At 42.5% G+C, this 252500-nt stretch overlaps 5 protein-coding genes across 12 annotated transcripts in view; 1 reads left to right on the top strand and 4 right to left on the bottom strand.

Moving 5' to 3' along the window:
- Positions 1–20204: 20204 nt before the first annotated feature.
- On the bottom strand, positions 20205–69632 carry LOC308393465 (muscarinic acetylcholine receptor M4-like; the record flags this gene model as incomplete). Its single annotated transcript, XM_080877237.1, has 5 exons — positions 20205–20497; positions 20597–20792; positions 21185–21339; positions 23245–23843; positions 69578–69632. 5 exons carry the CDS (start codon positions 69630–69632, stop codon positions 20396–20398), a joined length of 1107 nt encoding a protein of 368 aa, XP_080733363.1. The 3' UTR covers positions 20205–20395.
- A 27686-nt stretch (positions 69633–97318) lies between these two features.
- sonb (SON DNA and RNA binding protein b) lies at positions 97319–125174 on the bottom strand. Its single transcript, XM_080876825.1, has 20 exons — positions 125042–125174; positions 124346–124546; positions 123960–123994; positions 121721–121893; positions 120352–120506; positions 117328–117518; positions 114322–114589; positions 111960–112153; positions 111109–111261; positions 109384–109559; positions 108700–108834; positions 107607–107693; positions 105998–106216; positions 104362–104472; positions 103093–103209; positions 101900–102047; positions 101588–101656; positions 100473–100588; positions 99143–99244; positions 97319–98362 (listed from the first exon to the last, which is right to left on the bottom strand). The coding sequence occupies exons 1-20, from the start codon at positions 125122–125124 to the stop codon at positions 98285–98287; spliced, it is 2811 nt and encodes a 936-aa protein (XP_080732951.1). The 5' UTR covers positions 125125–125174; the 3' UTR covers positions 97319–98284.
- An 11266-nt stretch (positions 125175–136440) lies between these two features.
- On the bottom strand, positions 136441–215128 carry hecw2b (HECT, C2 and WW domain containing E3 ubiquitin protein ligase 2b). Of its 3 annotated transcripts, none has more exons than XM_080876841.1 (30): positions 214858–215128; positions 208274–209480; positions 201976–202083; positions 199747–199841; positions 193435–193510; positions 193193–193362; positions 175750–175892; positions 175136–175236; positions 172335–173230; positions 172008–172149; positions 167259–167360; positions 165410–165560; positions 165160–165263; positions 164942–165066; positions 158551–158736; positions 158181–158333; positions 157928–158030; positions 157704–157800; positions 155972–156055; positions 155660–155769; positions 154940–155060; positions 151191–151304; positions 150963–151115; positions 150741–150839; positions 149553–149682; positions 146947–147093; positions 146704–146818; positions 142400–142485; positions 142144–142256; positions 136441–139049 (listed from the first exon to the last, which is right to left on the bottom strand). In XM_080876841.1, exons 2-30 carry the CDS (start codon positions 208653–208655, stop codon positions 138938–138940), a joined length of 4518 nt encoding a protein of 1505 aa, XP_080732967.1. In that variant the 5' UTR covers positions 208656–209480; positions 214858–215128; the 3' UTR covers positions 136441–138937. The 3 variants fall into 3 exon arrangements, with proteins under 3 accessions (XP_080732967.1, XP_080732966.1, XP_080732968.1); XM_080876840.1 differs by having other exon boundaries at positions 214621–215128; XM_080876842.1 differs by lacking the exons at positions 199747–199841; positions 208274–209480; positions 214858–215128.
- Positions 215129–218646: 3518 nt separating this feature from the next.
- On the top strand, positions 218647–230730 carry gtf3c3 (general transcription factor IIIC, polypeptide 3). Of its 2 annotated transcripts, none has more exons than XR_013970984.1 (19): positions 218647–218898; positions 219029–219101; positions 219639–219952; positions 220024–220147; positions 220292–220483; positions 221263–221428; positions 221590–221737; positions 221833–222004; positions 222782–222882; positions 222974–223145; positions 223362–223564; positions 224285–224386; positions 225559–225691; positions 225782–226007; positions 226092–226146; positions 226591–226726; positions 230040–230164; positions 230267–230391; positions 230496–230730. XR_013970984.1 is itself a non-coding variant. In XM_080877236.1 (19 exons), exons 1-19 carry the CDS (start codon positions 218806–218808, stop codon positions 230616–230618), a joined length of 2811 nt encoding a protein of 936 aa, XP_080733362.1. In that variant the 5' UTR covers positions 218647–218805; the 3' UTR covers positions 230619–230730. The 2 variants fall into 2 exon arrangements, 1 of the variants encoding a protein (XP_080733362.1); XM_080877236.1 differs by having other exon boundaries at positions 230239–230391.
- Positions 230731–235858: 5128 nt separating this feature from the next.
- dmd (dystrophin) overlaps positions 235859–252500 on the bottom strand; it is a 308778-nt gene continuing 292136 nt past the window's right edge. For 3 of the 5 annotated variants that reach the window (XM_080877233.1, XM_080877230.1, XM_080877234.1), the window contains 6 exons: positions 249842–249907; positions 246731–246889; positions 245690–245933; positions 240872–240986; positions 240547–240636; positions 235859–236474 (listed from right to left, as the gene is read on the bottom strand). In XM_080877233.1, coding sequence (XP_080733359.1) covers positions 236356–236474; positions 240547–240636; positions 240872–240986; positions 245690–245933; positions 246731–246889; positions 249842–249907 — 793 coding nt within the window. In that variant the 3' untranslated portion in view covers positions 235859–236355. Of the gene's footprint in view, positions 236475–240217; positions 240244–240546; positions 240637–240871; positions 240987–245689; positions 245934–246730; positions 246890–249841; positions 249908–252500 lie in introns of all 5 variants that reach the window. The other 2 variants (XM_080877232.1, XM_080877231.1) reach the window with 2 other exon arrangements.

Here is a 252500-nt window from a genome sequence, read left to right on the forward strand (position 1 = left end):
CTGCTCTGCCAGACGCACCTAACACATTCAATGCCAAGTTTGAGACCCAAAACAACGAGCCGGCACTGAAAACCTCCCCCTCACCAGACATATGTTTATATTTTAAATATAACGAGGGTTTTTATAGACAAAAACATGGATGCAAAACATGGGCTCCCCGGTGTCACCTTTTGTAGACCAAAAGGTGACACCGGGGAGCCAAATGTGGTGGAGTGTGGCTTGGGCGCAGCTGCAAGGGAGGCTGAGACACACTGGAGCTCCATCAGCTCATCACACCTCCCCTGTTTAAAAGAGTGTACCGGGACCTAAGGTGAGCTGATAGTGAGTCTGGTAGCTCGGGTTGGTTCCTGGCCGACACCGCCGTTGGGCCCACCCGTGTCCTTCGACTGCATGGGGGAGGGAGGCAACCCCCACGCCTCCCTTCCCATGAAGGTCAGCCTGGTCAGCACTAGGCCAGCCCGAGTTCGGGGGCAGCATAACGGAGGTGCCCTTCCTACCCGAGTTGGAGGTCGCCGTGCTGTCTGGTCCAGCGGTGTCCATGCCAGAGGCAGGTGCGCCATCTGGACCTGGCTTGTCTTCGCTGCAGGTCAGCGTGCTGGCTGGACCTGCCACGCCCATACTAGAGGTCGCAATGCAGCCTGGTGCAGTGGCATCTTCGCTGGAGGTCAGTGCGGCATCTGGTCCTGCACGCTGGCCACCTGTCAAGCCACCCGTGAGCCACGGGTCATGTCCACGCCTGCTGATGCGCTGCTGCGCCGCTGCTGCCTGCCATGCGGTTGGGCTCCAGATCAGCTCCGTCACCGCCGCTGGGCACGCAGTCAGCCACTGAACACGTGGTCAGCCGATCGACCCACCTCGGCACTGCGGCTGCTGGACACGCGGTAAGCCACTGGATCCAACTCACCCCTGCTGCTAATCCATAGGCCAGGGACGCTGATGGCCATCGCCGATTTGCTTCCCACTGTCGCCATATGATTGTTGGGTTTTTCTCTGCATCTACTGTACAATATAAAGCGCCTTGAGGTGACTTTTGTTGTGATTTGGCGCTATATAAATAAAAGTGAATTGAATTGAATTTCTGGACTTTTCTGAATGCATTGAAGAGAATGGAAATCTCTACATTGAAGTTTACCAGAAGCCCACACACCAGGACCAATACCTATTCTTTGCCTCCCACAAGATGCATGGAGAGAAGGTCAGACACCAACTAAGGAGGATCAGAAGGACAAATGAAACAATACTGTCATCCCCTATGTAGCAGGTTTGTTAGAGAAACTCAGGAGAGTCTTCTCCAAGCATGACATCCCAGTGAACTTCAGACCCAGCCACACACTGAGACAAAAACCTCTACACTGGAGAAGCCAAACAGCCACTTCATAAACGCAAGGCACAACATAGAAGAGCCACCTCGACGGGACAAGACTCAGCAGTCCATCTGCATCTAATGGTCAAAGGTCACTCTTTCGAGGATGCCAATGTTCACATTTTGGACAGAGAAGACAGATGGTTTGGAAGGGAGTGAAAGAAGCCATCTATCTTTTGGCTCTCAGCGAAGGCGGTCGCACTTTTCTCCTCTCCTGCCCTTAGCTTCCCTGCTTAGCTTCTTATGTCCTTGTCTTGTCTTGTGTTTTTACTTTTCCCTGGAACATTCTCTCACAGTCTGTTCTCTAAAACCTAAAAGAGGAATTATGGATTGGATCAACTGGTCCCTAAATGCAATTGACACCCCTTAACGAGAGGTTTGGGCTTGGGTGAGCCTGAGTGCTGAAGATATCTACCTATTCGGAACCATGGTAACAGGGTTCTGGCTGATCGGAGCTGGCTTGGCCCTGACTTATCAAAGAATTAAGGAAGCGGAACCGGCTGTTCAAACCCCCACAAGGCTGCCCGCTGGGATTGGAATGATGGGAGAGGCGTGAGTTTCTCAAAATGGGCTCATTGAGTGCAGCACGGATAAGATCTTGGAGAGGCTACGGCTGCTGTGAATACTCAGAATAAGATCTCTGACTGCAGACTGGATACATCTCGGAAGGGCTAGCTCGGAATAACATCTCTGGGCGCAAATTGGATGACATCTCGGGGAGGCTCACTGCTGTGTGTTCTCAGAAATTGGCTCCTTGAGCACAAGAAATGACAACATCACAGAACGCAAGTATGGCGAAGCTCGCGGCTCTCCAACAGGAGATTGAGAGACCAGTGTTGGACTGTAGAACTGCTTTGAAATTCATATGAGTTGTTCGCACTAAAGTAAAAAAATACCATCACTTATGCAGATACCCCTTTGGCGCCATCAGCCTACCTTTCTGACATGTCTCCCCAATGTGATGTTTGTGTAAAGTTGGTCAGAAGGTTTCTTTGTAAGTGCGCATGCACCATTAGCGTGCTGCCTGCTGTAACCCTAATTTCCTTCGGGATTAATAAAGTATTCTGAAGGAAATTCTAATTCTGATTCTATTTCCACTGTAAACGACCATCTTTGAACAGAGGGAATAGCTTATGACACCAACTGTCTGCCATCTATAATCCAGTTTTGAGATCCCAGACGCCTTAATGCCCACTCACACCCTGGACTATTTGCCCTCGTTAAATCGCATGAAACCCCGAAACCCTGGCTGATTGTGACCTACACCTGTTTTCGCACCTTGTCTCGTGTGATTATGTAGAGGATCATTAAGGGGTCCATGTTCTCTTAGGGACCCTCCCAATAGGACTTCAATCTGGGACTCTCCAACAATTACTCTTAGAAATGAAGAAGCTTCTCAGGTGGGAGGTGAAACGTCTTCAAGGAAACTCAAAGAAGTCCAGACGCTTTTCTTTCCAAGCTCCTTAGACTACGATGACCTGGATGACTGAGAATCTTCGCAGACATATATTTTCAATCCTTGATGCCTCCAGTGGGTTTTGGCAAATACTGCTCAATGTTAAGAGCAGGAAGACACCCGAAACTCTGGCTGAGAGGTAAGTGACGGAAGTGATGTTGTAGGTGACGTCAGACGCCGGAGATTTTGGCGGAGAAAAAGCAAATGGTAGCATAGAGTTTAACAAAGGTTTTCCAAGCTTCAGTATTACCAAATATACTAATCAATTGTCATATAACTAACAACATCTGTTTTATCATCTCTAACACCCTGGAGGACAACGGGGAGAGTTTAGACGCTCTCCAAGATTACATCGACCGCTGTTTTCAAGATTTAGTAATGCATAAGGCCCAGAGTGCATCTTCCCCGGCCAAAATCGAGACGCCGTCATCGAAGAGAAGTCGCCAGGCAGACTCCCCCGGTACAACATCGCCTGCCGGCAAAGACATCGCAGAAATCCTGGAGTCCATCGACAAGCGATTGTCCAGTTTCGATGCGAGGCTGTCCCTGGTGGAGATCTTACACCGGGAATTTAAATCTCTGAGAGAATCCCTGGAATTCAGCCAGCGGCAGGTGGAAACGCTTGCCGCTGAAAATGCCACGCTACGGGAGTCGGTTAAATCTCTCACCGATAACGTGACCCAGCTAAACATTGAAAATAAAAAAATAAAAGAGTCCGTTATCGATCTACAAGCCCGTAGCATGAGAGATAATCTTGTGTTTTCTGGTATTTCAGAAACTGCCGGAGAGGACGCAGAGGCAACGGTGAAAAGCTTCATTAAAATCCACCTGAAGCTGCCGGAGGACACCGTAAAGAACATCGACTTCGATAGAGTACATCGCTTGGGGGGCGCGCGTTCGCGGACCGGGAGACCACGGCCTATTGTGGCCAAATTCAGTCAATTCAAACAAAAGGAACAGGTGAAGAGTCGCGGCAGAGAGCTGAAAGGAACGGACTTCAGCGTGAACGACCAGTTCCCCAAAGAGATCCTGGAACGACGCAAGGTCCTGTTCCCAGTTCGACGTAGCTTTATCCAGAAAGGCTCCCGTGCTGTCATCGCTGTGGACCGGCTCTACGTGGACGGACAGCTGTACCGCGACCCCGGCACCACACCGTGGTTATACTGACTGCACTCCAGATAAGAACCCGCTACACTCTTTTCTTATTCATTCACACTTTCTCCTTTAAAATGTGTTTAACCTAGTAATATCAGTAGGATGTCATAGCAGATATAACACCGTCACCCTCCGTCATTGCTTTAATTGGAATGTTTCCGTTTCGTTTCCTTTTTTTTTTTGTTGTCGCTCACAGTTCATGTGGTTTCTTTCTTTCTCTTGTCTTTCACTGCTGTGGTCACCTACTTCCCCACTCACCTACAAACAACACCCTCTATTTCTCCATATTTTCACAACACGATCACGCAAACACATCAGCTCAACGGCAGCACATTTACAACAGCCTCACAGCACGCACAGACTTGCAGGACACATAAGCAAGCCACGCTTGTTCATATTAGTGAATATTCACACACATAGTCAGACTTATGGAGTCTCTCACCACACTTCTTTTTCTCTTTCTATTTACAAACAAGGGATGTTTCCATATTCTCTCCACCTGTCTAAACGAAACACCCAGCATACATCATTAAACATACACGCACAATTAAGGGCATGCTGAGGTTTGTCACATGGAATGTAAATGGAGCTGGCACCAGAGGAAAGAGGTTAAAAATATTTAACCAGCTTAAAAAACTACAGGCAGATGTTGTTTTATTACAAGAAACTCACAAACCTGTCACAGGTTTAAATGAACTTAAAACACCTGAGTTTCCTAACGTGTTTGCAGCCGGTTATAATTCTAGACAACGGGGAGTAGCAATTTTAATACATAAAAATGTTAATTTTACAGTACTCGATACAGTTATAGATCCAGAGGGTAGATTTCTAATTATTAAACTATCAATATTGAACAAAAAACTATGTATTGTTAGTGTATATGGTCCAAATGTTGATGAACCCTCATTCTTCCACGGTTTTTTTAGTGCACTCTCTGAACACCTTGATTGCACACTCATTCTTGGCGGTGACCTCAACCTTGGACTAAATGAAGACATGGATAGGCTCAACACAACAGGAACTCAGCGTAATTGGCAGTCCACAAATATAATCAAACAGTATATGAACGACTTTGGTCTTTGCGATGCATGGCGCTCTCTTCACCCCACCAGTAAGGAATATACTTTTTTCTCGCATGTTCATCACTCTTACTCTCGTCTGGATTATTTTTTGGTCAGCAGCTCACTGCTGAACGACATTTCAGACACTGAGATTCATCCTATAGCTGTCAGCGATCATGCTCCTGTATCTTTAACACTAATGCACAAGAATAATACTACGCCAAGTAAAAACTGGAGATTTAATATATCACTACTTAAAGATGAAGACTTTATTAAATACTTTAAAAAGGAATGGACTTCATATTTAGACTTTAATGACACTCCCGGAATATCTGCTTCTGTTCTATGGGAAGCAGGGAAAGCTGTGATGAGAGGTAAAATAATTTCTTTCTCATCACACAAAAAGAAAGAAGAAAACAAAAATATTCAGGAATTAGAAAAAAACATCAAATCACTAGAAGAAGCCTACGCGTCCCACCAAGATCAGGAAACATTGAACAAAATATGCAAAACAAAACTAGAATTAAATGAAACTATTAATAAAAAAACACAATTCCTTATACAAAGACTTCGCTTGCAGAATTTTGAACACAGTAACAAATCAGGTCGATTTCTAGCTAACCAGCTAAAAATAAATAAAGAAAAAACAACTATATGTGCTACTAAAGATTTATCGGGGAACACAATATATGATCCTGGAAGAATAAACAACATTTTTAGGGATTTCTATGAAACTTTATACTCACCACAAATAAACCCATCTAAAAATGAAATTGATCTGTTTCTTGACAACGTAACTCTTCCAAAATTACTAGACAGTCAAGCAATGGAATTGGATTCGCCACTGACGCCAAGTGAACTCCAGGAAGCCCTGATAAGTATGCCCAATAATAAGGCTCCAGGTCCAGACGGCTTCCCTGCAGAATTCTACAAAGAATTCTGGACAATTTTGGCACCAGTATTCCACAGCATGTTGCAGGAAATCGAGGAAAAGGGCAGACTACCACCAAATATGAATTCTGCCAACATTAGTCTCCTGCTAAAACCAGGCAAAGACCCTTTATTTCCCTCAAGCTATCGTCCAATTTCTCTTTTAAATGTAGACCTTAAAATAATCTGCAAAGCTCTCTCAAAGAGATTAGAGAAAATGACCCCCCTCTTAATTCATCCTGACCAAACTGGTTTCATAAAAGGTCGGCACTCCTCAACAAACACTCGTAGATTACTTAATTTAATAGACTACTCATACGATAAAAACATCGAAGCCATAATATTATCTCTAGATGCAGAAAAAGCATTTGACAGAGTTAATTGGAAATTTTTATTCGCAACTTTACACAAATTTGGTTTTGGAAACTCTTTCATAAACTGGATAAGAATATTATACAATTCCCCAACGGCTCGTATCAGAACAAATGACCAGACATCCTCCAGCTTCTGTCTCCTGAGGGGCACCAGACAGGGATGCCCACTCTCCCCCTCACTTTTTGCAATTTTTATCGAACCTCTAGCAGCAGCATTTAGACAGGCTACAACAATTAAGGGCATAAAATGTAAGAACATAGAACATAAAATCAGTCTCTATGCGGATGATGTGTTGCTTTTTCTGCAAAACACACAAACCAACCTCTCTGAGGTAATTACTTTAATAAACTGGTTTTCAAGAGTTTCAGATTATTCAATTAACTGGCCAAAATCTACAGTTCTCCCCATTAACTGCTCCTTCCATAACTCTTCCTCTGCCCCACTGCAATCCGGAAATATTAAATATTTAGGTATTAATGTCTCTCCTAAGCTTTCAGACTTAACTAAACTAAACCACATCCCACTTCTAAAGAAAGTAGAAGGCGATCTGACTAGATGGAAATCTTTACCCATATCACTCATGGGAAGGGTCGCCACTATAAAAATGATGATCTTGCCAAAAATAAATTACTTATTTTTGATGATCCCTAACAAACCATCACAAGATTGGTTCAGATCTCTGGATTCATATATTTCCAAATTCCTTTGGAAAGATAAACCCCCGCGTATTAGCTTAAAAACGCTACAAAGAACCAAGGATAGAGGAGGATTAGATCTGCCTAATTTTCACCAATACTTCTTAGCCAACAGGCTTCAATTCATCTCAGAATGGTTAAAACATACCTTCTTAGTTGAGCCCTGGCTAGATGTTGAACAGGCACTATGCAAGGATCTAGAGATTTCAGACCTACCATTTATTAGCTCAAACATCAAAAGACATGAATGCTTTAAAAGTATCAACATCAGCTTTTCTCTAACAGCATGGTGGGAGTTTCTAAAAATAACGGAGTCTTCATTAATCCCATGCAAACGTACACCTATCTGGAATAACCCTGACATATTACAAAACAATAATATGATTAATTTCCCAGAATGGAGTTGCAAAGGAATTAAATACTTAGAACATATATTAGAGGGAACAGAATTTATTCCATTTGACAGACTAGTTAAACAATATGGGATCAACAAGACAAGGTTTTTAGAATATCAACAAATTAAATCCATAGTAAAAAAGAAATTTAACCTCAGTCAAGTTGAATTACAAACACCACTAAGTGCGGCACATTTTCTTACTCTTAAATCCCCCAAATTATTATCTAAAATATACAGAACACTTTCTAAATTAGATGAATCAATATCCCTTCCTACTGCAAAGTGGGAAGCAGATTTATCAGTCAACCTAGACCAAAACTTCTGGTCTCAGATTTGCTTAAAAACTTTTAAATTAATTAAAAATCCCAGTCTGCAATTAATACAATACAAAATACTTCATAGAGTGCACTATACAGGTCATCGGATGTTCAAGATGGGCTTTACATCTTCCAACAACTGCTCACACTGTCAAGGCAATACACCAGACAATTACATCCACGCTCTTTGGTTCTGTCCACCAGTGCAAAAGTTTTGGCGCGAGATATGTGAAGATTTATCAAAATGTCTGAAATGTAACATTCCAACCTCCCCCTTAGTGTGTTTGTTGGGCAGCTTAGATAATGTCACTTCAGAAAAGAATATAGCCCATATGATCTTCACTGCCCTATGCATAGCCAAGAAAACAGTCCTCATGAACTGGAAAAATAAAAATAATCTTAATTCTAACCAATATAGAAATTATCTATTAGATTACATTAGTCTTGACACAGCCTCTGCCACCACATTAGATCAATTGCTCTGGGCCCCTTTTATCAGCTCCATCACCTAGTGGGGGTGGGGGGTCATAGTTTGGTCCCGCCTTCACTGTTGTGATTGGTGAGGGGGTAGGGACAGGCTTAGGGCGTCGGGGGGTTCCCCGGAGGCATCTTCCTTGGGGGGCTCAACCCGGGGTAGCGGTCACGTCCGGTTGAGGGCTCTGTTGGCTCTCAGGTGACTGTTTCCTCGCAGCTGCGTGCAGCGGGGCTAGGGGAGGGTCTGTGCTGACGGACGTGGGTTACTGACCTGGCAACCTGGCTGCCCCTGGGTGGGTCCGGGATGGGCGTGAGGTTCTGGGGGTGCTCCGTCTCTGGGCGGGGGCCCGGGCCGGGCCTCGGGGGCTCGGGTCCTGGTTGGTGTGTTGCCGGGGTTGTGGGCGGGTGGGTGCATGGGGGCCCGGCCCTGGAGCAGGGTGCCGCCGGTGCATCGAGCCGCCTGGGGGGCTCTTCAACTGGTGGGGGGGATGGTCACATCTGGCAGGAGCTTTCTTCTCTCAGGAACTCTCTGCAGGAGGGGGAGATACAGGAGAGGTGGAGGAAGATCTCAGCCTGGGCGTTTACCGTCTTATGTAGTCTGGAAGATGTGTGGTTGGTGGGGTGGGTGCAGTTTTCTCTGTGGTGGGGTTGGGTGGACTGTCCAGGGCTCTGTGGAGCCGGGGGGCGCTACTGCACTGGGCCCCGGTCTGATGGGCCTGGGCCCCCCTTCCCTGGCGGGTCGCGGAGGGTGGGAGTGCCTACTGGGGTCAGCGGGGGAGCTGGCCCCAGGGAGGGGTTACCTGCCCCTCCCTTCCTTCCCTCCCCATCTCCAGCTGCCTCCCTCTTCCCGCTCCTCCACAACCACCCACACATGCAGGGCCTTGGAGTGGGGGTATGTCACCAGGGTGCAGAGGAGGCTACCCCCCCCCGTCCCCCCGTCCCCTTCTGGCTGCCTCTGCCTCAATTTTATCCCACAACTTAGACACTCACATTATTCACACTCTCATTACACATACATATAGGATCTTGGGGGTGGGCACAATCACGGAGTCCAAATTACCATCAGGGTGTATACCTCACCCCTGACGTCGTTGCCCACCTCTCAATTTTAAATACACTTAGTCATTGAGGGCTAGCAGGAGGGACCATGCACTTACCTGCTGCTCTCTGGCAGGTAGCTCCATGCCCTCCTGGGTTTTAATTGCACCTTAGAACACATATGCATCAACACTACAATGAGCGGGTGGAGGGAGGTTTGGAGTCTTCTCCCACCCCCATTCTCTGCGGCCTGCTGGAGCGGGAGGGCTAGTAGGAGGAGTTGGCCGTCCGACTGCGGTCTGGGGTGTGGGGCCTCCCTGCTGCTGCGGAGTCGGGGTGGTCTGCCTCTCCCCACCGCAGGGAAAAGGGTAACACCACCTGGGTCTGGGTGCAATTCCCCCCTCCAGGGGCAAGGGTACCTAGACCCGGTTTGTAGAGTACGCTTGGGGAGTGTGATTGTGTGTACAGCGTCTCTTTATGTCTGTCTCCACGTTGGTTGAGTGTGGAGTGAGTGCATATGAGAGCATGAGGGTGGGAATGGATGTTTGTGTCTGTGTGTGCCTGTATGTCTGTGTCTATATGTCAGGTTGGGTATCAGACGCCACCTCTCTGGGGACACCTCAGGCCCTCTAAGGTTTGGAGGCCTATCTCCACCCACCACCACTTCCCCTGCCGGTGGCGGACTCCCTCAGGTGTCGGTGTGTTGGTGGTTCTTTGTGTCTGGGGGTGGGCGTCCGGGTACACACCGGCTCACTCCTTGGCGGCCGCTTGTCGGGGCCTGGGGCCTGGGGCTCGCTCGGGCCCCTTTGGAGGTGGGGTGCCCCCGGCCTCTCGGCCTAGGGCTCGGTCACTCAGGCGCAGCTGGGGGCCGGCGGAGCTCACGGGCGCGTCACTGCAACCCCCCCTGGCTTCTGCTCCGCGGCTGCTGAGTGAGCCCTCATCTGGGACTCTCCTCAGCTCTTACTGGAACAGTGGCGCGGCTGCCCCTCTGTTGGTCTTCCTTGGTCTCTTGTGTTCTGGGGGCCTCTGGATGTCTGGAGTTTTGATCTCCTCCATACCCGCTTCACACCCTGGAGGACGGGGCTGTGGCCCCCCCACACTCCCTAGCAGATCATTACATGGAGAAACCTTTGGAATGCAAGCATGCTGATCCACACAGGTATGCACACATGGGTATTCACAGACGCGGACTAAAGCTTTCTTGGCTGCTGCCTCAAAGCACACTGTGCGCTGTCTATCTTGCGTGCTGCACAATATCGTTTATTATTTAGTAAATATTGATATCTATGACTAGCTAGTTTATTGTGATGGTGCTTTGTTTTCTCTATTATTATGTTGCTCTTTGTTGTTTGCTGTCTCCTCTGTTTGTTTGTTTGTTTGTTTGTTTTTTCTCCATACAGGTGACCCAGGAGTTTTTTTTTTTTTTTTTTTTTTTTTTGTCTCTCTTCCCCCCCCTTCTCACCGTCTCTTCTCCCCTTGGGTTTTCTTTCTTTCTCTCCCCCTCTCTCTCTCATTCATTCCCCCTGTCCTATTTATTTAAAAAAAAAAAAAAAAAATGACAAAGGATGAACTGAAGCTCTGCCATCACGTAATGTCGCATACTGCTGTTTCTGATGTCATTTAGAAAAAAAAAAAAAAAAAAAAAAAAAAAAAAAGAGCAGAAAGCTAACGCCATTCATCACGCTAGTGAGTCGCTTCTGCTTTTAAAGATTGCCCTTTGGGATAACGTCTCCTCCAGAAATATTCCAACGGCAGATTAGCACCCTTCTCAAGGGTTATGCCGGTACTGTGGTGGTAATGAATGACATCTTAGTGTTTGGAAAGGAAAAAGCAGAACATGATCACAACCGTAAGGCAGTGCTGCAGACCATCAGGCATTCTGGGCTGAAATTAATCCAAGATAACTCCAAGATTGGAAAATCTAAGATCAAATGTTAAAGACACGTCATTGTGAAAGATGGTATCAAAACTCATCCAGAAAAACTGTGTCACTGAAATGCCCAGCCCCTCAAATGTCTCTGAGCTTCGTCAGATGATATGAATGATAAACTGTCCGGGAAAATTCCTCCCAGACTTCTTCACCGCCATGCACCAAAGCTACAATTTGCTCAAATCTGTCGATGTGTGGACATGGGGGGAATTGCAGAAACAAGGATTCACAGACATGAAAGCCATGTCAACTACAACACTGGCATTAGCACATTATGACGCTAGCAGACCAACAACAGCAAGCACTGATGAGAGCAGCTCTGGTTTCACAACAAAAGGAAGTACTTCTTCAGATACACAAGGATCACTAAGGCTTCACTAAGTGCCACAGAAAAGCTAATATGACTGTGTGGTGGCCAGAGATTGGACGAGAGATCACAAAGATGGTGGAGCAATGTGAGTTCTGCCTGAGAAATAACCCCACTCAGAGAAAAGAACCACTAATCATTAATATTATTATAATCACTACACCAAATAGCTGCTGATATATGTCAACTGGACAGTAAACACAACCTTGTAGTTGTGGATTATTACTCGCGCGACATCTTGATTGTACACCTCCATTACAAGCCAGCAAGTGATTGCCTGCTTGAAAAGCCTGTGTGCCATTGTCTGTGATGAGCTCAAACGCTATCCCCCACCTCACATATTATCTCAGCAAAAACTGTTCAGTAAGACGTACAACACTGGTCACACAACTTCCAGTCCCCATTATATGCAAGCTAATGGTGCAACAGAGAGAGGCATTGCTATGGGGAGGAGGATTCTTCGGCAGCAGGACCCCAACTGGCTCTCATACGCTACCGTGCCACGCCCATCACAGCAACTGGCCTAAGTCCTGCATAACTAATGAGTGGCTGACACATAAGGACAACAGTTCTCGTTCTAGCTCAGCAGCTGCAACCTCATTATATTCATTACACTAAGGTACAACAAAAGGATCTACAGGCGAAATGAAATTATTGTATCTTCTACAACAGATGTCATTCTACACCTCACTTGTCAGAGCTGCGCCCTGGTCAACTTGTGAAACTGGATGGTTAGAAGGGTTAAAAGACACCTGCAAAAAACATTGCCAAAGCTCCATAGCCTGGATCATACTTTGTACCGAGGGTTTGCTCACTTGCAGAAACTGAAGACAGGAGGTTCCACTGTCTCTCTATCAGACTCCAGAGTTTCGGGCCTGTTTGGTGTTTCACCCGACACCCTGCCCGCAAGGATCCTGTATTGGAGGCCCTGCCAACCAGCTGTGAGAGAACCTTGGACAGAGAAATCAGCTTGCTATGGGGAAACAGCTTTACCCTTTAGGTGTGTGGAAGTATGCTTTATTTAGAGTTAATGGGGAAATTGTGGTCAATTTTGATTTGTTTGGTATTCATGCTTGGATAATTGGAAAAATATATGTGTACTGTTGATCACATTTTGACCACATGTTAATTTGTGGCCCCTGTTCCAGGCTTGGCACACAGTCTGGAAGACTGAGGAGACAAACTGAGTCCCACGACTGGACAAGATGTATTTAGGCAGGCACCAGCAAGTGAAGATTTCTCTCACTAGAATCTGGGAAATCACTTCAGGCATCTCAGGAAGTGGAAGTGCTGCTGGACCTTCTTGGTGATGGAGGTGGTGTTGGTGGTCCAGGTGAGGTCGTTTGAGATGTGAACTCCCAAGAACTTGATGCTGTTAACAGTATTTAACCACTTTTCTGAGAATACGCGCTTCTTTTGGGATACGGACTCCTTCTGACATTTCTTTGGAGGTGGAGGAACACCAAAGTAATTGCTTAAAGGAGCTTCTTCGACATCTTTAAGAGTTCTAAAAAAATGTCCTCCTCCAGAAAATCTTATGTACGCAAACGCGTGTTGCACCTTCTTATCGCGCGTCTTTTATTTTGAAAGCGCATGCGCACCTGCAGACCACTTATGTGCACCCCTGTGTATAGAGTTTGCAGGATGCAAAGCGACCTTCAATAACAACTACTTCCACTGCTAATAAGAAATGACATCATTCGACCTGTGGCTTTGAATAAAAAAATTAAATAACAAAATTGCCGCGCTGAGTAGAGAATTTCTTGCCTTCTTAATGAGGTTGGGACCATCAGTTGTGCAGAAGTCAGGTTGGCGCACGGCTGACAGACCTATTAGACAACTGTTAGAATTCATATTATGACAAGAACCAATCAGCTAAGTAAAGAGAAACAACAGCCCATCAATACTTTAAGAACTGAAGGTCAGTCAGTCCAGAAAATTGCAAAACTTTGAATGTGTCCCCGAGTGCAGGAGGAGGTGTGAGGGTGTGGGGGTGCTTTGGTGGTGACACTGTTGGGGAGTTATTTAAAACTGAAGACACACTGAACCAGCATGGCTTTCACAGCATCCTGCAGTGACATGCATCCCATCTGGTTTGCGTTTAGTTGGACCATCATTTATTTTTTCAAACAGCACAATGACCCCAAACACACCTCCAGGCTGTGTGAGGGCTATTTGACCAAGAAGGAGAGTGATGGAGTGCTGCACCAGATAGCCTGGCCTCCACAGTCACCTGACCTAAACCCAATGGAGATGGTTTGGGATGAGATGGACCGCAGAGTGATGGCAAAAGGGCCAACAAATGCTCAGCATCTCTGGGAACTCCTTCAAGACTGTTGGAAAAACATTTCAGCAAGAATGCCAAGAGTTAAGAAAGCAGTAATGAAAGCAGAGGGTGGATATTTTGAAGATTCTGAAATTTAAAAAACAAAACAAAACACGTTTTATTTCACAATGTTTGTTCACTACATAATTCTATATGTGTCCATTCATAATTTTGATGCCTTCAATGAGAATCTACAATGTAAACATTCATTAAAATAAAAATAAATGAGAAGGTGTGTACAAAACCTTTGACTGGTCTTGTACACAAAAAATAATAATCAATAATCAAGTGTTATTGATGAACACATTTCCTAGTGTGTTTCAGATTGTCCATAAAAACACTTGATGTCCAAGAACAGAACAGATGTCAACATGTCCTATTTAAATAAATATAAATATAAAGTATCAAGAGTAATGTGTTCATAGTGTCATTTTCACTTAGCCTCCATCTCACCCTTCTGCTAGCATACTCTTGCCCATTTCCTTATGGTTGACTCCATGTACTTAACCTACATCACTACTTCTGCTCCACTGTTATACCTCCCGCTCCTTCACACACATGTATTCTGTCTTTCATTCCTCAATATACCTGCTGTGAATCCGTTCCAGTTCTTTCTAGCCAACCGCCTACACTGCATGACAACTGCCTAAATGCAATGCAGGCAACTGGCTTGAATGTGGCCCCAGAAAGTACCGGGTAATTATGGCGTTACATGGTGAAATATTGTTTGTTTTTCTGAAAATTCACCATGAAATAACCCAGTAAAATGACTTACGCTGTACTTAAATTTACTTACAGTCGAATTATTTAATTGTTTCCTGTAAAAAAAGAAAAAACATGAAATTGCACATAGTTACAGAGTACATGTGCCTTAGTCACAGCTCTTACAGTGAAACATTTCACTGTTTTGCAGGTGCTGCAGGTGACTCCATAATATGACCGGCACCCCAGAAAGCACAGGGTACTTACAGTGGAATTGTTTCACTGTTTGCTGCAAAAACCTGACTTGTTGCTCACAATTACAGACATACTTGCGCCTTGTTGCCCTTACATTGCATGTAATTAAAGGGTACTTGCACCCTGGAAAATACAGGGTGTTTACAGTGTCATTGTTTCCTTGTTTCCTTCCTCATGGGACAATCTATGTATTTTTAAAAATTATTGAGTGACCTCCTAAGTTTACATTGATTAAAATTACCATGAAGAATTGGCGGCGCCTGGTGCGATGCATTAAAAACTTTGCATCGTCTCCAGTATGGTCCGAGTGGCAGCTTCCACATTGGTCCTTGGCCCTGGGCCATTTACACAACAGTAACAATGCACTGTGAAAATTCTCTTAGTAAGTGAAGCAAACGCAGGGAGACAGGTAAAACATCAGGAGAGAACAGGGATTTCTTCACCACTTTGTTACTCAACTAATTCTCATTACTATAAAGGCAGAGACCCCTGCCGAGGGCAGAGGTTCTCCAAAACCACTGATTTCCAAGTCAGAGTGTAAGTCCCGCTGCTGGAGCCAAGTCTCCTCAGAGGGATGAGGCAGGCATTTCTGTACTCAACAATGCCACCTTTATTATGTAAAGTCTCTGTTGCACTTCTCATCTGCCCCTCTGATTTAGTTCTCCAGCACTTGTTAACCATGGAAAAAGTATGTCAAAGGATTTTGCTGAGTAAGGGTCCCTGAGCTGCATGTTGCTGACATCAGGATCCTGAAGGAACAAAAGGGACTCTCGACTGTATCGAAGAATAGTCGAGAGTCCAGATGTCCAACACTGACAGATAAACATCAGGGTGAGGAAAATTAAAAACTAAAATGAGCCATAGTGACTCAACATCGACAGTCGTGAAACAAATGATTAACAAACATACACACTGCTGCTGCTGTATGTCTCCATTGTCCAGTGCCACGTAGTAACCCTCGGCTTGGCTCTAAACATTTAGAGTGAGCACTGAAGAGTCAGAGGACACAGCCAAAGTTTGGTACCATGAGCACAGCTTTTTGCAACCAACCTGCACCAACTGTGCACTTGTTTTGACATCTTCTTCTGGTTTTCCAAATAAATGAAGACTTATCCTGGCAACTATCAAGAATTAATTACTTATAATATTAAAATGTATTAAAGACATTGCACCACTCATGTTCTCATTCTGTGTAAACTGCCCTTTAATGCAGCAGTCACAATGACTATGTTACTAAAATATTATCAGGATATCTTCCAACGGTTCTGACACATCGTTCAACTGCACAGACTTTTTCCACCATTAAAGGAGGACAATTGTCTGTCATAGTATAATACAATGACATAATATCATACAGTGGGTAAAGTAAGTATTGAAGTATTGAACACATAACCAATTAGTAAATACATTTCTAAAGGTGTTATTGGCATCAATTTCTCACCAGATGTTGGTAACAACCGATCCAATCTATACATGCAAAGAAATCAAACCATGTCCCAAAGTTAATTTATGTGTAATACTGAGAAATGACACACGGGGAAATGTATTGAGCACATGAAGAAAAGAAGGCACAAAAAGGATGAAAAGTCATTAAACCAGGTGGAATCTGTCAATAATTAGAAAGTAATCCTGCCACTTATTGCAAATTAAGATTAGCTGTCAGTGATGGCCTATAAAAATGTGTCTCATTACAAAGGTGTCAGAAAAGAAAAATTTCACGATGCTCACAAATTTCAGAAGCTCTTTCAAGACATTTGCAAGTTTATTAATAACATTTTAACCCCAAAGGGACCCGACATGACTCCGTGGGTGTTTTTGCCTTTTTTTTATTTCGGCACAATCAGTTTTTACTGTAGCACAACGGTGCTCTCCTCTCTCTGGCCTGGCTGCTACTGAAATAGAGAAGGCTGTGACAAACCAGCCCCCTGATACCACACCCTGAACCTGCTGCTCCCTCCTCCACCAACCACACCCCACCACAAACATATTTATGGCATTGGTTACAGAAGAATTTCTAAAGTACCATTTCTAAGGTACTACTGAAGGTACCAGTGAGTACTACTGGGGCCATAATCCTGAAGTGTGAAGAACATTTCATCAAAAACTGGACACAGAGTTTTGGACAGAGGAGTAAAAAGAATTATCAGAAAACTTGTCCAAGAGCCAAGTACCACTTGTGGAGAGCTATGGAAAGACCTGGAATCAGCAGGTACAATTGTTTCAGAGAAAACAATAAGCAGCCATGGCCTTTATGCATGCCAAACACGCAACACTTCATTGCTGGAAAAATCTCTGGCTTCATCCAAGCCTCCATCTTCATCTCCAGTCCGCACCTGGGTCCATATGTCTCGATATACGGTCTGCCTACACAGACTGTGACAGACAGGACTTATACTAACTCATAATAAAATGGATAATCAAACACACGGTGAATGAAAAGGGGTGAGAGAGGGAGAAATGCTCAGTGCATCATGGGAAGTCTATTGCAGCATAACTGAGGGTCACCAGATCCAGCCCTAACTATATGCTTTATCAAAATGTTTTAAGCCTAATCTTAAAAGTAGAGAGGTTGTCTGTCTCCAGACTTCAAGCTGGTAGCTGCTTCCACAGAAGAACAGCCTGTTGGAGCAGCAGGAATGGAGTCTAACAGACACACTGATGGTTTGGAGGAAGTAATTACTGAAGTTATCTCAAAAAGATCAATTGGAGAAAACGTCTCTAGATGAATATCAATGGTACTGAAAGTATTGGACATAATGGTCATGTCATGGTCCCCGTGTCTCTCCAGCTGGCTCACGTTGGGCTACGGTGTTGTTTTTGTGTTTCTCCGTCCCTCTCGCTCTCTCCCTCTCTTTCCCTCATTGTCCTCAGTCTGCCTGGACGGAGCTAATTACTGGGCTCCTGCTTTTGGCCTACGCACCTGCGTTGATGGTCCGCACCTGCCACTGATTAGTTCCTGTTTTCCCAGGCCAGCTATTTAAGGTTGTGTCTCAGAGCAGCTCATCGCTGGAACGTTGAACGCCCGGTGTTCATAAAGCCCCAGCTAGTCTACAAGTTGTCTTTGTAATTGCTTGCTTCTGTGTAGGTTCCCTGGACCTGTTCCTGTTTCCTGCCCTGGATCCCCGTGTGGCTGTATGACTAGAGTGTGAGAGCAGAAAGGCGTGAGTGGCAGAAGAGGAGTGAGTGCAGACTGAGGAGAGTGTCACGGAGGACAGAGTGGACGAGCTATCACTGAAGATTCGTGTGTTTGGATTTCCTTCCCCCCCTGGAGCCCTGGACCCCCGCCTGTCACTTGTAAAATTATTATTCAAGAGACAGGCAAATTTATTATAATGTTGCAAGATTATAATAAATTTGTGAAGTAATTCATGAAGTCATTACTTCCTGTCATCAAGGTTAAAGTTCTTCTTCCATACGAGACTCACTCATCCATGTCTTTATAGGCCTTGCTTTGTGTTTTGGTGTGCAGTCATGTTGGAACAGGATGGGGCCACAAAATTGGTTAACAATTCCTTTCACTAGAACTAAGAGGCCGAGTCCAAGTACTTAGAAACGGTGCTTGCTGTCAGACAAGTTCTCCGGTCAACTGCCAAACCCAGACTCGTCCACTGGACAGAGAAGCATGATTCATCACTCCAGAGAACACGTCTCCACTGCTCTAGAGTCCAGTGGTGGCGTACTTTACACAGCTGCACTCAATGCTTTGCAGTGTGCCTGGTGACGTAAGGCTTAGATGCAACTGCTTGGTCATGAAAACCCATCCACGAAGCTCTGCACACCAGGGGTCGACAACTTTCTGTTGATGAGTGCCATGTAAAATTTCCTCAGAAGTCAATGTGCCATATCAACCACTGCATTAACAATAAATGTGATAATGCTCAACAGTTTCACACTATAATGAACAACTTAACAGCAAAGGAACTGTACAACAGAAAATGCAAATGCTATTTAAGGTCTCATCACAACAATGTTAAGAAAAAATAAACTGGGGCAATGTGACCTGTTTGTTAATACAGAGACACATGTTAATGTGATCCTGGTCTCCCACTCAGAGACACAGGTCTCCCACTCAGAGACACAGGTCTCCCACTCAGAGACACAGGTCTCCCACTCAGAGACACAGGTCTCCCACTCAGAGACACAGGTCTTCCAGTGTCCAGCATTCAGAGGCTGCCTGAGGACTCATGTGAGAGAAAACCTGCTCACACAGACATGTAGAGCCAAATACTGTCAATAAGGCCTCTGAATGTTCTGAAGACAGTTAAACCTGTCAGGTAGTGATGTCCAGCAGGTGCAGCTCCATGAACACACACAGCTGTGGATTCCAGCTGTGTTGGTAGTTCATTCGGATGTATCTGTGTATCTCTGTGGTGCTGATGCTGCGCTGAGCCGACAGCTCCTGAAGCTTTTGAAGAGTCGGGATGTGGAAATTTCAACATCGCTTGAAAAAACTGCCAGCCAGCAACGTCCCTCTCACTGGTAGGCTAAGTGATTTTTAGCCAGTTACAAGTTGAATCTGGGAGTTGGGGTTGTTGGCTAAGAGACCGTCATTATGCGAGCTAATTTGCGATGTGCACTGGTGGCTTGGCCTTAGATACTTGCTTTTTAATGCACCCTCTCAAATTAATTCACTGCGTGTTGTGCCATCAGTTAACCCTTCACGTGCCAGTTGTGTCATGAGTGCCCAGGGTTGCCGACCCCTACTCTACGCACTGTTCTTGAGATAATCTGAATCTGACTCTGCAGAAAACTGCCAACCTCTATACACTATGCACCTGAGCATCCGCTCTCTGATTTTACATGGCCTACAACTTCTTCCCAACTTGCTGTTCTTCTCAATGCCTTCAACTTTGTTATAATGGGGGTGGCTGTAGCTCAGGTAGTAGAGCAAGTCACCTACTAACTGGAAGGTGTCAGGATTTGTGTGCGGATGCGAAGAAGTGACCCAAACGCAGGACTCGTGGATAGTGATGAACAGAAGATGGTTTATTATAAAGAGTGGATGAACAGAAGATGAACGAACACTGACTGGCTGGATAACTGAGAGCACACACGGGAACGATGACATCAATGACACGAGGTGAACAGAAGGAAACTGAAGACTTAAATACTCTGAGTGATGACGATGACGATTGGAGACCGGTGAGTACACAGCTGAAAAAAGCGCTTGTGCGAATGGGTGTGAATGGGTGAATGAGGCGCTTTGAGTGCTCAGAGTAGAAAAGCGCTTTATAAGAACCAGTCCCTTTACCATAATACCACTAAAAGTCAACTGTGGAATATTTAGTAGTGAGGAAATTTCATGACCAAGCACAGGTGGCATCCCATAATGGTACCATGCTGGAATTCACCGAGCTCCTGAGGGCAACACTTTCTTTCACAAACGTTTATAAAAGCAGTTTGAGAGTAGGCTCTGATTGGAACAGCTGAATTCAATGATTTGGATAAGTCAGTGAATACTGTTGGCAATGTTAGCTATGTGCAAAGCTGTTCAGTCTTTTCACTTAATTTCTCTATGGAAATACGTATTTAAATAAAAGCAGTTGTATACATTTTAGACACAGACCTCAGATGTTATTTGGTTGTTGGAATTGTCCTTTGGTTCTCTGGGGGGAATAAAAGCTGTGGAGGAATCATTGGAGCTCTCTTTTTCTTCCTAGATAGATCAGACAGATAAACATAGTAGCCATGAAGTTTTCAACTGCTCACATGTTGTAGCCATAAGCACTCACTTCAAAGAATTAGTAGATGGTACCTGTGTGAGTCTTGGCTGTGCCAGAGGCTGAGGTTCAGCAGCTTTTGATTCATCCACTTTTCCATTCTTCACAGCATCCAGTGCAGTGGTGGTGGAGTCCAAACTGAGTTTTGGAGTTGAGTGGGGACTGGCATGAGGACTGGTCTCATTGTTGTTGTTCTGCTTCAACAGGTGACTATTCATTAGGCAGGGAGTTCTAGGAAAATGACACGTACAGTAACTGTTGTATTAAACAGAAATTTAAGAATGAATTGGTTCAAAATCTATATAAATGTGATAAACGTGTCTGGCTGGATACATAGATAAGTTTGACATAAATGTCTACCACTTTGTCTACATTATAAAATCCAGAATGCTTCATTATAGATTTATTTATTGTTAATACCCTCGGTTTATTTTCCATGTTCTAGATACCATCAAATTTTAGTTAAGAGCAGCTATATATATAAAAAATCCAACGATACTAGCAACCTGCAAAATTTACTTTAAAAAAACTTTCTCCATCTTGTGGCTTGCATTTTTGTTGCTCGTCTTAAAGTAATTTGCAAGATATGCGAATGAAATAATTGGATTCCTTTGATGTCTTACTTCATTCCCTTCTTTTCTTTCTTCTCCGGTTTGTGTTTGGAGACCCTGCTCCTTGAGGCCAGGGAGATATGGATGTATAACACTGTCATGATGATGACAGGGAGATAAAATGCTGCTATTGCTGTTCCAAATGTCACAGCAGGATTAGAAAGGAACTGCAGGAAGGAAAGAAAGGAAAAATGTTACATAAAGCAAGTATGGTCAATATTTTTACTACATTTACAGATACAATATACATCATGTACCAGAACTTTGATTATTGTTGTATTTGTAAACTCACAGAATTAGTTATAGCATTTCTCCATTAAAGTTAATCACAGGTAAACATTTAAGAGCTGAGGGAAAAACCACGTTAGTGTAACAATAAGAATCCTAGCTGAGGTTGACTGGGGTAGACTGAAAACAGATAACACTGTTTATAAACTCCAGACCAACATCATTATACGTTATGGAAGCTACCTCTGCCAGCTGGGGGTATTTTTACTCCCTCTTGACTACTTCCAGGTATCTGAGCTTTTATTACTGATTCCCGATTACTGAAAGGGAACTTCATGAGCAGGCCTTTTGTGGTTTGCATTATTAATGACAAATAGATGAAAATCTGTGAGGCCTCACATTTTAAACTAACAATTACTAAGGATTTTATTCAGAATAATGAAAGACCATTCAATAATAACCTTTACAAAACCTTGCAGTCATTCATTACACATGAAGTTACTGATGGTTACAGCTTCCAAAGACAAGTAGGAATCTGACTTTAAGGAACTGAATTTATCTTTCCAGGATCTTACTGGTTTCTCTAATTGCTGTAGTCAAAGGAGCTTGCAAAGAAAAGCGTCTGGACTTCTTTAAGTTGCTTGAAGACGTTTCACCTCTCATCCGAGAAGCTTCTTCAGTTCTAAGGTCAAATGGTGGAGAGTCCCAGATATAAACCTAGTGGGAGTATCCCCCCACAGAGGGACAAAAGGACCCCTGATGATCCTCTAATCGCCTGAGCCAAGGTGTGAAACTGGGTGTCGGTCACAATCAGCCAGAGTTTCGGGTGAGCTCATTGTGAAACCTGGCCCCACCCTATCATGTGATGTCCTGAGGTCAGATGGCCCAGGATGTGAGTGGGCGTTAAGGCGTCTGGGAAGGATCTCAAAACTGGATTATAGATGGCAGAGACACCAACTCTCTGCTTTTCTTAGCAAGCTCCTTTGACTACAATGACCTGGATGACTGAGAACCTTCACAGACATTCTGAACAAATGCAAATTCCAAGATACATTCAAACAACATGTATACAACACTGGTCAAAAGGTTTAGAACCCCCCAGTGTTTCCAGTTATTTATTGCATTTCGAGTCACTCGAGTCCAGTGAATAGCTTGAAATAGTATAAAGATAACTGAAGTGCAAGAGGTTTTAAAAAAAAGGTAAGGTTACACAGAATTAGACAAAAAGGCCTTTTTAGGGAACTCAAAATGTATTTAAAGCTGTTCTGCAGCAATGGAGGTTGATCGAGTCTTGAAAGCTGGTGCTACTAATTCCAATTTTTCTGGATTGGGCAGCAGGATTTTTGTATTGTTTAGACATTTTTTTAAACAATACGATCAGGCTTTCAAACCAAAGAACTCATTACCAGCTGTTATACTATACAGATCTGTATTTTAATGGGTTGTTAGCCACTTTCAGTTTGTTCAGTGAGATAATGTTATTGTTCTAGTTTATCAGTTTGCATCTTAACCTTTTTATTACCAAAAACTAGAAAAGCTATCAAGACTGCCAAAATCACTGACATCTCTGGCAGTCACAGCTGAATCAAGAGTAGGCTAACAGCACACAGTGGACAGCAGGACACTTCTACTAATAATAACAAAATTAAGTTAATTATAATGATTCAATGGAGCCTTTCTGTTCAAGTAAACTTAAACTTACTCGAACAGAAAGAGTGAAAAACAAAGTCGATTTCTCAGTAACTTTGTAGACTCTGTGTTTGTTTACATTGCACTTCCTCATTCCCTGCTGTATCTGATCAATAGGATTTTATACACAACACTGTACATAGATTTTGTTGTACCTGAATATAACACTCTCCAGGTGGCACCGTTCTCTGTCCAACGATGAACTGCCAGAACAAGATGGCAGGAGCCCATAAGATGAATGACAGGATCCAAGCCGCTGCAATCATTAATCCTGCCATCTTAGTTGTCCTTCTTGTGGGATACGTAAGGGGTTTGGTCACACAGAAATATCGATCGAAGCTGATAATTAACAGATTCATCACAGAGGCGTTTGACACAACATAATCTAAAGCTAGCCACAAGTCACAGACCACCGGCCCAAGTGGCCAGTAGCCAACAATAATGTAGACTGTATACAAATTCATACTGAAAACACCGATGATCAAGTCAGCGCATGCTAATGAAAACAGGAAATAGTTATTGACAGTTTGTAGGTGACGGTTCACTTTGATGGAGAGCATGACTAAAATATTTCCTGTAACAGTCACAAAGCTCAACGATCCTGTAACCATAGCAATAAAAAACATCTCCAAAGCTTTGTATGGACTTCCTGTTCCCACTCCACTCTCAACAGCAGAACAAGATGTTGAATCATTGGTGGATATGTTGCAGGATGTGTTGGAGAACAGGTCAGTCGTTTGGTTGAGCAATGAGCCTAAAAGAAGAGAAAAACAAGAGGATCGATTGAGAGAAATACGCACTGTGCTGCTGTAAGGTAACAACAACAAAAGTTGATTTTTTTAAATGTGGGAGACGGATTTAAACACCCACAGCAGCAGCTGGGTTTGTGACAGATCAAAATAGAGAAAGAAGGCTTTGCTTTCTAAACAGGGACAGTAAGAACATTTAGATGCAAAGTGGAAAAAGTAACAAGGTGATGACATCAGGGTAGACAGCTACATATAAAAACATTTACAGCTGTTTGAATTTAAAGAACTTAGTTGTAAACTTATTAGCTTCTCAATCTCATTATCCAGTATGTTCTGTCACACACACACACACACACACACACACACACACACACACACACACACACACACACACACACACACACACACACACACACACACACATCTGTATCTTGTGTATTTTTTTAATGTTGACGACCCTTTGTGTTTTTGTTCTTATTGCATCGCTTTTATTTTTGCAGCCTTTGTTTTTTCTTTCCCCTGCTGGTCACCGTTGTCATTGCTGTGTTTCACATGTTTTGAGTAATTACTTGGACCGTTTCTCCCATTCTTCTTTACAAGCTCCATCAGGTTGGATGGGGAGTGTTGGTGAACAACCCTTTTCTAATCTCTCCAGAGATAATACATTGAGTTCACATCTGCGCTCTGGCTGGGCCACTGAAAGTCCTTTGTTATCTTGGCTGTGTGATTAGGGTCGTTGTCCTGTTGGAACATGAACCTTCTCCCCAGTTCATGGTCCAGAATGCTCTTGAGTAGGTTATTATCAAGGATGTCTCTGTTCATCTTTCCCTCAACCCTGGCTAGTCATTCGCCACGTCATTGTAAGGATGGGCACCACTGTCAATAAGCACCTATGACTGCACACCAGCCCACCCAGCCAGCTTCATTGTCAAATATGCCTAACATCTCATCTCGCTCATGTCTGCACTTCCTCTGTGTCCTAAGCAAGAATAACCTGGACCAGAGGCTGCTGTCCTTCTATCGCTCCTCAGTGGAGAGCATGCTCTCCTACTGCCAGGGTGCTTGGTACGCATGGGTGACTACTGAGACAGGAAAGCTCCACAGAGGGTAATTAACACTGCCCAAAAAATCATTGTCTGCCCTCGGGTCAATCAGACTCACAAACAGCTTCTTTCCCTGGGCCATTCGGATTGTTAACAAACACTAACCTGCCACACCCCCCCCCCCCGCCTCCCCAATCTGACCCATGATCTGAGTAACCGCCGTTACTCAGGCCACACACACTGACTCTATTCGGACCAAGTCTTTTTTTCTTTGCACTACCTTCACACACTTTGCAACCTGTTCTCTAATGTGTGTCCGTTCATCATGTGCCTTTCTTTTATTTTCGTATACATTCCTCTTGTTTTGTATATATTTCTCCTGGCTGTTATTTATTCCTGTCTACTATTTATATTTTATTCCAGCACAGTTGGTGTGGAGCAACCTCAATGTCATTGAACATGTACAATGACAATAAAGGGCTATTCTATTCTATTCTATTCTATTCTATTCTATTTTGCTAAGTGGCATTTTATACCTGAAATTAGTTAAAGGTTTTCAGAATAACTTTTTTGTCTACTCTTTAGACATTAAACATTGTGTCCCACAGAAAGAAAGCAACACTGAAAGTTCTGCCCAGCTTTGTCCAGGAAGATAAAACACACAGTTATTCATGAAGGGTTTGATCCATCCAGCCACAATTCTTTAAAAGAAAAATCATTTATATGGGTTTGGGTAGCAGGGACAGCAGCAGTCTTAGGAGCTTATCTGGGTGAACATCGAGATGTTCCCAAGCCCCCCCAGAGATATCATCTCTTCCCTAGTCTGCCCCTGGACCTCCTTCCATTTGGACACCTAGGAGGTGCATTATCCAGAGGTATCCGAGTCAGATCATGGAACCACCTCAACCGCCTCCTTTCAATGTGGAGGAACAGCAGTTCTACTCCAAGTCCTTCTCGAATGACCGAACTCCTCAACCTAAGAAAGTGCCCAGCCACTCATATCATGCCTGCGACCCGATTCTACCCAGAGCTCATGAAGTAAGGGTAGGAATGTAGACTGACCAGTAAATCGACAGCTTCACTTTTATGCTCAGCTCTCTCTTCTGCAAGTTCCCACCTCATGAAGCCAACAGAACCACATCATCTGTAAAAAGCAAAGATGAAATCCTGGGAGACCCTCCACCACTTGGCTACCACAACAGATTGGCACAGCATATGCATCAGTGCAAGTGCCACCCCAATCCACCTGTCAATCTGTGTCTCCCTTGTGAACAAGACTCTTGAACACCTCCACTTAGGGCAGTACTTATACCTGACCCGGAGTGGGCACGCCACCCTTTACCGGCTGAGAGCCACCATTTTGCTACGCCCAGCAATTCTGTCCTTAAAAATTATGAACTAAATTGGTGACAAAGGGCGGCCATAGTGGGTTCAAAACCACCGGAAACGATGGGTGCTGACTTAATGCCGACAATACCAACCAAGTTTCTGCTACCGTTGTGCAGGAACTGAATGGCCCGTATCAAAATACTTGACAACCTATACTCCCGAAGCACCACCCACAGGAATCCCCCAGGGACCCGGTTCTTCTCCACAAAACTACAAAAAACTGTTTGAGCAACCCCCACCCACCCTGAGCCAATCCCTCAACATGTTTGTACTCACTGCTGATATTGACGTCATATTAAATAATGTTTTGCTTTTTAAAGTAGTTTGAGAACAATTTGAGAGCCACTGCACCAATCCTGATTCTGAATGCACTGATGAGGTGGTCAGCTGTATCAGATGCTGCAGTCAGGTCTAAAAAGAGTACTAACAACAACACTACTACACTGCACTTATTAAAATGTCATTCATACCTCTCAGTAGAGCAGTTTCTGTACAGTGCTTCCCCCCTACAGTCAGAATGAAATTATAAAGTAAGTTGTTGCCTTTCGTGTTAATAGACTTTTTTTGTATATAGCACTTTTCTACTCAAGCATCTCACTTTTACACAAGTACCCAGTTTTCCTTCTGTGCCTAAGTGCTTTCTATCTAACATTCACACTGCGATTGGATGCAACTTAGGTTTCAGTATCTTGCTCAAGGATAATTTGGCATGACCAAGACACGCTGACTACACTGGATTAAGCATTTATGCAAAATTACGAACACTATAATAGTTTTATTTGATTTTGGCGAGAAATCAAGTCAAGCTGATCTAGAAAGTCTTACAAATCAGATAATCTCAGTACGACTTCAAATTTCCCAGTGTGAATCCTATTGGCAAATCTCATATAGGGTATGCGATTTAAGCTGTTTCAGCCTGCATACAGATGCTGCTCCCTCAGTAGGCTGTTTTTGCCAACCAACCTCCTTTCATGCTAATCATGCTGTTTCTGACTTAATTTTTTTCTGCTATCATGGATGCAGACTGTGTTCTGTGAGGGAGTCTGCTATCCTATCCCCGCATTAAGCTTTCCATGTATGCCTGCAGAAAGGGAGGGGGAAGGTCTCTGAGGCAAGCTGACAAAGGGAACACACAGCTCAGACGCTACAGTCAAATAATGTGTGTGGACAGAGCAGATTGTTGTTTGGTGAGTTCATGTTCAATTTGGCATTGTTGTTTAAAAGAAATAATATATTAACATGTGTATTAGTTGTATGTTAGTAATCTAGCTAACAAATTAACAGTACAGAGTGAAGCTAGATGACTAGAAATCTAAGAAGCCAACATGTGTGTGAGTTCTGAGGGACCACTTCAGCTCTGCGCTCCTCACGGGGAGAACATTGACAGCATGATCTCATCACAGACTACATTTCACTTCTGTGTGGACAACACTGTGCCCCTCTTGAAGGTAGAGTGTTTCTCCAATAACAAGCCCTGGATAAGCCCTGAAATTAATGCACTCCACAAGGAAAATAAGAGAGCTTTTAGATCAGGAAATAAGGAGGAGGAACTGAGAAGGAAGAAAACACCTACAGGAAGACGACGGAGGACCAACTGCTGCAGAATAACATCAGTGGGATTTGGAAGAGGCAGGAAATAATTTTAGGTCACAAAGCAGCCAAACGCAGTATGTGAGAACACAGGGCTGTGTCTCTGACGGGCTGGTCTGCTGTACTGGGGCCCTGCAGGAACGGTGCTGGGACCCTCTACACTGCAGACTTCTCCATCAGGCTGCTATCTACAAACGTTTTCCGATGACCCTGTCATAGTTGGCTTCATCACAGGTGAGGACGATCAGAGTACTGATGGTAGATTCAGGACTTTGTGAACTGGTGCCAGCTGAACCATCTCCTGATCATCACGGGGAACCCACCACATTGAGATAGTAGACTCTTAGAAGTACCCGGGTGTTCACCTGAGCAATAAAGTGACTGGAGTCACAACATGGATGCTCGTTACAAGAAGGGTCAGAGCAGACTCTACCTGCTGATGAGACATCTTTTGGAGAGTTGGGATGTGCTCCTAAAGACCTTTTTTGACTCTGTGGTGGCGTCAGCCATCGTTTATGGCATTGTCTGTTGGAACAGCAGATTATCTACAGCTGAGGGGAAGCGGTTGGATAAGCTCATCAAAAAGGCCAGCTTTGCTCTAGGATGCCCCCTCGACCCAGTGCAGGTGGTAGAAGACAGAAGAACTATATTTGAAGAAGAAAAATAATATCTCTCTTGGACAATGTCTCCCATGGGATTCATGAAGCTGCAGCAGACCTGCAGAGCTCCTCCAGTGACAGACTGCTGAACTAGATGCACAAAGAGGCATGATCATATAGCAGCTGTTAGACTTTATAACCATCACTGCTTCCAACACACACAAAAGGTTGTTTACATCCCACATTGTAAATATATGATCCTATTTATTTTGATATTTGTACATATAGTGCCGCAGAGCTGTGCACCTTTCTCCTCTTTTTTACACGTCTGCTCCTAATCTTATTGTACATGTGTATAGTGACAATAAAAGGCATTCTATTCTATTCAATTCTATTCTATCCCTGCTCTTATTTGCAGTTTTTCAATTTTCTTTAAATAGTCTGTCTTTGTTGTTTTTAAGCACAAATATACAACACTTTTTGTACATCTTTTTTTTAAGTATCCTACTCAGATGCACATTTCTTTGAGTCTGAGCGTGGTATTTTTAATACTGTACAGTATCTTTCTTGCTTTTTTCCCTTATGTTGTAAGTTTGCCCTGTACAGTCTCTTATTTCTTGTTTTTTATTTTAAAATCTTCACTTTTGTGTGAACCTGCATGCTTGATAGGCCTGTCACTTTGCTGCTGGAACATGTGAATTTCACCAAAAAGGATATTTCTATTGTGTTCTATGCACACAAAAGAACAAAATAATCTTGAAATGTGCACAACAGGCTGATGAGAGGTATTACGACGGATTTCATCACTACCATCTCACACACTCATATATACATAAACAGCATTCCTGCAACGAGGCTCCAGACAGAAAGCTGCTGCGACTCTTGAACACAGGCGCACACATATGCATTCCACTAGTAGCAACTATCAGAATTCCTTTTGTATCAATGCTGAAATATTCATCTAAAGGAATTTATATTAAATTATACAAGCACAGCTGTTCACTGGTTTTATTCCTTATGTGCCTACAGCAGCTGCTGTATTTGACAGGAAATCTAAATATATATTCCATAACACTGCGTAACATTGTTTCAGGCTGACTTTTTAAAAATTGTTATGGACAGTCTATGTACAGCTGTACAGAGTACAAGCTTTGATCATTCAAACAAGGACAACACTGTCAAATAATATGGATAACTTTTCTTATTTTAATTGAACATGCAACTTAAAAGTTGCATCTTTCAATGGCAATGACGCCTACAGTGTGGTGACCTTCTGAATCCAAGTACTTCCATGGCTGGTATACCATTTAATGTCTTCTCTATGTTTCATGTAAATGTGCTTTCATGTGGTTCTACATATAACGACTTTTGCAGGCGTCTCACGTAAATGCTATTAGTATACATGAAACAAACAGGGGTAAAAGACAACCAGAATAGTCCAGAATAGTGTCCCAACACCTTCAATTATTGGAGACAGTTTAAATTAATTTTGTGAGCAGGACCACACATCATACGTTCCCCTTCTAGTTCTTTGTCTGTAGATATTCTCTTGCATTTGAAACTGTTTGTTCTCCTATCGACAACTAATCCTAGAAGAATCCTACTTACCCTTTTAATATGCTCACTATTGTCCCTCAGACCATCTGGCGAAGAACTCCATAGCCTATTTTCATCTCTTTCATGCTGTACATGAAACCTAACAAAACCTCTGACCAACATGCCCAGGATGCAGCAGAGCGGCAGAACACCACTCCTGACACATTCTCACTGCCTGAGAACATCTTGTTGCATTGTTTGGCCTTGTTTCTCCTGATGCGACGCCACTGACATGTTATAACTTGTCATAAGACAAGGATGCATAGTGGTTGGAGAGGCTATACCCTGGTGGAAAAGCAACACCATTCAAATCGCTCTTGAGCAAACTGGCAACCCTCTATCTCTCTCCTCGTTTTCTTCTTTACAAAATACATCAACAGACATTCCCAGCACCGGAAGGCCAATTTCTTTCTCTTCAGTCCCTTCTTTATAGAATTCCTCAACTAATATTCACCCCAGCTCAGGATACTTCACAACCCAAAAACTGCACATCCACTCACACCTGCTTAGCTCCAGCTGCTCCTCCAAAACCCTAAACTACTGAGCCCACACTATCTCTAGTCAGGGTGCCTGTCGGGATGACTGTTGTTGTGATTTGGTGCTGTATAAATAAAATTGAATTGAATTCATTGACTTTGGATGTTGCTACTTTCAGTTCTGTTCTTTCTGTAGATGTGTCCATCCCCGCCAAATTGATCACACAATCCAACTCGCCCTCAGTAACTACCTATCCCGTTTCAGGCTTCAGTGCCCACGGGGAAACTCATTTGTGTAAATCTCCTCCTCCAAAATTTACTCTGCCTTTTTGCACCAAACAATAGCTGCTCCCTCTTTTTGGACACCTCTGCAGTGCTCTGCCCATAATTCCTCAAGGCTATTCTTTAATTTCTCACTGATTCCAACTGATTCCAAATAGCTTTTCCCAGTAAAAATCTGGCTTTGACAACATCTCCTTGAGGTAACTGTTGTTTGGATTTGGCAGAATATAAATAAAATTTAATTGAAATAAACTGAGAATCTCACCAGCTTGAATGACATCACCTTCCATGATGATCAGCTGTCAAAAGCTGATAGTCTGAGCCAGAGGTGGGACCAAGTCATTGTTTTGCAAGTCTCAAGTAAGTCTCAAGTCTTTATCCTCAAGTCTCAAGTCAAGTCTCAAGTAATGTCAGGCAAGTCAGAGTCGAGTCTCAAGTCACTGGTGTAAAAGTCCGAGTCAAGTCACAAGTCTGAAACTTTGAATTTCAAGTCCTTTCGAGTCTTTAAAAAAAACAAACGAAAAAATAATGTTGCAGTTATGCTAAATGTAAATATTAGACCATGTAATTTTAAAATCTGTGTTTTTCTCAACACATGACAAAATAGTGAACTTAGAAAATATACACAAATTGTGAAATTGCACCTCTTTAAAATGCAGCTCAATTAAACCTAGCTCCAAGAATAATTTTCACTGACAGTTCTGAGATAAGCTGCATGTCATTCTTGGATGCGGTTGTAGGACCGGCTTTAAAATCGCATGACAAAAATATCATACATATTAAAAAAAACTGCATCACCAACGTAGCCTGTACAACATTTGCTAGTTAGATGAAGTCAGCTATCTCATCGTAGCATATTTATATGCATATTTATAATTATACGGCTCTTGGAGTGAGTGCATACACTCATGAAGTTTAGTAACTTCAGGTCACTGCAACAAGCCCAGGTACAGTTTACCGACGGATGGGTACAGGACCTTGAAATGCACCGTGTAGAACGAAAGACCATCGTACGTATCATAAGTTTACCAGTCTCACAAATCGTCATCATAAATACACATTCATTAACCGTTTATTAATAGGACCTTTGAGCTTAACGGTAATTAATTAGTAGTGGAAATAATTTCTGGTAGCATCACAGAAATGTAGCAGTAACAATAATATTGTATGCTGTAATCGTACTGGGCAATTAGTGATACAAAAAACCTGTTTTATCCTGTGAATAAAAGTATGTGTTTTTGTCAATGTACCATAATAACAGAAGCGAAACGCAATATTGTGTCAGGACAATTCACTATTTATGCACAATAAATAAAGGAGCATAGCGCCACAATTTCTGTTCAGCGCCAGACTTGCTTGTAACCTATATCACCAATTATGTTATGAAAATGACGTATTAACTACAACAGCAGACTGACCTTTGTGTAAATGCTTGGAGCAGACTAACCTGTGAGCTGGAGTGTTCTGGGACGTTATATTTGATCTTTGAATGGCTGCAATCCAGTCGCCTCTTTGTTACTTCGGAAACATGGCTCGAACAATTTCTCTTCAACGACGTAATCCGATAACAACCGATCTCTTTACCCGTCGGCTTCCCGTGGCTATCATGCGACCGGCTATTGCAGTTAATAATACAACGGCTTCTTGACATTTTTGTGTTTCTTTTTATCGCTGTGTGACTGATTTTAATTGAAAGCCTGCGTGCGCTAGTACCGCTTGCCACGAGTTCCCAGAATCCTTTGCGGTTCTACCCGTGAATGACGTCACATTTTCAATCTCCATATAATATGCATGTTAGATTTTATATTTGGGGTAAAATATCAAGTCTTTTCAAGTAAACCGGTTCAAGTCCAATTCAAGTCCCAAGTCATTGGTGTAAAAGTCCAAGTCAAGTCACAAGTCTTAGAACATTTTTTCAAGTCAAGTCTAAAGTCATAAAATTAATGACTCGAGTCTGACTCGAGTCCAAGTCATGTGACTCGAGTCCACACCTCTGGTCTGAGCCCTAATGCTGCACCTTCTGCTGGTTTTAAGTGTTATCAGGGTAAATGGCCTGTATTTATATAGCGCTTTACTAGTTCCTAAGGACCCCAAAGCGCTTTACATATCCAGCCATCCACCCATTCATACACACATTCACACACTGGTGATGGCAGCTACATTGTAGCCACAGCCACCCTGGGGCGCACTGACAGAGGCGAGGCTGCCGGACACTGGCGCCACCGGGCCCTCTGACCACCACCAGTAGGCAACGGGTGAAGTGTCTTGCCCAAGGACACAACGACCGAGACTGTCCAAGCCGGGGCTCGAACTGGCAACCTTCCGATTACAAGGCGAACTCCCAACTCTTGAGCCACAATCGCCCCTAATAGGCGATATACAGAAGCCTTTTCCTCTAATAGGCTTCTGTATATATTTTGTGCTCCATTTTCGCCTCCCAAGACAAAACTGTCTCCCATCACCTTTGTTCATTTACAAAATCTAACCAGTAGTCGCTGCCTCACCTCACAAAGAAGGTCAAACTAACCAGCCAGGCAGCTCCATTTCCATATTCTATTTTAAGATAAATTCGTCCCTATGTCCTTACAAGGCTCCGTCCATTATCCTCATCCTCAAAGATTCCAGCAAACAGATCCTTTGTTCATCACAAAGTCTGGGCACGTCACTGCCAGATTTTTGTTCTTCTCACTCTTTCATCAAGTTTTCTCGCTGCCTGGAAATTCTCATGATCTCTTCTGTGGCCCTTCCTTCTGCACTGATGCCACCCAGATCTCATGAAGGCATCCTGATCAAGGTCATGGGACATATGGGTCATCACAAGCCTATCAGTTATATATTTGCAACAATCTTCAAGACCTTTGTAACGCGCAATCATCACTGCTTCTAAGGAATGCCTTTTTTGATTTGGATTTTGTTTGAGGTTAGCGCTGTGCAGGGTATACCCCAACTCTCATCACATGACAGCTGGAACAGCCTCTACCCTTACCACAGAATTAGATAAGTGAAATGAATTTTAGATAGAAAGTTGGTGTTAGAAATATGTTCATTTGTGTACAAAGTCACAAAGCCTAGCCTATTTTTATCAGACTTGACTGAATCTTCTGTATATGTAGATTTTTATGTTCCCTTAAAATTTGAAATGAAAATACATAATGTTTTAAAATATTTGTACAAATAAGCTCATTTTAATATGGCTGCTATGGCTGTTGAGTAATGAGAATGTTTTATAGGAGTGTTCAGATTTCAAGCCAATAGCCCATCAAGTGAGGGATTTACCAAGGAGATGCTCTGTCCCCATAGGCCTGAACCCCCTCAGTGAAATCATTGACAAGACTGGCTATGGATACAGAGTATAGAATGGAGCAACCTTTAACCACCAATACAAGGATGACATCAAGGTGCATGCCAGGAGTGAACGTGACATTGGTTCACTGATCCACACCACAAGGATATACAGCAACGGCATCTGAACGTCATTCAGACTGAAGAAGTGTAGTCAGATGGTAACAAAGAGAGGGAGGGTAGTCAGAACTGAGGGCATCACACTACCGGAAGGCAACATTGCAGACATCAAAGACAACTACAAGTACCTGGGCAACAGGCAAATGGAAACCACAAAGAGGCCGCTTGGAAAACTGAAACCACCAAGTACCTGCAGAGGGTAGGCAAGTCCTGAGGAGTCCGCTGACTGGTAAGAACACCTGGACCACACGGTGATCAGACACCTTGATGATAATAAGCTGACTAAAGGAGGAGATAGAAGCCACTGACATCAAGACAAGGAAGCTCCTTACCATGCATGGAGGGTTTCACCTCAAGTCCAGCAACCTGAGGCTGTACACTAAGTGAAAGGAAGGAGGACGGGGACTAATGAGTGTCAGAATCACTGTCCAGGATGAGACGATGAACATCCATGAGTACATCAGGAAGATGGCCACAACTAACCACGTGAAGAAAGAACCCCGAGAAAGAAGAGCAAGAGGAGGAGCCATCATGGAAGGACAGGCTCCTGCACAGTATGTACCACCAGTAGACAGGAAGTGGCTGACATACAGAAATCCTACCAGTGGCTGGACAAAGCTGGACCCAAACACAGCACAGAGGCACTAATCATGGCAGCACAGGAACAAGCTCAAGACTCATTGAGGCTGGGGTCTATCACACCAGGCAAGACCCCAGGTGCAGGCTGTGTAAAGATGCCCCTGAGACAATCCAGCACATAACAGCAGGGTGCAAGATGCTAGCAGGCAAGGCATACATGGAACGCCATAACCAAGTGGACGGCATAGTGTACAGGAACATCTGTGCCAAATATAGCCTGGAAGTCCCGACGTCAAAATGGGAGGCGCCCCTTGATTATGACCGAGCTAAGATCCTGTGGGACTTCCAGATATAGACGGGTAAACAGGAACATCATCTAAGACAGGGACTCTAATCTCAGGTGTGATTTCTGAGGCTGGTGACTCGGATTAATTTATCCTCAGTAGCAAAGGTGACTCTTGGTCTTCTTTTTTGCCATGTCTCAGTGTCAAATTTGCATCTTTGTGAATGTCTCGTTTCCTGCTTTACTTTGGGGTGGGGTGGCTGTAGCTCAGGAGGTAGAGCAGGTCACCTACTGATTGGAAGGTTGGTGGTTCGATCCCTGTCTGCATGCCAATACCATTGGGCAACCCCAACTAACCCCAAGTTGCTCTCCGATACAGTGTGAGTGTGTATGAATGTTAGATTGGGTGAATGAATTAGTTGTAGTGCTCTGAGTGCTCAGATAGAGTAGAAAAGCTCTATATAAGAACCAGTCCAATTACTTTGACAGTCGTGTTTTCAGTTTTCCTTCCTTCCCGTCTTCTTATGTCAGATTAGTCCCAGTTGTGTTTCCTTCCTGTTTCCCATTTCCTCGTGTTGTTTTTCTTAGTCTGTTGTCATTATGTATCCCATGTGCTATTATGTGCTCTGTGTTTCTTGTGTCCCTGGTAACGTCTAGATCCCTGTTTTCTAGTCTCTTATTTCTCAGTTTTCCGGTTTCCAGTCTAGGTTTAGTTTCCTGTTTTGGTTTTGTTTGTTTTCTGCTAATAAAGTTTTTGAGTTTACGTCTCTGTATACGAGTCCTGCATTTGGGTCCTTTATCCTGCCTGCCACAGCACTAAACATGACAATAATAAATAGCATCCCTTGGAAATGTTGCACTGTTTTTCTCTCCTATAAACTTTGTAATAAATTGCTTTACTCTCTCGTCCTCAGCAGTTGTACTGTCATCAGTTTCAAAAGAAACATGAGGCCGCCTTCATAATCCATCCGCCTTTCTGGGGGTCAGCAAACCCAAGCACTGGTGTAGATGTCAACTTCTCAATGAGGGTCTTGAAAGCTTCCTCACATGAGGGAGTCCATTTCTCATTAAAAGGGCGGTTCAGGTTGCTGTTTGATGGTGATTTGTGGTATTTCAGCTTCCTGGCAGGAACATAACCAGCTGTCAAATCACTCAATGGCCTTGCAATTTTAGAATAATCTTTGACAAACCTGCGATAATAACCGGTGAAGCCTAAAAATGACTTCAGTTCTGACAGGTTTGTGGGTCTGGGCCATGTAGTGAGTGCAGAGATTTTATCAGGATCTGTCTCCACTCCCTTTTCTGAGATAATGTGTCCTAAATACCTCACTGACTTTTCGAAAAAGTGACATTTTTCAGGTGAAAGTGTGAGACCAAATTCTTTCAGTCTGTTTAGAACTCTCAGGGGCCTTTCTTCGTGTTCCTCCAAAGTATTGGAGAATACTATAAGATCATCAAGAAAGACCAGTACTTCCTTGAGGTTCATGGAGCCCATGCATTTCTCCATAACTCTTTGAAAAGTGCTTGGAGCATTTGTGACTCCTTGGGGCATCCTGTTGAATTCCCAAAACCCAGTGGGTGTGACGAAAGCTGTCTTGTGCTTATCCTCTTCTTCAACCTCGACCTGGTAATATCCAGACTTTAAATCCATAACAGAAAACCATTTGGATCCTGACAGATCTGTAAATGCCTCCTCTATATTGGGCAAGGCATAAGCATCTTTGATTGTCTGGTTGTTCAACTTTCTGTAATCCACACATTGGCGAATCTGCCCATTTTTCTTTTTCACAACTACAATTGGTGAAGCAAATGGGCTCTCGGACTCTGTAATAATGTTGCTGTCGCACAGCTGCTCCAAATGAAGGCGGACAGCTTCATAATCAAAGGGATGAATGGGCCGTGGCCTTTGTTTGAAGAGTGTTGGATCAGAGAGCCGATCCTGTCTTTCCACTCGTTTGACAGGGGTGAGTCACCAAAATCGAACTGAATTTTGTCATTTTGTGGGTGGTGTAACACTGAGCATGTTTCTGCTCTGAACTTCCAGTTCGATTCCTACATTCAGACCTTGCAGGAGAAACTGAGAGTGGGACAGATATCTCTGTCAAAGGTCAGTGAGCTGGCAGAATGATATTGTGAGTTGTCTCATTTTTTTAGGAGAATGGGAACTTTAAAGGATGTGGGCCGTGACTTTGACATTACATAGCTGGAAAATACCTGCCAGAGAAGCATGCATGCAGATTTCTAATGAGAGGGGCATAAGTACAGTGCTCAGGAATGGTCATTTGCTTATTGAAGTCCTCATACAAGATGTTGAGGGCATTTGTACCAGTGAGGACTGGAATCTCTGAATTTGCTCTAATATCTGGGACAATTAGGGCTAGAACAGTTACAACTTTATCCTCCCAGTGAAACTCTGTGGGAAAGTGATGTCAACTTCCCCAAGATAAGGGACAATTTGGCCTGCAGCACCTTAAACCTCTAACAGATCATCTAATGGCAAAAGAAGATGAGAAGGTAAGTGGGTCAACTGAAATGATTTAGAAATTGTGGTAACCTGAGACCCTGAGTTGATGAGGCAACTATGTGGTAGTTCCCCAATCTTAACCTCTGCAAGAGACCTTGATCTGACTAGTCCATTTGGAAGGTGATTCGGAATGGATTCAACATGTTGTCGTTTACTTTGACATCTCTGTTCTGACTTGGGACTCTTTTGAATGTTCTTGGTTCCCGTATATCCCATTACAGGAAACTGCTCCAGTTTAAAGCTTGACCTTGGGGTGGCTGTAGCTCAGGTGGCAGAGCAGGTCAGCCACTAATCAGGAGGTCGGTGGTTCGATCCTAGGCTGCCTCCTGGCTGCATGCCAAATATCATTGGGCAAGATACTAACCCCATGTTTGCCTACTGGTGGTGGTCAGAAGGCCCGGTGGCGCCAGTGTCCGGCAGCCTCGCCTCCGTCAGTGCGCCCCAGGGTGGCTGTGGTTACAATGTAGCTGCCATCACCAGTGTGAATGTGTGGATGACTGAATGTAGTGTAAAGCGCTTTGCGGACTAAGTAAAGCGCTATACAAATGCAGGCCATTTGACCTTGCTGCTGGGCTTTCCATTCTTCCTGTCTGGCTTTTTAGTTCTTTGAACTTTTGATCAGCCACAGCCTTATTTATAGCATTTTTGCAGTTCCTGGCTATGTGACCGTCTTCACCTAAAACAGAACCAAGCCATAGGCTCAGCTCTCACTGGGGTTTGTGGTAGAACTTGGAGTCTCAACCACAGGTGCGGGTGGCTCTTGTGTTTTTTCCATTGCTATAACTTGTCGCTTTCTTTGCTGTTTAGGTGGTTTTGTTGTCAGTTCCAGCTGCAGTTCTGCAACCTGCTTCTTTAGACTCTCAGTTTTAGAGATATAGGCCTGCAATACACTTGCACTTGAGTCAGTGTGATGTGGGAAGTCAGGAACAGAATGCATGTGCACAATAGGTTTTGTCTTACTAGACACAAAATGACGTTGCATCCTGTCCAGTTTAGAAGCCCTTCTGTCTTCCTCAGTCCTCAGCTCTAGCAGAATCTCTGCAAACTCAGGTGTGGTCTTTTTTTTTAGTTCCAGTTGCAGGACCAAGTTATGGCCCCAACAACCCCGTTTGAACTGCTTTAGCAAATGTCAACTTGCATCTGCTTGAATCACACCCTTCCTGCCTACAGCAGTGTTAAGGAGAGCTTGCAGCCTCTGTAGATAATCAGATGCTTTCTCGTCTGGATTTTGATTTGTGTTCAGGAACCTGGCAAATATCTCCTCACCATCCTCCATAAGACCACATGCAGAATCTAGCAGCTTGACATATTCTCGTGGATGTGCTAAATAACCAAGTTGCTTCACAACATCTGATGCTGGGGGAAGAAGACTCTCTAGTATTTTCCTCCGCTGAATGTCAACTGGAGTGCCATCACTGAACATTAGTTCAACATGCAAACACCATGTTTCGAAATCCACTTCTCCTGGGGGTTTTGGCACCCAGCCTGAGAATAAACGTAACCATTTGGATTGGCTATCTGTAGTGACAGAGTAATTTCTGATTACATGTTCCACTACTGTATGCTGTATCTCTGGTGGGTTAGTTACTTCATCTGTCACCACTGGAAGACTGGTTGGAGTAGTCTTTGGTTTAACAAATCTACAAGACTGAGATTTAGCTGAATGGGTGACTGGCTGGGATGTAAGGGGCCGTCTGTGGTCGTACTTCAGCTTTGCTGTCTTTATCAAGGGTGTAGTACTGTGGTCAGAATAACCGTCAACGTCAGTTTCATCACTTGAGTCAGTCAAAACAGGGTCTGACTCTGGAGTATGATGCAGTTCTGACCTTTCAATGCGACTAGCCTGCCAGTTTACATTCTTGTTGGTCACATTTTCAATCTCAAGGGGAAATTCTGACTCGTTATCACCCATCGTAATATCTGACTCAAACTCAGCAATAACAGTTTCCCCACACTCTGTTTATGCATTTGGGACCCTCAGATTCCTTGTTACCACCCCATACTTCTCCAAGGAAGCAATAATATCAGTATCAGAATCTAGACTAGTAACTCCAGTAATACTGATGGACCGTTTAACATCCACCCCGTAGTTCTATACCAAATCCATCTTATTTCAATGTTGTCTTAATTGAAAGCTTATCACAATAATCACACAATCCCAAATTTAACTAAAGTGTGCAGAATCCTGTAATTTCAATATTAGCTGTACCTTTTCGTGGCTGGCTCACCACAAAAAGGTACTATGTAACACACGATACTTTACCACTACAGAATGTAGAGAAAGTTAGGATCTTAGGCTTATGTTCTCTAGGAATCGGCTAAGGAGCGAATGACACACAGCTAAAAGAACAGTCAACATTTATTCAAAACAAAACCATAAACAGTCATTCAACAGTTCACAACAGTTCCAGTAGTCCATATTTGTCAGTCCGTGTATTCAGTTTCATAGTCCAGACTTCAGAGTTCAGGATTCTTTTTAGTCTTTTCAGTTCAGGTGTGTGAAGTGTGTGTGTAGGGTGTTAATGTTAGTGGTACTACCCGGGTAGTGTATTGTTTTGAGATCTCATAAGCTTATCTGTCAAGAAGTAACACAATTGTCACTTCTAAGCAGGCTGGAAACCTTCCTGCATCACAGCTGGGGATCCTGAATCCTGGTTCGCAGCAGGTGAATTTACTGGCCTCGCTCTCACAATTTTAGACTCCAACAAAAAAACAACCGGAAATGAACAGAAACCACAAAAACAGAGGTACATCGGCATCAACAAAAAGTGTCCGCGTTTCCCAACAAGCGGAAAAGTAAAATCCAATTTCGTGTCTTCACTCATAACCTTTTTTAAACAAGGATTAAAGAAAAACTCTCGGTGAGTAGCTCCAACCAGCATACGTAGCCTTAGCGTTGTTCTCCTTCTCTACATCAACTCAAGTTCACAAGCACTAAACAATCTCATAGTGCCACCTACTGACATTCTTTGGGAACAGCAGTTCATTTTCATGAGGCAAATTTTAGGTGGGTTGCAAACACAAACTGTTAAAATCCTTGAAGTGCAGGCTGACGAGGAGAGGCAGCGATCAGTGGTTTAAATAATTTAAAATCCTTACTCTTATCCATCCTTCTTGAAAAAAAAATCAGAAAACAGTTTTATTAACGGCAGTTTAATGTCCACCTGGTCCTCACTCAGTTTTTAATGCAAATGTGCTATCGTTTTTTTCATCAGATTTTGGGCTTAGTTCAGATAAAATAATTACTGTAGCTGATAAATCCCACAACCGCTTCCGTCAACATGTTGATGTCATCAGAGCTGCGCCGAAACATGTCCCAGTCTGTGTCATCCAGTGTATCCTGCAGCGCGGCCACTGAGTGGTCCATCCAGCGTGCGACTTCCCTCCTGATTGGTGCTTGCTGCTTTAACCTTACTTTGTAAGCAGGCATAATCCACCCAACCAGAAGCTGTGGGTGGATAGAAACATCCACGACACTCTGAGATCGCACACCGCCGCCTACAATGAAGGGCTCCGGTAATATGGACCAATACAAGGCTGCATCTTACAACGTGCGCAGCGCGGTCAGAAAGGCAAAGTGGAGCTACGGGGAAAACTGGAGTCACAGCTACAACAGTGCGACTCTAGGAGCCTGTGGAAGGGACTGTGGACAATAATGGACTACAAACCAGCTTCTTCAGTGATGAATGCAGACGCTTCACTGGCTGTTGAGCTTAACATGTTTTATGCTCGCTTAGACGCTGCAGCAATTAAAACAAGAAATGGCTCAGCGAAGACAACACCTTCATCCTCACAGAGCATGCCATGAGGAAAGCTTTCAGGAGGGTGAACACGAGGAAGGCACCAGGACCAGATGCAATCCTTGGTCGGGTCCTGAGAGCCTGTGCTGACCAGCTAGCACCGGTGTTCATGGAGATCTTCAACCTCTCCCTGGCCCAAGCTGTGGTTCCCACGTGCTTCAAAGAGTTCAACAACAGCCCGCTTGCCACAATGATTACCGCCCAGTAGCACTGACTTCAATTGTGATGAAGTGATTTGAAAGACTGTGAAGAGATCACATCATTTCTTCACTTCCTGCCACCATCGACTCACTTCAGTTTGGACTAATCGTTCCACAGACGACGCCATAGCTCACCTGCTCCACACATCCCTGAGTCACCTGGACACTGGCAGAGGGAATTATGTTAGGATGCTGTTCGTGGACTACAGTTCAGCATTCAACACAATAATTCCCTCTAAGTTTTTCACCAAGTTGACGGATCTAGGACTCAGCTCATCACTGTGTCAGTGGATCCTCAACTTCCTCACAGACAGACTCCAATCAGTGAGGGTAGGAAAACAAGTCTCCCCCTCCATCTCACTCAGCACTGGAGTGCCCCAGGGCTGTGTTTTAAGCCCCCTGCTGTACTCACTGTACACTAGAGCCGGGCGATATGACCAAAAATATTCATCACGATATACATTTGAAAATTTGCGATAACGATATAACTGACGATATAATTGACACGAGACAAAATACTTTACAACTCCACAACTTTATTAGTGCAAAAAAAAACCCCATCAATGTATTTTCACTTAAACAAGCAGCTGTTTTTTATGTGCATTAAAGTTATATAAACATGTAACAGTGCAAATGCAAATTCCTCGCTGACAGTTTAACCAAAAGGCATTTCCAGTGGAAACTGGCCGACATATCCTCTGTAACAGTTGGTGAAATGTTAGTATTTGACCACTAGGCGGAGCTCTTGTAATGATAATGTAACTAACTCATTTTATTTTGTATGTTTTATTTTTGTGTTGAGCATGTTAACATTTTCCTTTTTTGCCTACCGGATTGGTGTACAGTTAATTTGATACATGGAAAATAGCCGGTTAATTTTGTAAATATAAGGTAAGGGCAGAGGTCACTTCCTGTTTTGGGAAGTAAGGTCAGAGAAGCTGCTCATGGTGACGGTCTAGCCGTGTGAATGTTAAAGAAGAAATAAGTCCTAAGTTCCAATTACACCGGTTTGTCTACTTGCAGGCCAAAGTGGTATGTTTGTTTATATTTTGTGAATTTTATATTGTAATATGTTTTAATGCTGAAATATAATTTTCTTGTACATTTGTATTCACCAGTTCTACGGTGTACCTGTACGTTAAGAGAAGCACAGTAAACATCAGTAAAGAAGAACTCTCGTGTCTCTCGTGTATGTGTACAAGCCGGCATAGTAGAACACTCCACTGCTCCGGAGAAGGCAACGAGATGGTTGGACCGACGCTACTAGCAAGAGACGCTACTAGCAAGAGAAGCTACTAGCAAGAGAAGTATCACATGCTCCAGCAAATGCATTGAATACGTAAAGAAGCAAGCTAACAAGTGAAAGATAGTCAAGCAAGCACAAAAGTCCGTGTCTTGGAAGTAACAAAGCACTTGTAAATTGTTATCAAGCCTCAGCTCCATTTGAAATTCAAAGTGACCTTTCATACTAAGGAGCAGCTAAAATCAAGATTTATCAAGTAAATGTTAAAGTCAAGTGAAAATACTATGAAGACAACATGGCAGATGAAAATGAAGATGCAATACAGCCCACTGAAGAAGAAAGTGCTGATGATAATTTTCAAAATGATGAAAGTAAAGAGCAGACAAATGGAGAAGAAACTCCACAGTGCTCAGTATTTACTGAAGGCACACAGTCAGAAAGCTTACGCAGAAGCCAGCGCACACGCACTCTCACTGAAAAGGGACAATCCTTACAAGAAGCCAAGTTAAATGACTTGACAAACAATTTTGAGCGAGTTTACAAGAAGTGGAAATACCACATAAACTTATTTAAAAGAATGGTGAAGAGTAAAGACATTGAGTTAATACCTGAAGCTGTAAGTGTTATAGACACTAGTATGACTGACATCTGTAACATTCATGATGAGATCAGAAAAATACAAAGTCCTGATATTGAAATGCGCAGAAGATGTGATGTGTGCATGGCTATCAGTGAAACTGCCAGAGCAAAGGCTCGGTGCCTTTTAGAAGAAGATGGTGATCCAAATAGTATACCCTGGCCTGATTCAGAGTCCGTGTATGACAGCAGTTCATCCAGCGCTTCTTCAAGGATCACATATAAGTCAAGGTCTATCTCTGGAATGTCAAAGCAATCATCTCTGGTCACACTACAACAAAGACAAGAAGCTGCAGCTGATGTAGCAGCTACAGAAGAAGTCATTAAAATAATGAAAACACAGCATCAGTGTGAGGAAAAAATCAGAGAACTTGAAGTTGAGGATGCAAGGAAAAGAGCTCAATTTCTAACTGAGAGCACCTCAATAAAGACAAGGTTAGATGAAAAGAGAAAGGAAGTGGAACTTTTGAGAGAATTGCAAAAGCGTAATGCAGCACAAGCAAGATTGAAAGTGTATGCTGAAAGTGTGAATAGTGAGGATGAAGACAAATCTCCTGTTCATTCCCAAGTAAGACAAGATAGTTCCGTCCCGCAACCAAGCTTTCCAAATGTGAACTCGAAACCATTCATCCCATCTGAAGTTAGAGCTCCGCAACAAACTGCACCTCTCCGAGCCTCTGTCCCTCAAACAGCAATTCGTAGTGCAAATGAAACGCCCTCCACTGATCTTGTAAGGATGCTCGCTGAAGCTATCACTGCAAACAGAATCCCAATCCCAGAACCTCCAGTCTTCACAGGTGATCCACTGCAGTATAATGACTGGAAGTTGTCTTTTCAAACATTAGTTGACCGCAAGAATCTGCCAATTCAAGAAAAGCTATTCTTCCTGAGAAAGTATGTTGGAGGTTCAGCGAAGAAGGCTATTGAAGGACATTTTCTGGTTGGAACAGACACCGCTTATCATGCTGCCTGGGAGATACTCAACGACAGGTTTGGAGATCCCCTTGTGATAGGCAAATCATATCGTGACAAGATTCAGTCATGGCCAAAAATGAACAACAAAGACACTAAAGATCTACGTGAGTTTGCAGATTTTCTAAGCAGTGTTGAGTCAGCCATACCTTATGTTCAAGGTTTACAAGTTTTGCATGACTGCGTGGAAAATCAGAGGATAGCTGCAAAGTTGCCTGATTGGCTAAGTGCACGGTGGAACAGAACGGTGACAGAGTTTCAAGATGAACACAGAATGTTCCCAGATTTTAGTCATTTTGTCAAATTCCTGAATAAAGAAGCAAGAATTGCATGTAATCCTATCACTTCTCTGCCTGCAATAAAGCTAACTGAACAAGACAAGCATGCATTCAAAGACAAGCCCAAAAGAAACTACATGCTGAATGCTAAGTCACTTAGTACAAGCTCTAGTGAAAGGACAAATGTCACATGTCTCTTTTGTAAGAAACCTGGTCACACGCTTCAGAAATGTCGCAAGATAATGGACAAGTCAGTTGAAGAGAGAGTAAAGTTTGTGCAGTCTGAAAAACTGTGCTTTGGTTGCCTCAAGACTGGTCATAACTCTAAGAACTGCACTTCCAGAAGTGTGTGTGACAAATGGCAAAAGCCTCACCCAACTTGTCTACATCAAGACAGAGAGAAAAGAGACAAGGAACAAAGAAAGAATAGCCAACAACAATTTAAGGCTAACCAGGAAACAGAGGTTTCTGAAGTACAAGAGCAAGTATCTAACCAAGTTACATCCAACAGAGTTGTGCAACAAAAGTCAAAAGGTTGTACTTCCTCAGTTGTCCCAGTTTATGTATCCACTGTGGATGAACCAGAGAATGAAAAGTTAGATTAGATTAGATTAGATTAGATTAGATTAGATAGAACTTTATTAATCCCTCGGGTGGGTTCCTCTGGGAAATTCGATTTCCAAAAAAGCACAGCACCGACAGAAGTTACAGAGTTACAGAATATTATATATATATATATATATATATATATATATATATATATATATATATATATATATAATACACACACACACACACATATATATATATATAAATACAGAGACAATATAAATAAAATATACGAAGGGGATAAATAGAATAAATAGGAATAAAAATAAAAATACAAGTGAATTGCACATTTCAAGTATTGAGTCTATTGCACCGTTGACTATTTACAAAAGTATTGCACAAGGTATTGTACAGTGAGGTGCAGAGGCACTACAGCTTAGTTGTTCCCCCCTGCTTTGTCCTCCTGTTTCCCCTCCCTCTCCCCTCCAGGGAGGAGTTAAACAGTTTGATGGCGTGTGGGACAAAGGAGTTTTTAAGTCTGTTAGTTCTTGTCTTTGGGAGAAGCAACCTGTCACTGAACAGACTCTTCTGGTTGTTAATGGCCGTGTGCAGAGGATGTCTGGCATTGTCCATAATGTCCATCAGTTTCTTTAATGTCCTTTTCTCTGCCACTGTCACCAGAGTGTCCAGCTTCATGCCGACCACAGAGCTAGCCCTCCTGATCAGTTTCTCCAGCCTGGATGAGTCCTTCTTTGCTGTGCTGCTCCCCCAGCACACCACAGCATAGAAAAGTACTCCAGCAACCACCGACTGGTAAAACATCCTCAGGAGCTTCCTGCAGATGTTAAAAGACCTCAGCCTCCTGAGGAAGTACAGTCGGCTTTGGGCTTTTTTATACAGGTGCTCTGTGTTGCATGACCAGTCCAGTTTATTGTCCACCCACAGCCCGAGGTACTTGTACTTGTTGACCACCTCCACCTCCTCCCCCTCTATCTGAACCGGCAGTGGACCTGCTCTAGACCTCCCGAAGTCCACAACCAGTTCCTTAGTCTTTGAGGTGTTGAGTTGCAGGTGGTTTGTGTGACTCCATGCGACAAAGTTCCTCACCAGACTTCTGTACTCCTCTTCCTGATCATCCCAGATACACCCCATGATGGCTGTGTCGTCTGCAAACTTCTGAATGTGGCATAATTCAGAGTTGTAGCAGAAGTCAGAGGTGTACAGGGTGAAGAGAAGAGGGGACAGCACAGTTCCCTGTGGTGCTCCTGTGCTGCTGACCACTGTGTCAGACGTGATGTCCTTCAGCCTGACGTACTGTGGTCTGTCGGTGAGGTAGTCGGAGATCCAAGCCACCAGGCAGGGGTCCACCTCCATCCTGTTCAGTTTTTCTTGAAGCATACAGGGCCGGATGGTATTAAAGGCACTGGAAAAGTCAAGAAACAGGATCCTGACCGTGCCTTTTCCCCCATCCAGGTGTGAGTGGGCTCTGTGTAGGAGGTACAGGATGGCATCCTCCACTCCGACACCCGCCTTGTATGCAAACTGTAGTGGGTCCTGGGCATGTTGTACCTGTGGTCGGAGGAGGTTGAGGAAGAGCCGCTCTAGAGTCTTCATAAGATGTGACGTCAGTGCCACCGGTCGGAAGTCATTCAGCTCATTGGGCCGGTTCTTTTTGGGGACTGGGACGATGCAGGATGTCTTCCATAGGGCGGGCACTCTCCCCAGTCGCAGACTGAGGTTGAAGACTCGTTGTAGCGGCTCCCCAAGTTCAGCAGCACACGCCTTTAGCATCCTAGGACACACCTTGTCTGGGCCTGCTGCCCTTCTGGGGCGAAGCTTCCTCAGTTGTCTCCTGACCTGATCCACTGTGACACTGGGAGATGTTTGGGAGGAGGGGAGGGCGGGAGATGTCTTGCTGCTGAGAGAGGGATTGGAGGAGGGGGGTGTCATGGTGTCAGGAAGGGGGGGAAGCGAGGGAGGCAGGAGAGTGGGGAGAGGACTCTGTAGTGAAGGTGAGGGTGAGGGTGGGGGGGTTGTGGGCTGGTCAAACCTGTTGAAGAAGTTGTTGAGTTCGTTTGCCTTCTCCACAGTCCCCCCCACTGTGCTTTTCTTGGTGTTGTGGCCTGTGATGGTTTTCACACCATTCCAGACCTCCCTCATGTTGTTCCTCTCCAACTTCTGCTCCACCTTCCTCCTGTAGGTGTCCTTTGCTTCCCTCAGGCAGCGTTTCACCTCCCGCTGTGCTGCCTTCATCTCCTCCTTCACTTTGCTCCTGAAAGCCTTCTTCTTCATGTTGAGGACAGCTTTGACTTCCTGTGTTACCCACGGTTTGTTATTAGGATAACACCGTACCGTCTTAGCAGGGGCGACCGTGTCCACACAAAAGTTGAGGTAGTCTGTAAGACAGTGTGTCGCCCCCTCTATGTCCTCACCATGTGGGCTCAGGAGCACATCCCAGTCTGTGTTGTCATAACAGTCCCTCAGAGCATCCTCCTTTTCTGGGGTCCATCTCCGGATGGAGCGCGTTGTGACCGGCTGCCTTTGGACGAGGGGTGTGTATTGTGGCTGTAGGTAAACCAGGTTGTGGTCTGACTTCCCTAGTGGGGGGAGGGGGGTGGCTCTGTATGCATCTCTCACATTAGCATACAGTAGGTCAATTGTCCTGTTGCTCCTTGTGGGACAATTCACAAACTGGTGAAAAGCAGCCAGAGTAGAGTCCAGTGTGGCATGGTTAAAGTCTCCAGATATAATAATGAAAGCCTCGGGGTTTTGTGTCTGAAGTCTTGCTGTGACTGTGTGTATTTTCTCACAGGCAGCTGTTGCGTCGGCCCTCGGAGGGATGTAAACACACACACAGATCACATGACTGAACTCCCGAGGTAGATAATATGGCCGCAAGCTAACAGCTAGCAGCTCCAGGTCCGGACGGCATACCGAAACTTTAACGGAGACGTGTCCAGGGTTACAGTATCTGTTGTTAACGTAGACAATGAGTCCCCCACCTCTGCTTTTTCCGCTGGCCTGCGTGTCCCTATCGGCTCTCACGGATGTGAAACCGCATAGGTCTACGTTAGCCTGCGGCGTTAGCTCGGTTAGCCACGTCTCCGTGAAGATAAACAAGCTGCACTCACGGTATAGTCTGTGGTTGTTCAGAGCGCACAGTTCATGTTGGTGTATGCTTTGCTCGATACTCAAAGTGACACCACTTTCATCTTGAAAGACACAGCTCAGTCGCTCAATGCCATGTTAGAGCCAGTTAAACTCAAGATTTCCACTATAACGTCCAAAACAAAAGTTGTTTCAAGCAGCAAGTTAAAGGACTTACAAGTAAGAGGCATTTACTCTGAAACGAGAATCAAACTACCAACAAGCTATACCAGAGACTACATTCCTGCTAACAGATCACATATTCCCACAAACAAAACAGCAGAGAACTGGTCACATTTGAAACATTTATCAAAGGAGATGGCTCCCAAGCTTGATTGTGAAGTTGGACTACTGATCGGATATAACTGTCCTCAAGCATTGCTCCCTCTAGCGGTGGTCAGTGGTGATCGAGACCAGCCATTTGCACAGAAATCTCTGCTTGGCTGGAGCATCATTGGCTACAGTGACTCTGAAGGTGATTGTGAAGATGAAATAGGAGTAAGCCATCGTGTTATTGTTAGACAAGTCTTGCCAGCTGTAGGACCAGCTCACAAGCTCAAAACGGAAGTTCACTTTGTAAGCAGAAACAAAGTCAAAGAAATACTTACTCCAGCCGAGATACTTAATGTGCTAGAGATGGACTTTGTTGAAAAAAGTGTTGAAGAAGAGTCAATGTCACAAGAAGATCTACTGTTTCTAGCCAAAGTAAAAGAAGGCATAAAACAAAGGCAAGATGGCCACTTTGAAATGCCACTACCCTTCAGACAAGAAAGACCTGACTTGCCAAACAACAAACTTTGTGCAGAACACAGACTGAAGTGTTTAGAAAGGCGTCTCAGAAAAGACGAGCGCTACTACAAGGACTACGTGACTTTCATGCAAGACATCATAAAGAGAGGTGACGCAGAGAAAGTGCCAGAGGCTGAGCTAAATAATCAACCAGCATGGTACATTCCTCACCATGGCGTCTACCATCCGCAGAAGCCAAATAAGATCCGCGTCGTCTTTGATTGCTCTGCAAGGTTCCAGAATACATCGCTCAACGAGCATCTCCTGTCAGGACCTGACCTCACAAATACTCTTGTTGGAGTTCTGTGTCGTTTCAGGAAAGGACGTGTAGCTGTCATGTGAGACGTGGAGCGCATGTTTCACCAGTTTCATGTTGCCCCAAAAGATCAAGATTACCTCCGATTCCTATGGTGGGAGGATGGTAACATGGAAAAGTCCACATCAGTGTTTCGCATGAGAGTCCACTTGTTTGGTGCAGCATCTTCACCAGGATGCGCAAACTTCGGATTCAAGCATGTCGCTGCGCAAGGTGAAAATAAGTTCAGTGAAGCCACGGTGAAGTTCATGCAACGCAACTTCTACGTGGACGACGGTTTGGTGAGTGTGGATTCAGTGCAAGAAGCTATTCAACTTGTAAAGGAAGCTAGAGAACTGTGTGCCACGGGTAAGCTGCACCTGCACAAGTTCATTAGCAACAGCAAGGAAGTGGTTGCTGCTATCCCAAAGGAAGAATGTGTAGCAGGAGCAACTGATCTGGATCTGGCACTAGGAGAGCCAAAGATAGAAAGAGCCTTAGGGGTCCAATGGTGTGTAAGCTCAGACACCTTTCAATTCAGGGTGATTGTAAAGAATAACCCCTTCACTAGAAGAGGAGTGATCTCGACAGTGGCCTCAATATTCGACCCACTTGGATTCGTCGCTCCGTTCATTTTAGTTGGTAAGAAACTCCTCCAAAGAATGTGTCAGGAAAAGCTGGACTGGGACGAGCCGCTTCCAGAAGATCTCAAGCCTCAATGGGAAGCTTGGCTCAGAGACCTCCAGAACCTGTCCTCCATAAAGATATCACGTTGTTATGTCCCATCAACATCCGACCAAGTGAAGCAGTATGAGTTACACAGCTTTTCTGATGCCAGTGTAACCGGTTATGGTGTGTGCTCATACTTGAGAACAGTGACCAAGTTTGGAGAAGTACAGTGCACTCTTGTGGTGGGTAAAGCAAGAGTCGCTCCTACTAAAGTGACAACCATCCCAAGATTGGAGCTTTCTGCGGCTGTAGTAGCTACGAGAGCAGCTGACTTTCTAAAGAGAGAATTGGAGATCCAAAATATTCAGGTGTACTACTGGACTGATTCCAAAGTTGTCCTTGGTTATATTAACAACGACGCAAGGCGCTTTCCTGTATTCGTTGCTAACAGAATACAGAGAATCAGATCAAGTACAGAACCAAGTCAATGGCGATATGTTGCCTCTGAACAAAATCCTGCAGATCACGCATCACGTGGAGTCATGACAAAAGAACTAGTACAGTCCAACTGGTTCACAGGACCAAGTTTTTTATGGCAAAAGGAACTACCACAAGAAGATGCTAAAGTGAAAGAGATCAGTATCGAAGATCCAGAACTCAAAGTCACAACAGTATTCGCAGTTAAGGCAAAAGAAGAGAAATCCATTTTAGAACGACTGGAAAAATTCTCAGATTGGACGAGAGTTGTGAAAGCAATAGCAAGATTAAGACGACGTGTAAAGTATGCAAAGAACTCAAAGGAAATGTCCAATGAAAGTACTACGTTGGAAGAAAGGAAAGAAGCCGAGGAGTTCATCATACAGACAGTTCAACAAGAAGCATTTGGAAAGGAAATTAAGATCATAAAGGATAAGGAGGAAGTCAGACCATCTCACTCAAAGCTACTTCAGTTAAGTCCATTCCTTGATCAACACAATATCTTGAGGGTAGGAGGAAGACTTACAAAAGCATCAATCCATCCCAACATCAAACACCCAGCCATTCTGCCAAAGAAACATCATGTGTCGCACCTGCTCATCAAACATTTTCATGAGAAGACGCATCATCAAGGCCGAGGGATGACAGTAAATGAGATACGGTCCAATGGCATATGGGTAATTGGCTGCAGTACTGAAGTATCGTCATTTATATACAAATGTGTCAAATGTAGAAAGTACAGGAAAGGCAATCAAGAACAAAGGATGGGAGACCTGCCACCAGAAAGACTGGAAGCTACCCCTCCATTTACATACAGCGGTATAGACTGCTTCGGACCATTCTGTGTAAAAGAAGGGAGGAAAGACTTGAAGAGATATGGACTCTTGTTTACATGTATGTGCTCGAGAGCTATACATATAGAAGTTCTAGATGATCTCAGTGCAGACTGTTTTCTCAATGCACTCCGTTGTTTCATAGCAATTCGTGGCAACGTAGGTCAGCTGCATTGTGATCAAGGCACCAATTTTATTGGTGCAAGAAACGAGCTTCTAACGCAAGCAACTCAAGAGAAAGTCAAAGAGCTGGGAATAACTTTCGTTTTCAACCCACCTGCTTCTAGCCACATGGGAGGAGTCTGGGAGAGGCAGATTCGGACAATAAGAAATGTTCTGAAATCCATTCTTGACCAGTCAGCTTCAAGATTAGACACTTCATCATTGAGAACGTTCATGTATGAAGCTATGGCAATAGTAAACAGTCGACCACTAACTGTAGAGTCTATCAACGACCCTGTAGGACTGGAGCCGTTGACACCCAACCATATTTTGACGATGAAGTCAGCAGTGATCTCACCACCACCTGGAGAATTCGCTAAAGAAGATCTCTACCTCCAGAAAAGATGGAAACGAGTACAATATTTGGCGAATGTATTTTGGACAAGGTGGAGAAAGGAATATCTGTTAAACTTGCAACAGAGAAGCAAATGGAATAAAAACAGAAGAAATGCAAAAATAAATGACATTGTGTTATTACAAGAAGACTGTCTTCCAAGAAATCAATGGAAACTCGCCAAAGTTGTGGAAGTCACTCCAGGAGCTGACGGCAGAGTCAGAAAAGTTAAGCTTCTCATCGGTGACTCTACTAGAGACAATAAGGGGAAGCACACAACTAAGACGATTTTAGAGAGACCCATACATAAGACTATACTTTTACTTGAAGCAGAGTAAAGACTCAACATAATGTTTATTGGTTAACCTTCGCTAAGTTCATTGTTGGGTCAAATTCCTTTAGGATCACACATGCTGTTGCGATAGTGTGATGGTGGGAGTGTAACAGTTGGTGAAATGTTAGTATTTGACCACTAGGCGGAGCTCTTGTAATGATAATGTAACTAACTCATTTTATTTTGTATGTTTTATTTTTGTGTTGAGCATGCTAACATTTTCCTTTTTTGCCTACTGGATTGGTGTACAGTTAATTTGATACATGGAAAATAGCCGGTTAATTTTGTAAATATAAGGTAAGGGCAGAGGTCACTTCCTGTTTTGGGAAGTAAGGTCAGAGAAGCTGCTCATGGTGACGGTCTAGCCGTGTGAATGTTAAAGAAGAAATAAGTCCTAAGTTCCAATTACACCGGTTTGTCTACTTGCAGGCCAAAGTGGTATGTTTGTTTATATTTTGTGAATTTTATATTGTAATATGTTTTAATGCTGAAATATAATTTTCTTGTACATTTGTATTCACCAGTTCTACGGTGTACCTGTACGTTAAGAGAAGCACAGTAAACATCAGTAAAGAAGAACTCTCGTGTCTCTCGTGTATGTGTACAAGCCGGCATATCCTCAGCATAACCATGTATAATATCCACAAAACTTAAAAAGAGGTTATACACACACAATACGGTAATATCATGTTGAAGCACAGCACGTCTTATTGCATGAGGCTCCTGACTACGATAGCCGTAACGCTCCGTCAATCCATCAAGCGGTGCGGCTTCGTAGCTTAGCAAAGTCGTACTGAAACATTTGACAGATTTTCGAGCGCCGTGCACATAAAATCGTTTCGAGGTCAGTAAACACAACCAGAGTTCAGACATGAGGCACACGGGATTATAAGGGGCTCTGTCGACTTTCAGAAAAATCAAAGGATTGATTTTAAGTGCGCCGTATTTTCCAAACAACACGGTAATAACGATGGCCCGCTAGCATGCGCTGCCAAAAATAGTGCTTTGTTGTGTATCTAACGGACGAAAGCTAAACCAGTTCCACACCACTGAAGCTGCAGCATTTTTACAAACCAGTTCAAGTTCATCTGTTTCATTCAACGATCCACTTTCGCCTTTCTCATTCTCCGTCACCGCCATGCTTTTTCTGCCATGTGCATATGAAAACAAAGACACTGTGCGCGCGTTTTACCCATATTCTATTTTACCCATAACGTTGCCCAACATTATAGCGGTATTACCATGAACGGTTTGATATGGCCCAGCCCTACTGGCAGTGTTGCCAACTCCTCAGTAAGGAAAATCGCTATTGGTTGTCCTAAAAGTCGCTAAATGACGTCATTGCCTGATTTGCATAATTGATCATGCTAATCTAATTGTAACCTACGTTGTTGGAAAGAGAAATAACATCGTGGAAGAGACATAAAGTGAGTAAAAAAACGTCCTAAATGCATTTAGAGTTTATTTAGAACTACAAATTAAATTTATTTTAGCAATTATTGTTTTTTTAATGTCACAATTCCAACCCTGCTCCTTTACCCAGGCTCGGACCGGCAAAAGTGACCCGAAATAGGCACTCTGGTGGAGTTACTTTGTGTGTGTGCGCTTATAAGTAGTTTTAAACCTTGTGATCCACAAAACAGCATAAGAGTAAAAGAGTAAAAGAAGAACTGACTGCGTTGCAGCACCCGCTGCTTGTTGAGAGTAAAAGCGATACGCGCTTTCACGTCTTTTTCAGGGTCTGAAAACTCGCTAAATATAGCGACAAAGTCGCTAAGTTGGCAACACTGCCTACTGGACACTTATGACTGTGTAGCCACATCGGACACCGCCTCCATTGTCAAGTTTGCTGACGACACTGGGAAGGGCTTGCGCTCCCTTAAGGCCAAAACAGAGCAAATGAGGAGGAGCTTCTTCCCCCAGGCTATTGGGGCCCTGAACCAGGTGTAGGACTGGACTCTTTCACACACATCACATCACCACACGCACTCTGGTTTTTCTTTTTGCACACTTCTTATGATTTATAATTTCTTTTTATTAATAATTTCTTACGTAAACTGTTATTTGAACATTTTTTACTGTAAATTTCTAAGTTAAAATCTGTAAATTTTTGTAGTAATCTGTAAATCTTTAAATCCTACCGTCAATTCTTACTGTCATTTAATGGTCGGGCATTGCACAGCAATCAGCATTTCACCTCATGTCACACTCTGTATGGTTGTGTGTGTGACAAATAAAATTTGAATTTGAATGTGATTTTGAAAAAGAGGTTTTTGATCTCAACGGGACATTCCTGGTTAAATAAAGGTTAAATAAATAAATAAAAAATTTAACATTCATCTAGAATAACGACTGAAATGCTGAAAACAATTAGACTCAACTGTCTTTTATTAAAATGGAAAGGAGGCGACTCCTTGGATTAATCATACGCTAGGTCTTGTTTTGACATGTGGCATAAGACACTGAGCATTTAACAGTATTTCACAAAAACCTTCTTTTGTCTAATCATTTCTTAATAACATTTAGACTACACAGAACTGGATAATTGATGTCATTACAGTAGATGTCTTTCTGAAAGGGCTCTAAGTTTAAGGAAATAATTCATCTACTGTTGTCATGTGCCAAAACAATGCCGAGCAGCCACTTAAACTTTACGCACACAGATGTGTACTATCTTGTTAATAATGTTGCATAGTCACTACAAACAAAGCTGGACACTGTGGCTGTACTGTGGCAAATCACAGATGGTTGACTCCCTGGTATAAGTCAAACACATGTGCCTTTAAAGCAGATATAGTCTCCAAAGTGCTAATTAAACAAACATGTAGGACAGCCTTTTTTCACATGTGTAATATTGGTAAAGTGACACTGAACGAATGCATTTATTACACCTTGGAGTACTCTAATTCATTGTTATCAGGATGCTCTCACATTTCCTTTAAAAGCCTTCAGTTGATCCAAATGCTGCAGCGAGAGTACTGACAGGGACAATAAAGAAAGATTTGTGTGTCATCATTAATAACTGCTAAACTCGGCCCCTCTCCCAGAGTGTGTTTTTGCTTTTAAAAGACATTTCAAAAAACAAAAAAATCGTTATACATGCTATATTTCTCAACAGTAGTTCCATCCAAATATGACCTAGTGTGTGGAGGCTGGGGGAAACACATGTAAAACCACCTATCTGCTACAGAGGTGTCATAGTGTCTGGGTCTTTGACTCGTGGTTTTGAGTTTTTGTTATGGACTCATGAGCCTTTCTTCTTGATATATGAAGTTATTTAAGTTATAGTTTCATATTGTTTAGTCTTGAGCTTAGTATTTCATAGTGCCTCTGAGTTATGTTATCTGCATTTCTAGTTTATGGTTTCTTGTGTGATTATGTTAGTTCTTTTTCATTGTGTTTTGTCATCAGCATCAGGTCCTTGCTTTGTTCTGTCAAGTTCATCCTGACCTGTTACGTCCCATTTTACTGTGATGGTCCCCCATCCCATCATCTGTGTTCCCTTGTGTTTCCAATCTCCAAACTTAACTCAATTATTGTCTCACACCAAAGAGCTGATTCTGTTCTAACACTTTATCATTGATCGATGGCACTGATTAATAGCCATTGATCAGTGCCATTCACAGAGTTGGGGAATGACTGCAATCACAATGTTGTGAAAATGCTACATGCAGATGAACCGAAACATTTTGGGGTTTACTTACCTGGATGATTGATCATGCATCAAGACAATTACTGTCTCAAATTTCCCTGCTTTTTGCTACTTTCTCCCACTTGCTGTATGTCTCATGTGTTTCTTGGGAGTTTTTGTGCATTCCTAGTTTTTGCCTGGTCAGAGTTATTTTGTATTATGTATTTACTTTACTTCACTGTAACAATAGAGCTACTTTTTAGTTTATCCTTTGTTCCTGAGTCCTGCATTTGGGTCTTACTCTGCCTCCACTACTGTCCCTGAGAAGAAGAAAGCTTTAAGAAATCTAAATGACCTGAAGAAGGAGCTGCTGACCGTCTTCTACCGCTGCTCCATTGAAAGTGTGCTGACATATTGCATCGGTGTGTGGTTCTCCAGCTGCACCACAGCACACAGAAAGGCACTCCAGAGGGTCATCAACATGGCCCAAAAAATCATTGGACATCCTCTTCCCTCCCTGAAGGACCTGTACAGCACTCGCTGTCTCAAGAGGGCACGCAGCATCCTATGGGACTGCACACACCCAGGACACCGGGTGTTTAAGCTGCTGCCGTCTGGCAGGAGGTTCAGGCTGCTGAGGTCCCGAACAAATAGACTCAAGGACAGCTTTTACAACAGGGCAATAGCCCTGATCAATGTAAATAGCTGACCTGACTGGATACCTCCCTGGACTTTTTAGGGGGAGGTAACAATGTTTAAAACGATAACAATAATATTTATATTTATAACAAGGTGCAATAATAATTAATGTGCAATAATAACAGTGTGCAATACACATACACTTATTCTTCTTTTTTATACTAAGTTAATATACTGTGTTGTGTTGTTTGTTACGTTGTGATGTGTCATATCATGTCGTGTTGTGTTATATGTAGTGCCGACATAGGACAGTTTTTCCAATTTCATTGTACTACTGTACTATGTATGATTGTGCAATGACAATAAAGAGTTATCTTATCTTATCTTATCTTATCTTATCTTAAATGGATCAGATTATTATGGACAAACTAATGAATTATTCATTTAATTTAATGCCTTAAAAATAACAATTTAATTGAGCTTCGCACTGAACTAATATTGTATAAATCAGCAATTTAAAAATAAAATAAGTTCACATTGAATTTAATTCTGTCTAGTGAATCTTTATTTGTTTAGCCATAAAAACTCATTTTGTTGTTTTGACATCAATCAAACATAAAACTAAAGTTCTTATCTTAACTTCTGTTTGTTTCCCAGAATCTGTTGTTGGACTGACTTCAGACTCCAGTACAAGAACCAACAAGGATTTCTGCAATCACATTCAACTCTCCATCACTTGACTGAAAGCATTCTACTGATGTAGTAAAACTCAAGTACAGAACTAAAGTACATTTACTTGAGTGATGTCATTATGTCAGATTTTGAGGTATGTGTATAATAATTTCCTGCTTTTTTAAAAATAGGCCACTACATAACGTACTAAACTAAACATAAATATAACCCACTAAACACTGGATGTTGGACAGATGCTCAGATTATGTCTATATTGGCTCCTTTGGTCCATGACCAATTCTGGAAATCGATGTCCACACTAGGTCCACAATTTGAATGTCCAACATTGACCAAACTTGGACATCCATGTGATGTGCAACATTTGAACATTGAACTGGGTAATTCTGTGGATGTCATGTGGACGTCTATGACAGGTGTAGGAAATTTACATGAATTCTAAATGTAATATTGTTTTATTTAAAAATATCAAACATTTTTATTTATTAAAATTTGTTGTATGTATGTATTTAGTAAGTTTAAAAGACCATTTGCATGATATATATAGTTTATTTTTACAAGTATCCTGTTTAATTGTGAAGAGCTCATGATTGTAAGACGAAGTGAATATGGCTATGATCAGTAGCTGGACTGAGAGAAGTTGCGACGGAAAGTACGCAATTATGGGCAAGCGTGTATGTATGAACTGCATTATATGCTTGCAAGTCTGTGCCGACACACACATTTGTAAACTGCCTGTGAGAAGCTGGGGACATGCTCAAAAATCCACCGTGCAGCTGTTCACTATTATTTTTGCATCAAGACATCTTGGAGATGTCCGCTGACTACTCTGCACTCCTTCACACATGGAGGACGTGCTATCGGCTCCAGATCATTTGATTGCCCCAGTCTCAGATGATTACTGGAGAATCATACAGTTATAAAGGTGTAAACAACAGTACAGAAAAATTAACTGGTAACCTATAGAAAACATGTCCACCCTCTGGAAACTTGGGACTACAGAGCCCATAGAAGCAGTATAAAAACGACGTCTAAAATACTAAAGACATTTGGACAAGTCAACACTAATCACTCAGTGGATGTTACAGAACAACCCCTTCAGTGGACCAAAACTGGACATCAGAAAATGACATATAAAAGACATATAAAAGCCACCTTGGGCAGATATAACAGTTGAACACACACTATTCTACAATAGAAATCAAATATTCTCCCATGTCTGTTGCAGAAGTTCCCATAAATGTGGACCTTGTAGGTTGCCTTGCTCTTCTGACAGTTCATCCGATGGGATTTAAGTCTGGAGGCTGTGCTGGACTCCATGTTTTCAAGCTCACCATCTTGTTCTTTTTCCTGAGGTAGTTCTGGCACAGCTTGGACTGATGTTTTGGGTCATTATCTTGCTGTAGGTTCTGCATGGTGCTGCAGAATGCTGTGGTAGCCACTTTGGTTCAGGGTGCCTCTTACTCTGTACAAGGGTGGATCCAGGGTCGGTGACTATCACACAAGCTGTTAACTCTCAGAAACCTGTCCTCTGATTCAGCTGTTTTATAACTTTGGGTCTGCCAGGGAGGCTGGCAGGGCAGCTGGGAGCAATTTACTAATCACACCCTCCCTATTTTAATAGGACTGGAGAGGGGAGCTAACTGGAGACAAGGCAGCTGGAAAGCTGCGGGAGCTCACGAGTAGATGTCACCATTGTAAATAAATGACCACTGCATGTTATCTAATGCAGCATTTCTAAACAGCTATGATAACATTTCATAAGCCAAAACATGACTGTGTTTATTGGAAAATCAGCAGATCAAACATGATGCTCAGAGCATTGTCGTTTATTTCTCCTTCTTTTTTTCTTAATTACATTTAGTCACATCTGATGCTGTTTTTACTTTTTTAAAAACCACATTGACCAATACTCATGTCGTGGTTACAATATCTGACACTAGATGAATTTATTAGCATTACAAAGGTTTAGCTGGTTATGATGACTAGAAGAATGAAGAGAAACCTTCCTGTAAGTATTGTTCTTCCATTTAAACCATAATTTGCCACGGCAATCATACCAGAATAAAATTAATGCTTTTAAAATCTTTATTTTGTGATCAACATCAGTACTCTCAATCCCAAGTTGTAATGGAACATAATGGAATGAGTGTTGTTTGATTTTGTCAAATACAAAGGGCTTTTACACAGACACACTCCTACTGAAACTGGTGTTATCTGCATCCCATCCAGGATGTAGATACGGTCTGATCCAGTTCTGGTTACTGAGAAAAAGGCTCTTTGTTCTGTCTCTATCAGTGCATTAATTGCCTCTCCTACATAATTATGTACTACACATTATTTTACACCAACTGATGTTCAGACGTCTCCAATCTGGAAAACATTTAATCTTATTAGAATGTGTTTGTCTTTGTAGAAGACATGTCAGGTAACAAAGAGGCTTAGTAAACAAAAAACAGTAAAAAAGATTCATGGCATTATCACTTCCTGCCATATCATTACTGTTTCAATGAGCTGCCATACTATGTGTAAAGTACTGTACATTACACAACATCAACACATATTACATATTAACAAATAGTTTTAAATTTAAACAGAAAAAGAAGGCAAGATTAAGCAGCTATTACATATTAGTAAATCTGAAGCACTGTTCTGGGCCCCTTGCACACATCCTCATCGGCTTGATGCCAAAACCCTGTCCTCTAATTCCACTATCACTCATTTTGATAGCAGCTTACTGGGAATGTACCAGTAATAATATCTGCAGTTAAAAAAACACTCATTCAGACACAAATGCACAGCCTGATGCAACATTGTATAATCAAAAGCCTGTAAAAAGTAGGCCATTACAAAACAGAAGTGGTGTAGCTGCTGTTCACAATCTGACAAAATAAATAAATAGTTCCAGTACTTATTTATCATAAATACTTGAAGTAATATCAGTAATGTCATGCAGTGACAGTAGGGTTAGTGTGGAAACTCTAAATTGCCCACAGGTGTGAATGTGAGTGCGAATGCGTGTCTGTGTCTGTGTGTTGGCCCTGTGACCGACTGGCGGCCTGTCCAGGGTGTACGCTGCCTCTCGCCCTACGACAGCTGTAATAGGCTCATGCCCCCCGCGACCCTGAGAAGGATAAGCGGAAGAGGATGGATGGAATTGTAAATTACTTCTTGGCCTATAATCTGTCAAACAGATCTTCTCGAGCTCCTCTCTCAGCCCTCGGTATTTCTCTGGCTTCTTGTGTTCATTTCCTTGATGTTGGTATAGCCACATCTATCACTACGGCCGTCTTCTTCTGCTTGTCCATCACCAGTTTGTCTCTTTGTATCTGGAAGTCCCCCAGGATCTTAGCTCAGGTCTGTCTCCAGGTTTGTCCAGTCACTGGTAGGATTCTTGATGTCAGCCATTTCTTCTATCTGATGGTGGTCCTGTGCAGGAGCCTGTTCCTCCCAATAGTTCCTCTCTTTGTTCCTCTTCTTTCTCGGGTTTCTGCTGCCAGATGTATTGACTAAGCACATGATCAGTTGTCCATCTGGCTCATGAATGCTTGTTGTCTTATCCTGGACAGTGGATCTGACACTCACTGGTCCTCGACCTCCTTCCTTTCACTTGGCGTACAATCTCAGGATGCTGGACTTACCCTCCATAAATGCTATATATATATCTCTATGTGACTTTTGTTTTTACACCGAGAAACATTGTAAATGACTTTTTGACAGGCAATGGCTTTTTGGCACACTAGCAGGAGGAGGAAAATAGCAGAGTGGTCTACAGCTTTTGAGAAGTGGAGATACGGAAATTACTTTTATTATATCACAAAAGGACAAGAGCATGATGGTAGGGTGGAAACTGTGTCCATGACAGAAACTTCAGCGTGCTACTTATACAGCTTCTGCACAGATAGCTTTGCTACCACAAAGCTAGCCAAGAACCCAGAGTGATATATGAAAGCTGAGTGCATGCCAACCCAAGCCCAGCAGCCATACTCAACAGGTATTAAGGCAGCAATGAGCAGTCAAGCTTGCAGTGTTGTAAGAATCACCGTGGTGTTGGTCTATTAGTCTATCTGGGCTGGTTTTCAGTTTTGGTTTGTGTTGCTGAGTTTGTGTTCATATGTAAAACCTAAAAGAAATATTGTCCTTGTGTAGGGATTTGTTTCAGTGTGCGCGACTGTAAACCAACGTTTATACTGTTAATTGGTAATTTTGTCATATTATGAAACAATGAAAAAGTAATTTAATAAATAGAGTAATAAATTCCTTTCTTTGGCAAGTAGTACATAATGAACTGCATTACTTTTAAGAAAAGTCACAAGTAATATGTACTTTTGAATTTTGTGAACATTTTCCTGAAAAGAAGCTCATTGGAAATCCTCCTCAAGTGACTGATTTAAGAATAACAACTGAGAACAGGGTATGGACTCATCAGATGGCTATTACTCCACCAGTAGTGTAGTTTAACAGTCTAATGCCAATGTGATCACAGGATATCACACTAATTTTGTTCCTCTTTACAGTACTGATGCTTTGTGGTCAGCAAGACCAAGAGCCAAAGGCTTTCAGGTTTACAAATGTGTCAACTTTCTAGAAACCCTTGAACATTTTGTCAAGAAAGAGGAAGAAAAAGAGAGAGAAATGTTCTACTGTTCTGTTACATTTTCAGTCTTAATTGGTTTAATCACATGCTCTAAATGGAGGCAAGATCCTGCTACACTTGGACACCACTCAGAACCACTCTAAATCTGTGAGAGGATGACTGATTTTTGATGTGTATGTACATTTTCTCCTCTTGGATTAGAGAAATTTAAGCAAAACTCAAGAGATAGTAACAGGAAAGCAAAGAGAAGGAACTGAATGCAGAGGACCCAGCCGTGCAGATTGCTACATTCTGTTTTTAAATGCAACTATAAGCATTTAGGTTGCTTGCTACACAAGCAGGAAAGGAATTTGAAATCTAGGGACCAAACAAAGGAAACACAGGTATGATTGTTGTATAATGCCGGGATAAAGTTTGTACCTGGGCCGTTTAATTTTGATGTCTATCTCAACATCAATGGGACTCAAAATGAGCAGGTAAGGAGGGTGTGTGCAGACAGGTGAATGGAAAACAATGGAAAACTGAGGACATCTGGTGGGTGGACAAGGTGAGACAAGATGTACGGGGCAAAATAAAAGACAAAAGCAGGTCTCATGACTGAGAGAGTAGAAATTCTGCAAGTATTTTCTACATGTAATTTGCTAAAATTTGCTAAAATATTTATACATTCACAAAAATACATCTTTTTTGACTGTGTCTTGATGCATGCTCAGTCATCCAGGTATGTAATTTCCAAAAATATTGATTCTGTTCATCTGGATGTAGCATTTTCAGTGGGAGAAAGTCCATTGTTCATTCAGTGGGCTGTTTGTCATTGTGCAAATGTACTGTTTGTAAAGTTGAGGAAACCTGCAGTCAGCTGAGACTGAAGAAGTCAGTTGGATGAGTGTTGATGTGCCATCTCCTCCAGGATGGCACATCAACACATGCCACTGGCCCAAGGTTGCTGTGTCTCCCAGTAACGTCTCAAGAGCATCGAAGAGATTGTAGGAGAGCTAGACAGCAATGGAAAATCATTAACCATCTAACATATTCAGTATGACTGGTTTGGTCAGTGATGGTCTGGGGAGGCACATCCATGGAGGGACGTACAAAACTATAGGCTAGGCAACGGCACCCTGACTAGGGGAACCCAGGACAAGCTGCACCAGCATGGGGTCTCACAGTATGTCCAAGATGCATAATAATACCTGGAGGATGAAGGAATTGATACCACTGACCGGCCCCCCACACTAGCCTCACCTAAATCCAATAGAACAGCTTTGGGACATGTTTCAGTCCATCTGACCCCCCCCCCCCAGCTTACAACTCAGATGATCCAGGAGCTCAATGATGCCCTGGTCCAGATCTGGGAGACCCCCAGTACACAACTGCACAACTGATTGTCTCATTAGGAGAATGCCCCGACTGGGCATGCATACAAGTACGTTGCAAACTACTGAGTAGTTGGTATGAATGTCTAAATGTAGCATTTTGAATTGCTGCGAGGAAATTCAAAATGAATGAGCTTGCCTCATCATTCTTCACTTCATTATTTGGGGTGTCGTTGAATTCAGTCCTCTCTAGGCTGATAATTTTCATTTCTGTCAATCAATGTGGCCTCTTCTTACTTCTGTTTGTGTTGAATTCCCTCCTAAAGTATTTTATTATATTCATTAAACTGACTATGAGTTGCTGTAAGCTGTTTAGACTGGTTAAGTGGTATAATTCTGCATATTGCTGCATTTCATCATAAAAATAATAATATATCCTTTACATATAATTACATTTATTGTTATTCATGTGGTGCGTTATAATTCTATTCAGTGCCATATCCCCTACAGTAGGTTCATTTCCCCACACTCACTTCCAGCTCTGGTAGATAACGCTGGTAAACTAATTTAATAGAAGTAGAGTGATTTCAGCTTTTATGAATGATAAATCTTCCCACATTCCAATTTTTAGAGAGCTTCTCACATAAACATTAGCAATGATCTAGTAGGCCTAGAAGCATCTTTTCTCAGTTAGTTTGTATTGTTTAGTCAAAGGATAAGTATCACTGCTCACCGACCAGTTTTAGGAGATGAGATCAATCTTTTATACCCAAGAATAAATTTGGAAGTACATGCTATGACATTTTAGACAATATGATCTTCATAAAAAAACCCAATATATTGAAATAAATACACAAATGAAAAGAACAACAAAACAAGGGATCGAGTTAAAGTAAAAATCACTGCTCGGGGTAATTAAATATCAAAATTGTGTAATATGTAAAGAAAGCTTTGATGCTGATTCACTACAGGAGGAGAAAAGTGCCTCGGACACATTTATTAAGATCGTGTACAGCATAAGCTTATCTAGCTTCTCATGTGGAATTACAGATCTTAGATTACTGGTATATTTCTTCCCATAAACTCGATTCTGTTCATCTGGACGTGGCGTCTTCAGCGGGAGAAACGTTTCATCATCCAGGTGACTTCTTCGGTCTCAGCTGACTGCAGCAGTTGTCCTTCTTCTCTCCTGGATCACCTGGACCTTTCTTCCCAGCTTTGACAAACATTCAGCTTAGATAACCACATTTACTCAGGGCCTGTTTGATGGGATTTTCTGGCTGCTGTGTCTGTGGGGATGGTGTTCGCTCTGTGCTGTAGCGTCCTGATGACACCCATCAGCTGCTCCAGTCGAGGATGAGAGTCAAACCTTAATTACTGATCCATACGCGTCGGCTAACAGTACACATCAACTTTTAAATGCCCCCCATCACTGATGGAAATCTCATGGAAATGTGGGGTTGCTGTTGTGGTTCTATTTCAAAGGCCTGTATTTTCAGATCATTTATTACATTACATTACTATAAAGGGTGTTTTCACACTAACGTTTAGTTCTTCAAAAGTACATTTTACTGCTTTCATTTATCACAAATTGTGTTTTCTTTTACCTGATTATACAGGATACTAAATCTGAGTTGTTTCTATTTCTTTAGCTTCTCACAGTTGCCTCAAGGCCTCAGCTTTATTTGCTAAAGAAATGTCATTTTAGCTTGATTACTAAGGCAGTTAGTAATCAGACTTCTTCTGTCACTGCTGTGTGTGGCTAAGAACCCCCAACGTCAGGCAGGGCATTGCCACAAAGCATGCTCATATTTCAGGTAATTTCCCAAAAGCACACATTACACTTATTGTCTCACATAAGTTTTGTTTGGGGGTTTTGGGTTTTTTTTTTTTTATTTCAACATATTTTATTATGTAACATGTATTTACATAATACATGTTACATAATATATGTGAAAAGTGTTGCCCCTTCCTGATTTCCTAGTGTTTTCCATATTTATCAAATCTACATGTTTCAGATCATCAAACACGTTTTAATATTAGACAGAGATCATCTAAGTAAATACAAAATGCATTTTTAAGTTTAAGCATTTCAGTTTCACTAAACACACTCAGGCCTGACTACTGGCAGACCTGTTGAATCAAGAAATCCCTTAAATAGAACCAGTCTGACAAAATGAAGCAGTGAGAGCCATTATCCACAAATGGCGAAAACATGGAACAGTGGTGAACCTTCCCAGGAGCGACCAGCCAACCAAAAATAACTCTACGAGTAGGGCTGCTCAATTAATCGAATTTTAATCACGATTACGATCTGGGCTTTCAACGATCATTAAAAATGACTGAGCCGATTATTAGCCCCTCCCTCATTTATCCGCGACACCTTAAAGGCCAGTCCGTGAAAATATTGTCGGGCATAAACCGTCCGTGGCGCAAAAAAGGTTGAGACCGCTGATTAAGAGGACCCGAGGGAAGCTCGGAAAGCTAAGCAGAAGTTATTTAGAGAGGAGAGTGACTGCCGTTGGTTGAAAAGAGGTAAGAAAAAAAAAAAAAAAAAACTTCAGTGGTGTTGCACACTATTTTATATTATTTTTTAAAGTCATTATTCAATACATTGTTATTGTTATCCCTTTAAAGCCGGTCAGAGCAGCACACTGTTTTGTGTAACTATTTTTAAATCCCTGTAGAACCTGAACCGTGTAAGCTAGCGCAATATTTTGTTTTGCATATGAAACTTACATCTGATGCCATCAGCTTGTCCTCGGTCACGGTTTCCTTCCACATAAACTGCATAAAAAGCGCTTGCAGGAACAAAAACATAATATTCCAGAAACACGCTTTGCCGATCCGATCAGCTGTTCGTAACACTTCGCACATTGAAACAGACTCACCGCTAACTATCACATGTCCGCCATTTCCTGCCCGAAACCGGAAGTGATGTCATTTTCGCGGAAAATGTCGTGTTTTTTTTTACTTGTAGGCCTTAAAAGCCTATACTGGTCATGTTTGACTTTTCTGAATAGTTTCTGGGATGCTTAGAACTCAGATTGCACTGCTGGAAATAGTTTATTTTGATGCACCTGCTGTTTTCTTTGCAAATTTGCATCATAGGATTGTTTTCGTTTTTCCTGCAGTATATAAAAATTTGTGTATCTCCAAAATAAAACTATGAAGACACTCAAAATAAATTTCCTGTTGTTGTAAACTATTTTTTGCAACTTTTTTGTATTTAAAGTTTTGAGGGATAAGCCTCTTAAATTTCTCCAAGTAGAAATACATGTAAAAAACCAAAAACGATTTTCTATTTTTTTGTAGTTTATTGCACTTTTTTGCAATTAATGTAGTTACTATGGACTTAATGCATACATATTATTAAAATATGGGCTATAACAGTTGTATAGCAACTTGAAATGCTCCCACAAATGGCACTACAACATGTAAAAATATAATATAAGCTCTGGCGGACTTGGTTCTATAGTAGGTCTTAAAGGGTTAAATAAATATCGTCAAATAATCGAGATCTCAATTTCAGTGAAAATAATCGTGATTATCATTTTTGCCATAATCGAGCAGCCCTATCTACGAGCACAACGATGACTTATGGAGGTCACAAAAGAACCCAAGAACAACATTAAAGAACTGCAGGCTTCACATGTCTCAGTAAAGGTCAGAATTCACGATTCAACAATAAGAGAGAGACGGGGTAAAATGGCTACTATGGAACAGCTTAAAGAGAAAACCATTGCTGACCAAAAAGGACACAAAGGTCTCACATTTGCAAAAAAACCATCTCGATGATCCCCAAGAGTTTTGGGGAAATATTCTATAGACTGGTGAGACAAAAGCTGAACTTTCTGGAAGGTTGAGTCCCATTACATCTGGCATAACTCTAACAGCATTTCAGCAACATTAAAAGATGGTGGTTGTAGTGTGATGGCCGGGGGCTGTTTTGCCACGTCAGGACCTGGAAGAGTTTTTGTGGTAAAGGGAAACATGAATTCTGCTGCCTCCCAAAACATCCTGAAGGAGGATGTTCAGCCATCAGTTGAAATGCATTTGGGTTCTGCAGCAGGACAATGATCTACACCAACACCACCACCTCTGAATGTCTTGATGCATGGTCGATCATCCAGGTGAGGAAATCACAAAAAGTAGCGTTTCAGTGGGAGAAACATTTTGTTACTCAGTGACTTGGTTGGGGAAACCTGCAGTCAGCTGAGACTGATGAAGAGACGAAATGTTTCTCCCACTGAAAACGCTACGTCCACATGAACAGAATCAACGTTTTGGGGTCCACCTGTTGGAGTTTCCTAGTCCTGACCTGAATCTGACTTATCCCTCCACCGTGTTGTAAAGAACTCATTGCCGGTTACATCACTGTGGCTGTTGCTGCTAAGGGTGGCCCAACTACTTATTAGGTTTAGGGGGCAATCACTTTTTCACACAGGGCCATGTGGGTTGTTTTCCCCCTGATCATAAACACCTTTTAGAAACTGCATTTTGTGTTTACTTGTGTCATATTTGTCTAATATTTACATTTGTTTGTTGGTCTGAAATATATAAATATATTTCAAAATATACAAATAAATAGGAAATCAGGAAGGGTGCAAACAATAAACACAGTGGTGTGAAAAGACCACACTGTATTTATTCAGTTTTTGTTTTGCACGCATGCTTGTCAATATGTAGCAGTACTCAGCTTTACCTAAGGAGGTAAGACTTTGTGTTTTCTACGGTGTATCTGAAGATGTTGTGAATTGTAACACTGGTAACGTTTTCCCTCACTGCATAATAACCTATCAGAATAACAAAGGTCTTTTCACACTAATTCATATAACTACAAATGCATAAAAACAAAAGCTTTCTTTGTTAATCGCTTAAGCAGTAGACACATCAAAGCAATAAACATTCTGTACCACTGCTGAAAAACACAAAGATTTTTCTCCAGTTTACGCACACTGTCTCTGCTTACATAGAACCTTAAGTAGGTCATAAAAGCACTTTATTTTACACAAAATGTTTGCAGTCACCAGCAACCTGGGCTTTAGTATCTTGCTCAAGGGCAACTGGCACTAGGAGATGCCAGGAAGCAAACAGCCAACCCTGCAATTAACAGATAACCTGCTTCTGTTATATGAGCCACAGCCACCTTTGTGCATGGCTACATGTACACACACACAGACATATTCTAGTTAGTTTTATCTACATGTCAAATACAATGTACATGCATATAAGCAGAACAAAGACTCCCCCCTCTGTACAGTGTAAATAGGACAGATCGGGAAAGAGAGAAGATATGAGAAGCAAAAAGAAGGAGAAGATCAGATAACTTACTGATGGGGGGGAAGTTGATGGGATAAACAGGAATAAATGGTGAGGAGAGGGGTTGTTACATCGACCCCCTGATGTTTTTATCAGGAACTAAAAGCTGTCAATTGTCTTATTATATTTATATTGGAACTCTTTTTGCATTTGAAATGCTGTTCTGTACATATAATATAATATATAGCAGCATAAGCACTCAGGAAAGAGTGCTTATGGATATGAACCTGATAACAGCATTTCATTAAATCTAACCTCCCCCCCAAGGATGTTCATGTGAATATTAAATCACTTACCTGCTGATCAAAGCATATTTTATTAGTTGAGTGGGCATATTACTGATAATAGAAAAATATGAAAGCATAAATACAGCTCTTATTTATTTACTGCAGTTCAGTCGCACAGTGTGTCCATCCTTAACAGTGTGTGTATGTTAGTCGTGGAATTTTGCGATGTTATATTAATTATTAAAATGTTTTCATTTTTGTTCCTTCATAAATCAAAAAAACATACTTGTCATTGCACATTAATTCACTGACTTGTATTTCTGATACGTATTTTCTTTACATTTACCAAAGGACTGTGTTATTGTTATATGCCTTACCATATAAAGCGCCCTGTTGTCATTTGGCGCTGTATAAATAAAACTGAGAATAATTTAGCGGGTCTGGCTGTTTAAACAAGGCTGCTGTCGGCTTTTTCGTATCTGTATAAAATCCATTTAAATTACGCCCAAGACGTCCTTAAACTCACTTCACCCACCTTTTCAGGAAGGCATAAACCGCTGTGACAATATTTCTTTACAAGTCAATGGACTGCACAACTGATGACATTTATATGGAAGACCTGTATAGTTTTTGTCCTGTAAGTCATTTAACATCACACGCAAGTGAACATACTCAAAGCTTATTGGCAAAGCAGAAAAATATTCCCAAAAACCACTCACCATTGATGTTCCAGAGAGGCTGAAGCCCTCCAACTCCGTTACTGTCGTTACTCATGATTCATGGCGCTGAACCGACAACAGCCAAGACGAGACTTTTCTCTCCCTCCTTTTCTCTTTTTGCTCTCGTCCACGTTGTTTTTCTTTCTCCAAGTTTTCTACCCACTGTCACCCTTGCGTAGATGATGTTTCCGTCAAGCACACTCACAGTTCACATTATGTTCCTCCTGCTTGTGTGGTGTTTTCTCTTTAACCAGTTTTCATAGTGTAGTTTCCCTCCCTGGATGCGTTTTCTAATAATAATAATAATAATAATAATAATAATAATAATAATAATAATAATAATAATAATAATAATAATAATAATAATAACGGCGACAAAAATAAATTAACAGCTGTTATAGACTTAACACCTATCCATATCCCAGGCTTCGCTCATTGATCGCAAATCCAAAACGTGCCCGCTCAGCTTCAGCCACAGGGTTCTCGTTCTCGCGCGCACCGCACGTTCGTTCTCTCACAGCCTGTAAAGAAGGAGCGCGAGAGAGGAAGAGAGACGAGGAAGGACTTGTGATGTCATGTCCTTCAGCCAATCCCGGTAAATAACTTGGCATTGAACGTTGACTCACAGTGCTGTTGTACCAAAATGTTAGTTTAGGGATGCTAATAAGTCACTCCTGAGAATTAGCAGGTTGATATTCTCTAGTCTATGTGAAATACTTTAATTTAAAAACATGAAGTTCAGCTCAATGCATCTTTTTTTTACTAAATTTGTGGTTAAGTTTGCAAAAGCTGGAGATGGGAAAGCAGAGAAAGGAGAGCTGTGATAAGAGCAGAGAGGAGTGGGGAAATGCATTTTCGTGCATTCAGCAAACTAAAGAGTTTAGAAATGAGGCTGTTTATAACCAGCAAGTAAAAACCAAATGCTATGTTATCAGTTTTCTTCCACAAGGAGTGAAAATCATTTGCAAGAAATACTGCTTCGAGCCATAAACTACCATAAACCCTTCACTATATCAACCAGCTGTCTTTGTTTCACTCATCTGAAATGAAATAGGTCCTACCCTTCAAAGGAGCCCAGCTGATGTTAAGCTGTCACTGTCAGCACAGTAAGTAGCTTTAATTGTGACAGAAAAAAGAAACACACATAACCTACTGGTGTTGAAATAAATGAATCACTAAAATATTAGACAACAAAAGAACATGTGCCCCAAAAGTGGCCTCTTTCTCTGCTCCATCACCTTTTTCTGAGCAGTTCTGAGCATCTCAGCTGAACGACTGAGGTGGGCTGCTAATCACAAGGAGAGTGGAAATAAGAGAAATAATGACGACCAAGCTTTACAGCTTGATGAACTAGCAACTCGTGGAAATGACAATGTTACAAGTGAAATACTTCAGCACTCTGGTAAGCCAAGTTAGCACATTAGAGCATATTCTATTAATAAAATGGTAATGTTAGATCCCTTCCAGCTACAGGATATTAATGTTTTAAAGACAGACACTGCAAATGATGACACACCTTCCACGAACCAGCAAATGCTGGAGAAAGCACTGAGATGATGTCGTTAAGAGGTTAGACTGAGGCTGATGTCTCAAAATGCAGAGGGCAGTTATGTGATAAAGGGAAAAATACAGAGAAACAAAAACAAAACAACACTGCTCATGCTGTGCAGCACCCACAGCCTAAAGTTAATTATTGCACGTTCCAAAATTACAGAGCAGCGTTTGAGTCTCTTTGCGGTGCTTATTTAAGTCTTATATATAAATATATACACTGCCAGTCAAAGGTTTGGACACACCTTCTCATTTAATGGTTTTTCTTTATTTTCATGACTGTTTACACAGCAGGCATCAAAGGCATCAAAACCATGAATGAACACATATAGAATTCTGTGGTAAACAAAAAAGTGTGAAGTTCCTCAAAACATGTTTTATATTTTACATTCTTCAAAATAGCCACCCTTTGGCATTCTCTCCATGAACTTCATCCCACATACCAGATCACACAATGTGCTTACACATGGCCCACATACCGGAAAGAATGACGGCCCTTTGGTAGCCCAGATCTGGTTTGCCAGAGATGGCCCACACATGGACCAGTTGCATTCACACTGGTGGTGCTGTGCTGGCCCAGAACAGTTTCAACACTGGCCACAGATGTCAGCCTAATGTGTACCTTAATCAAGCCATGTAATAACGAAATGTGCCGGAACATAATAGTGCAACAACAGCATGACAGAACCCTGTTCACACAGTGAATGGACTGCTTCTTATGTAGCACTTTTCTACTCTCCCAGGTTACTCAAAGTTCTCTATACAACATGCCACATAGACAAACTTTCTCTAAGCTGAGTGCTTCCTAACTACATTCATACTCTTGACATGCAGACTGGAGGAGCTAGGAATCGAACCACTAACCTTCTGATCATTTGGTGACCTGCTCTACCTCCTGAGCTACAGCCACCCACTGGCAAACATGAGTAAACCCTTACTAGGGTTTGGATAAAATGTATGTTTCCATATTTAAGTCACAACTCAAAACACATCTGTTTAAACTGGTTTATTCGCTTTAGTGCTGATTTTATCTGTTGTCAAGCTCTGTTTCGCAATTTTAACTTGTTTTATGTATTTTATGACTGTTGTTCCTTTTATTAATGTTGTTCTTTGTAAGGTGACCTTGGGTTTCTGAAAGGCGCCCTCAAATAAAATGCATTATTATTATTATCATTATTATTATCATTACACCCACAAACCTGTCAAACCTGCATTTAAAACGTTGGCTACCATAGCAGTATAGTATTGCAACATGTCATTTGGGTCTTCTAACTAAAATAGGAAAATAGGAACTTAAATAGTGCCTCATTGCCAGACCTGGCCCACATCTGGTTGACATGCACCCTGCCATGACACCAGTCAGTCAGAAGTGCCAGCTTGACGTTGGATCCGGTTTAGACCTGTTTTCTATGAGCCTGGGCCACATAACCCAAACCACAATCAGGCCAGATGTAGCATGCCATCACATAAGCAGTGCCATCTACGCCAGGCCTGGCCCATGTCTGGATGACAAACCACTTACCATGCCAGAAGTCAGCCAGCAGTGCCGGCGTGACACCAGATCCAGGCCAGACCCGTCAGCTATGTGGGATGAGGTCGTCACCTGAAATGTTTCTCCAACAGTCTTGAAGGAGTTCCCAAAGATGCTGAGCACTTGTTGGCCCTTTTGCCTGCACTAGTCCGTCTCATCCCAAACCATTGGGTCAGGTGACTGTGGAAGCTAGGCCATCTGGCGCAGCACTCCATCACTCTCCTGGTGTTGAAAATTAAATGATGATCCAAATACACACAAACCAGATGGGATGGCATGTTGCTGCAGGATGCTGTGGTAGCCGTGCTGGTTCAGTGTGCGTTCAAGTTTGAAATCACATCTCCTCCTCCATGCTTCATGGTGGGAACCATGCATGTAGAGACCATGCGTTGACCCTTTTCTGCGTCGCACAAAGACACTGCAGGTGGAACCAGAGATCTCAAATTTGGACTCACAGACCAAAGCACGGATTTCCATTGGTCTAATGGTCATTCCTTTGTTTCTTGGCCCAAAAAATCTCTTCTGCTGGTTGCTTTTCCTTTGTCCTGGTTTCTTAACAGCTCTTTGACCATAAAGGCCTGATTCACACAGTCTCATCTGTCTCCACTGAGCGAGCACACCTGTGATGTTAAAAGTATTTCATCATGATTCTCACTGAGCCAAGGGTTTGCAGCACTGTCAAAAGGCAAAAGCTGGCTACTTTCAGGAATCTATAATATAAGACATATTTAGTTATTCATCAATTATCTCTTTGCTACATAATTCCATATATCTTGTTTCATATATCTTATTCTTTCATATATTAAATGTCTTCAGTTTGTATCTACAATGTGGAAGGTCGTAAAAAATTAAGAAGAACCATTAAATCAGAAGATGTGTCCAAACTTTTGACTGGTAGTGTAAATAATTATATGATCAACAATGAGATGAGAGACTTTTTGTCATGGCTGGGGCAGCAGACGTGTGGTGGAGTTAAATGAGGACCCAAGATGCAGGAAACGGCTAGATGCAGGTGAGTGTTTGTTTACAAAGGGTGAAATATAAACAGAAACAAGGGTGGCGAGGACTGCACAAAGACACGAACCTAACCTGGGAAAAACTAATGAACCTGGAACACGAGATGAGAACAGACAGACACGGAGTAATACCAACTAACACAGAGTAATGCAGACGACGCGACAAGGAACACAGGCAGACACACACTATAAATACACACGAGGTAATGAGGGGAATGACACACAGGAGGGGAGCACAGCTGAACCACAAGACGAGACACAAACCTTCAAAGTAAAACAGGAAACACACAGACTGTTTTACAATACAAACTTGGGGACACAAACAGAACAGAGGAAAGACACAGGTAGGGCTGGTAAAACACTAAACACCAGATTCAACCCTAAGAACTAATACAAAATCAGAATTAGCACAAAACACAAGATGAAACCAAAAGGAAACACAAAACGCTGCGACCATGACACTTTTAGATGACAATGAAACCATTTCTGCAGTAAGAGGCCTAAAAAAGGAGATAAGATCATGAAAATCCCTTCTAACTGTGGTCATTCAGTACAACATGTGTCTGCCCAGATCCCAGAAGTGGGAATTAATGAGGTATAGCATGACTCTGAATTTCATCCAGAAAAAACCCAAAACTCCATCTTTCATCAGCCCAAAGGGATGATCGAGATATAAGACTTGGAGATGACACTTCCCTTTCTGCCACATAAATCTGAAAAGCAAATCACCAATTTCAGTATGAGTCTAAAAATGCAGACTTTCCCCTGGTGGTAACATACACTGAACAGTTCAAGAGAGATATTCTCCTCCCTCTTGTGAACTCAGTACAGACATTAGGGAATGCTCAGTTTGATGGAGTAATTTCACACACTGTTGGGGATTAAATATGGAAGTGGGGACATGAAGCAGGCTCTCCGAAACCACTTAAAGATGGGCACAATATTTGGTGATGTGGATATTAAGGAGCATTTGACCAAAGTACAGTACTGTGTCTGTGAAGGAAACCACTGGTCTGTATGGTCTTAGTTTTTTCTACAGCAGCAATTTAGCTGAACTGTATCCCAACCTCAGCTCTGACGTGTGACTCAAAGCAAAAGCTCAGAAATGCATCTGAGGTCAGGAGCATCTATCACCTCTTGCCCAGATTTATTAGATATTCTTGATATTCAAACACACGAGGGTGCAGTAATGATAATATTAAGTTTAAGTTATTAGTAAAATATTTATTTTACTCAGCATGTGTAACCTGCCTAATTTCTTTCCCTCAGCATTTTGACATGTCCCATTCTTCTTTCGGGTAGTCAGTGAACTGTCCATGGTGCTGAAGTTTATAGGCAATGACTCTTTCACTTACTTTAAATTTCAAAACACGGACAAACCACCAGAACACAAAAGTAGGAAAATGACGAGGCGTCCCCTCATTCTATTCCAAAAACAGCATTGTTTTAGTCAAGGCAGTTGGTGTCATTTGTTTGTTATGCTTAAAGCTGTTACCAGCTTGAATCCTTTCCCTTTTTTATTGGGGTGGGGTGCATATTACCTCTTTAAACAGTCCCCCAAACGCTTAAGGTCAGTACTGGTTATGGCAGTAGTAGTCTCTAATGGTGCACCAACAGCCACGACCCAGATCACAGAGGAACCTCAGATTTGGGGAGTTTAGGCAGCAAGTGTCCTGTGAACAATAATGCAGCTCTCAGTTATAGCTGTATCCAGTCGTCTATATGGATATAGACATATTGGATACTGCTGTACACAGTTAGAAGATGTGTGCTTGCTGGTAGTAAGAATAGAATAGAATAGAATAGAATAATCCTTTAATTGTCCCACAAGGGGAAATTTGGTTGTAACAGCAGCCAGAAAGACACAAATACAAACAACCAGGACACAGAACAGAAACATACACAATTTTTCTTACATATTTACATCAAGGAGAATGGTTACTATAAACAGAGTACTGTACAGTTATTAAATTAAATTAAATTAACTACAGATAAGAGGCAAACTCAGGTTGTAGTGATTAAATTATTGCAGTTACAGCGCAGACGTAAACATGTACAGTGGGGCAAAAAAGTATTTAGTCAGCCACCGATTGTGCAAGTTCCCCCACCTAAAATGATGACAGAGGTCAGTAATTTGCACCAGAGGTACACTTCAACTGTGAGAGACAGAATGTGAAAAAAAAAAATCCATGAATCCACATGGTAGGATTTGTAAAGAATTTATTCGTAAATCAGGGTTGAAAATAAGTATTTGGTCAATAACAAAAATACAACTCAATACTTTGTAACATAACCTTTGTTGGCAATAACAGAGGTCAAACGTTTACTATAGGTCTTTACCAGGTTTGCACACACAGTAGCTGGTATTTTGGCCCATTCCTCCATGCAGATCTTCTCGAGAGCAGTGATGTTTTGGGGCTGTCGCCGAGCAACACGGACTTCCAACTCCCGCCACAGATTTTCTATGGGGTTGAGGTCTGGAGACTGGCTAGGCCACTCCAGGACTTTCAAATGCTTCTTACGGAGCCACTCCTTTGTTGCCTGGGCGGTGTGTTTTGGATCATTGTCATGTTGGAAGACCCAGCCTCGTTTCATCTTCAAAGTTCTCACTGATGGAAGGAGGTTTTGGCTCAAAATCTCACGATACATGGCCCCATTCATTCTGTCCTTAACACGGATCAGTCGTCCTGTCCCCTTGGCAGAAAAACAGCCCCATAGCATGATGTTCCCACCCCCATGCTTCACAGTAGGTATGGTGTTCTTGGGATGCAACTCAGTATTCTTCTTCCTCCAAACACGACGAGTTGAGTTTATACCAAAAAGTTCTACTTTGGTTTCATCTGACCACATGACATTCTCCCAATCCTCTGCTGTATCATCCATGTGCTCTCTGGCAAACTTCAGACGGGCCTGGACATGCACTGGCTTCAGCAGCGGAACACGTCTGGCACTGCGGGATTTGATTCCCTGCCGTTGTAGTGTGTTACTGATGGTGACCTTTGTTACTTTGGTCCCAGCTCTCTGCAGGTCATTCACCAGGTCCCCCCGTGTGGTTCTGGGATCTTTGCTCACCGTTCTCATGATCATTTTGACCCCACGGGATGAGATCTTGCATGGAGCCCCAGATCGAGGGAGATTATCAGTGGTCTTGTATGTCTTCCATTTTTTGATGATTGCTCCCACAGTTGATTTTTTCACACCAAGCTGCTTGCCTATTGTAGATTCACTCTTCCCAGTCTGGTGCAGGTCTACAATACTTTTCCTGGTGTCCTTCGAAAGCTCTTTGGTCTTGGCCATGGCGGAGTTTGGAGTCTGACTGTTTGAGGCTGTGGACAGGTGTCTTTTATACAGATGATGGGTTCAAACAGGTGCCATTCATACAGGTAACGAGTGGGGGACAGAAAAGCTTCTTACAGAAGACGTTACAGGTCTGTGAGAGCCAGAGATTTTCCTTGTTTGAGGTGACCAAATACTTATTTTCCACCCTGATTTACCAATAAATTCTTTACAAATCCTACCATGTGGATTCATGGATTTTTCTTTCACATTCTCTCTCTCACAGTTGAAGTGTACCTCTGGTGCAAATTACTGACCTCTGTCATCATTTTAAGTGGGGGAACTTGCACAATCGGTGGCTGACTAAATACTTTTTTGCCCCACTGTATGTTTGCTGGGAGCAGTTCTGGTTGTACAGTCTGACAGCTGCAGGGAGGAAGGACCTGCAGAAACGCTCCTTCATGCATCGAGGATGCAGCAGTCTGTCACTGAAGCAGCTCTGCAGTTCAGCAGCATTTACATGCATGGGCTGGGAGACTCTGTCCATCAGAGATGTTATTTTGGCCACAGTCCTTCTGTCTCCCACCACCTGCACTGGGTCCAGGGTGCATCCCAGAACAGAGCTGGACTTCCTGATGAGTTTATCCAACCTCTTCGTCTCAGCTGCTGATAAACTGCTGCTCCAACATACCACACTGTAAAAAATGACAGATGCCACCACAGAGTCATAGAAGGTCTTTAAAAGCGCTCCCTGGACTCCAAATGACCTCAGCCGCCTCAGCAGGTGGAGTCTGCTCTGACCCTTCCTGTAAAGAGCATCAGTGTTGTGGCTCCAGTCCAGTTTATTATTCAGGTGAACACCCAGGTACCTATAAGAGTCCACTATCTCAATGTCCACTCCCTGGATGTTCACCGCTGTCAGTGTGGTGGGTCTGCGTCTCCGGAAGTCCACCACCAACTCCTTGGTTTTCCCGGCGTTTATCAGCAGGTGGTTCTGCTGACACCAGTCTACAAAGTCCAGAGTCCACCGTCTGTACTCGGAGTCGTCCTCACCTGTGATGAGGCGACTATGGCAGAGTCGTCAGAGAACTTCTGTAGGTGGCAGCGTGGGGAGTTGATGGAGAAGTCTGCAGTGTAGAGGGTGAAGAGGAACGGTGCCAGCACAGTTCCCTGTGGGGAGGGAGAGGTGATGAGCTGTATGCCTCCTTGGTGTTGGCATACAATAAGTCCAATGTTTTATTGTCTCTGGTGTAGCAGGTAACATACTGGGTGAAGGTGGGGAGAGTGGAGGACAGGGAGATGTGATTAAATTATGTGTATAATGATGTTCTCATTTGGGCTGCAGGTACCTGTGATAACATTACACATCAACTATTTTTTTGATCAATGCATAACCAATATATATCAAAAAATAAACTGTTTTTTCACACATTTTCTGTATATGAATTTTACTTAAATCTTTAGTTTAAGAGGATGACGTGAATACATGAGAAAGAGATGGCATGTCATGAGAAATGTACCACTACACACCAAAGACAAGAAGGCAATCACTTAAACATCAACCAACATGCTCTGGTTGGACATATATGTATGCATTTGCATGTATGTATTTCTCTTTGTCAGTTTAACAGTTTCTGTTGTGCCCGTCACTGCTCCCTGTCTGTTTTCTTACCTGGTTCTTCCTGACCTTGTACTTTCTCCTCACGTTCCCTCTTTCCTCGCTCCCTTTGGACTGACAATCATACACAAATAGATTGTATGCAATGAGATGAAAAATTACATTAATATGAAAAAAATTCTGTTAAGATCACTAACAAAAAGTCCTCTCAGTGTACTTTCAACCAAAAGGCAAATAACCAAACCACATGAACATCTAATAAAAGATATAAACATTGATACACTGATCCAACATTATTCTTGATTGACGGATCATTTGATCTTACACTTTTACCTGATGTGGCTCCTTTTTTTGAAAAAACGTCCTTATATCCATTATGAACCTGGCTGTCTCTCTGTACACAAACACACACGCACACAACAGTTATAAGGTTAATGGGCATTCAGTCAGTTAGCATCCATTTCAAACAGGACAGTGGTAACAACAGCAGGCTGCGGACAATCTAAAGTTTTAGATTTTAAATAGGCTGTATACATTTCAATGGGAGCAACAGGACGGGTCAAATGTCGCTGAATTTACTACAGAGTAGGACGGATTGTAGGGCAGCAAACATCGTCGGAAAACACGTTTTCAACACTGCAGGTTACCTGGTGTAATGCTTTTCAGCTAAAAAGAAACATGGTCTGACTCCTACCTAACTGTAGAAAGAGTAACTGAAGGTTAAATGCAGCTAACATGCCCTGTTTTAAGCCAGGCACTTACACCTCTGCACCGCTGCGTCTCAGCCACCATCGCTCTGGCAGCCAGAGCGCTAGAGTCAGAGTAGGGGAGAGCTGGAACAAACCATTTTGGGAGGGGGGGTTATCTATACTTTTGTTGTTAAAATATTACGCCTCAAACAAGTACAGTACTGTATGCTTTTTATATTTTTAGTAGTGTGTCACACAAACAGCAAATATTCTCAAAAAAGTAAGAAATCTTTGGGGGTGCTTTGATTAATTTCGCACAATTACACTGTGCTATCAAGTTGCTTGACCATTACACAACTTAAATTTAGTCCCAACTTATCACATATGATTAGGTGGTGTATTTGTGAATCAATACAAGTTTGTGACATGTTCTTTTAAACGACTCAACCTAATAAATTAACAAGACACTGTGCTACATCGAGAAATATAGAAACCAGGTAACCAGGTACTGCTCAACAGTAGCCGGGGGTGGAGCTTAGCAAATGCGTCAGATGCGTTCTGTTCAAATGAATGTTGTCATAGCATTTATGGAAAAAACACATTTTGAAAAATGCTGGCAGAGCTGGTACATGCACTTTGGATTACAGAGGAGAAAAAGAGAGGAGAGGAAAGAAAAAGAGATTATTTTTTAAGGTAAGGACCGCTCGACAAGTGACATTTGCTAAAGTGGAATTATTAAGGGGACATGCAGTGTCCACGTTTATGTTAAACTTTTCTAAACACAGTGTGGAGGGACCTGTACATGTGTTGGTCTTCTAATGCTGGGCAGACACTGTGCGATTTTTTCAGTCGCGCGATTCAGCTCCTGCTCAAACTGTACGGTTGACTCGCAGGGGTCATAGGTCACGATGCAGGGTCTCACACTATACCGCCCGATGCTCTAATGCGACCTGAGTGCTCACACTGTGCGTCCATAAAATGAAGGTTATAACAGAAATTCTGTCGCTCGCTCTCTCTGTCTTTCACTCACACAGACACACCACCACCATCAACTTTGCTAAATTGCTAATGAAAAACATTGATCAGGCAGCTGTGACTGAGCAGCAGTGTAGATCCAACTATTTTCACGGTTGTTGTGGTCGTGATCATTTTGTGAGGCCACATCGAAAAGGCTCGGATGAGCTTTCCAAAGTTCTACAAGTTGTTCCTCCATCGCTTGTGTCCAGATCACACGCTGCACTGCTGTGCTGCTCCGTCTTTTTCGCTGACATTTGTGTTTGCGCGTGCGCAGTGTGACAAACTGCGGTGACACCCTCACGACGGTCGCGAGGGTCGCTCACGACCAAGCGATTGATGATCGGGAGCTGGTCGTGAGGGGTTAATCGCGTCTCGTTACCCCACGTATACTATACGATGCATGACGCACGATGAAGGCCAAAATCGGGCCGATCGCCAAAACGGTCGCACGACTCAAAAATCGGCTCAAAATGGGCCAAAAATCGCACAGTGTGAGCCCAGCATAAGGCAGCGGTCCCCAACCTTTTTTGCGCCACGGACCGGTTTATGCCCGACAATATTTTCACGGACTGGCTGTTCTAAGGCAGGGGTCCCCAACCCCCGGGCCTCGGACCGGTAGCGGTCCGTGAGTCGTTTGGTACCGGGCCGCGAGAGTTGAGGCTCAGGTGTGAAATGTCTGGTTTTCAGGGTTTTTATCGGTTTTAAGCGTTATTTTGTTATCGTTTTTATTGTTAACTCGGTTTTCCTGGGTCTTTTCACATGTGTTATGAATAAATCTTATTTTTTTCGATAATGATACTAGTTTTATTTTGTTGTATTTATCTGAGACACTGGTCCGTGAAAATATTGTCGGGCATAAACCGGTCCGTGGTGCAAAAAAGGTTGGAGACCGCTGTTCAAAGGTACCTTCTTGCTGCATAAATGCTTTAAAGAGTAGAATTTGATATTCGCTGCATGCATGTACATGGGTGCTCACATTTTGTAATTTCTTTAGTGTGATATAACCAAGCAAGTACTATCTTACAGCCTGTTCTTAGACAAATCATGTTTGTGTTCATTTTCCTGCCTACCGCTAGACTCTGAGTAACTGCTAAAATCTAAGAGGAATGAAAATGTTTGTATCTTAGGATCTGTTATCTTTTGTTTGGCTACAGAAGCTATGTGTGTGTGTGTGTGTGTGTGTGTGTGTGTGTGTGTGTGTGTGTGTGTGTGTGTGTGTGTGTGTGTGTGTGTGCTTCTCTTTCCTAAAAAAAAAGTGAGATTTGTGCCATAAATCAGGTCGATTATTTTAATTAGAATGTGTTTTGTTCAAATGAATGTTGTCATATTATTAATAGATTGAAACCTTTTGAAGAGTGCAGTAAGGACCGCTCAGCAGGTGACATTTGCTAAAGTGGAAATGTTAAGGGGACATGCAGTGTCCACGTTAATGTTGAACTTTTCTAAACTCAGTGTGGAGGGGACCGGAGTGTTTTTGTGGCGTGGGTGTGGTGTGATCCTGTGCGCGTGCAGGAGTAGCTCGGAGTGACATAATCTGGTGCGCGTGCGAGAGGTGGCCCGGATTGAGTGGTGGCTGGGTGTGGCCAACTCTCGTGCGCGTGTAGGAGGGGCTTGGAAGGGTGTAATCTTGTTGCGAGTGCAAGAGTTTGTCCAGTGTGACACTCTCTTGCGCACGTGCAGGAGTGTGAGGTTCAACGCTGGAACGTTGAGCCTCCTCCCCCCCACTTCCGGACCAGGTTATGGATCGTTCCTCAGTGGGTTTGTGAGAGGTGGCCCAGATTGAGTGGTGGCTGGTTGTGGCGTAATCTTGTGCATGTGCAAGAGGTGTGTAGGAGTAGCTCAGAGTGTGAGGTTCATCTGTTGAACCTCCTGAATCCCTCCTCCCGGACCAGGTTATGGACCTTTCCTAAGTGCATGTGTGAGAGGTGGCCCGGATTGAGTGGTGGCTGGGTGTGGCCCCCTCTCGCACACGTGCAGGAGGAGCTCGGAGTGGTGTAATCTGGTGCGCATGCAAGAGGTGGCCCGGATTGAGTGGTGGCTGGGTGTGGCCAACTCTCGTGTGCGTGCAGGAGGAGGTTGGAGTGTTCAATGTTCCAGCGTTGAACCTCCTGAATACCCCCTCCCGACCAGGTTATGGACCTTTCCTCAGTGCACGTGCGAGAGATGCCCCAGATTGAGTGGTGGCTGGGTGTGGCCAACTCTCGTGTGCGTGCAGGAGGAGCTCCGAGTGGTGTAATCTGGTGCGTGTTTGAGAGGTGGACTGGATTGCGTGGTGGCGTGGGCGTTGCGCACTCTTGCAGGAAGGGCACAGAGTGGGTAATCTTGTGCAGGAGTAGCTCAGAGTGACATAATCTGGTGCGCGTGCGAGAGGTGGCCCGGATTGAGTGGTGGCTGGGTGTGGCCCCCTCTCGTGCGCGTGTAGGAGGGGCTTGGAAGGGTGTAATCTTGTTGCGAGTGCAAGAGTTTGTCCAGTGTGACACTCTCTTGCGCACGTGCAGGAGTGTGAGGTTCAACGCTGGAACGTTGAGCCTCCTCCCCCCCACTTCCGGACCAGGTTATGGATCGTTCCTCAGTGGGTTTGTGAGATGAGCCCAGATTGAGTGGTGGCTGGTTGTGGCGCCATCTTGCAGGACGAGCTCCGAGTGGCGTAATCTTGTGCATGTGCAAGAGGTGTGCAGGAGTAGCTCAGAGTGTGAGGTTCATCTGTAGAACGTTGAACCTCCTGAATCCCTCCTCCCGGACCAGGTTATGGACCTTTCCTAAGTGCACGTGTGAGAGGTGGCCCGGATTGAGTGGTGGCTGGGTGTGGCCCCCTCTCGCACACGTGCAGGAGGAGCTCGGAGTGGTGTAATCTGGTGCGCATGCAAGAGGTGGCCCGGATTGAGTGGTGGCTGGGTGTGGCCAACTCTCGTGTGCGTGCAGGAGGAGGTTGGAGTGTTCAATGTTCCAGCGTTGAACCTCCTGAATACCCCCTCCCGACCAGGTTATGGACCTTTCCTCAGTGCACGTGCGAGAGATGCCCCAGATTGAGTGGTGGCTGGGTGTGGCCAACTCTCGTGTGCGTGCAGGAGGAGCTCCGAGTGGTGTAATCTGGTGCGTGTTTGAGAGGTGGACTGGATTGCGTGGTGGCGTGGGCGTTGCGCACTCTTGCAGGAAGGGCACAGAGTGGGTAATCTTGTGCAGGAGTAGCTCAGAGTGACATAATCTGGTGCGCGTGCGAGAGGTGGCCCGGATTGAGTGGTGGCTGGGTGTGGCCCCCTCTCGTGCGCGTGTAGGAGGGGCTTGGAAGGGTGTAATCTTGTTGCGAGTGCAAGAGTTTGTCCAGTGTGACACTCTCTTGCGCACGTGCAGGAGTGTGAGGTTCAACGCTGGAACGTTGAGCCTCCTCCCCCCCACTTCCGGACCAGGTTATGGATCGTTCCTCAGTGGGTTTGTGAGAGGTGGCCCAGATTGAGTGGTGGCTGGTTGTGGCGTAATCTTGTGCATGTGCAAGAGGTGTGTAGGAGTAGCTCAGAGTGTGAGGTTCATCTGTAGAACGTTGAACCTCCTGAATCCCTCCTCCCGGACCAGGTTATGGACCTTTCCTAAGTGCATGTGTGAGAGGTGGCCCGGATTGAGTGGTGGCTGGGTGTGGCCCCCTCTCGCACACGTGCAGGAGGAGCTCGGAGTGGTGTAATCTGGTGCGCATGCAAGAGGTGGCCCGGATTGAGTGGTGGCTGGGTGTGGCCAACTCTCGTGTGCGTGCAGGAGGAGGTTGGAGTGTTCAATGTTCCAGCGTTGAACCTCCTGAATACCCCCTCCCGACCAGGTTATGGACCTTTCCTCAGTGCACGTGCGAGAGATGCCCCAGATTGAGTGGTGGCTGGGTGTGGCCAACTCTCGTGTGCGTGCAGGAGGAGCTCCGAGTGGTGTAATCTGGTGCGTGTTTGAGAGGTGGACTGGATTGCGTGGTGGCGTGGGCGTTGCGCACTCTTGCAGGAAGGGCACAGAGTGGGTAATCTTGTGCAGGAGTAGCTCAGAGTGACATAATCTGGTGCGCGTGCGAGAGGTGGCCCGGATTGAGTGGTGGCTGGGTGTGGCCCCCTCTCGTGCGCGTGTAGGAGGGGCTTGGAAGGGTGTAATCTTGTTGCGAGTGCAAGAGTTTGTCCAGTGTGACACTCTCTTGCGCACGTGCAGGAGTGTGAGGTTCAACGCTGGAACGTTGAGCCTCCTCCCCCCCACTTCCGGACCAGGTTATGGATCGTTCCTCAGTGGGTTTGTGAGATGAGCCCAGATTGAGTGGTGGCTGGTTGTGGCGCCATCTTGCAGGACGAGCTCCAAGTGGCGTAATCTTGTGCATGTGCAAGAGGTGTGCAGGAGTAGCTCAGAGTGTGAGGTTCATCTGTAGAACGTTGAACCTCCTGAATCCCTCCTCCCGGACCAGGTTATGGACCTTTCCTAAGTGCACGTGTGAGAGGTGGCCCGGATTGAGTGGTGGCTGGGTGTGGCCCCCTCTCGCACACGTGCAGGAGGAGCTCGGAGTGGTGTAATCTGGTGCGCATGCAAGAGGTGGCCCGGATTGAGTGGTGGCTGGGTGTGGCCAACTCTTGTGTGCGTGCAGGAGGAGGTTGGAGTGTTCAATGTTCCAGCGTTGAACCTCCTGAATACCCCCTCCCGACCAGGTTATGGACCTTTCCTCAGTGCACGTGCGAGAGATGCCCCAGATTGAGTGGTGGCTGGGTGTGGCCAACTCTCGTGTGCGTGCAGGAGGAGCTCCGAGTGGTGTAATCTGGTGCGTGTTTGAGAGGTGGACTGGATTGTGTGGTGGCGTGGGCGTTGCGCACTCTTGCAGGAAGGGCTCAGAGCGGGTAATCTTGTGCGCCCAGATTTTATGTGGGAGCAGCGCCCTTTCGCACATTAGCGAGAGGGCGCTGCTCCCACGCGTTTTTCCTGTCCCTGCAGGAGCAACAGGAACTGAAGGAGGAGCAGGAGCGGCTGGAGATGCGACAGGAGTAGCAGGACCTGCCGGACGAGCATGAGCAGCATTCTTCACCTGATGGAAGAGACAGGAGCAGCAGCCATCATTAATAAATGCAACATCATATCAAAATAATAAAATCAATCAGTGTCATTCATAAAGTTGAAGTTGTGTCACTTCAGTCTTCAGCACTTCCTCAAAACATGAAGAAATCCTTTCTCCTTACAAATATCTCTGCCTCACATGATTCTTTGATTAAAACTCATTGTTTAAGTTTATTGGTAAATATTGACACTGATACACACTGTGAATGTGTATGCCAGTGTTGGTGGTCATCTCAAGTTCACTGTACAGATAAATATATATATACATATACATAAATATATGTAAATACGTATAAAGTATGCATTTTTAATGTGCCGTGCTCAGTTATGTTGCAGCGCTGACTCAAAACTCAAAAGAAACCCTTCAGATTTTTCAGCAATGTCTTCAAACCTGGTTTTTTGCTCTTCAAACATGGGAATTCCATTTAATATCACATATAATTGTGGGAGCCAAACTTAAGGTGCCAATGCTGTAATCCACAAACCTATGGGTGATGTCAGGGTGGCTGCATCGATCGTTTACATACAGTCTGTGGTTAAGATGCAGAAGTGCATCTTTTGTACCACTCTAACATAAACTGCATCAAGAAAAAAACATAAATCTATTTTTAAGTAAACTGAATTCACACATTGATCACACTTTCTGCTTCTTTTACCTGCACTGTTCACTATTGTCTGCAATGGATATTTAATCTCCTTTGTTTCAAGGCTTGAATTAGTCCAGCAGAAACTTCATTTAGATGAGAAAGAGAGAGAAAGTTGAGGGGTGATGATTATCCGGTTGTTCAGTCTAACGTCACTAGCCGTGTCTGGGTCTAAACTCCGCTGCAGGTCCATATATCAAACGATCACTATGGCATTACTGAGAGTTGAAAAACTGTCTAAAGTCTTTCATCTTTAATAAAATGATCCGCGTTCTTCTCTACCAGGTGTAACAATTGAGTTTAACATCCAGGCATCCATGAAAACGGAATTTATGACATTTAACAGAGTTAGAAGTTAGCAGGGAGTTAGCTCGCTAGCTTCTATCTAAATACAATATAGCATGTCCTGACTGCGGGGTTTTGGAAACAAATTCAAACGTACAGCTCTGTTATCACTTCCAACATAAATGAAGACAGAAAACTAAACAGCAGTGACGTTTGTAGGGTCACTGAAGTTTGGCTAGCTGGTATATAATGATGTGCTACGTGACCGCTAGCGACACAGCTATGTTAGCATAATATAAACAAGCTAACTTTTTTTCCACTCGATAAAAGTTAACGTGAGTGTTCTCGGTGGTCAGGAACAAATGTAATTGCATGGCAGGATGCTGTAAAAGGACCAAACTTCAGGAGAACAACTGAGATAATCCATCCATAATATGAGGTTAGTCATTCATATACTGCTGCATGGGCTGGGCTGTAGTTACATCCTAAGGTTTTAAAAACTGAGCTTAAATAAATGATTAGTGGTAATAAAAGCCGAGGGAGGTCAACAGGGATCACTGACTGTTTTAGGAGCTTTTTGAGATCAAATAGAAGAAAATACAAAACATTAAACATGTTAACAACACAAAAGCCAAAGCTCGCTTCTGTCAGTCTGCCCCAGGGCAGCTGTGGCTACAACCGTAGCTTGCCTCCACCAGTGTGTGAATGTGAGAGTGACTGAATAGTGGCATTGTAAAGCGCTTTGGGTGCCTTGAAAAGCGCTATAAAAATCCAATCCATTATTATTATAACTCTGCTTCCTGGGGCCCGTTCTTCGTACGTCGCTTACTACATCCAAGATCAAATGACACATCCAAGACCAAATCATCGCGCTAACCGTGAACTCGCTAATCTGGTTCTCCGAACACACCTGCTGTTGACGATTAGTACAGCTAGATGAAGTAATGTGACATCACTGGGTGTCATAAAAGGGGCTACGCATCGATAGTAGAAACATTGATCGGCAACCCTCTGATTGGTCGGCGAAAATGTGGAAGGAGCGCGCTCGGCTCGGTATTTGTCGGCAGCAGAGCAAGAACTCTTGAGTGAGGGATTTCAGGAGTTTCAGAGTTTAATCAGAACGCAAGGGAACACTGCAAAGGCTGCAAAAGCAAGGAGAGAGGGCTGGCAGAAAGTTGCTGACAAATTAAACTCGTAAGTAATTTAATAATAACAATAATAATGGAGTGGATTTATATAGCGCTTTTCAAGGCACCCAAAGCGCATGACAATGCCACTATTCAGTCACTCTCACATTCACACACTGGTGGAGGCAGCTACGGTTGGCCCCTCTGGCCAACACCAGTAGGCGGTAGGGTAGATTTATCATATCACACTAAATATAGTGTGATATGATAAATATATCACAAAAATATAAATATATCCAATATTATATTACATCATAGCTTTGGTCTACAGCAATTGATTCATTTTGCCAACTTACTCCAAGAGCCATATTCTTGATATTATCTGTTGTTCTGGTGTTACTCCTTCAACCTCTCCATATCTGATCTCAAGCTGGTATCTTTTGATGTCAATTTAATATTATCTAAGTCAAATTATTTTCCCTCTGTTTCATATCACAACATAACTCGGGCGTCAGAGGGAGTGCTCGCCCAGAGCGCCAAACAGGCTAGGACCGCCACTGCTTGGAACACCTTTGCACAAAGACTAGTCTGAGGATGTGTCACTAACAGATGTGACAGTATAAGGATGCTCTCTCTGCAGCCAAATCTGAATATTATGCTGTTCTAATCAGGTCTGGTGAAGGAAAGGGTCAGACCCATCGGTCTACTTTAAACTGCATTCTTCAGTCACTTGACAGTTTTCCACCCCGGCTTCACTGGACTGGGCAGTGTAATATTTGTATGACCTTTTTTAATAGTAAGATCAGTAATATCTACTAACAGCTGGCTCTGGCACCTGCAGCGCTGTGCTCTGAAGCCCATTACATTCAGAAGTTTGCAGACGACACAGCCATCATGGGGTGTATCTGGGATGATCAGGAAGAGGAGTACAGAAGTCTGGTGAGGAACTTTGTCGCATGGAGTCACACAAACCACCTGCAACTCAACACCTCAAAGACTAAGGAACTGGTTGTGGACTTCGGGAGGTCTAGAGCAGGTCCACTGCCGGTTCAGATAGAGGGGGAGGAGGTGGAGGTGGTCAACAAGTACAAGTACCTCGGGCTGTGGGTGGACAATAAACTGGACTGGTCATGCAACACAGAGCACCTGTATAAAAAAGCCCAAAGCCGACTGTACTTCCTCAGGAGGCTGAGGTCTTTTAACATCTGCAGGAAGCTCCTGAGGATGTTTTACCAGTCGGTGGTTGCTGGAGTACTTTTCTATGCTGTGGTGTGCTGGGGGAGCAGCACAGCAAAGAAGGACTCATCCAGGCTGGAGAAACTGATCAGGAGGGCTAGCTCTGTGGTCGGCATGAAGCTGGACACTCTGGTGACAGTGGCAGAGAAAAGGACATTAAAGAAACTGATGGACATTATGGACAATGCTGGGCATCCTCTGCACACGGCCATAAACAACCAGAAGAGTCTGTTCAGTGACAGGTTGCTTCTCCCCAAGACAAGAACTAACAGACTTAAAAACTCCTTTGTCCCACACGCCATCAGACTGTTTAACTCCTCTCTGGAGGGGAGAGGGAGGGGAAACAGGAGGACAAAGGAGGGGGGAACAACTAAGCTGTAGTGCCTCTTCACCTCACTGTGCAATACCTTTTGTGCAATACTTTTGTAAATAGTCAACGGTGCAATAGACTCAATACTTGAAATGTGCAATTCACTTGTATTTTTATTTTTATTCCTATTTATTCTATTTATCCCCTTCGTATATTTTATTTATATTGTCTCTGTATTTATATATATGTGTGTGTGTGTATAACTCTGTAACTTCTGTCGGTGCTGTGCTTTTTTGGAAATCGAATTTCCCAGAGGAACCCACCCGAGGGATTAATAAAGTTCTATCTTATCTTATCTTATTTCATTTCAGTAGTTGGGACAGTTACAAAGCTTTCTTCTTCATGAATAAGCAACACATGTTTGTTTTAATTTATTAAACATAATACAACACAAACTATTGTAGAGGATACAAAGTCAGAAAGATAGAAGGACCCTGTGTATCTAGTGGACTTAGAGCGAACACACAAATGACGTGTAGGCAGGGTGCAGCCTACAAGTTCCTTTGCTCTGCGGTCAGTGCAGCACATGCACCGTCCTTTGTGAAAAGGCCTTTAGGTCCCCTTCTATTTATTATTTATCTTTTACCCTTTGATGACATATTTAGGAAATTTGGCATATATTATCACTCTTATGCTAGTAATACCCAGCTCTGTCTGTCCACTAAGCCTAATTAGGCTCTCCCACCACCTTCTCTCACTTACTGCCTACGCGAGATTAAATCATGGTTGTCTGCTAAACTTCTTAAATTAATAAACACGGACAAAACAGAGGTTCTTCTGGTAGAAACTAAAATCGTTTTAGACAAAAGTGAAAGATTCTCGCTGTGCACTGACAATTTTCAAACGTCTTCCTTCCAGGTTAATAATTTAGGTGTTGTTTTTTAAGCTCCTTAAATTTTGGAGCACATCAATATTATTACTGTCTGCACATTTCCACTTACGTAATAGTTGGCTGTGCCCGTCCCTTACAGCTAACAGTACTGCTCTTCTTGTACATGCTCTGGTTATAACCCGTGTTTATTACTGTCATTCTATCCCCTCTGTCTTTGTATGCAGATTTCTTCACAGACTTGGTCTAAAATGCAGTCGCTTGTGTCATTAACAGAAACCCTTCTAGTACTCCTGTCCTTCAACAGCCTCACTGGCTTCCTTTAAAACATCGCATTCATTTTAAAATTCTGCTTCTTACTTTCAAGCCTCTTCATAATCTCGCACCTCCATGGCTCTGTTTTTTTGCACAGTGTCACTTCTGCCCATACTTTCCCTATCTTTAAAGCCGTTCTTAAAACACATCTTTTCTGTTTGATTTTAGTTTATGATGTTAATTCTATGGCGTCTTGCCACTGTTATTTTATCTATGCTATGATTTTTGTTTATTTGCTTGTAAGGTGTCCCTGAGTTTCTTGAAAGGTGATTATGAATGAAATGTTGTGTCTACATGGGAAACTCTTCACTATCATTCGCCTGCACTCAAAAACCAAGGTCAGGGCGGTCCTCATCCACGAATTGCTGTTGCAAACTGCACAGCACTGATGTCACACAGAGAAGCTGGTTTCCAGCAGGGACATGCGAATTATACTTCTGCCAGGCACGTTGGAGGCATTAGAGCTCCAAACCCACCCACTTCCTCATGCCAGAGGAGACGAGGCTCCGCGAGTAAAATTAAGACTGTGTTCACTGTTCCTGAGTTGGCTGGTAATAAGACTGTGTTTTCTGTTCCGATGTTAAAGACATGAAGACAGTAGTCTCTGCTTGTAAGCTCTCTGTGAGCTGGCTAAGAGACTTTAAGTGTTTCTGAGACGGCTGATCAGGTTACGTTTTGTGTTGCTGGCCGGTATTATAATAAAGAAATGAACTGTGTGTCTGGTTCGCTGAACTTAAAGACTGTTTTTGAAGGCTTAGACACCTCAGTGTGAGTCTAGTCGACATGCTTGTGAACAATGTATGTTACCAAAATGTTCTTGTGTATGAAAGACTCTTAGGTTTGAGGATAAGCCTTCTTTGTCACCAGTTTGTTACGCTCATTCTCAACCATCTCCTTGTGAGCCATTGCTGACCTGATACCTTTTAACGGACTCAAATTTTGCTCACTGTGAGCCAAAGCCAGCTTATTCAGACATTTCATGCATCCAAACCTGTTGCTCCATGCACTGCTTGTGGTCATTCTCTCTGTGTGCAGGCCTTGGCAATAAGTGTTTGTGTCCCAGCCTGCACCTTAAAAACTGATTATGCTACAGGACCAAAACGTCCCAGCTTACTGTGTCTATATGCCTATAATGGCACTATTTATGCACCACAGCCTGCACTCCCAACAACTATTGCTCTTGAGCCCCTTTTCAGTGATTTGCATCCTGAGGACTGTTTTGCTCCACAGCCTGTGACTTCAAAGACTGTTGCCAGTGTCCACCCCTGAGCCTATTACTCAACCTGTTCCAGTTCCCCAGGACAGACTGGCTAGGGCCCAGCTAGTCCCCTGTCTCTATTCCCAGGGAAGGTTGGGTCCAGCTTTTCCCAGCAACCATTTCAGTTCCTGGAGTAAGGTTGGTTAGGGCCCATCTGGTCCCTGTTCCAGTTCTCAGAGCAGCTAGGTCTCCGCCGCTCAGCTGCACCTGTTCCTATTCCCAGGGAGAGAGTGGCCAGTCTTCCTTATCAGCCTCAGCTATCAGTGGATGCAGCTAAGTGCCCTGCGCATCCCCAGTCGCAGCACCCAAAGCAGATTGAGCACCCTGTGTCTGGTCCTGTTCCATCCCAGCTAGAGGTCTTCATTTAGTTCTAAGAATCCTCCTGGGTCCAATCCTTCCTTGCTTCACACAGCGTACATGACAGTTTGGCCCAGGATCTCTGCCCTAGACAACGTACCTCACCTACCTAACTCTGGCGATTCTCGTACTCTGTCTGAGAATGAGAATCGCCAAAGCTGTAACCATCATGCCAAGACTGAACAAACCCGTGTAGAGCAAGAGCTAGCTGACTTAAGACACCAAGCGGGAACAAGGCTATGGCATACATGGACAAGGGAGAGAATAGGGGACTGCTAGAATGCTGCTACACATGTAGCCTCAGTTAAAGGGGTTACATGAAGAGGATGTGGGAACTATGGGTTCTTTGACACCCAACTTCTACAATAACATCAATACAACTAGTAACTCATTGTTAAACATCCAGCACCCTGAGACTGTAGGCTAAGCTGAAGAACGGGGCACATGGACTAGGCCGTGTAAGAACCACTATAAAGGTCGAGACAACAAAGATCCATTAGTACATCGGAAGATGGCCACAACCACTAATGCGCTTAGTGAATACCTCAGGCGGAAGACACCAGAAAAAAGAATAGGAGCAAAAGGAGGCATTATGGAAGGACAGGCCCCCATATTCAATGTACCACCAGCAGGGAGAAGAAGTGGCTGAATAAAGCTGAACTAAATAACAGCACAGAGGCACTAATCATGGCAGCACAGGAAGAAGCTCTGAGCACAAGATCCATAGAGGCTGGGGTCTATCACACCAGGCAAGACCCCAGGTGCAGTAAAGATGCCCCTGAGACCCTCCGCTATTGATTTGGGACCCCTGGCAGAGTATTTTAAATCTGTTGTTACAAACCTGGGTTTTAAGATGGACAGTGATTTTAAATTAGAAAGTCAAATTAGGGGTACTGTCAAGTCCAGTTTTTATCATCTAAGGCGCTTGGCAAAGATAAGACCTATTTTATCCAGGCCGCATATTGAAACGGTAATCCATGCTTTTATTTCATGTCGTGTAGATTACTGTAATGCACTATATTGTGGAGTTAGTCAGCATCTTCTCTCTCGTCTGCAGCTGGTCCAAAATTCTGCTGCACGACTTTTAACCAGAACTCGTAAAAGAGAGCAAATAACTCCCGTCCTGGCTTCACTCCATTGGCTGCCTGTATATCTTAGAGTTCATTTTAAAATTCTCATGTTTGTGTTTAAATGGTCTTGCCCCAACTTACCTCTCTGAGCTTCTGCATCCTTACTCACCCCCCAGGTCTCTCAGGTCAGCTGACAAGCTGCTCCTGGAGGTACCCAGGTCCAAGAGGAAGCTCAGAGGGGACAGGACCTTCTCTATTGTTGCTCCTAATCTGTGGAACAATCTTTCCCAGCACATTAGAGAGGCCCCTCACTGTCCACTTTTAAAACACGTCTTAAAACCCATTTTTACTCTTTGGCTTATGACACAGTCTGACCCTGATTTTATTGTTTTAAATGTGTTTTTATATATATATATATTTTACCTCTCTTATATTATTATTACTATTTTTCTCATTTTTTTAACATGCTCAATGTATCATGTTTGGCATGTCAAGTGTACAGCACTTTGTGCTCAGCTGGTGGCTGATCTGAAAGCGCTATATAAATAAATTGCTTGCTTGCTGAGACAATCCAGCACATAACAGCAGGGTGCAAGATGCCAGCATAACCAAGTGGCCGGCATAGTGTACAGGAACATCTGTGCTGAGTACAGCCTAAAGGTGCGGAGGTTAAAATGGGATATGCCCCCCATGGTGGTTAAAAAAGACCAAGTTAAGATCTTGTGGGACTTCCAGACAAACTCGCAATGGCTAACAAACCGAACAATGCTTGTTGGTTGGCAAACAGTGGAAGAAGGCCTTAGTGATAGATCTAGCTATACCAAGTTAGAACAACATCAGGAAGAAGAGAAGCTGGAGAAAACAGCCACCACCACTCATTCATGTAAGTATCTAATCAGACAGTCAAATGGTAACAACTTACACATGATAAAGATGACGTGATGAAGCAGTGACTTTGAATGTGACAAGCTGTTGGTGTAAGACAGGCTGGCCTCAGAAAATCTGAAACTGCTGATCTACAGGGACACACAGACATCCTCAGGGTTTACAAAGATGGTAAACAAAAGAGAAAATAGGCCGTGAGCGTCGGTTCTGATGAAAATGCATTCTTGATGCTGGATTTAGAGAAGACTGAGTTTGAGCTGATAGGAAGGCAACAGAATCAACCACTCATTACAACCAAGGCACGCAAAGAGAGTATCTATGGATAAACAACACATTGAACCTTGAGGCAGATACACTGCAGCAGCAGAAGACCAAGCTGGGTGCCACTCCTGAAAATCCCTGGATGGTCTAGTGATGAGTCTGGACTCAAGGGTGATGGTGTAATGCTGTGGGAGGATACTTTCTTTCTTTGAATGCATTAGTCCTAATTAAGCGCCGTTCAATTAAGCACTTGTGATTCAGATTAAGGTCGGCTCAAATTACAGTGTCTGTCTCTGCACGTGTACACTGCTCTACAGTTTTTACTGAGGAAATTAGGATTCATATACTTTACAGGTGTTTTTGGATGTAATGCTACAAGAAAAAGTGGAACGAAATGATGCTTCTTGAATTCACTGAATACAGCAGTAAGATGAACTGTGTGCTTGTGTGTGTTTGATACAACAAGCTTACATAAGGAATTCTACTCAACCTCATCTCTGACTTGCACAAAAACACACTGCATGTGTCATTATGAGTTGAAGTGGAGCAATTTTGGCTCAGCCATTATCTGCTTACACAACCCACTACAGTGAGGAGAGTCTTGATGTGTGCTTGTGTGTGCGAGCACTAGCTGGTTTTTGTAGTGTACAAGGACAATGTCCACCACACGTTTTATATTACGAGGACTGGGCCGGTGCCCTCATAACCCACCTCCACGATTTCTCCAGATGTCATCATGGCTCAAAATAACTCAGCTTTTGTTTCAGGAATCTGAAATCTGTGTATTTAAACAGTGCCCCTTTGGTGGGCGTGTATTGGTTTGTAGCTCTTAGTTGGCAGCCTCATCAAGTAACCTCTTCTTTGATCCTCAAGCCCTATGTTGACTGCTTCACTCTAGCCCAGCCAGCTGCTGAGCTATTCAGATGGCATTCATGACTGCTCTTTGTTGTTAAGGTAACATTCTGTGATAGAGCTGAGTAATGAATAGCATCCCTCTCGGGACACAGCCCAGGGTGCAGTTATTAAATATTCTGTGGTTACAGAGAGAAACAGCACAGCCTAGAAGAGGAACTATGTGCTACATGAAAATAAGGTGTTTCCTGCATGGGAAAAACAGTGTTGAGCATTCGAGAGCTGTGCCACTGCAGATATTACCAGGAAATACAGAAGAAGCCTTACATAAACATGCCTTTGGGACTGTGCAATTAGGGAAGAAGGGAGACCTACTGTGTGCTATTTCAGTAGTACACACAGACTGCATGTTAGTACTTGTGATTTAGTTGTGTGAGAGACGATGTGAAGCACTACTCTCGGTCATATCAAAACCCTGTGACTGCTGGCTTGTTGACTTCTTGTCTGCTAGAGGTCTGTGCTGCCACTGCTGTCCCTGGGATGTGAAATTCTGCCTATTTGTGCATGTTGCCCATTTTCTCACGAGCACATTGTCTAACACAGGCCTATGTCACAAGCACTGACATGCATTATTTCAAACTGGATAAATCTAGCTAGTTACAATGTTACTGTAACCTTTCCTGAGCCTGCTACCCCAGACCTCTGAGGTCATCAAGGGTAACCAGCAAAAATATACATTTCTAATTGGACTGGCATCTAAAATAGCAGTGTTTTTACACTAAAACCCAGTCTCTAAGCAGTTTTATATATAACAGCCCCAACATTAATGCATTGGTTTCACAAGAAATGCTAATATAGATTAACATAGACCTGCATTACAATTCAAAGGTTTGGACACAACTTCTCACTTAAGTTTTACTTTATTTTCATTTTCATTGTAGATTCTCACTGAAGGCATCAAAACTATGAATGAACACATATGGAATTCTGTAGTAAAGAAACATGTGGGGAAAAACTCAAAATATGTTTTATATTTAGATCCTTCAAAATAGCCACCCTTTGCTTTGGTTACTGCATTGCACACTCTTGGCTCCCTCGATGAACTTCATGAGGTTGTCACCTGAAATTATTTTCCAACAGTCGTGAAGGAGTTCCCAGAGATGTTGGCCCTTTGCCCTCACTCTACGGCCACGGCATGTCACTGCAGGATGCTGTGGTAGCCATGCTGGTTCAGTTTGCCTTCAGTTTTGAATAAATCCCCAACAGTGTCAGCAGCTCCTGCACTGGGGAACACATTGACTGAGAAACTGTCATTTCTCTTTAATTAGCTGATTGGTTCTTGGTATAATATGAATTCAAATAGCTATCAAATAATGCTTTCGGCTGTGCACCAACTTGACTTCTGCACAACACAACTGATGGTCCCAACTCCATGAAGAAGGCAAGAAATTCCACAAATGAACCGTGACAGGCTCACCTGTGAAGTGAAATGTATGGTTTTCGGGGTTTTTAACGTGAACTCTGTCTTTTCCCGTGTTGTAGCTGTGCATCTTATTTTGAAAGAAATATTTACGCGTTACCATAGCGACCAGAGAGCATTATGGGGCAGAGAGGAGGATGTTACTCTCTGTCGTTGGTGCATTTCAGGAGGACGCTGCTAACAACGTTGCACAATTACACAGTGAATTTGTGTTTATTGTTATATTTACAAAATACCAGTTTCTGTCTCGGCCGTATGGTTTTATTTTGCTGTATTTATCTGCGACAGCTTAAAGGCCGCTCCGTTAAACTGGTCCGAGGCGCAAACAAGGCTGCGGAGCGCTGCACTAAATGTTACTAAATTATATTATAAAGTCCCACATTTCACCTCAAACTAATTCTTTATACAGAAACAGCATTCATATTTAAAGCTTTAAATCACCATTTATCCTCATGATACTGATTTAATTTGTTCAAATACTGACTTAGTTTGGTGAGCAGTGTGTATTTTACAGTGATGTCCTCAGGCTAAAATATCAGCATAATCTGTCTCCATTTAGGTCTATTTTTAGGAGGTATAATACCATGTTTATGCCTCAGCAATACCATTACACAAAGCTCTGATTAAAAAGTGTGTGGAGCACCAGTTTAGGTCCAGGTGTGACTCTGAGCGGAGGTCTCCCCCTCCCCTTTCTCCCTGCTTTCTTGAGTCACTAAAACTATTTAACAAAGGTGACAAAAATCTCCCCCAAATCAAAGCATCTTCTGCCATTTATAGTACACAGTTTAATATGAACGATCAAACGGTTCTTTGCCTGACTGCATGTAATGTGTTGACATTTAGACAATATGTTGGTGTTCATGTTCACGGCAATTTAGCAGGATAAGTTACACTAAACATCAGGTCGAGACTCCAGAACAACGCCACCCTCATTAAAAATGTTGGTCTGAAGTCAAAAGTGCTAAAGAGTGCTGGTATAGGACTCTGAACAAAGAAAGACAATGCAGTCCGTCTACTAAATAACATAAATATAATCTTTATTTCTGTATACATATGTTTAGAAGGCCAGAATAAAAGTTTAACAGCCTTGTATGAGAAACACTTTTGTTTAAATTTAGGTCATCAATGTAACACAAAGACTAACATTAGCTGTCATTCACAGATACAACTTTTCACTAACAGTCCAGTTTGCTTCTGCTTTTGTGTGACTATGAGAAATGTCCTGCAGACTGTCGGCTGTGTGTTAGACGTAAGTGTTGATCAGCTAATAGAATATAGGGCTAAACTGCTACTAAACTATACATTTGTCATACATATGTACACACACGCATGCACACATCGTCCACTTTTACTATGATCACTTTTTACCACTCCTACCCCTACAAAAACAAACAAGGTGATCATTCAAGTACCTTTAGAAAAGGTGTGATGTCTTATAGGCATAACACTGGTCACGATCAGCACTCTGAACCTGCTTTCATTGTTCTCATGTTATGTGCCAAAGGTGGTAGTTCTTGAAATATAAATGAGCCTCCAGAGTGGAAACACTGGTTAATCACTGGGACTGAAACAAACAAAAAAACAACATTGGTGACAAACTAAAACTATCTAAACCACTCATGGAAGACCTTGTAGCAGTGCTGTGGTAGCTGTCGTTACTTCACAACAGTTGGTTCCCCTTTTTGTGTGGCATTTTCTTCAGGTGTTCTCTAACAGTACAAAGACACCTGAGTCTGTTTTCAGGTACCCTGTGTGATTGGTGTACCTGTGCCTGTTACCCAATGGGTGGGAGGACAGGGCCACATGACCCTGGTTGATTAAGCAATTAAGGAGCCAGGTAGACACTGTGACACTGGGAAAGTAGATGGACCATGGCACAAACCACAGGACCAGCTTCAGAGCTCTGGGCTTTCCTACTGTGACAAATCAAAATGTTTGCCTTGAACAGGGTCCATATTACATTTGTAATGTGTGCATGACTATGTAGAGAAAAGCGGGCCTGTAGAAGCAGCAGTGAAGACAGGGCCAGTGTAGAGTCCTGGTCCATCCACAGGAACCTTTGGATAGAAGAAAATAAAAAATTAATGCAACCTTGCATTTTTATTATTGATTATGCCACCAGGATTTAAAAAGCAATAAAAGCTATTTAAATTCTATGTGTAGTACAACTTTCAGAATGCCTTAATTACATTACAAAAACATTTACGTTAGTCTTCAAAATAAAAGGAATTTTATCATTTTAGTCTATTTTCCTACTGTATCCTATAACGTCTTTAGATTGTTGATTCTGTGCCAAAGGTTTTGGCTCCTTTAACCTCTTAAGCCCCGAGCCTGACTGATCTCCTGCCTTTTGCCCCCGTATCAGGGGGCGTTGGGGCTTAAGAGGTTAAGGACGCAAACAGAAGTGATTACGTTCACGGTTCATACTATCCATCTGTATATGTTTAAATAAAATCTTTTTGATGTGTTTTCTTTGTTGATTTAAGCACATAAAGACATTCAGAAGAAGTGCCCTTCAACTGCACACTATCACTGCTCTGTGAGGCTGAACCTGCACGGTGACATAAAGGTTCTCGATCATTTCAGGGTCACAGCACACAGACTTATGACTAACTACATAAATAAATGCTACATTTATTTATGTAGTTAGTCACAACTACATAAGCAATAGATTCTTTGAATTGTGTCAAAACTTGTTGAGTTATTACAGCAGCCAGTGTAGACTGAAGGCTCTCGCTGAGCAATCAGTTACAGCGGATCCACTCTTTTCTTTGTAGTTACACACTTGCAGGGTGACTTATATTAAAAGTGACGTGACTGTCAGAGCTGTGGGTTACCTCTCCCAGAGCTTGCAGGGCAACTGTGGCTGCCATGGCCTTGGCGTGCTTCTTATTGGGACTGGCTGTCTGGGGTTGGTAGTCCACACCATTCACTGTGACCTGGAGATAACACAACACATAACTCTGTTCACTAACAACATCCAACAAACACAGGTCCAGATTAACAAAATCCACTTTCTGGGATCGTAAACAACACGTGAATCTGATGCATTCAATTAAAACACATTTTTAGCAGTTTTTAAAAAGGTTTTTAATTACATGCACTCTCAAGGATTTAGCATGAGGGACAATAACACGAGCTAGGAAGTACACCTGTGTGGTGCTCAATCATCTTTGATCAAATAGATTGAAATAAAAAAGTATCACATATACAAAAACATGTGTTTAAGAGTTGGCAATAGGGTCACAAATGAAGTTAAATAAGGCCAAAATGCATACGAGAGGAATAAAGAGCTGGCTGTATATAACAGAATCAGGTGCTTCCCTTTGTGACATACATTTCTTGGTACATCTTTACAGTCACATTGTACCACTACAGTAACATCTTTGAAACTGACACCACACCACAACAACTGGGAAGCAGCAGAGACTCCAAACTCCCCCTGAGATGCTGGATATTACGAACACAGATCACTATTTATAATTTTCATTTTCTCAGATGCACCTGTAAGTTACCCAAAAGTAATGAGATTACTGTTACTTTCCCATAAGCACGCTGCGTTACTGCGTTACTAAACCGTGGTTTGTTTGTGAGAGCGTCTCATGACAACGACGTACGAGCGTGCGACGCCCGTGGCAGCAACAGACGTGTGCAGATCAACAATGGATAAAATAGTGCAGAGAGAGTACATGCAGCGTTCAACGCTTGGAAGTAATCACATTACTTTGAGTTTGATTCTGTAAAAATCCACTGTTCACTCTGCGTGGGAAGAAAACTTTCTACAGCGAAAAATGAAACTTCAAATGTGAGCGAGCGGCGAGTGGCGAGCGGCGAGCATGCTGCCACGGGAACGCGACGCTCACAGAGAAACCCCTGAATGCGTAAATGAGTAAACAGTAAACTAATGGGATTACTTTCTTGGAGAAGTAATCAGTAATTAGTAAGTAATTACTATTTTCAAGGCCAACACTGTTTGTCATATAAGGTGATTTACCCACCACCAGCAGTAATGTGATTACTATCGTCAGATGATTTTTGTTGCCTCTCGATTATAAAGCCCTGCAGAGCAGGAAGCTCCAGCTGCACAGAGTGACTGTGTGGGGTTTAATGACGTAGTGGAGAAGGTGCAGATTGTCGCCAGCTTCACGCAGAATGAAAATGACCCACCTTGAAAAGAAAATTCTTGCGGTGGTCAGGACCACTGTGATGGACCATAACAAAGTCTGGCTGCATTATCTTTCTCTTGTTACACAACTCAATGAGAGCAGACACCGGGTGCTTCCCTGCACACAGATAAAAGGACATCGTTAGATTTGGACAGCGCTCAGAGGAAGAGATGTTCTACAGAAGCATTGATATTTATGACGAATATTTTTTGTCCTTGTTTATGTTTGACATGCAGCTCAGACCCTTGCAGGAGCTTTTGCGGTTTACTGCAGATTTAGAAGTTACTATTCCTGAAAAAAGATCGACTGCAAAAACAGTTCAGAGAATTCTGTTTATTGTTTATGTGAGATCGCCATCTTGTGGAAAATATCAGTACTGCGGCTTGTTTGTTCTTGTTTTTGCACATTTTATATGTTGGAGTGGCAGAGCTGCGTAAGTATGTTGCACATAATCACGTATATCTGCACCTTTGTTCTGATTCACATCACTTTGCTGAGGATAAATTACACACACTGTTCTGATGCTACCGATACTTTGATCCTGTGGATGAAGGCTGAGAGCCAGACTTACAATGCAAACTGCACGTTGGAAATGAAAAGTTACTTCCTGGATTTACCAAAGACGTGCAGCAGCATGTTTGTAATTGACAGGCATGGTTGTTTATTGTTTATGTATTTGTTGGAATTTTCCTTTTAGAGGTGAATGCCTAAACATGTAAGTGCTGCTGCGTTTATGGACTTAACAGTAACTTCTTTAACATGCAAATTGGTTCGTTTCTGGACACAAATACTGTTTTATCTTCTTCTGTCAATCCTAAATGTCAGCTGATACACACGGATTTCAGATTTGGTGGAGTAATATATTCATTCTGTCAGATTTCTCCAGCTATCACACCCTCACAGATGACACTCACGCAGCAGAAACCTCTAACAGCAGGGTCTGATTCTCTGCCTCTCACTGGTCCTAAGCACCATCGTTATCATAAAGAAATGCATGTAGAACAAGTTTACTCTGTATTTGCTCCTGTGGGTCTGATTGGGTTTTTTTGATGAGCTGCAAGACTAAAGGTCAACAGTATCACCATCTTTAAGGAAACAAATTCAGGTGTATTTTACCCATTAGGTCCTTGGTTACTACCAGTCCACCAGTTTGCTTCTGTAGTTTCTCTCCTTCAGCAACTAGACCTAAAACATTAAAGTCAACATCAATAATGTGGTATTATTTATAATATCACCCATACACTTCCCTAAAGAGTGAAATGTGAGAATCGTACTATAAACTAATATTTGTGGCCAAATAACAGTAAATCCATGCAATATGACACCATATAGATCCCACTGCCTTCACTATCACCGTCTTGCAAAGCTTGTGTGAGCATCTATTGTCGAGACTCAGCAGCAAAAAGTGCATCACTTGGTTTCTCGTACCTTTGCGGTCAACCTTAAAGTCAATAACGATGGGTTCCACGGTACCCTCGCGGTTCCTTCCGAGCCCTTCGCCTGTCTTCCACCCCATCTTTCTCATCAGGAACTCCCCGACACCCCCTGACACTGGAGCTGCCCTGAGAAACTGGTCCTAGTCAGAACACAAACAACACAGTAAAAAGTCAGAAGGGAGAAAAGAAAGAAAACAACATCTACACGAGCGCAGGGATGGACAGGATGTGTTATCACATTTTCATCGCAAACATTTTCTTCTCATGCTCCTTGTCACAGTCGCAATTGTGTGGTGTCTCTTTAAGACAGCCTAAGGTGATGTTTTGTGATGTCACAAGTATGCGCTGCTGCCCATGCTGTGGGAGAAACATGCTGCACATGAACGCTGACTGAGATGAACCTCGTATCTTTACCTCCCTAACTCAAAGCAACGTTACGGGTTGTGTGAACACTGCTCGCTTCATATATGATGAGACAGCAGCCGTTCAACCGGGCCGTGTAAGGTTGATGAAGAGTGTGTTTATTAACGGACGAGCACTGTGGAATTCCCAGTGTGGTCGTGAGTTTGTGACCGTCCTGCCGAGTGTTTCTGCCGCCTCCTCTCAACCACTGAATACAACCCACGTTGCAGCATGCAGTGAAGTACACGCAGGTTAAATGTAGGTAACACTTAACTCGAACTGAACGTGAACCAGCGATCGATTAGAGCAGGCAGATACGTCTTCTTCATGTTTATGCTTTGAGAACATGCGATTCGATAAGACTCCAAAGGTTTTGATCACGACAGCAGTGATGAGTGCGGCTGCTGTCTTAAAAACACACTGTTTGTATTCCAGCTGTGTCAGACAGGAAGAAGAGGCTGCACAATAACTTACACACTTCTTTGCTGCTGTTGTTGAGAAAAAAAGGGTTGAATCTTGCATCACTTTCTATTTGCACTCAAGCTTTTGGATGTATATTACAGTACGCATGTGATGACACGGCTGCACTACTGCACGTCTTTTCCTTTATATTCTCTAGAAGAGTTATAACCTCTGCTTTCTAACAGCCTCAGATGTGAGGCTCAGTGTGAAAATACTGAGTATAGTATACGAGACGTGGTGCAGAGCTTCACTAGGAGATGACTACCAGGGGGTTAAAACTAAATCAAGCTTGATTTTTGCGTTGAATGCTGTGTACATTACCTTCTTCAGCCATGCTTGTGGTCCACTGGTCGAGAGCTCCTCAGAGCTGAGGACCTGGGCTCCAGTTGAACCAGTGAAAAGACCAGGAACCGTGTTGGATTGGGCCCAAGCATCTACCTATTGAAAAAGGACACTTCTATAAAATAAGAGCGTTTAAGCATGTCTGTATTTGTCTGACACAACTGTCAGTATTCCGAGATTAGCTATCCCCATTCTCTGGGCTTCACGTTTGCTACCATGGGTGGGAATGCAGATTTGATTTGGCAGGTTTTCTGACAGATCCACAGGCCTCTGGCTGCTCTTTTTGATTTTATAGAAGAAACACTGTCACATAAATCATTAAGACTAATTTCATTCACGAAGCGTCTACAAAACATCTGCTTCCAAACAGATCAACTGCAGCTGCTGCAGTCAGTATCAAAGTGGCAGCTCCACCTCACACTCATGACAGCCGCACAGATATTTATGAGGCTCAGCCACCACTTAATCAAAGCCTAATGTTTTCCCAAGTTTACGCTTTTGTGAAATTGTATAATACGCATAAAATACTATAACACTCAGAATTAGCTGTGAACTCACCAGCTACAACATTATACAAGTATTAATATGTGAGTAACGTCTCAGCAGTGGTACACCAGGGACAGATCACCTACTACCAGTGTGTGAATGTGTGTGTGACTGAATGTAGTGTAACGCACTTTGGGGTCCTTATGCACTGAGTAAAGCGCTGTGCAAATACAGGCCATTTACCATTTTTACCATCTACTAATCAGAAGGCTGGTGGTTCGACCCCCATCTGCTCCGGTCTGCATGTCATCCTTGGGCGACATACTGACGCCAAGTTGCTCGAATGTGTGTGACTGTTGGGTAGAAAGCACTTAGAGCGCATGGAACAAAGTGCTTGTGCAAATGTGTTTGAATGGGTGAAGGAGGCAAGTTGTGTAAGCAGCAAAGCACTCTATAAGAACCATTTACACTGAACATGAAATGCTTTTGTATCTTTTGTCCATTTTCCTGTTTTACAAAATGCTGACCTGACAAAATGAGAAAAGCCATGTTTTGTTTTTATTGAAAAAAGATGATATTAGGAGCTGAAACCCAGAACAACATATACATGCTGCACCTAAAACTGAGGCTGCCAGAGTGGTGATACAGTGTGATTATGCTGCTATTATAGCATCTTCATAGTTTCACACTTGCTAATAATATAAAGTTTTTATGGTGAGCACGTTAGCTGCTTTAAACGTTTATTCTTTTGAGACTTATTACCTGCTCTTGTGCTCGGGTGAGCATGCGGATGGCACTGATGTCATAGGGGTTCTCAGCCAATCGCCTCTGAGCTTTGATTCGTTCAGTTACAGCCTGGGTGATGTCTACTTGCTGGAGAGACAGAAAAACAGAGAGAGTCAGACATAGGTTTGAGGGTTAAGAAGGAGAGAAGACCCAAACTAGAGTTGTTTTAAACTCTTACAGTCTGAATAAGTCCGTGATACAAAAATATCTTAAACCATTCAATTGTTTTGCAGCTAGTTTATCCGTTTACCTGTAATTTGGAGAAAAAAGCAAACTGAACAAAGAAAACGGAGCTTCCTCCAAAACCCTAAATACAAGCATACTGGGTTCATTGGTAACTCTTAACTGGTCAAAGGTTTGGCAGCTGTGTGGCTGAGACTTTGTGTTAGCCCACTGCTGGCTGGTTCACACTCCAGGGCCCCACTTATCTAGAAATCTCTGCTCACCTGTTTGTTCATAAACACTTCACTTTACTGATGATTACCTCGTTAAAGACTAAAGCGTTGGGAAGTGTTTTCAAGAAACTGTTTAAATTCCATTTTCTCATTTTATATGTCAATAACAACATTACAAATTCAGCCACTTTATGTGCAGAATTGTGGTTTCCAAATCAATCCATGCCTGCCACCAAATCTAGTGCTTATAAATCAGAAGGTGTGGAAACACAGCAGTTCAACAATTCAGAGAAGATAAAATCTCGAACCACATAAAAAAATTGCACCCTATGTTTCAATTACATACTTCATTTAACTTTTGTAAAGCATTTAAACAATGTTTCCCACAGACAGGCAGTGTAAAAATAAGAGCTCTCCCACACAGCAAGACAAAATATCCCCAGAGATCCTTCCAGGAAAATTCATGTCAGCTCTGCCTTCACCACACAAAATCTGTTTCAACGCTGATATTGTCAAAGTTGAACATTAATTAGCATCTCATTAAGCCGCATTTTAAAAACAGCGACCTTTCCAGTCCAATAAAAGTAATGTCTCTGTGCCTTCCCTCAGAGCACGTCTTTGGTGGGACGGGAGTAATCTTGTCCCATCACTGTAGACAAACACTGTCAAATCACGGTCCAGGCAAATGGCAACAACATACTGTTTGGATCGTTTTGCATTTTATGTTAAACGAAACCTTCTTTGGGGAAACACATGAGGAAGGACGCATGAAGGAAAATGCAACAAAGAACAGAAGCAAACTGAGGGTTTAAATATGGGAAGAGTGAAGAAAGACAGAAACAAACAGCGAGAAAGACACCAGAAGGCACAGGGAATAAAGGGAAGGCATAGTAGGAACAACAAGAGAATATAAACAAACTAGATAATTCAACTAAGGAGAACTAAGAATACAAACACTCCAAAAAACTCAGCCTAAGAATTTTATCTCCAACTTCCTTTCAGATAAGTGGTAAATCCACCTCTTGGAAGAAGAGACCTGGTTGAGCTTGCTAGCATTAGTACAGGATATCCAGTGGATTTTGTCCAACTAAACACTGTAATGCCTGGCATAGTGGAATCACACAATCACATTTACTCCATGCACTGTTCACCAGCATCGCCCAAATCATCTTTAAAAAGGTGAGAGGTGTTCACTTCTGTTGTATCTCATTTCTCACCTGCAGTTGTGGGTCAGGAAAAACTTTGTCACTGTTTGTCACAAACGCTGGCTGTTCAATAACTTCCTGCAAAACCGCTGCCGTTTCCCCTGATGATGATGAGGAGGAGGAGGGTGCTGCTGACAGAACATTTGTTTGGGCCTTTGTTGTAACAGCAGCCTTCTCGGTTGTTTTGTCAACTGGCACCCATTCTCCATAAGCACCCAGTCCCTCTCCTTCCTGTAACACATTACATTAGATAAGTAACTATGGGTTTATATTAAAAGACATTTTCTTTGATAATTACCTGCAATTAATCCGTTTAAAGGGAGACATTTATTCTGTGGAATACAAAGTGCAGCTCAAAGAATAAACTGAAGCTAGAATTGTTTCAATGCTTACTGTTCATATAGATCAGATTCAGATCATTTTATTGATTCTGACAATTCATTTGCAGCTTAGCCACAACCTGCTCATGCAATCACAGGCAAAAATAGAAATGTGTCCACCAACGATCATACAAAGAAGTCAATCTAAGTGTGTCAGAGTTAAGTGATCTAATAGCCAAGGGAATAAAAGATTTGAAGTATCTGTTTGTGTTTCACTGGGAACGAGGTAATGGTGACCTGAGAGGAACTTCCTGAACTCAAATGACGAACATGGTCAGGACAGCTGATTCTTTGGGGGGTATTGAGAGGTGCCCTGCTCCTGTGGATCAATCAGGATGCAAACTGACATATCTAATGCACCACCAGCTACAGGCTGAGACGTCTGCCACCGTGCACCTTTCTTCTCATACAGCATTACCCCATTTTTCTTTTTGTGGTTTTTAAATTTGTAAATGTCTGCATGTGATCGTCCCGAGATGAAGAAACAAACAGAATATTGTTGAGATATTGATGGTGTGAAAAGTGCCTCGACCATGGCCCCAGAAAAAATATTAAATATCCATTAAACTCGAAAGCCCAAAAAGTCTCCTGAGATGGAAACCAATTCCTAATAAGACAAATGGCACAAAAATGTAGGAAATGTAAAAGTTAAATGTTCTCTCGACATCCTGCAAAGTTCCCACCACGACCACAAAGTAAGATCCACAAAGATGTTCATTCATTCAACAACAAAAAGAACAAAATTAAGGAAGAACACCGTCGTAGTCATGGTTACTGCTCCCACAAACTATCCTGCAACACAATTCTTGGGACAGATAAAAATTTGTATTCTTAACTTTTCAACAAAAATGCACAACACATGTTTGGGAGAAAAAAAGATTTTGCACACCAACAACAAAACCTCATATTTACCATAAAGCATGTTGGGGGGGTTCGTGCTTTTATCTCAGCCCCTCAAACCCTTGAAAACTTTGTAAAGAAATCATAAATAAATAAAATTTAAGAAGAAAATTCAAGGCTAGAGTCCGTTACTATGTTGTTTATGCAACAAGACGATGACTTGAAAGCAGCAAAATGGCAGCAAAATCTAAATATTATGGTTTTGAAATGGCCACGCCCCCTGCTGACCTAAAGAAAGGAAGATGCTAACTCAGACATCCCGGTTAAGTGGAACAGAAACGTAGCACTGAGATGCACACTGGAAGTGATTCTATTCAGTCTAATAAAAACGAGTTTCATACCTTCTTACGATGCTGTGTTCCTGAAGACACTGGAAACTCCTTGGCCATGCCTGCATCACTACGGACTGCTGGACGAACTGTTGAGTTCTGATTGGACAAAAATTGGAAATGGTTACTTCTTTTTTCGAAAAAGTTACTTATTACACAACTGCGACTATATCCACCAGAAAAACCCTATGAGGGACCAGGTGACCCCATCATTACATGCCTCTCTGCAGCTTCTCTCCTCCTGTCCCTGCCCACAGAGAATGTGCCAGGCCATCAAAAATAAACCCAAAATGAGTCAAGCAAAAGTCAAACATAAAGACTCACAAAGCTATGACTTTTCAGCTGGTGGAATACATTTGAGGTACTGCTACCTTTTGCAGCAATAGTTTTGCTGCATGTTTTGCAAATTACCGGATGTTTGACATCCTCTTTGTGAAATCCAAACGGCAGCGAGTCTCATTCCCTCGCTCTTCTGAAACTCCCACTTTCACCATATTATTCCCTATCTGGGAATTTGAACTGAGTTATATAATTGACATCAGCTCAAGAACAGAAAAACCACTCAAAACATCTGCCCAGTTTTGGGATAGCATTCTTCAGAAAGTTGAAACTAAGATAATCAGTTCACAGTTCACACCAGAACCACAGGAAGAAAACAGTGTGACAAAGAAACCTGCATGTGATGACAGGGTCATGTGTATAGGGACATACTGTCAGCTCAGATTCAGTTAAATGAATCGCACAGACAGATGATAACCTTCAGCATACTCCGCAATGAGCCAATCATGCGAACTTGGCCTGATGAGAAAATGGATTTTAATGCCTGTAAAGAATTCCTAAAATATCCAAGATAAATAAACCTCTGAAATGAAAGGATTGTGTAACAAAATGATTGTAAATCCTAAAAGTTTCACGTAACATTTCAGCTGTATCACTTATATTTAAGTTAAGTCTGCATCTAATTGGTATTTCAGCTCCTGCATTTCAGATGTGTTGTGTTGTGGGTGTACAAAGACTAAGCTATGAAAACTGCGTGTTTGTCCAAATATTTCTGGGTCTAACTGCATTTAAAACAGACACGATGCAGCGCACGTGTGCATATTACATTAACACTGAAGGTGATTGCTTTTGGTTCTCGTAGAGCTGCTCCTCCAAAAGGTTTCTCATCATCCTCTTCATCTGAAACATGAGGCACTGCCACTGGCAGCTCTTCTGTACTGTCTGCAATCATCTTGCATTTCTGCAAACACACACACACATATAAAGAGTAAGCTATGTAACTACGACGCATCGCTCTTGTTTTTCCACATTGCAGGCTGCAGATCTCCATGGCTGTTACAGAACACTGCAGAACTGTACTTTAGAACTGCTATGATCTGAGTAGGATCCTGTATGTAAGCAGACAGAGACCTTTCCACCTATAAAGGTAGAGCGGCAGAGCTTTAACAAAACGTAATGCACTTGTCCTTTAATGTAAGGCTCACTCTATGACATTAACCAAATCTGGAAAAGAAAATCCCACCTGACCCTCTTTGAATCAGCTCATATTTTATACAACAACTGTTGGATGTATGTAAATCCATGCTCTAAATCCAAAATCATTTTTAAGTATCAGGCTCATCGTTGCTATGTGAGCATGCACAAGGGCCTGGATCACAGAGGATCATGGAGTGCTTCAGTGTTTTAACTCATTGCCTGTTCAGCTTGTGACCGTTTTCTTTTGGCATACGATGGCCTGTCCTTTGCACTAACTTTAGTTGTTTTGATACATAGAAAACATGAAACTTACGTCAGTAAATTCTTTAATGCTAATGCTGTTCGCTTGCTTTGCTACTTTCCTTTTCACCTCCTCCAAATTAGCGATGTTGGGTTGGGCAGGGGCAACGGGTGGCTTCTGCATAATGGAAGGCAGTGGAACCAGTGACGACAAAGTGCCAATGTTAGTCAAGGCTGCTGTCACAGTGGCTACAAGTGAGAGGAGACACGGCAAAACACACAAATCGGTGAATAAGAAGCACAACAGCTGACTCAAATAATATTCGAACATTTCAGCTTCAGTCGTGTAATTCTGCTTATAGTACTTATTTTATTGACTCAACACACTCGACACTTCACTTGACCTTCATGGTTATTTTGCTCCAGAAAACTTACTCATCAGCAGTAGAACTACTCACACACAAGAAAAGACATCAGGGATTAAGGTTAGGTGATATTTGAAAAGTTTCCAACCGACAATCGTCAGTCCAATAAATGACAACAGGTGATATATTCACGCAGGTGACTTTTCGATGGGCGGAGCAACGTAATCATGCACGTTTAGAATTGATAAGATTTGTTTGAATATTTTACCTTCTTTTCTTGTTTCAGTATTAATATTGCTACTTTTTGGATTATTCATTCATTTATTTATTTATCTGAGATGAGCCAAAGCACACAAAAAACTCAACATTACATCAGATTTTTTTTTAATGTTCGCAGGAAGAGACATTTGGATTTTTAACTTACTTATTGTTTAATTTTGTATTTGTTGTTTGGTCGAGTGTGTGATAAGATAAACACAGTTATAGTGCTAAAAACAGCGCTATTATGTTTTCCGTTGACTGCTTCTCTTAGTTTCAACCAACATTATTAGCAAACCAACTCATGGGCAAATAAATAAATAAATCGCTCTTGTAAAAAACGACTGGTGAAAGGCTCAGCCTATAGTCAATATATCCGTCCAATTGCCCAACTTTATTAGAGATGCAGTTTACTGTTGAAGAAAGAAGTCAACTGGATGTCTGTATTTGTACATTTTGATAAATTACAACTTCATTCCAAACAGACAGATTCAAACTAAGTTAAACAGTCCCCTCAAGGAAATGACCAAATCTGTATCGATGGAGCAGCGGTAACTAGGGATGGGTAACGGTATCCAGTGTTCTGACATAAACGGTAGTAACCAGACCGAAAAGCAGCGCACATTTCGGTGCTTTTTTTCTGTGCTTTTTTTTTTCTTGACATGTCACACACTTTGGATTTTAGCCAATCATTTTACCTTTCCAAGGATAGTAGGCGGGCCCAGGTACGTACGTTCTTTTAGAGCAGATGGATGATGATGCAGCAGCAGCCGTTCTTCTCTGCGTGAGTAGCTTCATGTTGTTCGTGTGTAATTTACGTTGAGTAGGCTAACCACGTTATTACATTAATGCATGTAAGGTGAACTAGCAAACACCGTCGTAGTTACATGTCTACCTGTCTTCTTGTTTGATAGAGAGATAGCATATATGTCCTATAGCTGCAGAAAAGGCTAACATTGTTATCTTTTTACAAAAAAACAGCTAAACATGAGAGGTTTTAGGACAAAGTTTGTGTTCTCCATTCTCTAAGCACCGGTTCGAGCACCGTTTAAGCACCGGCACCGTTTCAAAAGTACCGGTTTGGCACCGGTATAGGATAAAACCTAAACAATACCCATCCCTAGTGATAACAGGAGGAAAAAATCATGCAGGAAAGAGGAAAGTCAAATTCCTACCAGCAGTCATACTGGCCATTGCAGCATTCATAGCCATTGTTGGCAGAGCCAGGGGAAGCACTGAGGATCTCAGGCTAGCAGGGATAGGCATACCAGCTTTGGCACACATGGCAGCAGCATTGGCCTTAGCAATTTCCAACAACTGCTCCTTATCTGAGAAACAAAAAAATAAATCTTACATTTTTTAGACATAATACATAATATGAAGTTTCTAACAGCTATATACAGTTTTATTTTCCTTTTTTTAAAATAGAAATCTGAGCATATGATTTTAGCGGTAAAGAAGATAAGAAAATTGTAATCTCAAGTAAATCATCACAACAAAATGAATTAATGGGAGTTAGTGTGATGATCACATAGTCAGAAGCAACATATAACCATCATCTTTCAGAGGTAATGGACTCAGACTCAAAGTGCTTTATACTACTTGCCTAATTCATCATTCAGACAAGCACTTTTTCTATTCACACTAACTTGGAGTTCACAGCCACCCCATAACATACAGGATCCCACATATATTTACTGGTACTGACTCATGATAGAGTACAACATTGAATCCCCTGTTGTTCTCACAGTATTTAAACTTGAGCTTTATCATGGGGGGGGGAAGCATCAAGTTGACAAGGAAAGGTGAGCAACTAAAAAATGAAGTAAACAAGAGGTTTACTTCATTTTTTAGAGGTTTTTTCTAGTAAAAACTGGCACCTAGTAAAAATCAGGCGCTAACTTATTTACAGTTACTTTATGACAGCAGCCTCCTCTTTGTTATATACAATAGCACCAAAATACAAGTAACAAAAAGGAAAAATGGCACGTATTACATTCACACGAGTGACTTCATAATATCTGACCCAGTTCACTGATACGGTGAGGGCTGTTGCTCAAGCTGCCGTGTTTCCGTGAGGGCGACCTGTTTTTGCGTAGGATTAGCACAGGGGAATGGCTCGGCTCACGCTTCCAACGGTCTCTCTGGCTGTATGCAACCCTCCGCCGACTTTGTGACACTGACCGCGAGCGTGACCGCCGTGGCCTGCGGCCCCTTGACCTACAAAGCAACATGCAGTCTCATTTATCTTTCAAAAAACCAACTGCTAAACAACATCTGTATACAAATATTCATAGGTGAAACTTTACAATGTAATAAAAGCACTCACAAACTTTCAAGAACCACTGTGTACAGCTACAACTGTGATAAATATTTTGGGCACCCTCCTCTATGATTCTGTTCCATGGACTGAAAAACTAGATGTGATGAAGACAATGTGGTGATTGCAAAATGGCCAGGAAGCACTAGTTTCATCAGAACACTCTTGCCAACACATAATCAGGCAAACTGCATTTGCAACTGTGGGGAAGCAAGTTGCCACCTCTAAATGAGGCCGTGGTCCTGTGGAACAGGATGACTTTGACGCCATCGTGCACGCACGGGCGTCTGCTTTGCATGCACTGCTACAGTTTCAGGGTCCTGCAGGTACCTCCCTGCACTCAGAGAGAAATCCTGCTCACGTGAATAAACTTACTTTTGACTGTCGGGAGGTAGAGCCCAAAGGAGGATGGGCTCCTGATGTGATTGGCCACTTTGATGGACACTTCAGATTACTGTGTTAAACTGAGTTACACTGTGCCAGCGACAAATGCTGTTCTAAAGCGCATTTGTTTACAATTTGAAAGATAAAGTTTAGTGAATTAAGTATCAACAGCTATTGTTTACTGAGTGGAAATACACACAAGTGTCACTGGATTACTTTAATGCTGAAGAAATATTTGAAACCATTAATCTGTGGTACAGAATAACACAGCTTCTATGATTTAGAAAGAAATCATCATAATGAGGACGCATCATTCCTCAAGTCAACTGAGTAAACTTAATTTTATAAAATGTGAACAAGTATAACATGTTTTATGTTTTTGCCAGTGGGTGGCTTCACTCAGTGAAACAGCTTTACACATCTGGATCAGGCTCCACTCACTGTGGGCTCAGAGCTCCACTCACTGTGGGCTCAGAGCTCCACTCACTGTGGGCTCAGGCTCCACTCACTGTGGGCTCAGGCTCCACTCACTGTGGGCTCAGGCTCCACTCACTGTGGGCTCAGAGCTCCACTCACTGTGGGCTCAGAGCTCCACTCACTGTGGGCTCAGAGCTCCACTCACTGTGGGCTCAGGCTCCACTCACTGTGGGCTCAGAGCTCCACTCACTGTGGGCTCAGAGCTCCACTCACTGTGGGCTCAGAGCTCCACTCACTGTGGGCTCAGGCTCCACTCACTGTGGGCTCAGGCTCCACTCACTGTGGGCTCAGGCTCCACTGTAACAGGTTCTCTGAAAAGACAGTCTGTGGGCTGGACAGGAGAGCAGGACGTGACGAGTTGTCCAAGGTAAGCAGCTAATTTGTCTGACAAGCAGTTCAGGTTGTTCCCAAAAGTTGATTCTGTTGATCTGGATGTTTTGAGTGGGAGAAACGTTTCGTCACTCATTCAAGTGACTTCTTCAGTCTCAGCTGACTGCAGGTTTCCCAGCCTTAAGATACACGTACTGTTTATGTACGACTGAAACTAGCACCAATGGTGAGCAGTGGGATATGGGGTCAGTTCTTGAACTCAAACTCGTGCACTCAATGCTAGTTTTTTAAACGTGTTAAAGATGCCTGGAAAAGGAAGAGTCCAAAGAAACGATTAAAAGCCTAAAATTACTATGACAGTCATTTCTACTGTGATGGGTCTGTATAAACTTTATATAGGGCTTTTTTGTTCACTCAAACCACCACACACACATTCATGCAGCACTATTTTATGCCTTATCTACACACAAATGCACACACTCAATTTCACAAATGTATTTTTGTGTCTATTTTAGCACTAAAAGCTTTGTCCTCTTTCACTGAGTGAAATTAATGCTTTACTTTACCAAACAACAGGATTTTTTCAATGTTTAAATTCTTTGTGCAAGAGCAGTGATAAATTATAAGCAATGGATGAATACTACTGCTAACAATTAAACACAATCTAGCAGTATGCAGACTGGAGGCAGACTCCCGTGTACTAATGAGAGGTGAATGAATAAAGGGAGGGAGGGTCCATGGGGCTATTTGGTGTATGGATGTCATGTATAGAACAGAACCATAAGGCGTGTGTGAGGTGTGATCATGCTTCTCAAATGCAGATAAATTATCTCCAGGTAAGTAAGCCAGCGCAAACACACTCCACCCCCTGACCTACCTTGAGCGTGATCTCTTCCTAAGTGAAGGGCTCGTGGATCTAGATTCTCTCTTGTAGCCTCTACGTGGTGACTTGGATTTTTTCTGCTTCTTTGATGACTTCTCCTCTTTTTTCTTCTGTGGTGACTTTTTTCTTTTCTTTCCAGCAGATTTCACATTTGCAGGAAAGGACGTTTCTGATGCCTTGCACTGAAGCAAGCCAGGCTCAGTGCTCAGGTGATGTTTAGCAGATATGGACTGGCTTGGCACGGACGTGGATGCACTAGAAGCTGAAGTTTTTAGAAAATCACATGACAAAGACCACAGCTTGAAAAAACCCAAATACATCTAAATTAAAAGCCACACCTATTAATAACACAAAGCACTGATTGGACATTACAAAGTATTTATTTTAGTTTTATTCTAGTATTTTAGAATAAAACTGTGTATGTGTCTGTAAGACTAGAGAGGAAATGACATTTTTCAAGTTATCTCTATTATCACCAGATTTATAGTGTGTATGTGTGGCAAGTTGAGGCTGATGGCTCAGCTGCAGGGGAGGAGTGAAGCAGCAGGTTCAAGGTGTGGTATCAGGGGAGGCTGGTCTTCGCAGTTGGCGAGCATCATCTAATCATGCCTTCCCTATTTCAGTAGCGCCTGGGGCGAGAGAGGGGGGATATCTGATCAGATCTGCTGGAGGTGGAGGAGCTGGCAGCGGAAATCGCAGAGAAAAGAGAGCAGAGCACTGTAAAGTGCAAAACATAAAATAATAGTTTGCACAAGAATCTGGGTGGAGCCGAAACCCAGGACACCAGCATGTCATAGCCCCAACCCCCGCAGCCGGTGGAGGCACTGGCGAAGATTGGGTCTGAGCTGGTGGCAATACACCGGGAGTAGGTGGCGGTAGGGCTGGGCCATGTCAAACCGTTCACGGTAACACCGGTAAAATGTTGGGCAACGATAAGAAAATGAAATATCGCGATAGAATTTGGGTAAAACGCGCATGCGCAGTGCCTTTGTTTTCATACGCACATGACCGATAAAGCATGGCGGTGACGCAGAACGAGAAGAGCGAAAGCGGATCGTTGAATGAAACGATGACCCAGAACTGGTTTGTAAAAATGCTGCAGCTTCACTGGTGTGGAACTGGTTTAGCTTTCGTCCGTCAGATACACAACAAAGCACTATTTTTGGTAGCGCATGCTAGCGGGCCGTCGTTATTACCGAACCGATTTCATGTACACGGCGCTCAAAAATCTGTTAACAATGTTTCAGTACGACTTTGCTAAGCTACGAAGCCGCACCGCTTGATGGATTGTTGGAGCATTACGGCTATCGTAGGCGGAGCCTGGCGGAGTGATACGTACTGTGCTTCAACATAATATTACCGTATTGTGTGTGTTTAACCTCTTTTTAAGTTTTGTGGATATTATACATGGTTATGCTGAGGATGTGTCGGCCAGTTTCCACTGGAAATGCCTTTTGGTTAAACTGTCAGCAACGAATTTGCACTGTTACATTTTTATATAACTTTAATGCAGATAAAAAACAGCTGCTTGTTTAAGTGAAAATACATTGATGGGGTTTTTGCACTAATAAAGTTGTGGAGTTGTAAAGTGTTTTGTCTAGTGTCAATTATATTGTCAGTTATATCGATATTGCAAATTTTCAAATATATATCGTGATAAATAGTTTTGGCCATATTGCCCTGCCCTAAGTGGCAGTGCATCAGAAGCAGAAGCATTGTGTGGACCTCCAAGCTTTCTTGGAGGTGTTCCAGGCGATGGCCGGCAGAGGAGTCGGCTCCCCGGCTGCTCCCGTTGCTCTTAGGGGAAGCCCAAGTGGTAGCGCTGAGTCTTCCCACAAGGCATCCTGGACCAGCTAGGGCTCTCCTCCGAGGACCATCTGCACCACTTTCCAGGAGGGTCGGATAAGGCCGGAGGTCCACGTATGTCAGCCGGCTGCAAGACACCGGGATGGCGAAGTGGGTCTGTTGCCACCAGCCGCCGAGCCTTGATGCTGCGGTGAGGCTGACTTAGGACCAACTGGCAGCGTGGCAGGAAGGTCCGCAGGAGCAGCTGTGTGCAGCAGTGGCTAACTGACTGTTCCCAGCCGTGCGAACAAGGGTCCAGGTACTGTTTTATACAACACTATTTCCCACACAAATGTGATCAGAGCTAGTTCTTACATTTTCTACTCAAGTCCTTAAAGCCCTTTATACAACATGCCTCATTCAGCCATTCGCACGAGCACTAAGTGCCTTCTATTACACACACTCCAATGAACTCATCAGAGAAAATGTTGGGTTCAGCGTCTTGGCCAAAGATATTTAAGAGTGAAGACGAGAGACTCGAGCACCGACCTTTCAATTAAGTGGAAACTGGCCGACATATCCTGAACATAACCATGTATCATATCCACAAAACTTAAAAAGAGGTTAAACACACACAGTACGGTAATATTATGTTGAAGCACAGTACGTATCACTCCGCCAGGCTCCGCCTACGACAGCCGTAATGCTCCAACAATCCATCAAGCGGTGCGGCTTCGTAGCTTAGCAAAGTCGTACTGAAACATTTGACAGATTTTTGAGCGCCGTGCACATAAAATCGTTTCGGTAATAACGACGGCCCTGCTAGCATCCTCTACCAAATAATGTGCTTTGTTGTGTATCTGACGCACGAAAGCCAAGCCAGTTCCACACCACTGAAGCTGCAGCATTTTTACAAACCAGTTCTGGGTCATCGTTTCATTCAACGATCCGCTTTCGCTCTTCTACTAAACGACCCTGCTGTTACAGCCACCCCAAATTTGTGTTAATAGCTTTTGAGTAAGATTTACAGTATTATTCCTGGATACATGGTGTTTATACTGTTTGAACAGTGATTTCCTCAAACTTGAAATTTAAGATTTTAATATTCTGAGATCCTGGATATCTGATTCCCATGAACTATGAGCCACAATCATCACAACACACTCAGGACCTGCTCAGTCATGGAAACCAACGTCCATTTCATACAGGTCTTACCTAGTTTTTCTGTTTCCTCTCCTTCACTGTGGTTAGAGGTCTGCCGTTTTATTACTCTTGATTCAGTCAACTCTTCTGCTTGTAAATTACTTTCAGTGTTGCTGAGGTTGCCCTGAGGTGGCTTGGGCCAGTTTGGAGGCCATTGGTGGGAATGAAAGGATTCATCTTCTACATCTTTCTTCTCTGACGAGCTACAAGTAAAAATAGAAATCACATAATTGCAGGATGAAGTAATATCACAGTGAAACATATTTATCAACAGTGCTGTCATCAAGCACAGAGTGTTTCATACAGTTAGTTGCAAAATCTTCCTCCATTTTTTTCACTTACAGTGGGGCAAAAAAGTATTTAGTCAGCCACCGATTGTGCAAGTTCCCCCACTTAAAATGATGACAGAGGTCAGTAATTTGCACCAGAGGTACACTTCAACTGTGAGAGACAGAATGTGAAAAAAAAATCCATGAATCCACATGGTAGGATTTGTAAAGAATTTATTCGTAAATCAGGGTGGAAAATAAGTATTTGGTCAGCTCAAACAAGGAAAATCTCTGGCTCTCACAGACCTGTAACGTCTTCTGTAAGAAGCTTTTCTGTCCCCCACTCGTTACCTGTATGAATGGCACCTGTTTGAACTCATCATCTGTATAAAAGACACCTGTCCACAGCCTCAAACAGTCAGACTCCAAACTCCGCCATGGCCAAGACCAAAGAGCTTTCGAAGGACACCAGGAAAAGTATTGTAGACCTGCACCAGACTGGGAAGAGTGAATCTACAATAGGCAAGCAGCTTGGTGTGAAAAAATCAACTGTGGGAGCAATCATCAGAAAATGGAAGACGTACAAGACCACTGATAATCTCCCTCGATCTGGGGCTCCACGCAAGATCTCATCCCGTGGGGTCAAAATGATCATGAGAACGGTGAGCAAAGATCCCAGAACCACACGGGGGGACCTGGTGAATGACCTGCAGAGAGCTGGGACCAAAGTAACAAAGGTCACCATCAGTAACACACTACAACGGCAGGGAATCAAATCCCGCAGTGCCAGACGTGTTCCGCTGCTGAAGCCAGTGCATGTCCAGGCCCGTCTGAAGTTTGCCAGAGAGCACATGGATGATACAGCAGAGGATTGGGAGAATGTCATGTGGTCAGATGAAACCAAAGTAGAACTTTTTGGTATAAACTCAACTCGTCGTGTTTGGAGGAGGAAGAATACTGAGTTGCATCCCAAGAACACCATACCTACTGTGAAGCATGGGGGTGGAAACATCATGCTATGGGGCTGTTTTTCTGCCAAGGGGACAGGACGACTGATCCGTGTTAAGGACAGAATGAATGGGGCCATGTATCGTGAGATTTTGAGCCAAAACCTCCTTCCATCAGTGAGAACTTTGAAGATGAAACCAGGCTGGGTCTTCCAACATGACAATGATCCAAAACACACCGCCCGGGCAACAAAGGAGTGGCTCCGTAAGAAGCATTTGAAAGTCCTGGAGTGGCCTAGCCAGTCTCCAGACCTCAACCCCATAGAAAATCTGTGGCGGGAGTTGAAAGTCCGTGTTGCTCGGCGACAGCCCCAAAACATCACTGCTCTCGAGAAGATCTGCATGGAGGAATGGGCCAAAATACCAGCTACTGTGTGTGCAAACCTGGTAAAGACCTATAGTAAACGTTTGACCTCTGTTATTGCCAACAAAGGTTATGTTACAAAGTATTGAGTTGTATTTTTGTTATTGACCAAATACTTATTTTCCACCCTGATTTACGAATAAATTCTTTACAAATCCTACCATGTGGATTCATGGATTTTTTTTCACATTCTGTCTCTCACAGTTGAAGTGTACCTCTGGTGCAAATTACTGACCTCTGTCATCATTTTAGGTGGGGGAACTTGCACAATCGGTGGCTGACTAAATACTTTTTTGCCCCACTGTACATTTGCAGCCTGTTGTTCCCCCATCCCATTTTTTTAGACATGTTGCTGCCACCAAAGTCAAAATGAGCCAAATAAAAACCGAATAAAAACGGAACTGCTCTCTCTGCTCTCTTCGCTTCCGCTTATCCTTTTCAGGGTCGCGGGGGGCGCTGGAGCCTATCCCAGCAGTCATTGGGCGAGAGGCGGGGTACACCCTGGACAGGTCGCCAGTCTGTCGCAGGGCCAACACACAGGGACAGACAACCATTCACACTCACATTCACTCACATTCACACCTAGTGGCAATTTGGATTATCCAATTAACCTATCCCCACAAGCTGCATGTCTTTGGACGGTGGGAGGAAGCCGGAGTACCCGGAGAGAACCCACGCAAACACGGGGAGAACATGCAAACTCCACACAGAAAAACCCCGGCCTGATGTTGGAATTGAACTCAGGACCTTCTTGCTGTGCGGCAACAGTGCTAACCACCATGCCACCGTGCTAAAAACGGAACTGTCTTAGTTTAAACATTCAATGTGTTTTCTGTTTTCAAGTGTGAATAAAATGTGTTTATGGGAGTTGCAAATCACCACATTCTGTTTGTGTCTATATTTTACACAGCAGCTTAACTTTTAAATTTAATCTAAAAGCCACAACACGACCTGATTAAAAGCCTAGTAATTTTACTAAGGACTCAATATTTATTATGGAAAAATAAATATTGCCATTATTTTGCAAACATTTATTTTACATTAACTGGGAGATATTGTGTCTGTCTCTTTAACCTTTAAACAGGCAGGTGGAGTCGGTCAACCATTCATCGGAGGACAGCTGAACATAAGAAAGTTGGTAGTAGTTCCTAGATCTTCCAGTTAGCATGTCAAAGTATTGTTGGTTAAGTTCATAAATCCAAATCATGAATGTGGAATGTCAGGTAAAGTCTACAGAGTGGTAGAATAAATACTAAATAAATGCGGTACATTTACTGTTGGCAGCCGTCTTGGCAAATTAGGATCATCAGCCCACAGATTTGAAGGGAAAACAGTTTGTATAACAAAATAAACAGAGGAGGAGCCATCAACATTTCGTTCAAAGTTTGCTTCCCACCTGGAGCGAGTCCTAGACCTCTGACGGTAGTGTCGAGTCCGAGAGTCAGAGTTCTTCACTGGGCAGGAATGTGACTGGGAGTAGGAATGTGAAGGTGAATGGCATCCCTGCCTGTCACGTCTTTCCTCATCTTCTATTCCTTTATTTGAGTTTTCCTGTCAGAGAGCAATAAAAAATAAACCTTATTTTCATTATTCTTTCGTGAGTGTATCATGGACTGGTAATGATATAGCACTTTCAACTAACAACTATTTGACCACACAAAGTGCTTTCTTATAACCAGCTTCATTAAACCCCCACACACACTTTCACACCATCACACGGGGCGACTCAGGTTTCACTGTGATGTGCTTATCCTGGCTTTTCCGCCTGAGCCAAAGCTGCCCCAGTTACATCAATATGTAATTTATTTGACCCATCTCCCCTCCGAAGTTATTTTCCCATGCACTCTCAGAACGTCTTCAGTGTGACTGTTACACACTTCCACCCTCAGAGTTGCAGTCTCAGTCCATTCACTTGTGCATTTGCAGAGGAAGCTGGATGTGTATAAAATGGAGAGTCTTCAACTTGATTTTGTGGAAGTGGGCGAAGTTGAAGGAAGGAAAATCTGACAAAAAGGGCGGCTTTTAAGCAACAATTGTGTTTTTATAAGCGAAACCCTTTTGACCTCATCGAGAGGTAGAGGCCGTTCTTCCACAGATGCCTCGAGACAGCACACCAGAACCCTGCAGCCACAGTCTCACTCTGGAGGACAAATTCATGGTTGTGCTTCTCATCTCTCCCCATTAGCAGAAATATTCTTAATTATCTCACAATCAAACAGTTGGTTCAAAGTCAGTGGCTGAATCGACCAAATGGCCCAAACTTGAATTTGAAAATTGAAGAATTTTTCATTAAGCCTTATGTATTGGATCTAATGGTAACAGGCAGAAATATATTACTGTATTATTACTATTACCAAGCACAAAAATATCATCACACAGACTTATAATCAACACACTTAAGATTTACAATGAAAAAGATAAAAGCTCGCATGCAGGGGCTAAATCGGGCCCAATGTCCCGCCTCAGACGCTGGCCCAACAAATGCAGGACACTCGCTCCTCCTAAGATAATTAGTCCAACTAAACAGTCCGACGGTGACGACTTTGCAAGAACAGACTAACAAGCTACAGTCGCAGTCAGAAGGACAGCAGTACATAAATTTAACGTGTATTCTACTTGACATAGTTACTTGTGAACACTACAGACAAATCAAACATGAGAAAGGAATTCTCTCCTACTCTTAGTAAAAGCAAAGGGATAAATCTGTATTAGAAACTAAAGCTGATTTATGTATTGGGACCACAATGAAAGTACTTTGTTTTCACCTGTTTTGGGATTATATCAGGCAGCTCCTCCTGTCGTTTTAGTTTAGTATGCTTTAACACAAAAGCAGAGTCAGTATCTGATGAATTCTCATCGTCTTTCCTCCTTTTCTTCTTCTTCCTCTTTCCAATTAAGTGCTTCTTGCGGCATCTGGACTTACTCTCACGATCCCCACCTGGAAAACAGTTTACCAGCTCTGCATATTTTTGCAGCAAAAAATATTGTATGTGACATATACAGGACAACATATGGCAACGTAGACAGAATTTACAAGGAAATGGGAAAGGAGAACCGTGGAGCTCACAGAGTCTGACTGCACTTGGATGATGTGACAGCAGATGCTGTTTATGTGGGTCTGCTGTGGTGAAACGACAACATGCCGAAGATGGACAACAAAGCACGCGTCTTAGATTATAGCCACTTACCAGCAATATTCGTTGTTAGTTTTTATAAATGATCTACCAGTACGTAAACTTTAATGAAGGATGGCCCCCTGTGGACTAGGCTAAAAGACATATGTCTACATCATTAAAGCAGTATTGAAGAAGTTTTTAGAGAATTCCACACTGATAATTGTCACATTACTCAAATAGAAACTACTAATACACTATTGAACCTGGCCCTTGTTTTGCTCTTCAACTTCTCTGAGTTTGGTTATGCAGCATGTCTGTAGGTTCTCAGTCATTCCAGACATCGTAATCTAAGGAGCTTGGAATGAGAAGCAACTGGACTTCTTTCAGTTTCTTGAAAACGTGTGTAGACCTCAGACCTCTGCATTGGAGAAACCAAACAGCCACTCCATAAGCGCACGGCACAACATAGAAGAGCCACCTGGACAGGACAAGACTCAGCTGTACGTCTGCATCTAAAGGTCAAAGGTCGCTCTTTCGAGGACACCAGAGTTTAAAAGAGAGTTGACAGAAGCCATCTATGTCCACTGTGAACGACCATCCTTGAACAGAGCGGATGGCTTACTACACCAACCATCTGCCACCTACAATCCAGTTTTGAAATCCCTTCCCTGGCGTCTTAATTAGGGGTGGGTATCGTTTAGGCTTTATCTGTGCCAAATCTGTACTTTTGAAACGTTGCCGGTGCTTAAAGAATGGAGAACACAAACCTCTCATGTTTTTATTTTTAGCAGTCTCTTTTTTTCTGCAAAATGATAACCACCGTCTAGCCCCACGCACGGGGCGATCCGCGCTAACTCACTAATGGAAATTTACCACACCCGCAGTAGATGTGCTCGGTGTGAGGTCTCGCAGCAAGCTATCAAATACGGCGCATTTCTCGGCTTTTAAAACAACGCTATGCGTCGCCAGGTGCTTCATCAGATTCGAGGTGTTACCTCCTTTGACAGTATCACAGTATCAGCTTAAAGCACTTGTTGCTGCTGAGTTTGCATCTTTTGCTGTGAAGTACAGCCAGACTTTGACAGCTTCGCCTTGGGCGTTTTTAATCTGTAGCTCTGCTCTAACAGAACGTACGTACCTGGGCCCGCCTACTATCCTTGGAAAGGTAAAATGATTGGCTGGAATCCAGAGTGTATGACAGCTCAGAAAAAAAATGGCACCGGATATCGGTACCCATCCCTAGTCCTAATGCCCACTCACATTTTGCGTCAGTTCATCTACACAGACACATGATAGGGTGAGTCAACTGGCCCACACACTTTTAAACAGCTTGGCTCATGTGATGAGGCACATGATCAATAATAGGTTGAGGAGACTTTTCCTCACCCTATCATGTGACCTATCAGGTCACCTGACGCAAAATGCGAGTGCGTGTTGAGGTACCTGGGAAGGGATATCAAGACTGCTTTGTAGGTGGGTGTCTTAAGCCACCCCCTCTGTTCAATGATGGTCATTCACAGTGGACATACATGGTCTCTGAGAACCTACACAGACATGCTGCCTTCCAGAGCAGACAAAACCTTGAAAAGGGTGCAGTTAGAATACAGTACAAAGGACCAGAGTCTTCATGTAGCTAAAGAAGGACATCAAAGACGGGGACAATGTCAAACCAATCAGCTTCTGGGAACATGAGACTGAAAAGGGCCTGGGCCAGCTGGTCAGCAGTGACTTAACTTTTAAATACGAACAAGGGGATTGTCTACTGAAAATATTTTTTAAAAACATATATAAAGATTAGCCACAGAATAGGGCAGCTGTGAATATACCATGTCTATCTGCGGTAAACACTCGATGCTCAAAAAGTTGACAATATAATAAAGAGCCGTACCTTGCTCTGTTTTTCTTTCCGTTGGTGTTCCTCTTCTATGAAGCAAAGATAAAGCCTGAATTAGGCACATTTAAACAGTCATAATTAACAGTAAAACGGCAGGAAGCTATTGGCTGTTTTTGTACAGTAGTGTTGCCCCCCTGAACGATCTAGGTTGCGGGCTACACGTTATCCCACCGTGTATGTAGTAAACCTTTTTACTCCCTTCATTCACTGACTTTTGAAACTGGACATAATGCACAGGTAAAGTTACAGGTTCCTTTGTGAGCCCAGCCCCTTCCTCTCAGACTATCACATGCTTTCTTTGGAGTTATATTTGCTGGCTGAGCACGTGAGCACACAGGTTTTCTGACTGTGGATGTTGCAGCATGTGCTTTCAGGATCACCTTGACTTGTGTTTATTTTTTCGCTTCAGGTCTGCCCCAGACTCTGAACTACTCTCCTTCTCTCGGTTCCTCTTCTTCCTCTTGCTTTTGTGTTTTTTGTGCTTCTTGTGCGAACTGCTGCTTCTCACGTCTTTGTGTCTCTTTGTAGAGGCATTTTCTGCTCCATCCATGTTACTGCAGTCACCCACTCTTTTAGCATCACTGATGGACAGAGGCAGAGAAAATACGTGTTACTGTTTGACCAGAAAGAGTCAGCCAACGTTTATTAAATGTCTAATATTCTGAAGCCTCTCCCTGCACCGCTTATTGGATAGTAAGATCCAGATGAGGTGTTTAACAGTCATGCCTGTTGAAGATTTAAGAGGTTTCAGGTTTCTTCTATCATTGCTTCGAATTCTTTTCATAGTCTTATCATTAAAACCGGCAGTGACTTAAATAGAAAAATGTCCGCTTCAAACCTAATGAACTGTTTTTAAACTTTACGGACTCTCTCGGCTTTCTTTTCGACCTCCCGCGTCCACGAATGGCCTCGCTCCTAGCGGTACAGTTTAACTGAAAACAAACCTAAGCAACGTTAGCTTTCATCTTTTATTTGGCAACTGGTGCAGCAACCGGTAGCTGCAGCAGCGACTAACATGTCTGTTCAGTGAAATTTCAAATAACGTCTCAATAGAAGAATACAAACAAACAACATACGCTTTGTCCTCATTCTGGTCTTCAATTTCTCTGATTTTATTTAATATGAAATCTTGAAAAATTTGCTCTATGTTGGCCGCCATGTTTTAATGTGCATCGCTTTGCCGTTCCGGGTGGAAAGTGAATATCTGTGGCAATGTTCCGGATGAAAATCTGTTCCTCCTCAGCAGACTACACGCAATCCTATACAGTTCCTCTGTATAGGGTATTGTTTTTTTCAATAATCATTGTCATAATGATGATGATGATTATTATTAATTACTATTGTCTCTGCTCAGTTTATTATTATTATTATTATTAGTAGTAGTAGTAGTATTATTATCATCATCATTATTATTAGGGCCCGAGCACTGAGGCCCTACTGTATCTTTCATCTTCTTCTTCTTCAGGCGAAACAAGTGCCTTTTTGAGGGCTTTAACATGCTCAAAAACTCATGAAATGTTGCACACGTGTCAGGTCTGGTGACAAATTTCGTATTTTAATGGTTTTACATATGAGCATTGGAAAATGGCTCTGGAGCGCCACCTATGTGTTGTTAAATGCAGTCCTACGAACACATCGTTTGAGCTACATGAATGAAATTTGACCCACATGTGTATCATGCTGACATGAACAAAAAAGTCTGTGGGACCATTGACACAAACCCAACAGGAAGTCCATCATTTTGGACTGAATGTGACATTTTGGCTCAGTTTTTGCTATTTCCAGGCCTTGTACTTTTGCAAACTCCTCATCGGGATTTGATCTTATCAGCTTCATATTTGGTCAGTGCCAGCTGCACACCTGGGCCATGTTAAATTGTGGAGCTGTTGAGTTTTTGGGATAGGGTGTGGCCGTGGCGCCACAACCGATCCAAAATATCAATTACCAGTCTTATGTTGTTAGTTATGTGTCTGCCATTCATAAAACCAGACTGTGTTTCATCAATGATATCATTAAGTGCACATTTTAATTTTTTAGCCAAACACATAGCAATTATTTTATATTCATTATTCAGTAGTGAAATATGTCCAATTTTCTATCAAAAGGGCATCTTTTTGAGGGTTAGGAATCCAAGTAATTAGTCCCTGAGTCAAGGAAGGAGGGAGCTTTTCATTATCAATGCTTTCAATATATACTTTATGTAAAAAGCGTGATAAGTTCTTTGAAAATAATTTGTAAAATTCAGAAGTCAACCCGTCACTCCCTGGACTCTTATTAGGTTTAATTTTATTAATAGCACATTCAATATCTAGTGTTGTGATGGGGGCATCACACACAGTTATTATTGTCACTAATTGTTTTAATATTACCTAAGAAATTATAGAATTTTTCCATGGCTTCTGTAGAAAAATTAGATTTATAAAAAGTTTTATAAAAAAGTTCACAAGTCTTGGAAATCACTTGAGGTCGTGTGTGATGACCCCATCTGAACAAAGTTTAGTCATGCTGCCAAGTGTATTGTCATGCTTTTCTAATTTTAAAAAATAGCTCGAGTTTTGTTCTCCCTCTTCAAGCCATTTATTTCTTGACCGCACAAAGGTGCCTTTGCCTTGTAAATATATATATTATCTCATTTTAATTGTAAAATTTGAAGTCTGTTCCGGTTATCTTCAGATAAATGATCAGGTGATCTAGACAAAGCGATAATTTCAGAAATTATTTCAGACTCTTCTTTTTTTCTATTTTTAACTATTTCAGCTCCTCTTTTCATTAAAAGGGACCTCAATTTAAATTTCATGAACTCCCAATTTTTACAAAAAACTTTTTCAAAACATGCCTTATTCCAATACTCATCTATTTTTGTTTTAATTTCCTTTACCAAAGAATCATTCAGTAGAAGACAATTATTTAATTTCCAATATGAATTCTACGGTGGCCCTGAGAGGCCAAACAGACTGCAACTTCAGAAAACACCAGCAATAAGAAAAATGCTGCAAAAGCACACAAAACACAACGGAAATAGGAAAAAACACAATGGAAGTGTTTCTGGGGAGACAATAACCTGACGGACCAGTTGCAGGAAGCAAAATAAACTCTGGACCCCACGTGACTACCAGTTGTCAGGTGACTAGTGATGGTAAATTCAATTCTTTTTACTAAATCGAGTTTGAATGAGTCACTCGCCAAAGTGAATCGGATTTTTTGAGTAATTTAAGTCAGTTGACCAGAGAGTGCAAAAAATTTACATTTTTCACTCAAACTTAATTTTATTTCTCTTTTCATGTAAATTCTGCTAAGATGAGTGATTGGAAAAGAAAAAACAATTATTTTTATAGAGCAAAAAAGAGCAAAAAAATTTCTAAAGGGAACATTTATTTTTATTTTATTAGTATTTTCCTCAAATGTGTCAAATATATATTTTCTCATCTAAATGTCCTCTGAGCTGTGAGCCAGGGGGCGGTAATGCACCTTAACATTGGTTGCCAACCAAGCTGTGAGCCAGGAGGGAGGGGGTGAGTACTCAAATGTGCTGTTAGCATGTTAGCAGAGTGATGCTACTGTGAACTGAGGAGTTATTGTCTTGATGTGAGCTTCTACTCAGGGTTTTTTCCTCCAGTGCAGAGCAGAAATGTTTTTGTTAACAAACTGGCTGTTGCTTCCCCCCCAATTTTAATTATAAGTTAGATATATTTCTACTAATGAGATTAGTTTGCTGTTCTGTTTGGCTCTCAGCGAAGGCGGTCGCACTTTTCTCCTCTCCTTCTCCTTACCTTATCTTCCCTGCTTAGCCTCTTGTGTCCTTGTCTTGTCTCGTGTGTAGTTCACTTCCCTGGAACACTCTCTCACAGTCTGTGTCTAAAAACCTAAAAGAGAATTATGGATTTGATCAACTGGTCTCTGAATGCTTTTGACACCCTCTTCTCAACGAGAAGTCTGGGCTCGGGAGAGCCCGAGTGCCCTGGAGGGACTTTCCCTGCCGGATACACGATGGACGGGTGGCAGACCTGGAGGGTCGTGTGCTTGCGGTCTGTCGATCGAGAACACTGAAGATATCGACCTATTCGGAACCATGATAACAGGGTTCTTGCTGATCGGAGCTGGCTTGGCCCTGGCTTATCGGAGAATTAAGAAAGCGGAACCGGCTGTTCAAACCCCCACAAGGCTGCCCGCTGGGATTGGAACGATGGGACGAGGTGCGGCTTCTCAGAAAGGGCTCACTGAATGCAGCAGGTTAAGAGCTTGGAGGCGCTAACGGCTGCAGTGAAGGCTCAGAATAACACCTCTGAGCGTATATTGGATTACATCAGGGAAGAGTCCACTCGGAACAACACCTCTGGGCGGAAGCTGGATTACATCGCGGATCAGTTGGCTGCGGTCGTGAGGTCTCAGAATCTGCTATGTGAGCAAAAGTGTGAAAAGACCACGGAATTGAAGGTAAATAACATCATGGAGAAACTCGCAGCTATCCAACGGGAGATTGAGAGACCAGTGTCGGAGTGTTAAAAACAGCTTGAAATTCTCATGAGTTGTTTGTAAAAGAAAAACCACCATTATAATGCGGCTACCCCTTCGGTGCCAGCTGTGGGCTCAAGCTGAACAAAAACTCCCTGATAACGACTGTGTTGAGTCTGTTCCTTCACATTCCATGCAAGGCCACCTGGGTTGGCTGGTAAACTGTTTACTTAGCCTGGCAGGGTGAAGGACACTGTCTCAGCTGAACTATGGACACGCACACACATATACACTTACACTGATGAGCACACACTCATCCCCCTCCCTTTCCAAACGCCTTCGATGCTTGTTTCCTGCGGGGGAACATGGCGGGTCTGTGTGCCGCGCTGGAATGGTAGCGCTGTGCAGGGCGGCTGCTGTGTTCGCTTCGGATTACTCCTCACCCCCCACCCGACCCTGTGGCTTGTCATGTCTTTCACAATGTTGTGCTGTGGACATTTATGGCTTTTTGTGCAGGGGAGTTTTTTTTTGTTTCCTGTACTCATGCTGTCCCACCATGGAAGCACAGCATGAGTAGAGGTCTCTTTTTTCCTCTTGTACTTTCCCCATTGTAGTGTACATTTCAGTGTTTTTCTGTAACGCTACCGATCTCCGACTTGTATCCCCATGTAATGTCTGTGTTGTGTGTGTAAGGTCGGGGGGGTCCCATTTCACTGCAGGGCAACCTGCATGTGGCGAATAAAGCTTTGATTGATTGATTGATTGAGTAATAGCAACAGGGATGAGTCAGTGAGTCAGTTGGGTGTCAGTAAAGTGATTCTGGAGTATTGAACGATTCGTTCATTATTCGCACATCACTAAACCGAGCAGATATTTGAAGTTTACACACCCACATTCACAGGCACTGAAAAAATGTTAAAAGTTTCTTTTGTGACCCAGAAAGATTAATAAGAGTTGTTGTGATATTTTGATACCATGGTAGCATTTACAGGATATTGTTTTATAGTGATATTATACAGGAAAACTGTTACTCAATAAGGCCCATTTACTAGTTGTTTTTCTCTTTCTCTGTGACCCAAGAATTAATGTGTAAGAATCACAGGATGGTACCTCAAGGTCGAAAACACCACAGAGATCACTTCCTTACTCCCATCCTCCCTTCCTTATCCTTTAGAAAAGAGCTTGTTAAAGGCCAGGTGGTTTGTTTCAGAATTCACTAATGAAAGAACTCTGTATTCTATGTCTAGGAGTGTATTTTGCTGGAATGATCATAAATTGTAGCTGAACTGATAAACTACACACAGGATACTTCTTTGCTCAGAAGGCAGGAAGACGTTTCCTTATTTGGTCTGTACCGGTCTGAACTGAGAATCTGCTGACACACGAACCTTTTTTTTTCCTCTATATAAACTGTTGTATACTGAATAAACCTTTGAGTTGATTTTGGAAGAGCAACCTGAAGCAGTTTCTGTGTCATTTTGTTCTCCCAAGCTACTCCCGGCGCTGTAACTAACCTGCTGAACGGCATACCTGAGCTTACTTTGAATAATTAATTTTATACAGAACTCTGCTTATCGGTGCTCACGCCTTGGAGGAAACCCGATCCATGGAGAAACCCGGGACGGAGATTTCTTTCAATTTGGTGTCAGAAGTGGGATCCGCTGACGAAGGTAAATACACGTCTTTAATATTTATATGGGACTGTATTATACCTCTCTCAGTGATTGATCTATAATGAAACGGGATATGCTGACGAAGTTTCACTTAGTGATCCAGAGAGATACACTGACGACTTCCTTAGTCCCCGAATAAAGTAAATTAAAAGCAGAAAGACACAGGAGATTGCCTGTTGTATTGCGAGAAGTTGCTCGTTAAGTGAGAAATTGCTCACCCAAACAAAAATTGCTAGCTAGCGATAAGATTTAAAGTAACCTCAGCTGTGCCGCAGCAAAATACTAACATAAATCCTTCAAGCGTGTAAACCCCTCTGGAAATCACTGAACATGGGTCAGAATAATTCAAAGACCACAGACAGGTCCGATAAAAAATCGAAATTACCTGTAAAACCAAAAAATAATAAAATACCAAAAGCGAAACATCAGCATTTACCACAACCAGATTTTCCATTTCATACATTATGACTCCATCTGCAGCAACCAAATTATCTCCATTTGAAATAAGACTATTTCCAACACCATGGTCAGCTTCCAGAGGGGCACCGCTAGTAGAAGGTGATGTATATTGCATTGTCCGACTATGTTCACAATCTGGTAGAAACACTGAATAATAACTATCAGAAAGTTTGTCTCTCTCAGCCTCTCCCCTCCACAGTTCCACCAGTGGAGACAAGGAGATGCGGTGTTGGTGAAGTCGCTAAAACCAAGGACACTCAGGGAGGCCGCGCGTTTTCCAGCCCCCAGACTGTACTGGCAGTGACGAAGAACCAGCATCCTCACAGACGGACAACCTCAGTGGATTCATGCCAGCAGGGTTAAGACCAGCCCAACCAGACCATCTCAGGTGTCGGATCAAGCAGACGACGTCTCCGGCGGGCCAACGCCCGGAACCAAAACAAATAAACACACAACGGGTAGATGACATCTCCGGCGAGCCAGCGCCCGGATCCAATACACCTACACACACGCAATCACTGATTAACACACAACACCTGAAAGAGCCAAGACTCAGAGAGCTCTTTGATGCTTCACCTGAACAACAACAAGGTACTCAAACATCCAGCAGGAACAGAAAGCCGAGAGTACCACATGATGTCTAATCTGATAAAGCTAGACTCATTCCATCCTGATAATGGAGAAAATGAAATGCCCATTGTCATCATACGACGCTTATTCTATGTCTCTCGAACCTGGGACCAGGCCAGAAGACGACTGAAGAACTGTTTTTCTTATATATTTAGGTTATTTATCATATCTATCGCATTAACTTTAGGATTTTTCTTTGCTATTTTGTATTGTAGACTGCAACCATGTTCACATTTCTGCAGGTCGTATCTTGCTGACAATACCTCATGCTCCATTTGGCAAGACACCAACCTAGTACGCTCCTTACGTTCCCTAAAATCAGTAAATGGCAACATAGACGCCACTAATAAACCATTTTATGCGCCCTCTAGAGCAGGAGCTAACGCCTGGTATGAAAATGCCAGAACAGCCGCTCGTGATTTAGGAAACAGTAACTGTTATGTCTGTTCAAAGGGTAACCCAGAACAGGTAATAGTAGGATACCCCATATCCGGTTTCCCCCTCACTGAGGGACTAGAGAAAATCGGCGGAGATAATGCTCTCCTTAAAGACACTTTACAGTTGACTCTGACTCTCGACTGCTTACTTAGACACACACACACACCAACTAACCCTGAGACTCCATTAGGCGAATTATTGAAGTTATCTAATGACACGGCAGGGACCTGCGCCCCAATGAAACGCCCCAAGAATAGGTTAAAGCCCTCACTACCCCTAGGACAGATCCCTCTCCATTTTAATACTAGTATGATATGTCTGCGCAGACTAAAGTTAACTGGCCCAGACACACACATAGATTATACAAAGGATAACTATACATTTTTCTCTGACTCCCCAGGTGCACGCTGTAATGAGACATGGCTAGCTGTCTCTGTGGCTGAAGTTGTATCATATCTGGAGGAACACACACACAGTTCAAGTTCGAGCGGAGAATCGATCATTGTTCCCCCAGAAGGTGTATTAAATGATACTGACTGGGGGGAGTTAGTTAAATCACACATAGTCACGCGCCTAACTAGAGCAATCTCTAACGGTTATTGGTTGTGCAATAATACCCTTAGATTAGCCTTACCTGTTAATTGGACCGGTACCTGTGGTCTAGTGACCGTTGATGTATGCTGTACTTTCATTCCCAATAACACCGCCCCTAACGGTTCATTCACACAAGCTATGAATAGACTTGAAGCATTGAAGATAGAACTAATTGCCAATACAGGTCACGGTCAGTGGCTACATAAGTGGCTACAGGACACGTTTGGAAGATGGAAGGAACTAATTGTAGCCTTTGTAACCGTTGCCGCATGTTTTCGATAATTATTGTCTGTTGTGTGATACCATGTATACGCTCTCAGAATTTTGATATTAAGCTTGCTCGAAGGACCAGTTACATTTATGATTTGTTTTAAGTTTATGATTTGTCTTTATATTATGTTATTACATTCTGTCTTTATACTATGTTATCATTTCATGATAAAAGGAGGGAACTGTTGTGATATTTTGATACCATGGTAGCATTTACAGGATATTGTTTTATTGTGATATTATACAGGAAAACTGTTACTCAATAAGGCCCATTTACTAGTTGTTTTTCTCTTTCTCTCTGACCCATGTATTAATGTGTAAGAATCACAGGATGGTACCTCAAGGTTGAAAACACCACAGAGATCACTTCCTTACTCCCATCCTCCCTTCCTTATCCTTTAGAAAAGAGCTTGTTAAAGGCCAGGTGGTTTGTTTCAGAATTCACTAATGAAAGAACTCTGTATTCTATGTCTAGGAGTGTATTTTGCTGGAATGATCATAAATTGTAGCTGAACTGATAAACTACACACAGGATACTTCTTTGCTCAGAAGGCAGGAAGACGTTTCCTTATTTGGTCTGTACCGGTCTGAACTGAGAATCTGCTGACACACGAACCTTTTTTTTTCCTCTATATAAACTGTTGTATACTGAATAAACCTTTGAGTTGATTTTGGAAGAGCAACCTGAAGCAGTTTCTGTGTCATTTTGTTCTCCCAAGCTACTCCCGGCGCTGTAACTAACCTGCTGAACGGCATACCTGAGCTTACTTTGAATAATTAATTTTATACAGAACTCTGCTTATCGGTGCTCACGCCTTGGAGGAAACCCGATCCATGGAGAAACCCGGGACGGAGATTTCTTTCAAGAGTAATTTTAAAACTTAGTAGCAGCCGCCATTGCTGGAAACTGGAGTTTGGCTATGAATTCTGGGATATGGTGGGCCACGAAAGGACACACCCGACCCATCCTTCAAATTCAGGGAAAAGGAGGATGCATTTGTCGGCTGCATTCGGAGGAGTCTATGAATTTGGACAGCCTTCGGCGCGTCACTGTGACATAATTGGTCTACGAATGCGCCCTCAGCAGTGTTGCCAACTCCTCAGTAAGGAAAATCGCTATTGGTTGTCCTAAAAGTCGCTAAATGACGTCATCGCCTAATTTGCATAATTGATCATGCTAATCTAATTGTAACCTACGTTGTTGGAGAGAGAAATAACATCGTGGAAGAGACATAAAGTGAGTAAAAAACGTCCTAAATGCATTTAGAATTTATTTAGAACTACAAATTAAATTTCTTTTAGCAATTATTGGGATTTTTTAATGTCACAATTCCAACCCTGCTGCTTTACCCGGGCTTGGACCGGCAAAAGTGACCCGAAATAGGCACTCTGGTGGAGTTACTTTGTGTGTGGGTTCCAAGGCACTTGTAGCTATTCTGGTGGTACAATTTCTTCAGTTCTGACTACTTCTCTCTCTCTCGCGCTCTCTGATACCATCTGAGTATGTCCCCCCCAGTCCAAATGACATTCCAATGTTGTTGATGGGCCCTTCCTGTTCGAGCATTACTGTACACCAGTATACAAAGCAAGGTCCATGGATGAGTGGGTTTGGTGTAGAAGAACTTGATGGTCCTGCACAGAGAGCACAAATGCTGCTGGCAGTCCTTATGTCCAAATATATCCCCTCACTTTCCTCTCTTCTCTTTCTCACACCTTTCTCTATCTCTGATTTAAGTTATCTCTTACTCTTTTCTCTCCTTGGGAAATACAGCAGGTGTACCTTTAGCTAGCACAGTGTGACAATGTGTCTTTGGTGATTTTTGTTCCTGCCATCTGAAGGTACTTATGGATATCTGGACCAAAAAGTCTGTTCCAGATGGTTCTGGCCTACTTTAAAGATATTTGTATTAAAATGTAAAAAAGTAAAAGGTTGTCTGAAGTCGTCTCAGTAAATAGTATTCTAAAACTAGAAAACAACAAATCCTCAAAGTTAATGATGTGTAGCACAGATCAACTATTAGTGATTTTCAATTTATTCAAGATTTATTCAAGATTTATTCAAGCCAAAGGCAAAGATTTATATATTTGTCTTGTACTTAAAAAAAAAATACAGTTTCACTACCACTCAGAGAATGACTGGGAAGTGTTAGCAGAATATCCAAATATCCTCATTTCAGTCTTCATCTCACTTTTGCCATCATTCAGCTAGTTACATATAAGATAAGATTAGGTCCCAGGTGTACAGTAAAACAGCAATAATCTGCCTATGGATGATTCATAATTAACACATTCACATTTGAAATGTAGAAAATATTAAGGATTATATAATCTATTTTATAATAATAACACAATTCTTCTTGAGCTCTCAGTGCAGGCGGTCGCACTTTCTCCTCTCCTCCTCACCCTTATCTTCCCTGCTTCGCCTCTATGTCCTTGTCTTGTCTTGCGTGCATTACTTTCCCTTGAACAGTCTCTCACTGTCGTTCTCTAAACCTAAAAGAGAATTATGGATTTGATCAACTGGTCTCTGAATGCTTTTGACACCCTTTTCTCAACGAGAAGTCTGGGCTCGGGAGAGCCTGAGTGCCCTGGAGGGACTTTCCCTGCCGGTTACACGATGGACGGGTGGCAGAACTGGAGGACCGTGTGCCTGGCGGGACTGTCGATCAAGGACGCTGAAGATATCTACCTATTCGGAACCATGATAACAGGGTTCATGCTGATCGGCGTTGGCCTAGCCCTGCTTTATCAGAGAAATAAGAAAGCGGAACCGGCTGTTCAAACCCCCACATGGCTGCCCGCTGGATTCGAAGCGACGGGACGAGGTGCGACCTCTCACAACGAACGTAATATGGTCAACACCTTGGAGACGCTTACAGCTGCTGTGAAGGCTCAAAACAACACCATTGAGCGTATGAGGGGAAACATCAGAGAGAGGCCTGCTCAAAATGACACCCTTGAGCGACAGCTGGAAAACATCGCGGAACGGATCACTGCAGTTGTGAAGTCTCAGAATCAAAAGACTGACAACACCATGGAACAGAAGTTTGATACCATCATGGGGAGGCTCGCGGCTCTCCAACGGGAGATCGAGAGACCAGCCTCGGAGTGCTAGAATTCGAGCTGCTCACAAAGGAGAAATCAACAATATTCAACATTTGGACACCACGGCGCCAGCTGCAGGCCCAAGGCTGGAGCCCACCAAAACAACTCCCTGATAACGACTGTGTGATGACTATTCTTCCCATCCCATGAAGGACACCTGGATTGGCTGGAGGACTGTTTACTTAGCCTGATAGGCCGAAGGACACTGTCTCAGCTAAACTATGGACACGCACACACATACACTTACACTGATAAGCACTCACTCATCCCCCTCCCTTTCCAACGCCTTCGATGCTTGTGCCCTACCGGGGATGATAGCAGTCAACTGGACCAGCACAGATGCTGCAGGACCGGATGCGCTGTCTACGCCGGCTCTCTCTTACCCTTTACCCGCCCTGTTGCTTGTCTCGTGTTTCTATGGTGTATTGATAGTCATGTGCTTTTGTGCTGAGGTGTTTTTTCTGTTATCAAACTGTTCTCCCACTAGGAGCTCAGTCTGAGTGGAGTTTTTTTTCTCCTCCTCTTACCTCATGTAGTGTATTTTCGTTGTTTTTTCCTATCAGCCTACCTTCTGACATGTCTGCCCAATGTGATGTTTGTGTAAAGTTGGTCAGAAGGTTCCTTTGTGAGTGCGCATGCGCCATTAGCGTGCTGCCTGCTGTAACCCCTAATTTCCCTCGGGATGAATAAAGTATTCTGATTCTGATTCAATTATATTATTATATAAAATACTTTTATCATTGTGCATCTTGATGTTTGGTTTAATCTGGTATTATTATGAAATTTAAGCCCCGATTCATCGTCATTAGACACAGAGTCTGTCATTAAAAACCAAACAAAAACTTCAATAGAGATGAAACTTTATTTTAGAAGAGAAGTGCTTACAAATATTCATATATTAAAGTACGGTGGACTGGACAGACTGATTGGCTGTCAGATGTGTGGCTGCCACGTAAGGCTCAAAACTTTGGTACATTCTAGCCAGACAGACAAGTGACAGAACTGACAGAACTGTTTTCAGTACGAGAAGTATTTGAAGTGAATTTGTACATGAAATTTTACTCAGCTTCCTGCCAAAATGTATCTTTAGTCTCTAAAAATATAAAGAAGGAGAATATGTCTGTGAAGGTTCTCAGTCATCCAGGTCATCGTAGTCAAAGGAGCTTGCAAAGAAAAGCGTCTGGACTGGACACATCCTGGGCCATCTGACCTCAGGAATTCGCATGATAAAGTGGGGCCAGGTTTCACAATGAACACACCTGAAACTCTGGCTGATTGGGACCCACACCCAGTTTCACGCCTTGGCTCAGGCGATTAGAGGATCATCAGGGGGTCCTTTTGTCCCTCTGTGGGGGGAAACTCCCACTGGGTTTATATCTGGGACTCTCCACCATTTGACCTTAGAACTGAAGAAGCTTCTCGGATGAGAGGTGAAACGTCTTCAAGCAACTTAAAGAAGTCCAGACGCTTTTCTTTGCAAGCTCCTTTGAATAAAGAAGGAGAACAGTAGGTCCAAGACAAAATCAATTTCAAATATTTAAAGCAGCAGGAGTGGTTCCAATGTTCTAAATAAATAACTGTGCACTAAATAATTTACACTGTTGAATGCCATCTAACACACATAAACCTCTCTGCACAGTAGCAGTCTGTATGTTGTTACTTCAGGCACACATCCAGTGGTGTAAACCCAGTGGGACACTCATTTCAGCAAGAAAAGAAAGTAGATGAAGAATTAAGCATGTTTACACAACACTCATATTACAAGAAAATAAGTCAGAACTAAAGGGACAGTGAAAAGTGATGAGAATATAGACACATTCAAAGTAAGTAAGTAATTGAGAACTTGTGTCAGCATTAATGATAGTACATCAGAATTACTCAGAAATAATTAGTTTCATTAAGGGCAACTTTTTCATGCACTGCTTTTAGGTTCCTTTTTAGTCTTTAATATTCTGTGCATGAAATAATAATATAAACCAAAGTCCAGGACTAAAGATTTGACTTGTTTTTCTGTGGTAGTGCAGTGCATGCTTAAATTTATACTGCATCCTAAGTGAAGATCTGAATATACAAAAGAGAATAAACTAACTGCAAAGTCCTTCGAACTGGATTTTATGGGTAATGTTCATGCTTCTACCATTACAGAGTTTTTACTGCTGAATGACTGAAGAAGGTCCAGGTGCTTAATTGGCTGACATCTAAGTCTTTCATCAGTGAAAAACATTTGATACATGAGGAAGTGAAAAACACAACAAAGAAGACTTAAGTAACTAGAATCCTATATCAGACAAGGAGATAACATTCCTTTTCCAAAGACTCACTCAATAGTGATAAACATGACACGATCCCGTCTTAATTTTTATGAGATGTGTTTCTGCCATTAAATTCAAATTGACTTTTTTTTCCCTCAAACTCCTCAAATTTTCTGTCTTAATTTATATTTTACATAGCATCCTAATGTTTTGAAGACTGGGGTTGTAAAAGTAAAATGATAAATTGATGATCATATATTGGTTGTCAATATAGTAACTCAGGTAAGTGGTGACCAAATATGTTTTTGCCAACAGATCCAGATCTGGTAGAGATATCACAATCTACACTGTAAAGCTAGCTAGTTAGTTCAGATCACACATGTCACTCCTGCATCATTAGAAAACGAGTTAAACAACAGGGTAGCTGCAATACCAAAAATGTCTGACTACACTCCAGAATTAGCTGAGGACAAAGTCCACTGAAAAAACAAAACAAAATTACCTTAGGTCTACCTCAGCTTTTTAATAAATAAATGCACAACCTACACATAGTGAAGTTACTACATCACAATAACATGCTGTATTACAAGTGCATTGTAGAGACACATAGTCTTGGATGGTCCTTATAGTCCTCCAAGATCCATCCAAACTCAGTTAAAGAAGTAGAATCAGGTCAATATTCGCAGGGAAGGCAGTGGCTGCAGGTTCTTTAATTGGTCTAACCATTTTAACCTCCTTGATTCCCCCCCCCCCCAAAAAAAAAAAAAAAAAAAAAAAAAAACTCAGGCGCCCTTGACCTCTGATTGGTCAGATCTTGGCAGTTCCAGTCAGAGTCCTAAAGCGAGCGCAGGTCTTCATTTGTCATGTCACATAGGTGAAAGCAAGTTATTAAGTAGGTGTAAAGTACATGCAGGTGCAACAAAAAAGGTTTACCTTTGTACACAAAACATTTCAAAGGGTCAGATCCTGTAACAAAACATCCTGTTATAAATTTAAATCAGGAGTTGGACTTCAAAATCTGACTTTTAAACGTCACTATCAGCAGCAGTCTTCCAGGGGCAGACGCAGGGTAAACTGGGATATGGGGGAGACGAGAATCTCATTCCAGTCCAAAGGTGCTGGTCTCTTCCACAGCAGTCAGCAGCTTCTCATACAGCACTGAGAAAGATGGGTACGGTGGTAGGTCCAGCCGGTTGAAGCAGGTGTGAGCTCTGGAGAACAGAGCAGAGACAGTGTTGTTCATCAGCAAATGCTTGAACAGAAGCCACAGTGTGTATTCTGGATGTATTAAAGCACAGGCCACTGACAGGATACATAGAGAAGCTCAAATCTAAGAAAAATCAGGTTTTATTATCATAATTACTACAGTGCATGACCGAAATAAGTGCCTGGAAATGCAGAGAACTTTAATATTTAATATCATAGACACAGAAATAACTAGGATTACCCCAGCAAACTAAATGTGGGGCACAAAGTTTGACTGTGTGAGAATATTACCATTTCTTCTTTTTGCATTAACATTTACAGACGTGACAGACAGACAAAAAACATGTCAACGTTAAGAAACTCAACTGAAAAGAGAGAAAAATAAACAAATTAAAAAACATATTGTTGCACCTGTATGTGTAATCATAGCATGTTTCTGTGAAGACTAAGTATCTTTCAAGTTCTTTTCTAGTATAGCACATATATACATAATAATACATTTTTGATTAGAACCAGAAATCCTATCACTATTGTATCATATCAAAATTACCCCTACATGGAGAAAGAAGGAGAGCACCTCTGATTAAAAAAATATTACATTTTGACCACTAATTATCATTTTTATCAGTTAAATGTTTAAAGGAAAATTTCATTCTTTCCATTGCATGTATATGTTATACAGTCTCTATCCTATCTATCCTAACAATCTTCAATAGTCGGACATGTGATATGAAAAATCTTAAAATGCTCTTCCCAATTACTCCTTTGCATGTTTCTGAATTTGAGGTGTAGCAGCATTTCTTATACATATTAAGCCTGTCATTTTTATTTATTTTATATTTGCATCTTTCTCCCTAAATGTATGAGGTAGATAAAAGTAGATCGACGTTTTTTCCTTCTTGCAGAGACTCGAAATAAGTTTCCCCTTTGTGTTGCCTTCATATGAGTTCACAAAAATAGTGATCAGGCCAGATTCTTTACCTTGTGTAATTGTGTCTTTTTTGAAGATGTCTAAAAAACATCCTCTTTTTCTAAATTACATTTATTAGAATGTTTTTGGAAGGAATCCAGGCCTTCTTCAGATGATACATAATGCCATATGAAGTGATTCCATTCTCTACCCATTTTTTTAATCTGCCATCTAATTCTGCTGGAAGCAATTCTGACAATAGTGAAGTCAGGCTGCCTTGTAATAATTTTCTAGGCAATGCAGAGCTATCCCTCTCTCTTTGGTTAACTGCAGAGGTAGGAAGTAATGAAGTACAAATCTTAAGTAGAATTTTCAGATATTTGTACTTTACTTGAGTAGTTTTGTTTTTGCCTACACTGCATGCCAATTGGCTAGAATGTAGGTTTAATTTGCATGTAGGCAATCCTTGATTATTGTCCTTTTGTAAAAAAATAAATAAATAAATAAAAAAAATAAAAAAAATACAAAAAATACAAAAATGTGTTTCTGGAAAATTGCCCAATACTTGATGTAATTATATCATTGTTTCCTGCAAAAACCTGACTTGTTACCAGTACGTATACACCTTTCTGGATTGAATTGTCATTATTATAATTATTTTTTGCACATATTTTGACCAGCTAATAGTCAATTTCAGGCTTTTATCTTTAATAGTTTTGAGATATTTATATGCAAACAATTTTTTTCAAAGTGCAAACAAAAAGAACAAAACCATAACATTTTTACGCAAATCTGAGATGGTTGGTATTTACTAGAGATGGCACGATACCACTTTTTTATGTCCGATACCGATATCATAAATTTGGATATCTGCCGATACCGATATGAATCCGATATAGTGTTTTTTAATCAACAAAACTGTTTTTTAAAATATCTTGCTGCATTTTGCAAGTCTGCAAGTTCATACTCAAGTTTAAAACAACAACTACACTAAAGCTATTCTGTTATACCTGTATGCAAAAAAAAATATTTCATAGTTCAGCAATACTGATCAATCTAATAAACTTAAACCTACACCATCCTCCCTATTCTGGTATTTTAAAGAGTACTTAGCATAAATATTAAGCAACCTAACTAATAGGGTTCCAACTCCCAGCAACAACAAAAATAAATAAATAAAAAATAGTAACCACCCCTCATGCTCCACCTCATGATGCTTAATCGACGTAATCAACCTTAATTTGATGCAGTGTGAAAAAAAATGCACAGAAATCAATTATTTTTCAAGAAATATTAAATAGATAAAACATCTTTCTTCAACAAAATTGCAGACTGCACAGATGGTACCTTCCCAAAGGAAAAAGTACTATAGCTTACTAGGGTATATATATTAGACTTAATAGTCACTATGTACAGTAATTGACTTCTATTCATTTTGCATCAAATTAAAACTTTGTGTGTCAGATAATTATTTATTAAAAGCTAGACATTTTAAATGAGAATAAGAAAGAAAAGTATGTCTTTGTGCCCCCTTTTCCCTGTTCATGCCCTATCGGCCCCCCTGGCTAAACTTTGCTAGATCCGCCCCTGCACAGTTACGTCAGCTACGTAGAAAAAGATCCTCGAGTAGAAAGTAATATTAAATAAATTGTAACAACAGCTTATCAAGCTTAAACGTGCTGCTGTTGTTCAGCCGCTGGTTTCCTCTTTCTGGTGCAAAGTGGGCCAAAAACAAAGACGGACTCGTGACAGAAAAGCCGATCAGCTGATCGTTTAAGCAGTTTCACGATTGAAGTAGCAGCCGGAGAGCGAGAGGCAGTCGCTTGTTAAGCTTAACGTGGGAATGCTTTACAAACATTCAGAGATGGACTTACACACTTGCTTTACTTCTCTCGGGATAACTTTGTCGGAGATGAAATGCCGGGTTGCTAGCGAAGCTCCACATGCTATCCAGACCACCGACAGGTCCCGCATGCCACAGCCGCTCTATCACGTGATGCATACTGCTCCGACGTGCTAACGTTCTGAGGTGAGTTACGGCGTGTTGCAAGTTTTGTGAGGTGCTTTCGTGATATTTAATGGATCGGATTACATTTTTTATTTTTCTCCAATATCCGATCCAGTAATTTAGGTCAGTATCGGACCGATACCGATACGTAATATCGGATCGGTCCATCTCTAGTATTTACCTGGGTAGGGAGGTGACTTTACCCCACTTCTCCACACAGAACCTACGGGGTCCATTGCTGCCTCGCAGAGAAGCAAAACCCTCATATGGAATGCTGGATGTCCCAGTCACAAACTGAGGATATAAGGTGAGAGACAACAAGTAGAAAAAAGACATGCGGATAAGAACACCAAGAAAGAACTGCAGTGTTACATGTTTGTTTGTTGTTATTGTTGTTTTTAATAAAAAGCCTCTTTAACTAAAACAAAAAAGCCTACCTGTAGGAGCCGCAATCTCTGCTCATTATTGAATCTCTCCACCGCTGCCCAGAACCACCGGATCACAATGTGGTTATCATGGTAACCTAAACACAACATTTCATGTTTTGTCAAAATGTCATGGTAATAGGACTATAATGAAAGCCAAAAAACCAAAGCTCAAGTCTGAGTGAATCAAGGGATGAGCTTTTTGAAACCTTATTCTTAGTAAAAGTCGCCGAAGTTGTTAAAGTTTTATTAAATCCTTTTTTAAGTGATGTATTTATTTTTTCATTTTAAACCACAATGACAAAAAAATCAAAATCAGAAAACCACCACGAAAACAAAACACAGCAAAACAACAAATGTCTTGATGCATGCTGAAGTTGATCCAGTTCATCTGGACGTTTTGACGTTTTTAGTGGGAGAAAAGTTTCATCACTCATCCAAGTGACTTCTTCATTCTCAGCTGAAGGCAGCAGTTGTTGTTGAGATGCAGTTGTTGTCTCTGTGGCTTTCAAATCCCAAAAACTGGTCCACCTGAACGATCCGGTCCCATGGCACAAATAGAGTAATATAGTGTACACTGTTCAGTCGAATGATTTATAAATCGGGGAAACCAAACAACCTCTCGACAGCCCAGGACTCTGCAGTCTACAGGCCAGTGGCCACTCTGTTAATGATGAGGATGTAACATCCTGGACAGGGAGAAACGCAGTTTGAGTGGGGAGTCAAGGAGGCCATTTAGATGAAAAAGGAAAGACCATCTCTGAATCGATGAGGGGGCCTAAGGGTACATCTGTCACCATCTTACAAGGCTGTGATTGCAGCCATTCCCCAACTCTCTGTGAATAGTTCTCATGGCGATTGATCAGTGGTCTTTGATCATCAATGGTCATTACAATTTGCAGTCTTTTGAATATGTGGCTTTACAGCTGAAGGCCTCATCCAGAGTTGTGTTTCTTAATGTTTAAACGCCTCCCAAATACTGCGCAGACTCTTTTAATGATCTCAGTGAACTGCTGTCTGTGATCTGTGTTGATTTTGACTGTGTAATTATTGTTGGGGATTTTAACATCCATGTGGACAACCCTCAGGACAAAGGGACTAAAGACCCTGAAAGTAAAATTTCAGCGCACACAAATACATCAACAGCAGTGATCACAAAACGGTGTATAACTGAAGACAGTAGTCAGATCTTTAACCAGGTCTTCCCATTAACACCTGACCTGTCCAGAGGGTCAGTCAATGAGCTCGTCAATAGCTTCAATGCTAACATGTTAAATGTAATGGACACTATTGCCCCCATTAAGGTGAAGGTTATCTCTGGAAGGAAAAAGTCTCCATGGAGAAACTCCACACTGGTGAAAAATGAAAAAAGAGAGTGTAGGAAAGCTGAGCGCAGATGGAGAAAAACAAACCTCCAGGTTCATTATGACATCTATAAAGAGAAACTTCACAATTATAATTTACAACTGAGGAATGCAAGGAGGTCCTACTTCTCTGACATCATCACTAAAAACAGCCATAATGCTCGGGTCTTATTTTCTACAGTTGACAGGCTAACAAACCCTCCTGTGTCAGTGGCAGCTGAACTTCATTCAACCATGGCCTGCAATGACTTTGCCAAATTCTTCACTGCAAAAATCCAAAAAATTAGACAAGCAATTGGTACATCAACAGCAGATCCAGGATATGTACTGTGTCCACCAAAAAACTGTTTAAACACCATGAAACAGTTTCAACCTATTAACAGCAAAGACCTGGAGGACATCTTAGGTCAACTGAACTCCTCCTGCTGTTTAGATGTCCTGCCAACAAGTTTTTTCAAAAAGGTCTCAAAGACTTTAGAGTCAGACCTGTTACAGATCGTCAACTTTTCTTTATTATCAGGTGTGTTTCCAGAATCACTAAAAACTGCTGTAATCAAACCTATACTGAAAAAGGACAATCTTGACAAGACACAAATGAACAACTACAGGCCGATCTCAAATCTCCCATTTTTAAGTAAGATCATTGAAAAAGCAGTTTCCCAACAGCTCAGTTACTTCTTAAAACAGAATAATTGCTACGATGCCTTCCAGTCAGGTTTTAGACAGAACCACAGCACTGAAACCGCTCTGACCAAAGTGTTTAATGACATATGTCTGAATACAGACAGTGGAAAAATGTCAGTCCTAGTTTTACTGGATCTCAGTGCAGCATTTGATACAGTTGACCACAACATATTACTCAAACGACTGGAGAACTGGACAGGTCTTTCAGGAACTGTACTAAACTGGTTCAAAACATACGTAGAAAACAGGAAATACTTTGTATCAATAGGTAACTTCACATCTGAGCAGACAAGCATCACATGTGGAGTTCCCCAAGGTTCCATCTTGGGACCCCTTCTGTTTAACATTTACATGCTCCCACTGGCACAGATTATAAAGAACAACAAAATAAACTACCACAGCTATGCAGATGACACACAAATATATATCACAATGTCACCAGGAGACCGAGGCCCTGTACAGGCTCTTGGTAAATGCATTGAGGAAATCAATGACTGGTTGTGCCACAATTTTCTCCAGCTAAACAAAAACAAAACTGAGGTAATAGTCTTTGGCGCCAAAGAAAAACGATTACAGGTCACCAGAGAACTTCAATCTATACATCTAAAAACCACAAACCAGGCGAGAAATTTGGGTGTAGTGATGGATGCAGACCTAAACTTAGAAAAACACATTAAGACAATAACAAAATCAGCTTACTATCACCTCAAGAATATATCAAGGATAAAAGATCTGATGTCTCAACAGGACCTGGAAAAACTGACCCAATTTGTCTCAGGGTCACTTTTCTGTTTACACGCAGACAGGCGCTCGTGTGTGTGTGTGTGTGTGTGTGTGTGTGTGTGTGTGTGTGTGTGGTGCCACTGGCTGGAGTCGCTATAGCAACCAGGCTCACACCTGCCTGCTTAATGAGCTCTGTCTCTGTGAGCTCATTGTGAAACCTGGCCCCACCTTATCATGTGATTTCCTGAGGTCAGATGGCCCAGGATGTGAGTGGGCGTTAAGGCGTCTGGGAAGGATCTCAAAACTGGATTATAGATGGCAGACAGTTGGTGTGTTAAGCCCCGCCCTCTGTTCAAAGATGGTCGCTCACAGTGGACATAGATGGCTTCTTTCACTCCTCTTTCAATGAGCTCACCCGAAACTCTGGCTGATTGGGACCCACACCCGCTTTCACACCTTGGCTCAGGCGATTAGAGGATCATCAGGGGGTCCTTTTGTCCCTCTGTGGGGGGAAACTCCCACGGGGTTTAAATGTGGGACTCTCCACCATTTGACCTTAGAACTGAAGAAGCTTCTCGGATGAGAGGTGAAACGTCTTCAAGCAACTCAAAGAAGTCCAGACGCTTTTCTCTCCAAGCTCCTTAGACTAGACCTGGATGACTGAGAACCTTCACAGACACAGTATGTCTGTAGTTAGTGCAGGCCATCTGATCAGAGCATTCTGCTTGGCCCGTTAAATTCAAGCTTATTGTTCATCGGTGGATTTGTCTTCTGCACACAGGTGGTTCAGATCTGGGCAGTTGGAGTCAGATGATGACTTTTAGAATCATCTTTTCTGACTGAATGACTAGAACTTGCAGCATTTACCTGTCTGTAGTGAATCCTCCCACATTTCAGTCATTCAGTGATTAAAAGAATATGAACTTTTAATATTCATTCAGATGTTTTCTGACTCTAAATTTCTTTTGTCATTACTCAGCTTTTTCTAATATAAATTTTAAACATGTTCAGCTACTTTTCAACTTCTTCTGTGTGAACGTCAGCTTTCAACAGTTCTGCACTTTAGTTTTCAGGTGAAGAATTCAGAACAACATTCAGCAACATTCATTTCAGCTCAAAACATTCAGCTATCAGCATTCACGCTGCAGTGTCTTTAGAAAATGCATTTTTCTAGTTACCTTTTGTTTCCAGCTTCTTATTGGTTGTTACATGAATTTAATGCTAGTATTTCTCAAACATAAAACTGCGACTGTAATAAATAACTAATAGCAGGTAATAGATTCACTTTCCCCTGGGTCACAGGTTGGCAGTTTGCATAACTCTATTAACACACATGCTATATGTATTCATTTATCCTCCCCCAGTTAGATCTGTGATCCACCTGTCTGTCCCCAGCTGATCCTTTTCTCCTGTTCTTTTGATGTTGAAGTTTGCTGACACCTGCCTTAGTTAATTGTAAGGACAACACTTTATCTTAAACTTTATCTAAAGGTTTAAACAAATCTATCCTGAAAAACAAACATTCATTCTTAGCTTCCTCCACACCTCCTCTGTACTCAGTGTTGTTCCTCCAGTCTGTTAAGTCAATTTCCGCAGTGCCTGCAATTACCAGCTCCAGTTCCCTAGCATCAAACACAGACACCAACCTGGCATCCACCACCTGCAAAAACATTCAAAATGTAAAACAGTGAGATCTTTTTTACACTGTACATTTAGGGGCACTAGAGATAAACTGGGTGATGCATAACATGTGAAATATATATAAAACTCTGTCACACTAAGCCATACCTCATAGAAGCCTCTGACCAAGCTTTCAGTCTGGTGCACCACTCCTCTCTCTATCCTCCACTTTACCATGCGCTCAATGTATTCCTTCTTGTTCTTCTCTGAGACAGGAATGTTGGCTCCACCGGGCTTCAGCTCCCTTTCTGTTATCTATGGCAAAACACAATTATTTGGTGGATATCAGGGATTGTTTCCTTTCTAAATCATGAACGGTTAACGAGATTCAAGCTAGAGTGTCTTTCCTCCTCCTCTGCACCACTGTTCAAACTGCAGGAGAATCACTTTTCGTTCTCAAATCCAATTTCGAGATTTTCTACCCTGTTATTTGCAACAGCGTATATTGGCAGTACATTCTGTATCTTCACATATATCCAACAACATTTTTCTAAGTGTTTCGATGATGAAAGTAAATCTAGTATCTTTATTTTTCAATTATCTTACATTGGCTCTTTCTTACTTGGCTCTCGGTGAAGGCGGTCGCACTTTTCTCCTCTCCTCCTTCCCCTTATCTTCCCTGCTTAGCCTCTTGTGTCCTGTCTTGTCTCGCGTGCACTACTTTTCCCTTGAACAGTCTCTCACTGTCGTTCTCTAAAACCTAACAGAGAATTATGGATTTGATCAACTGGTCTCTGAACGCTATTGACACCCTCTTCTCAACGAGAAGTCTGGGCTCGGGAGAGCCCGAGTGCCCTGGAGGGACTTTCCCTGCCGGATACACGATGGATGGGTGGCAAACCTGGAGGATCTTGTGCCTGGCGGGACTGTCTATCGAGGACGCTGAGGATATTTACCTATTCGGAACCATGATAACAGGGTTCTTGCTGATCGGAGCTGGCTTGGCCCTGACTTATCGGAGAAATAAGAGAGCGGAACCAGCTGTTCAAACCCCCCCTAAGCTGACCGCTGGAATTGAAGCGATGGGACGAGGCGCGGCCTCCCACACCGAACGCAGCATGGTTAACACCTTGGAGACGCTTACAGCTGCCGTGAAGACTCAAACTAACACCATTGAGCGTATGATGGGATACATCAGAGAGGGGCCTGCTCACAATAACACCCTTGAGCGAAAGTTGGATAACATCGCAGAACGGCTCACTGCAGCTGTGGGGTCTCAGAACCAAAAGAATGACAACACCACGGAACAGAAGCTTGATACCATCATGGGGAGGCTCGCAGCGCTCCAACGGGAAATCGAGGCCCCAGTGTCAGAGTGCTAAATTCGCTGCTCGCATAAAGGAGAAATCAACAATATTCTACATTTGGACACCACGGCGCCAGCTGCTAGGCCCAAGGCTGGAGCCCACCAAAACAACTCCCTGATAACGACTGTGTGATGACTATTCTTCCCGTCCCATGAAGGACACCTGGATCGGCTGGAGGACTGTTTACTTAGCCTGATACAGCGAAGGACACTGTCTCAGCTGAACTATGGACACGCACACACACACACTTACACTGATAAGCACGCACTCATCCCCCTCCCTTCCAAACGCCTTCGATGCTTGTTCCTGCGGGGGAAGGCAGCGGGTCTGCGTGCCGCGCTGAAATGGTAGCATGGTGCAGGACGACTGCTGTGTTCCTTCGAATCACCCCCCACCCCCCTATCCATCCCCTGTGGCTTGTCATGTGCTCTGATGTTGTGATGTGGACATTAATGTGCTCTCTGTGCAGAGGAGTTTTTTTTTGTTTCCTGTTCTCATGCTGTCCTCCCATAGGTTGCCCAGCGTGTGAAGAGGTCTCTTTTTTTTCCTCTTGTACTTTTCCCAATGTTGTGTAATTTTTTCAGTGTTATTCTCCCAACGCTGCCGATCTCCGACTGTATTCCCTTGTGTTGTCTTGTTGTTGTGTGTGTAAGTCGGGGGGGGGTCCTATTCCTCTGTGGGGCAACCTGCATATGGCCAATAAAGCATTCATTCATTCATTCATTCATTCATTCATTATATTCACTTACAGACGTGAACAGCATGCTACCTGACTGGACAGTGCTGTGCAACACCCACATTACCAAACTTGGTGTTGGTGACAGCATGTGATGTTGTCTGGTGTTGCAGATTGCCCACCCTTGGTTGGTCAAGTTTGTTTATTTGTTGGTCAGAATTGTTTAGGCCCCATGAAGACCTCTAGTGAATAAAGTTAACAAAAACTCAAAGTAAATGAAACGACTGTAAAATAATGAAAAAGGATTGATAAAACTGGCAAATCACTCGGTAACCTTCATCCACTGGAGAGACGGGTGAGACTCCTTACACTGCCAAGGCATCTGGGATGTTGGCTTGGTGTGAGGCCAGGATTGTACCCAAGTTGTGTATTTTAATTTGGTAATTGGACTGGTGCTTTTCTACTCTACCTGAGCACTCAAAGCCCTCAATACAATTTGCCTCAGTCACCAACTCACACAAGCACTCTGCTTTCTCTAAGTCACGTTGAACTATCTAACATTCACACATAAGTATCGTATTTGGCATGTCGACCGAAGCAGCCAGGGAACCACCAACCATCCGATTAATAGATGGCCTGCTCTACGTCCTGAGCAACAGCCACCCCCATTTGTTGAAAGTATAGTTGGTGTACACACACACACAAGCACGCACACACCTACATACACTGACCTGTCCAAAAACTTCTTCATTGACAGTGAAGGAGAGGTCCAGCATATCGTCTATGTCGTTGTCCTTCATCCACTGAAGAGACTGGTGAAACTCTTCATCCAAATACTCCAGATCACTCAGGTCACAGGGACTACAAGTTGGGAAAGGCAGATAATGTGTGTCTGCTGTCTTAGACCCACATACAGATTAACTTATCCTCACACTGGCTCTTGTTCACAGTTAAAATCTGTTTAAAAATGTACATATATATATTTCAGCAAACTGTGTATACATTAGTCACTTTGTATTTCGTATTTCTAGTACTGAGGTGGACCCCTGTTGCATTCAGAACTGCCATAATTCTTGATGCCAGACATTCAACAAGATGCTAGAAACATTCCTCACAGATTTTGACAGGAGTGGCACCTGGTGTAGTGCATCTGCACCAAGCTCCTCTGCCTGCTTTGGTTGGTTGGTTATTTTCACATTACTATCAGCTTGAAGTGCTCTGGCCATTGTCCTTTGACCTCTGGCATCAACACATGTTCAGAGAACAGCCACTCACAGGATATTCTATATTTGTCATACTATTCTCTGTAAATCCTAGATTCCCAGCTTTTGAAATAGCAGACCAGCCGGTGTGACACTAAAAACAATGACACTTCAAAGTAACTTAATCACCTCTCTTGTCCATTCTGATGGTTGTTGCGACCATGTCTACAAGCATTAAGTTGCTGTCATATTATTGGCTCAATAGGTGCGCTGGACAGCTGTCAGAAGACTGCTGTGGCTGGTGTGGTTTGGGGTTCAGCAGCAGGGGAAGGGGACAGCGTCAGGGCAGAAACAGCTGATTCTGATTGGACTGATTGTTTTTTCCTCTCCTTATTTTAGTATCTGCTGGGGCCTGGAGAGTAGGGATCGGCCCAAGGCTGAAGAAATGCCAAGAGGGCTGGAGATGGGCTGGGTTGGCGTGTGCTGTAAACACACACTGACCCAGAACACACTTCTATAGCAGCTATAGTTATAGCTGCAGTATGTTGGCCCACAAAATATTAAACCCTGGATTAAGAATGTGATATCACTCAAGACGAGCGAAAACATAGAATATATGTGTTAACGAGCAGCTGCTCAGGCGTACCTAACAAAATGGCAGGTGGGCGTATACATACAGACATTTCATGTGCATTTGAGTATTGTGTGTCAACATACATCCGAAGTAGGCCTTTATAAAAGGGTCTGGTGAAGAAGGCATCCAACAGGTACTGATGGATCAGAGCCATTCCCAAAATGCGACCACTGAATCGGAACCTGAGGCACACACAAACACAAAAGTTAAATACTGTGTGTGTGTGTGTGTGTGTGTGTGTGTGTGTGTGTGTGTGTGTGTGTGTGTGTGTGTGTGTTTGGGCGGGGTTTCAAATTGACTTTTACCACTCATGGTGATTGTCAACGAAGGCAGACATGGGACTGATCTGAACGGTGTAGGTGTCATTGGCAGAGTACTCAAACAGACCATAATAAGGGTTAAACAGTTCTCTGGAAACCAAGAAGAAAAATTCTCTCGAGGGCCCGCTGTAGTCCAACCTGAAACACACACATTTAGACTTTAGATTTCCTTTCTTTCTTTTCTTCCCTTCCTTGCCCCTCCCAGACACTCACCCCTCCTCCCCGACAAAGCTAACATAGAGCTTGCTCCGCTGTAGGTCTTTCCGGGAGTAACACATGATTTGGTTGAAGGCATCTTCCAGGAGTTGGTCGCGACGGATGATCAGTCTAAGACAGACAGACAAGAGTGAAGACAGACAACTCCCAGCAGACAAAGAGTGCTGTATTTATCGGAACATAAGGCGCATTAAGCGAAACAAAACAGGCAGATAAGTCAAACTTTACTCAGTTCATTTTTTTTGCTTGCTTCATTTTCGTACCATTGACTCATTAATGTCATATTCTCTCCAGCTGCTCTATTCCCCTGTTGTTGCAGTATATTAATGACTAACCTCGTATTGTGGATGGATTATCTCAGTTGTTCTCCTGACTGAAGTTTGGTCCGTTTACAGCATCCTGCCATGTGATTACATTTGTCCCTAACCATCAGGAACCCTCACGTTAACTTTCATCGAGTGGAAAAAGGTTAGTGTTCTTCCTCTAACTTCACTGTGTTTATGTTATAATAATGATAATAATAATGATACATTTTATTTGAGGGCGCCTTTCTAAAACCCAAGGTCACCTTACAAGAGAAAAAGACATCAAATAAAATAGTAGATTAAAATAGATTCTAATAAATTAAAATACAGAAAACCACAAACAACAAATTAAAAACAAACAAACAAACAAAAAACAAAAAAACATGATTTGACAGCAAGTAAAATCTGTATTAAAGCGAGTAAGCCAGTTCAAACAAGTAGGTTTTGAGTTGTGATTTAAATAAGGGAAGGGGATCCATATTTCTTAAGGCTGAAGGAAGTGAGTTCCAGAGCCGAGGAGCAGGGCGACTGAAAGCTCTGAGCCCCACAGTGGTGAGGCGAGCAGAAGGAACAACAAGATGAGTGGCAGATGAAGATCTGAGAGAGCGGGAAACTGTGGTGATATGAAGCAGATCACAGAGATGACGAGGGGCAAGGTTATGAATACACTTAAACGTGAGAGCTAAGATTTTTATCCTGGCTTCTATGGGCAACCAGTGAAGCTGTTGAAGAATTGGGGTCATCTGGTCTCTTAAGGGAGTGCGAGTTATGACCCAGGCAGCAGAATTCTGAAGAAGTTGAAGTTTATGGAGGGACTTATTGGGGAGACCAAATAGGAGGGAGTTGCAATAATCGATCCGGGAAGTAATAAGACTGTGGACGAGGACGGCAGCAGCATGGAGAGTAAGGAAGGGACGGAGTCGGCTAATGTTACGTAAGTGGAAGTAAGCAGACCGGGTTATGTAATTCATGTGAGACTGGAATGAGAGAGTATTATCAAGTATGACACCCAAACTCTTAACCTGAGGGGAGGGGAGGGTGGGAGAACTTTCAATGTTAATGGAACAACTGTGGTTAAGGTAGAGGCCGTGCCAACAAGTAAAACTTCTGTTTTATTACTGTTAAGGTTGAGAAAATCGGAGGAGAACCAGGATCTAATCTCCATAAGACAGTTTGAGAGGGAGGTAGGTGGGAGGGATGAATTGGGTTTGGAGGAAATGTAGAGCTGGGTGTCATCAGAATAGCAATGAAAATTGGTATTATATTTTCAGAACATATGACCAAGAGGGAGCATGTAGATAATGAATAAAAGAGGCCCTAATACTGAACCCTGGGGCACACCAGCAGAAACAGGATAGAGACTTGAAGAATGGGATTTAACTCATTCACTGCCATTGACGTCTATAGCCGTCAATTGCAGTGAATGAGTCAATGGGTTTAACTCATTCACTGCCAATGGCTGGCAGTGAATGAGTTAAATTGGATAAACGGAGTGCGGTCTGAGAGATAGGAGGTGAACCAGGCAAGGGGGGTGTGACTAATGCCAGTGGATGCTAATCTGCTCAGGAGGATATTATGACAAATTGTGTCAAACGCTGCACTAAGATCCAGAAGGATGAGGATGGTAAAAGACCAGAATCAGCTGCCATCAGAAGGTCATTGGTAATCCTTAACAAGGCAGTTTCTGTACTATGATGGGGCGGAAACCAGATTGAAATTGTTCGTAGAGATTATGGTTATTGAGGTATGAGTGAAGCTGAGAGGCAACAACTTTCTCAAGGATCTTTGAAATAAAGGGGAGCTTGGATATAGGACGGAGGTTATCAAACCTATTGGGATCTGCACCAGGCTTTTTGAGAATTGGAGTGACAGAAGCAGTTTTCAGGGATGGAGGAATAACTCCAGTGTTAAGGGAGTTATGCTAACTTAGCGATCACATAGCACAGGGGTCGGCAAGCTGCAACTCCGGGGCCACATGCGGCTCTTTAGTTCTTATAGTGCGGCTCTGCGTGGTTTGGGAAAATAAATTAGAAGCTATTAGCTGAAGTGTATTTTATTTATATTCTTTTTTAACTTGTAGTTCTAAATTGGAAGATTATTGTGATATTGAAATATAAAAATGAAATTATATTATATTATTTTTTCATCGCTCAAAATAAGCGTCACAATCGTGGAAGCCGGTGTACCCGCCGAAACGCTGTGCATTTATCGAGACTTTCAGCCCCAGGTAGGCCAGTTATGGATCTTTGGATCCACATTATGTCAGCAGCTGTTCTCCACCGTGAACATGAGAGGTTTTTGGACCAATTGTGTGTTCTCCATTCTTTAAGCACCGTTTAAGCACCGGCACCGTTTCAAAAGTACCGGTTTGGTACTGGTATCGGATAAGACCTAAACGATACCCATCCCCAGGTAAAATACATATTTAGGCAGAATTTTGCAAATATCTATTTTTCGTTTTTTAGCAGCATAGAGCTTTTTTTCCAATTATTTTTTAAAAGTCAGGTCAAGGCTCCAAAAGCACAAAGGCGATATAAGGGTGGCTCACAGCAGTTTTTGTTTGCTGGATCATTTTAGTTCAGCTGGGTGTCTTTCCTTTGGTTATATTTCTTTAAGAGTTCAAATGTGTTCATTACATAAATAAAATGTAATTTTCTCTGTAGCACTTCATGGATTTCATAAGCAACACACCTTAGTTGTTCACACAAAGCATAAAGGTAAAACAACAATATATACAGTGTTATCTTCATTTTAGATGTCAGAAAGTATTCGCGGCTCCCAGTGTTTTCTTTTGCGTGGAAACTGGGTCCAAATGGCTCTTTGGGTCTTAAAGGCTGCTGACCCCTGGGTTAGCACATCATTATATACCAGCTAGCCCAACTTCAGTAACCCTACAAATGTCACTGCTGTTTAGTTTTCTGTCTTCATTTATGTTTTAAGTGACAGCAGAGCTGTACGTTTGAATTTTTCAGAAATCTCTCAGTCAGAACATGCTCATGTTTAGGTGGAAGCTAGCGAGCTAACTTCCTGCTAACTTCTAACTCCGTTAATTGTAATAAATACTTGTAATTGTTACACCTGGTAAAGCAGCAACACTGATCATTTTATTAAAGATGAAAGAATTTAGACAGAATTTGGACCTGAAGCCGACGGCGTTTTGGACCCAGATTCCTCCGCGAGGCTCCTGACTACAGTAGCCATAATGCTCCAACAATCCATCCAGTGGTGCGGCTTTGTAGCTTTGCAAAGTCCTGCTAAAGCATTTTCTAACAGATTTCTGAGCGCCGTGTACTGCAATAAATCGGTTTCGTTGTCAGTAAGCACAACCAGAATTCATACATAAGCACACCCGATGTGTAAGTGTGCCTTACAGTGCTGAAAATACGGTAAATAAAAAATGATGAGAAAGGATGCCTTCTACAGTCAAAGCTGCTGACTTACTTTAGCTTCCCTGGTCCTTGTCCATAGCCCTTAGTTTCCAGTTTCCTGTAGAAGTTTCGCAGTTTTGCCTCAAAGTCTCTCTTGTAGGGTGCTGGTGCTCTGGCATTAGCTCTCTGAGTACCTACGCACACACTTAAATGTTTACTTTGATGGGTTATGTCAACAAGCTGACAGATAAAGCAGAAATTTCATTTATATGTGCAGAATTCTACCAAGCAAGAATATGCCAATTAATTTCGTCACATGCACAACAACAGTGGTGCAGCTGTCATACAAGGGTGTTTATTTGTAACCTGGGTTGCAGGTTCAGCTTCTGCACTTTACAGACAATGAACTGATCAGTTAAATCTGTGATTAGTGAACAACCTGCTCTAACATGACTAGCTGTGTTCTGATTTTACCAATGGTTGTCAGAAACATTAAGTCTTTATTGTTGGTGTGAAAAGTCATTCATTTTAGCTCAGAGCTCAATTTCTTTCTGTTGAACTGGAGTTCTGAGTTCAGTTCAAGGTCAACATTTCCTAGTTGGCCAATCCAGATATTCTACGTGAATCAGCTGTACAGCAATGTGAAGTGCACTTAACGAAAATATCAGCAAAGTACTCTGCAGGGCTCAAACACAGTAAAAGGTTCCATATGAATTTGTGAGAGAGGGTTTGTGGATAATATTTTTTGCATGTGTTGGGTTTTTTCACAATGACTTTTCTGTTGATCTTTTACCAGGTGAATTCTGTGGGGAAGAGACAGGTGACCCCCGAGGTGACTGGCAGTAGCTGGGGTGAAGTAAGGCATGAGGAGGCACATAGGACATCACTTCTTCTTCAAAGAGACTGCAGATGGAAGGTTGGAGAGGGGATGAAGGGACATAAAAAAGAAACCAATTCACTAAATGCAATTACTTCAGCAGAGCAGCGAGAAAATGAAAAAAAAAAAGGTAATAACAAGAAGGGGATACACAACTAGTCCGATTAGAAAAAGGAAAGCCAAGAAAAAAAAGAATAAGACAGAGGAGGTAAAGCAGAAATATGTCACCTTAGCAACATGACAAGGTCGGCAGATCCCGACAGCCTGGCCAATCCTGACACTCCATCTGTGCGGATCAGCTGCACTTTCTCCCTGTTGTCACAGCAACATTACAATGGCAATGCTGTTCATTAATGTATCCTATGCATGTATTTCACTTTGACTTTGGCTACTTGAGGGACAACTGGAGCAGATCCCAGTCTGCTCCAGTCTCTGTACGAACCCCATGCTCTCCGATGCAACCACTGGAGTATGAATGTGTGCGTTAGACAGAAAGCACTCAGAAAATAGTCCTGCATGAGGCTGTGTAAAGCGCTTTGAGTGCTCAGAGAGAGTAGATTAAGCGCTATATAAGAATCAGTCCATATTATTTGTGTGTTGTGACTGCTTCTTGCAGACAAAAGCAGTTTCTGCTGGAAAGTCTTGGTTTGCAGTTGCAGTATGGTCTCCAGAAAATTGCAATTTTTATTTTTGTGTTTGCAACGACAGATTTATCATAGTCAGGACATTTTGCATTGATCTTTTCACATTTCCAGGCGTATTTGAAGGTTATGATCAGATTTTAGGGCTAGTGTTTTCAGCTTGTATCAATTTATAGTTTAAATATTCATTTAACAATAATCTTAATTAATTTCTAATATGTTTTTGTAAATGTTTCATCATTTTATTATTGATTTTTATTTCCATTTTCATTTTTTGGCACTTGCTGTTTGTGCATGTCTTTGATTATTATGTTGTAAAACTTCAAAAATTAATGGAAAAAAAATGTAGCAGTAGCACAATGAACTTTGCTTCCTGCTTTGATGATTTTCTCTTCTGACGATTAGGTTTTCTTGCAATACTTAAATGTTTCTAAATATGATACCAAGGCACAGCAATATTTTTCATCTTGTCTAAGGTCTCTAATGTATGAAGTTGATTCTTGTAGTTTGTTTCCTGCAAGCTGAATCGTGTTCCTCATCAAAGCTACTTAAAACACGTTTAAGTTCTAACTGGGTTTTTCCTAATGAGCCACATTCAACATGTCTTCATAAAGTTTAGCTCAAAAATAATATTTCAGTAAAAATCTGTCAAGATCACCACCGCTTTTAGGAAGTCAATCTCTATACCATGAAACAGAAAACAAATTATGCCCAATTGGACTGAAATATCTACCAACTTGGATTTTTCATTTTTATTCTTTTTGTCATTTGAGACCCGTGGAGCAATCATAAGGTCTATGTGGAGTTTTCTGAAAACTCTTGCACTTAAACTCGACTTAAACCGTGGGAACAGACGACAGGTCTGAGGGTTAAGGCGGTGGAGATGTGGATCAGAGGGATTGGATAGTGAAGATGATTTCAAATAATGTTTGTGTACCAGACATTTCATCTAGAAAAGCTGTTTTTCCTCCCATATTGGTGCGGCAGCAAAGCTCTGCATCAATGACACATAGTGGTGTTGTTTGTGGAGTTTGTGGAGTCCTGGCACGAGAAATGTCTTTTGAATATATTTTAAGCATGAAAAATAGCACTCTTAAACTTTTACAACCCGGGGTTCGTGCTTGAAAATGACATGCCCAAAATGTAGTGATTATTTCTCTGCTATTACAAACACTTGCAAGACTTAAGGGGCCATTATGTGTAAGTATCACAGCAGATGCCATTGCATCAAAGTAACTGAGAACAAAGAAAAAATCTAGTCACCAGATTAAGGAAAGCATTATATAAACGCCAAGCTGTGCATTTCTGTATGTGTGTACCTGAGTGCATGGTTCCGGTTAAAGTCAGGCTGCCTCTCCTGCAAAATCTCAAAGATGTTTGGTTGTCGTAGAAATGCCACAATCTTCTCATTGTAAGCTAGAAAAAAGTGAACAGAAATTTTTTGTCAAATGTATTCATCTCTTCCTCTCAGATTCTTGTGTGTGTGTGCACGTGTGTGCGTGTGTGTGCGTGTGTGTGTGTGTGTGCTTGTGCATGCACTAACCCACTGGTATTAAGTCTTGGCATGGCCCTCTGTTGGCAGATGTGAAGGTGCTGGAAGGTCGTGGAAGAACAGGTGGGCTAACATGACGAGGGTCCTCACCCAGCTATAAAAACAGGATGTCAATAAACATGCTGCCCAGGTTTACATGATATGTAAGTGGAGGAAGAAAACATGTAACTGTTCCTGTTATGATTAGAGGACCAATTTAAGTAGCTGTACTTTCTGTTGTCCATGATCGTTACGTGTCCCTTACCAGTCGCCGAGTGGTCACCTCTCCAGCACTGTGGCTGCGCTGGCGAGTCAGGTGTTGGCGGTGAGCGAGGAGGCTCAGCGGCCGAGAGCTTTGGAGAGGCAGCCGGGGGTCAATGAACGTAGTGGCACGGCAGTTATGGTCTACAAAGAAAGGCTAGATGGGTGTGCACACAGATACACATACAAGCTGTCAAGTGTTAATCATTTTTAATTTGATTACAGTTTTTAAAAAGTAAGAAATACTTGACAGAATAAGTGTAGAACAGTTAGATACTATTGAGGATCTGAATACAGTTTAACTGTATTCAGACCCTCAAAAAGTCATGAAATGTAGACATTGGGGCACTGACTGATTACAGTGTCAGCCCTACCTTGCCGGTCTGGTCGTGCTTCATCTCCCAACCCCTGGGCAGCTCCAGCTGTTTGTTAGCAAACATGTTGAGGAAGGCCACCAGGTCCCTGTTGTGCTGGTAGCGCTCAAAGTGATGAGCATCCCGACGAACCTTACTGATCATATGCTTCAGACATGTGTTGGTGGTGAACATGTGGTAGGCACTCTAGAACCAGGAAATAGATTCCAGTAGACAGGAAGGAGATTCAGCACAGAGGAAACACATCAAGAAAAGAGTAAGTTTTAAGTGCCTTGTGCTACTATTACACTATGTAGTCACTATCGTATGCACACATTTCAGAGGGAAAGCAAAGGGCATGGCTGTTGTGCTTACTACTCACAACCACTACACAATATAGGTGCTGTTTTGTATGAGCTGAAGCTTTGAGTCTGGGATTTGAGTCTTTTGCATGTTACGAAAATACACTATGGAGCCTCTGCAGTTACTACAGTATGTGTGTGAGGCTTTTCTAATGCTGTTAATAACCTAGTAAACACCTTCAGTATGCACCATCAAGTATTTCAAAAGATTACAATTTGTTCTATCTATCGCATACATACAACGTTAAATATTTTGTCCATTTTATTTGTATGGCAATGTCAGTCTGTCAGTAAGCCTCAAGTTTGGTCAAATTAAATATGAGAATTCTGCTGAATTCTACTTTTATGCCTCTTAAAGTTTTCAGTTGCAAAATTGTGATTTTTCACAAAATACATGCGTTGTTATGGTTGCTATGCACTTGGCTTCCAGTGTGCCACTGAAGGTTTTGCAGTCTTCTCTTCATGTCCGAACAACTTCTTGCTACTTGCTCAATTTTCACTCAACTTCCACAAATTATACATCAAAACGTAGGTATTTTTGCTGGCTTTCCGAAAATGTCACTATCATTGTTATGGGATTTATAGAATTTTGGCAAATCTCCTCAGACCAACACAAAGTTGCAAAACTCTCTATAGAAAGTCAATGGAGAGCTTGTTCAAAATCACCGCTTGATTTCTGTAATGAGAGGCATATTCGAATCGTCATACCTCCTTAACAAAGCAAAGTTAAGACATAAGGCTTGTCCCAGTATATCTTCAGACACTCCTGACGCTCACAATTCAAGAATTATTTTCTCACCTATTGCCGTTCTGAAATGAGTTAGACTTGTTTGAGGGTAGGAAATTCGTCCTTCGCTCAGATTTCTTCAGATTTCAAACTCTGGAAATGAACCACTTTTTTCTCTCGTCATATCTTTTCAATGGATTTCCACAGAGACCTGAAAATTTCCATGATTGTTCGCCTGCTGTCTCTTACGGTGAAAGAATGATATTGATACTCCAAATAGATTTAGAGTTAGAAAGCGTTGTTTGAGGGCAAGTCAAGGCAGTTTTTGCTTTGCTCTACTCAGTTATGGTGCATTAGAAATCAAATATCTTTAATAATTCATATTTTAATGATAAATTGTCAACACTGGAAGATTCCCCCATCTCTTCTGAACAAAACGGTGTAAGAATGACCGTTCTAGCCCTTACGGTTAGGAAATTATGGTCATTTGTTTGAGGGGAGTCCTCACTATGAGAAATAGACTGCAATAATCCTGTCTCTCTGTGCTGCATGCACCTGTTTTGGCGGGAAAAAGTACACAGCCTCTCTGATTGGTGGATTCAAATTCAGCAGCTCCAAGGCTGCTTGACTGAGCTAGAAACTTGCTTCTCTCTCCGTGTGTGTGTGTGTGTGTGTGTGTGTGTGTGTGTGTGTGTGTGTGTGTGTGTGTGACAGAGAGAGAGCGAGAGCCTTTTAATGGGATGATCTCATTGTAAGATTCAAATTCAATATATTTAGACTGGGTGACTGAATTGGATCTTGTGTGTGTGTCTCTCTGTGCATGTGTGTTTCCTTATGTGTACATATTTCTGATTGTGTGGCTGTTATATATTTTTTTTGCTGATTTTTTTTCATTTAACAAGTATATTTGAGGGACCCTCAGCATGTTCAGCATTTTTTCAGCTTTCCATTTTGCTTTTCCAATTTTTCTGTTTAAGTTATTACTATTGTGCTAAATCATACTATTTCTGCTATTTTATAAGATTTGTGCAAAATATAGTATTTCTGCCAAATATAGTATTTCTGATTAATTATAGTTTTTCTACCAAATCATAGTACAGTATTTCTGCTTTTTATAGGATTTTTGCTCAAACATAGTATTTCTACTAAATGTAGTATTTATGCTTAATCATACTATTTCTGCTTTTTATAGGATTTGTGCTTAATATAGTATTTCTCCTAAATTATAGTATTTATGCTTTTTATAGTATTTGTGCTAAAACATAGTATTTCTAGTAAATGTAGTATTTATGCTTAATCATAGCATTTCTGCTGTTTTATAAGATTTGTGCTAAATATAGTATTTCTGATTAATTATAGTTTTTCTACCAAATCATAGTATAGTATTTTTGCTTTTTATAGGATTTTTATAGGATATTTATATTGCTTAATATAGTATTTCTGCTTTTTATAGGATTTGTGCTTAATATAGTATTTCTGCTAAATGTAGTATTTATGCTTAATCATAGTATTTCTATATATTTCTGCCAGGTCCCCAGGCAGCCAATCCTCTGTGAGGACTGAGGCATTCAAATTTACATATCAGGGCCTGCACGGCTTCCCAGCCAGCCAATCATATCTGAGGTCTGCCGTTTCTTCTCTCGTCATATCTCAGCGACGGATGTACAGAGAGCAATGAAAATCGCGGTCAAAGTACACCAGAGTCCGCTGATTCACCCAGTACAAGAATTATGCTTCTAGTCCACCTAGTTTTTGAGTTACACAACCATTTGTAACTCCAAAATACGGCGTTTTTCTCCTCTCACCGCGATCTAATTCTGACTGCTCATCACCCTGTTTTTCCAAGTACCTGCTCTCTTTCCCAGTGGGGCAGTTGGTAATGACACGGGTCTGCAACCCAAACGTCGTGGGTTCGATTCCACCTTAGTCAACATGTTTTTTTCCCTACAAATTAATACACTATCACAGACCAGTAATTCATATTCATCATTTATTACAATTCTGCAAACTTTTATGATTTTACCAGCTTTTCTAATATGGACCTCACATTCTTGTTAACACTCCATGGCACAAATACTCTTCCCTTTAGGCTCTGTGTATGTATCAATATTTCTCCCATTTTAAAGTATTACTCCTCCATAATTGTATTTCTGTTAAATCAAAGTACTTTTACTACATCTTAGTACTTCTGCTCAATCATAGTATTTCTGCTCAATCATAGTATTCCTGCTACTTTTTGGTACTTGTGCTAAATACAGTATTTCTGCTAAATCATACCATTTCTACTTTAATATATTTTTCTTTCTAAATATAGCATTTCTGCTATATAATTGTATTTCTGCTATGTTATAATATTTGTGCTAAACCAGAGTATTTGTGCTAAAACATAGTATTAATTTAAAATGACAATATTCATAGTTCATCACAGTGTCTCTGGTAAATCACAGTATTTCTGCTATGTTGTACTATTTTTCTAAATCATAGTGTTTCTGTAATGCTTAAGTATTTTTGGCTAAATATATTCTTTCTGTTATCTTATACTATTTCACCTAAATTCTTGTATTTTTGAGAAGTTATCATGTTTCTGGTAAGTTACAATATTTCTGCAAAGTTCTGCTATGCTATTGTATTTCTGCCAAGTATTATGTTTCCTCTAAGATATTGCAGTTCTGCTAAGTTATTCCATTTTAGCAAAGTTCCTTTGCTTCTGCAAAGTTTTTACAATTTCTGCAACTTTTCAGCTTTTTCAGCTAGTTTTTGCAGACAGCTTCAGCTTTAAAGCATCCACACTGCATTTTCGCAAGAAATGCAAATTTTTCTAGTTATTATTAATCTCCGATTCTCTTCCACAGAGTGTCTTTGTCGTTTCTTCCCAACCGGTTGCATCAGGTGTCCAGCCCCTCCCAGGTTTCTTCCTATTAAAAGGGAGTTTCTTTCCCACTCTCACCAAAACACTTCCTCAGAGGGGATCATATGATATTGGAGTTATCTATGTTTTCTTTGTATTATTGTAGGTTCTTTGCCTTACAATATAAAGCACCTTGAGGCAACTGTTTTTGTGTTTTCTTGGCTTTATATAAATAAAATTGAATTGAATTGAACAAATATAAGCAAACTCACAAACTGTGTGCAGTTTATTGCATATTGCATCTGCTAGGTGCAGCTGCTGTATTTCACAGGGAGATAAAAGAATTCAAGATAACTTGAAATGATGATGTATGAAGACAGGATACGACAGGATGAAGAGGTAAGGAGTGCTCAGTGGTATTTGATAAACTGCAAATTTAAGGCTTACATGTAATGTCATCATTTTAATTAGCTATTCGTTCTGTATATGTTGCTTTGACAAATTATGTATTTTCATATAGTAAAATGTTCTGCAAAACAAACTAAGGTATTGTACAATGTTGTACTATGGTGAGTTTGAAGTTTTACCGGTTTACAGTGGTTGAGGCGTTCGAGAGTCAGATCAAGTTTTGCAGATATTAGTTTGTATTAAGTTGGTGATACTTAAGAGTTACTCCCTAAATTCAGTATTTATACTACCTGTATTTATTTATACACTGTCCAGTATTAAGACAGTATAAACTGTATAGTGTCAGTGTAGGGGATGGACATCAGCCAGGAGGCATGAAACATCTGCTTGCATCTTGTTGAATTCAGTTGTATGAATCCACAAAAAGCAATAAACCTCAAGCAGCAGCAGGTCAGCTGATCACAGGCTGTACGCCGTGAAAATCTAGTTCACATTAGAAATTATTCATTCATATTGAAATGTTTTAGATTGATCATCAAACAAATTTTAACATGTCTTAAAATGCAGTTTTTAAATGATTTTATTTATTAAGGGAAAACATACACGTCCCTATGTGAAAAAAATGATCTCCCTCTCTAATAACTGCAGGATCGCTGTCCTGCTGCATAACCTAAGTGTATTTGAGCTTCTGATCAATCAGTCTGAAGCCCAAATACTTCTTTAGAGTGTGGCATGATGCATTGCTTTTTAAGATTTTTAAGCTGCTTTACTTTGTCAGCCAGGATCTATTTGAGTGACTTATTGATTCAACAACAACAACAATAATAATAATAACAATAATAATAATAATTTATTTGAGAGTGTTGATGTGGAAGTATAAAAAAAGGTCAAAAAGAGTTGTGCCATGTCTCTGTGGATCTAGAGAAAGCACATGCTGGGGTGCTGTGGAGGTGATTGAAAGAGGATTTCACGATGCTGGGTCTTTTGACTCAGCGTTTTGAGTTTTAGTTTATTTTGATGTTTATGGTTTATGTTTAAGTTCATTGGGTTTTCTGAGTTCATTTGTTTATTACTTTCCCCGTATGTTTTCAACGCCTCTGTTAAGTCTCCTTTGTCCTTTATGTGTTTCATGGCTGCATGTCTTTTGTTGTCACATCTTTGTTTCATTATGTTTCCTATTTTATTTTGAAGAGGTTCTGTGTTCCTGTGTTTAGCTTTACGTTTCCCCTGTGACGTTGTTATGCTCACTTATCCTCATTATCCTCCTGTGTGTATTAAGTCCGTGTGTTTTCAGTCATTCCTTGTCAGGTCGTCTGCTTTGTTCACGTCATGCATCCAGTTTTTGTCCATGTCTCCATGTCAGGTCCCACGTGCACGGTTTTTTCATGCTTTAATCTTAGTTCACCCAGTTTAATTTATTGTTTAGTTTCACCTTTGCCTTTTGTTTTGTACTTCTTGGCCAGCCTTAATAAACGGCTCATTTTTTGTTATTCGACGTCACGTTTCACATTCTGTTTTGATCTGCATTTGAGTCCTTTTTTGCAATACATACAGTCTGCCTCAGCCAGACTGTGACAGAGGAACTGGACGTCAGGAGTGGCAGAGAGTATGAGGATAGTGGTGAGGTGTCAAGTAAGAGTGACATGGTTTGGGGGGGTTTGGGGGTGGGATTACATCAGGTATTCGCTTTGAGCCCCTTAACTATCCGTGGTTAGAATCATAAACTATGGCAAGCCAAAAGCTGATTCTATTCTTTTGCTTTTATTCAAAATGTTTTTTGAATTTCTGCCAATGAGGAAACAAGGAAAACACTTCTGACTGTCACAGATCACAATCTATTTACATTTTTCTTAAAAAAAACCCAACTACATTTTCTTTTCTTTTTTAAAATATAACAGTAGAGTAAGGTTAGGGTTATCATCTTTGATGACCTCAAAGGGTTAATAAGTGCGTTGTTTAAAATCCCTTTCTTGAAACAAATAGAATGTGGTCTGTTATAAAAGAAAGACACATGAATGGAAGTAAAAGAATAACAAGAGATAGAATGGAAGTAAAAAGTGTCCATACAGGGTTGGAATGCAGCACAGTGAAGAATTCAGGGCTGGTGAGGAACTTGGCGCTAGGGGACTGAAGCAGCAGGGTTAGGCGAGACCTGGGACTGGACTGTGGCAAATTGCTGTCCCTACGTAGCTCTGCAAAATATACCAGAATCGTCAAAATAAAAAAAAGAAAATCACAGGGGAAGAACATGGATCAGGATTTTGTGCCGTGTAGAAGGGGGCTACCTGGGAATGAGGGTTGCATATCAGTCTCATCAGCTGAAAGCTCATTGGGTAGCTGCTCTTCTGGTCTACTGTCGTTGGTCATTGTCCTACGTATACTTTGATACCTGCAAATTTATGTGTACAGTAACAATTAATGATAATGTTACTAAAAACCAAAAAATGGGAAGTGGCAAATTCATTTCCATTTTTAACTGAAACTTTGGACGAACATCTAGTTTGCGAATCTTCATGTGCATGTTTGTTTTCTGACCTGCGATTTAGCTGTTCCATCTGCTGTATGGAGTTAGACCTCTGAAGAGTTTGTGGGGCCGGGGGTGCGGTTGGACGTTGCCATGTTGTTGTTCTGTTCACGTGGTCCACATAGAAAATGCGACCATGGCTGTCTATGCGAGCCTCCCAATCTGGATCACACACAATGCAACAGAAGAACACATATAGTAGTTCTCCAAAAGATTCTGTTCCTCTGGACGTAGCGTTTTGTGGGAGAAACGTTTCGTCACTCATCCAAGTGATTTCTTCAGTCTGCATCAAGACATATAGTAGCTGTTTTTCATGAAAGAATATAGGTTTCTAAACTAAGGTTTTATGAACAAAAATGACACAGTAGATTATATATAATTATAATCATATATGTATAAAATTTTGGCCTTAAAGTTGCATAACTACTGACTACAATCTACAATCTAGCTGTTTTTAAGATTAAAATACAAAACTGAATCTGTGGCTTATGGGTTTATTACAAATGAGAAATTCTAGCATTTAAAGCTAAGGTTGCAAATTCAAATTCAGTAGCAAATTACACATCTGGAAAATAGTAACACACATTTGTGTCAACTTGTCTAGTCATACATACATGTAATTGGAAAGGCCTATTACAGTATTTTCCACACTGTAAGGTGCACTTAAAATCCTTTAATTTTCTCAAAAATCGACAGCGTGACTTATGTATAAATTCTGGTTGTGCTTACTGACCTCGAACTGATTTTATGTGCTACACGGTGCTCAAATATCTGTCAAAAAATGTTCTAGTACAACTTCGGTAAGCTACGAAGCCGCACTGCTTGATGGATTGCTGGAGCATTACGGCTGCCATAGTCAAGAGCCTTGCGGAAGAATCTGGGTCCAAAACTCCGTCCGCTTCAAGTCCTAAAGTCAAACGAACACTGCAGCATCACTGAGAGTTTAAAACTGTCTGAATTCTTTCATCTTTAATAAAATGATCAGCGTTGCTGCTTTACCAGGTGTAACAATTAAGTTTAACATCCAGGCATCCAGGAAAACAGCATTTATTAACAGAGTTACCAGTTAGCAGGAAGTTAGCTCGCTAGTTTCCACCTAAACATGATATAGCATGTTCTGACTGAGAGATTTCTGAAAATATTAAAACGTACAGCTCTGCTATCACTTCCAACATAAATGAAGAGCGAAAACTAAACAGCAGTGACGTTTGTAGGGTTACTGAAGTTGGGCTAGCTGGTATATAATGATGTGCTACGTGACCGTAGCGACACAGCTATGTTAGCATAGCATAAACACAGTGAAGCTGGAGGATGAACGCTAACTTTTTTCCACTCGTTAATGGGAGGGTTCCCGATGGTTAGGGATAAATTGCAACGCAGGATGCTGTAAAAGGACCAAACTTCAGTCAGGAGAACAACTGAGACAATCCATCCACAATACGAGGTTAGTCATTAATATACTGCAACAACATGGGAATAGAGCAGCTACCAGAGCATTTAACATTAATGAATCAATAGTACGGAAGTGGAGGAAGCAAAAAGAATGAGTTGAGTAAAGTTTGACTTATCTGACTGCTTTGTTTCACTTTATGCACCTTATAATCCGGTGCGCCTTATGGTCTGAAAGATACGGTATCTAAATTCCTTATCACAGCTCCTGTGCTATATCTTAATAGTTCCTCAAACTGCTTAATCCAGAAGACTTCTAGGGACCCTAGTACCCTATGCATAAACCCTGACTGCTATACTCAATCTTCAAACTTGAAGATATCTGGTAAAGAAAATATGTGTATGCAGTTTCTGTGCTGTATTGTGTACTTTAATGTTCTTTAAAACAGACATATACACACACACACTCACCAGGGGGCAGTGGTTCATCTACTCTCTGGTAGCGACTGATGTCATGGCGAACAGATGGCAGGGAGTGAACAGACTGGTGGCCATTGACCTGTTCTGTGGCACCTGGATAAAAACACATAAACAAGCATCAAAATGAATATAAGAAATCCAAAAAAGTTAATTTTTTTTATAGTCATGGTTCATAACAGCTCTGCTGCTTAATATAATTCAATAACATGAAAAGGTTAAATAAACAAAATTGTTCCCTTTAAAGCCAGTGCATTATTTGTTTTGAATTAAGTGCCACTACAGTCTTTCATTAATACTTCCTGATCGCTCGGTTATTTTTTTTTTAACAAGGTTATTCATCTTTTGCTGGACTGGACCCCAAATGGCACAGCCATACCAGGCTTGGCACAGAGAAAAACCTATTGACACTTGAAGCACCCATCTGTAGGCAAAGAGCTGAAAGGGGGGTCACTGGTCACCAGTCTGCCCTCCTGTGTGTCTTTACAAATTTCATGTGCATGAATCTCAGGATTTTGTTGAAATGTTTAATAAGCCTATCCATGCACTGCATGAAAAGTTTAGTTTTTGTCAGTGAGCAACACTGTAAGCTGCTATGGAATTACAAGTTAACTCTATACAAAGGTTTTGAGGCAATAGAAGAGAGCTTAGTGTGTAAATCAGGGGTGCCCAATCCCGGTCCTCGAGAGCTACCGTCCTGCAGCTTTTAGATGCATCCTTGTTCCCACACACCCGAATCAAATGAATGGCTTGTTATCAGGCCTTTGCCAAACATGATGGCATGCTGAAGAGGTAATCAAACCATTTGATTCAGCTGTGTTGGAGTAGGGATGCATCTAAAAGCTGCAGGATAGTAGCTCTCGAGGACTGGGATTGGGCAGCCCTGGTGTAAATGAATGAATATCATGATAGTATGGAAGGGCCAACACAGAAACACAATTAAAGTAACACTTTGAAAACATCAGAGAAAACATATTAGGTTCCGTTGAGTGAACGCTGGCGTGCCTGGCTGCTGCTGCCAACCGGTTATTGTTATTATTTTTATTATAATTTCTTCAGATGCTGACAACAATTTGAATCGTACGTTCACACTGCAGGCGAAAGCGCATCAAATCCGACTTTTCCGACCCTATGCGACCCATATCCGATCATGGTATGACAGTGTGAACGGCACAAATCCGATATTTTCAAATCCGACCTGGGACACTTTCGTATGTGGTTCTGAATCCGATACATATCTGATGTTTCAGAAAGCGACTGCTGTTTGCAGTTAGCTCCTAGCATTTCTCGACAGCTCTGCCTCCTTTTTGACTATACAAGTCTGCTCCTTCCTATTTGTGTGACCTGCTCCATATCACCACTGTTTCCAGGCCTCTCAGATCCTCATATTCATCTTACTGTTCTGCCCACGCGTCTCATCACTGTGGGGAACAGAGCCTTCAGTCACTCTGCTCCTCGGCTCTGGAACTCTCTTCCTCCAGCCATAAGAAATATAGACTCTCTTCCCGCATTATTTATATTATATCATTATTATTATTTTTATATCATGCTGGATACTGATGTGGACCGGACAATGTGTTAGGACTGAAAGGATGCCACATTCTTTTAAAGAAAATGATCCACTTATGGAGGGCTGAATTTAAAGACACTCCAAAAGTCCAAGTGAAAAACTGATGCGGCAAGCTAGTTCATTTTGCTGAAATCTTATTGCAGCAACTCAGAAAGGTACCTGACAATGTTGGGGCATGCTCCTAATGAGATGACAGATGGTGTCCTGGGGAATCCCTTCCCAGATCTGGACCAGGGAATCACTGAGCTCCTGAACAGACTGAGGTGCAACCTGATAGCGTCAGATGGATTGAAACATAATGTCCCAATGGTGCTCTGTTGTATTTAGGACAGGTTAACATGTGGGCTGGTCAATGGTAACAGTTCCTTTATCCTCCAGGAACTGCCAGCATACTCTCACCACATTATCCCAGGTATTATCATGCAACAAGAGGAACATAGGACCCACTCCACCAGTGTAGGCACTTAGAATGGTTCCAAGGATTTCATCGTGATGTCAAATGGCAGTTGGGGTCCCGTTGTCTGACTTTTAGAGGTCTGTGCGTCTCTCCATGGACATGCCTCCCCAAACCACCACTGACCCATCATCAAACTGATCATGCTGAACAATGCTACAGGTAGCATCATATTTGGAAATCATGTATCGGTATTTCAGGAGCAGGACCACGCCTCCTAACATGCTCCTTCCAGTTGTCATCTATAAATGTTCCTCAAGTTTGGCAAGCTGTTCATTCTCGTTTACTTGCCCCACCCTCCCTCCTTCCTTGTTCTCAATTCTTTAACTTCTTCACTTCTATTTAATGCATGAGGATCTGCCAGGCCCGGGAGCCGTCGCCAGTCCCCTTCGAGGCCTTCCCCAAACCGCAGCTCAATACATGTCCAAGCATCACCTTTACCTACCAAAACACTGTCAAACCTAAAATGAGGACGTGGGCCCAGCTAGTGAAGTATAAATATACTCCATGGCTTCTACTGAAAAGAGTTCAGTAGACGACGTGGGCTCTCATGCCACCCTCATAAAGTCTGTTTCTGATTGTTGTCACTGAAATTCACACCAATGACTTGCTGGAAATCCTTTTGTAGGGCTCTGGCAGTGCTCATCCTGTTCCTCCTTGCACAAAGGAGCAGACGCTGGTATTGCCAATGGGTTAGGAACCTTGTATCAGCTGGTTCAGCTCTCCTAGAGTAACTATCTCCTGGAATCACTTCCATGCTGTTGAGACCATGCTAGGAGCAAGCCTTCTGGCAATGGCACATATTGATGTGCCATCCTGGACCGGATGGCAATTTAATACGTCCGTTTCTGTCAGTATGGAATTGACGTATTGATTTCGTTTTGAATATGTCATTCCTTTATTGGACTACCTTTGCAAAGTCTGTAGGGTCCAGACATCGACCCTAGCCAAATGCATAACCAGTGAAAAACGGTCCAAAAAGAAATGAGGATGTGGAGACGCAGATAATCGACAAGTAGTTTGATGGTGTCGTACCCTTGTGGGGAGATTAGGACTGTTCTGCCCTGTGTCAGTCTGGATGAATACCTGCTGTTAGTAGCTCCTTTACTTGTCCTGCCAGGTCATTGAGTGCTGTTAGTATAGAGGTAGAGGCAGTAGAGGGGCACTATTTGTGATCAACTATGAAAAGGTCACTATTGTGACCTTTAACTTTTGTGATAATTAGACCAATTAAAGTAAAAAGATGAGTTTTGGTGCAGTTTTTGGTGCATAAATACTACATGCAATAGTGAGCAGACTGTTGTGTATTGAAATGTATAATATAATGCCCTGTATACTCATAATGGTAATAGGGGTAGCATGAGGATTGGGTTGGGGCCTTTCTGTATGGAGTGTGTATGTTTTCGTCATGGCTCCTCCCACAGTCCAAACATATGCAGTAAGTGGAGTTAGTCTGTCTTCATGCATGCTCAATCATCCAGTTAAGGAAATCAGTTAGTCGGTGGTGCTGGTGTCATTCTGCAGATGTTTATAAGGTTGGGGAAACCTTCAGTCAGCTGAAACTGAAGAACCGATGATTCTAAATTGTCCATAGGTGTGAATGTGGAACATGACTACGGATGATGTCTGTCTGTGTTGACCCTGCGACAGACTGGCGATCTGTCTTGGGTGTACCCCACCTGTAATCTTATCACAACTTGGATAGCCCTCCCATAGCCCCAAAGTTTGATAAGTGGAAAGAGAATGCATGGATGGATGGAAGCTTAATAATTATAAAAATAAGAAGAAGAAGAAGAAAATATTTGTGTCTGGAGTTGAAATGGTCAAAAGAACATTTGGTTAAACTTTTGCTCAGTGCCTTGGATATGGGTTTTTACATATGGATTTGTTGATCTGGTTAGATGTGCAAAGGTTATGTTAAACTTTCACATTGTTACACATGAAACCACTCACATTTAATGTAAAAAATATAATTACTATAATCATTAAAAGATCAGGCTGAAAATCTGAAATGTCCTGATATACATGGCCAAGGTTTTTATTTTTAAAAATGCATTTCTTACACTCTACATACTTGAATAATATGTAATGCCTGGATGAATTAAACTCCTCTGGTATGGACAGATCTATTGCTCAAGATAGCTGCATTACAGAAGCAGAAAAATTATTCAATATGTTGTTAAAGAATTAGGTTTGTTACACATGAGGATAAAACTACAGCAGAATGTTAAGACTTGTATTCTTGTTCTTACAGTATGTGAACAATGTGGACCCAAAACAGTACAAACAGAAAACTGCGTAACATGATGATGAGCAGACAAAAGCTGAGGGTACAAATAAACATGGAGACACTTGCAGAAAGTGAACATACAGGTGCAAGCAACTGGGAGATCGTGGCTGAGGAAAGTAGAGCTGAATAAAACACATAAAAAAGTTTATCAAAATAAAACAGCAAATAACATACGAAGGAACAGTTATAACTATAAAACCTGAAGACTAAACAGAGTATAAAAAGCAGACAAAACCTGCAACCGGAGATTTGCACAATCAAATGAAAAACTATGAGTGAAAACAAAAGGAGTCCTTTGAATGTATTTGGTACTCCTGTATTTTTTCTGTTTCTTTTTGTATACTTTATATAATAAAAAATGAAATCGTGTTTGAAACTTTTTTTCAGTGCCTTTAGCAAAACTTTGAAACTTTTTGTGACAGAACCTACCAGCTTTAGATGTCATGCTTCTTCCTTGCTCAGCCATGCAGGTGGATAGCGAAGGTGGTGCTGGCCCATTTGCCTCACTGCTTGATGGCTCCCCCGGTTCCTCCTCTGCCTTTGGAACAACTGCTTTTCTTGTTCTCACTTCCTGAAAAAAATGAGAGAGGAAACATGCAGGGGTGAAGCTTTGTCAAAGCTCTTGTCAAGATGACAGTGATTGTCAGCAATGAACTATTGATAATTTATAGTTTCACTTCAGCTTTTAAAGGTAATCTGCCACATGTAGAACCAATATTAAAGAGGGATGATGCTCCTAAAGTCACAGTGCCTCACCTGAATGGGTGAAAGAGGACCAAGTGAGGGATTGCAGTGTACTTCTGGGTTTTTCCCAGTCCTGATGCTGTGCTCCTGACTTGGACATTCCCCTGGAGATTCTCCAGATCTGACTTCAGCTGCCTCAGCCCTTGATACCTGAGATGAGTTGGAAGCTGTAGCAGTTTCTCCAACAACCTGTGCAGCCATTGTTCTGGCAGCTTCTTCAATTCTATCTGCTGATTGTCGTGTCTGTATTGGGAGTGCAGCAGCACCTTCTTGTGCTCCTGCTCCAGCTTCAGGCCCTGCAGTGTTGGCTCCAGACTGAGCACCAGCAGAAGAACCTGCCTCTCCCGTGGCCTGAACTCCAGGCCCTGCCTCACATGAGCCCTGTGACTCGCCTTTTGAACCACTGCTCCCCTGTGGAGACTCAGGTGTAGCTGAGTTGGTATTCTGCTGTGTCTTTGTTTCCAGCGATTGATCCCAGTGCTGCCCAGCTCCTTCCTCATCCTCATCTGAGTCAATGTGTAGCATGGCACTGAGCCGTGTGTCTGTGGGAAAGCTGGAGCTGAGCTTTGGTAATGGCCCTGCTGCAGGTCGGTCCCCAATGCTCCTGGGACCTTCGAGAGAATCTAGGTAGTCATTAAGTGACACCTGCCTTTGGGTGAAGCTGCCAAGAGCCACAGGAAGCAGATTCACCTCTCCCACTTGCCCAGGCTCCTGCCACACACTGTCATCGCCATAGTAACATGAACCATTAACATATAAGGAGCCCTCATCAGAACCAATGCGAGAAGGTCCACATGTAGCACCTAAAGACGAGGAGAGCTGATGGAGATCTTCGTCGTCAGAGGGACTCCCAGGGTCACCATTCATCACACCACCCAGGATCGTTCCCAGAGGGTCTGGCGAAGCTTCTAGAGCAGAAAAGAGGATGGATGAGAAGGACAGGATGTGACAACTGAGAGATAAATAACGTGTGCTTTCATGACATGTTAGCAGAACAAAAACAACACCTCCCACTTCCTCGTCTTCTTCTGGCTGTTTCTGTTAGGGGTTGCCACGGGGGAACATCTTATTCCATCTCGCTCTATCTCTAGCATCCTCCTCTGTCACACCAATTGTTTGCATGTGCTCCTTCACAACATCCATGAATCTTCTCTGTGGTCTCTGTGGGTGCTGGTCACGCCCAGAGAAAACCTTAGCATCTTCAGCTCTGTCACCTCCAGCTCGGCCTCGTGTCTTTTTGTCACTGTCTCCAAACCACTCACCGTGTAGACCAGGTTTCGCTACAATCTTCTAAACGTACTCTTTCATTCTTGCTGCTATTGTAACAAATCACACCGTGACACCCATCTCTATACACTCCACTCTGCTTGCCCTTATCTTGTTCACCGCTCTTGTGTACTGTCCGTGGCTTTGGAAGGTTGACCACAGGTACTTGAACACACCCTGCTCCTCACTATTACGCCTTTCTTATTTACACACATGTATTTTATCTTGTTTTCACTGACTTTCATTCCTCTTCTCTCCACAGCATGCCTCCACATGCATGTGGCATGTGGATCTTGGTCATTTTTTTGGCATGTTTTTATGGCCCTCGCAGTGCTTTTGTTTTTACATTTTGCAACACACCGCTGCTGCCCAGAGTTCCACAGGAACTCAAGAGGAGACATCAGGCCAGAGCAAGAGTTAAAACAAGGAGAAGGGAATATAAATCCCCTGTTCCATCAGTCATCATAGGGAATGTGAGGTCTCTGACTAATAAGATGGAGCTGATAAAACATCAGAGGCAGTATTGGGAGGCAGCTTATTATGCATGGAGGCATGGCTGCACTCAGTGCCACCGGCTTCGTCATCTGGCTTTTTCACTGCTCGGGCCAACAGAGAGGCCAAGCTGAGCAGTTAGAGGAAAGGTGGAGGGATTGCAGTGTTTATTAATGAAAGGTGGTGTATTCCAGGATATGTTACTGTGAAGGAACATCTCTCCTCACCTAACGTTAAACTTTTAGCTGTCAGTGTGCGCCCATATTATTTATCGCAGGAATTCTCCTCCACTATATTAACTTTTTTTTGTACCACCATCAGCTAATGGTGCAGCAGCGTGTAACATCATACATGCAACTGTTGATGGCCTATAGTGTAAACACACAGAGGCATTGATCACCATCAGTGGTTATTTTAACCATGTCAGTCTAGACTCCACTCTGCCAACTTTCCAGCTGCATGTGGACTGTAAAACACAGGACAAACGAACAGTTCTCTCTACAACTTCTGTTCCCTTTCAGTCGATTCACTCGGTACAACACATAAGGCTGGGACATATATACACGTCCCGCAGAGCAGCCACCGAACTGGAATCGGACCACCACCACCTTAGTGTGCAGCAGACCAAGCAGACAGGACAGTATGAGCCACCGAAGGGGCTGTAACATCCAATCGATAAAACCAAAGCAAACCAAAGTGTGCGAGTGAAAGTTCATATCCACAGACTCAATGGGTTCAAACGGGGGCTACAAACGGCCTCCAGCACCAAAGATAAGTCCCAAGCAGGGACACTGGACTTAAGCACAGGTCTCAGCCAGCGAACCCCTTTCAGAAAACATATGGCAAGGGGATGTGCACCTGGTGTCACCCCATCAAAGCCAACATGACAAGCAAATATAGCCGCTAGACAGACCTTAACTGTTGAAAATGAAAGGCCCGTATTCAGCAGCTCCTGCAGGAATGTCAAAACATCCACAATAGAGCACTGAAATGAGTATGGAGGTCCTGGCACCATTGCTCGAAGGCTCACCATTTGTAAGCGTACACATACACACCTTCTTGTCCAGCTGAAGTGATGTCCACTCTGAACATAAGCTGCCCGCTCACATGGTCCATAGGAAGACGACGACACAGGCTGTAGCTGACTGTCTGATCACTGCACACACATAAACAATTGTTTTGTCCCTACCGACAAACACCTACTAGCATTTCAATACGGTACAGAAAACAAGCTCTCTTTCCTCAGCACACTGATCTCAATTCAATCAACAATCTGCATCAACTACATTCTGCTGATTTATATGCAGTTTTCCACAATGGGGAATTTATTGGTAATTTCTGTGCAACTTGCCTGGAGACTGACAATTGTTGTTAACACTGCACAAACTGTATGCCATCATTGCTTACTTAAATTAATGCCTGACCAGCAAGCTGGTTGGGAATTATGGATAGGTACTGACTGAACTACATAACTACTACCCTCCAGAGAAGGTTGCTCTTTCTGTCTTAAAGAACAACCTTCTATGAAAGAAACGTAAAAAAAAAGTACAACACACGTGACACCGTCACTGACGCTGAGTCTGACTGACTTTCCTTGCACAGTTGTTTTGTCCTTTACCTGTTTTTGGTTCTGAACCCATCTCATGTTTGGCTCTGCGTGCCAACTTACTCAGCAGCTGGCCGTTCCAGAAGTCTCCGGATGGGGATGATCAGCTGGCCCAGGAAGCGCTTGATGATTGGCCGGCTCTTGGCAAACTTGTCCTTCACCTCAATCTCCAGCACATCAGTTATCAAAGCCACAAATGTATATTTCTAAAGAAAGAGTAAATAGCAAAATGCTGGAAAGTTTAGTATATTTATACAGTTTTGCTTGCATTACATAAAGTTAATTATTGACTCTGCCCAGTGACTCTACCTGGCCTACCACTTCTCAGTTGCTGTCGTTCCTAATCATTTCTACTAACAGTTGACTGCAGAATATTTACAGTGGGGCAAAAAAGTATTTAGTCAGCCACCGATTGTGCAAGTTCCCCCACCTAAAATGATGACAGAGGTCAGTAATTTGCACCAGAGGTACACTTCAACTGTGAGAGACAGAATGTGAAAAAAAAAATCCATGAATCCACATGGTAGGATTTGTAAAGAATTTATTCTGGTCGATTCTAGCACCAGTTTTCTACAGAACGTTGTTGGAAATTAAAGAAAAGGGCAGACTTCCATCAAATATGAATTCTGCAAACATTAATCTCCTGCTAAAACCAGGCAAAGACCCTGTATATCCCTCAAGCTATCGTCCAATATCCCTTATAAATGTAGACCTTAAAATAATCTGCAAAGCTCTCTCAAAGAGACTGGAGAAAATAACCCCCCTCTTAATTCATCCTGACCAAACTGGTTTCATAAAAGGCAGGCACTCATCAACAAATACACGTAGATTACTTAATTTGATAGACTACTCATACAGTAAAAACCTAGAAACTACAATATTCTCTTTAGACGCAGAAAAAGCATTTGACAGAGTTAACTGGAAATTTCTATTTGCAACTTTACACAAATTTGGTTTTGGATCCTCTTTCATAAACTGGTTAAAAATATTATATAATTCCCCAACAGCTTGTGTTAGAACAAATGACCAGACATCCTCCAGCTTCTGTCTCCTGAGGGGCACCAGGCAGGGATGCCCACTCTCCCCTTCACTATTTGCAATTTTTATTGAACCACTAGCAGCAGCAATTAGACAGAATTCAGTAATTAAGGGCATAAAATGCAAGAACGTGGAACATAAAATCAGCCTTTATGCGGATGATGTGTTACTCTTTCTCCAAAATTCACAAACCAATATCTCTGGGGTGATTGAATTGATAAACTCTTTTGCAAGAATATCAGATTACTCAATTAACTGGTCAAAATCTACAGTCCTACCGATTAATTGCTCCTTCCATAATTCCTCTTCTACACCACTGCAATCGGGAAATATAAAATATTTAGGTATTAATGTTTCTCCCAAGCTTGCAGATCTAACTAAATTAAACCATATCCCACTTTTAAAGAAGGTAGAAGATGATCTGGCTAGATGGAAATGTCTACCCATATCACTCATGGGAAGGGTTGCCGCTATAAAAATGATGGTCTTACCAAAAATAAATTATTTATTCTCAATGATCCCAACTAAACCGCCACAAGATTGGTTCAGATCTCTAGATTCATGTATGTCCAAATTCCTTTGGAAAAATAAACCCCCACGTATAAGCTTAAAAACACTACAAAAGACCAAGGATAAAGGAGGACTAGAACTGCCTAACTTTCAGCACTACTTCTTAGCCAACAGGCTTCAGTTTATCTCAGGATGGCTAAAACACACCCTCTTAGATGAACCTTGGCTAGATGTAGAACAAGCACTCTGCAATAATCTAGAGATCTCAGACCTACCATTTATCAGCTCAAACATCCAACGACATGAATGCTTTAAAAGCATCAACATCAGCTCTTCTCTGACAGCATGGTGGGAGTTTCTAAAATTGACGGCGTCTTCATTAATCCCATGCAAACGTACACCTATCTGGAACAACCCTGACATATTACAAAACAATAATATGATAAACTTTTCAGATTGGAGTGATAAAGGAATCAAATATTTAGAACATATACTAGAAGGAACAGAATTTATTTCATTTGACGGACTAGTTACACAATATGGGATCAACAAGAAAAGATTTTTAGAATATCAACAAATTAAATCCATAGTAAAAAAGAAATTTAAACCGGGTCAAGTTGAACTACAAACACCACCAAGTGTGGTTCAATTTCTTACTCTTAAACCCCCCAAATTACTATCCAAAATATACAGAATGCTTTCTAAAACAGATGAATCAATATCACTTCCTATTGCAAAATGGGAAGCGGATTTATCAGTTAACTTAGACCTAAACTTCTGGTCTCAGATTTGCTTAAAAACCTTTCATCTAATTAGAAATCCCAGTCTTCAATTAATTCAATACAAAATATTACATAGAGTGCACTATACAGGTCATCGGATGTTCAAGATGGGCTTTACGTCTACCAACAACTGCTCACACTGCCAAACCAATTCACCGGACAATTATATCCACGCTCTTTGGTTCTGTCCACCAGTTCAGAAGTTTTGGCGCGAGATATGTGAAGACTTATCGAAGTGTCTGAAATGTAACATTCCAACTTCCCCCTTAGTGTGTTTGTTGGGCAGCTTAGATAATGTCACTTCAGAAAAGAATATCGCCCATATGGTTTTCACTGCCCTATGCATAGCCAAGAAAACAGTCCTCATGAAGTGGAAAAATAAAAATAATCTTAATTCTAACCAATATAGAAATTATCTATTAGATTACATTAGTCTTGATACAGCCTCTGCCACCACATCAGATCAATTGCTCTGGGCTCCTTTGATCAGCTCCATCACCTAGTGGGGGTGGGGGGTCATAGTTTGGTCCCGCCTTCACTGTTGTGATTGGTGTGGGGGTAGGGACAGGCTTAGGGCGTCGGGGGGTTCCCCGGAGGCATCTTCCTTGGGGGGCTCAACCCGGGGTAGCGGTCATGTCCGGTTAGGGGCTCTGTTGGCTCTCAGGTGACTGTTTCCTCGCGGCTGCGTGCAGCGGGGCTAGGGGAGGGTCTGTGCTGACGGACGTGGGTTACTGACCTGGTAGCCTGGCTGCCCCTGGGTGGGTCCGGGATGGGCGTGAGGTTCTGGGGGCGCTCCGTCTCTGGGCTGGGACCCGGACCGGGCCTCGGGGGCTTGGGTCCTGGTTGGTGTGTTGCCGGGGTTGTGGGCGGGTGGGTGCATGGGGGCCCAGCCCTGGAGCAGGGTGCCACCGGTGCATTGAGCCACCTGGGGGGCTCTTCAACTGGTGGGGGAGATTGTCACATCTTGCAGGAGCTTTCCTCTCCTCAGGAGCTCCCTCTGCAGGAGGGGGAGATACAGGAGAGGTGGAGGAAGATCTCAGCCTGGGTGTTTATTGTCTTATGTAGTCTGGAAGATGAGTGGATGGTGGGGTGGGTGCAGTTTTCTCTGTGGTGGGGTTGGGTGGACTGTCCCGGGCTCTGTGGGGCCGGGCGGCGCTGCTGCGCTGGGCCCCGGTCTGGATGGGCCTGGGCCCCCTTTCCCTGGCGGGTCGCGGAGTGTGGGGGTGCCTACTGGGGTCAGCGGGGGAGCTGGCCCCAGGGAGGGGTCACTTGCCCCTCCCTTCCTTCCCTCCCCATCTCCAGCTGCCTCCCTCTTCCCGCTCCACCACAACCACCCACACATGCAGGGCCTTGGAGTAGGGGTATGTCACCAGGGTGCAGAGGAGGCTACCCCCCCCTCTGTCCCCTTCTGGCTGCCTCTGCCTCAATTTTATCCCACAACTTAGACATTCACATTACTCACACTCTCATTACACATACATATAGGATCTTGGGGGTGGGCACGATACACGGAGTCCAAAGTACCATCAGGGTGTACACCCCACCCCTGGCGTCGTTGCCCACCTCTCAATTTTAAATACACATAGACATTGAGGGCTAGCAGGAGGGACCATGCGCTTACCTGCTGCTCTCTGGCAGGTAGCTCCAAGCCCTCCTGGGTTTTAAATGCACCTTAAAACACACATGCATCAACACTACAATGAGCGGGTGGAGGGAGGTTTGGAGTCTTCTCTCACCCCCATTCTCTGCGACCTGCTGGAGCAGGGGGGGCTAGGAGGAGGAGTTGGCCGTCCGACTGCGGTCTGGAGTGTGGAGCCTTCCTGCTGCTGCGGAGTCGGGGCGGTCTGCCTCCCCCCACCGCAGGGAAAAGGGAAACACCACCTGGGTCTGGGTGCAGTTCCCCCCTCCAGGGGCGGGGGCACCTAGACCCGGTTTGTAGAGTACGCTTGGGGAGTGTGATCGTGTGTACAACGTCTCTTTATGTCTGTCTCCACGTTGGTTGAGTGTGGAGTAAGTGCATATGAGCGCATGAGGGTGGGAATGGATGTTTGTATCTGTGTGTGCCTGTATGTCTGTATCTATATGTCAGGTTGGGTGTCAGGCGCCACCTCTCTGGGGACATCTCAGGCCCTCCAAGGTTTGGAGGCCTATCTCCCCCTACCACCACTTCCCCTGCCAGTGGCGGACCCCCTCAGACATCGGTGCGTTGGTGGTTCTTTGTGTCCGGGGATGGGCGTCCAGGTACACACCGGCTCACTCCTTGGCGGCCGGGGCTTGCTCGGGCCACTTCGGAGGTGGGGTGCCCCCGGCCTCTCGGCCTGGGGCTAGGTCACTCAGGCGCAGCTGGCTGCCGGCGGAGCTCACGGGCGCGTCACTGCAACTCCCCCTGGCTTCTGCTCCGCGGCTGCTGAGTGAGCCCTCATCTGGGACTCTCCTCAGCTCTTTCCGGGACAGTGGCGCAGCTGCCCCTCTGTTGGTCTTCCTTGGTCTCTTGTGTTCTGGGGGCCTCTGGATGTCTGGAGTTTTGATCTCCTCCACACCTGCTTCATGCCCTGGAGGACGGGGCTGTGGCCCCCCCACACCCTCTAGCAGATTATTACATGAAGGAACCTTTTAAAAAAACAAAAAACAAGCGCGTCCATGCTCACAGGTGTACACACGGGTGATCACACCCACAAACTACACCCTTTTTGGCTCCTACCTCAAAGCACACTGTGTTCTGTTGATCTTATGTGCTGCACAATAATGTTTAACATTTAGTATTTACTGTCATATTCCCATATATCATTGTGATGTTGTTTATTCTATTACTCTTGTTCTCTTCTGCTTGCTTTCTTTTTTCTTTCTCAGCAGGTGACCCAGGTGATTGATATATGCATTTTTTTTTCTCTGCCCGTTCTGTTGGTTTTTGTCTTTTGCCCTTCTCCCCCGTCCCTCTTCTCAGCTGTTTCTCTTTCCCTCTTTCTTTCTCCCCTTCTTTCCCCCAGTCAAGTCTGTCCCGTATTCAGTAAGTGAAAATAAAATAAACAATAAAAGGTGAATCAAATGGACCATTACGGCAAGGCTGGGATGGTCAGTTTGGTAAAGTAAATCCGTTGGGCATCTTTCTTTGCCTTTAGACAACAATTCTGAGGGCAAAAGAGCCAAACGGGACAGGCCAAAAAAAAAAAGGAAAAAAAAAAAATTTATTCGTAAATCAGGGTGGAAAATAAGTATTTGGTCAATAACAAAAATACAACTCAATACTTTGTAACATAACCTTTGTTGGCAATAACAGAGGTCAAACGTTTACTATAGGTCTTTACCAGGTTTGCACACACAGTAGCTGGTATTTTGGCCCATTCCTCCATGCAGATCTTCTCGAGAGCAGTGATGTTTTGGGGCTGTCACCGAGCAACACGGACTTTCAACTCCCGCCACAGATTTTCTATGGGGTTGAGGTCTGGAGACTGGCTAGGCCACTCCAGGACTTTCAAATGCTTCTTACGGAGCCACTCCTTTGTTGCCCGGGCAGTGTGTTTTGGATCATTGTCATGTTGGAAGACCCAGCCTCGTTTCATCTTCAAAGTTCTCACTAATGGAAGGAGGTTTTGGCTCAAAATCTCACGATACATGGCCCCATTCATTCTGTCCTTAACACGGATTAGTCGTCCTGTCCCCTTGGCAGAAAAACAGCCCCATAGCATGATGTTTCCACCCCCATGCTTCACAGTAGGTATGGTGTTCTTGGGATGCAACTCAGTATTCTTCTTCCTCCAAACACGACGAGTTGAGTTTATACCAAAAAGTTCTACTTTGGTTTCATCTGACCACATGACATTCTCCCAATTTTTTCACACCAAGCTGCTTGCCTATTGTAGATTCACTCTTCCCAGTCTGGTGCAGGTCTACAATACTTTTCCTGGTGTCCTTCGAAAGCTCTTTGGTCTTGGCCATGGCGGAGTTTGGAGTCTGACTGTTTGAGGCTGTGGACAGGTGTCTTTTATACAGATGATGAGTTCAAACAGGTGCCATTCATACAGGTAACGAGTGGGGGACAGAAAAGCTTCTTACAGAAGACGTTACAGGTCTGTGAGAGCCAGAGATTTTCCTTGTTTGAGGTGACCAAATACTTATTTTCCACCCTAATTTACAAATAAATTCTTTACAAATCCTACCATGTGGATTCATGGATTTTTTTTTCACATTCTGTGTCTCACAGTTGAAGTGTACCTCTGGTGCAAATTACTGACCTCTGTCATCATTTTAAGTGGGGGAACTTGCACAATCGGTGGCTGACTAAATACTTTTTTGCCCCACTGTAGTAGCAAGTAAATTTCTCAACTGAAATATTGCACAGGTGCCATTCTATCACAGTACCACACTGGAATTTACTGGAATGACAGTATTACATAGCTGGCATGGTGGATTCAAACAGAACAAAGTAAAAAAGCTGCTTCAAAATGAAAACAGTGAAGGGAGAAAAGAAGAGGACAAAGCAAGGATTAACCTGGGACAAGGATTTACAGAGTTTTAGGATTTAAGGGGCTTAAAAACAGAAACCCAGGAGTTATCATCTAACTGATGGCTAAGTAACAAACCATGCCATATACATAAAAAAAAAAACACCCAGCACGCCCCTGCGGGCGGTTTATCCTTCAAGCTCGGGTCCTCTACCAGAGGCCTGGGAGCTTGAGGGTCCTGCGCAGTATCTTAGCTGTTCCCAGGACTGCGCTCTTCTGGACAGAGATCTCCGATGTTATTCCCGGGATCTGCTGGAGCCACTCGCCTAGCTTGGGAGTCACCGCACCTAGTGCTCCGATTACCACGGGGACCACCGTTACCTTCACCCTCCACATCCTCTCGAGCTCTTCTCTGAGCCCTTGGTATTTCTCCAGCTTCTCGTGTTCCTTCTTCCTGATATTGCTGTCATTCGGAACCGCTACATCGATCACTACGGCTGTCTTCTTCTGTTTGTCTACCACCACTATGTCCGGTTGGTTAGCCACCACCATTTTGTCCGTCTGTATCTGGAAGTCCCACAGGATCTTAGCTCGGTCATTCTCCACCACCCTTGGGGGCATCTCCCATTTTGACCTCGGGACTTCTAGGTTATACTCGGCACAGATGTTCCTGTACACTATGCCGGCCACTTGGTTATGGCGTTCCATGTATGCCTTGCCTGCTAGCATCTTGCACCCTGCTGTTATGTGCTGGATTGTCTCTGGGGCATCTTTACACAGCCTGCACCTGGGGTCTTGCCTGGTGTGATAGACCCCAGCCTCTATGGATCTTGTACTCAGAGCTTGTTCTTGTGCTGCCATGATTAGTGCCTCTGTGCTGTCTTTCAGTCCAGCTTTGTCCAGCCACTGGTAGGATTTCTGGATATCAGCCACCTCCTCTATCTGCCGGTGGTACATACCGTGCAGGGGCCTGTCCTTCCATGATGGTTCCTCGTCTCCCTCCTCTTTCTTGGGTTTCTGCTGCCTGAGGTATTCACTGAGCACTCGGTCAGTTGGGGCCATCTTCCCAATGTATTCTTGGATGTTCCTTGTCTCATCCTGGACTGTGGTGCTGACACTCACCAGTCCCCGGCCCCCTTCCTTCCGCTTAGCGTACAGCCTCAGGGTGCTGGACTTGGGGTGAAACCCTCCATGCATGGTCAGGAGCTTTCTTGTCTTTATGTCAGTGGCTTCTATCTCCTCCTTTGGCCAGCCTATTACCCCAGCAGGGTACCTGATCACGGGCAGGGCGTACGTGTTGATGGCCCGGATCTTGTTCTTACCATTCAGCTGACTCCTCAGGACTTGCCTGACCCTCTGCAGGTACTTGGTGGTTGCAGCCTTTCTAGCGGCCTCTTCATGGTTCCCATATATACATACATATATATATATATATATATATATATATATATATATATATATATATATATATATATATATATATATATTTAATATACCTACAACCACGATTACCGACACTAACAAGCTGATCTACAATACGGCAGCAGTGATCAGTGAGATGCTTGGCTACAAGTTGAACAGCCACAAGGGGCAGTACCCTCCATGGAGAAGGAGGCTAGAGGGCAAGATCAAAGTAGCACGGAGGGAGGTTAGCCAACTAACGGAGTTGCAGAAAGGTGCGACAAAGAAGGTGCATAAGAAATACAGCAAGCTGTCCATACCTGAGGCCTTAGAAACTGCCAAGCAAAGACTCACAGCCTTGGCCAGCCGCTTGAGAAGGTACACCAGAGAGATAGAAGGCAGGAGAATAAACCAGCTGTTCTCCACAGAACCAGCAAAGGTGTACTCTCAGTGGCAAGGGAACAATAAGAGAACAGCACCACCAAGGCTGGAGACGGAGCAATACTGGAAGAGCATATGGGAGAAGGACGCAACCCATAACGGCAATGCTCAGTGGCTAGTGGATCTGAGGGCAGACCACAGCAACCTCCCCGAACAGGATCCAGTAACCATCACAGTGGCAGATATCCAAGAAAGGGTCTCCAGTATGAAGAGTTGGACAGCACCAGGGCCCGACATGATTCACGCCTACTGGCTAAAGAAGCTGACTGCACTCCACGAGCGTCTAGCAGCACAAATGAACCAGCTGCTAGTTAACGAGAGACACCCGGAATGGCTAACCGAAGGTCGGACGGTCCTGATCCCCAAGGACCCCAAGAAGGGACCGGTCCCCTCCAACTACCGACCAATAACCTGCCTCAGTACTACATGGAAGCTCCTGTCAGGCATCATATCGGCTAAGATGAACAGGCACATGGGTCAATACATGAGCGGGACACAGAAAGGAATTGGCAAGAATACCAGAGGCGCAAAACACCAGCTACTGGTAGACAGAACAGTCAGCCGAGACTGCAAGACCAGACTGACCAACCTGTGCACTGCCTGGATTGATTACAAGAAGGCCTATGACTCAATGCCCCACAGCTGGATACTGGAATGCCTAGAATTGTACAAGATCAATGGGACCCTAAGAGCCTTCATCAGGAACTCAATGGGGATGTGGCGTACAACACTAGAGGCCAACTCCAAGCCCATAGCACAAGTCACCATCAAGTGCGGGATCTACCAAGGAGATGCTCTGTCCCCACTGCTGTTCTGCATAGGCCTGAACCCCCTCAGTGAGATCATTAACAAGACTGGCTACGGATACCGACTACGGAACGGAGCAGTTGTCAGCCACCTCCTGTACATGGATGACATCAAGCTGTATGCCAAGAGTGAACGAGACATCGATTCACTGATCCACACTACCAGGCTATACAGCAATGACATTGGAATGTCGTTCGGACTGGAGAAGTGTAGTCGGATGGTAACAAAGAGAGGGAAGGTAGTCAGAACTGAGGGGATTGAACTACCAGAAGGCAACATTGCAGACATAGAGGACAGTTACAAGTACTTGGGGATCCCACAGGCGAATGGGAACCATGAAGAGGCCGCTAGAAAAGCTGCAACCACCAAGTACCTGCAGAGGGTCAGGCAAGTCCTGAGGAGTCAGCTGAATGGTAAGAACAAGATCCGGGCCATCAACACCTATGCCCTGCCCGTGATCAGGTACCCTGCTGGGGTAATAGGCTGGCCAAAGGAGGAGATAGAAGCCACTGACATAAAGACAAGAAAGCTCCTTACCATGCATGGAGGGTTTCACCCCAAGTCCAGCACCCTGAGGCTGTACGCTAAGCGGAAGGAAGGGGGCCGGGGACTGGTGAGTGTCAGCACCACAGTCCAGGATGAGACAACGAACATCCAAGAATACATTGGGAAGATGGCCCCAACTGACCGAGTGCTCAGTGAATACCTCAGGCAGCAGAAACCCAAGAAAGAGGAGGGAGACGAGGAACCATCATGGAAGGACAGGCCCCTGCACGGTATGTACCACCGGCAGATAGAGGGGGTGGCTGATATCCAGAAATCCTACCAGTGGCTGGACAAAGCTGGACTGAAAGACAGCACAGAGGCACTAATCATGGCAGCACAAGAACAAGCTCTGAGCACAAGATCCATAGAGGCTGGGGTCTATCACACCAGGCAAGACCCCAGGTGCAGGCTGTGTAAAGATGCCCCAGAGACAATCCAGCACATAACAGCAGGGTGCAAGATGCTAGCAGGCAAGGCATACATGGAACGCCATAACCAAGTGGCCGGCATAGTGTACAGGAACATCTGTGCCGAGTATAACCTGGAAGTCCCGAGGTCAAAATGGGAGATGCCCCCAAGGGTGGTGGAGAATGACCGAGCTAAGATCCTGTGGGACTTCCAGATACAGACGGACAAAATGGTGGTGGCTAACCAACCGGACATAGTGGTGGTAGATAAACAGAAGAAGACGGCCGTAGTGATCGATGTAGCGGTTCCGAATGACAGCAATATCAGGAAGAAGGAACACGAGAAGCTGGAGAAATACCAAGGGCTCAGAGAAGAGCTCGAGAGGATGTGGAGGGTGAAGGTAACGGTGGTCCCCGTGGTAATCGGAGCACTAGGTGCGGTGACTCCCAAGCTAGGCGAGTGGCTCCAGCAGATCCCGGGAACAACATCGGAGATCTCTGTCCAGAAGAGCGCAGTCCTGGGAACAGCTAAGATACTGCGCAGGACCCTCAAGCTCCCAGGCCTCTGGTAGAGGACCCGAGCTTGAAGGATAAACCGCCCGCAGGGGCGTGCTGGGTGTTTTTTTTTTTTTTATATATATATATATTAGGGGTGCAACGATACACAAAATTCACGGTTCGGTTCGGTTCGATACTTTGGTGTCACGGTTCGATATTTTTTCGATACAAAAAAATGTTCAAGCATTTTTAATTTGTCATTTATTAAAATTATAAATATATATTTTAACTCAAAAGTACAGTTTTTAAATTTAACCCTAACCCTTGTGCGTGTTTTTTATTTTGACAGCGAATGCACACCTGCGGACCACTTATGTGCAGCCCTGGTTATTTAGCTCGTCATATTGCAGCCACAGAAATTATTTTGTCCATGAAACCATAAAGCTGCACTTTCTTTTTGCCTTATAGTCTGATTTGTCATAACTTCTCCGTTTTGTGGTAAGCTTTTCTTTGGCTGTCACTTCTTCACCCTGACCTGTCTTATTTGGCTCAGCAGAACTGAAATGCTTTTACACACGCACTCACATAAGCTCAGCGATTCTCTGCGCGATCAACCTCTCACATGTTTAAGCTGCGGGAGATTTCACTTGTCATGTTTCCATAATAAGCTAACGATTAATAAGACGATGTCAGAGGAATTGGTGCACAAATTATCATCACTCACAGATCAGTGCTGTCGCTCTCTATACACAGTTCGCAGGATTGCAAAGTGAAAGCAAAAAAACAAGCGCAAATTCAAACGCGATTTCAATATGTCACATATTGACAGTGGCTCACCGATGCCAATGACATAATTACCCAGCTACATTTCTGAAAGAATGCAAAAGCATTGACATATATTTTTCCTACAATAGCCCGACGGGCAGGGCAGAGATAGAATTTTGGTAGCCCGACTGAAAAAAATCGCTAGCTCCGGGACGTCGGGCTAGCGATATTGCAAGCCCTGTATCTGATTGAGGAATCACTCATCTTTGGAAAAGAGAGTTTATTACAGAGAAATGGCTCTTTCCAAAATAAAAGCTATACTATCCGCTTCTTCTGGGCTATATTCTCAGCAGCATAAGGAGAATCATGTGCTAACAGCTGTCTAAATGACTCGGCTAAAGTTAGTAGCATGCTTGTTGTTTTTGTCTTTGCACTAGGATGATGTCGTTGTAAATGTGCAGTCATATTCGTCGTGTTCCCACTAGTGCTTTCAGGTTAATCTCGTTGAAATGACCTTAACGCCACAACACGGCAAATCTCCGTTAACGAGCTACCGCCGATCGCCCCGTGCATGGGGCTAGACGGCCAACACGTTAACGAGCTAACTGCGCTAACACACTAGTTCACACCAATGTAATTGAGCATTGCATGGCACATCCAACATACTGTTTTACTTTAGTCCATGACTCGCTTACCTTCAGGGTCATACGTCACATGAAAACCAAAATAATTCCAAACGCCAGATCTGAATGAGAGTGGGGGAGGTCCATGTTAAAAGGAGAGCTTAACTTCTGTCTCGCTAGCTTGCCCTGCGCTCTTCCTTCTGACTATGCTGTCTGTGTTGAGCGCTCAGTGGATCTGCGCTGGACAGTGCAGCCTAGGCGGAGTAGTCGAACACAGATTCACTGAGCGCTCAACACAGACAGCATCGTCAGAAGGAAAGTTGATAAAATAAATTACAAATGTTGTATTGTTCGATACATATGCGTACCGAACCGAAAGCACTGTATCGAACGGTTCAATATCGATACGAATATCGTTGCACCCCTAATATATATATATATATATATATATATATATATATATATATATATATATATATATATATATATATATATATATATATATATATAGGGAGGGAGAGAGAGAGAGAAATATAGAGATAGATAGATAGATAGATAGATAGATAGATAGATAGATAGATAGATAGATAGATAGATAGATAGATATATAAGACCCTAGAACACTTCTAAAATTTTTCTGTTGTTTTTATGGTTGCAACGCTGCAGCTATCCATTAACCCATGTTGTTCTGCTTATAAAATTCAGGGTCACAAGTATTGTTTTATGTGGTTGCATGTGGTGTGCTGACCTTTGTTAAGCTGATAGAAACGATGCTTTTGAAAGTACCTGCCACTTAAAAAACTCATGTCATGCTTGCACTTCTTTTGTAGTGCTAGCTAGATGCTGAAGTACCTCAACTGCCACTTATGGATATTAACACTCGTTACCATGTTGTGCCAATGAAAAACACCGGCCCATGTTAACCCCTGACCTTGGCATACAGTTCTGTCTCTTTCATCTCTTTCTATGCGACATCCCTTACTGATTGATACACCATTAGGATGTATGATTAGGAACATAAAATAACTCCTCTCAGATGTGTTCAACCGAAAGTAACAAGCCTGTTTTGAAAATGTAAGGAGTACAGATATTTACTTCAAAACGTAGGGAGCCTCCCTTTTTTCCGCTTCATCACACCAAGACACATGCAGGGCCTTGGGTACAGGTGTGTCAGTGAGGTGCAAGGGGGCATTCCTCCTCTGTCTCCTTCTGGCCAACTGTGCCTTAATTTTATTCCACAGCTTAGACATCCACATTACTTACACACTCATAACACATACATGAAGGGCCTTGGGGGTGGGCACGCTAAACAGCATCCAAAGGACCTCACCTCTGGCGTCAGTGCCCACCTCTCAATTTTAAATACATGTAGACATTGAGGGCTCTTGGTAGGGGCGGTGCTGACAGCAGCTGCTTCCTGGCAGAGAGTACCATGCCCCTCCCATGTTTTTAAAATGCATTTTAGGTATGGGGTCTTCACACCCCGGTTCTCTGTTCGCCATCTGGGGTCTGGGATGCTGGGCTTCCGTGCTGCTGCAGGACCGGGCGCGGTCTGCTTGTCTCCACCCCAGACCAAAGGGAAACATCTCCTGGGTCTGGGGGCGGATTGGCCCTCTGGGTTTGCCCCTCTGGATCTGGAGGTATAGAGTACGTTTGGGGAGTGTGAGTGTGTGTACAGTGTTCATTTCTGTTTGTCTCCATGTTGGGCGAGTGATGAGTATTTGTATATGTGTGCATGAGGGTGTGAATGCATGTTTGTGTCTTAGTGTGACTGTTTGTTTATGTTTATGTGTCAGGTCGGGTCTCCATCTCTCTGGGAACATCTTAGGCCAACCCAGGTGTGGCAGCCCATCTCCCCTCACCACACTCCCTGCCAGTTGCTGATGCCCTCACCTTTCGGACACTAAGAACCACCAATGGGTGGTTCTTAGTGTCCGGGGCTGGGTGCCTGGGTGTGTATTGGCTCACTCCCGGCGCCTGCTTGGTGGGGCCTAGCACCCGTGGCTCAGTCGGGCCCCTTCCGAGGGGTGGAGGGCCCTCAGGCCTCTGGGCCTGGGGCTCAGTCTGCGCTTCCCAGAGTTGTCTCTATTTTCTGAGGCAACTGAGGTAGTTTGCGTTGGTGTCTGTTGTGTAGGTGACATTCACCATGCTGTTGCATGCTGGGGCAGCAGGCTGACGATGCCAACAGACTCAATAAACGTATCTGCCAGTGACATTGTGGAGAAGGAGCTGAACATATATTGTCCAAAATAAGCAGAATGTTGGACAACACCTCCGACCCAGTCGTTTAGCACCACTGAACAACAGGAAATATTTTTGTTTAATTAATTTAGGTTAGTTAGTTGCTGTTCTTACTGTCTTGGAGCAACTATGCCCACAATAATGTCTTCTGTGATTAATAAAGTACTCCAGCTTTGATTGTGATTCTGATCAATCCCGAATTATTTAAAAGTAGAATGGGAGGCAGAGCCTTCAGCTACCAGGCGCTCATGTATTGAACCATTTACCTTTTCATCTTAGCTTTGATGCCTGACAGGAGTTTTCCTGTAGGCATCACAGAGCTACCAGGTTATTGGCTGGTAGTTGATGGGACCTGCCTTTTCTGAAGATCCTTAGCAATCAGGACTGTTCAGCCTTTACTTCGCCATTCCAGGCGTGTCTTGTCCAATAGCAGCTGGTTCCTTTGTGCTGGTAGATGCTCACAGAGTGCAGTGCGCTTGTTTAGCCAGGAGATGTGAATCGTGTCAGGGCCTGGCTCTGTCCAACTCTACATACTTGAGACTCTTTCTCAGATGTCTACCATGGTGATTGTTATTGGATCCTGTTCAAGGAGGTTGCTGTGACCTGCTCTCAGATCCATTGGCTACTGAGCGTTGTTGTTATATGATGTCTCCTTCTCCCATATGCTCTTCCAGTTGCTCTGTCTCCAGCCTTGGTGGGGCTGCTCTCATAGTGCTCCTCTACCACTGAGAATATACCTTGGAAGGTTTATTCTCCTGCCTTCTGTCTCTTGTGTATACCTCTTCTAGCGGCTAGTCAAGGCTGTGGTTCTTTGTTGGCAGTATCCAAGGCCACAAGTATAGGCAGCTTTCTGTACTTCTTAAACATCCGCTTCTACGTCTGCAACTCCGACATTTGGCTAACTGCTCTCCATGCTGCTTTGATTTTGGTCTCTAGTCTCCTTCTCCATCAAGGGTACTGCTCCTTGTGGCTGTTCATCTTGTAGCCAAGCATGTCACTGATCACTGCTGCTGTGGTGTACATAGGCTGGCTGGTTTTGCTGATGGTCACAGTAGAGATTCTCCATAATGCATCTTTCTATAGACCTTCAGAGTATACTTCATGTAGTCTTGATAAATGGCCAAAGGGGGTCCAGGTTTCCAGCTGCCAGCTGCTCTAGCACTCAACGCCTCCAATTTGCTAATGCAAGTTAGCCACACTGTCCCATGTAAGGAGGACTCTGATTGGTTAGAGAGAGACACACTGGCTGCCTGGATCTTTCTGCAGAGCTGTGCAGATAGCTTTGCACTGCTAAGAAGTATCTGTGCTTATACAAATACAGCCTCTGTATTTACACTCTGCCCAACAAAGACATACGTGAAGAATATGAAAGGATTCTGCAGTGAGATAAAGAGCTGAACCTTGTGTCTGTGGACAGCCTGACCCCCTGTTGAAAGTAATGTGCTAAACATGGCTAATGCTATTATTACTGCCTTAAAGCTCATGATTAAAATGCTGATTGTAAATACATCAGTCCATATGTTGCCACATAACTATAGTTGTCTCTTCTATCTTTCCTTTTATTACTCTGCCAAGGCAAAGAGTAGAGTCAACACTATTGCTGTAAGTTCATTTATTTTAACTACACGAGTATACAAATTCATCCTCAGCTGGACATAGATGATCATCAAGGACCATCTTTACCTAATCCCAGCCTCTAGGGCTACGCTCAAACTGCAGGTCTTAATGCTCGATTCTGAGTTTTTGAACAAATCCGATTTTTTTGTCTGCTCGTTCACACTACAAATAAAATGCGACAGCAAATGCGCTCTAGTGTGAACGCTCAAAGCGGCCGCATGCGCAAAAGAAGACGTCACGCACAACGCGCTCTGTTTAGACCCAGAGCAACAGTATTGTTTGACTGATGGCCTTAATATAAAGACTTGTTTCTGACTTTACGTTTCCCAATTTTGCTTCAAGTTATTTTGTTATTTACATAATAATGTAGATAACCTAATAATGATCCTTATTGCTGTTTTAGAGGAGCAGTGCTTCAAAGGATAGCTGCAGATTTCTGTCAGAATCTGCAGATTATACAGGACAAATAAAATGTTCACGTTTCTCCAACGTTGTCTTCCCAACAGTTTCACTGATATCTACACTGGATGGACAGGAAGCGTTCACGATGTCTTCTCCGGAGCTGATAATTGGCGTCTGTCTTGTGTCAGTGATGTAAAAGACGGATTTAATGCGACATGACCATCAAACAGCAGTCGCTTTCTAAAACATCGGATATGTATCGGATTCAGGACCACATACGAAAGTGTCCCAGAATATCGGATTTGTGCCGTTCACACTGTCACACCATGATCGGATAGATGGTCGCAGAGGGTCAAAAAAGTCGGATTTAATGCGCTTTCGCCTGCAGTGTGAACGTAGCCTAATACGGTATGTTCAATCTTATCAGTGAATGCCCAGCATATTGCAATGAGTATCATTTAACCATTTACTGCACCTACAGTACCTGTATGTAGTCAAATGTGTGGTAAAGATGTAGATAATTGAATTTAATTATTAATAAACTGCATGCAATGAAAACCAAAACTGAAATTGATTCAGTTTATACATTTCTTCTGTATGCCCTCTAGAATATATACAGACATCCATGTTTACAGTGATACAAAGCATTAGAACAGTTTATCTATATGTACTTTTGCTAATAACAAATAATCTTTATTTTTAATCAAAAACATAAAGTACAAGTCTAATTAGTACCATGAATAAGAAATTTGAGTAGTGAAATGGTTCAAATAAAAATGGATGTTCATGTGACAGTGAGCTAATGATAATTCTATTAGAAGTAAAAGAACTGTAATGGCCAGGGCATGCAAGACTACTTAGGGCTGCCAGTTTATTATTAGAATAGGTGTCACAGATAGAGTGCCCTCACCCATCGGCTCCATCCAAGCTCTGTAGTGCCTGCTGGGTAAGGTAATCTTATTGAGTCAGTGTGAAGTTATGCTAACCTCCCCAAGCCACACAGGGTTGATGGTGTTGGATATGATGGAGGAGCGTCTCTCCTGGCCATGGTGGGTAAACTTTGGGAGGCCGCTCCTCTTCCCGGGCTGGATCGACATTTTCAGGTAGGGGTCCGGGTTGAAGAACATCCCTTTCTTTAGGTTCACTGCTCGGAAGTCTGAATTGGAATACTTCATGAGTATTTTTGTATTCATTCTCCAGCACATTTCCACTGACTCATTCATCTCACCTGACAGGGTGAAGCTGACAAGTTTCCGACAGTGCTCATACTCTGACTGCTCCTCCACCTGGCCTTCACCCCTCACCTGATGACAAAAAAAAAGAAAAACAAAAAAATGAACATGTTTTCAGCCCTGACTCTAACAGATAAAAGTTTAACCAGGAAGACTTAAGTGGGTGGAGTTAAGACTGTTTCTCACATCTCTTCACATGAGAGAGGTTAGTGCCATTCACCCTCACTACAATCACACCTCATTGAATCTCACTGTTTAAATTCAGTTTATGGCTTCCCAAAGCCACAAACTATCCAAAATATATTATTCTTTTCACAAAGCTCCATGTATTAATGCTTGAATTTATTAGCCATTATTTTATCAGGATGAGTCAGTAAGAGTGAAAAATAATTTTGTGAGCTCTTGAACTCTTGAACAGTTCCTCGTGTAACCTGGATTTATTATCCATCCATTTTCTTCCACTTATCCAATTCTGAGTCACGGTGTGGCTGGAGCCTATCCTAGCTGTCTTAGGGCAGAGGGTCGGGGTACCCCTGGACCTGTCCAGGGTGTACTAACGCATAGAGACAGACAACCATTCATACTCCAATTCACACCTATGGGCATTATAGAATTACCAATTCACCCCACTAACTGCAGGTCTTTGGACGGTGTGAGGAAGCCAGAGTACCCAGAGAGAACCATACAAACACAGGGAGAACATGCAAACTCCACAGAGAAAGGCCCTGGCCTCACAGCAAGAAGGTCCTGAGTTTAGTTCCACACTGAACCTTCTTGCTGTGAGGCAACAGTGCTGACTAGGGCTGGGCCATATCACACCGTTCACAGTAACACCGGTATAATGTTGGGCAACGATAACAAAATGAAATATCGCAATAGAATATGGGTAAAACGCGCATGTGCAGTGCCTTTGTTTACATACGGCGACGCAGAATGAGAAGGGCGAAAGCAGATCGTTGAATGAAACATGAACCAGAACTGGTTTGTAAAAATGCTGCAGCTTCAGTGGTGTGGAACTGGTTTAGCTTTCGTCCGTCAGATACACAACAAAGCACTATTTTTGGTAGCGCATGCTAGCGGGCCGTCGTTATTACCGTGTTGTTTGGAAAACACGGCACACTTCAAATCAATCCTTAGATTTTTCTCAAAAATCAACAGAGCCCCTTATAATCCCGTGTGCCTTATGTATGAACTCTGGTTGTGTTTACTGACCTCGAAACGATTTTATGTGCACGGCGCTCGAAAATCTGTCAAATGTTTCAGTACGACTTTGCTAAGCTACGAAGCCGCACCGCTTGATGGATTGTCGGAGCATTACGGCTATTGTAGGCGGAGCCTCGCGGAGTGATATGTACTGTGCTTCAACATAATGTTACCGTATTGTGTGTGTATAACCTCTTTTTAAGTTTTGTGGATATTATACATGGTTATGCTGAGGATATGTCGGCCAATTTCCACTGGAAATGCCCTTTGGTTAAACTGTCAGCAAGGAATTGCATTTGCACTGTTACATTTGTATATAACTTTAATGCACATAAAAACAGCTGCTTGTTTAAGTTAAAATACATTGATGGGTTTTTTTTTTTTGCACTAATAAAGTTGTGGAGTTGTAAAGTATTTTGTCTAGTGTCAATTATATCGTCAATTATATCGTCAGTTATATCGTTATTGCAAATTTTCAAATGTATATCGTGATAAATATTTTTGGTCATATCGCCCTGCTCTAGTGCTGACCACTGTGAGATTGCAGAACACTGGTCAACTGTTCTGCAGGTCAAGTTAAAGTCCGACATCACAAAGGAAAGTCCTACAACACAAGGCACACTGTCCTTTTTTAGTCACTAGTGACTAAAAGATTCTCACCTTTCCACGCACTGAGCACATACTGCTTTGCCTTTACAGTATGGCCCAGATAAACCTCAAATTCACACTGTACAAGATCTATCGTAAAACATTGTTAGATCCCAGGAGGTCTGGACTCCATCTACATTAAACTTTTCTATAGCATTGAAGGTCTCAGTGAGCACCATGGCCTCTATCATCTTAGTCAGGAAGCTGAGTGTTAGGGTACCTGGGTCGTCCACCCAGTGTTTGTGTTTTTGTTTCTCTGAGTCTTGTTAATTTATTCGGTTCTCTGTGTATTTTAGATTTCTTTGCCCAGTATGATTTTACTCCTGAGTTTATTCTCTATTTCTAGTCTTGGTTTGCCTTCGTGATTCCTCCCCTGTTAGGTCAGTCTTGTCTTCATGTGCATCTGTCTGTTCCCTTAGTCTGTGTCTCTGCGTACTTCCTGTTTTACTTTGATAGTCTCCCGTCGGTGTGCGTCAGGTTCTGTTTTGCGTCTCCCCGGTCTCATCTGTTTAATTAGGGTCAGCTGTGTTTCCTTTCTGGTTCTTGTTCCCTTATTTAACCCTTGTATCTATTGTCTGTGTTTTCCTCTGTTCAGTGTTGTGTGTTTCTAGTTTAGTTTCTAGCGTTCCCCAGTTTATTTCCTGTATTGACTCATGCCAGCAATAAAGCTGAGGTTTTTGAGTTTATGTTCGCATGCTGGAGTCTGCATTTGGGTCCTCCATTCCTGCCTGCCGCACACAGACCATGACACGAAAAACCTGACAGTGCTCCGGCGCTGCTCTGAGGATAACCTTCCAATGAGACAACCATTTCTGCAACAGTTATGCCTGTCTGGCCTGACAAAAGCCACTCCTCAGTAAAAGGCACACAACAGCCTGCATGGAGTTTGCCAAAAGGCACCTGCCAGGCAACCTATCAGATAATGACAAAACAAAATTCTCCAGTCAGATGAAACAAAGATTTAAGTCTTTGAGGGTCATGTCTGGAGCACTGCTCATCACCTGGCCAATATAATCCCTAAAGTGAAGCATGGGGGTGGTAGCATCATCCTTTAGGACGGGTACTCTGGCTAGTCTTCCCAGTTTCTGAGGAAAAAAATGAATCTAGCAACACAGAGACATCTTTGATCACGTTCTAAGCTGAGTTCAAGGTTATGGCACGGTGGTTAGCACTGTTGCCGCACAGCAAGAAGGTCCTGAGTTCAATTCCACCATCAGGCCGGGGTCTTTCTGTGTGGAGTTTGCATGTTCTCCCCGTGTTTGCGTGGGTTCTCTCCGGGTACTCCGGCTTCCTCCCACCGTCCAAAGACATGCAGCTTGTGGGGATAGGTTAATTGATTAATCTAAATTGCCACTAGGTGTGAATGTGCGAGTGAATGTGAGTGTGAATGGTTGTCTGTCCCTGTGTGTTGGCCCTGCGACAGACTGGCGACCTGTCCAGGGTGTACCCCGCCTTTCGCCCTATGACAGCTGGGATAGGCTCCAGCGCCCCCCGCGACCCTGAAAAGGATAAGCGGAAGCGAATGGATGGATGGATTCTTGTGTATTGGTTTGAATAACTGTGTCCACCTTTTGCTGTTCTGGCTTGGCTGGTAGGTACTGGACCTTCTGTTCTGGTCATGCTTCACCTTTTCAGGTGAAGATGGCTATTAGAGTCCTCTACTATAACTGAGTCGGCTGGGTCCATGATCAACCCAATATCACGGCAAAGGATGTTATAGACAGGCCAGTCCACTGTGTCCATTTCATGTTTTAGAAAGCTAAAACATGAAATGGACACAGTGGAGGGGAGTTGCCATGATGGTCACATTCTTTTGTCAGGCGGCAATTTGATCCATAATAAAGGACTTTGAAAACCACACAAAAACTGAAATTTCAGTTTCATTGTTGAGTTCTTACAAAACACTAAATAAAACACATCACAAGGAGGAAGCCAGTGGAAGAAAGTGGCATTGAATAGACTGTGACAACACAAGATAACGGGGGGATAGGAAACAGGTGGGAACACAGTTTGTTAATAATAATAATAATAATAAACTTTATTTATAAAGCACACTTAAAAACCAAGGGTATGCCCAGGTGCTTAACAAGTAACATAGAGAATAGGAGGAGGATAATAGAAATAGGACCAAAGCAAGTACTAAGTATGCAAGCAGGTAGCTGTCACTGATACACAGGAAAGCAACAGGTACAGAGCAAACAAGAATTTAAATGAGCATAAAAGTGCATCATATAAAATCATAAAAGAAATATTAACTAGAGGGAAAGGCAAGATTGAATAAGTGGGTTTTTAGTCGTGATTTGAACAGTGCAATGGAGTCAGATGCGCGGAGGTCGAGAGGAAGGTTATTCCACAGTACCGGGGCAGCCAGAGCAAACGCACGGTCACCCCGGGACTTCAGCCGAGATCTGGGTCGGGTCAGAAGTAGTTGAGTGGCAGATCTGAGTGTTCTAGCAGGAGTATGTGGTTTGAGAAGTTCACTAAGATAACTTGGCGCTAATTTATTAATAGTTTTGAATGTAAGGAGTAATATTTTAAATTGAATACGGTACTTTATGGGCAGCCAATGTAAGCTAGCTAGAACAGGAGTAATATGGCAAAATTTCCTGGCACCAGTCAAGAGGCGGGCTGCTGGATTTTGGACTGTTTGCAGTCTACGAAGAAGAGAAGAAGGAAGACCGTAGTACAAGGAGTTACAATAATCCAACCTGGAGGTCACAAAAGCGTGAATAAGCCTCTCCAGGTCCTCGTGCAGAACATAATGCCTAGCCTTAGAGATAAGGCGCAGTTGGTGGAAGCTAGATCTCACTACAGCAGACACTTGCTTATCGAGTTTGAGCGAGCTATCCAGCAGTACACCCAAGTTACTGACATAGTCACAGGAAGAGCTAGCAAAGGAACCCAGGGCAGCACAGAGTTGGGCACGAGGGATTTTACTGTTGAACACCACAGTCTCAGTCTTCTTATCGTTTAAAACGAGGGAATTACTCAGGAACCATTCTTTGACCTCCCGCATGCATTCTTGAAAGTAGTGCAGGGACACAGCAAGGTCGTCAGTAAGGTCAAAATAGATCTGTATGTCGTCGGCGTAACAGTGGAAGGCGATGTTGTATTTTTCAAAGATTGCGCCCAGAGGGAGCAAATACAATGAGAAGAGAATAGGGCCTAAAACTGATCCTTGAGGCACACCACAACAGACCAGAGCGGAGGAAGAGGAGAAGGTGCCTAAGTTAACTGATAAGGATCTATCAGCGAGGTATGATTTGAACCAGTCGAGGGCAGTGCCTCTAATACCCACAGTGTGCTCAAGTCTTAGTAATAAAATGTTATGGTCCACCATATCAAAGGCCGAAGAGAGGTCCAGTAAAACTAGGTTTATATGTTGAATTGTCATTTATGCTTAGAAATATGTACTCATATATACTTTGATTTTTATAATCGATTGCATAATGATAGAGGTCTGATCCTTAGTAGTCTGCAAAGACTGTGTGTGCCTCCCAGAGTGTTCTGGCACACACATCCTAAGGTCATGAGAGAGGTCGTACCTTCTCTTACTGTTTTATGGTACGGTAAATACATCTATGTCTGCTTAGGTATAAGTGTCTTTTGTTTAGATGAACTGCTGGACTTCCAGGTCCAGCAGATCTAGGGGAGTCATTCACGGGGTCACATGCTTTTTGCCATTGTAGCAGATCCATCTGCTTCCGCTTATCCTTTTCAGGGTCGCGGGGGGGTGCTGGAGCCTATCCCAGAGGTCATAGAGCGAAAGGCGGGGTACACCCTGGACAGGTCGCCAGTCTGTCGCAGGGCCAACACACAGAGACAGACAACCATTCACTCCCGCATTCACACCTATGGGCAATTTGGATTACTCAATTGGGAGGAAGCCGGAGTACCCGGAGGGAACCCACGCAAACTCCACACAGAATGACCCCGGCCTGATGGTGGAACTGAACTCAGGACCTTCTTGCTGTGCGGCAACAGTGCTCACCACCGTGCCACCGTGCTGTAGTAGAATTGTCTCTAAATGTTCCAGCAATAGGCCTGTGCGAGACAGACCTATCACAGTTCTAGGTTAACCAATCACTCTGGGGGACGGTAACAACTCAGTTTTCCTTTAATATAGCTGGTGTGTTTTTCTTTCATTTTATGGAAGAGATCAGCAGAGTGTGATGTAGGAGTGCGTTTAAGTTTTAAGGAGTTTGTAGAGCTGAGCTGCCTTTTATTTTGAAAGGTTTTCTCATGTCTGATATATTAGACGGCCAAGTAAAAGCCTGTATTTTGGTCAAGTTTTGGCTTGTCCTCACTGTGACGCTGATTTAAACTCCTTTATTTATTGACAGATACAAAACATATACATTTGTAACAAATCGCAGCTGCTTGGGCCCACACCTGGACAGAGGACACAACAATCACTGGGAGAAAAGAAGGTGGGACACACAGACAGCTATACATACTGGTACTGCAGGATTCTTGACGGTGATACAAGGTGTTGTTGCTCTTAATGCTCCACTTATACCATGATAATATTTAAAGCAGATCTTTGTCTCGGCTGTGGAGAGAGAAAACACAACACTCTACCTTTATGATCATAATTCCATGTATTAAAAAACATTTTCATAAGAGTTATGTAACTTGGTAAAATATGTGCCAACAACAGAAAGCATTGATTCCAAAATCACCTTATTTAAATAAAATTGAAACATAAATCTGCTACTACATTATATTACACACTGTGTAAAAGTCTTGAGTTACCCCAACCATTCATTATAATTTGCTAGAAAAATGGGAAATGTAGTGATTTATTGAAAGACATGCAAACACACATGGAAATACAGTTTGTAAAGAAAAAAAAGTCTGTACAATTTTCAATGTAAGTCAGTATTTTGTATGAGCACGCTGAACAATCTCAGACACGCATCTTTGTCATTTCTTTAAGCAGTCTTCGCAGATAGCTCTCCAGGCTCGGTGAAAGACATTCCAATGCTCTTCTTTGGATGTTGCAGATCAAAATCTGACCATACTTTTCTGTGTTTGTAATGCCATCAATTCTGACAAGATCCGTAACAGCACTGGCTGAAATTGTTACTCAGATGCCAGAAGAGAACGGATGTTGTCGCGACCTCCTGAAAATACTTTTAGGATTTAATCCACCATATACACTACTGGTTAAACACCTTCTCATTTAATGTTTTTTCTTTATTTTCATAACTATTTTCATTGTAGATTCTAACTGAAGGCATCAAAACTATGAATGAACACATATGGAATTGAATTATTCCAGGGTTTACCTTCCAATATAAAGCGCCTTGAGGCAACTGTTGTTGTGATTTGGAGCTATATAAATAAAATTGGATTGAACTGAATTTAATTATGTATATCTGCTACTGGAACTCTGTGTGGCATTTAAATGGACTCTAATCTGAGGTGCTGTTAACTTGCGATTTCTAAGGCTGGTGACTCGGATGAATTTATCGTCAGCAGCAGAGGGGACTCTTGGTTTTCCTTTCCTGAGGCGGTCCTCGTGTGAGCCATAGCACTTGATGGTGTTTGCAACTGCACTTGGGGACACATTCAAAGTTTTAGCAAGATCTGAAAACTGCTGTTCACAAACGCTGCCCATCTAATCTGACTGAGCTGGAGCTGTTCTGCAAAGAAGAATGGGCAAAGATTTCAGTCTGTAGATGTGCAAAGCTGGTAGAGACAGACCCGAAAAGTCTGGCAGCTGGAACTGCAGCAAAAGCTGGTTCTACAAAGTGTTGACTCAGGGGGCTGAATAATTACGCACACCCCACTTTGCAGTTATTTATTTGTAAAAATGTTTGGAATCATGTCTGATGTTCGTTCCACTTCTCACGTGTGCACCACTTTGTGTTGGTCTTTCACCTGGAAGTCCAATAAAACTGATTCATGTTTGTGGCTGTAATGTGACAAAATGTGGAAAAGTTCAAGGGGGCCGAATACTTTTGCATCCACTGTAGTTTTACTAGTGTTGTGAAACTGGCTCTAGATTTCAATATGCTAGATTTTAAAATGGCATGGAAGTGGGTTGATGACTTTTTAAAAACTATTTAAAAGCTAAGTATTTGAAGTTAAAAATATAAGGAATTATATACTGTATGTTTAAATTTTGTATCAAGTTAAAATAAAATAATTATTTTTTTAAATACAAATAGAAATTTGGAGTAAACCAGGTCTTTAAATCTGTCCCACATTACTAATTCAAGTTTATTTTGATGGTAAGAAAGACCAGTGAAAATTGAACCTTCAACAATTTGTGAGATATTCATATATAAACATCACCTCAAATTTCAATGTGCAACAAAATGGCCTGAAATGAATATCTATGTATCTTGAAACATATTTAATACATGAAGCTAAAATTTCACAGTAACCACGATATATGTTCAAACTTTGTTCCATAACATTTCATGCAAACCATGCAAACCAGATGGAATCACCCACTGATATAACCTTGTTGTCCTTTGCATCTCCAACTCAGAAACGGAGACTGAGACTTTAATGCACTTGTTCAAGCCCTGCACAGACCCCGGTGAAGCCTGGCCTCCACAGCATATCATTAGGTTTGTATCACCAAACTCAACAAAGCTATGCAGCATTAACGGGAAGTATGCATCGCATAAATACAGGATCATTTGTAATTAACAAGAACACAAGACACTCACGCTCCATAAAATAGGGTCCCGGCTCCAGTCTCCACACAATCTGTCCTCTCTGGGTGCCGTTCACACCGCGGTTCTTGGATTCCCACACATTGGCCACACAGTTCTCATCTGTGAAACATTTATATGTAAATATACATAAATATGTTTAAGTAAATATACATTTCTAAATGTGTTCTTTACCTCTGCACAGATGCTTACAGACATAGAAGGATGCCAACAGTTATTGATACAAGAAGAACACAAAACTAAGTTTTTAAACAGTGAAATTACAACTCACACAACTACACTTAATTTTCTATTTGTTTGTTTAATTGTTACATTATTTCAATATCTTACATTTTATGTATTTACCTTCTTATTCTTAAGATCTTTTGTACTTACATTTTTCCATATCATTGGTTTATTTTAAGTTTTTCTTCTTCATTGTCTGTCTGGTGTGTAACATTGTTGTTAATGCACAATTTGCACAGTTAAGCAGCATGATTCATTATTGAAGAATTAGGGATGCAACGATATTCGTATCGATATTGAACCGTTCGATACAGTGCTTTCGGTTCGGTACGCATATGTATCGAACAATACAACATTTGTAATTTATTTTATCAACTTTCCTTCTGACGATGCTGTCTGTGTTGAGCGCTCAGTGAATCTGTGTTCGACTACTCCGCCTAGGCTGCACTGTCCAGCGCAGATCCACTGAGCGCTCAACACAGACAGCATAGTCAGGAGGAAGAGCGCAGGGCAAGCTAGCGAGACAGAAGTTAAGCTCTCCTTTTAACATGGACCTCCCCCACCCTCATTCAGATCTGGCGTTTGGAATTATTTTGGTTTTCATGTGACGTATGACCCTGAAGGTAAGCGCGTCATGGACTAAAGTAAAACAGTATGTTGGATGTGCCATGCAATGCTCAATTACATGGGTGGGAACTAGTGTGTTAGCGCAGTTAGCTCGTTAACGTGTTGGCCGTCTAGCCCCATGCACGGGGCGATCGGCGGTAGCTCGTTAACGGAGATTTGCCGTGTTGTGGCGTTAAGGTCATTTCAACGAGATTAACCTGAAAGCACTAGTGGGAACACAACGAATATGACTGCACATTTACACCGACATCATCCTAGTGCAAAGACAAAAACAACAAGCATGCTACTAACTTTAGCCGAGTCATTTAGACAGCTGTTAGCACATGATTCTCCTTATGCTGCTGAGAATATAGCCCAGAAGAAGCGGATAGTATAGCTTTTATTTTGGAAAGAGACATTTCTCTGTAATAAACTCTCTTTTCCAAAGATGAGTGATTCCTCAATCAGATACAGGGCTTGCAATATCGCTAGCCTGACGTCCTGGGGCTAGCGATTTTTTTCAGTCGGGCTACCAAAATCTATCTCTTCCCTGCCCGTCGGGCTATTGTAGGAAAAATATATGTCAATGCTTTTGCATTCTTTCAGAAATGTAGCTGGGTAATTATGTCATTGGCATCGGTGAGCCACTGTCAATATGTGACATATTGAAATCGCGTTTGAATTTGCGCTTGTTTTTTGCTTTCACTTTGCAATCGTGCGAACTGTGTATAGAGAGCGACAGCACTGATCTGTGAGTGATGATAATTTGTGCACCAATTCCTCTGACATCGTCTTATTAATCGTTAGCTTACTATGCAAACATGACAAGTGAAATCTCCCGCAGCTTAAACATGTGAGAGGTTGATCGCGCAGAGAATCGCTGAGCTTATGTGAGTGAGTGTGTAAAAGCATTTCAGTTCTGCTGAGCCAAATAAGACAGGTCAGGGTGAAGAAGTGACAGCCAAAGAAAAGCTTACCACAAAACAGAGAAGTTATGACAAATCAGACTATAAGGCAAAAAGAAAGTGCAGCTTTATGGTTTCATGGACAAAATAATTTCTGTGGCTGCAATATGACGAGCTAAATAACCAGGGCTGCACATAAGTGGTCCGCAGGTGTGCATTCGCTGTCAAAATAAAAAACACGCACAAGGGTTAGGGTTAAATTTAAAAACTGTACTTTTGAGTTAAAATATATATTTATAATTTTAATAAATGACAAATTAAAAAGGCATGAACATTTTATTTGTATCGAAAAAATATCGAACTGTGACACCAAAGTATCGAACCGAACCCAACCGTGAATTTTGTGTATCGTTGCACCCCTATGAAGAATGTCATAAACGGTTTAAAGTGCCTTTATTATTAGATTTTTTTCAGTCTTCACTAAACGGTTCTCAAATTTAACTTAATATCTGAGTGTCTCTTAGCTTTCAACCAGTTGGTTAGTCCATTTTTTTCCTCACTAAGTTGACTAAGAAATTGGTTGCCCTGAACATCCATAATAGCCATTTATTTACAGGCAGCGCCTGCTAGTCCATATCTGATGATCCCCAGTTCAGTTCTGAATTGGCCTTTTCCTGCTCCTATTTTTAAGCATATTAAAGGACAAAATCAGCAGTGTCATCCAAACTGAGTTATGATCTGCACCCAGTTTTACTCACTTTACTTAAATTCACCATCTCATATTTGCTGGATGACGCACATTTGACGATGAAATTAGCCCACTATGGTTGGGCTAATTTCTGACGGAGATGAGACAGCATACAGGGTAGAGAATTTAAAACATAACTTATGGACTTGGCACAGACAGGTCCGCTCCCCTCTCATTATAAATGGAGAACGGCTGGCCTCTGCCACCCCTGAGGCTATTGCCAGTTCATCCTGTCTCAAGAAACCAGGACAATCACAGGCGACCCCTTGCACCTTGCCCACCACTTGACTCACTGCCCTCTGGTCGGCACCTCAGGTCAATGAGGTCCCACTCCAGCCTCAAAAACACCCCACCCACCAATCTGAGCCGTGGTCTGAGTAACCCTCAGGTCACTCACACACAGACTCTATACTCAGACCAGGTCCAATGCACTACTTTCAAGCACTTTGCAACCTGCCCTCTAATGTGTGCCTTCATCCTGCTTTGTATCCGTGCTGTCCTACTATTTACATTTTTATTCCATGCACATCGTACATGTACAATGACAATAAACGTCTATTCTATTCTAAGATGTGCAGACACACACATGGAGTAAAGAAGCAAAATGCACACTCACATGCAGGGGTGGTTAAACACAAGGCGAGGCATTTATTTTGGCCAGAGAGAATAATAGAAAACACAATAGAAAAAGATGGAACAAAAGCCAATAGTGGGAAATAACACTAGGAAAACAGTAATACTACAGCTGGCAGACCCAAGGAGAAGATGACTGATGTTCTGAGAAGAGACAATACATACACAAGGAGGTGATTAGGAAAAGTGGAGACACATGGGAAAAGACACAGCAGAATGGAATTAAGCTAATGAGGCAGGAACAGGAAGCATAAACAATGAGATCCAGACTAAGACACAAACTTGACAAAGAAAATGTAAATGGACATGACTGACTTCACAAAGGTGATGCTGGGGAGAAGACTCTTAGATGAGACCAAGACCGACTGGACGCAAAAGGGAAGAAATCTTCCCGTTGTTTTCATGGCATCGCTGGAAAAAGGCTGAAGTTAACCTTGCAAACCACATTTTCGACATGGTGTATACGGGGTACAGTGGTCACTCAGCATTAGCATGATTTTATTTTTTCTAAGTAAACACACCTGTTTGACATTTGACCACTGTTAAAAATAAATGTATTCATATAGCACTTTTCACAGATAAATGTCACAAAGTCTTCACAATAAAACGAAAAAAACTCAGATGAATTAAAACATAAAACAACAAATGAATTGTTGTCTGTATAGAAGTGTCTTCAGCTGCTTTTTAAAAGAGTCAATGGAGTCTGTACAACTTAAAGACAACTGAAGAGAACTGTATAGCCTTGGTGCCTGAAAAGCCCAAACCTGGCGTGTTTTGAACCTTGTACCAACCAAGCATGAGGTTTCAACAGCTCAGAGTTTTACTGGGGAGCTTCACCACGTACAGCCCTAAAACTTAAAACTAAAATTTTAACATTTATCAGCAAACAATGAAGAGAAGCCGAAATGCAATATGCAATCTCTTGTTAGTGCCAGTTAAAAGTCTTGTCGCAGCATCATGTCGCAGTCCAAAATCCAGAGTTGATTTGGAGAATCACTGAACTGTCAAATATGACGCCCAAATTTGAGACTCGACTGAACAGAAGAGCCGGAAAACCCACTGATATTCCAACTTACCCAAAAGGAATATAAAAGGAGCCCGATATCGACCGCCCACATGGTAATAAGACACTGAAGAAGGAAGCATCCAGGGTAGCAATTCTTGTTTCTGTTACACTGTCATCGACTTTAAACTGGTGTAATTTTGCAATTGAAACTATGATATATCCCATGATATTGATGGACAAAGTTGTAGAAAATAGTTCAACTAAGATAAATTACCTATCATTACAAAAGTACAGCAGACTGAATGCACAGTCTAAACAAACACTGTTACTGTAGAGCTGCAGAAGGAAGAATATTTCAAGAATCCAATAGAAATTCAGAACTTGTAACAGCTTGTAATAAAAAATGTAATTATGATAAAGATAAACAAAGATTAAGCAAGCTTTGAAAGTAAAGTATAAACAGTATTTATTATTTTTTTAAAGTGTTTTATGCAAATCTAAATGTGTTGTTCATATGTTTGAGCTTAAAAATTTTTTTAGTTTGAAATATATACTGGTCAAATAATCCGAATACCTTAATAATCCCTAAGTATATGTATGTATTATGTAAATAAATAAATATAGGAACACTTTGGAAAACACATCTGATCTCCATCCATCCATTCTCTTCCCTGTATCCTTATCCAGCTCACAGTAGGTGCATGAACCTATCCCAGCTACCACAGGGTGAGAGGCAGAGTACACCCTGAGAAATGTGCCAGCAACAAAAGAGTCCAACGTCTTGAAATGAAAAATGTACCCACAGAACGCCTGAAAAAGTAGTGAAAAAATAATGTGGCAGACTAGTCCATTTTTCAGAAATGGAACTGCAACAACCCAAAATGGCACTTTGTATGGCCACCACATGCTTTGATGCATGCCTGACAGCAGCAGAGCATGCTCCTAATCAGATGATGAATAGTGTCCAGGGGCATTTTTTTCCCCAGGGTATCACTGACCTTCTAGACCAGGGATGTCAAACTCAAATACACAGTGGGCCAAAATTCAAAACTGGAACAAAGTCGCGGGCTAACATTAATATTTATTGAAATATATTTATTCCTCCAGATACAAGAATGAATCTTATGGACTCAAACATGTTTTGCTGAAAAACTGAATATGGAACAAGCAAAGCTTAATACTAAACAATATATATATTAGCTGTATAATACCAGTAGGCCAGCTCTAATAGTAATTTGGTATGGCTTCACGGGCCAAATGTAATTAGGCTGCGGGCCAAATTTGGCCCGCAGGCCAGAGTTTGACACCTATGTTCTAGACAGTGCGTTTCTGATCCGTTAGACATTTACACCAGTCGATCACTGGAGGTCGATTTGTAGGCTCTGCTACTGTTTATTCTGTTTCTTGCTGCACAAAGAAGCAGATACTGCTGAAATCTTACCAGCCACTTTAACCAGATTACCAGGTTTGGTCTTACTGGTTAAGAACAGATTACCGTACCAAGCTATGATACAAGACATTCAAACAGATTCAACAGGTATCACCTCCACTGTAACTGTAGGTTGTGGTCCTGAGTGTGATTACTGTGTTAGACTCTGCACAAATGAACCACACCACGAGTAAAACGAGCCAGAGTTACATTTAAAAGGGCCGAACACCAAAGGTTTGGAAACATCCTGAGAAACTTGGATCATTGTGCCAAAACCACAACACAGTCATCTGCTGTCCCATTTAAGAAAGCGAGCTATCTACATAGTCACAAAAATACAAAAAGAATTGTTAATAATTAGTAAAATTATATAAGTGTAATAAGTATAAAAGCAATAATAATAATAATAATACCTGTGCTAAAGTCATTAAAAGCTGTTGTAATTTTTCCCAACAGAACGGGGAGCATCTGATTAAAAATTAAGAAGCTTTTGTCTATTAAATCTTTCAAAAGTAATCCATGAAATCAATCTGGCATGTTGTCACAGTTACCAGCTACCTGTGCCAGAGAAACGCCCACCATCTTGTTCTGTACCTACGGGCCCAGCTCTATGAGGTTACCTTGGATTGATACTAAGCTAACTTCAGCTTTGTTCTACTAGTTCACGAGTAACAAATAAGAGATTTATGCAGAGTAACTGCTGATAAAGTAGTAATTAAATTTGTTTTCCAGTTTCTCACCAATGTGGTATAAGCCGATCCAGTCAGTTGCATCCACTTCCTCCTTTATGTCCCAGGAGATCACCAGGTGGCTGTGACCCAGAGTCACCTGGTATGTAGAAGCTGTGAGCGATGACCGACTTTCTGAAGTCACCAGGTCTGTGTCACTATTGGCCCGCTGAAGCCCCAGTCCTGTTTCTGGCTGATTCCCTGATGACATTGTAGAGGAGGCCGAGGCCGAGGCTCCGATTGGTTCCTGCACTGACAAGCTGCAGACGCTGTCAGGCCCGATCGTGTAGGGTCGGGTATGTGGAGTGCGTCGACGCACCGCCAGCAGGTGTTCCCTGGCACTGCCACTAGGTGATGATGAGGATGATGAAGAGGCAGTGGCAGCTGTTGCCATGGTAACAGTAGAGAGAGGTGAAGGGAGGGGATGAGAAGTTAGGGGGTTAGGTGATTAGCTAGTGGTGCTGGTAGTGGTGAGTGTGGGATGTAAAGGTGGAGATGGTGATGATGATGATGGTGGTGGTGGTGGTGGTGGGGGGGGGGGGGGTGACTATGGACAGGGGCGAGGGGGAAGGACAGCAGATGCAACAGAAAGGCGAACGGTGGTGACAAAACAAATGGACTGAAAAAAGAAAACAAATAAGGAAGTGGAAACGATGAAATCAGAGTATGAATAGCAAGAGATAAGACCAGCGACCTTACAGGAGAAAAGAGACGAAGAGGTGGAGGCAACTCTTCATCAGAACTGAATATTTGGAGCAGTGCAACTGCAGTATAAAGTAAAGGGAACTGCTTGGATCATATTTCCACTGAAAGAAATCTTCTGCTCGGTGGCAACATTTAGGACAAGGCACTTGAGAGTTTGCAGTTTCCACAAGCTATCATTGAGAAGAACGTAAAGTGTTGGTGGCTGAAGCTTCTGTAAGCAGTCATTTATATCCTGTCATGTGACACCAGTCCATTTTAACACACACTTAAGTGCCAACAGTACAGCAGCCTCTTGCTTAAGAATTAGTTTGCTTGAAAGGTTGAAAGGTTGAAAGTCATCCAGCCACACATTATAAAAAGAGAACCATGGAGGTGGGACAGGGGCAAAAAAGACGCAGGAGGAAGGATAAAGACGAAGCCAAGATGCTGCCACTTGTATGTCCAGGTAGGAGGAAGTGACGGGGGTGGTCCTACAATCCACAAGGACTGTCAGGGATGAAAGGAGGCTGGAAACCTAAAGGAGAGAAAAAGAAGCAGCTGATTAAACAGGAAGAAAACAGGAGTGAATTATCTTTTGTCATAATCTTTTGTGTGCTTAACAGTGGCTGATGTCACCTGAGACGACTGTCTGGATAATAATCCGTCAGTTTAAAATCATTTAAACGTTACTAGAGCCACTTGCAACACATGCAGAGCTTCGATAACAACAAACATGCAGCAATTAGCACAAATGTAACGTCTAAGGGTGCTTAGCGATCAGGGGCGGGGGGGTCATTTCACCATACACTGGCTGTGACCAGTCGCTCCCTGCAAGATTTCAGACAGAGGAGGTAAAGGAATTATAAGAAGAGTCGTCCAAGAGCCAAGGAACACTTGTGGAGAGCTACAGAAGGAGCTGGAATCAGCAGGTACATGTTTACAAGAAAACTATAATTAATGCACTCTTACAAACAACTTAATGAACATCTGCTGTTTGATTTCTTTGGATGTGATTGGATGAGTTATTACTGACGTGTGGTGAGAGTTTAATTTCAATAGTACCTTTGAGAAATACATCTACTTAAAAAAAGTGGTGACATATTCAGTACTTATTATTATCTACATGATACATTAATGGGAAGAAAAGCCGAAAACCATCCTGACACTGGCAAAGGCATCAACTACAGGCCACCACTACAGCATCATCTGCCCCTAAATTAAGGAAAATATAAATTATATATGAAGCAGCTGGAAGTGCTTTCAGCCTGCAGGTAAAATAAGTATTGTGTTGTGGTGTAATTTTCTGGCAGCAGGGACATCACAGTTAAATTATTAACTCTAAATTATTAAAAACTGTGTTTATCTTGAAGAGTTTCTGGTTAACCCAAAGTTAATAGCTAATTTTTTATAAATCTGGAGCAAGTGTGTAGAAAAAGAGCCGAGCTCTTCGACAGCACCAGTCACAGGGACGCTACATAAATAGCTGCAGCATGATTAGAGAACAATAGAGGGGCCAAAGGGAACAGCTTCCTGTTCCCAGCACACCCACCACATTCCTCCATGCCACTTTGTGTCTGTTTGTTTTTCCATGCATTGCTCTGCTCGAGCTTAGAAGCACAACAAAGTGACTGAGTGTGACAGACTCCAATTATTTAATTAACTGTCTGCACATAATTGAGACAACACTATCAATCTGAGAGATGTCAGGACAAACTAGAAATGCAGACAACAAATGCTTTTGTCTGAAGCAGTGCACTGATTGCTTTGCTTTTTTAAGTCATATAGCAGCTGCAGCACTGTATCCAGGACACAATGGCAACTTAACGTACCCTTCCAATAATTAAAAGAGATGCAAATAAAGTCTAGAAAGATGCATTCTGGACACATACGTACATGTTTACATTGACACTGAAATGCATTTGAAATAATTCAAATGTAACTCATATTGTACACAAACAGGCCGGATTTGTAGTTCAGATTCTGTAAACTTACCTAAACAACAACATTGTCCAGCCATAAATATTGCCAGTGTAAATTTGGCTATTATAGGATTTGCTCCTATATGAATGAAATTGTCCAAAATGTCTTGATATGTTGAAGGATTAAAACTTTTAACTAAAAACAGCCCCACACCATAATCCCCCCTCCACCAAACTTCACACTTGGCACAGTGGGGTCAGACCAGTACGTTTCTCCTGGTGACCACGAAACCCAGACTCCTCCATCAGACTGCCAGATGGGAAAAGTGTGATCCGTCACTCCACTGCTCTAGAGTATAGTGGTGGCATGTTTACACCACTGCATCCAACGCTTGCATTGCACTTGATGATGTAATGCTTGGATGCAGCTGCTTGGTCATGAGGCTCTCTACACACTGTTATTGAGCTAAAGCTCCAGAGCTCTATAGCATGCATGTCACTTGCATTTGCCACTAAAACAGACCTGGAGTAAAACATATTAAGCCCAAGCAGCCCATAGTTCTCTCTGAATATGCTATCATCCTTCAGTGTGGAGTCTGTCTACTCACAAATGCCAGGAAACAAAGAGGCAGAGCTGCCACAGAGATGCTGAGCATCCACTAGCATCCAAAACAGAAGCGCTTGTTACTGTAATCAAAATCCTTTACTTGGAAAAAGCAGGTGGGAGTTCTTAATTAAACCAGCTTTTCGAAAACTTAAATATGAAGAAAAGTTACTTTGAAGCTCCTCCCATCCACTGCAGTTCATGTTACACAGTGAAAAGTCTACAGTAACACTACAGACGTTAAATTAAACCATACGTACGCCGATGAACTATTAACTTAGTGTGACATAATGTTTAAAATGGGCATCTTTTCTGTCATAGTGATACCTGCAGTAACCAGGTCTGCTTGACCATCTATATTTCAAGGCTTTAGTAACATTGTTTTGTGGAGTTATAGAAGTATAAATATATAAAAATTACATTTGAGTTGTGTTAATGTTTTAAAATATAAAAATTAAATCCCACACCGTCCCAACATGCCCGTAAAAATATACATGGGAGAGTAAAACGCCACTGACCTGGTGCTGTTAGGCAGGACAATAAATTATTAACATGTAAACCTAATGTTGCATCAAAGCACAGTGTGTTTTCTTTCTTGTTGCCACCACAGTAAAGGCTTAGAGCCACACATACTCATTCAAAAACACACAGGCGCGCACACACACACACAAAAAGCATATACCCATGAACATACACCCACTTTATCTCATCCAGGAGCCACAACACTCTCAGAACTGCTTCTGGCTCCTCAGTATTTAAGGAAGCATTTCATGAAGAGTAAAGGCTATTTTATTTTATGCTTTAGTTTAAATGATATGTAAAACTTATTTTATTTGACATTAATGTGTTTGTGAATATTTGTTTTTGCATTTAGGGAAATGATTTCTACAAAAAAAATCTAATTTTTAATCAAAGGAAGGGTTTTTGCTTTTTTGGCAGATATTGTATCCTGTTAAACTGTTACAACACTTGAATTCTAAACTGGAACCAATGAGCAGTTATATTTTAAAAGACATGTAGGGCTAACCCTTTTGAATATTCACTGTTACTTGCTTAGGACGTATTTCTTATGTGATTACTTGACAGAGTAATAAACAGAAAACTCGCTAAAATAACCAACAGCTGCAACATAATACAAGATTTGAACTGCAGCCAGTTTGATTGGCTGGATGTTGATGTAACTGGAAATAAAAACTACTCACAGTTTTAATATTACCCACAGACTAGAATCAGCCGTTTACTGAGGTTTGTGTTTAAAATCAAAAAAGCAAGTTAGAAAAGACAGTCAGGAATTTAATTCAAGTAACAACAGGGCAGGATGTCCTGCAAAGGAAGTGGTATCAAGTATCAAGTCAATAGCCCCAGCTGTCCAAGGTAGGCTTAGTACACCACAGAACAGTGCTGCCAGTTTGCTAGTGAAAAAGTCACATTCACCCAAGGAGAGAAAAACAAGTTGCCACTCAACCTACAAACAGACCCTTGGTTTATACTACAGTTTACTGTATACAGATTACACAGTCAGGCTCAGACCCTGAGTAGACGAGTGGACACGGTGAACAAATCAGAACTGCAGTGCACATTCAGGTCAACCTCAGAATAAGCCCTGATCCCCTGCTGAGTTTGTAAATGTGTACACAAAGTCATTCTCTCTCTTTAGGACAATTTCATTTTAATGACAGAGTCAAGAAAGGAAATCATTGCATAAAAGTTATAAACTGATCTGCAAGTCACTGAGTGACCTAAGTGATGGTGAAGCACACCTGTCGACAGATTCAGTTTCATCTATTTCAACTTCTCCAAAACCACAACAAGACCAAACAGCTGTGTCAGGGACAAGCTTCTATTCAATTCACTTTTATTTATATAGCGCCAAATCACAACAAAAGTCGCCTCAAGGCGCTTCATAGATACAGAGAAAAACCCAACAATCATATGACCCCCTGTGAGCAGCACTTTGGCGACAGTGGGAAGGAAAAACTCCCTTTTAACAGGAAGAAACCTCCGGCAGAACCAGGCTCAGGGAGGGGCGGGGCCATCTGCTGTGATTGGTTGGGGTTCTAGACATGCACAAGGCTAAAACAAACTACAAGACCACCAGCAAAACATTTGGTGAGGTGGTGATCACTGTTTTTTTAGGATTATTAGAAAATGTTAGAAATATAAAATGACCATCAATCTCCAGACCATCGTTGGGTCTGGAATGATCATGAGAAATGTGCAACTTCAACGCAAAACTACACTGAAGGAGCTTGTTGATGATCTAACGGAAGTTGGGTCTCCAGTCACCAAGAACACTGCTGGTAACACACTTTGCTGTAACAGACTGCAGCACCTGCGAGGGCCCTGCTCAAGAAGGTACATGTACAGACCCATTTAAAGTTTGCCAGTTAACCTTTAAATGATTCAGAGGTTTGGGACAAAGTGCTGTGGTCAGATGAAATCGGGCGCTTTGGCATCAACTGTGTTTGGAGGCAAAGAAATACTGAGTATGACCCAAAGAACAACATCCCCACCATCAAGCATGGAGGTGGAACCATTATGTTCTGGGGCTGTTTTCCTGCTAAGGGGACAGGATGGCTTCACTGTCCCATGTACTGTAAAGTACGAGAACTTCCAAAACAGTAAGAACAGTGAAGCGATGGGTCTCCAGCATGACGATGACAAGAGTCAAAGTGGAAAGACAATATGTGGAGGGGCTAAAGCTTTGAGGTGCTGAGCAGCAGCCCATAAGCCCAAAGGATTTACAGTTTCTGTAGAGACAAGTGGACCAAAACCTGTCTGCATATGTGCAAGAACGTCGTTATTGCAGAGAATGGTTCTGATAACAGGTTTAACTCTTTGCTCCTGCAGCTTTTCCTCCTGACAGCAATAAATGAAGCTGATACTCGAGGCTAAAGCGTGTGCTGTGTGTGCTGTGGCTAATTACAGATTTATTTGTTGCTGCTGCTACAAATGGATCAAAGAATGACTTCATCCGCTCACAATAGCAAGCTCGTCAGAGTCAGGCTGTTGCCTAAAGAAAATGGGATCATGCAGCGTTAACGGGAACAAAAACAACAGTTAAACCCAGCTGTTGAGGTTCTTCTCATAAACGCATACTCTGTTGTGCTACAAGAAGTGTGTTATTGCATATATAGAGGCGCCTTCCGTACCTTTGCTTTGAAAAACAAAAACAACCCGTCGTTTACACGCTGAGAGCGGCGAAAACACGTCGCGCACTGAAGGACAACAGGCCTCCTCACGGCCCTGACACAACAGATCCCTCATCAGCGGAATCCGCCGTCCAGAACCAGGCGCAACCCCGCCGCCTGCTCGTAACCCAACAAGGGAAGCAGCACCTCTTAAAACGTTTGCCTCTTACGGCTCCCGTTTATAAATCATGGTCCAACCTCGTTCTGTCTGCTGCTCGGCGAGGTTTCCGATTTAAAAGATCGACTTTGCCCGGACCGCTTCAAATCCCATCTCCTCGTTTCCTCGCATCCCTGCTCTTCATCCTTAGTTGGTACAGACGCCAACTACGCTGCGTGATCGAAAACAAACAGTACTCCGAACATGGAGCTGTGCTCCTGCTCAGGAACTTTTGTTTGTAACCAAACCAGTTCTTCCTGTGGGGAACCATGCAGCCCGTTCAGCGTCGAAATCACTGATTTGACTGACACCTCCCACCTCCATCCCCTCCTTACGCCAAACGTGCCAAACATGAGGGTCGGGGACCTTCAGGGGTCGCTTAGAAGTATTTCAATTACAGGAGGAGAATTACTGTGTTAATCACAGAATTCAGTATGCTGTTTATATTTTTTTAAATGAAAAGTTGAGAATGTGAAAAGCATTGATATGAGGGGGGCAAGGTCTGAATTAATAAAGAATAACTGCTTGAAGAAGGAAAATATACTAACAAAGGCTGAAACAAAAGCAAAAACATTCATGCCGTAGCAGCGCTATAGCTCGTAACCATGTAACAGGTAAATGTGTGCCTGAAGAGTAGCGACAGCACCCGGTCAGGATGACACTGTCACATTTCAAAAGCTATTTTTTTAAAAGAAAAAAAAAAAGCATAAAGATGTCTTTTGCTAAGCTATGTTGCTGTATAGCTACAGCAGGGGTGTCAAACTCAAATACACAGTGGGCCAAAATTCAAAACTGGATCAAAGTCGCGGGCTAACATTAATATTCATTGAAAAAAAACTTCCTCTAAATATAACAAGGAATCTTTTCTTATGGACTCAAACAAGTTTTGCTGAAAAACTGAGTATGGAACAAGCAAAGCTTAATAAATGTATATATAACTTAATATTGCGCACATGCAAAATCAAAGTTCCAATTAAATAACACATCAGTGGAATTCATTTCTTAAATAAAAACTGTATTTGCAGCCTTCTGAATTAAATTGTATCATTTTATCATTTGTCAAATTTTCATCATATTCTCCCACCTGCTCCTTTTTTTATTCTTTTAGCCATTTTGGGATCGGTAGCATGGCAGTATTTGCATGGTTGCTATGACTATAGTCAACAGAGGAGAGGGAGCTAATAAGTCCTGTCGTGACTGACAGGCCAAAACACCAACAGAGCATTCTAGGAATTGTACGGTAGTATTAGCAGTACATGACCTGTATAATAATGGCAGGCCAGCTCTAATAGCAATTTTGTATGGCTTCGTGGGCCAAATGTAATTAGGCTGCGGGCCAAATTTGGCCCGCGGGCCAGAGTTTGACACCTATGAGCTACAGCTAACTGCCACATCTAGCATAGCAACATATACAACACTGAAAGTGAAGTTGCTGAGGTTAATATTTTTCCTTCTTCCAGTTACTACTCAAGCCGTGCATTGTTGGCTTTGGGACCTCAGCTACATGTTTCTCCCAAGCTGGAAAGCACCACAGTAAAGTGCTTCCATTCATGACCAGTTTATACGTATCACCTAGTAAGGACATTTGTGTTTGATCGATTTGTTGTAACAGTGGTTCTTATTAAGAATTATAACAATAAATCAATAAATGCAATAAATTGATAAATCTGAAAGCCTTTTTTTGTTTTTGTGGGGTTTTTTTATTTTTGTCCACCTTTAAATAGTGTGACATTTGTAAAGAAATATGTGGGTTGTGCCCATGAAAAACCTTAAAAATCTTCTCTGCCAATGCCAAACACCTTTCTGCTTTTATCTTCTATTAACTCCTGTCTGCAGTCCTGACCTGAACCCCACTGAATACTTGCAGGATCAGCTTAGGCCACAGGTGTCGAACTCCAGATGCATTACTAATGGTTTTCATCACACTTATTTGTGTTCAAAGTCTCCTTTCTCATAAGTTTGATTCTAATTTCTCGCTTGATGCTGTAAAATTGGGTTGCAGCGCTTTAACTGCAGCTGCAGCAGTCACGCAGAAACTTGAATGCAGTGTCGTATTGTAAAAATGCAAGTCGAGCAGGTACGTTATATAACTTTAAGTATTAAAGATAAATATATAAAAGATTTAAAAAAAAATACAAAATTGAAAAAAGGAAAAAAAAAGATGCAGAGCGATTTTTAAAAATAAAAAAAATTTAATTTTGGTGTTCTAAACCAATTCCAAATCTTCAAGGATATGCTGCCTTTTAACCTGATTAGGGGGAAAAAATCTTTGACTAAAGTCATTCTAATAAATTTGGAGATTTTTCAGTCACTAAAGTCAATATATTGAATGCTGAGTTTGCTCAAACTAGGGACAGTGCAGCAGATCTTCTCTAACCGTTTTAGAGGAACTGGCATTGCTTTTATCACCGTGTATATTTTAGGATCTGTTCTTCACACAGTAACACATCACAAATATGATTCATGATATGTGATATTTCCCAAAAACCTTTGGAAAACTCCCTTTTCATTCAAATTTTCTATTAATAATAACACATCTATAGTCCATACTGGTCTGTTATGTGAACTTCTGTTTATGAATCTCAGTAGAGAAGAGCCTGTTGATCAAACTGACTGCTTGTTATTAAGAAAAGATTAAACAGTTTTAGCTTTAAAGCAACATTCATGACACCAAAATCAATCACATTTCCCTCTTTATAAATGTGTGTGTCTGTACATACATGTATATATATTATTTTTAACGAGGTCCAAGTTGTGTGCGTGGGAGTTCGAAGCAGCCACTCCACCTAATGTCACTACTGTGCAGGATCCAAAAGCACAACGTGACAGCTCCTAAAGGGAAACAAGTCCAATTTAAAATCTTGAATAAAATTTACCCGACAAATAGACTCCTTGGTGATAGATTCAAAATAGAAACTGGTAATTGTGTATTTTGTGAAACAGAAGAGGAGGATTTGGACCATCTATTCTTTTTGTGCAATTTTATACAAATAATTTGGTTGGATTTTCATACCTGGCTTTATTCCAGTGGGATTCAAATTACCCCATTTACCTTAAATATGATATTGTTTGGAGTGTTTTTGAAAGAAAAGAAAGCTAACTAGAAAAATTTGCATTTCCTGCGAAAATGCAGTGTGGATGCTTAAAGCATCCACACAATTATGGTGTTAATGTGTTATTAATCTTGTGCAAGCAATTTATACATAAATGTCGTTTTTTAAGACTAAACCAACACTAGCTTACTGGAAAAACGACTTAAACCTGTTGGTTAAATCTTTGACCTTAGTTAAAAAGAAAAAGGCTGCTTTTTTTGTTTCCTTTGTGGAAGATTTTGATTTAGTGAGTTAATAATCTGTATATTTTCTTTTCCCCATGTATGGAAGTTGCTAATATGTAAGGAATGTTTATTCTCTCAATCTGTAATATATGGTGCATTTTGTTTGTATGTTAATATTACTAAAAAAAATAATTAAAAAATAAAAAATAAAAAAATAAATAAAAAACAACAACGTGACAGCCCCACACAAACGGGAAATGTTTCGTTTTCTACAATGGGACGGAGTGCAGCCACAACAGGGAACACAAATACTGACAAATCATCTGACCACAAAGAAACAGAAACAGTTAGTTTTACAGTTATTTTAGATTAATAATACTGAACATTTGTGCTTTGTATTTTAAGCACAACTGCAATTCAGAAACAAAAGAAAAGAAACATAATTTAAAATGAATTATTTAATTATCCTCCCCATGACAAAGCTGCACTTGGTATGGCCCAATCAGCACTTCCTGTGCTGTTATTTTGAGAGCGCTAACCCGGAAGTTTTTGAAGGATCACGTGGTTGCCGTTTCACGTTAGTTAATGTTGACTTTTGCTACAGTCTGAGTTTAGAGTGCTAGCGGACGTCACGTATCGGATGTACAGCGTCGTACACATGATTTATGTGTCCGTAAACTGATGTGACAGCTTGTTTGAAGTGGCGGGAAACATGTCTGGATTCAGTAATGAGCTCATAGATTACCTCGAGGGTAGAATAACTTTTGAAGAGTTCGACAGAAGGAGAGACGAGCGGAAAGCCAAGGTAAGTTATGTTGTTAGTTCGGTAACTGTTAGCTGTCTAGCTGAGGCAGTATCACTCCTCAGCATCACTTGGACTTGTGCTCCACTTGTGTGACATAAAATTATATACTTCCTTCATTCTGACCTCTCAGTCAGGGCAGGTAGCTGAAGATGTGGAAGACGCTGAGCTCCCGTCGACGTCCGGACTCATCTCAACGAAGATCGGTAATCTCTCTCTGTCAGTGGCTCTGGAAATGTAAATAATGGACCCTTCTTTCAATAGATAGCGACACTGAATCCCATGAGCGAGTGTGTTGTAATTGTCATGGTTTTAGGAATATAACAAAGTTTTAAAAATAACTGGAACAACAAAACTGGATGAACATATTCACCAAATGTAAATTCCAACCTGCCATCATCTTTCCTCTAATGGAAAAACTAATAGATTTCAGTTCTGGACTATTTAGCCTTTATCATGCTTCTTGAACAGGTCAGAATTTCTCTTAATGGAACTCTTGTGATTTTCCTACTTTGACAAGTTAAAATGTCTGAAACTGCCTTTTAATTGATATCAACATCAATAAAAATGACAGATAATAACTACTGTTCTTAAGGGTTCACAAAGTACTGAGTGTTGCTCATAAAGCTATTGTTTTGGTCAGAGACTGCTTATAAAAACTGGGTCAGCTTACTTTGATTCCCATCCTGGATTGCATGCAAAGTATGGTAATGTTACTCAAGCCAGCTTTCCTGTCTTCTCAGAGGATGGAGTTAGCCCAGGAGTCCAGCTGGCCTTTGCCTCCATGCTGGGAGAAACTGCTGAACCACAGTCTTCAGAGGAGGAGGAGGAGGAGGAAGAGCAGGACAGCCTGAGCTATGTTGATGATGCACATGATAAGGATTACATTGCAGACAAAGAAGAGTTGCAGGCAGAGGAGATAGGGAAGAGGCCAAGACAAGTGGGGAGACAACAGGGAAAGAAGAGTGAAGCTAAAGAAATGGCAGAAGATGTGACTGTAGGAGATGTGTTTGCACTGGAGATGGAGCTGAATCGAGAAAACAAGAAGATGATGAAGGTGAGACGGGCGAACGGTCATGCCTAGGTGAGTTTTTGCAGTTCTTAGTTAATATATAACTATGTGAACAGGGGCGTCGTCATGGCAGCAAGCTGCCCCGGGCTCTGAGAGGCTTGATGGGAGAAGCCAACATTCGCTATGCAAGAGGAGAGAAAGAGGACGCCATCCTGATGTGTATGGAGATCATAAGACAGGGTACGAAGTGGGTTTGCGTGACCTTACAGGCATATATTCACTCGTTGTTTGTGTCGACACTAACTTTGGTTTGTCTGTGTGCCAGTTAGTGTTCAAACACTATGAAAAGTTAAAAACAAAATCTCTTCTCCCTTTGTCCCTCAGCTCCTCTGGCATATGAGCCTTTCTCCACGTTGGCTATGATCTATGAGGATGAAGAGGACATGAGCAAAGCGCTGCAGTTTGGCCTGATCGCCGCCCACCTCAACCCCTCGGACTGCGAGGAGTGGATCAGACTGGCTGAAATGTCTCTGGAGCAGGACAACATCCAGCAAGCCATCATCTGCTACAGCAAAGGTCAGTCTGACACGGACCGGCACGCATCACTTCCCACTGGAACTTCACATCTGTTTATTGTCTGTTGGTGGGCCTGTTGAACAACACAGTCCCTACCTGTTGTGTTAAAGTGGATGTTCATTACTGCAGGGCCAGTACTTCAATCCCATGGTCCTATAGCTATATTTATGCTGCAGTAATAAGCCCTGTAATTTCCTCAGTCTGTAGTTGGGGTGATTGCTGCAGCATATTTAAAACTCTCAGACTGGATTTACTTAGTGGGATAAACTGGCTTAAGGCTGCAGTTGGAAGAGCCATGCAAAGTAACAAATCACCCGAGGGGCTGAGAAATGAACTAATAAAAGTAACGCACATCAAGTGTGTTTGTCTCTACAGTTTCTGATCAAACAGCACAAGAACAATGGATTTTCTGATGTAAGAGCAAAGTCAGAAGGTGTCAGGGATTGTGTGGGGTCTTAAATATGGGACAGGTGTTCCTCTGGATGAGTCCTGCGTACCACTTGAGCTGTCGAATCTATCCAGAGACGAGCTGTTTTAGTGCAGACAAGTCCAACGTGTAAATCTGAAACGTGTCTGTGAACTTTGTACAACAGAAAACAGTCAAGTCCTGACAAATCTGCGGTTTAAAAATGACTGCTACTGCGCCTTCTATCGTTGGTGCTTCTCATACCGTTGAATTGTGGAATATGAGCCACCACTGCAAAACAAACAGGGACCAGGGAAACGCTGGTTATCATTTATATACTTCTCTAGGTTCAAGCCTTGCTCCATTTCCACAGCTATCAAGTACGATCCTACCAATGTGCGCTATCTGTGGGAGCGCTGCAGCCTGCAGATGCGCCTGGGAGAGCACAAACAGTGCATGGACGGCTACCGCAGGATCCTGTCACTTCTGCCGCTGGAGGATGGAGAGCACTTCATACAGCTCTCCAAAGACATGGCCAAGTAAGGGACACACACTGACATGCTATGGTATGTGTTTTTATATACACATAAACTATGTTCTCGTTTTCCCCCCTAAAATACCGTCACCTCAAACCATCTGATCTTGGATTATCACCTTGACAGTTCAGTTATCGGTATTTGCTTGTGTGGGTCGTGTTTAGGAGTTACTATGAAAGCAGTGACCTGCCCTCAGCTCTGAGTGTGATTGAGGAAGCTTTGGCACGACACCCCGACCTGGTCAGTGATGACTTTATCAACATGGCCGCTGAGCTTTATATCACCAACCGGCAGTACAACAAGGCCCTGCAGGTGGGTCTCTGTGGAAAAACCTTTATTGCCGTTTAGACTGAGAACAAATGTTTTCGGTTTAAATGGATAAACATTCCACGTGTTTGCTCTCCTAGGTCTTGGTGCAGTTTGTAGGCATCGTTTTGGTCAGAAGTGAATCCACTTCAGATGTTATTCCACCAACACAAGAAGAGGAGATTAAAGAGGAGAGCACCGAAGACCAGGAGAAGCAACCTGCAGACGGGACACAGTTACAGAAGGAAGAACAAGCTGCAGCAGAGGAGAGCGGTAAGTTGCAACGACATGAGGCGCTACACATTTACATCCTTACAAGAGGATTCAAACTCATCGTGGCTGTTCTTCATCATATGAAGAACTCTCATAGCCTTCATGACGTCACATAGGAAGTGCAGAAAGATGAGGACACAAAGTGAGCGTTCGTTGTGGCTTCTTTAGTGGTGCCTCTGTGACTACGTTTGCATAAACAGGATGTGTTTAGATGTTGTTTTTCAAAATGTTTTCCACACTCGAGCACTCAGTGATCTCAAAAGACACTTCAACAGATGCATGCAGCGATCGCTTTATATCAGCAAAATCACCTGTAACTCGTGATTGTGTGTTTAACACTTGCAACATACTCGATAACATTTCTTATATTCAGAATTATTTAATGAGGGGTGGAATCACATTTTCTGTCTTTCCTCAGTATTTCATGTCCACGCACAGAAAATCCAGACATTAAAACATTTCTTTACTCAAACTTTTCATTCCACATATTAAACAAACGTATGCTTTCATTTTATCTTTGATTAAGAATAAAGGTGATTTACTGTTAACACAAATAGATAAACTCTGTTTAGCACCATCTATCATTTTAACATAAGGCTGGATGCTACCTTTGGCAGCAATCCTGCTGAGACACGTTGGCATGGCTTCAAATAGGATATTCAGTCTCAAAACCCTCTAAGTAGAGTGGGCCAAACATCCTCCAATGACGTGAAAGAATCATTGCCTGAGTCTTTGGGGAACTCTTTTTACTGATTGGTCGTTGTGTGCTGTTTCCAGGTGAAATTGTGGATGTACAGGTACCAGACAGCGTCCCAGTGGACCTGAGGACCAAATTAATTGTGTGCTTCATACACCTACATGTCTACGCACCCACCGAGGTAAAACAGGACTCAAAAACATACAGAGCTCAGATTATTAATGAAGTCTTTATTAAAAGATCATTTCATTTTAGAATCTTCTTGCTTTTAGGGCTTGGTTTCAACACTGATGGAGCAGAGTCCAGAAGAGATCGGCGACTTGTACCTGGATGTCGGTGAAGCGTATCTGGAAGAGGGCAAGTACATGTCTGCTCTGCCTCTGCTGACTGCCCTCGTCGTATCTGAAAAGTACAACCTGGCTGTTGTTTGGTTGCGGCATGCAGGTAGGTCCAGCAAAAAGGGAATGATGTTAAAGGAAGAGGTGCGTCTGCAAACTTAGACTAAAAAGACATTTCACCTTCCATCCCGAATATTCTTCATGTGTGAAACTCTGTAACAACAGAGAAGCCAAGACCTTAAACGAGGTCTCACTTCAGGTCTGGCTTGGAAAAAGAAAACCACTGTTATGTGTCTTTGTCACTTTCCTTTGTCATCTGCAGAGTGTCTGAAGGCTTTGGGCCACATGGAGGCAGCAGCAGAAAGCTACACCAAGGTGGTGGAGATGGCTCCGCAGCACCTAGAGGCCCGGCTCTCCCTTGCCACACTGCAGCAACAGTTGGGCCGCATGGATTGTGCCCTTAAGGCGCTGGAGTCCATGTATGATAGCAACATACTAGCACACGATTCTTCAGCCGCACAAAAGGCAGGGGATCTTTGTTTTTGCTTTTTGCATTATCACGTTAGGTTGCATTATCTTACATTTACAATGTTCCTGAAATGTCATGGAGGGTTCTTAGAGGTCTTTTTCATGGACATTTTCTGGTAACACCAAAGGGGGAAAAGGAGTGCAAACCTCTGTCCTGTCAGGAGGCACTGACAGTCACACCTTATAAAGGGGCATCCCCACTGAAGCTGTAATCAGCAACCCAGTGACCAGAGACCACGGAAAGTGAATGTATTTGGGAACTTCAAGCAACAATGGGTGAGATAGTGTAGTGATGTGAAGTGGGTGGGTGCCACTTTTGGCTTCTCTCAGCTTAGACGTGAGCCATTGAAGTGATTAGGTGTGGAGAGCACAATAGTGAGTTGGATTTGGAGCCCGGCGAGTCTGGTAGTTAGTTTCCAACTGTTAGTGGTAATATGATGCAGAGTGAGCAAACGACTTCCTGCCCACATCCCCCTCATTGCTTCATTGTTTAATGCACGACTCCTCAGAGCTTACAGTGTAATCATGCGTGTTTGACCCACAGCAGTTTACCTGCTTTCATAGTTTACTTGGATTCTGGTTAAACACAAGATTTCTGTGCTTTCCAGACCTGAGCTGAGATTAGAGTCAAGAACACGTAGTCTGGTTACCAGCTACGTGCTGTTTGGTCAGTGCTCTGTGTTTGGTAACTGGTTTTGTATATCTCTGTGTTTGTAGGAGTTAAAGCTTTTGCTCCATCGCTCTACGCTCCTGAAGACACAGGGGAAAATGCAGGACTACCTGGACACTGTGATCACTATGATCTCGATGCTCCTCAAGGTAACACACTTTACGGTTGCTTTTTATCCGTCAGCCGCTCATGATGGGGGGTCGTCGTCACCCTGCTGGACGGGCAGCATGAATAAGTTTGTGAATGTGAGAACTCTAAAACGAAGCTACATTGGAGTTTCAGATTGATGGAATAGGAGTCTGAGAGATGGCCACCACAAATATTCTGTTTTTATTCATACTGTGGCTATAAAGAGTGCTTTTTCCTCTCTGATAGAGTCAAAGGAGTTGGTACAACTGTTCCACATATAGAATACACTACGTTTGACCTCAGCTCTGCAGTCTAGCCAAGTGTCAGTGAAATCAAAGAGGGAATGATCTTAGAAGTTTTGAAAAAATGCAGAACTACTTGGATGCTTTGAATTTGGGAGGAACGTTCGGCTGCTTCGGCTGGATCAGAGCTAATCTGCCTGACACGTAAATGATGTTAACTAGTTCGCATTAGCAGCTGGGTTATTGCATTAATATTTCATAATTCAGTAAACAGGGCGGCACGGTGGTTAGCACTGCTGCTGCACAGCAAGAAGGGCCTGAGTTCATTCCACCATCAGGTCCTTCTGTGTTTGTGGGTTCAGTCCAAACACATGCAGTTTGTGGGGACAGGTTCATTGATTATTCTAAATTGCCCACAGGTGTGAATGTGAGTGCGAACGATTGTCTCTGAGCCCTGCGACAGACTGGCGACCTGTCCAGGATGTGCCCCGCCTCTCGCCCTGTGACAGCTGGGATAGGATCAATAAGTAAATATATACTATACCAACAATATTAATGCACTTACCAGGAGAACTGTGACTGCTCTCAGTCTGTCAGTGATATTGACACAAGTACAAATGGCTAATGGTGTAAACACAACTTTAGTGTAAGTTCAGTTTGTTGTTCTTGATATGTAATTGTTTGGTTTTTGACTGTTGGTTCAATTCTTAACAAACATTTTTATCATTCAAGTTATTTTGTACCCGACAGGGAAAAAGGACAAACACCTCAAAGTTGATAAGACGGGCTTTTTACTGTAGTTTGTTTACTGAGAGTTCTCCTCAACAATGAGGTTACTGTGAGAGAAGGTGAATCTGAACAAATAAATGCTCCATTTTTTGTTTTTGTTGCGCACATTTCATTGCGTCCTGGGAGTCATTCAAAGGTGCATAACGCATGCATGTTTATAGGTGGCCATGCAGCGAGCTAAGGTGTGTGTGAGCTCTGTAAACGTGTCAGGTGAGAATCACCTGAGGCTCGTGAAGGTCGAAGACATGCTACCAGAGATTGCTGACCACGAAACGGCCTATCTGGACAACACTGGTATGTTATCTTTGTCTGCATCGTACTTGGCTACAAGGTAGAGCCCGTAGTTGGTCTGGTCACTGGATTTCACTTTGTCACTGTCATCAGGTAAAACCAACGTCCTGTCCAAAGAGGACTGGTGGCAGCTGCTGCTGAGCTGTGTGCTGACGCTGTGTGAGGTGCAGCGCTTCCAGGAGGCGGAGATGCTTGTGGATTCGGCCATGGAGTTCTACTCGTTCTATGACAACAAGCCCAGGAGGAAAGAACTGGAGTTCATTGGCCTGTCTGCCACAATCCTGGACCACAACTATTACAAGGCCTACAACTACATCAGGTAGTTAATATGGGCGTGGCCTGGCATAAAGAGCATGCCGCAATTATAATAAATATAACATTTCTCTGTTTTTCCTCTCAACAGACTGATGCTGTTGGAAAATGTGGCTCTGCCTCAGCTTTGGAATATTTTTAACCAGGTCTGCTTGTGTGTCAGCAGAATAGAAGATCACTAAAGGAGAAACTGGCCCAACTATTTTACTAAACTCTTTTCTTTCTAGGAATTAAAGCGGCACATTTGTGAGGACAAACTTTTAAATATATTTAAAAGTATTTGTTTGTATTCAGGAAATGCGTCACTACACTTCTTAATGAGAAGCAGGAAAGTTTGTCCTCATGAAATGTGCCTGCTTTCTTCTGAAACGACCACTTATCTTGAATTTTGACTCTTTCATTTTTACCGTCTTTGCACAGTTGATTTATTTATTAACCAGAGAGCCTCTGATGCATTGTCATAGTCTGTATGAAGATTTACTGCTAATACTAAATATTCAAATGAATCAAAAGCATAGATTTCCTGAATTTGGTGGAAAGATTTTGTAAACAAATGTTTGTTTGTTTTTGTTTGTTTTAACTCTCTGCAGCTGACAATAACGTCGCAGCACCAGCGCCACCATCGCTTCTGTCTGCGCATGCTGTTTAAACATCCTGACAATCACGCCCTCTGTGTTCTCTGCGGACATAACGCCATGGTGTCAGGGAGCTTCAAACATGCTCTTGGTACTCGCACACGAATCGACTAACTAGAGATGATAAAAACATTTAACATCACTACCGCTGCCACTGATGTGCACCAGCATTTTAAAGGAGCCCTTCCTTTGCTTACGCCACACCTCTCAAACTAATGTCATCAAGTTTTGCTTATTAGCTTGTTCTTGATTGCAGATGTCGATGATCACATACCTCCAACACTGCTTTGCATTGAAAGAGAATTATGTGAATTAAAATGTGTTTTATAACAATATCCAAGCAACTGGACACATATTGGTAAAGTAACATTGCTTAAAATGATATAAAACACTAAAAAGGTGCTTTGAGTGCCAAAGAGATTTGATCCCAACATTTAAATAAATAATTAACAGTCTAGCAGTTTTGTCTCCGTTAAATCTCACAAGATATTTTTCTGTTTTTCCTACATAGTCGATTTAAATGACAGTCGGCATAATTTTCGAGTCGTCAGCCATTAGAGTATAATTCAAATGTTACTGAACTAAACTCCCGATGAAAACAGTTTTTCAAAAATACAAAACTTGAAACGCACGCTTCCAAATTATTACGCACACACAGTTTCAAAAGATTTTACAGGTTGTAGAGAATTGAAAATGGTGATTTGTTGAATTTGCAGCATTAGTGGATCAATTTCACTGAAATCAGAAACATCCTAACAGGTCAAGTTACACATTAACACAGGACCCCTTATTTGATAGCAGTTCTACAATTCTTGGAAGTTTTTGGAAAGTTTCTGCTTGAATGTGTTTGCAGGATGTCAGAATAGCCTCCCGGAGCTGCTGTTTGGATGTGAACGGCCTCCCACCCTCTTATTTGTTTGCTTGAGGATGTTCCAAAGGTTCCCAATAGGATTGAAGTCAGGGAGGAATGGGGACCACACCATGAGTTTCTCTCCCTTTATGCCGACAGCAGCCAATGATGCAGAGGTGTTCCTTGTAGCATGAGGTGGTGCATTGTGTTGCATGAAGATGGTTGTGTTGCAGAAGGCACAGTTCTTCTCTTTCTACCATGGAAGAAAGTGGTCAGTCAGAAACTCCACATCCTCTGCAGAGGTCATTTTCACTCCTTCAGGGACCCTAAAGGGGCCGACCAGCTCTCTCCCTGTGATTCCAGCTCAAACATGACTCCACCTCCTCACTGACGATGCAGCCTTGTTGGGACACGGTGGCCGTCCACCTCTGCATCCATCTGGACCATCCAGGGCTGCGCTGCACTCATCAGTGACCAAGACCGTTTGAAAACGAGTCTTCTTGTAGCCCTCAGAGGTCCTTAGGGACATTTATTGTCTTTTGCATTTTTAATTTTAAACCATTTTCACTGTGTTGAGTGGAATATAGCCAAATTTGTCAAAGAATTTTCTTTTTAATTATATTTTATAATTGTGGTGTAAATTCATTAAATCAGCCTAAAATGGCTAAGTTACAGCAATCCATCCACCTTAGTCCCTTTGGACAAAAATGTCCACATTGAAACCCATTATAAACGCTATTTTTCACGCCAGAAAAATTACGGTCAAAGGGATCGTCAGGTTTCCAGCTTAGGTTTCGTTTTGGACTACAGGCCTTAGAGTTGTAATTTTTTTATTTGTCCACCGGGTGGCGCCCTTGCTTCACATTTGACCTCTGCTGGAAAACAGCGGGCTGCTTGGACAGGCGTGCAGCAGCGGCTTCGCCCGCTGATCGGGCGGGACCATTTTTTGGTCCCTAGGACCATGAGAGGGTGCATTTTTTTTTTTTTTTTAGTCAACAGGAAATGACGTATTTGTTGTCACGTGGTATCGGGCGTGTGTGCTGGAAAAAGGGGTCCCCGGTGATCGTGCCCCGGTAATCGTCGCGACTTACCCCGGCAACATGCACTTATTTCGGCCTAGAGGAGGAGCATTTGCCGCCTGGAGACCATTTTCTGGTCCTGAAAAAAAAAATAAAAGGCGATCGAAATGAATGTTGGTGCCAATCTTTAGTCCATCTAAAGGCCTAATTATAATAACAATCAAATATTACTTCAAATGTTTTTTTGGGAAAATATTCAAGTTTTATGTTTTTTGGGGCAAAAAAAGCAGTGCGCTCATGTGACGAAACCGGGATATAAAGGGTTAAAATCCGCGAAATGTAATTAAAACTTGACATGAATATTTCAAGGAGAAGTAGGTCTAAAAGATTGGCTAATTTAAAGTGAAAAAAAATTAATATTTAATATTTTTATTGCACATTTTGGGGAATGGACATAGGCTTAAAGGTGGATGCATTTTTTTTTTTTAATGTGCTCCTGCAAAAAAAATAATGGCAGGTCAAAATGAATTTTGGTGCCAATCTTTGGACCATCTAAAGGCCTAATTATAATAACAATCAAATATTACTTCAAATGTTTTTTTTGGAAAATATTTAGTTTTTTTGTTTTTTGGGCTAAAAAAACAGGGCGCTCGTGTAATACAACTGGGATTTAAAGGGTTAAAACAACGAAAATATAATTAAAACTTTATATGAATATTTCAGGGAGAAGTAGTTTTAAAAGACTGACCAATTTAAAGTGGAAAAAAATATTAATACATGAGATTTTTATTGCACTTTTTGGGGAATAGACATTTATGTCCATTAGGGACCAAGGTGGATGTCTTTTTTAGGGATCTCCAAGGGGTAGTTCTGGGCCCACTGCAGCGTTTCTGCTTGTGAGCATTGGTTGGAGGTGGTTTATGCACAGCTGCAGGTCTCTGGAGGATCCTACAGCTTGATGTTCGCAGGGCTCCAGAGGCACCAGCAGCTTCAAACATGTGTTTGCTGCTTTGTGATGGCCTTTTAGCAGCTGCTCTCTTAATCTGATGCATTTGTCTGAAACCTTCATCATTGTGCCTTTACCTGCACGGACCCATGTGTGCTCTGACTCACAAATCTCTTAACATGATGGTGATCACGCTGAAATATTTGTGAAATATCTCGTTACGTGTCCAAGGCATTCAACTATTTCACACTTTTCAGCAGCAGAGATCCTTTTTCATTCCTCTGTTTCTTGAAAATGGAGGCCTGCTTAATAATGTGGAACATCCTCCTTTAGTAGTTTTTCCTTTAATTGGGCTCAGCTGGCAAACTAACGATCACAGGGGTCCGAGGTTGATTTCAGTGAAACACAGAGTCCTGAGACACACTCCCATCCATGGTTTTTATCGAAGAACAGCTTATTTAATCTTTATGACACTTAAACACAATTTGCATAATAACTTGGAGCGTGGTGTAAAGGGTTTAGGGATTATGTTCACACTTGGTCCACTTTGCACAGTAGTACATTTTTCAAACACTGGATGTGTTTTCAGGTCAGTATGTTCAGGCCTTCCAGACTCATCCCAGCAATCCACTGCACAGCCTGTTTGTAGGTCTCACCTTCTTCCACATGGCATCTCAGAGGTTTGTGGCTAAACGGCACACGCTGGTGCTGCAGGTACAGAGTTCGTTTATTTCTGTGCACAGTTCAGTCCTATAGTCTGTTCTTTTAAAACCAACGTGTGCTCTCAGGGTTTCTCCTTCCTGTGGCGTTACGTAGAGCTTCGTGGAGAGTGTCAAGAGAGTATGTACAACCTAGGCCGAGCGCTGCACCAAATGGGCCTCACACACTTGGCTATGCATTACTACCAAAAGGCGCTTTTACTACCAGCAAAACAACTGGAGGTGGGTAAAAACACAACTTGCTGCTCAGTGCAAACGTAGCCTTTAGGACAGTGATGGATGTTTGCCTCTTTCTCTCTCCCTTTGTCTTCTTATTTTTTCTGCAGGGCATCCCAGGTGACCAGGTTGATCTGAGGAGGGAGATTGCCTTCAACCTGTCACTCATTTACCAGGCCAGCGGTGCAGTGGAAAAGGCCAGATACCTCCTGAACACACACTGCATTATTTGAAAATGCATACTCGTCTTTACTGGTTCTTTTTCATTAGAAATTTCTACCAACTAAACCCCCATGAAATGGATTCAGGAAGTCTTATTTATTAAAAAGTGTTTGTAAATATTTACCATTTTGTATGGCGTATGTCATTTCTACATTTGTGCGGATTTATCTCTGTAGTTCAGTGTCTGATAACATTTGAGGCATGTACTGATACTGGATCTTTCAGTTGTATTATTTTTGCAAGACCTATAGTGTCTGTCTGCTGTTATACAAATTACCCTAGAAAAGCCCTCGTTTATTTTAATAAAGAAATACAGAACAAAGTATTTGAGGTGACAGTGTTAGCCACTGATCCACCCTGCTGGCTGACAACAGGATAAATCATTACCAAATCTCAGAATCATGTATAAAATGTCAAAATTCAATTTTATTTTATTTACACAGCAAATCACAGCAACAGTCGCCTCAAGGAGCTTTATATTGTAAGGTTGACCCTACAATAACACATACAGAGAAAAACCCAACGATCATATGACCCCCTATGAGCAAGCACTTTGGCGACAGTGGGAAGGAAAAACTCCCTTTTAACAGGAAGAAACCTCCGGCAGAACCAGGCTCAGGGAGGGGCGGGGCCATCTGCTGTGATTGGTTGGGGTGAGAGAAGGAAGACAGGATAAAGACCTGCTGTGGAAGAGAGACAGAGGTTAATAACAGATATGATTCAATGCAGAGAGAAAAGGGGGAAGGAATGGAGCCGAGTCTCCAACTGCAGCATCTGTAACAAAACACACTAAGAGTGCTGAAGACCTGAGGCAGCAACCATCCTTCAGCAGAAAGAAGAGGGAGGCCCCAGATGGTGTGCCTAAACTTAAAGTCTGCATTTATACACCTCTCTGTATTTAATCTTTAGTTATCATTGACCTCTGGCTCTGTCTTTATCCTGTCTTCCCTCTCTCACCCTAAACAGTCACGGCAGTTGGCCGCCCCTCCCTGAGCCTGGTTCTTCCAGAGGTTTCTTCTATTAAAAGGATATTTTTCCTTTCTTTAAATAAATGTGAATAGAATTAAGCCCTTCATTTTCAGAGGAGCAACGCAGGCAGTGGAGCCCATTTGTTGCTAATGGGCTCAGTATGGTTCGCCATTGGCAGACTGCAGGTATGGACTGCAAAGTGTATCTGTGGCCAGATGTAGGCAGCATCATCCACGTCGAACTGCATAAACAATAACTGTGTTGGATGGTTTTGTCATTCCTGTTAGATCAACCCTCACACTCTACTGGCACAATTTCATACAGTAGATGCCTGTCACCGATGCTATTACGCTGCAAGATACATTTCATATCTTTTTTAAATTTCCTTTAAAAAAAATTGCTGTTCAAAATGAGTCTCATGTCTGTGGTCAGTGATGTCTGCGGCGTTCTCTGGTTGGTCTTTGCACTACTTTCACTGCCGTTAGCCTTTCCATGCACGCAGCTGAAAATGCTGGGAAGTCCTTGAACAGATCAATGCAACCAAATTTAAAAGTTTACCTTTGGAAATCACACAAACTTAAAATACTCCACTGCAATATTTTCCATTAGGAAGTCCTACCCTCTGCTCCTGCCTTTTCAGTGGTTCATTGTCAGCTTACTTATCCAGATCCACTCTCATCATATGCGGGAATATTTATCGCAGCAAACCCTGAGAAACAGGACTCGGAGATATTTCTTCAGTCTGTGTAGGTTCTCTGTCATCCAGGTCATGGTAGTCTAAGGAGCTGGGAAGGAACACAAATACAAGCTAAACAACATAGTGTGTGCTGTGTGGTGCAGCGAGTCCTCCTCAGACCTCTATAGTGTAGAAACCAAACACCATGTCGACAGGACCAGACTCAGCAGCACATCAACATCCAAAGGATGAAGGTCAGTGTTTCAAGGATGCCAGTGTTCATATTCCGGACAGAGAACGTTCATGCAGAGATTTCCTGCAGGATCCTGTGTTTACGTTTTCTTTTTAATTCAAAAAATCAAGTGTCTGAGTCAAATCAGTATAACTGCGTGCTTTATTGATATACAGTAAAGCATTTTATAATACAATAGTAAGGCATATATTTGGTGGAATCTGATATGTTGTGAAGTACTGATGTTATTTGAAAAATGATGAGACTGAAACAAACGTTAATTCAAAACCTGGCCAGTCAAATCAAACTTAGTGCCAGAAACATCTCTGGGATACTGCTCGATGCCAAAACACGCATGCACGTAATACTGTACTACTTTCACATACTTCTGAGTTGTTAAATATTAAATAATGATGAACTTCCTGTAGTCACACATGCTTTAATTGAAACACAACACACAGCACAAAATCAAATAACCTTTAACCAAAGGAAAAAACGTAATGTTTGCTAGAATAAAATACCTCCTCCACATAGAAAAAGGTTTAGTATATCCCAGGTTTGACAGTAGTGCACAGGGATTAATGCATGGATGCACGGATAAATGCATCTGGGCATTCAGGCTGGAGGCTCCTACAGTGCATTTACTGAACAGTATAGTTCTGAAATGAATTAGCTAGCAATTTATTAATGCGAGGACTGAGAACAGCGGAGAAACTGCCTCTGAACTTTCACACAAACTCAATTTAACCAGTCTCTAAACATTCTTTCATAGTTCAGGAAATCCTCACAATCTAGCAGCCGTGTAACACTGCAGTGCTCAGATTCTAGTCTTACAGTACTGCTGAAGTCGGAAAGCTGTGTTAAAAATGAAATTCTCATGTTGCACGTGTCAGTGCAACAACCAAGATCGGAACTTCAAGGTCCAATGTAGAGCTGAAGCTGAAAACTAGATAATACTAATATTCTGAAGAAGATATAGGAAGTACTTATGGAGAAAGAGAGGGACACCATCAGATCTTTATCGCTGAAGAAATGCCTCTTGCTCACTTGCACCAAACATCTTTCTCTGACTTCTCAGGTGATGCACTTTTCAGGTCCTTACTGCTTTCATGCACATGTTTACTTTGCATCTCCACGAGAGAAAGAGGCAAGGTTGCTCTTGCAGCGCAGTTCAGTCATTAGAAATGACAGATCTGAACGAGGCCTTTGGGCAGTAAATAAGGTGAAAAACTGAGAATAACAACAGGGATGAATGTATGGAAAGAACTCAAACAGAACAAAGTTTGTCACCCAAAACCCCACACCCCCACACACCCCCACACACAAATATACAGAAAAAGAAGCACAATCGTGTTTCCCCAAAAGCTTGGCCAATGGCTAAAATGTCAATAAAATGAGAATTCAATTACTTGCAAATCATTTAAAATGTGTGTTTGATTTAATAAATGTTGAAACTAAGAATTTATTTTCTTCTTTAGGCTTTTATCTTTGACATAAGTCAAAGATACTTTTAAAAGTTCGTTCACTGTTATGCACCATAGTGGATGGAAGTCACTAATCCTCACCGACAGACCACAGTACGTCAGGCTGAAGGACATCACGTCTGACACTGTGGTCAGCAGCACAGGAGCACCACAGGGAACTGTGCTGTCCCCTCTTCTCTTCACCCTGTACACCTCTGACTTCTGCTACAACTCTGAATTATGCCACATTCAGAAGTTTGCAGACGACACAGCCATCATGGGGTGTATCTGGGACGATGAGGAAGAGGAGTACAGAAGTCTGGTGAGGAACTTTGTCGCATGGAGTCACACAAACCACCTGCAACTCAACACCTCAAAGACTAAGGAACTGGTTGTGGACTTCGGGAGGTCCAGAGAAGGTCCACTGCCGGTTCAGATAGAGGGGGAGGAGGTGGAGGTGGTCAACAAGTACAAGTACCTCGGGCTGTGGGTGGACAATAAACTGGACTGGTCATGCAACACAGAGCACCTGTATAAAAAAGCCCAAAGCCGACTGTACTTCCTCAGGAGGCTGAGGTCTTTCAACATCTGCAGGAAGCTCCTGAGGATGTTTTACCAGTCGGTGGTTGCTGGAGTACTTTTCTATGCTGTGGTGTGCTGGGGGAGCAGCACAGCAAAGAAGGACTCATGCAGGCTGGAGAAACTGATCAGGAGGGCTAGCTCTGTGGTCGGCATGAAGCTGGACACTCTGGTGACAGTGGCAGAGAAAAGGACACTAAAGAAACTGCTGGACATTATGAACAATGCTGGGCATCCTCTGCACACGGCCATAAACAATCAGAAGAGTCTGTTCAGTGACAGGTTGCTTCTCCCCAAGACAAGAACTAACAGACTTAAAAACTCCTTTGTCCCACACGCCATCAGACTGTTTAACTCCTCTCTGGAGGGGAGAGGGAGGGGAAACAGGAGGACAAAGGAGGGGGGAACAACTAAGCTGTAGTGCCTCTTCACCTCACTGTACAATACCTTGTGCAATACTTTTTGTAAATAGTCAACAGTGCAATAGACTCAATACTTGAAATGTGCAATTCACTTGTATTTTTATTTTTATTCCTATTTATTCTATTTATCCCCTTCGTATATTTTATTTATATTGTCTCTGTATTTATATATATGTGTGTGTGTATAACTCTGTAACTTCTGTCGGTGCTGTGCTTTTTTGGAAATCGAATTTCCCAGAGGAACCCACCCGAGGGATTAATAAAGTTCTATCTTATCTTATCTCGCAGCTTTGTTGATGTGCTAGTTGGATTCCAAACAGATACCTTTGATTTGGAAGAGTTTCACACTCAGTGCCCTCCAAACATACAGAGCGACCTGCTGTGGCAGGGAGCAGCCTGCAGGAGCTGCTTGGCAACGTGATTCTGCAAAACTTTGTCAAATGACAGTCATTCTGCTTGATTAAGTACAAATTTGTTCATTCTTTCTTTCTTTCTTTTATTTTTAAATGAAGGAATGATTGCAGCTGACGAGGAAAGAGTCTTCTACTTTCATCTACAGCGTATGGCATAATATTTGAAAAATTGAAAATGAGATAAGGGAGCAGTTTTCTTAAATCTTAGCTTTTCTTTTTTTAGGCTTTGCAGCAGATTAAACCATAAGAAATGTTGTGGCTCTAAAGCAAAGGCTGGCTTCAGAAGCCATGTTTAAGACAAATACACACTTTATAGCAGCTGCTATAATGTATTAAGTGTTTATTTAACTGCTATCATGCTAAATGATTAAATGACTTGCAAATTGATTTTTCCTTTTATTGACCTCTTCCATTGCTTCTCAACCTTTTGGAAAAAGGATTGCAATATGAAATTTAGGCACCACCACATACACGACCAAACACGTGTCCATACAGTCTTGCAGACACTCTACTTTAAAGATCCAATAGGTCTGCATTACTTTGACAGTGTATGTTTTACAAAGACATGTTTTCTCTTACAAAGCACCCTTATTATTTCAGTCATTCATTTTGATACAAATATGTCGTTCCCCCAGTTACAAAGAGATGGCAAATATATGACCATGCTTCTTCGTATCTCGACCCCAGCCCAGAGCCCCATTGTTGTTTTGTACAATTGCATAGAAGTTAAAAAACAAAAACAAAACCCCAAAACAGCCTCTCTTCATAATAAAACAACTTTAGGACATTTTAAGAAACTACTGAAATCTACATGTACTTTTTTGATGAGACCTTGCTGGAACTTTAATCTTTCACAAAAATAAATGTTATATATATATTCTCTTTGTAAACTGTTTCCAATCCAGTTGTTTTGACTAGAAAAGCATGCGATAGGTAGGAAAGTAGGGAGGGATGGAGGAGAGGGGGGAGTTGGGGCTGAAGATTAAAGGCAGGATCAGAAGTGCAGGGCCTCGTGCTGTTTGGTGCTCCGTTCGTCCGTCATCACACTGACCAGTGACTCCATGGCACGGCCCAGATCGTCAGCCATGTGAAACAAACTGCCAATGCTGGGACCTGAGGGGAGGAAGAACACACTTATGGAAGATTTCACCTAAACCCCGCTTGCACAAGAATTTTAGCATATCTGCACATGAAAAACGTTTTCTTTGTGCTATGATTTTCATTTTTTTGTGAACTTTTCACATATTTATGAAATAATGAGGGCTCAAAATGTTGAAAACATTTAAAGCTCTGTTAAGACCTGCAGCATATCAAAGTTACAGCCAATATCACAATGTAAACACTAAACTCTGTATAATTCAGCAAAGAAGGGATAGAAGCAGAGTCGTGTGACTAAACGGGAGCTGGCAGAAATACGTTTCTGCGTTGTTTCCTGGCATGACCTTGTTCAATCAATTTTTCACCTCAAAATTCTGCACACAAATAATATAATATATAATATAATATAATATTATGACAAAGTGAAAAAAGTTTGAAATTCTTGCATGTAAATAACACGTACAAAAATATTCACAGCTTTTCCTATGACACTCAAAAATGCGCTCAGGAAACTAGTTGGGTCCTTGATGATAACTTGCACCAGTGCGGTCTGGACCTTTTCCTGTTGGAAAATGAACCTTTGCCCCAGTTCAAGATGACAACAGTGGCTTCAGGACCACTCTGTGAACGTTTTTGAGTCACTAACCCAGCCAGAGCCCAGACTTTGGTTCAAGTCTGGGCTCTGGCTCCAAACTCTGAAGAGATCTGAAAATGTCTGTGTACTAATGCTCCCCATTCAAACAGTTGGAGCCTGAGCCCATCATACTTAAAAAGCCTGTAATTGCTTGAAGTGGTGCTTCAACACTTACAGTTTTCACCTTGTCATTATGGGCTATTGTGTGTGAATTTTGAGATGAAAAATGAATTTAATCCATTTTGGAACAAGGCTGTAACCTGACAAAATGTGGAACATTTATGTTGCTAGCTCCTGAATTTATGAGGTTACGAGAGGTCGAAAAAAAAGGATGAATTAAATCGTACAAATTTTTGAACCCGTTTATTAAGTGTACTAAATATACAGCTCAATGCACCAACTTTAATGATCTCATCTGAAAATGGAGAGGCATGTGTCTGAAAAACACATCTGAACAGGTGCATGTTTGAAAACAAACTAACTGATAAGCGATACAGCACATTTTTAAAGCTCCCATGACCTCCACAGAGGCACTGAGGCCACCACACTGGAAACTCAATCAGATTCTAAACCCACAAGTTTCAGTTCTTAAACAAATCAATTAACAAACTGAAGCTGCTAAAAGGCTGCAACAAAGCAGTAACAGTCACAGTGTCATCTTGTATATGCAGCCATTACGTAAACACATAGCACCGACTTTACATTGGAGCACTAATTCCACTGCCTATCGTGAAAACAGGCGCCATGGTGCAGGCTGGACTGGGACACGCACTGGGACAGCCACTTGCACTTGGCACGTGTTCCTGTGCTGCCATGATTAGTACATTTTCTACTCTCGTGCAGAACTTAAGAGGGTTTTATGCTCATGTCTCATTCAAAAAAGCACTTTTTTTTTCTATGCTTATGATTAACAGTCACAGCTCACACTCAGTGCTATTAACACATCAGTTGTGGTGCTTGGTACCCAATCATGGAGGGTGGGGATAATGACATCTCACCAATGACCTAATGTCCTGGCTCCACCTTGCTGTAGCATTTGTTTTGTACCTCGTCGATCTCTAGTTGTGATAGTAGTTACTTCTTCCAGATGTTGGAACAAAGCTACTAGTTGTTTCACCAGAAGTGTAAATGTTGGATTTCCAAGACTCCATAGATCCCATATCCTCTTCATGTATCTCTGTCGCTGGAATTACTTGTTAGTAGCATTCAAAAAGCCCCATATTCTCATTCAGTTCAATTACATTTTATGTACAGCGCCAATTCACAACAACAGTCGCCTCAAGGCGCTTTATATTGTAAGGTAGACCCTACAACAATACATATGGACCCAACAATCATATGACCCCCTTAAGCACTCTGGTGACAGAGAGAAGGAAAAACTCCCTCCAGCAGGAACAGGCTCAGGGAGGGGCGGGGCCATCTGCCGCAACCGGTTGGGGTGAGGGGAGAAAGACAGAAGACATTCCTTGTCTACTGTGCCTTCTTGTTCCAGTAGCCAGTGTGTCCTGGTTCTGTCACACCTGACACGGTATTTTTCGGACCATAAGGCGCACTGTCGATGAACGGGTCTGTTCACATAAATAAGGCTCACCGGATTATCAGGCGCATTAGCGAAACAAAACAGTCAGATAAATCAAACTTTATTAAACTCATTCTTCTTGCTTCCTCCACTTCTGTACCATTGATTCATTAATGTTAAATTCTCTGGCAGCTGCTCTATTCCCCTGTTGTTGCAGTATATTAATGACTAACCTTCTATTGTGGATGGATTATCTCAGTTATTTTCCTGACTGACGTTTGGTCCGTTTACAGCATCCTGCCATGCGATTGCATTTGTCTCTAACCATCGGGAACCTTCACGTTAACTTTTATCGAGTGGAAAAAAGTTAGCGTTCATCCTCCAGCTTCGCTGTGTTTATGCTATGCTAACATAGCTGTGTCGCTACGATCACGTAGCACATCATTATATAGCAGCTAGCCCAACTTCAGTAACCCTACAAACGTCACTGCTGTTTAGTTTCCTGTCTTCATTTATGTTGGAAGTGATAGCAGAGCTGTACGTTTTAATTGTTCAGAAATCTCTCAGTCAGAACATGCTATATCATGTTTAGGTGGAAACTAGCGAGCTAACTTCCTGCTAACTGGTAACTCCGTTAAATTTAATAAACTCTGTTTTCATGGATGCCTGCATGTACAACTTAATTGTTACACCTGGTAACGCAGCAACGCTGATCATTTTATTAAAGATGAAAGAATTTAGACAGTTTTGTAACTCTCAGTGATGCCGAGTGTTCGTTTGGCTTTGGGACATGAAACAGACGGAGTTTAGGACCCAGATTCCTCCGTGAGGCTCTTGACTACGGTAGCCGTAATGCTCCAACAATCCATCCAGCGGTGCGGCTTCGTAGCTTAGCAAAGTCGTACTAAAACATTTTGACAGATTTCTGAGTGCCGTGCACATAAAATCGGTTCCAGGTCAGTAAGCACAACCAGAATTCATACATAAGGAGCACTGCTGATTTTTGAGAAAATGAAAGGATTTTAAGTGCGCCTTATAGTGCAGAAAATACAGACCCTGACTACATACTGGTCAGAAGTTGAACCCCAGAGCCTAAGCAACAGTAGCTTCCTGTTGGCGGTGCATCAGCAGCCCTGACAGCTAAGATGTTGGTTAATTCGACATTTTGCTGCAGTTTTCTTTTTCTCTGTTCTACAAGGCGCGTGAGTGCACAGCGAAGGTAGAGAAAGGGCTGGTTGTACTCATTAGTTCATTTTCATTGTCAGTGCTTGTAGGGCCAGTGGCCCAGTATGCCAGATTACCAGTCCAGCACTGCTGTGGTGCGACAGAAAAGGGGGGAAGGAAATGAAAGCAAAAGAGGATAGATATTTACATTTTCCCACAGCATCACTGCACCATGTCATCTCCACTCTGCCATAATATGCCCAAATTTCCGAATAATTTCTTCAGCTGTTAGACTTCTATTAAGAGCTCGGCTCTGTTCCAGATGATATTTAAACCATAATTTTTTAGGGCAAAAAGTGTTGCAAACATGGTACTGATACAGCAGTAACAGAAGCGTGCAACAGTAGAGTGGGGAAGGAAAGAGGAAGGTAAGCCACTAACCTCTCATGGGTGTGCCTTTCTCCCTTCTAGCTCATGTAAAAAGGAGGAAAGAAAGAAAAGACAAGAAAGAAGGTAAAATCATCTTGTGTTGGTAACAGAGAGGAAGAAAGACGCTTGAAGGTGACACCGAAATGATGAATTACAGCTATGATAAAGTTTGATATAAGTATGTAATTGAAAGGAACTCTTCAACAAAGCAGAAGAGTGTTTGAAACCCATAACCTGAGCACTACATCAACCACAGCATAGTTATTCATATAAATGAGATGCTCAGTTTAGTTTCAGTAAAAGGAGGCATCTTGCTGCAGAAGAGGTGAATTATTTCATACCCTGACTTTGAGGGAAAGAGTTGTTGAGCTGTTCCATCACTTCCTCCAGCCCAGCTGCATCTTGGGATGGGCTGGACAGCTCATCATCACCTGAAACAGAAAAGAAACAAAGCGTTTAAGGATAGTTGGACGAGTACTGACCCGAACACACGTACGCACACACACAGCATGAAACACACATGCAAGTCTTTAGCGTGTGTGTTGTCTCATGTAAACCGATGTCCAAGGTACATCTACAGGTACTAGAAATCTATTTATATCGTCTATGCGTCACAAAGGGTGGATGCAAATTAAAGAATATAAATGGATGTGTGGGTGTTTTTACCCATTGTATCAGTAGTTTGGCTGGCAGCCACACGCAGCAGAGGGAGAGAGGAGTCGGAACGCTGAGAGGAGGTGGATGGCGAGGACAGAGCTGTGCCGTTTACCTTGGAATCCGTCTGAGGCACACATGACATAAGGACAGCATCTTTTATTTGCTGTTTGTACACTGTTGTGCAGAGCTTAGAGTCAGTCATAAATACAGATACATTTACAGTATAAAATAACGTGCAAGTTGAGGTAACGTAGGTTTTTTTCTATAAAGAGATAAAGATTAAAAAAACCCCAATATGTCGAGTACAACACAAACAAAACAAGAAACTGGCAGTAATACGACAGAGCAGAGACGCGTGCACCCTGCTTATTCTCAGCTCTTTGCTCACTGATGAAAATCAGAGACCATCAGTATCTTGTGCTACTTGGAATTGACGCCCAGCTTAAGAGCATTTTATCATCAGTAGATATTGAAGAATAGTCTAAACTCACTTGATCAAATCCAGTAAAGTTTAACTGTCTTTTACCTTGTTAGGTAGTATTCCTAAACATCTTAGGGAATACTACCTAACAAGGACTAACAATAGGCTAGCATACATGTGTGGGCCTTAGTTTTTCCAAATACAAACAATAAGAAATATTCAGAAACACCTTCACCTGCTGAGGGTTTCCATCAAGAAAATGGTGATTAGATCCAAGCAAGTAAAGAAGAAATAAAAACAGAGTGGAAGAAGAGTGGACCAAGGAGAAGAGTGAGCTTCAGAAGCAGAGAAAAGAAGAAACCACACCAGAGTTTACTGAACTTCAAAGGAAAGCTGGAGACTAAGTCAGCTGACCAGAAGGGAACAGATGGGTTAACATCTATTGCGTTCAACTTCGTGTCTTTGCAATTCAGCGCAACAACGTGATTGGATGTCTCAGTGGGTGTGGCCAGATGCCTCTCAGAAGATGTGACGCCCAGAAACAGAGGGAGGGTAGAAAGACCAGATATAAAAGTTAGGTGAAGAAGAAAAAAGTTTTTTCCCTTCATCTACTGCGAGATGAAAAGATCAGGCATAAGATGTTCAGTTAAAATATTCCAGCAGAGATGCCAGAAGGATTATCCGCTCCCCAAACTGTGAACCTGCAGATTGGGTTTGTGTTTTTTGGCTTTTTCGCTGCTCATTTTTGCCGTGTTAGAGTATGGAATCAAGAAGATTTGCATTTCCACTTGGAAATATAGAGATATGCCAAATATCCTTGGGCAAGATACTGTGTGAATGTGAGACAGAAAGCGCTTTCAGAATTGAATTAAAAAACAGGAGCTCACTGTATGGAAAAAATTAGCAGACATCCAAAAGTTAGAGATTGTCCTTTTGTCTCAACATCTCACTCATCCTACTTAAGACTTTTTATGTTTAATAAGGATATTATGCAGTATAGAGATACAAGCTCATGAAGAATTAGGACATTAGATGTCTCTGAACATAGTCCAATTTATATGGATTTGAAAATTCAAAACAACAATAAATTTTCATCCATCCATTCGCTTCCGCTTCTCCTTTTCAGGGTCGCGGGGGGTGCTGGAGCCTATCCCAGCGGTCATAGGGCCAGAGGCGGGGTACACCCTGGACTGGTCGCCAGTCTGTCGCAGGGCCAACACACAGGGACAGACAACCATTCATGCTCACATTCATTCCTCCATGGACAATTTGGATTACTCAATTAACCTATCCCCACAAGCTGCATGTCTTTGGACGGTGGGAGGAAGCTGGAGTACCCGGAGGGAACCCACGCAAACACGGGGAGAACATGCAAACTCCACACAGAAAGACCACGGCCTGATGGTGGAACTGAACTCAGGACCTTCTTGCTGTGAGGCAACAGTGCTAACCACCGTGCCACCGTGCTGGAAACTTTAAATTTACTGAAAGGATCGATCCTTTTAATGGTCTTCTTGGACTTGGCAACCCTATCCCTAACCCCTAACCCTATTTCTTTGTGCTAAAAGGAGAGCGCCACAGAATATCCAGTGGTTCTATTGATTTATCTGATCATGCTCCTCTTTCAAGCATTGTTCAAACTGGTGAGAACCCAAACAAAAAAAAAAAAACGCATATAAAAGGAAGGCAGAACAATCAAGATTAATAGAGCTTAAAACGCAGCGCAAGGAAGGAAAGAACCAAACCCTGATTACAAAACATAAATACACTATACTCACAGGAAATGGTAAAACGATGGTATTCACAAAACAAAAAGTTTATGAATCAGGCCATAAATCAGTCAAACTATTAGCAAGAAAACCTCAATAAACAGCAAGTAGACAATACGATATACAAGATAAGAGATCCAAAGTCAAAAACTGTACAGTATCCCCTCAGGTAAAGAGTTTGGGTCTCAGAATGATTGATTTTAATTTATTTTATTCATTTGCCCCCAGAAAGCCATCAGCTGGATGAATGTCTAAAATGCAGGAGTCCATGTTTGCTAAACAACATTTAGACAAGCCTGTGAAATACTGCGAGAACACAGTCTGGTCAGACCGAAACTGAACCGTTTGGATGACAGACACCATTCCAAAAAACACAAACACAAAGATTAATAGTTTTCAGAAACTGGAACAGTATAGAGATAATGGTCTGTAAATGTCTGCGATTCTCTTGCTAACATGTCCTGCTACTGATGTCCCTTCGCCTGGCGTGCTTGAATAATTGCCAGAGGTCGAAAGACATCCATACCACAGCGTTCTGACACACGCAGATGTCGCACACTCTCACCGGCTTGTTCAGATCAAACTTGATGAGCACTTGTGGCACAGTAGACGCCCACAGTGGCGGCAGCGATGTTTTTATGGGCTCTCTTTGCAAAGCATAACTAGAAGGCAACTGCTTGGATGCAACCTGGTGGCTGAAATATGATACCCTGATTACTCCCAGGTGAGCCCCGCCCCTCACAACAGCACAGGCTTGCGTTTGCCTTCACATAGGCCAGGAGTAGAACTGTGTTCCCTCTGCTGTCAGCTTTGTCCAGAGGATATTCAGGCATACGCTGGAGTAGAGCAGGGCGATATGGCCAAAAATATTTATCACGATATATATTTGAAAATTTGCGATAATGATATAACTGACGATATAATTGATGCGAGACAAAATACAACTCCACAACATTACTAGCGCAAAAAGACAACCTTCCATTTATTTTCACTTAAACAAGAAGCTGGTTTTTATGTACATTAAAGCTTTATAAAAATTTAACAGTGCAAATGCAAATTCCTTGCTGAAAGTTTAACCAAAAGGCATTTCCAGTAGAAATGGGCTGACATATCCTGAGCATAACCATGTATAATATCCACTGAAGTTAAAAAGAGGTGCTTTGCAACATTAAACTGCAGTGTGCAGTACGTATTTTTCGGACCATAAGGTGCACGGGATTATAAGGCACATTAAGCGAAACAAAGCAGTCAGATAAATCAAACTTTATTAAACTCATTCTTCTTGCTTCCTCCACTTCTGTACCATTGATTCATTAATGTTGAATTCTCTGGCAGCTGCTCTATTCCCATGTTGCTGCAGTATATTAATGACTAACCTCGTATTGTGGATGGATTATCTCAGTTGTTCTCCTGACTGAAGTTTGGTCCGTTTACAGCATCCTGCCATGCGATTGCATTTGTCTCTAACCATGAAGAACCTTCACGTTAACTTTTATAAGTGGAAAAGTGTTAGTGTTCGTCCTCCAGCTTCACTGTTTATGTTATGCTAACATAGCTGTGTCGCTAGCGATCACGTAGCACATCATTGTATACCAGCTAGCCCAACTTCAGTAACCCTACAAACGTCACTGCTGTTTAGTTTTCTGTCTTCATTTATGTTGGAAGTGATAGCAGAGCTGTACGTTTGATTTTTTTCAGAAATCTCTCAGTCAGAACATGCTATATCATGCTTAGGTAACTAGCGAAACTAGCGAGCTAACTTCCGCTAGCTTCCTGCTAGCTTCTAACTCCGTTAAATGTAATACATTTTGTTTTCATGGATGCCTGGAAGTTAAACTTCATAGTTACACCTGGTAAAGCAGCAATGCTGATCGTTTTATTAAAGATGAAAGAATTTAGACAGTTTTTAACTCTAAGTGATGCTGCAGTGTTCGTTTGACCTGAAGCATACGGAGTTTAGGACCCAGATTACTCCCAGATTTAAGGGCATCTTAGTCCGACAAATACGACAATAACGACGGCCGCTTGCATGTTCTGCAAAAAAATGTGCTTTGTTGTGTATCTGACGGACAAACACCAAACCAGTTCCACATCACTGAAGTTGCACCATTTTTACAAACCAATTCTGGTTCATCTGTTTCACTCAACAATCGGCCATGTGCGTATGAAAACAAAGGCACTGCGCATGCGCGTTTTACTCCCATTCTATCGCGATATTTCATTTTCCTATCGTTGCCTAACATTATACCGGTATTACCGTGAACGGTATAATATGGCCCAGCCCTACGCTGGAGGAACAACTCAAAAATGGCAGCAGCATTTTCTTTGCCTTTATGGCACATAATGCGGTGGTGACTGACTGCCGAGTTCGACAGTCTCAGCATCAATGTTGGACTCTGTGAGAAGGACTCTGACATTGTGAAGGCAACCCTGCATCACAGCCAGATGCAGAGCATTATTTCCATACTCGTCCTACACACCCGACCATTTCCTTGACTTCCTTTTTATCCACTGGAACGTAAACTTGGGCCGACCCAGAACCCAACACCACTGGGTAGAGAATGGTAACACAGAAATGTGGAACTTGGAGTGTGGTTAAAGTAAAATCAGGATGCGTGAACTGGAGTGTGTGCATACCTGCTCCAGGAGCTGTCTCAGTCTGTGAAGCTGGGACTCCAGCTGTTTGTTGTGGTCCTCCAGTATCTGCATCCGGGCCTCTAGACGGCCTTTATGTTGCCGTAGCAACTTAGCCTCAGCGATAAGCTCAGCATCACGTGTGCACTGTGGTGACACTGGTAGCATCTCCGGGGGCGATGGCAGTGGGGAAAGACCCTTTCTGTCGTGTGTCTTCTTCAGACGGTCGTACTCTGCTTGCAGTTTCCTGCACAGATGAACAGAAATGAGGTCACTTCCTACTACAAGCTCTGGTAGTGGGCCAGGAACAGATGGATTCGAATGAGGGCAGTGAACCTTTCAACCAGATTATTTAACACAATCCTGAAGAGTAAGACGAAGCCTGAGCAATGGAAAAGGAAGCAATTTCAAGAACAAGGGTGATGTGCAGAGCTATAGTAGGTACAGAGGATGAGTTGATGAGCCATACCATGAAGCTATGGGAACGATTTGTTAAAGCTAGCGAGGTGAAGGCAGAAGCAAAAGAACAAGACTTCTTATTTTTATTTTAATAAAAATAAGATGTATCACAATCTTATTATAAATGAAGCCACACTTGTGTCTGCTGTGGAAAAGGAATAAATGAGTATGATGTGGGCATCGCATTTTACAGACTGTCCTTTCAACCGACAGAAGACTTGAATCATTTCTTAGTGTTCATGAATGATTTAAAGTTGTGCCATCATTGTATAATTGGTCATATTTACATTACGTATGACTTATGGCGCGTTAGTTCAGTTTAAATAAAGTTAAAGAGACAGGATGATGATTCAGGCAGCAAAGGTTAAGTTTTGGAGCAAAGCAAAAAGAAAAAACCCAAGAAACAGTTCTTAATGCTCGTCAGGGACAGTTACTTGTTGTTTTGTCCCCTGACTAGATCTGGATTTTCTAGTCAACCCTTGTGGTCAAATCTAAAGTCCGTTAAATGTGTCATGTGACCGCTTTCAGATTCAAAGCTGAGTTGTGTAGACTGGAGTGTGAGGCACAGTAACAGGATCCACTGACCTGTTCTCCTGCTCCAGGTCATTAAGGACCCTCTCCAGCTCTCCCTTCTCCTCTGTCTCCATGGAGATGAGGATCTGGGCGGGGCTGCGGGGCTGGCTGAGAGGAGAGCCTTGGTTCAGAGACTGGCAGTAGTGCTGGATCAACATGTGCTCGTCATCGCTGCAGACACACACACGTCAAACATACCCACCAATGATGCACACACATAGCAACAGAGATGCCAGTGCACGTACACACAGACACACACACACACGGAAAATGAAGGAAAAAGAAAAGCAATTGAATGAAAGAGCAGCAGCTAAACACAACAGCACCACAAAAGAAAGAAACATGAAGCGCATGGAGACAGAGAGAGGGCCAGAGCGATCTCCTGTCAGGAACACTGGACTGGTCACACGCTGCCAGCTCTGAGCAATGAGTTCTGTGGCCTGAAGATTCAGGAGCATTTAAATAGGTCAGGTTTTTAGCTATGGCGCTCACTGCACTGCTACCATGAATATTATGGGATATGTGCTTCACCTTCAACATGACTGCTGATTTGAAAGTGAAATCCACTTCGGGTAAAGTGGACTCTCAGCTGTCTTTAAACTTTTTATTCATGGACCACACCTCATCAACCAAACTCCATATTGCACTTTATGTGGATGTGAAGCCCGAAGCCGTTTTTGAACTTAGCCTTAGTTCAATTTCCATGTGTGCTGGACTACTTTTAAATGTTGGTGTTTGTCAAGGAACTAACAGGGCTGCAACTTTTTTTTTGAAAGTGGTTAAAGCCCACTTTCAAAGGTAAGAACACTACTAGAACAAGACTATTGTTCCATTATTGTTACAACAGGTAAGGTAAAGACGCACAAAAGGAACAATAAGTTATCCTATACTGAGTAGTCCTTAGCTTTAAATCTGGTACCAGGTAAAACCACCTAACTTCTCTTCTTCTGCCTGTCCTGTCTTCCATACATCTTCATCTCCAAGTGAAATCATCTCACATCCTTTTCTTTATTCTCCCTGGAAATCTGGACTTCTAGCTAGCAACACACTCTGTGCCAAACTCTTTATTTCCTGATGTCTGTTAAACTAATAGAAATGATCTAAAGGTTTAACAGACTTTACTGCCTTTATGCTCGAGTGCAGCATTCGTTCCGCCCCTCTTTAACCCCCCGAGTATAAACACTAACTGATGCCACTGAACCAAAAGTAAAAATGCAAATGTGGGGAGTAAAAGCCAAAAGCTGTCAGAAAAATAAATACTCAAGAAAAGTACAGAAATCTGAAAATTCTATTCAAATACAGTAACAAAATATTTGTACTTTGTAACTTCCCACCTCTGCTTAGTTACCTTTAAAAATGGCTGGTTTCCCCCCCCCACCCCACACACACACACACACACCCACCCACACACACACACACACACACACACACACACACACCAGCTTTAATGCTACAGGTGATCTGTGATCTGATTCTAAGCTTTATGCTAAACAGGTGTGAGGGTGTTTAATACTGTGCCTCTGTGTCAATATAGTTATAGCAGTATCAGTTATTCAGAAAGAATAACCACAATCAACACAACATCATTTATCTGTTGTTTCTCACCCTTTTGCTACCTCCAAACTTAAACATAGCCTCATGAGCCCCTGTGGTTGTGTAATTGAATAGCACAGCAAAAAGTGCTTGTGTGAATGTACAAGTTGTGTAAAGCACTTTGAGTTCTCAGATCAAGTAGAAAAGTGCTTTATAAGTCTTCATTATGACCCTGCCTCTTTGATTTCACTGTACGTGTGTTTGTATTTGGAAGAAAGAGGAACCTGTAGCCCAGCGGTCCCCGACCCCCGGGCCACGGTCTGCTAGTCGTTTGGTACCAGGCTGTGAGAGTCGAGGCTCGGGTGTGAAATTTATCGTTTTCAGGGTTTTAATCGTTAACTCGGTTCCCCCGGGTCTTTTCCCGTGTTGTAGTTTGTGCATCTTATTTTGAAAGACATTTTTACATGTTACCATAGCGACCACAGAGCATTAAGGGGCAGAGAGGAGGATGTTACTCTCAGTGTTGTTGGTGCATTTCTAGAGGACGCTGCTAATAAAGTTACACAGTTACACAGTGAATTCACGTTTATTATTATATTTACAAAATACCAGTTTCTGTCTCGGTCGTATAGTTTTATTTTGGTGCGATCGTGCGCCACGCCTTAAAGGCCGTGAAAATATCTTCTGACATTAAACTGTCCGTGACACAAAGGCACCGCTGCTGTAGCTGATGCCATCCTGGTGCCATTGACCTCTTTCAGGACTTGTTTGGCTGAATATTATAACACTATGTGCTGGATCTATATTTCCTGAGGTGGCTACTGTCACCACATATTGGGGCAACTGACCATTTAAGATTTTGCGTTTAGCTTTCTCATTAAAATGTAGCCACTTTTGAATATTCAGTCCTGCCAATCAGAGCAGAGAAAGTAACCACTACAAGTTTTGTCGTTGCTGTGAGGACTTTGAAAACATACAAACTTTTACTGATGTATTAATGCATAAACATGCTCCTGTCATACTTGGACATTTAAGAGTGTGGGTATGTTTATGTCTTGTGTAGAGGTTGTGGAGGTAGGGCACAGTTTACTGCTAGAACAGTAAGTTAATAAAACGTAAACAGAAATGGAAAAGAGTAATGATTAAGCACGCCAAGGCCTTCATTTTGACTGCAAGGCAGCCAACGTGGACGGACCGTCTGCTCCTCTCTCTGTGCCTTGCTGTTTATTTTGTTTAAATAAGTAAATTTGTTTAGACTCAAGTCTAGAAAGTTGTTGGGATGATGCTGTTTTTGGTAAGAAATCTGACGGGACTGTGAAGGAGAAAGAATCATGATAACAGACAAAAACATTATATCCCTCAGGACAACATGATCATCGAACCCACCAACTGCACTACAGCTACGTTTGTGTGGCTGTGATGATGCACACGAGAATAACACCTGGATCCAGGAAACTCAGCACAGTCACTGACATATACAAAAACCAGCCAATGGAAACAAAGAAGACAGAGCCAGTTCACAGACATCAAGGCAGTAAGTGAGTGAGAAGGGTTTGGCAGAACAAGACACAGACAAAAAGCGGTTCTCACATGCTCTCATTGGGTGAGATACTGTCAGTGAGATAAGAGCCATTACGATTCTCCATTTCTGCTAACCTGCAGAGGGGGAAGAAACAGAACAGTCAGTCCCCAAACCAAATGGTTGAACAATTAGCAGATGAGAAGGACACACAATGCTAAACCTTTCATGTCACTGAGAGTTTTCAGAGTACTCAAGAACATTTAGTTCGACAGGGAAAAACTCATTTTACTGGGAAACTGGTTTAAAATATAAAATATCATTGTTTTTCCCCAGTGTTTGCCATATGTTGTCATTATTTTGTCCTTTGCAGATGAATGTTAGACGCTACAGGGAATTAATGGCAGAGCCCAGCAGATTTCAGCATATCACATGGGAAAAGCTTCAGCCATGCCAAGCTAAGCATTTACTGCAAGGACCTTCTGTTTCCAACGTACAGACCACTTCATACAAAAGTATTAACAGAAATGTTCAGAATGAACAACAACATATTCCTAAGGATAGTGCTGCCTTAAAGACTTTCACCCAAGCTCATTGCAGAGAAATAAAAGCCAAACGTCCCAAAGAAAGACCCTCCTCTGGCATAGTAACCATGTTACGTGTGACATGTGATGAACGTTTTGATCAACTGGGACTGGACACGAGTAGAAGAAGTCATTTCTTGAAACTTTCATTAATAGATTAAATAGACACATTTGTAACATTGACACTGACATTCCATTCTTCCCCCTCCTCTCCTCTCCGGACGGACTGTGACAGACTGACGACTAAGGCTGGTGTTGTTACAATTAACAGATAACCTCATGGCTTGGGAACCATCAGCTCACTAAAGGCTTAACCATGTTATTTCTGCACCCTACCACCAGCTTTAATCAGCTGCTGGATGTTTTCTGTGCCGATCTGGGCCTAACAGGCTGAAAGCGCTGGGCTGAAGGGTTTGTTTGTGTTAGCCTAAAGCAACAGTGAGACGTGTCAGAACCCTGGCAGAGATCAAATACTTAGCCTTGGCTTAACGTTTGGCTCACACCAGAGGAAAGCCAACAGCTCCCGACTGACTAAAATGCAACTGACCAGCTGCCTGATTGAGTCATTGTTTAATTTAACTTCTTCTAGTCCCTCAGCAGTGGGTTAGTGGGAGCAGTTAGCTGCAAACTAAATTAACATGTAAGCAATAAGTTCTAACTGACTATATTAATGGCCTTTGCCCAGAGTCCAGTACTGGAGAGTATTACATGGATATAATATTAGTTTATGGAGATGTAGATTTAGTTTGTACTTCAGTCAGATTCAGTCTTGATCGTGAGCTTAGTTAGACCATGACTAACTGAAAACAACTTGAGCATACTTGGCATTAAAAGCACAAAGACTCCGGGCTGTAAGGACTGTTCGCAGAACTTAAATACAAAGTCATTATTGTATGAAATTGACACGTCTTTGAAAAGGAGACGTGTTTGGTGACTACATCAGTGAAAAGTCATCACTCTTCAGGTCCAGGTCGATGAGAAGGTGACACATTTAGGACCTAAAGAAGGCAGCAGGTTTCAGGTGTAAATCACTGAGCATCTGCTCGTGGGACGTGCAGAATGTACGTGGAGCCAACAGGTATGTGAAGGTACCTTACATCAGAAAGAGAGAAAGCTCCAGCAATCCCACAATCCAGTGAGGACAGGAAAAACTGTCCTCTGTGACTAAATGTCTGCATGAGCACAGTGGGGGAGGGGCACAGAAAATGCTTTGCTTTAGCATTTTTCCCCAAAATAATAATTTCAAGTCACATGAGTCAAAATGACTGTTCTGCAGAGAACATCACGCTGCCCGTAACATCGTTCATGCTTGGGTTTGTGGTGGATCAGTGATGGTCTGCGGAGGCCGATCCATGGAGGGACAATGAACCTCTACAGCACCGTGACTGCCCTTAGGCATCGGATCGAAAACCTCGGACCCATTATCAGATCCTATCCTGGTGCAGGTGGTCCTGGGTTCGTTCCCAGTGCGTGACAACGCCTGGCCTCATGTAGTGTGCAGGTACTTCCTGTAGGATGAAAGGGTCCACACCACTGACTGCCCCTCGCCTGTCCTAAATCCAGTGGAACAGCTCTGGGACACTATGTTTCGGTTTCATTCGTGCAGGAAAATCAGTAACGCCTTGGACCAGATCTGGGAGGAGATCACCCAGGACACCGTCTGTTCTCTGATTATAGTGGCACACGGGGGGCTTACAGACTACTCTTCCACATTCTGAACGGCTGCACTGAAATATCGGCACAATGGACGAGCCTGTTGCATCGTTCGTTCACTCGATTTTTGGGGTGTCTTTCAATTCAGCCCTCTGTAGGTCGATCGTTTTTCCTTTACATTAAAATATATGGCATCCTTTATTTGCTAACACATTAACCAGTCCTTTTTAGTATAGATATCCAGCATAAGCAGTGTATCAGAAAGATAACCAGAGTAAAGACAGAGCAGCATGATTTCATTTGTAAAGGGAAAAAAGCTGCCCAGCTGCTTGGCCTCATGTGAAAAAATAGATGCCCTCCCTCGTTGAATCATTGGGGGGTCCAGACCCAGGTCAGCTGCATTCAAACGAGACCCCTCAACTACAACTTGCACTAATCTATACAGTTTGGTAGAATGAAAAACTTAATTGGCCGTATTACAGTTTGCAGTGCA

The sequence above is a fragment of the Rhamphochromis sp. 'chilingali' genome (assembly GCF_963969265.1).
Source record: "Rhamphochromis sp. 'chilingali' genome assembly, chromosome: 3".
Lineage (NCBI taxonomy): Eukaryota > Metazoa > Chordata > Actinopteri > Cichliformes > Cichlidae > Rhamphochromis > Rhamphochromis sp. 'chilingali'.

Coding starts and splice junctions, on each gene's coding strand:
- sonb (XM_080876825.1), bottom strand. CDS start 125,124: ATGGCGGCCAACATAGAGCAAATTTTTCAAGATTTCATATTAAATAAA. Junction 120,507..121,720: donor CTGATATAATCCCAAAACAG/GTGAAAACAAAG, acceptor GCTCTCTGACAG/GAAAACTCAAATAAAGGAAT. Junction 98,363..99,142: donor CCCTGCAAGCTCTGGGAGAG/GTAACCCACAGC, acceptor TTCTATCCAAAG/GTTCCTGTGGATGGACCAGG.
- hecw2b (XM_080876841.1), bottom strand. CDS start 208,655: ATGGCAACAGCTGCCACTGCCTCTTCATCATCCTCATCATCACCTAGT. Junction 158,737..164,941: donor CTGTGCTGCATTCCAACCCT/GTATGGACACTT, acceptor TCCTGGTTCTAG/AGTGCCTACCACATGTTCAC. Junction 150,840..150,962: donor GTTGACAATCACCATGAGTG/GTAAAAGTCAAT, acceptor TGTGTGCCTCAG/GTTCCGATTCAGTGGTCGCA.
- gtf3c3 (XM_080877236.1), top strand. CDS start 218,806: ATGTCTGGATTCAGTAATGAGCTCATAGATTACCTCGAGGGTAGAATA. Junction 219,102..219,638: donor ACTCATCTCAACGAAGATCG/GTAATCTCTCTC, acceptor CTGTCTTCTCAG/AGGATGGAGTTAGCCCAGGA. Junction 219,953..220,023: donor AAAACAAGAAGATGATGAAG/GTGAGACGGGCG, acceptor CTATGTGAACAG/GGGCGTCGTCATGGCAGCAA.